Source organism: Peromyscus maniculatus, chromosome 16 (genome assembly GCF_049852395.1).
Source record: "Peromyscus maniculatus bairdii isolate BWxNUB_F1_BW_parent chromosome 16, HU_Pman_BW_mat_3.1, whole genome shotgun sequence".
NCBI classification, from domain to species: Eukaryota; Metazoa; Chordata; class Mammalia; order Rodentia; family Cricetidae; genus Peromyscus; species Peromyscus maniculatus.
The window spans coordinates 51,251,588-51,539,945 of NC_134867.1; the positions used below are offsets into that span (position 1 = coordinate 51,251,588).

The following is a 288,358-nucleotide window of genomic DNA, read 5'->3' on the forward strand; positions in this document are numbered from 1 at the left end:
GGGTACTCTGACCCACTGTCTTCTACTAGCTTGAAGAAACAGAGCTTAGAAGAGAGGTTTTAGGAACTCCATCCCTGCCTCCTGTATTGCAGGGAGGATTTTGAAAGCTTGAAAGACAGAAATTAGAGAGGTTTTGCTGTCTTAAGGTTTGTTATTTTCCCTTAGAGTGAATCACAGGTGGTTCCCATATTAATATCTTCAGGTGATTCTAATTTTTGTCCTTCTGAGAGAGTTCTGAAAGTCTTTAGTTTTGTTTTTTTTTTTTTTTTTTTTAGACAGGGTTTCTCTGTGTAGCTTTGCGCCTTTCCTGGAACTCACTTGGTAGCCCAGGCTGGCCTCGAACTCACAGAGATCCGCCTGCCTCTGCCTCCCGAGTGCTGGGATTAAAGGCGTGCGCCACCACCGCCCGGCTAAGTCTTTAGTTTTTAAGTTTGAAAGCTTTTGAGAAAGATTAAAGCTTTTAAGAGAGATTTCCCCCCCAAATTTACCAAGAAAAGCTTTTAGTTTAAGAGAAAGATTTTTCCCCCAAAAGAAATAGACCAACTTTTCCCAAACCTTCTGAACTTCAAACTTTTTGACTTCTTACACCCACATTTTTGCCTCAGGGAGAAATCACTTTCTCCTGCTGCTTAGACTTAGCATTTCAGCTGTCCCAGGTCAAAAGCTTCCATAGGAAACTTTTTCTTCCCCATAAGCTTAAAGAAGAACTTTTTTACTACCTGTAAAGTCCAAAGAAAGATTTTTTCCCCAGTTTGCATTCATAGCCCCCAAGTTAGAAAATTGAAGAGTTTCTGTCTAGTTGCTTTACTTATATTTTGTACATGATCTTACACTTCTAAGTTTTTCCTACACTATATTACTATACTATACCTTATATTTATTTATTCTTAGATAGAAATTGAGAAAGGGATAGAAGATAGAAAAGTTTGACAAAAGAGAATTTTGTGCTGCAGTATCAGACATCCTTCCAGTCTGTTTTCCTTTTCTCTCAAGGATAAAACCCCTGCCCCTCAATTATATATATATCCATACCACTGGCATGCCACTTTCCACTGGCAGGGCTGACCCACACTTTTGCCAAAAACTCTGTAATAAAACTATTGTTTTCCTTTATCTTTATTCCCTATTACTTTATCTTTAGTCCCTGTTCATTTCTCTTTAGTCCCCCCTTTTTTTCTTTAGTCCCTTTTTTTCTTTCTTTTTTTCTTTAGTCCTTGTTCATGCTGCCATTCTGTGGGGGCATTTACCCACCAATCCCACAGCTTCCCAGAGTTTTCTTGAATGTGAGTAGCAGGAAATATTAGATAGAAGGGTTTATATGGCAGAGATATTCAGAAAACAAAGGAGAGCCTCGAGAGGGCCTGGAACATATTCCAATGGGCCCCGACTGTGTCTGCCCCAGAGTATTTATAGAAATACCAAGGGGTGGAGCAAAAGACCTCCTCCCCCAGCACAGCCAAGTGCAGACCATCTCAGACACCTGCACTTAGGCCTGTGGTCCTAATCATCCTCTATGCGGACATGCTGGGTAAAGCCACGAGGAACCCGAAAACAGGCTTCCACACATCTCTTTATTTATAACTTCTTTATTTTGTCTGTGGGATGGAATCTCCTTCCTTCTACACATTGAGGGGAACTACCATGTTCTTTTGTGTTCCTGCTGTCTCCACATCTGCATCATGGGACCCTCCTGATTAGGAACCTGCTGTGTTCCCTCCTCATTTCCCACTGGTCTGTGACAAGATTCCTGTCCTTCAAGGCTGAGCATGCGTGAACTGTTGCTAGCAGGTGACATGAACTCCAGATCTCCTGCCTCCTTTCTCAATAAGATGCTTTAGATGACGGACAAGAGCAGGACTCCAGGAATTCACTCTTGCTTCCTCACCCATCTGTCCTTTACCCCATGCCCGACACTGCCTTCTGTACCTTCATTGTCCAGGATTCTCCTCAAAAACCACAGAAGAATGGAGTAGGGGAGGATTATCAGCTGGACAGAGATGTTGGGCTTCCTGGCCATGGTCGAAGGCTGGTTTATGTCTGGAGTAGCAATTGGAGAGGCTGAAGTGGAAACACAGGTTGAGTCTTGACCAGACATCAAATCTGAGGAAATCTCATTTTAGCTTCTGGGTGCGCAGGTGATTCAGCAACACACAGAGGTCCACTCCTGTTGCTAAGCCACGATGGTCTAGGTGGGTCCCGAGTAGGAAAGGAGAGAGAACATGTCCCCTGATCCCAAAGACTCCTGCAGCTATGGCAGGGGAAGCAGGGTAATGATGGGACCTCATTTTTTTTTTTTTGTTCCTTTATTGTTTGTGTTGGTTTTTCTTTTAAATTTTGTTCTGTTTTGGTGGGCAGAGGGTAGAAGCTAGGGCACAGGGAGACAAGTGGGATCAGGATTCGAGTTGTGAAATCCGCGAAGAATCAATAAAAGTTTTTTTAAAAGTTGAGAGCGAGGAGAGGCCTGCAGGGCAGCAGCAGCTGCTAAGGCTGTGGGCGGGTGCCATTGCCCGGAGCCTCCAGGAGCCTTGCCATGCTCCTCCTCAGAGCCCTGTGCCCTTGGCCCTTTGCCATGCCCCTGGGTGAGTGGCCAGGCCTGGGTGGAAGGCGGCTGCGAGTTGGGGAAGGCCACAGCGGGGCGTGGGACATGAGGCACTCTGCAGCCAGGGACAGCAAAGTGTTCACCACAGAGCTGGAACTGGACCAGAGGGTGGAGCAGCTGAAGGAGTGTAAGCAGCTGAAGGAGAACCAAGTGTGGACCTGGTAGGAGAAGGCTAAGGACATTTTACAAAAGAATCAAATGTACAAGAGGTTAGCTGTCCTGTTACTGTCTGTGGAGATGTACATGGCCAATTCCTTGAGCTTATGGAACTCTTCAGAATTGGTGGAAAATCACCAGATACAAACTATCTATTATTCATGGGCGACTACCTAGACAGAGGTTATTATTCTGTGGAGACTGTGACTCTTCTTGTAGCATTAAAGGTGCGCTATCCAGAGCACATTACAATATTGTGAGGAAATGATGAAAGCTGACAGATCACCCAAGTGTATGCCTTTTACGATGAATGTCTATGAAAGTACGGAAATGCCAACATATGGAAATACTTTACAGATCTCTTTGAATATCTTCCACTGACAGCTTCAGCAGATGGACAGATATTCTGCCTCCATGGTGGCCTCTCTCCATCCATAGATGCACTGGATCATATAAGAGCCCTGGATCATTTACAACAAGTTCCACATGAGGGCCCAATGTGTGATGTCTTATGGTCAGATCCAGATGACCATGGCAGATAGGGCATTTCACCACGTGGTGCTGGCTACACCTTTGGACAAGGTATTTCTGAAACATTTAACCATGCCAACGGTCTCACACTGGTGTCTCGTGCTCACCAGCTTGTAATGGAAGGTTATTATTGGTGCCATGATGGGAATGTGGTTACCATTTTTAGTGCACCCAATTACTTCAACTGCTGTGGAAACCAGGCTGCTATCATGGAATTAGATGACACTTTAAAATATTCTTTTCTTCAGTTTGACCCAGCACCTCATCTTGGAGAGCCTCATGTGACCCGGTGTACCCCAGATTACTTCCTATAACTTCCTCCCCAGGACTTTTCTTTGTATGTGGAAGTACACCTGGCTTTTTAAAATATATATTATATAATTAAAAACAACAGTTATCTATGTGTTTCTGTAACACGAATATTTTTTAACTGTGTATGCATTTAATGGAAGCATTGCCATTTTCAAACTTGATACAAATACCTAAAAAAAAAGTTTTTTAAAACATCATTAAACATTGAAAAACAAAACAATCAAACAAACAAACGTCTCAGAGAAATGCATGTGCCAGAGTGGAAATATTAGCAAACATTTCCGGGGTAAGTGTGCAGAGTTCATGCCGCTCTGTGGGATGCTAGGACACCAACACTGAGAAGCACAGTGAGCATGACCAGGGAGAAGACACCAGCTCTGCTGGGAGCTCAGGGATGATGATGATGGCTTAAGGCTGGGAAAATACATAAATCTGAAAATTCAGAAGTATGTTGACTATTTAGAGGCTGCTTTATTCTGTATGAACTTGCCCACCCCTGACCCCTATGGAGAACACACAGGATTTCAAAGAGATCCCAGAGAGTCTGGAGGTCACTTGGATTAGGATGAACATTGTAACGATATTTCTTCCAATCAGTGAACATAGGGTGTGTCCCCAATTAGTTGAGTCTTTATTGGGTTTTCTTTCTGTCTGCAGTTTTCTGTCCTCAGATACTTTAGCTCTTTAGCTGAGTTTATTTGTAAGGATTTAATTCTTTCTGATGCTACAGACAATGAAGCAGTTTTAATAATTTAATTGTCAGATCACATGTTGTTTGTAGATGTGAATACAATTGATCCTCCCCTTCCCCCCCCCCCCCAAGATAGAGTTTCTCTGTGTACCAGCCCTGTCTGTCCAAGAATTTACATTGTAGTCCAGGCTGGCATGGACCTCCCAGAGATTCACCTCACTTTGCCCTTGAGTGCTGAGATTAAAGGCATTCTCCACCATGCCCGGCTATGTTTGCTGATTTTTTTTTTAACCCTACATATTTTTACTCCATTTATTACTCTTAACCTTACTTTGATAGACTCTTCAGGGTTTTCTAAATATACAATTGTCATTTACAAGTAGAGACCCCTGAACCTCTGCATTTCCAGTCTAGATGCATTTTATTTGTTTTTCTTGTGCAATTTCTCTAGCTAGGACTTCTAGTGCTATACTGAGTACAAGTTGTGAATGTGGGCACCTTCCTGAGTTCAACTTCTCACTGTTAACTGTGTTGTTAGCTGTGTTGTAGTTTAAGTCTTTGTGTGTGTGTATGTAAGAACAGTCTTCCTATACCTAGTTTTTGTTTGTTTGGTTTTTCGAGACAGGGTTTCTCTGTGTAGTTTTGGTGCCTGTCCTAGATCTTGCTCTGTAGACCAGTCTGGCCTCAAACTCTGGCTCTGCCTCCCAAGTGCTGGGATTAAAGGCATGCACCACCACCACCCAGACTTATACCTAGTTTATTGACATATTTTATCAGAAAATGTGTTGCTTTTTTGTTTACATTTTTCAGCATTTTTTTATTGATTCTTTGGGAATTTCACATCATGCATTCCAATCCTCCTCATTTCTCAGTTCCTTCACATCTACCTTCCACCCTTGTAGTGTCCCCCCTAAAGAAAATTTGAAAAGAAACAAAAACAAAATAAAAATAAACAAACAAAACAACAACAAAAAATGAAAACCAAACAAACAAACCCTCTCTTCCCTCCTCTGTCTTTCTTGCCTCTCCATCACGTCTTCATCTGTCTTAGTGGCATTGGGAGTACACGCCTTTGTCCAAACCGCTTTATTTGCAAATGTTCATTGTATGAGGAGTATTGGTCAGGTTCAAGGCCTCTGGCTTCTGGCATACCATCAATACTGGACTCTCACCCAAACTCCTCTCAGACATCCTGCTGTTGCTCTGAGTCATGGAGATCCTGTGGCTATGGTTCATCAGGACTAGTCCCTCTGTCAGGTCGTAGATGGGGTAGATGTTGGGGTGGACCAACTCAAAGTCCTGTGTGTGTGCCTGGGTGGTAGCTGAGTTGGTCAGTCTGGGCCACTGAGACCACCCCCCTCAGGTAAGAGGTGGAGCCAGCTCTCCCAAGCCCCTATTGAGGGGTGGGGCCAGCTTTTGCAAGTGCAGGGGCCACCCCTACTGTGAGGGTCAGGCCAGTTCTCCAGTGCCAGGTCATAGGGACCAGCTGTCCCAGAGCTGAGGAGAGGAAGGGATGGCTCAGCTTTGGCCCTCAGACTTCAACACACATGGTTAGCGTGGGCTCCTGTGTGAACACTGGCAATGGACATCAACAGAGACCCCAGGTGCAGTAGGACCATGAACTCAGATGTGGCCCTCAGCCACAGCCTGGATATCACCATGGTCCCAAGTCACAATGCAGGCCACTCAGATCTTTATGGGATCGGCAACAGAGTGGTCTCCAGACTCCAAAATGGCCCTAGCCCCAGGTGTAGGCCCAGACCCCAGACATTTACATGGACTTTGACGGTAACAGGAGCTGTGGACTTCAACACAGACCCTGGTTGCAGTAGGGCCACAGATCCAGACATGACCTTTGGCTGCAGCTTAGATACGAATGTCAACATGGCCTCATGTGGCAGCAAAGGCCACTCAGATCTGTATGGCATTGGTGGTGACATGAACCTTAGATACCAACATGGCCCCAGGTGGTGGCTCAGGCCCCAAACATCTGCTCAGGCCTTCAGCGGCAACAGATTCACAGACATCCACACAGACTCACAACCCAGACATGACCCTTGGTAGCAGTCTGGGCCTAGATGTCACAATGGCCCCAGGTGTCAAGCAGGCCACCCATAATGGCCTATTGATTACCACTTTGCCTCTTCAGATCTGCCTCTTTCCCCTGTTCTCTCTCTCTCTCTGTCTCTGTCTCTGTCTCTGTCTCTCTCTCTCTCTCTCTCTCTCTCTCTCTCTCTCTCCCATCTCCCCACTATATATTCATTCACCATTATGGCACAGGACCACCTGGAGTCACATGGTGCCAGGCAGGCCTGTGCTTGTCTTCTACCTACCCAGACCAAGCAGCATCTGGTGGGCCTGTGGGTGTCCTCTACCCTCTGGGTCTGGTGGTACCAGGCAGACCCTTGTTGTCTTCTACCCATCCAGGCCAGTGGCCATATGTTGTGCTTTGACACATTTTTCTGCATTTGTTGGGGGATCATGAAACCTTTCCCCTCATTCTCTTCATTTGGTGCCCTGCATTTACTGACTTGAGGATCACTGAATATTCCTTGTCCATCAGTGTCAGAGTGAGGGCAGGGAGCTCCGGGGAAAAGGAACCAGTGTCCTCACTGAGTTGATTTCTACTTCATCGACTTTCTTCTAGTATGTCTATGCTTTCTATTTTTGCAGATTCATATGTTATTTTTCTTATTTTCTGTCTTCTGATTTCCAGAGGTTACTTTGCTTTGCATTTATTTTTTGGGTATAAATTAAGATTGTGGACTGGAAGCCTTACTTGCTTTTCAAGTAAGCATTTATGATTTTACGATTCCCCTTAACCATCCTTTCACCTGTATATGGTACAATCTTTCCAAGAAAGTTATTTTTAATGTCTGTTTCAAATAAATAACACTATACACAGGAAAATAACAACTTCACATCTTGTGATTTAGCTCAGGAGAAAAGTGCATAGTTTTTTTTAAAATTTTTATTACTTTATGTGTATGAGTGTTTTATCTAAGTGTATGTATGTGGGCACCATGTACATGCTAGTTGCTCATGGAGGTCAAAAGAGGGTGTCAGAGCCCCTGGAACTGGAGTTACAGGTGATTGTGAGCACCATGTGGGTGTTAGTTATTGAACGTGGGTCCTCTAGAAGAGCATCTAGTGACCTTCACCACTGAGTCATCTCTCCAACCTACCCATAGTTTGTTTATTGTTTACACAACAAATCTCAGTATATCACAATTACTCAGGTCAGCCAGGAGAATCTTACCAGGGTCAGCTCACAGCACTTTTTGTTTTCAAATTCTAGCAGACCCAAGAGATGAATGCACAGCCTCTGATGCCCATTCATCTTTGAGATTTAGCAATGAACTCCTTGCTAATTTGAAAATTATATCAATGTAGCTATTCCAATGAGTGAGAGGTCTGATTTTTTAATGCCTGACTCAGCATATGATATAGAGAAATGTCTAAAATGTATGTTCTGAGCATGTGGAAAGAGCCTGTCACAGCTGCTCATTGATCTAGAGAGGGTGCTGCTCCATCAGAACTAGCCAACCTATGTGCCTGTCTGCTCTAAGGAAAAAAAATTTACCTGTGACAGTTGGACAGATGGCAGACAGACAGACAGGAGCGTACTAAAACTGACCAGATAAAGTCACCTTTCCTCTTTTGAGTCATGAGAAGAAAGCCTGCCAATCACTGTATGTAACCTGACTCCTTTTTGGATCTCTCATTTGAAAACTTTCAGAACATATCACATGTTTCTATGAGTTACACTGTCTAGGAATGCTCCTAGATCTCTGTTTGAGACATTCACTTTGTAAGGAGAAGGAATGTGGAAAGAGAATGGGCCTCATCCTTTTCAGTAGCCCAACATTTCAATCAAAGCCCATCAATCACGGCTCATGCTCCCAGAACTGAGTTCTCAGTTTCTGCATGGGGACCACTACTGCATCAGTCCACCACTGGGGAATTCTGCTTGCATTATAGTCTTTGGCATATGTGCACAACTGTCTTTTTTCATGTTCACCTTCATCTGAGTGGTATAATATTTTACAGTCACTTCTCTATCTGAAATTTCAGTTTGATGAGGTGAGAAAATGATTTTCTTCTCTTTCCCTACAGCAGAATGTTAATAATTCTCCTGAATCTCTAAAATGGTAAAATATATTACAATTGTAATATATTATTATATGTAATGTTATATGTATATATATATACATATTGTGAATGTAATCTATGAATACCACAAATGTGATTAATATGAGTGTAATTAATAAATATCATGAGTGTAATTTTAAAAAGAAAAAGAAAAAAATAAAGTGCAATTTTACTACAATATTTCACTGTTTCTAAGTATTTTGTGATGTGCTTATATTTTCGGTTTACCTTTTGCAATTTAACAGTTAATGATATTAATCTGTGATTTTAGATAATATCAACATTAAAACATTAAAAAATTCCTAAAAATTCCTTGAGAATGTACTTCAACTCATGTTTATCATATTCATCTCAACTGCAATTTCTTCAAATTCATCCCGTTTTCTACCCACTCCCCTCTCTGTTCTTTTCTTCTTGCTTACTTTTTTTTTTTAACTGCATGGTGAAGCCAGGGAGGGGATGGTGATAGCACTCGCCTTTTTCTTAACACTCGGGAGGCAGAAGCAGACATGTCTCTGACAGTTTTAGGCTAGCCTGGACAACAGAGTGCATTCCAAGACAGGATCCAAAGCTAAACAGAGAAACCCTGTCTAGAAGAAAATAGAAAAACAAACAAACAAACAAAAAACAGTGGTAAGGCAAAAAAGAAAAAAACAAAAACAAAAACAAAAAACCAAACCCAAGAGGCTATGATCGTTTTGTGAGGAAATTTTCTTCTTGAATCCTTGGAATTAGGAAACAGCACCTAAACTCAGATGTTTTGAGATGTGAGAATTCATCTTAAATCTTAGCTGTACCTTCTCTTGGCAGCCTGTATAAAGGACATGGAAGAAGGAAATTCTTTCATCTTTGCTATTTGTCTTCTTGCTCTTGTTCTCACTGGCAAGGTCATCCCTTCATTGGGGTAAGACCCGACTTTTGGGGTTAACCATTAGGAGGACTGACAGGATAAGAATCTTTTGTATTATTTATGTGGCAAGCCAGTTGTTGACATAGAGATATGTGTAGTATTTAGAGAGCATGAGGAATCATAATGAGTATGTTAAGATAGATTCCAAAGAGTATATAAAAGGATGAGGATGAGGAAGACATAAAAATTCAATGTAACTTAATAAATTCTAGACTAGTGAAGATGTCCTGTATGTAAATTTTTTTTGAGGTTTGTAGTTAGAAATATGGTTCAGATAAGGATTAGTCCAAACTGAGTTGGGAGGAATCCTACAGATGAAGTCAGGAATTGTGATATCAATCATGCTCTGGCTTCACTGTAGCATCTTCCCAGTGTTCGAATTAAAATCTCTACAATCACAGGCGTTACAGGATAGGAAACCAAGAGATGGAGTCTACTGCTCCCCCTTAGGCAATTTTCTTTGCCTCCAAAGCAACATGGACTCACAGTGTTAAAAAAATGCAACATATCTTTGCATCATTAAACAAATATTATACAACATAAACAAATGTATCATGTCTTGAACTAATATCCCACAGTTCTTCTCTTTTGATGGGTTCTTTATTAAATACCAAAGTCATGTACTATAGTCCTTTATTTCTTCTTAAACTGCTATCATACCATTTATATTATTGTGATATTGTAAGAAATGTATATAATTTTAGAATAGCTAGGCATCTTGTTAATGTTCAGCCTAGATCAAATTTTCAATTTCAGAGATTATGAAACAGGAAAAGGTAGTGATATATATAAACTGATACTGAACTGGAAAAGGTGGTGCATGCCTTTATTCCCAGCACTTGTCAGGCAGAGGAACCTGGACATTTTTGAGTTTGATATCTGCATATTGAGTGAGTCCCAGGAGAGCTAAAAATGTACAGTGTGACCATGTCTCAACAAAACAAACAACAAAAACTGGAAACTATTGCGGCGCTCTCCTCGGCCAGCGAGGAAGAACGACCACCATGCGAGGATCCTTCTCAGAACACACTTTATTGGAGCGCCTCTTGATTAAGGGAGAGCGGGAGGTGAGGGGCCCCGAGGACTAAACTGCAGCTGCTTATATAGGGAATCAGGCAAACGTGCCGTACTGTGATTGGGTCCCGCCAGAATGCTAGCACGGGGAGTCACGGGATAGGCTGAGGACATAAGGCCAATTACCATACTCGTGCATCATAGCCAAATATGGAGTTGTTTACAGCTAGGCTACCAGGAAGCCAGCGCCATCTTAGAATGGCGGCTCCCTACAAACTATGGAGTAACATTATTAGAAATGTGTGCTATGTCTCTGTACCCACTTTTAATTTTTTCTTTTATTAATATTATTAAGAAATTTTCTACTCATTTTTAATACAAATCATAGATCACCAGGCCTCATCCTTCGCCAACGCCAACTTTCCCCTCAATGCACCCCCATTCCCACCTCCCCCAGTTTAAGCTCTCCCATGGTGATTCAGCTGAGCACGGTACATTCAGCTGAAGCAAGTCCAAGCCCCTCCCCTCTGAACCAAGGATGCACAAGGTGTCACACCTTACACACTAAGCTCCAAAAAGCCCACTCACACAACAGGGATGGATCTTTTTTTTTTTTTTTTTTTTTTTTTTTTTTTTTGGTTTTTCGAGACAGGGTTTCTCTGTGTAGCTTTGCGCCTTTCCTGGAACTCACTTGGTAGCCCAGGCTGGCCTCGAACTCACAAAGATCCGCCTGCCTCTGCCTCCCGAGTGCTGGGATTAAAGGCGTGCGCCACCAACGCCCGGCCATAGGGATGGATCTTGATCCCCCCGCCTGCGGGTCCCCCAAACTGTTGAAGCTAAACAACTGTCTCCAGTAACCGGCGGCATAGTCCAGTCCCATGGTGGCTCCATAGCTATGGTGAACCCTCTTTTAGACATGTACTCAAATGTAGTGTATGTAAAGAAAGAAACAAACATTTTTTTTCCATTTAATTGTATTTTATTATTCAATAGTAATAAAAGAGATAACAGTAAATTAGGAAATATTTAAAAATCACTAATGTGCTGGATTAAAGGTTCTCCCTTCATGGCCACTGGAGAAGAAAGGCCGGACAGGGTTTTTGAAAGTGCCAGGGGGGTATCTGTATATGAGGGAACTCTTGGCAACATTCACGAAACTTAAACATCCACGCTCACAATCCAGGAGCACCCCAACCCTGCCCAGGGGCCTCTCTATATAGTGCCAATAGAGAGGGCATGTGGTGAGGAGACTGTAATGATTACCCTCCTTCATACACACAAGAAGAAAGGCACCCTCATAGTCAGTCATTTGGTTGGTATTCCTTAACCAGGAATCCTCACAGACCCCTACAGCCCAGTCCCCAGAGTCCTGCAAATCCACCTCCCAGTAATATTTCCCTAAGATGAATTTCAAGGATCCCCAGGAAGCCAAATAGCATCCAACAGAATCCACAGATGTATCCTTAAGGTGAGGTCTGAAGCTGAATTCTCTCAAGACATGAAATAGGTTCATCTTGGAATCGAAGGTGGTTACATTGTCAAAGAAAGTGTGCACCTGGATGTGCTTGCACCTTTCAGTCAGTCCGGTGATGGGTAGGGCACTGAGTTCAGGTTGCATACCCTTGGGCATGCTCAGCTGCATTGACTCACTCCTTCTGACCATGTCATCCACACCCTGGAGCAGTACCACATAGGGCTCCTGGGACATTGCCATCAGCTCCTGAAACATTTCTCTTAGTTCTTTGCTCTTTTGGACCATCATGACTTCACTCTCCCTCAGTTTCTCTAAAACACATTGTCCTTCCTTTCTCATGCACTCGATATGTTTCTCTTCCTCTTCACAGAGGAATGAATGCAGCTCCCTATACTCTGACCTGATCATTTCTTCCCGCTGAGTCACATAGTCCATCCACAAAGTTTTGGTCCCCATCTCTGCCTCGATATTCTCTTGATTTTCTTGGATCTTCTCCCATAAAGATGCCATCTGCTTCAGAAGTCTTTCCATTTGATCTTGAGCTGCTGCCTCAATGGGACAATGTCTGTGACCTCTGTGCTCATGGGAGTTAGAGCAGAGCTGACAGAGGAAGATACTGCTCTCAACACAGAAGGTCCTCTTTGTCTCCTTGTGGCTCACACACTTATGCTCCTCAGAGCTCAGGTCCTTCATGAGGCTGGCTTGTCTGGCAATGGACACCAGCTTCTTCAGAACAATGTTGGTTCTCATTTCCTTCGGTAGGCATGGTTCCCGACACATAGGGCAGTGGACAGGAAGGTGGCTGTCCTCCCAGGAAAGCTGGAGGCAGGCCCGACAGAAGCTGTGGCCACAGCTTATGGTGACTGGCTCTGTCAGGCAGCTCAGGCAGATGAAGCAGGTGAGTTCTTCCTGGAAGGCTTGTGAGATGTCTGACTCCATTTTCCCACGGAATAGTCTCTGGTCTCAGCAGTGTCTGGTGGGCACACAACAATATTAGCTCAGCTCTGTGGTGTGAACCTCAATGTGTGGGCTAGAAGGATCTAGCAGTCTAGGAGTCAGAGGGTATGGAAACACACTGTGTCTGGTCTAGAGAAGAATGAACCTGGCTGGCCCCTGGGGTGTCCTTATATACTCTCTGGAGACCACACCCACTGGAAATAGCAGTAATCTAATTGGATGGAAGATTGAATTATATCTATGGCGAATCCTCACAAAATAATCCTCCACAAGTTTTCCTGAGTCACACATCTTATCTGGGTTTGATAGGTCACACCTTTAAATCAAGATTCCTAGGAATTGGGCTGTTGAGGCAGGAGGAGTTTTAGTTCAAGGCCTGCCTGGAATATACAGTGAGAACTCATCTTAAAAAACAAAAAAAAAACAAAAAAAAAACACCAATTTCACTACAATATTTCACTGTTTCTAATATTTTGTGATGTGCTCCTAATTTTGGTTTACCTTTTCCAATTTAACAGTTAATGATATCAATCTGTGATTTTAGCAAATATCAACATTAGAAAATTCCTAATAATTCCTTAAGAATTTACTTCAACTTATGTTTATCAAATTCAACCGCAACTGCAATTTCTTCAAATTCATCCCTTTTTCTACCCACTCCCCTCTCTGTTCTTTTCTTCTTGCTTTCAAACAAAACAAAACAAAACAAAACAAAACAAAACAAAACAAAACAAAACAAAACAAAACAAAACAAAACAACCAAAACTACAGGGGGAAGCCAGGGAAGGATTGTTGTTGGTAGCACAGGCCTTTCTTCTTAACGCTCAGGAGACAGAGGCCAGCATATCTCTGAGAATTTCAGGCTAGCCTGGACTACAGAGTGCATTCCAAGACAGGCTCCAAAGCTAAACAGAGAAACCCTGTCTAGAAAAAAGTAGAAAAACAAACAAACAAACAAAAACATTGGTAAGGGGGAAAAAAGATGTTTAATGAACAAAACCCCAGATGCTATGATATGTCTTGTTAGGGAATTTTCTTGATTGAATCACTGGAATTAAGAAACCCCACCTAAACTCAGATGATTTGAGATGTGAGAATTCATCTTAAATCTTAGCTGTACCTTCTGTTGGCAGCCTGTATAAAGGACATGGAAGAAGGAAATTCTTTCATCTTTGCTATTTGTCTTCTTGCTCTTGTTCTCACTGGCAAGGTCATCCCTTCACTGGGGTAAGACCCGACTTTTGGGGTTAACCATTAGGAGGACTGGCAGGATAAGGATCTTTTGTATTATTTATGGGGCAAGCCAGTTGTTGACATAGAGATATGTGTAGTATTTAGAGAGCATGAGGAATCATAATGAGTATGATAAGATAGATTCCAAAGAGTATATAAAAGGATGAGGATGAGGAAGACATAAAAATTCAATGTAACTTAATAAATTCTAGACTAGTGAAGATGTCCTGTATGTAAATTTTTTTTGAGGTTTGTAGTTAGAAATATGGTTCAGATAAGGATTATTCCAAACTGAGTTGGGAGGAATCCTACAGATGAAGTCAGGAAGTGTGATATCAATCATGCTCTGGCTTCACTGTAGCATCTTCCCAGTGTTGAAATTAAAATCTCTACAATCACAGGTGTTACATGATAGGAGACCAAGAGATGGAGTCTACTGCTTCCCCTTAGGCAATTTTCTTTGCCTCCAAAGCAACATGGACTCAGAGTGTTAAAAAAAATGCAACATATCTTTGCATCATTAAACAAATATTATACAACATAAACAAATGTATCATGTCTTGAACTAATATTCCACAGTTCTTCTCTTTTGATGGGTTCTTTATTAAATACCAAAGTCATGTACTATAGTCCTTTATTTCTTCTTAAACTGCTATCATACCATTTATATTATTATGATATTGTAAGAAATGTATATATTTTTAGAATAGCTAGGCATCTTGTTAATGTTCAGCCTGGATCAAATTTTCAATTTCAAAGATTAGGAAAGAGGAAAAGGTAGTGATACATATAAACTGATACTGAACTGGAAAAGGTGGTGCATGCCTTTATTCCCAGCACTTGTCAGGCAGAGGAACCTGGACATTTTTGAGTTTGATATCTGCATATTGAGTGAGTCCCAGGAGAGCTAAAAATGTACAGTGTGACCATGTCTCAACAAAACAAACAACAAAAACTGGAAACCATGGAGTAACATTATTAGAAATGTGGGCTATGTCTCTGTACCCACTTTTAATTTTTTCTTTTATTAATATTATTAAGAAATTTTCTACTCGTTTTAAATACAAATCACAGATCACCCGGCCTCATTCTTCGCCAACGCCAACTTTCCCCTCAATGCACCCCCATTCCCACCTCCCCCAGTTTAAGCTCTCCCATGGGGATTCAGCAGAGCACGGTACATTCAGCTGAGGCAGGTCCAAGCCCCTCCCCTCTGAACCAAGGATGCACAAGGTGTCACACATTACACACTAGGCTCCAAAAAGCCCACTCACACAACAGGGATGGATCTCGATCCCCCCACGTGTGGGTCCCCCAAACAGTTGAAGCTAAACAACTGTGTCCAGTAACCTGCCGCATAGTCCAGTCCCATGGTGGCTCCATAGCTATGGTGAACGAACCCTCTTTTAGACATGTACTCAAATATAGTGTATTTAAATGAAACAAACATTTTTTCCATTTAATTGTATTTTATTATTTAATAGTAATAAAAGAGATAACAGTAAATTAGGAAATATTTAAAAATCACTAATGTGCTGGATTAAAGGTTCTCCCTTCATGGCCACTGGAGAAGAAAGGATGGACAGGGTTTTTGAAGGTGCCAGGGGGGTACCTATATATGAGGGAACTCTTGGCAACATTCACGAAACTTAAACATCCACGCTCACAGTCCAGGAGCACCCCAACCCTGCCCAGGGGCCTCTCTATATAGTGCCAATAGAGAGGGCATGTGGTGAGGAGACTGTAATGATTACCCTCCTTCATACACACAAGAAGAAAGGCACCCTCATAATCAGTCATTTGGTTGGTATTCCTTAACCAGGAATCTTCACACACCCCTACAGCCCAGTCCCCAGAGTCCTGCAAATCCACCTCCCAGTAATATTTCCCTGAGATGTACTTGGAGGATCCCCACGAAGCCAAATAGCATCCAACAGAATCCACAGATGTATCCTTAAGGTGAGGTCTGAAGCTGAATTCTCTCAAGACATGAAATAGGTTCATCTTGGAATCGAAGGTGGTTACATTGTCAAAGAAAGTGTGCACCTGGATGTGCTTGCACCTTTCAGTCAGTCCGGTGATGGGTAGGGCACTGAGTTCAGGTTGCATACCCTTGGGCATGCTCAGCTGCATTGACTCACTCCTTCTGACCATGTCATCCACACCCTGGAGCAGTACCACATAGGGCTCCTGGGACATTGCCATCAGCTCCTGAAACATTTCTCTTAGTTCTTTGCTCTTTTGGACCATCATGACTTCACTCTCCCTCAGTTTCTCTAAAACACATTGTCCTTCCTTTCTCATGCACTCGATATGATTCTCTTCCTCTTCACAGAGGAATGAATGCAGCTCCCTATACTCTGACCTGATCATTTCTTCCCGCTGAGTCACATAGTCCATCCACAAAGTTTTGGTTCCCATCTCTGCCTTGATACTCTCTTGATTTTCTTGGATCTTCTCCCATAAAGATGCCATCTGCTTCAGAAGTCTTTCCATTTGATCTTGAGCTGCTGCCTCAATGGGACAATGTCTGTGACCTCTGTGCTCATGGGAGTTAGAGCAGAGCTGACAGAGCAAGATCCTGCTCTCAACACAGAAGGTCCTCTTTGTCTCCCTGTGGCTCACACACTTATGCTCCTCAGAGCTCAGGTCCTTCATGAGGCTGGCTTGTCTGGCAATGGACACCAGCTTCTTCAGAACAATGTTGGTTCTCATTTCCTTCGGTAGGCATGGTTCCCGACACATAGGGCAGTGGACTAGAAGTTGGGTGTCCTCCCAGGAAAGCTGGAGGCAGGCTCGACAGAAGCTGTGGCCACAGCTTATGGTGACTGGCTCTGTCAGGCAGCTCAGGCAGATGAAGCAGGTGAGTTCTTCCTGGAAGGCTTGTGAGATGTCTGACTCCATTTTCCCACAGAATAGTCTCTGGTCTCAGCAGTGTCTGGTGGGCACACAACAATATTAGCTCAGCTCTGTGGTGTGAACCTCAATGTGTGGGCTAGAAGGATCTAGCAGTCTAGGAGTCAGAGGGTATGGAAACACACTCTGTCTGGTCTAGAGAAGAATGAACCTGGCTGGCCCCTGGAGTGTCCTTATATACTCTCTGGAGACCACACCCACTGGAAATAGCATAATCTAATTGGATGGAAGATTGAATTATATCTATGGCGAATCCTCACAAAATAATCCTCCACAAGTTTTCCTGAGTCACACATCTTATCTGGGTTTGATAGGTCACACCTTTAAATCAAGATTCCTAGGAATTGGGCTGTTGAGGCAGGAGGAGTTTTAGTTCAAGGCCTTCCTGGAATATACAGTGAGAACTCATCTTAAAAAAAAAAAAATAAACACCAATTTTACTACAATATTTCACTGTTTCTAATATTTTGTGATGTGCTCCTAATTTTGGTTTACCTTTTCCATTTTAACAGTTAATGATATCAATCTGTGATTTTAGCAAATATCAACATTAGAAAATTCCTAATAATTCCTTAAGAATTTACTTCAACTTATGTTTATCAAATTCAACCGCAACTGCAATTTCTTCAAATTCATCCCTTTTTCTACCCAGTCCCCTCTCTGTTCTTTCCTTCTTGCTTTCAAAAAAAAAAAAAAAACTACAAAGGGAAGACAGGGAGGGTATGTTGGTAGCACAGGCCTTTCTTCTTAACACTCAGGAGACAGAGGCCAGCATATCTCTGAGAGTTTCAGGCTAGCCTGGACTACAGAGTGCATTCCAATACGGGCTCCAAAGCTAAACAGAGAAACCCTGTCTAGAAAAAGAAACAAACAAACAAAAACTTTGGTAAGGGGTAAAAAAAAGATGTTTAATGAACAAAACCCAAGATGCTATGATATGTCTTGTTAGGGAATTTTCTTGATTAAATCACTGGAATTAAGAAACCCCACCTAAACGCAGATGATTTTAGATGTGAGAATTCAACTTAAATCTTAGCTGTACCTTCTGTTGGCAGCCTGTATAAAGGACATGGAAGAAGGAAATTCTTTCATCTTTGCTATTTGTCTTCTTGCTCTTGTTCTCACTGGCAAGGTCATCCCTTCACTGGGGTAAGACCCGAATTTTGGGGTTAACCATTAAGAGGACTGGCAGGATAAGGATCTTTTGTATTATTTATGTGGCAAGCCAGTTGTTGACATAGAGATATGTGTAGTATTTAGAGAGCATGAGGAATCATAATGAGTATGTTAAGATAGATTCCAAAGAGTATATAAAAGGATGAGGATGAGGAAGACATAAAACTTAAATGTAACTTAAATTCTAGACTAGTGAAGATGTCCTGTATGTAAATTTTTTGAGGTTTGTAGTTAGAAATATGGTTCAGATAAGGATTATTCCAAACTAAGTTGGGAGGAATCCTACAGATGAAGTCAGGGAGTGTGATATCATCATGCTCTGGCTTCACTGTAGCATCTTCCCAGTGTTGAAATTAAAATCTCTACAATCACAGGTGTTACATGATAGGAGACCAAGAGATGGAGTCTACTGCTTCCCCTTAGGCAATTTTCTTTGCCTCCAAAATCATTGCCAAGTTCTTGAAAGCCTTAACCCTAGTTGATTATATCATAGAAGCCATTTATATTCTGCCTTGGAGAATGCCAGGGCCAAAAAGGAAGCTGATTTTATTCATTTACGTGAACATTTGGGTGTGAGCTGAGCTTTTGCTGGGCTCTCTGATCTTCCTCTTTGGGGGTCTGAGGATTAGGAAGTGTGGGTACAGGATGAAGGCATCCTGAAGTGGAGGTTTTATTTTCACTTTCCTCAATTCTCTGTTTAGCTCTAGACTGCATTTTTAACTGAGTTAATTGCTTTCTTGATGTCCAGTTTTTTTTTTTTAGTTCTTTACTTATTTAGGTGTTATCCATCTATAGTGTGTATAGTTGGCAAAAATCTTTTCCTATTCTCTAGGTTGTCACTTTGTCCTTTTGACAAATGGTGTCCTTTGCCAAACACATGCTTTTCAGTTCCATGAGGTTCCCTTTATTAATTGTTGCTTTTAGTGACTGTACTATTGGTGTTCTGTTTAGAAGTCCTTTCCCTTGTCTACCAGTTCAAGGCTATTTCCCACTTTCTCTTTCATTAGTTCCAGTATATGTGGTTTTATGTTGATGTGTTTGATCCACATGCAGTTGAATTTTATGCAAGGTCATAAGTATGGATCTATTTTCAGTGTTCTGTGTTTTGTGGACATTATCAGTGTTTCAGATCAAAACTATTACAGTATGATCCTAGAAAAATTCAGTGGTCCACTTACACTGGAATGCTGACAAAAACCTACTTAAACCCAGGGATTTTGTTGTTGTTGTTGTTGTTTGTATGTTTATTGCTTTGTGTTTTTGGTTTTTGTTTTGATTTTTTTTGTTGTTGTTTTTTCTTTCCTTTTCTTTTATTTCCAAGACTGTCTTTCTCTGAGTAACAGCTCTACTCTCCTGGAACTCACTGTGTAGACCATACTGACTTGGACCTCACAGACATCCTCATACCTCCTGAGTGTATGAACTAAAGGAATGTGCCACCAAGACATGGCCTAAACATAGGGTTTTTTAGTAGGTCTGTGGACAACAGGTGAGCTGCTTACCTGTTTTTATCAATGGCAGAGGATCAAAACCTTGACTTAAAATAATTGATCTATTCCATTGAGTTTACCAGGAGATATATTTCTGCATCTTATTTTTGGAACATCATTGCCTTTCCTTTATGATTTCTTACTCTTCTCATCCCTACAGGAAATATTAATCACCAAGTAAAATGGGTCCAATATACTCATATTTCTTCATATACTCAGGTTCTTCCTCATTGAAATCCTGCCTTAGATGCCAGGCACTCACTCTCTCTCAAGAGAAATTCATCCTCCAGCCCCAAAGCACATTAAATCCTTCTATGATAATCTGTTATTTTAAATGATATAATATGTTCAGATTACTTTTAGAGAGGTTAATCATGGTGAAAATTGGAAGCATTATGATCAGGAGTTCTAGGACAGCATCATTTAAAACTTGATTCCCAGATCACCAATATTATGTGGCCCCATTTTTGAAAAGGAAAAAAAATGGAAAGAGCTATATCTCAGTTTGCAGAGTACTGGCTTGGCAGGTACTAGGTCCTGGTTTCAATCTTCAGCATCACAGATAATCTGGTGTGGTGCCACACACCTGTAATTCGAGTACTCAGGAGGTACCGACAAATACTAAAATTCATCCTTAAGTATAGATTTAGTAGCAGACCAGCCTGGGATACAGGAGAATGTTTCTCAAAATAACAATCATAATGGGAATAATTTTGAGGAACTCAGTTGGGAGTTTGAGCTTGATATAAGCCTTGCTTTTCACTTAGAGTAGAGCACAGTCTCTTAAATATCAAACATGGTTTCTTTCTTTAGGCACGGGTTACTTGCTATGTAGTTGCTATGCAGTTTCTATGTAGTTGATATGTAGGAACCCTGTTGGGAGTTTGAGTTTGAGCCTTGCTTCTTCACTTAGAGTAGAGCACAGTCTCTTAAATATCAAACATGGTTTGTTTTTTTAGGCACGGGTTACATGTTATGTAATTGACGCCCTTGTTCAGAACCAAGTTGTTTTCCAAACCAATGAGACAATCAAAAGCACAGTAAAAATTCAGTATAAAAGTATCAAATACTATGAGGCAGGAGAGTGTACTATGGTCACCATAAGGTGACTGCAGGCATTAGTAGTCGACAATTTGAGGAGACTGTAGTAGGTCAGGCCAGTCTGAGAAATCTACCTTCTAGAAAGCATGTTGTGGGAAGGAACACAACAGAATAGGTGGGGCCAAGAAAGAAATCCTTCTCATTTGATAATGCACAGACTCATTAGTCACAGCAATTATTATGAGGACCAATTACATAAAAGACTGAAGCAGGAACATCACAAATTCAAACTAAAGCAGGACAACTTAATGGAACCCTAACTCAAAACCACACAACCAAACAAAAACCAAAATCCAAACAAACAAAGACCCCTTCCGTGGCCCTGGGAGATTCTCCTGTCATCATTTTCTCTGTGCCCCACATCTCCTTATCCCAACCCATCAGCCTGTAGAGGTTGAGGACATAATATTGTCTTTGGGTACTTGCTCCATGTTTATGCAATCCCCTAAGTGCACTCTTGACTAAGTTTCACTCTTGACTATCAGTTTATTCATCCAGAGTTTGTTTTGTGGAATGAAAACTGCAAACTAACACCTATTACTTAGAAAGATTGAATGGTCCCTTTATTGACTTTTGGATATTATGTTCTGTAACATACATACTAGCCAGTCTTATTAATAAAAAACCCAAAGCCAGATAATTAGGTGACTGTTAAAAAATGAGAGAAACAGAAAAAGCTAGACACATTCTTACCTCTATGAAATCCTTAGCCTTAAGAGCATGAGTTCCTGTTTCCTCATACTTTATATACCTTTTTCTGAGCTGACATCACTTCTTGGGATTGAAGGCCTGTGTGCTTCCCAGTACTGGAATTCAAGGTTTGGGATGCCTGACACTGTTTCCAGTGTGGTCTTGAACTCACAGAGAACTAGATGGGATCTTTGCCTCCCAAGTGATAGCATTAATTTGTGTGTCACCACTGTCTGGCCTCTATGTCTAATCTAGTGGCTGGATCTGTCCTCTGGTCAGCAGGCAAGTTTATCAGGGTACACAATATATCACTACATCATTTCCTATGTAAGGGTTTCTAAACTACATAAAAGTAGATAAAACAAGCTCACCACTAGTGTGGTGGTTTGAATAAGAACGTCAACCCTCCATAGACTCATATATTTAAATGCTTAGTCACCAGGGAGTATCACTATTTGAGAAGGATTAGGAAGTGTGTCCTTGCTGGAGTGTGTCCTTGGAGGAAGAGTGTCACTGGAGGTGAGCTTTGAGGTTTTAAAAGCCTAGGCCAGGCCAAATGTCTCTCTCTTGGCCTATGGATCAGGAAGTAGCACTTAGCTGTTTCTCCAGCATCACACCTGCTTGCTACCATGCTCCCTGTCTCCATGGTCCATGCCATGATGCTGTCAGACTAAGCCCCCGATACTGTAAGCAAGGTCCCACTGAAAGACTTCCTTTATGAGAGTTGCCTACGTCATGGTGTCTCTTCTCAGCAAAAGAACAGTGACTAACAACTAGCATGCATGCATGGATTCCTTGCCTTCTGCTTTTGACTACTGATGTGATGTACCTAAGTGCTGCAAGATCCTGCCACTGTGACTTCTCCAGTAGGATGGACGATGGCCTGGAACTGTGAGTCTAATAAATTCTTTGGACCTTCAACAGCTTGTGTCATTTTATTTTAGCTCAGCGCAAACAAATTAAACAAAGTTTGTTTCGGATATAAATTTAGAAGTTTGTATAGAGCTAAAGTGTGGAAATGTTTACTAGTTTCCACCCCCCCCCCCTTTACTTCCAATATTTAAAAAGTAACTTCAAGTGCCTGGAGAGATGGCCTGGTCAGTAAAATGCATTTTACCCAAGCATCACGGCATGAGTTAGGAGTCTTAGCAACGATAGACCCTGGGCACTGGTGTGTGTGTGTGTGTGTGTGTGTGTGTGTGTGTGTGTGTGTGTGCAGATTTAGCGCTGGGAGTCAGCCATAGGAAGGTATTTGGAGCTCACTGCAATGCAGTGGTCAATGAAGATTTGTAAGCTGAGTTTGAGATCCTTCCTCAAAAACTAAGATGGAGAACAATTAGAGAAGACACTAGCATTGGTTTCTAGTATAAGTATGCAAGTACACGTATGTGCAAAAGCAGTTGCATACATATGTGCACACACTTACACAAACATGTACAAATGCATACAACAAGCATTTGTGCATAGTAACTTCCTTATTGTGTAGATAAATGTTCTGTACTATGGGTTCCTAATATTTTGTTCGTTTATCTATTGCTTGAAATACATCATGCAGAGTATATGACATGGGATCTGTGCTTTGTACATAATTAATAAATACTTTACCATTTTTCATTATAACTTTTTTATTTTCTGTAGTTTTTTATTTTATTTTTATACTATAGGAGGGCTGCCACCCAGCTCCGAAAAAATCATATGGAGACTTATTCTTCCTTAGGATGCCAGGCCTTAGCTTGGCTTGTTTCTAGGCAGGTCTTTTATCTTAAATTAGCCAGTGTATCTTTTGCTGCTGGCATTTTACATCTTTCCATTTTTGTATATCTTTTCTTTACTTCTTACTCTGATTCTGGCTGGGTGGCTGGGTGGGTGCTCCCAAGCATTATCCTCTCCTTCTCCTTTCCTCATTACTTCCTCTTCTCTTATTCTCCTTCTATTTATTTTCTATACCTGGCAGTGCCAACTACCTCTCTCCTGCCTAGCTATTGGCCATTCTGTCCTTTGTTAGACCAATCAGGTATTTTAGACAGTGTGGGAGCCTGTTCTCGGGTTCCTTGTGGCTTTACACAGCAGGTCTGAATAGAGGATGATCAGGACCATGGGCCTGAGTGCAAGTGTCTGAGATGGTGTGCACTTGTCTGTGCTGGGGGAGGAGGTCTTTTGCTCCACCCCTTGGCGTCTCTATGAAAACCCTGGGCCAGAGACAGTCAGGGCCCATTGGAATAGGTTCCAGGCCCTCTCGAGGCTATCCTTTATTTTCTATCTGTTTATCTCCGCAAGATTCTCAGCTATAAATCCTTCTATCTAATATTTCCTGCTGCTCGCACTCAAGAAAACTCTGAGAAACTGTGGGGTTGGTGGGTAAATGCCCCACAGAATGGTGCCTGAACAGGGACTAAAGAAAAAAAGGGGGGACTAAAAAAAAAGGGGGGGGGGACTAAAGACAAATGAACAGGGACTAAAGACAAAGTAATAGGGACTAAAGATAAAGGGAAATAATATTTTTATTACAGAGTTTTTGGTGAAAGTGCTGAGTCAGCCCTGCCAGTAGAAAAGCATGCTGGTGTTATGGAAACTATATATTTTTTATATATATTATTGAGAGGCAGGGTTTTTTTGTGATACCTCAGTAAAACCCCCCACTCTTTCCCCTACAGACAAAGAGAAGCTTGAACCAGGTTTCCTAAGTGTAGATAAGAACTTAGACCCCTTTTCCCCAGGTGGCTGTATCTGCTACAGAGACTTTGGAAAACACAGTCAGGATATTCGACCAAAAGACTAAAAAGGGAAGCGGGTTAACATAAATTATATGGTCTGTGCCTTTAAGAACTAGCCTCACAAAGAAAGGGGATTGCTCCTTCCAACCTCCCTGCTGTGAGTGAGAGATTTGGAAGAGCCTCCCTGGAGGCTTGTAAACTTAGAAAACACCTTACTTTTTTTCTTTTGTTTGTTTTTTTTTTTTTGTTTTTCAAGACAGGGTTTCTCTGTGTAGCTTTGTGCCTTTCCTGGAACTCACTTGGTAGCCCAGCCTGGCCTCAAACTCACAGAGATCCGCCTGCCTCTGCCTCCCGAGTGCTGGGATTAAAGGCGTGCGCCGCCGCCGCCGCCACCACCACCACCGCCCGGCTGAAAACACCTTACTAGGGTCTTGTTGTGCCTAGGTCGCATCCCCAAAGCTGCCACTGGAGAGTTTAGGTACAGAATGCAAAAGTAAGGTGTTTTCTGTACCTAAAGTCTCCAGTGGCAGCTTTGGGGATGCGACCTAGGCACAACAAGACCCTCACTCTATTGTCTCAAAAAGGGGGCCTTAGACAAATAGACCCAGGCCAGTTTTAAGTCCCCAGAAATGATGGCACCAGCCCCAGGAACTCAAAAGAACAGAGTCAGGATGTCTGATGGTAACCAATTAACCATGAGATGCCCCTCTCTGGAGATAACATGACCAGACCCCAGAGAGGAGTTGTAAAACTCCTGACAGGGCAAACAGATAAGCTAGAATAAGATAAAGGGCAGGCCCTGGAAAAACTGGACCAATCAAGGATGGACCCGTACTAAAACCCTCCCCTCTAAGAAATTTTATGGGTTTTGCCTATAAAAACTAACTTCCCCAAGAAAGAGTAACTCTTCCCTGCCTCACTTGAGATGGCTTGAGATGAGTTCCCTGTCATGACTTGTAACAGATAAACCTTGCTTTTGCATTCTGGTATGCTCGTCCTTGCCGGTCTCTCTGGGGGTTACGATCTGGGCACAATAGTTTTATCCTCCAGAGAAAAGGAAAGTGGACTGGAATGATGTCTGATGCTGCAGCGAAATTCTCTTCTGTCAAAATTTTCTATCTTCTATCCCTTTCTCAATTTCTATCTGTGAAAAATAAGTATAAGGTATAGGGTAGTAATATAGTGTAGGAAAAACTTAGAAGTGTAAGATTGTATAGGAAAAAATAAGTAAGGCAACTAGACAGAAAAACTCTTCAATTTTCTAACTTGGGGGGCTATGAAAGCAAAGTGGGGGAAAAATCTTTCTCTGGGCTTTACGGGTAGTAAAAAAGCTCTTCTTTGAGCTTATGGGGAAGAAAAAGTTTCCAATGGAAGCTTTTGTCCTGGGGACAGCTGAAATGCTAAGTCCGAGCTGCAGGAGAAAGTAACTTCTCCTTGAGGCAAAATTGGGGGTGTAAGAAGTCAAAGTTTAAAGTTGGGAAGTTTTGGGAAAAGTTGGTCTTTCTCTCTTGGGGAAAAAAAATCTTTCTCTTAAACTAAAAGCTTTTCTTGGAAAATTTTTGGGGGAAAATCTCTCTAAAAAGCCTTAATCTTTCTCAAAATCTCTTAAACTTAAAAACTAAAGCCTTTCAGAACCCTCTCTCTCAAGAAGGACAAAAATTAGAATCACCTGCAGATATTAGTATGGGAACCACCTGTGATTAGCTCTAAGGGAAAACAACAAACTTAAGACAGCAAAACCTCTCTAAGTTCTTTCAAGCTTTAAAAATCCTCCCTGCAATACAGGAGGCAGGGACACATTCCTAAAAACCTCTTCTAAACTGTCTTTTCAAGCTAGTAAAAGACAGTGGGTCAGAGTACCCTGAGGGAAACGCTTGGGAGAGTGTGGGTAAAGAGCTACAGAGAGCCCAAAAGGGCAGGAAACTTTGCCTAAGCAAAGGAGAAAAACCAAGCATTTCAAGTTACAGCCAAGCTGAGGCAACACGGGTTTTGAGTGAGCATTTCAGAATGAAAAGGTGCTCCTAATTGTTCTAATGCAAAGATCCTCTGAAGCAATGCAAACTGTTAGCATTGTATCCTCACTTTTGACCCAAAAACCCAGAGGCGACTGGCCAGCATCTCTGAGTTGGAGTGCATTTCAGGGATACGAGGGTCCCTGCAGTTGTAAACTTCCTGGAGCACAGAGCTGAGGCAGGAAGGTACAGGACCCAGGGGAAGATTGCTAATGAACAAACAAAGCTAAAGCCAGTGGGAACAGCACAGTTGTCTGCTTTCCAAGTCCCAGGTTGATAGGTCCACAACTGCAAAAAGAAATCTGAGAAAAGCTTTCCTATTAGAGAAAGGACCTTTCTGGGAAAACAGTAAAGCTGAACTGTGTCTGAAGCAGTCATGCTGCTGAGTCAGAATGCTGTCTGGGGAAGGAGCCCAGCCAGGGCAGAACAGAACTATCTAAGAGTAAAGCTTTCTTTTCTATGGGGAGAAAACATCTCTTTGAGAAAAGCTTTGTTTCAACTGACTCCCTGACATGAGTGTAGCCTGAGGAGTGATTGCCTCTGGCATAAGCTCTGTCCTTGAGCACCCAGACAAGCAAACACAACCCACTAGGGGACTGGGCCAGGTGAAGGCCTGATGAAGCAAAACACTTGTCCTAATGGGAGTTTAGAGATGGCAAAAACCTCCCTTGTTAGATTGTCAGTCTGTACGCAAACCACACAGACCCCGAAAACAAATGGACAAAAAACCCCTACCTTCAGAAGCAGGGAAAGCAGCCACTGTAGTGTCAGAAACTGTTTCTGGGGTAGATGGGATAAACTGAGACCAAACTGGATACTGTCTGGGGGAAAGACTCTGAAGAAACAGAGGGGACAGATTCCTCCCCAGAAAATGCATGACCTGACAAAGCTGCTGGAGTTTCAGGCAGATGGGGGGGGGGGAGAAAAAAAAGCCCCTACCTCCAAAGGCAGCTAGCAGAGGTACAGAGCCGCAGACAGATACCTGAAGCTCTGCATCTGAGGGGGAAGGAACAAGCAACATGAGAATAAGATCAGTGGGAGAAAGTCTCTCTGAAAGAGCTATGGAAAAGCTGTTGTACATGATCTTGTTTTTCACTGACTGGCTAAAACAAACACAAGCCCCGAGGAAAGTTTGCTATCAGAAATGCCAGCCTCAATGCCGGCTAACTAGTGGTTCTGATTGGGGCCAGTGTCAAATGAAGGAGACAAAACTGTTGAAGTCAGCTGAGGAGAGACAGAAACCTCCCAATGGCCCATAGCTGAAAATGTAAAATGCTTGTTCAAACCTCCCGGGCAAGAATTTGTAAGCAAGTCTGGATATAGTAGTAAGGCACTTCAACAATTTTGTACCCAATGGGAAATCGTATATAAAACAGGTATTCCTTATAATCCTCAGGGACAAGGTATTTTGGAAAAAGATCATAGCAGTCTTAAAATACAACTTCAAATAATAAAGGAAAGAAATTTACCCTCAATTGCCACATAATGCAATAAATCATGCTCTTTTTGTTCTGAACTTTTTGAATATGGGTGTCTATGAACAGTCTGCCGCAGACAGATTTTGGCACAGTGGCACCCAAGCGACTTTCGCTCAAGTGAAATGGAAAGATCCCTGCTTGGGATTATGGAAGGGTGTGGTGGTAATCTAATTGTATTGAAATATTATTTTGATTTGTACTGAAATATTAATTTGATTGTATGTTAATAAATAAAGTTGTCTGGGGTCAGAGCTATTAGAGCCATAGCAAGAGTGTGGCGGTGGTGGCACACGCCTTTAATCCCATAGATATCTGTGTGTTCAGGGTCAGAGCTATTAGAGCCATAGCAAGAGTGTGGCGGTGGCGGCACACGCCTTTAATCCCATAAGATCTCTGTGTGTTCAGGGATACAGCCAGCATTGGAGACATATGCCTTTAAGACCTAGGGGGCTGTACATTCAGACAGTGACGAGGCAGTCATGTGTTTGGGTTTACAACCAATGAGAAGGCAGAACAACATACTTTAAAAATACGAACCGACAGGAAGTAGGTCTCTTTTCGCGAAGCTGGGACAGCAGGAGGAAGGGTGAGATTTTAGCTCTGAGCTCTGACCTCTTGGCTTTCTCTTTTACATTGTTTCTGTGTTTCTTATTTAATAAGACGGTTGGTTACATCAACAGAAGGGTCCCGATACTGTTTTAATATGGGGTCGGGGACATGTTTGTGTTTTTTTTCACAGGAGGAGAATGAAGCTCGGTGGTTACCAGAGCGTTTGGTAAGGAGCGTGGAAGTAAGAAAAGTCAGCTCTAATGATGTTCCTATAAAGGAACCAGAATGAAAGTGGCTCGATTAGTGTTTCTGAGGTTTTATAACTGGTTAATGCAAACAGTGAGGAAACAGAGTTCAGAGCTGTGCCGCTTTTGGCTTTACTAGCTTCTTTAGAAAAATACTTTATATCACCTAATAGCTGTGCAGTATTTGGCCAAAAGCTTTATAGCAGCTAGATACGGTAATTTCACCCTCAGCATGAAGTGAAGTTTTTCAGTAGAATGAACCAAAAATACTGCTGTAATAGAAATGTTTGTCTGAATTGAAGCACTTAGGGGACCTACTATGAATTTGGGTGAAGGGACAGCCTCTAGTTAAAGACTGTCTACTGCTGACAGTGCATCTCTGCCGGTCCGGAACGGCTGAGAGAACTCGGCAACTTTGGGGTGTGGCTTTGTCCTGAGAATGTTACAATCCCCTAGCAACAAGTATCACTACTCTATAATGACAACACTCACTAAATCCCAGTGCTTTATAGCAAAGCTGACTATAAACTCTAAACTTTAGAAATGATGTCCGTACTTCCTGTCTAGTTAAGGGAATCTTTCTAATAGAGATAGTGATAATAATTAAGAGTAAGAAGTAGAAAAAGATGAAAATAAGATATGTGAGTTTGTAAAAATTCTGTCTTGTTAGATCTGTGTTAAGAAATCTTTAGGTGTTTGCTAAGTTAAATATATGCTAATGATAGCCCTATATAAGTTTATATAATACATCTATAGAGTTCCTTTAAGAATGTAAGCTTGCAAGAAGTATCTAAGGTAGTCTTAAGACATGTAGTAATAAGCTTGTAAGAAGTAAAGATACTAGTTGTGTATAAGAAGTAATAAGAAGTAGTTCTATAGTTTCCTTAAGGAGTATAAATAAGTAGATGTTAATACGTTATATGTGAGTTTGTAAAAATGTGTAAATGTTGAATATGAGTCTAAAGCACTATTTGTAATAGTCAGAATCTGGAAACAACCTAGATGGCCTTCAACTGAAGAATGGATGAAGAAAATGTGGTACATATACACAATGGAGTGCTACTCAGCAGAGAAAAACAATGAAAGCATGAAATTTGCAGGCAAATGGATGGAAATAGAAAAAAATCATCCTGAGTGAGGTAACCCAAACCCAGAAAAACAGTCATGGTATGTACTCACTCATAAGTGGATTCTAGATATAAAATAAAGAACAATCAGACCACAACCCATAGAATCATGGAGGCTATATATATAGCATGGAGGTCCCTAGGATGACTGTGGCTTATAATAAATTTCGGTTTTACTCAATTATTGAAAAAAAATAGCCAAATGAATGGAAACACATGAACTATGAACCAAAGGATGAGGGGCCCCCAGCTGGATCAGGCCCTCTGAATAGGTGTGACAGTTGATTGACTTGATCTGTTTGGGAGGCAACTAGGCAGTGTGACCAAGTCCTGTGTTCATTGCATGAGTTGGCTGTTTGAAACCTGAAGCTTATGTAGGGACACTTGGCTCAGGCTGAGAGAAGGGACTGGACCTGCCTGGACTGAGTCTACCAGGTTGATCGCAGTCCTCGGGGGAGGACTTGCCCTGGAGGAGGTGGGAATGGGGGGTGGACTGGGGATAAGGGGAGAGGATGGGAGAGGGGAGAATAGGGGAACCCATGGCTGATATGTAGAACTGAATGGTATTGTAAAATAAAATAAATAAAAATTTTTAAAAAAGTTCCTTTTAAATTATTATTTATTTTAGATTCAGGCTCACACCCACACAGGAGAGTGTATGTGTGCTCACACCCACACAGGAGAGTGAATGTGTGTATCCTCACTAGGACTTCCTACCTGTTTGTGCAGTCTTCTGAACAGAACAGTTCTAGGACATTGTGTCTTCTGCTGCTGTTAGGGAAAGTCTGGGAGACCAGGGGCCATAAGTGTGGAAACTTATGGAAACAACTGCCTGAGGAAGGGGAGAGAGATTGGGGCTTCGAGCAGGTCACAGACAGAGATCTCTGCTTTGGAATGAGTTAGGGGTGTGGTTTAACAAGGGAGAATCTGAGATCTAACGCCCAATGCTGTTGTGTGAAGGACCCTGTGGGAACTCGGGTGAGCACTGTGCTCACAGGTGACAGCTCCCCTTCCCAGGCCGAGTTGCAGCATTTCTCCAGGAGGCCTCCCCTGAACTCCCAGGCTCCATGTTAAATTTAACACATGTTCTATGATGCCTCCTTTCCCTGTGTGTTCAATAGATTTTCAGTCCCAGGAACAGATACTATATGATATATTTTATCTCTTAACATTTGATAAAGGTCATTAAAAGTACTTGTGAGATAAATGCCCCTGGTGACATTGTATGCATCTAAGGTGTTTTATCACCAAGACAGTCAAAGATGGCACAGAAATAAAGATCCAGAATCTGTTAGATATTGCATGAATGAATCCTAATTGGTCTTATAATGAAAACCTGAAAGCAGATACTATAAGGGTAAATGCTGAAAGATCAGAAAGACAAAGTAGCCACAGCCACTTCTCACCTTTCTAACTCTTCAGTCAAAAGGGGGAGATCCTGCCTCCAGGCATTCTCACACTGAATGCTCCTCTGACTGATTGCTTTTCAGACTGAATGCCTCTCCATGAATCCTCAGATTGAATGCCTCTGCAATCCTGTCTCCTTCTGCCTTATATTCCTTTCTTTGCCCGGCCATATCACTTCCTGTCTCAACCTCCCTAGTGCTGAGATTTAAGGCATGTCTGCTGCCCAAGTACTGGCAACAAATGTATGAAATGCACGAGATCCCAAGTGCTGGGATTAAAGGTGTGAGCCATCACCACATGGGTCTGTTTCTCTTTTAGACTGAATTAATTCCATGTAGCTCAGGATGGCTTGAACTCACAGAGATCCATCTGCCTCTGCCTCCTGAGTGCTGGGATTAAAGGTGTGTGCCACCACTGCTTGACCTCTATGACTAACCCTGTGACTGGCTCTGCCTTCTGATCTTCAAACCACCTTTGTTTGTTACAGCATACACAAAAAAATCACCACATTTCCCCTTTTTTGTCTAAAATAAAAAAGATTATAACTAATATAAGAAAAACTATATACAATAAGTACAATTACTATATATAATATATATAGTCAAGAATTACATCAAAAATGTCTAGTCCATTAACAATTGACAAATTCAGAGAAAATACTACATTATTTATCCTATTTTGGTCAGTCCAAAGTGTTGTACCTAATTCACTTTCTATTTAACTTGTATTACCAAAACTATCTTTTTATGTCTCTCGGCCCAATACACTTTACACTCTTAGTGTGTTTCTTTTCTGAATCTGTAACTGGAAAAACTATAACTATAACTATAACTATCTAGTCTTCAACTCCATCAGAGACCTGAGGAGGAAATAATATTTACTGAGTAAGCAAGAAGTGTAGGCAAGCAAGAAATGTGAGAAATGACAGACACAGCTGGCTGTCTGGACAGTCACCCAACTTTCCACTGCAATGTTGGGGTATCCATCTATGACCTACAGGCCTATCATATCTGACAGACTGTGAAGCAAGATATTCTGACAGGCTGTCCTACCTTGTCTTGGCAAAGTTCAGCAGTCCTTTCTTTTGTGTTCCGCTTCTCCATTTGGATAGCATACTGTCAGCAGTCAAGAAAAGAGCACTTTCTTGCCCAGTGGCTAACTTTTGCCACCAAGAAAGTAAACTCCACATGGAGTTTCTTCAATGCCTATCATATTTTCTGAAGTAGATTGGTGCTGATAGGAGCAGATATGTCTAGTTGTCATAGAAAAAGGACTTATTTTATTAAAACATCCTAAATGCCATATTCTATAGATCTATGAAGTATTTGAAGACAACCTGTCTATCTAAAATATATCTCTGTTTGATCCTGAAAACACCTAAAATGATTATATGTTCGATTATAATAGGTGACTAACTACTAACTTGCATTTCTTTATATCCTAATTAGTTCATAATAATAACTTTCAAGTACTAGAAATTTACATTACATTGTTAAATGAGTTGTATAGGTACAACTCCTTGAACAAGAGTAGAAATGTATGCACAGTATCTTCTAAGAAAAATAATCTCAACTTGTTATCAATATACATCATTTTTGATTATACAATACAAAAATACAATCCAATGTAAAAAAATTTAAATTGTAAATTTTAATTGTAAAAAACTAGTAATTGTTATTTAAAAGTATACTTAATGATCTACCTTTTTATCTTATCAAATCTATATCCTCCCTTTTTTCTTTTCAGAGTAGATTCCATAATCTACCCTTCATTCTATCATTTCTATATCTTGTTTTTTCAGAGTAGATTCAATAATGTACCTTTTTGTCCTATCATATCTGTATCCCCTTTTTTCTTTTCAAAACAAGAACCCTAAATCTAATCTTCCTTGTTTAGCTTTATACATGAACATTTTCAATAACAGCTTGTAACAAACCACCCTAAACAATGACCATTATCCATAACCCATTGAAAGACCAAAAACAACACGCCCCACCTCTTGGGAATATGGGCATTGTGTCTTAAAATTATTTCCTGCTGTCTGGGAGTTAGGACATCTTTAGGGATTCCTGGAAAAAAACTGAGTTAATTGTCAAGTCCTGGGAGAGGTAGCTATATCATTTGTTGTCCAGTTTCTGCATAATAGGAACGTGCAGGGCTTCTCTCAAGTTGTGGCTAGAGTAGTCTATGAGGCTGAATCATCTCAGCTAGCCTCCTCAAGTTGTTCTGAGCATTTTGTAGTCCAAAGCCGATCTTTGGGTGGTGTTTGTCAGCTTAATGGCATTATCATAGTCTATGTGAAATCATTGTAAGCACCATCATCCTTTTGTAGAATTCAAAGGTCACAGTTAGGTTATGGTTCACTGCAGAAAACTGATAGAGACTCAAACCTGAAATTATGTACAGGAAGCTAGATGAAGCCTTTTTCTAGAATTAGTTAGTGCTCTGTATGACCATTAATATCATGACAAAAAGTATATATATATATATATATATATATATATATATATATATATCTTATAAATTTTTCTATGAAATTCATACCTTAAGGAAAATATTACATAGTTAAAATAAAAGCAAAAGATCATGAGATTAGTATCAATAGAATAGTACCTTAAGTTTGGTTTTTCTTCTGTCCCATATCAGGTGGTTCTTCTGATATGAAACAGAGATTTTGCATTTTCATTTAACAAGAATGCTTGGGTTTAGAGAAGCAGAGAGACACACTCTAACTCCAAACCCAGTTTTAATTTTTAGTCAAACTGGGACTACAAGAAGACCATTTGTATTATGTGTCTGTAAATAAAAGCAGAAACAAACATTTAGGAAGATTTATGAAATGTTATATTGTTGGAGAAGTCATATACTAATAGGCCAATTTATTCCTTTTCTTGAGACATTTTTCTCTGGATGATTTGTCCTTTTTCTTTAGATGTCTCATTTGTCCAGTGGTCTTCAGATTCCTTAGCTGGATGCCTTTCTTCTCCTGAAAAACAAAAAGAAAGCTCTTCCCCAACCCTAACTTTGAGGAGGTCCCCTTTTGGCAAATCATATCTGATCAAATGAAAATCATTTGTTAGTCATATAAGTTAGTTTAAATTGAATGGTCATGCTGGTTGATGAACTATCACCTCTTCTAATTAAAAGCTCTCTCTTGTTCAAATCAAACCTTTATCAATTTTGATGGTATCCATAGCTTTTCTTCTCCCATGGAAATGAAAGCAAAACCTCTTTCCCAACAAAACACATATCCTGCTTTCCATTCTGAGGTCAGCACATCTTTAAAGTATACAGACTGATTTAATTCCGTAGTTTTTTTTTCTGTTATCCAATGTCTCTCTACCACTGTTGTTCCTTTCTCATTAGCACTTAGAAATTTCAAAATTAATAAAACATTATGTAATCTGTTTCTGGGAGTCTTTATTATCTCTTTCTGTTTATTTAGCATATCCTTTAGAGTTTAATTTGATCTTTCTATGACTGTTTTCTCTGTAGGATTTTTTGATATACCTGTAATATGTTTTATATTGTAATAAGCAAAACTGTTTCATTTTACTAGAGACATATGCTGGAGCATTATCAGTTTTAATTTGTCCAGGTATTCCCATGATGGCCATAACTTCTAGCAAATGTGTGGTTACAAAATCAGCCTTTTCAGGACTCAAATCAGTTGCACATTGAAATCCTGAATAGTTATCAATAGTGTGGTGTACATATTTTAGTGCAGTGGGAATTCACCCTGCCTGTGACCTTGGGCTGTCTGGCCTGATAGAGGAGGTACTTCTTATCTGCCTACATGACTGGAAAGGAGGGAGGAGAAAGAGGGTCATGGTCTCTTGAGTGGTAAAGACCAAATCAGTTAACATGAAGGTATGATTGATCCACACCTTTCCAAGGACTCTCCAACTGAATTTACCTTATCATGTATCAGTGAGTCTGTTTTTCCCCCATAGAACCCCTTAATAAATTTATTAAGGCTCTTGTTATATTTTAATTTTCCAAATTTTACAAAATGGAACATATCTACTTGCCAGATTTCATTTCTTTGAGTACACTTTGGGTTAGTTCCTGCAGTGGAGTTTGGATGTGTAAAGAACAAGTAAGACATTTCCTTATAATTCCTTGGCTTGTTGCCAAATGATGGAAAAATCCTTTTGTAAACCCTTGCTATTGAAATGGTGTTTTTATGAAACTCTGAGGCCTCCAGCACACTTCCTATCAATAGTTGATCTATTTCATCATTACCTTGTGCTAGAGGGCCTGGCAGACTCATATGGGACCAGATGTGTGTTGTATATAAGGGATGATTCCTATTCCTGATTATTTCTTGTAACTGAATAAATAATAAAGTTAATTATGACTCATCAGGAATAAATTCAGCAGTTTCAATGTATAAAACAGCTCTTTCTGCATACTTAGAGTCAGTAACTATATTAAGAGGTTCTGTAAAAATCCATTAAAACCATCAGAATAGCATGTAATTATGACTTTTGGACAGATTCATAAGGGTTTTGAGCCACTTTACTTAAATTTCCTGATTTATAACATGTCTTTCCTGATTTATTTGCAGCAGTATAAAAAGTAGGGGTCCAAAAATTGGTGTTTCCTGTTTAATATGAGAAAGAATATAGTTAGTTCACTTTATAAATTGAATTCATTTGCTTTTGGGATATTTGTTGTTAGTCTCTCCCAAAAAAATTACTGCAAGCTCTTTGCCAAGGTTCACTTTCTGCCCATAATTTGTCAATTTCATCGTTAGTCAAATGTACTACAATTTCTGCTGGGTCTATTCCTGCAATTGACAAAGTCTTAATTTTTCTTTCAAAATCAAATCAGAAATCTTTTTCACATATCTCTTTAATTTCTTATTCTATTGATATGGTAGAAATATTCATTCAAATATATTATCTTCCCTCTGCATTAAAATTCCTGGAGGGGAATGCATAGAGGATAATACAACAGAATGCAGTTAAGCTCTGAATCCATAGGATCCACATGTATGTGTTGTAATTTCTTTTCCACCAAAGATAATCCTCTCTCAGTTTCAGCTGATAATTCTCTTGGACTATTTAAGTCCTTGTCACCATTTATGGTCTGAAACAAATTACTCAGTTCATTATTTTCTCTCCCAATAGTGGGCCATAGATTTGAAATCTCTCTTATCAATATTTGAATGTTATTGAGAGTCTGTAATTAATCTCTCCTAATTTGCACCTTTTAGAGACTAATTTTAGTAGACCTATTTTATATCCTAATTAATTAATAGAATCTCCTCTTTGTATTTTTTCAGGAGCAATTTGTAATCCCCAACAAGGCAAAATTTTCTTTATTTTTTCAAACATTACTTCTAAAATATCTACATTTGAATCAGCCAGTAAGATGTTGTCCATGTAATGGTAAACTATAGATTGAGGAAATTGCATATGTATCATTTCCAATGGCTGTCATACAACATATTGGCACAGGGTGGAGCTACTTAACATTCTCTGTGTGAGAACCTTCCATTGCTATCTCTTAACAGGTTGAAAATTATTATAGATAGGTACTGTGAAGGCAAATTTTTCTTTCTCTTTTTCTTACAAAGGTATAGTGAAGAAACAGTCTTTTAAATTGATGGTTAAATTGATAACTATAAGAGGCAATCCTTTAGGTAACAGAGAAGGCAAAGAAATTCCAGATTGTAGATAACCCATTGGCTGAATCACCTTGTTAACAGCTCTTAGATCTGTTACCATTCTCCGTTTTCCAGATTTCTTTTTAATAACAAATACAGGAGAATTCCAAGGGCTGATTGATTCTTCAAAATGCTGAGCATTTTACTTCAGTTTCTCTGATGTTAAAGGCCATTGCTGAACCCATAAGGCTTGTCTGTTAACTATTTTAAAGGTAGGGCTGTTGGTGCCTTTGAAAGATCAGCAACTGTTGTACCCTATTCTTGTACAAACTGAATGGTTGGTGGCTGTTCTTTATAATACCTTTTAATATGTTTCCCAGAAACATATGTTAGTTTATGGTTTGTTTCTGTGATTGGAGGAATGTTAATCTGGGTATTCCACTGCTGTAACAAATCACATCCGCATAAATGTATGGCTATATTAGCCACATATGGCTTTAATTTTCCACTCCATCCTTCTGGCCCTGTACATTTGACCCATATCATGCTCTGTTTTATCTGTGATAATGTCCCGATCCCTAAAAACTGAACAATATGGATGCCAAGATTCTCATGCAATTATTATTACATCCACACCTATGTCTATAAGACCCTCAAAGACAACCTCATTTATTTGTATTTTTAATTGGGTCTTTTTCATTTATAGAAGTTTGCTAAAATATTCTCTTTATGGTTTCTCCCATTTTTTTTTTGTTCTTCCTTCTATAGGTGGTTTATCATGCAGAACAGTATGGTTTTTTACAATAGGCATTAGATTCTTTAATTGCTCTGGGAAGGAGTTTCCTCCATGATGACAGGAAATGACTGAACCAAACTTGATATGGGGAGCCTATGAGAGGCCTCTCAGGGAATTTCCTGATGGCAAAGGCAAAGGATTATTTTGTTTGTCCCTTGTTGATCTAATTTGTTAGTCCAATGTCATCTTTGCCACACTTTCTGCATAATCCAGAAGGAAGGGGCATTCTTTTGGGATTATTGCTTGAACAAACATTGTTTCTAGGAATACCCTGTTTACAGTCCCTTTTTTGGTGACCTTGTTTACAGCAGTTGAAACATTTGACATTTTGATTTTTCTTCAAACCTCTGGAAATCAACTCTCCTATCCAAGCATTATCATAATTATGAGATTCAATATTGATTGTATCTTGGATCCATTCCCCCAAGGATGCTGATCTTGCCTTTAAGGGCCTAATTATCTTTTTTACATTGTTCATTAGCATTTTCAAAAGTCAGAGATTCAATTATTATTTGTCTAGCTTCTGAATTTGATATCATTCTATTTTCTGCTGAAGTCAATCTTTCTAAGTAATCAGTGAAGGTTTCTTTTGGGCCCTGTATAACTTTTGTAAATGACTCTAATTTCTTTCCTACTTCTTCAGTTCTGTCCCAAGCACTCAAGGCTACTGCAGAATGAAGCTAGGGTATGGACACCATATAAAGATTGCCTTTCTATATCGAGGACTATGTGAGATCCAGCCCCTCAATAGCGAACTTCCAAGGTCTGGGAAGAATCTACAAGCAGCTGATAATCTAATCTTTGACAATATTAAATGAATCTAAGTACACAAAATTCTTAGTCCATACACGTTATTCTTCTGAGTCAGTTCTCTCTTTATACAGCTTCTTCTCTGCCCTCATGCTTGGCTCCTCTCTGTCCCCTCTTTCCTTCATCCTCTATCTTTTCTTCCTCTTCTCCTCTCCTGGTCTGATTCAAATCCACCTACAGTCTACAAAACTTTTCCTTACTCATTACTCCTCAACCCAAGCCAGTCTGCCTTCCCATCTACAGAAACTCTGCCTTGTTCCTACCTCTCCTACCATGTGACTCTACCCAGACCCAGACCAGGAATTTTGCCCCAGCCTTCCCCATACCTGGTTATGAAAAAAAAAAAAAAAAACTTTTGTTCTAAGAAGTTGCTCTAGGGCTGTAAGAGGAGGGGGAGATCTGAGATTGATTTGCACAAAAAGCAAAGCTATGCACCTAGGAGCCAGGTGTTTGACCTAGGATCCAGGCTGTCTCCAAAAGGATGTTTTACTTTAGTTAAGGGGCTTCAGCTGCCTAGCAGGTAGTCTGGCCAGCTATTCTGTTCATCGCTTGTCCTTGGATCCTTTTGTCTGGATCTGGCCCTATCTTTGGATGTAGCAAAAGGAGGTATTTGGAAAAGGCAGATACCCAATTCAAACGCTAAAAAGGGAGCAGGAAGCCTGAAGGCAGAAAGCCTTGTCTACATGACTTTATCCAAGTACTTTGAGTGTATATGTCCATATACACTATTCTTGAAGAAATTATGAGCACAAGAAATTCATAGCAAGAAGCAGCTGAATATTAAAAGCCAAATAACACCAACAAATATTCCCTGGTGCATGGCTTCCCTCTAGAAAGATTCCTTAACTTTTCTAGGCATAGCTTTATTATATTCAGCTGAATCTCTAAAATATATCCTTGTGGCTTGCAGCATTTCTACATTATTGTAATCTCCCTCTCCAAGAAGCTGGTTTGAGGAGATTTCAATACCTCTAGCCCTAGTCCGTTGTTCAATGGTCTTAGCCTCATCCTTTCACCAGGTCTTCCACTGTAACTGAGGACCAGGTTCCAAGACAGCTGTGACCAAATCTCTCCAGTTCTAAGAGATAATTCTATTACAAGTTGACCACAAGCTTAACATCAACTTCACAAAAGGTGAATGAATGCCATGTGAGACTATTGCCTCCTTGAATCTCCTCAAATCTAGCATTTGCATGGGAGTCCATTCAGCTCTTATACAGTCTTGGAGATATCTATCATTTGGTAGTTCCTGTAAGGTTACTATATAAATTAAGGTTGATTGTTTGAAAACTTTAGGCTTTTCCTCTCCAACCTTATAATGCAATGCTGAAATTAGTTCTCCTTTAAATTCTTCTGGGTCTGAGTATCTTTATGACTTGTTTTAACAAGTTTTTCTGAAGCTTTTATCTTGGCACTCATATTAACCAACTCTTTTAATAAAACAAATGATCAAAAATATTTGTAATTGACATTACATAAATCCCATCTATGTTAATTATCCTCTCATTTTATGGTTCTATTTTCAAACTGTCTAGTGTATTATCAAACAGAGACCAAATTTCCTTCATTATAAGAGTGTTTCCCATGTTTTAATTTGGAAAAAAAAAACTCTGTCTTTTTTTTTTTTAACTAACTCCCTCCTTTAAGAAATCTCAGTTGACTCATCAAAGCTGCTGACAATGATGATTCAGATGTTGGTGAAGTAAGGCAAGCTACCTAGTGTGGCAGCAGCCTGAGGAGGGGGTTCAGTGAAAGCCCAAAACACACAGGGAGAGAAGAAGCCAGAGCCAGCAGTCAGCAAGGGGGAATGTGTGAAAGCAGCTAACTCTTGCTAACTCTGGCTGACTCCTTAGCCGGCAGGGTAGTGACTCCAGCCAGCCATGTGTATTTCCAGTCTGTTCCTGTGTCGGTGGCTGCAAAGCCACACAAAGTAATCAGCTCATTCCAAGGAGTGGTGTGTCTGAACACAGACTTATTCTCAGTGTGACCTTCGCTTTGCATGCTGGCTCTGCTATTTTACTGAGCAACAACCTTTACAGAATTCTCTACAGCAAATGATACCAATCCCCCAAACTTCAGTCTGTTCCAACGCCTCTGTCTTCTCATTTCTCTCCAGAACCAGAGCATTGCCCAGAACAATAGCTACTTAGCAGGGTGGTTTAAAACCCTGACCAGCCCTGGCAACAAAAAAGACAACAGAATCCCTTCAGCCCCTGACATCATGCTATCATCCACTGAGGAGCATATGTGAGATAGACTCCTGGACCGGAGATACCACTTTGCCACAGGTAATTTTCCAGGACCTGTCAGTGTTCTTATTTGCCTTGAAAGCCAACCTTGCAGCACGTCTTCATAGCCCCAACCTTAATATCCTGACTTTTCCAGCTGAAGATCTACTACATTGTTAGTTCAACTCTTTGGGTGGTGAGATGCTGGGCTGTGAAGGACTAATGCCTGGAGGACTTCCAGAGAGAGGCGGTGGTAAGCTATTGAAGGAGGAAGAAAGGATGGAGATTTTATGATCTGGACCACCATCCTTAATCAGCAGAATGGCAATCCATGCCAGCTCCCTTCTATAATTCTCTCTCTCTCTCTCTCTCTCTCTCTCTCTCTCTCTCTCTCTCTCTCTCTCTCTTTCTTCCCCCCTCCTCTCTCTTTCTCTCAAAAAACCCAGGAAACATACACCAATTTTTTTTTTTTTTTTTTTTTTTTTGGTTTTTCGAGACAGGGTTTCTCTGCATAGCTTTGCGCCTTTCCTGGAGCTCACTTGGTAGCCCAGGCTGGCCTCGAACTCACAGAGATCCGCCCGGCTCTGCCTCCCGAGTGCTGGGATTAAAGGCGTGCGCCACCACCGCCCGGCTAACATACACCAATTTTATTAGAACAATAGCAACAGAAAGTTTCTAATTTCTCAGAAGGTAAATAACATGCAGCCAGGGCTATCTGGGAACAAGAGCAAACTCTCTCATCACGTTCTTGTTCTTATGGCTCCCTGCCACACTGAAGGTCATCAAGGATGACAGTCACCAGAGCCACTGAGAAACAACTCTTTTCACCGGGGGCAGCTTCGTGGTCAAGGCCTCAGATAGAGGGCTGAGAGGATGCAATTTGTCTTTGGGAGCTTTTACTGAGGAAAGAATCAAGATAAAGAACAGAATCTTCCTTCTCCAACTTAAAACAACAAAAGACAAAAACAACAACAACCAAAATTATTAATTAACCTAGTCATGTTTCTTCCATAGTCTGCCTGGATGCTCTTATGAAGAACCCTTTTTCATCCCCACCCTCCTGGGTGACGGAAAAAAGGGATAGCCGGGGGCCAGGACACTAGCAGATGGTCCGGGTGGCACTCTGGGATCCTTCGTTCCCTTTCTGCTGGAGCAGTCTGAATCTTTTCTGGTGGCTGCAGCAACTTGATGGGGGAGGGAGGAGCCACCCACCTCTTCTTGAAGCTGTTTGTTTTTTTGTTTTTTGTTTTTTTTGGGGGGGTGTTGTTGTTGTTGCATTCATAGAACAGATCTGCTTTGAGCAACTCTCTCCTTCTCCTAAATGGTGCATCAGAGACCATGGGATCTCCACAGATTACACAGCAGCTGTGGCAAGATCCATAGTTACACACATCACGCATTCGTACCAGGGTGCAGGGCTTACAAACCACACATCTGCCATCACCTTTTTCAGTTTCCCGGCAGCTGGCACAGACGCTCCGGGCAGCTTTTCCCACGAAGTTTTGTACATATGAAGAAACCGAGTCACTTGCAAGGACCCCAAACACAGGGGAGTCTTGAAAATGCAGTATCTGCTCATCTTAATTCTACCTTAATCAAGCAAAACTTAAGGAGCAGTCAAGGTGCATCACAAGGCGGATTTTGCGTCATGAATGGTGCCCGCTGTTTCTATCTAGTCAGTCACAGCAGAGGCTGTCGGCATGGGGATGCAGATGAGTTCGTGGACAACCAGTGGGCCATCCGTGGTTTCCACTCCCTATGGAACAGAACCACTCACTCTCAGCAATAGACAGCTCAGCTTTCAACCCAGTGTGGGGGACCTCCAGACTTCTCCAATCTCATTGTTACTTCTTAATGCTATGGTCTCATTTAAATTGTTCCTCTGTTTTTTGGCCTAAAAAGCACAAACCATAACACACACACACACACACACACACACACACACACACACACACACACACACACACACACACGTTATGTTTTATTTTGAGAGAGGACTTTTTTGTTGCTCAGGCTGAGGCTCAGCATGAACCCTAGACTCAAACATGTCTCCTCCCATCTCAGCCTCCTGAACAACTACCACTAGACATCCCCACACCCAGCTCATTATATTTTGGTTGTAAAAATACATTTTTATAGTCTTCCACTAAACTGTGAGTGTATTTCAATCTGAAATGAATGACGGAGAAATTAGGTGGAAGGATAGTGTTTGTTTGGTGAACAATCCATGAGTTACAAAAGGCCAAAGCAGAAAGCATACCCTGACGGCGCCTTGGTCATCTTTGGTAAACTGAAATGTTAAGCAGTAAGCTTGCTTTTCAAATAAAGGGAACACACAGTTAAAAAGACCCAGTCGTCTCTTCCACCATTTGGCAGTTGCTAGGAGGCCAAGGTGAGAGGAGAAACTAGTTTCAAGATTAAACTTGAAGATTCCTTCCTATGACGGGATTTCCTGACTGCTCCCAGCCCACTGGGTTAGAACTGACATTTCCCTGTAATGATCTCACCAGAGGTGCAGCCAGTATCTGCTGCAATTCATAAAACTGCAGCAAATCTTCCACTTTATAAATACCCCCCTCCACAGACTGTCTTGTTCTCTCTTGAATGACAGTCAGAACTGCCAGGACCATGTTAATGTATTTTTCCCACATGACAAGTGTCCACCAAGACAAAACTGCTTTCAGCGTGGTATAGACTAGCAAGACATTGCCTTCTTATTGCCCTCTGATTTCAAGTCAAAAGTTATATTAGAAATACACGTTCACATGAACTCAATGTAGTAATTCTCTCTTAGAGGTCTATGTGTTGATGCATACACATTCTTAGATCCTCTAGGAACTTAGAGGTTGGTTTGGTGTGTGGCGGGGGTAGAGGAGTATGCCTTTTCCTGCCTGCCATTCATCTCATAAGAACCCTCATTAGGAAAGGTAAACTATGGAAACTGGAACCTGGGTGTTCTGATGCCATTTGGTGATATGGGTGGTTGGAGAGAACCTGGTTTGGATAACAAAGTTTATTACTGTGTTCTGACAGTAAGAAACTGGGAGGGATGGAGCAATGTCTGGTTGTCACATTCTGCTCTTTGTCCCTGTGCCTGAAAGTTCAAGGAGAGATTTTTCTAGGAGACAGCAAAAATAGACCTCTGGAATGAGACTCTTATGGCTTCAGCAGATCAGAGAAAATTTTCATGGTCTATGCCAAAAGAGAAGGGCAGGAAGTCACAGGTTCCTGCTTTCTCTTTCCTCTTTCCACAAATGCCAAAACACCACATTCTGTGGTGGTATTCTAATTGTACTGAAATGTGATTTTGATTGTATGTTAATAAATAAAGTTGCCCGGAGGTCAGAGCTATTAGAGCCATAGAAAGAGTGTGGCGGTGGTGGCGTACGCCTTTAATCTCATAGATCTCTGTGTGTTCAGTGATACAGCCAGCATTGGAGACATACACCTTTAAGACCTAGTGGGCTGTACATACAGACAGTGACAAGGCAGTCACGTGTTTGGGTTTACAACCAATGAGAAGGCAGAACAAAAGACTATAAAATGACTTACACACAAAAAATAGCTCTCTTTTGGGAAGCGAGGAGTTCGCAGGAGGAAGGGTAAGGTTTTAGCTCTGAGCTCTGACCTCTGGGCTTTCTCTTTTACATTGTTTCTGTGTTTCTTATTTAATAAGATGGTTGGTTACATCTACAACATTCCCCGTGTCCTGAAGGTGAGAGGAGAAATTAGTTTCAAGATTCAGCTCGAAGGTCCCTTCCTAGTGGGACATACCTAAAATAAAAACCAGTGGCAAATGCCTAAAATAAAAACCAAGAAAGTCACGTAAATCAAGAGAAATGATATGATCGTGACTGAGATGTAGCTCATTTGCAGAATTACAGGCCACAGAGAAATATACTTACATTTCTGTACAATTACGGTATTTGAGAAAAGTTCACTGAGACATGGGACCTGAGATAGAAAAATAAGGCTCAAAGTTAAGAGGGATTATTAAAGGAGAATTCCAGAACCATTTACCTCCTCCTCAAAGGTACATGCATTTTCCTGTCAAGGTCTGGGGTGGAGAGTGGGCTGGGGATGAAGCCTCGGGACCAAGGAGATACCTGATAGGCATAAAGCCTGGAGCTCCAGTCTTGCCTTCTTTTTGTTGTTGTTGTTGTTGTTTGTTTTTTGAGACAGGGTTTCTCTGTGTAGCTTTGCACCTTTCCTAGATCTCACTCTGTAGCCCAGGCGGGCCTCAAACTCACAGAAATCTGCCTGGCTCTGCCTCCCGAGTGCTGGGATTAAAGGCGTGCGCCACCACCGCCCTGCTCAGTCTTGCCCGCTTGAGGAAATCTATTTGGACTCCTGACCATAAATAGCTAGGTCTCTCTTTCTTTGAATTTCCAAGGAGAATTTGTTTATACTAAGGAAGAAGAGATTTCTCTTTATGTCTCAAAGAAAGTGGGTGCCTCTTTCCTTAGGTGTAAAGGTCAAGGCTGACTTTGGAAGGTCCCCTTGCCTGCCATAGGCACCAGCAGGTGTGGGGTGACTGACACCTGAGGTAAGAATTTAGACAAGAGGAGGCAGGCCTAGCCACATGCATTTGTATCCTAACGCTAGTAGGCTGAAGCAGGAGGATAAGAGTTTGGAGCTAGTCCAGTTTTATGACAGACTTTGTCTCCACAACAAACAAAGGACAAAAGAAAGCCTCTTGTTTGCTACAGCTAAGAAATACCTCCTGTAGAGACCACCACTGACATCCAGTACAATAGTAATAACGCAGATATTAAACACCAATGAAGGGGTTGGGGATTTAGCTTAGTGGTAGAGCACTTGCCTAGCAAGCGCAAGGCTCTGGGTTCGGTCCTCAGCCCTGAAAAAAATAAAAAATAATAAATAAAATAAACACTAAGCAGGAACACGTGCCCTCTTACACTCAGTCGACCAAATAAAACATGTCTCCTATTTGAATCCAATCACCCAACTGCCAACGTAACTAAGAAAAGGCACATCCCGCTTTTGAAAAACGAGCTGTCACATCATGATCTGGTAGCAGTTCAAAGACTCCTTTGCCCAGCAAAAAAATATATTAATTTCTGCTTTCCTTTTAAGACTCCCACTCGCCAACACCATTTCTGAAAATTCATTTTTCTGATTAACAACTATTTCAGTGTCAAAGCATGTATTTGGAGTTCCAGTCCCAAAGTTATCAAATTCTGATGCCGGTAAATTAATTTGTTTAACCGTGGCCCAAAGCCATGTGAAAACATTTGCCTAGATGCTGGTGACAGGTAAGAGCGGAGAGAAGATTTAAAGCTGCACAAATCAGAGCAGCTCTGGCCAGGAGGAGGCTCCTTGTCTCCAAGTAGTGAGAGGACAGAGAACAATGTGGGGCACAAGAGTGCTTGCTGAGTTCCCTTTCTGGTGTGTGGAGGGGCTGGGGTGGGGGTCGTATGCACTGAAACAGGAAGCAATGGGGCACTGGGGGCAGACTGTACTTCTCTAGATCGCTCAGTTGTTTTTACAAAACATTTTTTTGAACCCAGTGTTTTGAGTGATGCTGGGAGCTGTCTTTTCAAAGTGCTCGGTAGCTATCTTTTTGGGATCACACAGGGCTGCAAATTATACTCACTGGGCTCTTGTAGAGCTGCAGAGATCCGACACTCCAGGTGACAGGGGATGTTGTAAAGACAAATGGGAAAGCCAGAAGAGAAAAGGAACCAGTGAACTAGACTCGGGGAGCTCAGAGTATACAGCAGCTCCAGCAAGCCTTCCAGCTGCTGCAGCTGTGAGACCTGGACAAGGCCTTGCTCTTGTCCCCATCTCCCACCCAAACAAGGGATCTTCTTCACTTGCTAATTTTCTACCCTCTGTGCTTGAGTGGTAGCCTCTGCTTCTGTATTTTCCTCTTCTGCGCTGTGGTTTATACCCCAGCTCTTTCTCTGAAAGAGAATTCACTTAGAACGGCCTGACCCTGAGTGAGATAAAATTCAGCACGATGAACAGAAAATCAACTCGACAATGGTTTCAACCAAAAAGCATTTCTTTTTCTCTCCGTGGCAAAGGTGAATGGTCATAGACATTGGCTCAGCGGCTCAGTGCTAACACTGATGACTCAGGGGTCCAGTATCCACAGTCTTCCAGTTTTGTGTGTTGTGGTGCGTGTGTGCCTGTGTGTGTGTGTGTGTGTGTGTGCCTGTGTGTGTGTGTGTGTGTGTGTGTGTGTGTGTGTTGCAAGGGTACATATGTGCATGCATGTATGTGCTCATTTGGGTGTGCAAATAGGGAAGCCAGAGGTAGACTTTAAGTATCTATATCAATCATTCCCTACTATATCTTTTGAGGCGGGGTTTCCCATTGGACCTGGAGCTCATCAGCTAAACTGATTAGCCAATGAGCTCCAAGGATCTACCCGTCTCCTTTCCCCCACCACATCCCCATCGCTGGTGGTACAGACTCTTTGCCTGCTGCTGCTGTGGATGCTGTCGATCTGATTCAGGCCCTCGTGCGTAGGTGGCAGGCACTTTGCTAGCCAAGCCATCTCCCGATTGGCACTGCCAGTTTTAGGTGTTGATTTGTTTTCTCCTCAGACTGATTGCATGAGGGTTGCAGATTGCCACCGCCCAGTAAACATCACCGTGTGCACCATCAAAGCAGGGACTCAGGAAAGGGTCAAGGCCATCTGTTCCCATGATGCTCTCCAGTCATACACATACAGACTTTTGCTTGCAGATCATTGATCAAAAGGAAGTCATATGACCATATTTAGCTACACCTAAGGTCAGAAAAGTAGTATTGAGCTTTTAGGGCCACAAGAACAAGAAAGCTGTGTTTATGCAAGATTAAACACAAAACTAAAACAAGTAAAGGAACATGTAAATAAAAAACAATTGTTGTGGAGTGTCTGGAAAATACTGCTGATCTTTTCAAAAGAACAGATATTACTAGGGTACCCCAAATACCTCACTGGTGTAATCCACCACCGTGAGCGATGATATCATTGTGATTTGTCTTTTTAAAACACTGTACATCTCAGTTCAGTCTCCAAGAGACGTTTTCAGATGCATGAGCCCTCTCTCATTCTGGCCATTACTTAAAAAGTCTCAAACTTTTCATAGATTAATCAGCATCATTGACAATGACTAGCTCACATGGATCATTTCATTAGGAGGCCCCAGCTCCATCTCTGTGGAACTCAGCCTTGCTCCCTGGATCAATTCCCTTCTATCGATCAACAACTGAAACTTGTTTAAAACTCACCTTTAGCTTGGCTGAAGGGTTATGCTTCTAGAGAATATTCTGATGTCTGGTTTCTAAAAAGCTCCCTGTCACCAGCCTGTAGTCTCCTGTCCTGCCCCCTTCCTAGGCTGAGACCTTCTGTTGGGTTCCCTCCACCCTGCCTACAACCCATCATTCTCACTTCTTTCAGATTCATCTTCCTCTCCCCAACCTCAGGCCCCTCTATCCCAGACCACCACACTCTGTCCACCTCTGCATTCTCCCCCATCCCTTCTTTCCCCAGCTCCCCTTGGGGATCTCTAGCCTGTTTCCTCTCTTCTTCCTCTGTGACGTCACCATCCCTCCAGATAGAGACATCCAGTTCCCCATCCTCCTGCACATCCTTCCCTGTCTTTACCTCCCCATGAGAAACTCCACACTCTAGACCCAAGCAGTTCCACCTGTTTATATGCTGCAGGAGAAGACCCTCCCTCCTGGTCCAAGAGCCACTTAGAGGAAGGGCATTGCCCATTTCTCATTTTTGTTTTTGTTTTGTTTGCTTGTTTTTCTTTTCTTTTCTTTTGATTTTGTTTTTTTCAAAACAAGTTTTCTCTATGTAGCCCTGCTATCCTGGAACTAGATCTATAGACCAGGCTGGCCTCTACTTCAGAGAGATCTGCCTGTCTCTGCTTTCTGAGTGCTGGGATTAAAGGTGTGTGCCACCATTGCCCAGCTTCTTTTTTATTTTTTTAAAGAAAAAAATTGTGGCTATAATAGAGGCTGAGGCTGACTGCATTGCCTGCATGGCTAGTCTAACTTATATGGGCAGGTTTAAGAGAATCATAAGATCAGCTAACAGAGGACCAAGGAGAGGAGAAAGCCATCTCAACTATGAGAGCCACTCAAAGGTCGCCTGAGAGATTGTGTCTGTCTATTCATGCAGATCAATAATTAGACCACCAATAATGTGAGAAAAATCAGACAGATTAATGCAACACATGCCAGGAAATTGTTGACAATCAAGACTAGGCTTGAACAGCAGGTAATCTGTGGTAGCTCCATTAGTAAAACTGTGCTCCTCAATTCACCCATCTATTAATTCATGACTGCTAATATTGTTCTTGTAATATTAGGAGTTCTACTAGTCATACAGGCCATCTTTGAGACCTCTTTTTGTATTCCAGGAATTACTCCTGGGTGTGGCAATAAAAAAAGCCTTGAAAAAAGGATTAGCATGGCAAAACAACATCATACTGTCTACTATTACAGGTGTGCCTTTTTCTCTCCCCTGACAAAAGGCATTTGGATTCTGCATGGACAAGCTGAGACTTAGCATGTTATATAGTCAGTAAACATAGCAGCACCTCTTTTGGATCAGTAGTATTGTGCCCTTGTTTCCCCCAAAGTCTGGGCTTGATAAATTAATGTCTTGATGTCTCCCCAAGTTACTGCCTTCCTCTTCCTCTTGGGACTTCTCCTTTGATGGGTTTGTCGTCTCTCTTCAGACAGTTCATGTGTCCAGTGGTCTCTGGGATGCTGGTTGGATGTATCACAGTGGGAGTCATCTGGGACTTCATTCATTTCTGGAAAGACACAATCACAACCTCACCTGGTGTTAGAAGAACATCTGGGTCCTTTCTATTGATTAGTTTCTAGATCTTTCCATTCAAAATATACTTTAGGTTGTGTCTCCTTGAGGGCAAATGATTTGGGGCAGAGGGGGAGAATTATCCTTTAAAGTGAAGAGATTGAAGTTAGCATGGCTAAATATAGTACTGTATGTGGGGATTTAGGTGGGTGTGTACACTCCCTTTGTTTTTTAAGTTGTCGTGTAATAAGTATTTGATGGTGGTGTTCCATAATAACCTGGCTACCTGGTTTTAGTTGTAATGGGACTCCTAGAAAGCAAGTGTATAGCACGTGGGAAGCAGAGGCAGGCAGATCTCTGAGTTTGTTGACAGCCTGGTCTATCTATCAAAGACAGCCAGGGCTACACAGAGATGCCCTGCCTTGAAAAAAAAAAAGGAAATGTATAAAGAGGTATTTGACAAAGTCAAGTTTTACATGTGACACGATGCTATTGTTGAGTTTCAAACCCAGGACAAATGGCTGAGATGCCTATTGAATACACCAAAGTGGACCTGGCCTCCAGGTTCTCCCAGCATCCCTCAGTCCCTACTGTTACAGAGTTTGATCTATACCTCATCCCCTACCCTGAAATCTCCAGCCCAGGAGCTGGGCTGCCCTTCCCCCATAGGCTCTTCCCTCTCCCCCTTACAGTCAGACATTTTGGTGACCCTTCCCTGTTTGGACCTTTGGCCTCCTGGCTTCTGCACTTGGTTCCCCTCCCTTCTCTCTCTCCCACCTCACCCCTTCCCACATGGCCCATCTCAGTCTGGTCATGTCCACTCTGGACTCTCCCAGATGTCCCTGCTTCTACCTATGCTCTCCTTTTTAATACAGTAAACTTTCTCTTCCACCATCCCTAGGAGCAGTCAGGGGCTTTCCCTTCCCAGTTATTTCTTTTTTCATTCAGGTGTTTTCCTAGCCCCGCCCCCATGTCACACCTGGGGCTGTGCTCTGCAGATGACCAGTCAGGGAGAGGCACTACACAGGCCTGCAGCACACTCTGAGCACCGGTCTCTGCTCACCTGACAGCAAAAAGGGCCTTAGATACTGACAACCAAATGTCAAGCTGATGTGAGATCACTAATCGTGCACTAAAAACTTGGGATGCAAATGTGTAAACTATGTCTTCAAGAGAGGATGAGCCTCCTCTGACTCCTACCTTGCCAGAGTCTGATCATTTATGTCAGATCAAGGGTGAGCAGAAAACTAAAAAACAAACAACATATATGTAACTAAGTTCTAAGTTTTAAGCTGAGAGGACGATGGCCAATTTTTTGTGAAGTAATAACATATTTTAAGTAATTATAAGGTGATCGTTTTTATATTTAATCTGGAAATATGTTTAAATTTTGCTCTTTTAAGTTTATTCACCATGAAAGTTAAGCACTTGCTTTAGCACTGATTTCTGAGCAGGACAGGAGAATGTGATCCATATAACGAATGACCAATATCTCAGGAAATTTAATCAGCACAGGTTTAAGTGCTTATGTTCATAATATTGACCTCTAGTGAGGCTATTTTACATCCCCTATGGTAGAATTTTCCATAGTTATCAGGTTATTGGTTATTGATTGTTTAAAGTAGGAACACAGAATGCAAAATAAATAAATAAATAAATAAATAAATAAATAAATAAATAAATAAATAAATGTTCCTGTAACAGTCTAAATTTATTCTTTGTCTTTTAGGAATTGTAAAAATGGGGAGCTTAAGCTGGGTAGTGGTGGTGCACACCTTTAATCCCAGCATTTGGAAAGCAGAGGCAGGCTAATCCCTGAGTTCGAGGCCAGCCTGGTCTATAGAGTGAGTTCCAGGACAGCCAGGGGTACACAGAGAAACCCAGTCTCAAAATGGAAAAAAGAAAAAAGAAAAAGTTCAAAGGCCTAACCAAAGGGTCTTTATGCCCTAGTTGCAATTTATTTTTTTCTTTTTGTACTAAAAGTTGGGCCAGTTTCAATTTTTCCCCAAGACTAGGTCAGTGATAAGAGGAGGAAGGGGACAAACCTCAGCGCTGGGGTCGGCTAGCCCTAGGGCTCGGGCAATGAGGGAGCCATTTCCCCACTCCGTGGAACTCATGAGCCCAGTCAGTTCTGACAAACAGGGCCAGCAGCCTGGGATAGGATGCCCTGGGGAGTCTGCTAGTGACTACTCCTAGAGCGCGAAAAGGAAAAGAAAAAGAAAAGGACTTTGAGCTTCTTTCTTTCTGATTGACCCACCTCTGAAGGGCAGGAGCACGGAAGTAATGCTCATGCTATTCCCGGGTGACACCATGGTCCTGTGTGTCTGTCCTCTCCTCGGGGTCCAGTCTTCCCTGAGTAGAGAGCATTAACATGGCCCTTTTTAGAGTATGCTGATATTTGATGCAGTCTGCCAAGACACCTGCTGAAGACACCGACTTTATTCTGTCTCTATGGTTCCTGATTCTGTTACAGAGGGACCCTGAGGGGCAGCTGCCAGTGAATGAGGTGCACAGACAGCGGAGATGTGGTACCCCAGGGCCTTCATCTCTCAGTTCACATCACACCCTCCACAAATACCTCAGCGCGATGGGGACTGCGGTCCACAGGGAGGGAGGATCAGAGCCACGGGTCCATGAAGGACCCTGGGAGAGATAGAGGAAAAGATGGGAACTAGGAACCCGCAAGGCTGGAGCACAGAGAGGACTGAATTCACAGCCCAGGTGTCCAGGACTTGGTGAATCTCTGCACACATCATGTGGGGCTGTACTGAGGACTCCCTGATTCTCTCCACAGCTCCAGTACACCTGTGGGTAGCCAGGTCTCAGGAAGGAACCATGCCAAAGGCTGCAGCCACCAGGCACGATCTTTCCCAGAATCTGAGCCTTTTCGTTCTAATGAACCGCCTGGAGTCCATGCTGCCCGCCTGTGAGTTCAGGGATTTAACTGGGGAAGGGAGACACTGGACTACTGAGTCAGGAAGGTCGCAGTCTCCTCACAGAAGCTCCTGGGCTTCTTTTCACTATCACCAGGACTTAAGTCCGGTCACCCTGGTCCTCATGGCGTCCCTCCCTGATTCTCTTCAGTGCATTGACAAAGTTAGGGTAAAGTCACCATGGGAGGGCCAGGAAGGGGCTGTGTGAATGAGGAGGGCAGGGTAGCAGAGGGGGTAGCTAGTGACGCCCTCAGCACCACTGGGATCAGCTGAAGTCTAAACCCAGTCACTAGTGCGAACTCCTCCAGGAGGAGGTCTCAGACAGCTCCCCTGGACCTAAGGCTTGCTGTGCTCTGAAGACTGCCTTCCCTTCCCTGAGATTCCTCACAAGCCCTCCACCATCCTGGGACCTCTTTGCCCTTGAACTTGCTTTTCCACATTCCAAAGGTATGCTACAGAAGATGACAACAGAAGAGTCCAGGGACAAGGCAGCCACAACCACACCTGTTCGACCGTCCATCCGTCCTTGTGTCCCCTCCCCCCCCCCCCCCCCCCCGTATTTCTGTTGTTTTGTTTTAAGGCAGGATTTCATACACTATAGAATCTGCAGTAATTCCTTCTTTCCCTTGGTCTTTCAAGAACCAGGATCACAGATTTGTCCAACCAAGCTCAGCTCCAATCCCCATCATCAACCTACCAGCCTGCTCAGCTCTTACCAATTTTCCATCCTTAATTTTACCTTCTCTTCCACTAGGTGGCAATCTGTGCTCATGGTTGAAGACACCTCAGCTCATCATGTGCTAGCATATCTTGTCCACTATGGAGGACTCTGGAGATCGTCATGGGTTGGGGCCTTGAAAGCTTCTGCCCTTGCTCCCAAACCCATAGAGTCTACCTCCTGGGGAGATGGCATCAGATACTGGTGTTCATTTAGGAAGGAGGGAGGTTGATTTTTCTGCAAATGGCAGGCACTAAATATTCTTCACCTGGCTAGTCTCACTATATCTGTCCTGCATCAAATACTTGGTTCTGCATTCACCACAACAGATGCAGAATGCAACAAGCTGGTGAATGGGACAGCAGATTTGCCCTCTGTCCATTAGGGGACCAGTCTTGGTACCCATCCCCACAAGGTGATTTCAAATGTATGCCAAAGCTGCCTGTTTCCCGGTCAGCAGTGGGTTCTGTGCTGCCTGTGACTTCTGGGTCAGCTGGAAATGACAGGAGGAGGTCCTGGCTTTAGGGCATCTTGATCTCTCCACTGCTGTCCAGTGGATTCCTTGGATCCCATGGCCATAGAGGACACTCCTGGAAGCCTGAGGAGCTTGCTGAGGGAGAGGTAGCAGCTTACTTGAGAACTAACCTCAGTCACCTCCTCTAGATGAGGTAAGATCTCCACAACCATCTGGGGACAGGAGATGTTCTGTCAGACAAGAGTTCTTGTCTCTCCCTGGTAGGCAGCTCTCAACACACAGTGGCTTGTCATGTCCCTGAAGCAATGTCTCACTTCTGGACATCTTGTCTGACTGTGACCTGTCCTCCTAATCACCTACTGGGAAAGAGTTTACCTCATGATATCTGACTGAGTCATGATGGGCCTTCTGATAGCCCAGGATCACAGGTGACTCTCTACCGGAGCCCAGTACCCTGCCATGAAATGGAGTGTATTTTCCCTGCTGCAGGTTGGTCAGCCTAGCTCCTGCCCAAGCAAGGTTCTCCTGTTAGAAACTGCCATGTACTCCCTCAAGGCCATTTTCTAGAACTGACCCCTCAGGCTGGCAGATTGTCCTGAGTCACAGGGCACTAGGGGCACGTCCAGCCATGCTCTTCATGGATGTATTGTCTCTGCTTTTAGCTACAGGTGCAGAGATGAGCAGGTGTAACAGAGACACTCACTCCTGTGAATACTTCAGTATTTATATAGTAGTGGTATTAGTTACTTTTCTGTTACTGTGATTAAACACCAAGGCCACAGTAACATACAGAAGGAAGGGTTTGAGAAAGCTTATAATCTCAGAGGAACAAGTGTCCATCACCTCACAGAGAAGCATGGCAGCAGGCATACATGGTGACTGGAGCAGCAACCTCAGAGCCTACATATTTTTAGTTTGCTTTGGTCTGGTATGGTTTGGTTTGGGTTTTTCAGACAAGGTCTTGCTATATAGTTCTGGCTGTCCTAGAACTCACTATGTAGAACAAGATGGCCTCAGACTCATAAAGATCCACCTTCCTCTGTCCCTCAGGTGCTGGGATGAGAGTACTGTGATACCGTGACCAAGTGAGAGCCCACAGCTTAAACCGCAGGGAAGGTCCAGAGATGAAGAAATGGGAATGGATTTTAAAGGCACTCCCCCAGTGACATACATCATTCACCAAGTCTTTATCTCCTAAACCTATCCAAACAATAGAGGACAGGCTCATTCAAATCACCACACTAGACATTCACAGTAACATCCAGGGGTTCGTGTCTGAGTGATACAACAGAAATTAAACAATACAAAAAGAATGATTGCACTTGCTGCTGGACTGAATGGTCCTTCTTGTTGGGATTTGATCAGTCCTCCTAGGAACACAATCTTCGTCTGTCTTTGAGGTGGCTCAGTTTTATTTTTTTTATATTTATGTATATGAGTGTTTTGACTGCATGCATGTATGTGTACTACATATATGCCCAGTGACCGGAGAGGTCAAAAGAGGACATTTGGTCCCCTGGAACTGGAGTTACAGGCAGTGGTGAACCACCATGTGTGGTTGGTAAGAATCAAACCTGGATCCTCTGCAAGAGGAACAAGTGTCCTTAACCACTGCACCACCTCTCTAGCCCCAATGGTTCAGTTTGAAAAATGGACACAGGAGCCTGGGGTTTTCATGGGACAGCAGCTCTCAGCTTCTTGATCATCTGCTCTGTTTTTAATTATTAAAATCCAGCCACATCTGGGTTGGCTAACCATCTATCTCTATTTAGGATTTTTGTGTTCTGTTAGCCATGACCCCCTTAAGCAGTTAGGCTTCCAGGTGGGTCCCCCTTCCTCATCAATGGACCACTGCCCTTGATGTTACTGCCTCCTGACCACTCCACCTGATTGGATTTTCTGTACCATGCAGCCGGGTGTCAGGGACAAGGACAGAATCTCTAGTTAGTGGAAAAATACAGAGCCCCCAATAAGACAGGGAACCAGATCATCTTACAGTCACGTTGCCTAGCAACAGGTCATTGAGTCAGAGCCCTTGACCCTCTAACTCTGTAAATATCCTATACAAACATCTTATTAGCTTGCCCCACCTTATGCAGATGACTGGTCCCATGTCTCGTGCACTTACAGTCTTTACTGATGGTTCCGCTAATGGTGTTGCAGCCTTCGTGGCCCAAGGCCGCCCTACCTCCTTCCTAACGCCTTTCCGGTCAATACAGTTGGTTGAACTTTCAGCAATTTTAAAGGTTTTTCAGACAATTCTGATCAACCTATTAATATCTATACAGATAGTGCCTATATTACCTTTTCAATCCCCTTGTTAGAAACCTCTCCAGCCATAAGGCCTACCTCCAATGCCACCCCACTTTTCTCCCAGATTCAACAGCTTGTCCTGACTCGCCAACACCCATTTTTTATAGGCCACATTAGAGCCCATAGTGATCTTCCTGGACTGTTAACGGATGGCAATGCACAGGCCGATGCTGCCACCAGGTTAATTTTCTCTGTCATGGTCGGCCCAGTCCTACAGGCCCAAGCTGCCCATAAGATCCACCATTTAAATTCTCAGACCCTCCGTCTTCTTTTTAAGATCTCTAAACAACAGGCCCGAGAAATTGTCAAACAATGTCCCTCTTGTGTTGTTTCTCACCCTGCCCCACACTTGGGAGTCAACCCTCGAGGCCTCCTTCCCAACCAAATTTGTCAGACGGATGTTACTCATTGCCCTGAATTTGGCAGACAAAAATTTATCCATGTCTCTATAGATACCTTTAGTGACTTTATCTTCGCCTCTCCTCATGCTGGGGAAGCAACAAAGGATGTTCTTTCTCACCAGATTCTTGATTTTTCTGCCTTGGAAAAACCAGCTAAGATAAAGACAGACAATGGTCCTGCTTATACCAGCACAGGCTTCAAAAATTTTTGTTTGTTTGATTGTTTTGTTTTTCAAGATTTAATAACTTTTTAAAAAACTTTTTTTAGGTATGTGTATCAAGTTTTAAAATGACAATACTTCCATTAAATGTGTATCACAGTTAAAATATTCGTGTTACAGAAACACATAGATAACTGTTGTTTTTAAATATATAATATATATTTTAAAAAGCCAGTTGTACTTCCACATACAAAGAAAGGTCCTGGGGAGGAAGTTATAGGAAGTAGTCTGGGGTATGCCGGGTCACATGAGGCTCTCCAAGATGAGGTGCTGGGTCAAACTGAAGAAAAGAATGTTTTAAAATATCAGCTAATTCTATGGTAGCAGCCTGGTTTCCACAGCGGTTGCAGTAATTGGGTGCACTAAAAATGGTAACCACATTACAATTTTGGCACCAATAATAACCTTCCTTTACAAGCTGGTGAGCACGAGACACCAGTGTGAGAAAGTTGGCATGGTTAAATGTTTCAGAAATACCTTGTCCAGAGGTGTAGCCAGCACCATGTGGTGAAATACCCCTTCTGCCATGGTCATCTGGATCTGACCATAAGAGATCACACATTTGGCCCTCATGTGGAACTTGTTGTAAACGATCCAGGGCTCTTATATGATCCAGTGCATCTATGGATGGAGAGAGGCCACCATGGAGGCAGAATATCTGTCCATCTACTAAAGCTGTCAGTGGAAGATGGTCAAAGAGATCTGTAAAGTATTTCCAGACGTTGTCATTTCCATACTTTAGTAGAAATTCATCGTAAAAGCCATACACTTGGGTGATCTGTCAGCTTTCATGATTTCCTCACAGTATTGTAATATGCTCTGGATAGCACACCTTTAATGCTACAAAAAGAGTCACAGTCTCCACAGAATAATAACTTCTGTCTAGGTAGTCGCCCATGAATAATAGATAGTTTGTGTCTGGTGATTTTCCACCAATTCTGAAGAGTTTCATAAGGTCATGGAATTGGCCATGTACATCTCCACATACAGTAACAGGACAGCTAACCTCTTGTTCATTTGATTCTTTTGTAAAATGTCCTTAGCCTTCTCCTACCAGGTCCGCACTTGGTTCTCCTTCAGCTGCTTACACTCCTTCAGCTGCTCCACCCCGCTGGATTAGCTTTTTGGTGAATGCCTTGTTGTCCCTGGCGGTGTGCCTTGCCTTCCACACCCTGCTTGGCTCTCTGGCCCCACTGCTGCCTTCCCCACCATTGCCAACTCAACAGTTGTGGAGCGTGCAGCCTGCACCCCACCCAAGCCCAATGGGCAGCTGTAGGCCAGGGCCGCAGCCTCCTGGAGCTCCTGCCCCGCTGGGCCCTGGCCACTTGCCCAGGGGCGTGGCAAAGGGCACAGAGCTCTGAGCTCAGAGCATGATGAATCTCAGGGATGCTCCTGGAAATGACACCTGGCCACGGCCAGAGCAGACCCTGCAACCCACCCACAGGCCTCTCCTCGCTCTCAACTTTTTTTTTTTTTTTAAAAAAAAACTTTTATTGATTCTTTACAGATTTCACATTGAATCCTGTCTCCCTGTGCCCTAGCTTCCTCTCTCTGCCCACCAAAACAGAACAAATTTTTTTTTTTTAAAAAAAACAACCCAAACAACAAAGGGACAACAACAATGACAACAAAACAAGAGAGAAGGGGAGAGAGAGAATAATCTAGTTGGGGAAGTTGTGTGGCCACTGAGTCTCACAGTTTACCCTTTAGTCCATCCATCTTTACTTGTGAGTGTTCATTGCTATGAGTCCTTGGTCTGGTTCAAGGCCTCTGGCTTCTATTACTTATGGATAATGGACTCTCTGGGGCTCCTCCTGTATGTCCTGTTGTTGTCCGGTGTCATAGAGATACTGCTGTTTTGGATCTCTAGGTTCATCCCCTTCACAAGTCCCAACAGTTCATAGATTTGGTGGATGTTGGGGTGGGCCCTGGTTCTGGGCCTGGGTGGTAGCTGAGTTGGGCAGCCTGCCAGCTTTCAGTCATCCTCACCACCCTGGGAAACTCTCCAGCACTGCCTTGGCTAGCCCACCCAATACAGACTGCAGCAAGATGGGCCCAGTTCTCTTCTCTGAAACTTATGATCACCACTGTAGCTAGAGTTTTCTCTAGTTCCACTCAGGTCTGAGGTCAGGACAAATCTCTCTCACCCACCAGTCCTTCAGCCACTTGGACCCAAGTAAACACACAGAGAATTATATTACTTATAAACTGCATGGCCATGGCAGGCTTCTTGCTATCTAGTTCTTATATCTTAAATTAACCCAGTTCTATTCATCTAGTAAGTTGCCACATGACTCATGGCTTACTGGTATCTTAACATCTGCTTCTCATGTGGTGGGTGGCGGCAGTCTCTCTCACTTAGCCTTCCACTTCCCAGAATTCTCCTCTCTCTTTGTCCTGCCTATACTTCCTGCCTGGCTACTGGCCAATTGGCACTTTATTTATTAACCAATCAGAGCAACACATTCAGAGCATACAGAACATCCAATAGCACACCTCTCTTCTACTAACAGATTTAACCTGCCTAGATTTTCTTTGTCCCATAGTGTAGACTATCCTCTGACCAGTTCCAGGAAGCCATCCCTGGAGCACTGCAGTATGTCCAGGGATCTGGCATGTGTTGTTCTAGTTTCAATCTGTTGCTGTGATAAAACACTTACCAAAAGCAACTTAAGGTAGAAAGTAGTTTATTGGACTTCTACTTCTAAGCCATAGTCTGTCACTGAGGGGAAGCCAGGGCAGGTACTCAGAGGCAGGCTGACTTGATATTCCACACAGCATTATCTATAACAAAGGAACTTGATTCCAAGCCAGAGAGGCATAGCAGGAACCATGGAGGATGCTACTTGCTTTCTGGATCACTATCTCATTTATAGTTAGATTTCTTATACAGCCAGAGACTACCTGCCCAGGGAATGATAATGCCCACAGTCTGGACATTCCTACATCATTAACAGTCAAAACAGTTCCTCAGTAGACACTCCCTTCCTAGGTGACTCTAGGCTGTATCAAACTGAAAGTTAATTGTAACGAGAAAAGATGTTCAAGTCTATGATCTGAGAGTACAGATCAGTAGAAACTGTCTCCATGAAACTTCTGCTCCATCCTCACCCTGCTCCACTCTGCCTTACTAGCCTCATGCACCATCCTGTCTCCACACAGTCTACATGGGCAGCTTCTGGAGACTCTCCAGAATGAACAGATCTAAAAAAAGAAGTCTTGAACTTTTCCTGCCATCACGGACAGGCCCTACCCCTGACAAGATCATGTGATAACAGGTAAAAGAATTATCCTGATGGAGAGCAGGGGTTGGCCACACCTTGACCTGCTTCTTTAAGCAAGAGAAATTGTCTATGCTTCACTCAGCACAGTGGAACCTCAGCCAGGGACTTTGTTGTTTCTTTCTTACATTCTTTCTTTCCTTTCTTTAAAAAGACCCCCTTCCAGAGGACTCTCTTGTTCCACAGGCAGAGACTGTCTCTGAGCCCCGCTCTGCATCCCTGACCTCACTGCATGTTTCCTTCACAGACGCTGCTTCTCTTTGCTACAGATTCACTGTTGACAAGTCAGAGTCTGGACCGTGGTGGCACCAAGTCCAAGGCCAACTGAACGAAGAGACTTTTATTTACTGTGACAGTAACAACTGCCATGCCAATGGTGTTCTGGGGAACACACTGAATGCCACAAAGAGTTGGGGACCACAGGTTGATCCTCTGAAAGATGGAGTTGACCTGTTCAAACAGCAAGTGGTTTACATGAAGCAGGAGAATGATACAATCAGAGGTAAGTTTCAAATGGACCATAGTGCTGGGGATGTGCAGCTCAGTGGAAGAGTGCTTGCCTAGCATGCATGAGGCCCTGGGTTCAATCCCCACTGCTACAAATTAAATAAAGAACATATTAGATGGCCCCTTGAAGGAAAGAAGAGAATTTCTGACAGGTTAGGGACATTCATTGTTTTCATGTGGGGGAAATGAATTATGGTAGTCCCAACTACGAGGTCCAGCAGCAAAGCTAAAATGGTAAGGGTAGAGCAAGGGTAGAGGATGGTAATGGAGGGAGGTAGGCAGACAGGATTCATGGAGGCCAGAGGCTGATCTCTTTCCAATGGGTACAGAGCCCCTCACTCTGAAGGCTAGAATATATTGTGGGCATGAAGTAGATGGAGAGTTCAATGGATCCTGGGACTTTGACCTCAATGGACACAAAAATGTTTTACGTTGACTCAAACACTGGACAATGGACTGAAGTTAATCCTGGATCCAGATGGATGAAAGGAATGTGGGAGAAAAACAGGGATGTAACCAACTTCTTAAAAATGACCTCACAGGGGGAAAACTGCAGGTCCTGGCTTGAGCAGTTCAAGTCGCACTGGGAAGAAAAGCTGGAGCCTACAGGAAACTGGGAAGAAGGGGAGGAAGCTCTCTGCAGATGTGTGTGTGTGTGTGTGTGTGTGTGTGTGTGTGTGTGTGTGCAGCAAGCAGGGCTAGAGGGGCAGCAGCAGCTCTGCACCCTGACAAGCATGGCCAAGTGGGTGGCCACTGGGCAAGCAGTGCCACAGCAGGGGGGCAGGGGTGCAAGTGAGGGGAGATGGGGTGGCAGCACTGGGCTATCAGGGCCAACTAGGCCAACTCTGTGGTATTGCAGGGTCTCAGCAGAGGGCGAATGAATGGGGCAGCCACGGGGAGCTGGGCAACAGCTGGGTGGCAGCAGGGTGGCAGTGAGGCAGGGGTGGCAGCTGATCTCCCACCAGTGAGTTTTGGAAACTTTTGAGGTCCAACCTTTTAGTTTCCTTCCCAAGGGCCTAGAAGAGACACTATTGATGGCAGGGGTATTCTGTGGGAAAATAATCTACGTACACCATGCTCTTACGTCTGTCCACTTTATTCCTCTAAAACAAAGTTCTCTCTACACAGCTTCAGTTCTGTTCTCACACTCAGCTCCTCTCTGTCCCTTCTCTTTCTGTCCTCTCTTGTCCTGAGCTATTTTGCTTTCGACCTCATCCTCCTCCGATCCTCCATCCATTATGTTCCTTCTTCTCCTACCCTCCTCACCTGATCCAATCCATCTACAATCTGCCAAAACTCTGCCTTGCCACTTCCTGGTCAGTGGGGCAACTCTGCTAGATGCTAGTTCTGCCTTAATCCTTCACTGCACCTGGTATGCATAAAACCCTTTTGTTCTGAGTTAAATGCCCTTGAATGCCACTTGGCCTGTGAGAGGAAGGATGGTCTGAGCTTCATTGGCACAAGAAATAAAGCCATGCACCCAGCTGTCCCCTAGGCAGTGTCTCCAGAAGGGTGTTTACCTTAAGTCAGGAGACTGTTAGCCATTATGGTCTAGGATGCTTGAGGAGTATTTCAGATAAATACTGTTAGGATTTCTTGGAAGCATATATAGCATGCAAGAAAATCATTGCAGGTACCGGTTAATATATACAAAAGCTAAAATAGCACCAAGACTCCTTAAGGCTTGACCTTCAAAAATATTCTTGACTTTTCCAAGTAGTAGCTTTTGTGATATTAGCTGGATTCCATTACATCTTCCTGAGGCTGAGAGGGGCGCCATCCAGGAGAGATAGGAGGCAGTAGGTCCCAGTGCAGCTGAGCACGATGGAGCACTGTCCAATGGAGCAGCCATAGGGCAGGCCAGGGGGCAGCAGGGGGGCAGCGGGATGAGCAAGTTGTGCAAGGAGGCAGCAGGGCTAAAGAGGCAAGGCAGGGTGGAGTACCGCTGATGGAGGGGAGCAGGGTGTGCAAGGGGAGCTGAGTGGCCCCTGTGGACCGGGAGAACATCAGGAGGAGCTTGGCTAAGTAGGATTGTAGAGACCCACGGGGGTTTCCTAGTGAGAACTTCCTCAGGGTCTGAGAATCTGAGCTTGCTTTACCCAGCAGGGCTGCATAAGGGGATGATGTGACCACTGGCGTGGTTACCAGGTGTTTGGAAGGGTCCACATTTGGCTGTGTGGTTTGCTTTGCTCCAGCAAGGGGGAGGTCTTTTGCCCTGCCAATTGGTATTGTTATAAAAAGTCCTTTTGGCCGGGCGGTGGTGGCGCACGCCTTTAATCCCAGCACTCGGGAGGCAGAGGCAGGCGGATCTCTGTGAGTTCGAGGCCAGCCTGGTCTCCAAAGCGAGTTCCAGGACAGGCGCAAAGCTACACAGAGAAACCCTGTCTCGAAACCGACGCCCCCACCCCCAAAAAAAAGTCCTTTTGAAGAGGAGAAAGGGATCACTGGGTATTAACCCAGGTCCTTCCGGAGCTATCCTGTGTTTCTATCTTTCTCCTCTTTGCTATCTTTCAATCTTAAAGTTTCTCATTCTTCTTTCCTCTTCATAGGAACCCTTTAAAAAATGGGAGCTGAACCCCCTCAAATGGCACCAGAACTAGTTGAGCGGAGGGAGGGGCGACGGACGGACGGACGGACACACATACCAGAGCCAGTTGCCGCCACACCCAGCACCAGCTCTGCTTTACCAGAGCCAGTTGCTGACACGCCACACCCATCAACAGCACCGTTTTACTAGAGCCAGTTGCCGCCACGCCCAGCACCGCCTCTGCCCAGCACCAGCTCCGCTTTACCAGAGCCAGTTGCAGCCACGCCCAGCACCGCCTCCAGAGCACATTGAGAGGCAGCTCCCAGCTCTGCCTCCAGTTGTGCACCGAGCCCAGCTACTCTGCCAGAGCACGTTGAGCCAGGCCGCCAGAGGAGGCAGCGGGCTCAGTGCGGCGGAGGTGGACAGAACGCTGCCCAACGAAACAGCTACGGAGAGAGCCAGGGGGCGGAAGGGAGGCAGCGGAGCGAGTGAGCTGTGCAAGGCTGCAACGGAGCGAGGAAGGCAGAGCGGGTGAGTGAGAGGGGAGCGGTGCCAGCTGGGGGCGCGATGCGAGCTCGGGTTGCGGTACGAGCTCGGGGCGCGGTGCGAGCTCGGCGCGCGGTGCGAGCACGGGGCGGGTTGCGAGCTCGGGTTGCGGTACGAGCTCGGGGCGCGGTGCGAGCTCGGAGAGCCGGGCTGAGCGCGGCTATGGGGGGCGAGCTCGGGGAGCGGGTAGCAGCAGGACTAGCGGGGCGGAGCACGGCTGTGGGGGGCGAGCAAGGGGAGTGGCGCGAGCGAGTGGAGCCAGGGGAGGTAGAGGAGCGGTCGAGGGGGCAGGGATAGCGGCGGGACGAGCAAGGCCAATCCGGGATGGCAGCAAGACCCGGTGGAAGCTGGACAAGGGCGGGTGACCCGGGCTGAGCGCCTCGGAGAGGGGCGGAAGCCGGGCGAGATAGGTACAAGAAGACAGCTGGGCGAGATGGAAGGCAGCGGGGCGGCCACGGGGCGAGCCAGGGGGCAGCGGGGCGAGCAAGTTGTGAGGCAACAGCTGAGCGAGCGAGGTGGAGCGAGTGTGATCAGCAAGGCAAGCATGGTGGCAGCAAGACAATCGGGATCCAGCCGGGTGGAGCAAGGCTGTTCTGGGTGGCCAAAGTGCGAGTGAGGGGAGCCCGGGTGGCAGCGGGGGCGGGGGGGGGGGAGGATAGCGGCAGGACCAGCAGGGCCGATCCGGGTGAAAGCAGAACTAGCGCGGGCGACCCAGGCTTAGCGCTGCGGAGAGGGGCGGCCGCCCCGCCAGGCGAGATTGAAGAAGGCAGCTGGGCAAGAGTGGCCAAGGTGGGCGGTGCGAAGCCAGGGGATGGGGGGGGGGGGGAGGCGGCGGATCTCGGGTATGTGGGAGCAGAGGGAAGAGTCTGGCAGATTTGGATAGAGCAATGCAGCCTCAAGGCCAGCTAGGCAGCAGCACTCACTCCAGCAAACCGACCAGCAAGGAGCCAGCAAGGCCAGAGGGGCAAGCTAGGAGAGCAGGGCCTCAGTGAGGCAAGCCCAGTGAGTGGGAGGGAGCTGGCGAGCAGGGGAACAAGCCCAGCGGGCTGGGGAGACAGCAAAGAAAGGGGAAACCACTAGGAGACCAGAGCCTCAGCCCCCACCCTTCACCTTTCAAAGTCCAGGCTGCTTGCATCTGAGCTTGACAGAAATCACAGGGTGCAGGGAGGGAGGACAGAGCTGCATGGGCCCTAAGGGACTCCAGGAGAGATGAAGGAAAAGATGGAAACTAGGAACCTGCATGGCTGGAACATGGAAAGGATTAAATTCTCACCCCAAGGGTCCAGGTTTTGGGAATCTCTGCACAGGGTCCTCTGCAAGGCTGTATTGAGGACTCTCCGATTCTCTCAGCAGCTCCAGTCATGCCTCTTGGTAGCCTGGTCTCAGGAAGGAACCATGACAAAGACTGGAGCCCCCAGGTGCAATCTTTCCCAGAATCTGAGGCTTTGGGTTCTACTGAGCTGTCTGGGGTCTACACTGCCTGCTGGTGAGTTATTGGGATTTAACTGGGGGAGGGGGGCATCGGACTACTGAGTCAGGTCACAGTCTCCTCACAGGACTTAGGTCCCTACCTGATTCTCTTCAGTGGATTGACAAAGTTAGGGGAAAGTCACGGCGGGAGGCCGGGAAGGGGCTGCATGAATGAAGAGATCAGGGTAGCAGAGGGGGTAGCTAGTGACGCCCTCAGCACCACTGGGATCAGCTGAAGCCTAACCAAGTCACCAGTGTGGACCTGCCTCACAACCATGGGGACTCAGGTTTGATCCCTAGGACTCCTATAATAGAGCCAGGCATGGTGCTGCGTGCTTTTATTGTTGGTACTAAGAAGGCAGAGGCAGGGGAACCCTGGGGTCAGTGGCAAGGCTGTCTAGCCTACTTGTGAGTCCCAAGCCTCTTAGACACCTTGTCTAATCAATACTACAATGACACACTTTTAGGAGGTTATAAAAAATATTTTTCTAACTAAAACCTGGAGGTCTGTGTATAAATACTTCTAAGACATTTATCATTATTGTTGTTGCTGTTATTTTTTATTCGTGCTTATTTAGAAGTTAAATCAGGGATGCTTTCTTTAAATCACCTTCATAATTCTCTGTTCCTGCTTTAGCAAAACAGTTTCCTTTCTTCAAACTTCTAAGTCGATTTTTCTTATGGATAACGGATGCTTCCTCTGTCTGATCCACTAGAGTACCCAGTTTGTGACTTTAGTTCACAACCACAAAGCCTGTTCTCTGCTCCAAAGGGCTCGTGTTTATGCCCAGGAAATGTTTCAGTGAGGTGTACTGAATGAGTAAGGATCCCAGCCATTCTAGGACAAATTCAAGTCTTAGGAGTGGCAGGAAGGGGAAACTGTGAGAGAGGAAGAAAACAGGTGGTGGAAGAGGCAGAGAGGAGAAGGGAAGAGGAAGCTGTTGAAGCGGACAGGAAAGGAGGTCCCCAAACCTGCAGCAGTCCACCTCAGAGCAGACGTTTTGGGTGTGGGGTCGGAGTGAAAGTGTTTTTTTTTTTTAACATCTCTTTCATTTTTTAGTGTAATTGTATTGCAAACTTGTTAAAAGCACCTTTAAAACTTATTATTAATTTTAGGTTTCAGGCTCACATGCACACAGGAGAGTGTATGTGTGCATCCTCACTAGGACTTCCTGCCTGTTTGTGCAGTCTTCTGAACAGAACAGCTCTAGGACATTGTGTCTTCTGTTGCTGTTAGGGAAAGTCTGGGAGACCAGGGCCGTAAGTGTGCTGGAAACAACTACCTGAGGAAGGGGAGAGAGATCGGGCCTTCAAGCAGATCACAGACAGAGATGAGTTAGGGGTGTGGTTTAACATGAGAGAATCTGAGATCTGAAGTCCAATGTTGTTGTGTGAAGGACCCAGGGGGAACTCAGGTGAGCACTGTGCTCACAGGTGACAGCTCCCCTTCCCAGGCCAAGTTGCAGCATTTCTCCAGGAGGCTTTTCCTGAACTCCCAGCCTCCATGTGGAATTTACCACGTGTTCTATGATGCCTCCTTTTCCTTGTGTACAGTAGATTTTCAGTGCCAGGAACAGATACTATCTGATATATTTTATTCCTCAACACTTGATAAAAGTCACTAGAAGTGCTTATGAGATAAATCCTCCTGTTGACACCGTGTGCATCTGAAGAGTCTTCTCAAATTAAGACAGTCAAAGATGGCACAGAATAAGGATCCAGATAATGATGGACATCTTGAGTGGAGGCTTCTTTTCCTGCCCTTTTGCCCTTCAGAGGGATTCTGGGTGTCTCAGAACCATGAGTCCTGTGGCGTTCTGCTCCCACTTTGGACCTCACCTGCATGTTTCTCTCACAGACACACACTCTCTTAGTTGCAACGTCACGGTCAAGACTCATACCACACCTGGAGAGCCCTGTTATGAAGGACAGTGCTCACTGGATAGAGAATCTTTCCTTCAGTATGATGACAACAAAGCCACGCCTTTGGGTGACCTGGGAAAGGTGGTTCATACCACTGAAATGTGGACAGATATTGTGCAAGAGCTGGAGAATTTGGGGCATGAATTCAGGAAGAAGCTGGCTGAAACCAAACAGAGGATGACCAAGATCCATGGTAAGTGGAGGATGGAGTTCAGAGGCAGAGACAGGTGGCAAGAGAGAGGAAGGGCAGAGCACATATGGGAATGAGATGATGGTTGTATCTGTGTGAAAAAAAACTGAGCCTTGGCCCAACCTGGGAAGCATATGGTACCCAATGGGTAACCAAGTCATGTGGAAATGATGCTGGCTCAAAAACCAGTGGGAAGAGTCTTGACCTTTGAGGAGGTGATGGATCTATCAAAAGTGAAAAATGATGGCTTTGTATGTGGTTTGCAGGTCACCCCACTTTACAGGCCATCATGCTTTCTAATTATGAACAAGGACAAATCGTTGGTGCCTCTTGGCAATTTAACATCAGTGGAAAGTGCTGCATGCTCTTGAACACAATGAATATGAGCTGGACATTGATTAGTCTTGAAGCTGGAGATATCATGAATGAATGGAAGAATGATGAGGAACTAACCAAGTATCTGAAAAACCTCCTGAAAAATTTCTGTCACTGGCTCAAGGAACTCTTAAAGCTCCCCTGGGAAAGGACAAGTTGGTATTACTTAGATTAACAGAAGGCAACTCCATCAAATTTGATAGACTAAGAGAGTGATTTTTTGGTAGTGTGCCTGTCTGGGGATCCAGTGATGACCACGAGAATCTCTGTTCCCCATCTCACCTCCCAATGTTTCTCATTCTCTAGTAACTGATATCCCAGCACTACATGGCCTGCTAAGGGGCCCCAAGTCTGTCTGCATCACTGTAAACTTCCAGCCCTTTCTGCCTCACTTACAGCTGCCCTTGCACCAGCTTCACATCACTCTGAAAGGTCTCACTATCTTTCTCTGACACAATTAAACTCCATCACTTGTGCCAACATCTAGAAAGTTCTACCCACAGTAAATATGTCACATTGTTTGATGGTTTGATAGACATTTGATTCTTCAGTGATGAAATAAACTCTGCAAGGACATCGTACACACAACTCTCCTCCCCTCTCTATTCAGGAAGTGTAAAATGGTTGTTACACATGAGTTCCTTGGACTGCCTGGGGAGAGAAGGTGTTGATGGAGGTGTGTTTTTAGCTTTATCCATAATTTTCCTGATTTTTTTTAAGGATCAACATCAAGGGCCCCAGATATCACCCAGCTTCCACCAACTGTAAATATCACCCAGCTTCCACCAACTGTAAATATCACCCAGCTTCCAACTTCCATAAATATCACCCAGCTTCCACCAACCACCAAGTTTCAATATAAGGAAGTATTCATATTCATCCCCCGGGACTCATGATCATAGCCATTGTTTGCATTTGGATGTGTGTGAAGAGGAAATCCCAAGGAGGTAAGGAGCAGGCTGGACTCTTAGGATTACTTTGTTGAGTACGTGGAACAGAAACCCCACTGAGTATCTAGGATGTGCATTCTGGTCTTCATGCTTGCAAAGGTATCTTCTTACTCTTCCCCCATGATGACCCTTGGACAGTCTTGCTGCCAGTACAGTATACTATCTTTGTCTCAGACAATGAGAACTGAATGTAAGAACCTTCCAGACACCTCACTTGCATGCTTTCCTGTCATGGCCCTTAGAGGCAATCTTAGCACACAATCATTCTGAAACCATTGCAAATGTATTTTCATATAATCAACTAGGACTGGCCATTTATTCTTTCTGTCTCACTTCCCTCTGTGCCACAAGCAATTGAGAGGCTTTTGATCCCAGAAATGGCCCCATCTGAGAAGTGGTTATGTGTCCTGGGACTCCAAATCACCTTAATTTCTCTGCAGTATTTCCCATGGTACGTTGGGGTACAAGCTAAGCAGTGACTTGTAGACTTCTCTGCTGGGGTAAAGGGCTAATTACTTTTAGACTCACAGTGTGGAGCTTTGCATCTCACTTTAAAACCTCTCCAGTAAGAAATCTTCAGATGCCCATGAACTGCTCCATGAACTGCTACAAGCCACAGAGGAAAGAGAGGCCCATGGAGCCAAGTGGAGAGTTCCCCAACCAGGCCACCAAAATGTTGTCCCAGGAGGATGAGCTCCAAGACATGAAGGTAAGAGCATTCACCAAACAGACATCTCCATCACCCCATCCAAGAGTGCAGAAGCACAGAGGAGGCCAGGCTGCCCATCCTCTTCAGGAGAAGAGCATGGCGCTCTTAGTGTAGGGCCTGAACTGGGGCAGAGTTGGCCCAGGACCCAGGACCCAGGAGAAAGCTGCTGCACAGAGAAAGCAGTAGAGGCTTTGAAATCATCCCTGCAATGAAGAGAGCAGGGTTAAGTTCCTGCAGTAGCTGCAATGGCAGCCTGGGAGATGCTGAGGCAGAATTTGGCCTTACAGAAGCAGGGACTCAAGCCCTTACCCCAGAGCAGAAAGCAGCTAACAGAACCTGAGCAGAGATAGTGATGGTAGAGACATCAGGGACTCTGCATCTGGGAGGAGGAGACAAGTAGGAGATCTATGGGGAAAGAGATCTTTCTAAAATAACTCTTGTTTCAAGTACTCCCATTGTTTTTCACTGACCCCGTGAGGCAGGAGAGCAAAGCCCTGAAAGGTTTTTTTGCTTCTGACACCAAGCACGTGTCCAAGTGCATAGGAAGTGTGTGGGGGGGTGGGGGACCTGTCTGCTTGTGTGCGGTCAGAGACAGTGCCAAGTGAAGAGTCTGTTTAGGGAGGTACACGTGTCCTAATGTGAGCTTAGGGAAGACAAAAACCTCCCTTGCCAAATGTGCAAAAGTTTGATTTTGACTTCAGTATGATTACAGACCCTGTGAACGGAACCGGGAGTGCAGTGTGCAGTGGCCTCAATCAGCCACAGCTGGGTTTTCTTCTGGACCTGGAGGGGCTGCTTGGAAACTTTGACTCATAAAAGCGGGGCGGTATAGACAAGCAGCCCCCAGGGAATACTGCTGATACTGCACTGTCCAAAAAATCTGCCTTTTCAGCTCCAAACATTGCTTTTTCCCAAATGCTGTTAGAAAGCTTAGCTTGCCTCCCAAAAGAGGAAACAGGCAAACAGCTTGCCTCCCAGGAGGCAATTAAAATGGGAATGACGTTTCTCAAGTCACTTTGAAACCATCTAGAAGGCAAGAAAAAGTGGTCAACACCAGGAAGTTGCTTTGGGTGTTAAAAAAAAAAAAAAAAAAAAAAAACAGCCTTACAGGCAAATAAAGACCTTGGGTTGGGCTAATAGAAAGACAAGGCGTCCTTAAAACAGTTCATGGCGATCTTAGGATGCAGCTTCAAAAAATTCAGCATGGGAAACTTTTACCCTCAGTCACCATGTGAAGCTGGCTGGCTGGCTGAGTTCGGTATGATGTGTGGGACAGAGAAATGTCAGCTGTAATGACACTGTAGCTGCTGACCTTCCTCCCGAAAAGCTGGAAAGAAACAAAACCTAGAGCCACAACACTTTTGTTTGATTAGTGGCAAATCAATGCATGGCACCTTTAAGACAGATGGTTCCTAATAGGTGCGCAGCAGGTTTTTTTTTTTTTTTTTTTTTTTTTTTTTTTTTTTCTTCTTCTTAAGACCTTTATAGCAGTCCAGAATGGTAATTCCATTCTTACCCTGGGAGACTTCTCTGGGAAAACTAACCTAAAGTGCTTCTGTGGCTAGGACTAATTAGATTCACACTTCCTCTAGCATCCAACTTTTGGGGCACCAATTCAAAAAAAAGCTGATTGACTGTGGCTTTGTGGCCAATGGCACATGGCAGAGCTGCACATGAGGGTCTCCCACCAGAGTCACCTCCTCACCAGCTAGGTTTTCCTTCCTTTTTTCCCCAAGCCCTCTGAGAGAGTTTGGGATTTTTCTGTTGCAGCCTCTCTGCAGCAAACTCCACAGGCACTTGGGCCCCAAATGCCACCTGAGTCAGCTACTTTCACATGGTCTCCCATGCAGACGCCAGGAAATTATCAAATTGAGAGCTGAAATCAATGAAATAGAAACAAAGAGAACAATACAAAAAATTAATGAAACAAAGAGTTGGTTCTTTGAGAAAATCAACAAGATAGACAAGCCCTTATTCAAACTAACCAAAAGACAGAGAGAGAGCATCCAAATTGACAAAATCAGAAATGAAAAGGGGGACATAACCACAGACAATGAGGAAATCCAGAGAATCATCAGGTCATACTTCAAAAACCTCTACTCCACAAAACTTGAAAATCTAAAAGAAATGGATAATTTTCTGGATAGGTACCACATACCTAAGTTAAATCAAGACTAGATAAACTATTTAAATAATCCAATAACCCCTAAGGAAATAGAAGCAGTCATTCAAAGTCTCCCAACCAAAAAAAGCCCAGGACCAGATGGGTTCAGCGCAGAGTTCTACAGATCTTCAAAGAAGAGTTAATACCAATACTCTTTAAATTGTTTCCCACAATAGAAGTAGAAGGAATATTACCAAACTCCTTCTATGAGGCTACAATTACCCAGATTCCTAAACCAAACAAAGATGCAACAAAGAAAGAGAACTATAGACTGATCTCCCTCATGAACATTGATGCAAAAATACTCAATAAAATACTGGATAACTGAATCCAGGAACACATCAAAACAATTATCCACCATGATCAAGTAGGCTTCATCCCAGGGATGCAAGGGTGGTTCAACACACAAAAGTCCATCAATTTAATACACCATATAAACAAACTCAAAGAAAAAAAACTCATGATCATCTCACTAGATGAAGAAAATGCATTTGACAAAATCCAACACTCCTTCATGATAAAGGTCTTGGAGCGATCAGGAATACAGGGAACATACCTAAACATAATAAGGCAATTTACAGCAAGCCAACAGCCAACATCAAATTAAATGGAGAGAAACTCAAAGCTACTTTACTAAAATCAGGAACTAGGCAAGGCTGTCCACTCTCCCCATACTTATTCAATATAATACTTGAAGTTCTACCTAGAGCAATAAGAAAAAATGAGATTAAGGGGATACAAATTGGAAAGGAAGAAGTCAAGCTTTCCCTATTTGCAGATGACATGATAGTATACATAAGTAACCCCAAAAATTCAACCAAGGAACTGATACCGCTTATAAAAACCTTCAGCAATATAGCAGGATACAAGATCAACTCAAAAAAATCAGTAACCCTCCTATATACATTGACAAACAGGCTGAGAAGGAAATCAGAGATACATCACCCTTTACAATAGCTACAAATGATATAAAATCCCTTAGGGTAACGGTGACTAAGCAAGTGAAGGACCTATATGACAAGAACTTTAAGTCCCTGAAAAAAGAAGAAGAATTGAAGAAGATGTCAGAAAATGTAAAGATCTCCCATGCTCACGGATAGGCAGGATTAACATAGTAATAATGGCAGTCTTACCAAAAGCAATCTACAGATTCAATGCAATCCCCATCAAAATACCAACACAATTCTTCACAGACCTGGAAAGAATAATACTCAACTTGATATGGAAAAACAAAAAACCCAGGATAGCCAAAAGAATCCTGTACAATAAAACAACCTCTGGAGGCATCACGATCCCTGACCTCAAGCTCTACAATAGAGCTACAGTAATAAAAATAGCTTGGTATTGGCATAAAAACCGACATGTGGACCAATGGAATCAAATTGAAGACCCTGACATTAATCTGAATATCTGTGAACATATAATTTTTAACAAAGGAGCCAAAACTATACAATGGAAAAAAGAAAGCATGTTCAACAAATGGTGCTGGTATAACTGGATGTCAACGTCTAGAAGGCTGCAAATAGATCCATATCTGTCACTGTGCACAAAACTTAAGTCCAAGTGGATCAAGACCTCAACATGAATCCAGTTACTCTGAACCTAATAGAAAGAAAGTAGGAAGTAGTCTTGAACACATTGGCATAGGAGATCGCTTCCTAAATGCCCAACAGTCCAAGTAAGAAATGGGCTATAGAACTAAACAGAGAATTCTCAACAGAGGAAGTTCAAATGGCTGAAAGACATTCAAGAAATTGCTCAACATCCTTAATCATCAGGGAAATACAAATCAAAACGACTCTGAGATACCACCTTACACCTGTCAGAATGGCTAAGATCAAAAACACTGAAGACAGTTTATGCTGGAGAGGATGTGGAGCAAGGGGAACTCTCCTCCATTGCTGGTGGGAAAGCAAACATGTACAGCCACTTTGGAAATCAATATGCCGCTTTCTTAAAATAGGGAATCAATCTCCCCCAAGATCCAGCTATACCACTCTTGGGCATATAACCAAGGAATGCTCAATCATACCACAAGGGCACTTGCTCAGTTATGTTCATATCAGCATTGTTTGTACTAGCCAAAACCTGGAAACAACCTAGATGCCCTTCAACTGAAGAATGGATGAATAAAATGTGGTACATATACACAATGGAGTACTACTTAGCAGAGAAAAACAATGACGTCATGAGGTTTGCAGACAAATGGATGGATCTAGAAAAAATCATCTTGAGTGAGGTAACCCAGACTCAGAAAGACAAGCATGGTATGTACTCACTCATAGGAAGATACTAGATGTAAAACAAAGATGACTAGACTGCTACTCACAACTCCAGGGAGGCTACCTAGAAAACAGGACCCTAAGAAAGACACAGGGATTGCCCAACAGAGAAATGGATGAGATCTACATGAACAACCTGAATGTGAGTGGGGGTAATGAAGGGCAAGGGTTGAGGGAAAGAGAGCTTAGGGGGAGCAAGAGATCCCAGCTGGATCAAGAACAGAGAGGGGAACAAGGAATAGGAGACCATGATAAATGAAGACCACATGAGAAAAGGAAGATGGAAAGTGCTGGAGAGGTCCCCAGAAATCCACAAAGATACCTCCACAATAGACTACTGGCAGTGGTCAAGAGAAAGCCTGAACTGACCCACTCTGGTGATAGGATGGCCAAACACCCTAATTGTTGTGCTAAAAACCCCATCCAATTGCTGAGGTAACTGGATGCAGACATCCATGGCCAGGCCCCAGGTGGAGCTCCAGGAGTCCAATTGGCAAGAAAGAAGAGGGATTGTAGGATCAAGAATTATTGAGACCAAGATTGGAAAAAGCACAGGGACAAATAGCCAAACTAATAGAAACACGTGAACTATGAACCAATAGCTGAGGAGCCCACAACTGGATCAGGCCCTCTGGATAAGTAAGACAGTTGATTAGCTTGAACTGTTTGGGAGGCACTAAGGCAGTGGGACTGGGAACTGTCCTTAGTGTATGAGCTGGCTATTTGGAACCTGGGACTTATGCAGGGACACTTCACTCAGCCTGGGAGGAGGGGACTGAACCTGCCTGGACTGAATCTACCAGGTTGAACTCAATCCCCAGGGGAGTCTTTGTCCTGGAGGAGATGGGAATGAGGGGTGGGCTGGGGGAAAGGCGGGGGGGGGGGGGGGGGGGGGGGGGGGGGGGGGGGGGGGGGGGGTTGAGGGGGGAGGACAGAGGAATCCATGTCTGATATGTAAAATTAAATTAATCATAAAATTAAAGAAGTTTAAAATAAAATAGCGTTTTTTAAAGTTAACATATCTTCTGTGACAAAAATTCACCTTATGTGGTTTTTTGATCAAGTGAATTCACTTACCACAGAAATGTTTTCTTATTCAAAAGCATTTCTTTTTATTGTAAGTGTGTTTTCACACGTATAATATCCCATATCTTTCTCTCACATTTACTGGGTCCTTTCTGTTTTACCTTCTAAAATTTTTCACATTCTGGGGTCTCTTTGCTTAAAGTCTCAACGGCTAGGACATAGGGCATATCTGACCATTTTCTGTTACTTACAAATGTAGCTATAGGGTGGCATAGAAAGTTGGAGCACTACTGATTAATTTTTTTCAGTACCTAATGTCAATCATCTGATGACATTGTATGGTTTGTATAGGTCAAGTTTGTCTAAGGTCAAAATGAAAGTAACTAATTTGTTACATTTGTGTCAGATGAATCTTAAAAGGTCCTATTAATTAAAACAAACCTGATCTTATCAGACCACCATGCCTTAAAGTTAGATTTCAACAACAACAAAAATTATAGGAAGCCTACAATATCATAGATACTGAATTATGCCCATCTGAAACACCCATGGGTCAAAGAAGAAATAAAAAAAAGAAATTAAAGATTTCCTAGAATTCAATGAAAATGAAAGTACAACATACCCAATCTTATGGGACACTATGAAAGCAGTGCTAAGAGGAAAATCCATAGCTCTAAATGCACACATAAAGAAGATGGAGCAATCCCATACCAGAGATTAACAGCACAACTGAAAGCTCTAGAAGAAAAAGAAACAAACTCACCAAGGAGAAATAGATGCCAGGAAATAATCAAATTGAGGGCTGAAATCAATGAAATAGAAACAAAGAGAACAATACAAAGAATCAATGAAACAAAGAGTTGGTTCTTTGAGAAAACCAACAAGATAGACAAAACCCTGGCCAAATTAACCAAAAGGCAAAGAGAGAGCACCCAAATTGACAAAATCAGAAATGAAAAGTGAGACATAACAACAAACAATGAGGAAATCCAGAGAATCATCAGGTCATACATCAAAAACGTGTACTCCACAAAATTGGAAAATCTGGAAGAAATGGACAATTTTCTGGATACATACGATATATCAAAGTTAAATCAAGACCAGATAAACTATTGAAATAGATCAATAACCCCTAAAGAAACAGTCATCAAAATCTCCCCCCACCCCCCAAAAAAGCCCAGGACCAGATGGTTTCAGTGGAAAATTCTACCAGATTTTCAAAGAAGAACTAATTCCAATACTATTCAAATTGTTCCACACAATAGAAACAGAAGGAATATTATCAAAGTCTTTTTAGGAGGCTACAATTACCCTGATACCCAAACCACACAAAGATGCAACAAAGAAAGGGAATTATGGACCAATCTCCCTCATGAACATTAATGCAAAAATGCTCCAAAAAATATTTGCAAACCGAACCTAAGAACACATCAAAAAAATTATCCACCATGATCAAGTAAGTTTCATCCCAGGGATGCAAGGATGGTTCAACATATGAAAATCTGTTAAGGTAATACACCATATAAACGAACTGAAAGAAAAAAAATCACATGATCATCTCATTAGATGATGAAAAAGCCTTTGACAAAATCCAACACCCTTTCATGATAAAGGTCTTAGAGAGATCAGGAATACAAGAAACATTACTTAACATAATAAAGGCAACTTACAGCAAGCCAACAGCCACCATCAAATTAAACAGAGAGAACCTCAATGCGATTCCACTAAAATCAGGAACGAGACAAGGCTGTCCACTCTCCCCATATCTATTCAATATAGTACTTGTTCTATCTAGAGCAATCAGACAACAAAAGGAGATCAAAGGGATACAAATTGGAAAGGAAGAAGTCAAACTTTCACTATTTGCAGATGATATGATAGTATACATAAGTGACCCCAAAAATTCTACCAAGGAACTCCTACATCTGATCAACTCCTTCAATAAAATGGCAGGATACAAGAGCAACTCAAAAAAAAAATCAGTAGCCCTTTTATACACAAATGATAAAAGGGCTGAGAAAGGAGTCAGAGAAACATCACCCTTTATAACAGCCACAAATAATATAAAATAACTTGGGATAACACTAACTAAAAAAATGAAGGACCTTTTTGATAAGAATTTAAATCTCTAAAGAAAGAAGTTATCAGAAAATGGAGGGATCTCCCATGCTCATGGAGAGGTAGGATTAACATAATAAAAATGGCCATCTTACCAAAAGCAATCTACAGATTCAATGCAATCCCCATCAAAATCCCAACACAATTCTTCAAAGACTTGGGAAAAAAACAAATCAACTTCATATGGAAAAACAAAAGACCCAGGATAGCTAAAAGAATCCTGTATAATAAAGTAACCTCTGGAGGCATCACCATCCCTGACCTCCAGCTCTACTATAGAGCTATAGTAATAAAAACAGCTTGGTGCTGGCGTAAAAACCAACATGTGGACCAATGGAATCAAATTGAAGACCCTAACATTAATCCACCAACGTATGGACAACTGATTTTTGACAAAGGAGCCAAAACTATACAATGGAAAAAAGAAAGTATCTTCAACAAATGGTGCTGGCATAAGTGCATGTCAATATGTAAGAGATTACAAATAGGTCCATATCTGTCACCATGCACAAAACTCAATTCCAAGTGGATCAAATTCCTCAACATAAATCCAGCTACACTAAACTTAATAAAAGAGAAAGTACGAAGTACTCTTGAACGAATTGGCACAGGAGATCACTTCCTAAATATAACACCAGCAGCACAGACACTGAGCACAACAATTAATAAATGGGACCTGTTGAAACTGAGAAGCTTTTGTAGGGCAAAAGACATGGTCAATATGACAAAAAGCCTACAGAATGGGAAAAGACCTTTACCAACCCCACATCTGACAGAAGACTGATCTCCAAAGTATATAAAGAACTCAAGAAACTAGACATCAAAATACTGAACAATCCAATTAAAAAAAGGGCTAAAGAGCTAAACAGAGAATTCTCAAAAGAAGAATCACAAATGGCTCAAAGACATTTAAAGAAATGCTCAACATCCTTAATCATCAGAGAAATGCAAATCAAAACATCTCTGAGATACCACCTTACACCTGTCAGAATGGCTGTGATCAAAAATACTAATGACAGTTTATGTTGGAGAGGATGCAGAGCAAAGGGAACACTCCTCTACTGTTGGTGGGAATGCAAACTTGTACAACCACTCTGGAAATCAGTATGGCGATTCTCAGAAAATTGGGAATTGATCTAACTCTTGGGCATATACCCAAGGAATGCTCAGTCATACCACAAAGATACATACATGCTCAACTATGTTCATAGCAGCATATTGGTAATAGCCAGAACCTGGAAACAACCTAGACGCCCTTCAACTGAAGAATGGATTAAAAAATTGTGGTACATATACACAATGGAGTACTACCCAGCAGAGAAAAACAATGACAGCATGAAATTTGCAGGCAAATGGATGGAACTAGAAAATATCATCCTGAATGAGGTAACCCAAACACAGAAAGACAAACATGGTATGGACTCACTCATAAGTGGATACTAGATATAAAGCAAAGAACAATCAGATTTCAAACCAGAGAACTAGGGAGGTTATATAGTAGTGGGGGACCCTAGGATGACTGTGGCTTATAATAAGTTTTGTTTTCACTCAATTACTGGGCAAACCTCCATGAAACATTTCACTATTAGGATAAGAATTTATACTGTATCAAGCTGATAAGAGAAAAATAAATAAATAAATGAATAAATAAATAAATAAAAAGAAAAAAAACAAACAAAACAAACCTGAAGCCAGGTATTGGGGTGAGTGCTGAATGATCAGAGAAACAGAACAAGCCACAGCCACCTCACCCTGCCATTTCCTCAGCTGATCCTGTTTCCTCAGACTAGAAATGTCTGAGTCCTCATTGGGAATGAATCTCAGCTGAACTGCTACTAAAGGCTCAACTGTTTAACCAGCCAAAAGCTTCTAGTTTCTGATCCTTATGCCTTATATACCTTTCTGCTTCCTGCCATCACTTCCTGGGATTAAAGGTGTGAGTTACCATGCCTGTCTGTTTCCAGTATGGCTTTGAACTCACAGAGATCCAGATGGATCTCTGCCTTCGAAATGCTAAGATTAAAGGTGTGTGTGTGCCACCATTTTCTGGCCTCTATATCTAGTGGCTGTTCTGTTCTCTGACACCAGATAAGTTTATTAGAGTGCATAATATATTGGGGAACACAATATCACCATACATTTGATTATATGCAGTGAATTAAAGGGAATTATCAGTAAATTTACATGTTTACCTTTATGTAGAAGCCAATTTGAATTAACTCCTTAGGGGGAACCTATCATGAGAGCATGAGAACATGTACATATTTACATCACATATATCACAAGAGGTGTAAAGGTAGATAACAACTACATCAAATCATAGGTGTAGCTTGAAGCTGGACCTGAAGAGCAAATGGCACCTAAGCAATTCCTTACAACAACTACAGAAACTCTCAATAGAAACTCAAAGGACATAGAGATGACTGGGTTCATCAAAGTGCTTCTATCGTGGACACTCAAATCTCCATCGCAGAGACCTCACCCTAAGCACCATGGAGACACACCTTTAACTCTTCACTGAGTTCCCTGCAGGGAGTTCCCAAGCCAGTGTGTGCTGAGAGAGCACTGAGTAGGGAATGTCTCTGACTCCAGGTCACTCTGGCTCCACAGCGGCCTCAGACATTCACATGAGGTATATAAATAGTATTGACTGGTGGTTGAGTTATTACATGAGAGAGTATCACTCAATGCTACAATTGAGAATCTCACCAAAGCTGGTGGCACATGCCTTTCATCTGAGCACTCTAGAGGCAGAGGCAGGTGGATCTCTCTGAGTTTGAGGAAGGCCTGTTCTACAGAGTGTGTGCCAGGACACCCAGGAGCTACAAACGGAAACCCGGGTTTAAAAAAAAAAAAAAAAAAAAAAGAGAAGTTCACCAAAAAAGGAAACTCTTTAAGTGAAAAGACGTTCAGGGTGGAAAGACCATTGAGACATACAGTGTTTGCTCTGCATGCATAAAGACCCAAGTTTGAGCACTAGGACCCAAAGGGTGGTAGAGCATGCTGGCCATCTCTGAAGTGCTGAGGCAGAGACAAGTGGATTCTTGGATTCTGGGGACTCAGTGGTCAGCCAGCCTAACCTGCCTACTTGCTAATTCCCAAGTCAGTGAACCCTTCTGTCTCAAACAAAAGATGGGAAACAGGTAGAGAACTACAGCCTTGCTAGTCCTGTGGCATCCCCCGCACAGGCATGAGCACAGAGTATGTGGGCACTACCCCTGCCCATGAGCACCCACCCCTGCCCTTCACCACACACACAGAAAAAGAAAGAGAATTACCAAATGTCAGCTGGATCACACAATTCATGCCTGCCAGTCTAATGTTTTCTATGAAACTGATTTCTGCAGTTGTTGTTTGTTTTATTTTATTTTTTTTTTGAGACAGTTTCTCCCCAGGTAACTCTGCCTGGTCTTTAACTCAACAGAGACCTGCTGCCTGCCTCTGTCTCCCAAGGGCTGGGATGAAAGGCAGGTGCCACTATGAACAGCTAGGAAGTTGCTTCCATTTTGAAAACTCCATCCATGTAAGCATGAGGACTTAGTGAAATGCTTTTTGTGGTGTCAGCTACACCCCCACCCCCATTCCCCTTTCTTCAGAACATTTCATTCTTCAGAACAAACACAAAAACTCCAGAAGTGACGGTTTGTGCCTGTAATCCTGGACACAGGAAGATTCCTAGGTTTTTAAAGCTGTCCAGTCTAGCCAAAGCCATGAGCTCACAACTTCAGAGGGAGACCCTGCCTCAAAAACCTAAGTTCACTTTCTTCAAGGCCTGTGCACATCCAGTATTGACCGTTGGCTTCCACAGTGAGCTGAGGGCCATCGAAGTGACCGGAAAAGCACAGCTTTCAGACAGGACAACCAACTCTTGGGTGGAGCCAAACATCTTTGATTTTTAAGATATAAGGAAAGAGGACAAGGGCAGTCTGAAGTGGAGATGCAGATGGGAAGAGCTAGGGGGTGGGGGGTGAAGATGGATAGTCATAGCCAGAGAGGTGCTAGGAGGCTCCCCAGGAGGGCAGGGGAAGCTGGAAGCAGCAGAGGTGGGGAGAGGGGGTGGGGGTGTAGCTGCCACCACAAAAGCATGCACACTGCAGCCTGGATTACTTGCCTCTCTGGTTGCAGCTCCCTGTGGCCGCTTTCTTTGCCTTCTGTTCAGGTTTGCTGCCCCAAAGTCTCCAAGGACAGGCCGGTGAATGACTGTTGTAGTAATCCAGGGCTCCTGGGCACTGTGGACACAGAAGCCTGGAGCCCCTGCTTCTAGGTTCCTTCCAACAGCCTGAGGGCTACCTGGAATATGACTCACTGGAGTGGCAAGATTGCCATCCTCAGGGAATGGGAACCATCCTTCAGGGACCCTGGAGTGGCTTTGAAAGCATCTGAGCAAACAAATGAGAACTAGGAACTGGTTTTGGCCAGGTCATGGAGGAACTGCCCAACATTCACAACCCAAATTTCAAAAACTTTCTGGGTATGGAGCAACCCGCAGGGAGTGACTGAGGCTTTCCCTCCATTTTTCACAGCTCAGGTTGTTCCTGTTGCAGCCCAAGTCTGGAGAAGAAACCATGGCGCTGAGTGCAGCCACCAAGCCCATTCATGGCCACCTGTTTCTGTCCCTGCTGCTGGCCAGGATGTGTCTCATGCTAGCTGAGGATTTCCAGAATCAGACTGTGGTGGGGTGGTAGTGGAGTGTGTGTGTGAGGAAACAGTGTGGAAGGCAGCCTGGGAACTCAGCTTCTCTGGACTACTTCCAGAAGAGCCCAGGTCTCAAGGTCCTTCCAACCCTCTCCCCAGCCCTTCTCTTCTGTACCCAAACCAGCTCTCAGGCATTCTCTGGGCTCTTTGCTTTTGAACTTCTCAGTGTGTTTTACTAGAAGATCACAGTACATGTAGCCTGCAGGCTCTCCACTCACTCTCCCCCCAAAGGTCTGGGTCTTTGATGGAGGAGTTCACTCTGTAGTCCAGGCTAGCCCTGACTTCACTCTGTAGCCCAAGCTGGGCTTGAACTATAAACTTGCACTTAAATGCAGGGACTGAAGGCCTGTGCCACCCCACCAAGATTACACCCCACTCACTAGGTTTATTGTTGGACCACATCCAGCTCATCTCCCTTCCCTGCCTTGTCTCACTAGAACAGGGCTTTAATCCCCTCCTTCACTAGCTGCCAACACATACATAGCCCTGACTGAGGACACTCTCCATCAAACCCGCCCCTTCCCACCACACAACTCAAAGCAGGGGGATGGGCACCATTTCCACTATGTAGGACAGTTAAGTGGTGTAGAGTAGGAACACATGGAAGGTTCTGTCCTTGCACCCCAGGCCCATCTAGTCTACCTCCTGGACAGGCAGCATTAAATAACAGTATCCATTTAGGCAGAAATCAGTTTTTCTGTAAAATTCAGGTACCAAATATTAACAAATTGGCAAGCCATACTGTATCTTCCACTTCGTCAAATACTCAGTCAATGAACGGGAGACCAGATATGACACCCGACCTAGTCTTCTAACCCCAGATTAAGGTACATGCAGTATCACAGTATTGGTGCTGATCCCCACATCACCTTCCCCAAGTGATGTCAGAGGTTCCTGTGTCAGAGTCAGCAGTGAGTCCTGTGCTGCCTGTGGCTTCTGGTGAACTGGAGATGACATGAGAAGGGACTAAAGTTTGTGACCCACTGGCCTCTCCTCTGCTGTCCAGTGGGTTCTTTGGTTCATACAACCCACAGGGACATCAGTTAGGCTGAGTTGGCAGATTAGTGAGGACCTAATCTCTGACACATCTTCCACAGGAGGGTTTTTTAAGTGCACTGTACAAGAGAACAAGGGAGCCTGTGTCAGACAAAGGTCTCTTCCTACAATGGAAACCCTGACTGTCTAAGCAACATGCTATGTCACTGTGGCGATTTCTTTCTGAGCCTCTTCTCTGCATCCTGGGCCTGTCTACCTAATGTCCTACCTACCTACCTACCTACCTACCTACCTACCTACCTACCTACCTACCTAGTAGGAGAGAAGCCCAGTTCAAAGTAATCTCCCGAGGCTTTGTGGTCACTGATACCGCATGATCAGAGACCCCTGTTCCTGGGTTCAGTGTGATGCTAAGTGCCACTCTGGCTGAATGATGCATGTTAGGGACCTGAGTTAGCTGAGAGGTCCAGAGTTCTTGCTGCTCTTCCATAGAAACAGAGTTCAATTCCCAGCACCTATGGAAACCAACACACAATAGCCTAAAGTCCAGATCCAAGGGAGCTGAGGCTGCCTTCTGGTCTCAGTGTATACCCACATGCACAGAGTCATACTCATACACAGTCACACAGACATACACATCAATTTTAAAAGTTAAACTTGAAAAAAAAATTCTTAAAAATGATGCATGTTTCTCTGCTGCCCTGTGTCAACAGCTTGCTCCCAACTCTAATGTGGGGCATTTACCCACCACCCCCACAGTTCCCCAGAGTTTTCTTGAGTATGAGCAGCTGGAAATATTAGATAGAAGGATTTATAGTGGAGAATCTTGAAGAGATAAACAGATAGAAAATAAAGGATAGCCTCGAGAGGGCCTGGAACCTATTCCAAAGGGCCCGGACTGTCTCTGGCCCAGGGTTTTTATAGAGACGCCAAGGGGTAGAGCAAAAGACCTCCTCCCCCAGCACAGCCAAGTGCAGACCATCTCAGACACCTGCACTCAGGCCTATGGTCCTGATCATCCTCTATTTGGACCTGCTGGGTAAAGCCACGAGGAACCCGAGAACGGGCTCCCACAGGTCCCTCCCTTCTTAATACATAAAAAAATAACTATTAATGGCTTACAGCAATCTCCATAGCTGTTACACCTCCCAGTATGGAAGTAGAGTATGATACAGATGGCATTTCTCTTTTGAATTAGGTCCAAGGTGACCACAGCAGTCTTAGCTGCTTCAAGCCCTTTCTAAACCAAAAACTCTTCAGGGGACTACAAACTTAAAGAATCCCTTAGCTTCATCATTACCATTAACAGGTTAGCATAAATATTGCTATACATAGTCAAAATTCTCCCAATCTTACAACACAAAGCAAACTCTTAACAGAACCATTTGAATTAGCATATATGGTGCTATATATAGTTTACAAGCCTCCAGGGAGGCTCTTCCAAATCTCTCACTCACAGCAGGGAGGTTGAAAGGAGCAATCCCCTTTCTTTGTGAGGATAGTTCTTAAAGGCACAGACCATATAATTTATTTTAACCCGCTTCCCTTTTTAGTCTTTTGGTCTAATATCCTGACTGTGTTTTCCAAAGTCTCTGTAGCAGATACAGCCACCTGGGGAAAAGGGGTCTAAGTTCTTATCTACACTTAGGAAACCTGGTTCAAGCTTCTCTTTGTCTGTAGGGGAAAGAGTGGGGGGTTTTACTGAGGTATCACAAAAAAATCCTGCCTCTCAATAAGATATATAAAAAATATATATTTTCCATAACACCGGCATGCTTTTCCACTGGCAGGGCTGACTCAGCACTTTCACCAAAAACTCTGTAATAAAACTATTATTTCCCTTTATCTTTAGTCCCTATTACTTTGTCTTTAGTCCCTGTTCATTTTTCTTTAGTCCCCTCCTTTTTTTAGTCCCCCTTTTTTTCTTTAGTCCCTTTTTCTTCTTTTTCCTTTAGTCCTTGTTCGGGCACCATTCTGTGGGGCATTTACCCACCAACCCCACAGTTCCCCAGAGTTTTCTTGAGCGCGAGCAGCAGGAAATATTAGATAGAAGGATTTATAGCTGAGAATCTTGCAGAGATAAACAGATAGAAATTAAAGGATAGCCTTGAGAGGGCCTGGAACCTATTCCAATGGACCCCGACTGTCTCTGGCCCAGGGTTTTTATAGAGATGCCAAGGGGTGGAGCAAAAGACCTCCTCCCCCAGCACAGCCAAGTGCAGACCATCTCAGACACCTGCACTCAGGCCTGTGGTCCTGATCATCCTCTATTCAGACCTGCTGTTTAAAGCCACAAGGAACCCGAGAATGGGCTCCCACACTGTCTAAAATAACTGATTGGTTAACAAAGGACAGAATGGCCAATAGCTAGGCAGGAGAGAGGTAGTTGGTGCTGCCAGGTATAGAAAATAAATAGAAGGAGAATAAGAGAAGAGGAAGTAATGAGGGAAAAAGAAGGAGAGGATGATGCTGGGGAGCAGCCACCCAGCCACCCAGCCAGAATCAGAGTAAGAAGTAAAGAAAAGATATACAAAAATGGAAAGATGTAAAATGCCAGCAGCAAAAGGTAGACTGGCTAATTTAAGATAAAAGACCTGCCTAGAAACTAGCCAAGATAAGGCCTGGCATCCTAAGTAAGAATAAGTCTCCATATAATTTTTTTTGGAGCTGGGTGGCAGCCCTCCTATAGTATAAAAATAAAAGAAAAAACTACAGAAAATAAAAAAGCTGTAATGAAAAATGGTAAAGTGTAGGGAGCCACTATTCAAAGATCGCGCTGGCTTCCTGGTAGCCTAGCTGTAAACAACTCCATATTTGGCTATGATGCACGAGTATGGTAACTGGCCTTATGTCCTCAGCCTATCCCGTGGCTCCCTGTGCTAGCATTCTGGCGGGACCCAATCATAGTATGGCACGTTTGCCTGATTCCCTTTATAAGCAGCTGCATTTTAGTCCTCGCCACCCCTCACCTTCATCTCTCCCTTAATCAAGAGGCGCTCCAATAAAGTGTGATCTGAGAAGAATCGTCGCGTGGTGGTCGTTCTTCCTCGCTGGCCGAGGAGCGCGCCGCAGTAAAGTATTTATTAATTATGTACAAAGCACAGATCCCATCTCATATACTCTGCATGATGTATTTCAAGCAATAGATAAACGAACAAAATATTAGGAACCCATAGTATAGAACATTTATTTATAAAATAAGGAAGTTACTATGCACAAATGCTTGTTGTATGCATTTGTACATGTTTGTGTAAGTGTGTGCACATGTGTATGCAACTGCTTATGCACATGCCTGTACTTGCATACTTACACTAGAAACCAATGCTAGTGTCTTCTCTAATTGTTCTCCATATTAGTTTTTGAGGAAGGATCTCAAACTCAGATTAGAAATCGTCAATGACCACTGCCTTGCAGTGAGCTCCAAATATCTTCCTGTGGCTGACTCCCAGTGCTGAATCTGCACACACACACACACACACACACACACACACACACACACACACACACACACACACACTCACACACCACACTGCCCAGGGTCTATAGTTGCTAAGAATCCTTACTCATGACCTAATGCTTGGACAAAATGCATTTTACTGACCAGGCCATCTCTCTAGGCACTTGAAGTTACTTTTTAAATATTGGAAGTAAAGGGGGGGGAGGTGGAAACTAGTAAACATTTCCACACTTTAGCTCTATACAAACTTCTAAATATATGTCCTAAACAAACTTTGTTTAATTTTTTTTTTTCGCTGAACTAAAATAAAGTGACACAAGCAGTTGAAGGTCCAAAGAATTTTTTAGACTCACAGTTCCAGGCCATAGTCCAACCTACTGGAGAAGTCACAGTGGCAGGATCTTGCAGCACTTAGTTACATCACATCAGTAGTCAAAAGCAGAAGGCAAGGAATCCATGCATGCATGTTAGTTGTTAGTCACTGTTCTTTTGCTGAGAAGAGACACCATGACATAGGCAACTCTCATAAAGGAAGTCTTTCAGTGGGACCTTGCTTACAGTATCAGGGTCTTAGTCTGACAGCATCATGGCATGGACCATGGAGACTCTGAGCATGGCAGCAAGCAGGTGTGATGCTGGAGAAACAGCTAAGTGCTACTTCCTGATCCATAGACCAAGAGTGAGACATTTGGCCTGGCCTAGGCTTTTAAAACCTCAAAGCTCACCTCCAGTGACACTCTTCCTCCAAGGACACACTCCAGCAAGGACACACTTCCTAATCCTTCTCAAATAATGATACTCCCTGGTGACTAAGCATTTAAATATATGAGTCTTTGGAGGGTTGACATTCTCATTCAAACCACCACACTAGTGGTGAGCTTGTTTTATCTACTTTTATGTAGTTTAGAAACGCTTACATAGGAAATGATGTAGTGATATATTGTGTACACTGATAATCTTGCCTGCTGATCAGAGGACAGATCCAGCCACTAGATTAGACATAGAGGCCAGACAGTGGTGACACACAAATTAATGCTATCACTTGGGAGGCAAAGATCCCATCTAGATCTCTGTGAGTTCAAGACCACACTGGAAACAGTGCCAGGCAGCCCAAACCTTTAATTCCAGTACTGGGAAGCACACAGGCCTTCAATCCCAAGAAGTGATGTCAGCTCAGAGAAAGGTATATAAAGTATGAGGAAACAGGAACTCATGCTCTTAAGGCTAAGGATTTCATAGAGGTAAGAATGTGTCTAGCTTTTTCTGTTTCTCTCATTTTTTAACAGTCACCTAATTATCTGGCTTTGGGTATTTTATTAATAAGACTGGTTAGTATGTATGTTACAGAACATAATATCCAAAAGTCAATGAATGGACCATTCAATCTTTCTAAGTAATAGGTGTTAGTTTGCAGTTTTCATTCCACAAAACAAACTCTGGATGAATAAACTGATAGTCAAGAGTGAAACTTAGTCACGAGTGCACTTAGGGGATTGCATAAACATGGAGCAAGTACCCTAAGACAATATTATGTCCTCAACCTCTACAGGCTGATGGGTTGGGATAAGGAGATGTGGGGCACAGAGAAAATGATGACAGGAAAATCTCCCAGGACCACCCCAGGGGTCTTTGTTTGTTTGGATTTTGGTTTTTGTTTGGTTGTGTGGTTTTGAGTTAGGGTTCCATTAAGTTGTCCTGGTTTAGTTTGAATTTGTGATGTTCCTGCTTCAGTCTTTTATGGAATTGGTCCTCATAATAATTGCTGTGACTAATGAGTCTGTGTATTATCAAATGAGAAGGGTTTCTTTCCTGGCCCCACCTATTCTGTTGTGTTCCTTCCAACAACATGCTTTCTAGAAGGTAGATTTCTCAGACTGGCCTGACCTACTACAGTCTCCTCAAATTGTCGACTTCTAACGCCTGCAATCACCTTATGGTGACTATAGTACACTCTCCTGCCTCATAGTATTTGATACTTTTATACTGAATTTTTACTTTGCTTTTGATTGTCTCATTAGTATGGAAAACAAGCAAGATTCTGAACAAGGGCATCAACTACATAGCAAGTAACCCGTGCCTACAAAAAGAAACCATGTTTGATATTTAAGAGACTGTGCTCTACTCTAAGTGAAGAAGCAAGGCTTATATCAAGCTCAAACTCCCAAGTGAGTTCCTCAATATTATTATGATTATCATTGTTATTTTGAGAAACATTCTCCTATATCCCAGGCTGGTCTGCTACTCAATCTGTAGTTTAGGATGAATTTTAGTATTTGTCTGTACCTCCTGATTACTCGAGTTACAGGCGTGTGACACCACACCTGATTATCTGTGATGCTGAAGATAGAACCCAGGACCTAGCACATGCCAAGCCAGTACTCTGCAAACTGAGATATAGCTCTTTCCATTTTTTTTCCTTTTCAAAAATGGGGCCACATAATATTGGTGATCTGGGAATCAAGTTTTAAGTGATGCTGTCCTAGAACTTCTGATCCTAATGCTTCCAATTTTCACCATGATTAACCTCTCTAAAAGCAATCTGAACATATTATACCATTTAAAATAACAGATTATCATAGAAGGATTGAATGTGCTTTGGGGCTGGAGGATGAAGTTCTCTTGAGAGAGTGAGTGCCTGGCATCTAAGGTAGGATTTCAATGAGGAAGAACCTGAGTATATGAAGAAATATGAGTATATTGGACCCATTTTACTTGGTGATTAATATTTTCTGTAGGGATGAGAAGAGTACGAAATCATAAAGGAAAGGCAATGATGTTCCAAAAATAAGATGCAGAAAAATATCTCCTGGTCAACTCAATGGAATAGATCAATTATTTTAAGTCAAGGTTTTGATCCTCTGCCATTGATAAAAACAGGTAAGCAGCTCACCTGTTATCCACAGACCTACTAAAAAACCCTGTGTTTAGGCCATGTCTTGGTGGCACATTCCTTTATTTCATACACTCAGGAGGTATAAGGATGTCTGTGAGGTCCAAGTCAGTATGGTCTACACAGTGAGTTCCAGGAGAGTAGAGCTGTTACTCAGAGAAAGACTGTCTTGGAAAAAAAACAAAAGGAAAGAAAAATCAACAACAAAAACATTCAAAACAAAAACAAAAAACACAAAGCAACAAACATACAAACAATAACAACAACAAAATCCCTGGGTTTAAGTAGGTTTATGACAGCATTCCAGTGTAAGTGGACCACTGTATTTTTCTAGGATCATACTGTAATAGTTTTGATCTGAAACACTGATAATATCCTCAAAACACAGAACACTGAAAATAGATCCATACTTATGACCTTGCATATAATTCAACTGCATGTGGATCAAACACATCAACATAAAACCACATATACTGGAACTAATAAAAGAGAAAGTGGGGAATAGTCTTAAACTGGCAGACAAGGGAAAGGATTTCTAAAGAGAATACCAATAGTACAGTCACTAAAAGCAACAATTAATAAAGGGAACCTCATGGAACTGAAAATATGTGTTTGGCAAAGAACACCATTTGTCACAAGGACAAAATGACAACCTAGAGAAGAGGAAAAGATTTTGCCAACTATACACACACTATAGATGGATAATATCTAAATAAGTAAAGAACTAAAAAAAACTGGACATCAAGAAAGCAATTATCTCAGTTAAAAATGGAGTATAGAGCTAAACAGAGAATTGAGGAAAGTGAAAATACAACCTCCACTTCAGGATGCCTTCATCCTGTACCCACACTTCCTAATACTCAGACACCCAAAGAATAAGATCAGAGAGCCCTGAAAAAGCTTAGCTCACACCCAAATGTTCACTTAAATGAAAAAAATCGCCAGCCTTTTTGGCCCTGGCATTCTCAAAGGAAGAATCTAAGGCTTCTATGATCTCATCAACTAGGGTTAAGGCTTTCCAGGATCTGGCAATGATTTTGGAGGCAAAGGAAATTGCCTAAGGGGAAGCAGTACGCTCCATCTCTTGGTCTCCTATCATGTAACACCTGTGATTGTAGGGATTTTTATTCCAACACTGGGAAGATGCTACAGTGAAGCCAGAGTATGAATGATATCACAGTTCCTGATTTCATCTGTAGGATTCCTCCCAACTCAGTTTGGAATAATCTTTATCTGAACCATATTTCTAACTACAAACCTCAAAAAATTTAAATACAGGACATCTTCACTAGTCTAGAATTTAAGTTACATTTAAGTTTTATGTCTTCCTCATCCTCATCCTTTTATATACTCTTTGCAATCTATCTTAACATACTCATTATGATTCCTCATGCTCTCTAAATCCTACACATATCTCTATGTCAACAACTGGCTTGCCACATAAATAATACAAAAGATCCTTATCCTGCCAGTCCTCTTTATGGTTAACCCCAAAAGTCGGGTCTTACCCCAGTGAAGGGATGATCTTGCCAGTGAGAACAAGAGCAAGAAGACAGATAGCAAAGATGAAAGGATTTCCTTCTTCCATGTCCTTTTACGGGCTGCCAACAGAAGGTACAGCTAAGATTTAAGATGAATTCTCACATCTCAAATCATCTGAGTTTAGGTGGGGTTTCTTAATTTCAGTGATTCAATCAAGAAAATTCCCTAACAAGACATATCATAGCATCTTGGGTTTTGTTCATTAAACATATTTTTTTTCCCTTACCAATGTTTTTGTTTGTTTGTTTGTTTGTTTTTCCTCTTTTTTCTAGACAGGGTTTCTCTGTTTAGCTTTGGAGCCTGTCTTGGAATGCACTCTGTAGTCCAGGCTAGCCTGAAATTCTCAGAGATATGCTGGCCTTTGTCTCCTGAGCGTTAAGAAGAAAGGCCTGTGCTACCAACAACATCCTCTCCCTGGCTTCCCTTTGTAGTTTTTTTTTTTTTTTTTTTTTTTTTTTTTTTTTTTTTTTTTTGAAAGCTCGAAGGAAAGAATCGAGAGGGGAGTGGGTAGAAAAAGGGATGCATTTGAAGAAATTGCAGTTGCGGTTGAATTTGATAAACATAAGTTGAAGTAAATTCTTAAGGAATTATTAGGAATTTTCTAATGTTGATATTTGCTAAATTCACAGATTGATATCATTAACTGTTAAATTGGAAAAGGTAAACCAAAATTATGAGCACATCACAAAATATTAGAAACAGTGAAATATTGTAGTAAAATTGGTGTTTATTTATTTATTTATTTTTTTAAGATAAGTTCTCACTGTATATTCCAGGCAGGCCTTGAACTAAAACTCCTCCTGCTTCAACAGCCCAATTCCTAGGAATCTTGATTTAAAGGTGTGACCTATCAAACCCAGATAAGATGTGTGACTCAGGAAAACTTGTGGAGGATTATTTTGTGAGGATTCGCCATAGATATAATTCAATCTTCCATCCAATTAGATTACTGCTATTTCCAGTGGGTGTGGTCTCCAGGGAGTATATAAGGACACTCCAGGGGCCAGCCAGGTTCATTCTTCTCTAGACCAGACAGAGTGTGTTTCCATACCCTCTGGCTCCTAGGCTGCTAGATCCTTCTAGCCCACACATTGAGGGTCACCCCACAGAGCTGAGCTAATATTGTTGTGTGCCCACCAGACACTGCTGAGACCAGAGACTATTCCGTGGGAAAATGGAGTCAGACATCTCACAAGCCTTCCAGGAAGAACTCACCTGCTTCATCTGCCTGAGCTGCCTGACAGAGCCAGTCACCATAAGCTGTGGCCACAGCTTCTGTCGAGCCTGCCTCCAGCTTTCCTGGGAGGACACCCAACTTCCAGTCCACTGCCCTATGTGTCGGGAACCATGCCAACAGAAGGAAATGAGAACCAACATTGTTCTGAAGAAGCTGGTGTCCATTGCCAGACAAGCCAGCCTCATGAAGGACCTGAGCTCTGAGGAGCATAAGTGTGTGAGCCACAAGGAGACAAAGAGGACCTTCTGTGTTGAGAGCAGGATCTTGCTCTGTCAGCTCTGCTCTAACTCCCATGAGCACAGAGGTCACAGACATTGTCCCATTGAGGCAGCAGCTGAAGATCAAATGGAAAGGCTTCTGAAGCAGATGGCATCTTTATGGGAGAAGATCCAAGAAAATCAAGAGAATATCGAGGCAGAGATGGGAACAAAAACTTTGTGGATGGACTATGTGACTCAGCGGGAAGAAATGATCAGGTCAGAGTATAGGGAGCTGCATTCATTCCTCTGTGAAGAGGAAGAGAATCATATCGAGTGCATGAGAAAGGAAGGCCAATGTGTTTTAGCGAAATTGAGGGAGAGTGAAGTCGTGATGGTCCAGAAGAGCAAAGAACTAAGAGAAATGTTTCAGGAGCTGATGGCAATGTCCCAGGAGCCCTATGTGGTACTGCTCCAGGGTGTGGATGACATGGTCAGAAGGAGTGAGTCAATGCAGCTGAGCATGCCCAAGGGTATGCAACCTGAACTCAGTGCCCTACCCATCACCGGACTGACTGAAAGGTGCAAGCACATCCAGGTGCACACTTTCTTTGACAATGTAACCACCTTCGATTCCAAGATGAACCTATTTCATGTCTTGAGAGAATTCAGCTTCAGGCCTCACTTTAAGGATACATCTGTGGATTCTGTTGGATGCTATTTGGCTTCGTGGGGATCCTCCAAGTACATCTCAGGGAAATATTACTGGGAGGTGGATTTGCAGGACTCTGGGGACTGGGCTGTAGGGGTGTGTGAAGATTCCTGGCTAAGGAATACCAACCAAATGACTGACTCTGAGGGTGCCTTTCTTCTTGTGTGTTTGAAGGAGGGTAATCATTACAGTCTCCTCACCACATGCCCTCTCTATTGGCACTATATAGAGAGGCCCCTGGGCAGGGTTGGGGTGCTCCTGGATTGTGAGCGTGGATGTTTAAGTTTCGTGAATGTTGCCAAGAGTTCCCTCATATACAGGTACTGCCCTGGCACCTTCAAAAACCCTGTCCGGCCTTTCTTCTCCAGTGGCCATGAAGGGAGAACCTTTAATCCAGCACATTAGTGATTTTTAAATATTTCCTAATTTACTGTTATCTCTTTTATTACTATTAAATAATAAAATACAATTAAATGGAAAAAAATGTTTGTTTCATTCTTTACATACACTATATTTGAGTACATGTCTAAAAGAGGGTTCACCATAGCTATGGAGCCACCATGGGACTGGACTATGCGGCAGGTTACTGGAGACAGTTGTTTAGCTTCAACTGTTTGGGAGACCCACACGTGGGGGTATTGAGATCCATCCCTGTTGTGTGAGTGGGCTTTTTGGAGCCTAGTTTGTAATGTGTGACACCTTGTGCATCCTTGGTTCAGAGGGGAGGGGCTTGGACCTGCCTCAGCTGAATGTACCGTGCTCTGCTGAATCACCATGGGAGAGCTTAAACTGGGGGAGGTGGGAATGGGGATTCATTGAGGGGAAAGTTGGCGTTGGCGAAGAATGAGGCCGGGTGATCTGTGATTTGTATTTAAAACGAGTAGAAAATTTCTTAATAATATTAATAAAAAGAAAAAATTAAAAGTGGGTACAGAGACATAGACCACATTTCTAATAATGTTACTCCATAGTTTGCAGGTTTTGTTGTTTGTTTTGTGGAGACATGGTCACACTGTACATTTTTAGCTCTCCTGGGACTCACTCAATATGCAGATATCAAACTCCAAAATTTCCAGGTTCCTCTGCCTGACAAGTGCTGGGATTAAAGGCATGCACCACCTTTTCCAGTTCAGTATCAGTTTCTATGTATCACTACCTTTTCCTCTTTCCTAATCTTTGAAATTGAAAATTTGATCCAGGCTGAACATTAACAAGATGCCTAGCTATTCTAAAAATATATACATTTCTTCCAATATCATAATAATATAAATGGTATGATAGCAGTTTAAGAAGAAATAAAGGACTATACATGACTTTGGTATTTAATAAAGAACCCATCAAAAGAGAAGAACTGTGGAATATTAGTTCAAGACATGATACATTTGTTTATGTTGTATAATATTTGTTTAATGATGCAAAGATATGTTGCATTTTTTTAACACTGTGAGTCCATGTTGCTTTGGAGGCAAAGAAAATTGCCTAAGGGGAAGCAGTACGCTCCATCTCTTGGTCTCCTATCATGTAACACCTGTGATTGTAGAGATTTTAATTCCAACACTGGGAAGATGCTACAGTGAAGCCAGAGCATGATTGATATCACACTTCCTGACTTCATCTGTAGGATTCCTCCCAACTCAGTTTGGAATAATCCTTATCTGAACCATATTTCTAACTACAAACCTCAAAAAATTTACATACAGGACATCTTCACTAGTCTAGAATTTAAGTTACATTTAAGTTTTATGTCTTCCTCATCCTCATCCTTTTATATACTCTTTGCAATCTATCTTAACATACTCATTATGATTCCTCATGCTCTCTAAATCCTACACATATCTCTATGTCAACAACTGGCTTGCCACATAAATAATACAAAAGATCCTTATCCTGCCAGTCCTCTTTATGGTTAACCCCAAAAGTCGGGTCTTACCCCAGGGAAGGGATGACCTTGCCAGTGAGAACAAGAGCAAGAAGACAAATAGCAAAGATGAAAGAATTTCCTTCTTCCATGTCCTTTATTCAGGCTGCCAACAGAAGGTGCAGCTAAGATTTAAGATGAATTCTCACATCTCAAATCATCTGAGTTTAGGTGGGGTTTCTTAATTCCAGTGATTCAATCAAGAAAATTCCCTAACAAGACATATCATAGCATCTTGGGTTTTGTTCATTAAACATATTTTTTCCCCCCTTACCAAAGTTTTTGGTTGTTTGTGTGTTTGTTTTTCTACTTTTTTCTAGACAGGGTTTTTCTGTTTAGCTTTGGAGCCTGTCTTGGAATGCACTCTGTAGTCCAGTCTAGCCTGAAACTCTCAGAGATATGCTGGCCTCTGTCTCCTGAGTGTTAAGAAGAAAGGCCTGTGCTACCAACATCCCCTTCCTGGCTTCCCCATGTAGTTTTTTTTTTTTTTTTTGAAAGCTCGAAGGAAAGAATCGAGAGGGGAGTGGGTAGAAAAAGGGATGCATTTGAAGAAATTGCAGTTGTGGTTGAATTTGATAAACATAAGTTGAAGTAAATTCTTAAGGAATTATTAGGAAGGTTTTAATGTTGATATTTGCTAAAATCACAGATTGATATCATTAACTGTTAAATTGGAAAAGGTAAACCGAAATTATAAGCACATCACAACATATTAGAAACAGTAAAATATTGTAGTAAAATGGCTCTTTTTTTTTTATGATAAGTTCTCACTGTATATTCCAGGCAGGCTTTGAACTAAAACTCCTCCTGCCTCAACAGCCCAATTCCTAGGAATCTTGATTTAAAGGTGTGACCTATCAAACCCAGATAAGATGTGTGACTCTGGAAAACTTGTGGAGGATTATTTTGTGAATATTGGCCATAGATATAATTCAATCTTCCATCCAATTAGATTACTGCTATTTCCAGTGGGTGTGGTCTCTAGAGAGTATATGAGGACACTCCAGGGGCCAGCCAGGTTCATTCTTCTCTAGTCCAGACAGAGTGTGGTTCCATACCCTCTGGCTCCTAGACTGCTAGATCCTTCTAGCCCACACATTGAGGGTCACACCACAGAGCTGAGCTAATATTGTTGTGTGCCCACCAGACACTGCTGAGACCAGAGACTATTCCGTGGGAAAATGGAGTCAGACATCTCACAAGCCTTCCAGGAGGAACTCACCTGCTTCATCTGCCTGAGCTGCCTGACAGAGCCAGTCACCATAAGCTGTGGCCACAGCTTCTGTCGAGCCTGCCTCCAGCTTTCCTGGGAGGACACCCAACTTCCAGTCCACTGCCCTATGTGTCGGGAACCATGCCAACAGAAGGAAATGAGAACCAACATTGTTCTGAAGAAGCTGGTGTCCGTTGCCAGACAAGCCAGCCTCATGAAAGACCTGAGCTCTGAGGAGCATAAGTGTGTGAGCCACAAGGAGACAAAGAGGACCTTCTGTTTTGAGAGTAGGATCTTGCTCTGTCAGCTCTGCTCTAACTCCCATGAGCACAGAGGTCACAAACATTGTCCCATTGAGGCAGCAGCTCAAGATCAAATGGAAAGACTTCTGAAGCAGATGGCATCTTTATGGGAGAAGATCCAAGAAAATCAAGAGAATATCGAGGCAGAGATGGGAACAAAAACTTTGTGGATGGACTATTTGACTCAGCGGGAAGAAATGATCAGGTCAGTGTATAGGGAGCTGCATCGATTCCCCTGTGAAGAGGAAGAGAAACATATCGAGTGCATGAGAAAGGAAGGCCAATGTGTTTTAGAGAAATTGAGGGAGAGTGAAGTCATGATGGTCCAAAAGAGCAAAGAACTAAGAGACATGTTTCAGGAGCTGATGGCAATGTCCCAGGAGCCCTATGTGGTACTGCTCCAGGGTATGGATGACATGGTCAGAAGGAGTGAGTCAATGCAGCTGAGCATGCCCAAGGGTATGCGACCACTCAGTGCCCAACCCATCACTGGACTGACTGAAAGGTGCAAGCACATCCAGGTGCACATTTTCTTTGACTATGTAACCACCTTGGATTCCAAGATGAACCTATTTAATATCTTGAGAGAATTCAGCTTCAGACCTCACCTTAAGGATACATCTGTGGATTCTGTTGGATGCTATTTGGCTTCCTGGGGATCTTCCAAGTTCATCACAGGGAAATATTACTGGGAGGTGGATTTGCAGGACTCTGGGAACTGGGCTGTAGGGGTCTGTGAGGATTCCTGGTTAAGGAATACCAACCAAATGACTGACTCTGAGGGTGCCTTTCTTCTTGTGTTTATGAAGGAGGGTAATCATTACAGTCTCCTCACCACATGCCCTCTCTATTGGCAATATATAGAGAGGCCCCTGGGCAGGGTTGGGGTGCTCCTGGATTGTGATCGTGGATGTTTAAGTTTCGTGAATGTTGCCAAGAGTTCCCTCATATACAGATACCCCCCTGGCACCTTCAAAAACCCTGTCCGGCCTTTCTTCTCCAGTGGACATGAAGGGAGAACCTTTAATCCTGCACATTAGTGATTTTGTAAAAATTTCCTAATTTACTGTTATCTCTTTTATTGCTATTAAATAAAAAAATACAATTAAATGAAAAAAATGTTTGTTTCTTTCTTTACATACACTACATTTTAGTACATGCCTAAAAGAGCATTCACCATAGCTATGGAGCCACCATGGGACTGGACTATGCCTCCGGTTACGGCAGACAGTAGTTTAGCTTCAACTCTTTGGGGGACCCACAGGCGGTGGGATCAAGATCCATCCCTGTTGTATGAGTGGGCTTTTTGGAGCTTAGTGTGTAAGGTGTGACACCTTGTGCATCCTTGGTTCAGAGGGGAGGGCCTTGGACCTGCCTCAGCTGAATGTACCGTGCTCTGCTGAATCCCCATGGGAGAGCTTAAACTGGGGGAGGTGGGAATGGGGGTGCATTGAGGGGAAAGTTAGCATTGGCGAAGAATGAGGCCGGGTGATCTGTGATTTGTATTTAAAATGAGTAGAAAAGTTCTTAATAATATTAATAAAAGAAAAAATTAAAAGTGGGTACAGAGACATAGCCCACATTTCTAATAATGTTACTCCATAGTTTCCAGTTTTTGTTGTTTGTTTTCTTGAGACATTGTCACACTGTATATTTTTAGCTCTCCTGGGACTCATTCAATATTCAGATATCAAACTCAAAAATGTCCAGGTTCCTCTGCCTGACAAGTGCTGGGATTAAAGGCATGGACCACCTTTTCCAGTTCAGTATCAGTTTATATGTATCACTACCTTTTCCTGTTTCATAATCTTTGAAATTGAAAATTTGATCCAGGATGAACATTGACAAGATGCCTAGCTATTCTAAAAATATATAAATTTTCTATAATATCTTATTAATATAAATGGTATGATAGCAGTTTAAGAAGAAATAAAGGACTATAGTACATGACTTTGGTATTTAATAAAGAACCCATCAGTAGAGAAGAATTGCGGGATATTTGTTCAAGACATGATACATTTGTTTATGTTGTATAATATTTGTTTAATGATGCAAAGATATTTTGCATTTTTTTAACACTGTGAGTCCATGTTACTTTGCCTGTCTAAAATACCTGATTGGTCTAATAAAGAACGGAATGGCCAATAGCTAGGCAGGAGAGAGATAGATGGGGCAGCCAGTCAGAGAAAATAAATAGGAGAATAAGAGAAGAGGAAGTAATGAGGAATGGAGAAGGAGAGAAAGATGCTGAGGAGCAGCTACCCAGCATAATGCCAGAAGCAGACTAAAAGGTAAAAAAAGAGATATACAAAAATAGAAAAAGGTAAAGGCCCTGAGGCAAAAGTTAGATTGGCTAATTTAAGACAAGAAAACCTGCTTTTAAACAAGCCAAGCAAAGGCCCGACACTCATAGGGAAGAATATTTCTCCATATGATTATTTGGGAGCTGAGTGTTAGACCCCAGAAAGAGTAAAGAATAAAAGAAAAATACTAGAGAAAATAAAGAAAGCTGTAATAAATGGTGATAAAGTACTTATTAATTATGTACAAAACACAAATCCCATCTCATATATTCTGCATGATATATTTCAAACAATAAATTAATGAAGAAAGCATTAGGAACTAAAATTATAGAACATTGATCTACAAAATAAGGAAGTTAGTTTGTAGATGTAACTAACCGTCTTATTAAATAAGAAACACAGAAACAATGCAAAAGAGAAAGCCGAGAGGTCAGAGAGCTGAAAGCTAAAATCTCACCCTTCCGCCTGCGGTGTCCCAGCTTCCCGAAAGAGACCTATTTCCTGTCTGTTCTTCTATTTATAGTATTTTGTTCTGCCTTCTCATTGGTTGTAAACCCAAACACGTGACTGCCTCGTCACTGTCTGAATGTATAGCCCCCTAGGTCTCAAAGGTATATGTCTCCAATGCTGGCTGTATCCCTGAACACACAGAGATCTATGGGATTAAAGGCGTGTGCCACCACCGCCACACTCCTGCTATGGCTCTAATAGCTCTGACCCCCGGACAACTTTATTTATTAACATACAATCAAAATAATATTTCAGTACAATTAGATTACCACCACATTTCCCCTTTTCTATTTTAATAAAAAGAAAAAAAGTAAAAGGTTATAACTAAAAAAAGAAAAACTATATACAAAAGTACAATAACTATATACAATATATACAAGTAATAAATACCTAAATGTCAGGTATTTGACAAATCAGAGAAAATAATTCCATTATCTATCCTATTTTGGTAATTCCAAGATGTATCTAATGTACTTTCTATCCTAATTAATTTTCAACTATAACTAACTAATCTTCAACCATAACTAACTAATCTTCAACTCCCTCAGAGACCCAAGAAGGGAATAATATTAGCTAACAAAAATAAAAACAGGAAGTGCATGCAAGCAACTTCCAAAAAATTTGTGAGTTGACAGAAACAGCCAGCTGCCTGGGCAGTCACCTGAGGTTTCTCCAAAGTGTTGGGGCATCATCTTCAGCCTATAGGCTTAGTGTATCTGACAGACTCATTTGTGATGTAGGATGTACACAAGGTCAATAGTTCAACCTCACATTGGGTGAGAGCAGTCCACGTACCAGAAACACCTGAATTCCACTAGTGTCCTGTCATGATTCAGGATTTTAAATTCTGGAAATTGTTGACAGTTTTTAAATTCAGCTGTCCATTCTTCTTGGCTGTGTATATATTGTTTCATCTCAGCATCCCCTTCTTCTCCACATCCATCTATTAAGTGCCAGTCTACTTTCGAGAGGCATGAGCTTTCAGCTGCTGTTCCATTGTACAACAGAATCCATCGGCCCTCTGCCTGTTAAGTTGCCTTCGAAGAAAAGGGCACCGTACCTTTTCCGGATTGCGAAGGCCACTTGAGGGATGGGGCCATATTGTCCTGGCCTCAGAAGATGCCTTTTGATAAAGCCATAACCACACTTGTTTTGGCAAGAATCAGTAGTCCCTTGTTTCGTGTTCTGTCTGTCCATTTTGTCCTGTTGATTCGAGGATACATATGCAGTTTCTTCAATGCCCATATTTTCTCTGAAGTAGATTGGTACTGCCAGGAGCCAACATGTCTCAAAAAAGAAAATTTTTCTAAGTTATTAAAACATTTTAAATGCCATATTCTGTAGATCTCTGAAAGGTTTGAAGATGACCTGTCTAAAACATCTCTGCTCAATTTTTAAAACATATCTAATATGACTACAAGTTCTATTGTAATGTCTAACTACTAACTTTCATTTCTTTATATCCTAGTAGTTGGTAATAATAACATTCAAGGATCAGAAATTTGTATTACATTGTTAAATGAATGGTATAAATACAATTAGAAATATACATATAGCATTTTCTAACAATATCAGTTTCAAATTTGTATACAATATAAAACAATTCAATCCAATGTAAAGTATTAGTAATTGTCTTTTTCTTTTCTTTCTTTGTTTCTTTTTTTTCCTTTTTTTTTTTAAAACAAGAACCTTAAATCTAATCTCCTTTGGTAGTCCCGCCTATACTTCCTGCCTAGCCACGACCAATCAGGTTTTATTTATTGACCAATCAGAGCAACTTGACATACAGACCATCACCCAGTACAGCCAAGTGCAGACCATCTCAGACACCTGCACTCAGGCCCATGGTCCTAATCATCCTCTATGCAAACCTGCTGGGTAACGCCACAAGGAACCCAAGAAGGGCTCCCAAAGGACATACATTAACATCCCACAGCACTTCCCCTTTCTTGGCACATTAAGCTACAAATGGCGCCCAACGTGTTGGCAAGAGTTTCCACCCAAAACCTGAGAAAAGATTCTAAAACAGAACTAAAAACAGCTTCCTAATTGTCTCTCTCAAATGAGCAGCAGCTGCCGGTTTGAGTTACTGGCGGGTTCCTGGTGTGTGCGCTTGACCTGCAGTATGGCGGGAATAAGGCCTCTGCAAGTGGCACATTAAGCTGCATGGTGGATTTAGCCTTTGCTAGTACAAAACCAAAAGAGGTTTCTGGGCTACACGCTGCTTTGATAAGAAGCATAGACCCACTATTTCTGAGAATTGATGGCTCCCAAAGCTGGCGGAAAACGTACCACCACCATGTTGGGAAGCTGAAGTGGGTGGAGCCTGCATCCACAGCACTGTTTCAGGCTTAAAAGGTTGCAGTTTAAAGCAATAGGCTCAAGGTAATATAAAAAATAAGCCATGTAAAGATGGCTACCACACAGAGAATCTGGATTATGTTCTCTTTGATATACATAACTGAAGAAAAACATTTGATTGCAAAAGCTGTTGAGTTATGCCAAAATGTGTATTTTAACGGTACCTTGACTTCAAAATTTGGCTATAAGGATATGTTGCTTTGGAAAAGAGGCTCTGCTTTTGTTTCTACAGAAAGCCAGGGCCTATGGATTTGTTCCAGATTAAGATACATCAGGTTTGACCAGCCAAGACCTCCTGAAAGGTCTCCGATGACACCATGGCCCAGATGATCCAACATCCAAAATCGTTTCAAGGCAACTGGCTCAGACGATACAGCCTCATGAACTATTCCATGATCCTAAAATTTTCTTTGTGTCCCCATAGATACAGCGCCCCCCTCCAGCAGGAAGTAGTAAGAGAAGCTACGCCCAAATTCCCAAATATACCAAGCTGGCTTTGGAGATGTATAAAAGTTAAAACCTTCCTTTTTAAAAAAAGAAAAGGGGAAGTGCTGTGGGATGGTCTGTATGTCAAATAAAACACTGATTGGCCAGTGGCCAGGCAGGAAGTAGGTGGGACAAGGAGAGAGGAGAATTTTGGGAAGCAGAAGGCTGAGGCAGAGAGACACTGCCAGCTGCCGCCATGACCAGCAGCATGTGAAGTCGCCGGTAAGCCACCAGCCACGTGGCAAGGTATAGATCTATGGAAATGGATTAATTTAAGCTATAAGAACAGTTAGCAAGAAGCCTGCCACGGCCATACAGTTTGTATGCAATATAAGTCTCTGTGTTTACTTGGTTGGGTCTGAGCGGCTGTGGGACTGGCGGGTGACAAAGATTTGTCCTGACTGTGGGCAAGGCAGGAAAACTCTAGCTACATTAGTTTGTACACATTTTGTATATATTTGTATATGTTTGGGCAAGTGTGTGCACATGTGTGCAGTTGCTTATGCACATGCTTGAGCTTGCATACTTACAGTAGAAACCAATGCTAGAGTCTTCTCTAATTGTCCTCCACCTTATTTTTGACAAAGAACCTCAAATTCAGCCTAGAAATATTAATTGACCACTGTCTGGTAGTGAGCTCCAAATACCTTCCTATGGCTGATTCCTAGTGCTGAGACTGCATACACACACCACAGTGCCTTAGTCTCTAGGTGCTAAGAATCCAAACTCATGCCCTGATGCTTGGGCAAAATGCATTTTACTGACCAGGCCATCTCTCTAGGCACTTGAAGTTACTTTTTAAATATTGGAAGTAAAGGGGGGGTGGTGGTGGAAACTAGTAAACATTTCCACACTTTAGCTCTATACAAACTTCTAAATTTATGTCCTAAACAAACTTTGTTTAAATTCTTTTTGTTGCTGAGCTAAAATAAAGTGACACAAGCAGTTGAAGGTCCAAAGAATTTATTAGACTCACAGTTCCAGGCCATCGTCCATCCTGCTGGAGAATTCACAGTGGCAGGATCTTGAGCACTTAGTTACATCACATCAGTATTCAAAAGCAGAAGGCCAGGAAATCATGCATGCATGCTAGTTGTTAGCCACTGTTCTTTTGCTGAGAAGAGACACCATGACATAGGCAACTCTCATAAAGGAAGTCTTTCAGTGGGACCTTGCTTACAGTATCAGGGGCTTAGTCTGACCGCATCATGGCATGGACCATGGAGACAGGGAGCATGGCAGCAAGCAGGTGTGATGCTGGAGAAACAGCTAAGTGCTACTTCCTGATCCATAGGCCAAGAGTGAGACATTTGCCCTGGCCTAGGCTTTTAAAACCTCAAGCTCACCTCCAGTGACACTCTTCCTCCAAGGACACACTCCAGCAAGGACTCACTTCCTAATCCTTCTCAAATAGTGATTCTCCCTGGTGACTAAGCATTTAAATATATGAATCTATGGAGGGTTGACATTCTTATTCAAATCACCACACTAGTGGTGAGCTTGTTTTATCTACTTTTATGTAGTTTAGAAACCCTTACATAGGAAATGATGTAGTGATATATTTTGTACCCTGATAAATTTGCCTGCTGATCAGAGGACAGATCCAGCCACTAGATTAGACATAGAGGTCAGACAGTGGTGACACACAACTTAATGTTAACACTTTGGAGGCAAAGATCCCATCTAGATCTCTGTGAGTTCAAGACTACACTGGAAACAATGCCAGGCAGCCCAATCCTTTAATTCAAGTACTGGGAAGCACACAGGCCTTCTATCCCAAGAAGTGATGTCAGCTCAGAGAAAGGTATATAAGGTGCAAGGAAACAGGAACTCATGCTCTTAAGGCTAAGGATTTCATAGAGGTAAGAATGTGTCTAGCTTTTTCTGTTTCTCTCATTTTTTAACAGTCACCTAATTATCTGGCTTTGGGTTTTTTATTAATAAGACTGGTTAGTATTTATGTTACAGAACATAATATCCAAAAGTCAATAAAGGGACCATTCAATTTTTCTAAGTAATAGGTGTTAGTTTGCAGTTTTCATTCCACAAAACAAACTCTGGATGAATAAACTGATAGTCAAGAGTGAAACTTAGTCACGAGTGCACTTAGAGGATTGCATCAACATGGAGCAAGTACCCTAAAACAATATTATGTCCTCAACCTCTACTGGCTGATGGGTTGGGATAAGGAGATGTGGGGCACAGAGAAAATGATGACAGGAGAATCTCCCAGGGCCATGGCAGGGGTCTTTGTATGTTTGGATTTTGGTTTTTGTTTGGTTGTGTGATTTTGAGTTAGGGTTCCATGAAGTTGTCCTGGTTCAGTTTGCATTTGTGATGTTCCTGCTTCACAAATTTTTATGTAATTGGTCCTCATAATAATTGCTGTGACTATTGAGTCTGTGTACTATCAAATGAGAAGGGTTTCTTTCCTGACCCCACCTATTCTGTTGTGTTCCTTCCCACAACATGCTTTCTAGAAGGTAGATTTCTCAGACTGGCCTGACCTACTACAGTTCCTCAAATTGTCGACTACTAATGCCTGCCATCACCTTTTGGTGACCATAGTACACTCTCCTGCCTCATAGTATTTGATACTTTTATAATGAATTTTTACTGTGCTTTTGATTGTCTCATTGGTTTGGAAAACAACTTGGTTCTGAACAAGGGCATCAACTACATAGCAAGTAATGCGTGCCTAAAAAAAGAAACCATGTTTGATATTTAAGAGACTGTGCTCTACTCTAAGTGAAGAAGCAAGGCTCAATCTCAAAATCCCAACTGAGTTCCTACATAGCAACTACATAGAAACTACATAGCAACTACATAGCAAGTAACTCGTGCCTAAAGAAAGAAACCATGTTTGATATTTAAGAGACTGTGCTCAACTCTAAGTGAAGAAGCAAGGCTTATATCAAGCTCAAACTCCCAACTGAGTTCCTCAATATTATTACCATTATGATTGTTATTTTGAGAAACATTCTCCTGTATCCCAGGCTGGTCTGCTACTCAATCTGTAGTTAAGGATGAATTTTAGTATTTGTGTGGATCTCCGGAGTACTCGAATTACAGGTGTGTGACACCACACCTGATTATCTGTGATGCTGAAGATTGAACCCAGGACCTAGCACATGCCAAGCCAGTACACTGCAAACTGAGATATAGCTCTTTCCATTTTTTTTCCTTTTCAAAAATGGGGCCACATAATATTGGTGATCTGGGAATCAAGTTTTAAGTGATGCTGTCCTAGAACTTCTGATCCTAATGCTTCCAATTTTCACCATGTTTAACCTCTCTAAAAGCAATCTGATTATTTTATACCATTTAAAATAACAGATTATCATAGAAGGATTTAATGTGCTTTGGGGCTGGAGGATGAAGTTCTCTTGAGAGAGTGAGTGCCTGGCATCTAAGTCAAGATTTCCATGAGGAAGAAACTGAGTATATGAAGAAATATGAGTGTATTGGACCCATTTTACTTGGTGATTAATATTTTCTTTAGGGATGAGAAGAATAAGAAATCATAAAGGAAAGGCAATGATGTTCCAAAAATAAGATGCAGAAAAATATCTCCTGGTAATCTCAATGGAATAGATCAATTATTTTATGTCAAGGTTTTGATCCTCTGCCATTGATAAAAACAGGTAAGCAGCTCACCTGTTATCCATAGACCTACTAAAATCCCTATGTTTAGGCCATGTCTTGGTGGCACATTCCTTTAGTTCATACACTCAGGAGGTATGAGGATGTCTGTGAGGTCCAAGTCAGTATGGTCTACACAGTGAGTTCTAGGAGAGGAGAGCTGTTACTCTGAGAAAGACTGTCTTGGAAATAAAAGGAAAGGAAAGAAAAAACAACAACAACAAAATCAAAACAAAAACCAAAAACACAAAGCAACAAACATACAAACAACAACAAAATCCCTGGGTTTAAGTAGGTTTATGTCAGCATTCCAGTGTAAGTGGACCACTGTATTTTTCTAGGATCATACTGTAATAGTTTTCATCTGAAAAAATGATAATGTGCTCAAAACACAGAACACTGAAAATAGATCCATACTTATGACCTTGCATAAAATTCACCTACATGTGGATCAAACACATCAACATAAAACCACATATACTGGAACTAATAAAAGAGAAAGTGGGGAATAGTCTTGAACTGGTAGACAAGGCAAAGGACTTCTAAACAGAACACCAATAGTATAGTCACCGAAAGCAACAATTAATAAAGGGAACCTCATGGAACTGAAAAGCATGTGTTTGGCAAAGGACACCATTTCTCACAAGGACAAAATGACAATCAAGAGAATAGGAAAAGATTTTTGCCAAATATACACACTATAGGTGGATAATATCTAAATAAGTAAAGAACTGAAAAAAAAAAAACTGGACATCAAGAAAGCAACTAGCTCAGTTAAAAATGCAGTCTAGAGCTAAACAGAGAACTGAGGAAAATGAAAATACAACCTCCACTTCAGGATTCCTTCATCCTGTACCCACACTTCCTAATCCTCAGACCCCCAAAGAGGAAGATCAGAGAGCTCTGAAAAAGCTTAGCTCACACCCAAATGTTCACTTAAAAGAATAAAATCACCTGCCTTTTTGGCCCTGGCATTCTCAAAGGCAGAATCTAAATGGCTGCTATGATCTAATCAACTAGGGTTAAGGCTTTCCAGGATCTGGCAATAATTTTTGAGGCAAAGAAAGTTGCCTAAGGGGAAGCAGTAGGCTCCATCTCTTGGTCTCCTATCATGTAACACCTGTGATTGTAGAGATTTTAATTCCAACACTGGGAAGATGCTACAGTGAAGCCAGAGCATGAATGATATCAAACTTCCTGACTTCATCTGTAGGATTCCTCCCAACTCAGTTTGGAATAATCCTTATCTGAACAATATTTCTAACTACAAACCTCAAAAAATTTACATACAGGACATCTTCACTAGTCTAGAATTTATTAAGTTACATTGAATTTTTATGTCTTCCTCATTCTCATCCTTTTATTACTCTTGGGAATCTATCTTAACATACTCATTATGAATCCTCATGCTCTCTAAATACTACACATATCTCTAGGTCAACAACTGGCTTGCCACATAAATAATACAAAAGATCCTTATCTTGCCAGTCCTCTTTATGGTTAACCCCAAAAGTCGGGTCTTACACCAGTGAAGGGATGACCTTGCCAGTGAGAACAAGAGCAAGAAGACAAATAGCAAAGATGAAAGAATTTCCTTCTTCCATGTCCTTTATACAGGCTGCCAACAGAAGGTACAGCTAAGATTTAAGATGAATCCTCACATCTCAAAACATCTGAGTTTACATGGGGTTTCTTAATTTCAGTGATTCAAACAAGAAAATTCCCTAACAAGACATATCATAGCATCTTGGGTTTTGTTCATTAAACATATTTTTCCCCCCTTACCAATGTTTTTGTTTGTTTGTTTGTTTTTCTACTTGTTTCTAGACAGGGTTTCTCTGTTTAGCTTTCGAGACTGTCTTGGAATGCACTTTGTTGTCCAGGCTAGCCTGAAACTCAGAGAGATATGCTGGCCTCTGTCTCCTGAGTGTTAAGAAGAAAGGCCTGTGCTACCAACATACGCTCCCTGGCTTCCCCATGTAGTTTTTTTTTTTTTTTTTTTTGAAAGCAAGAAGGAAAGAACAGAGAGGGGAGTGGGTAGAAAAAGGGATGAATTTGAAGAAATTGCAGTTGCGGTTGAATTTGATAAACATAAGTTGAAGTAAATTCTTAAGGAATTATTAGGAAGTTTTTAATGTGGATATTTGCTAAAATCACAGATTGATATCATTAACTGTTAAATTGGAAAAGGTAAACCGAAATTATAAGCACATCACAAAATATTAGAAACAGTGAAATATTGTAGTAAAATTGCTCTTTATTTTGTTTTTTAAGATGAGTTCTCACTGTATATTCCAGGCAGGCCTTGAACTAAAACTCCTCCTTGCCTCAACAGCCCAATTCCTAGGTATCTTGATTTAAAGGTGTGACCTATCAAACCCAGATAAGATGTGTGACTCAGGAAACCTTGTGGAGGATTATTTTGTGAGGATTCGCCATAGATAAAATTCAATCTTCCATCCAATTAGATTATGCTATTTCCAGTGGGTGTGGTCTCCAGAGAGTATATAAGGAGACTCCAGGGGCCAGCCAGGTTCATTCTTCTCTAGACCAGACAGAGTGTGTTTCCATACCTTCTGGCTCCTAGACAGCTAGATCCTTCTAGCCCACACATTGAGGGTCACACCACAGAGCTGAGCTAATATTGTTGTGTGCCCACCAGACACTGCTGAGACCAGAGACTATTCCGTGGGAAAATGGAGTCAGACATCTCACAAGCCTTCCAGGAAGAACTCACCTGCTTCATCTGCCTGAGCTGCCTGACAGAGCCAGTCACCATAAGCTGTGGCCACAGCTTCTGTCGAGCCTGCCTCCAGTTTTCCTGGGAGGACAGCCAACTTCCAGTCCACTGCCCTATGTGTCGGGAACCATGCCAACAGAAGGAAATGAGAACCAACATTGTTCTGAAGAAGCTGGTGTCCATTGCCAGACAAGCCAGCCTCATGAAGGACCTGAGCTCTGAGGAGCATAAGTGTGTGAGCCACAAGGAGACAAAGAGGACCTTCTGTGTTGAGAGCAGGATCTTCCTCTGTCAGCTCTGCTCTAACTCCCATGAGCACAGAGGTCACAGACATTGTCCCATTGAGGCAGCAGCTCAAGATCAAATGGAAAGACTTCTGAAGCAGATGGCATCTTTATGGGAGAAGATCCAAGAAAATCAAGAGAATATCAAGGCAGAGATGGGAACAAAAACTTTGTGGATGGACTATGTGACTCAGCGGGAAGAAATGATCAGGTCAGTGTATAGGGAGCTGCATCGATTCCCCTGTGAAGAGGAAGAGAAACATATCGAGTGCATGAGAAAGGAAGGCCAATGTGTTTTAGAGAAATTGAGGGAGAGTGAAGTCATGATGGTCCAAAAGAGCAAAGAACTAAGAGACATGTTTCAGGAGCTGATGGCAATGTCCCAGGAGCCCTATGTGGTACTGCTCCATGGTATGGATGACATGGTCAGAAGGAGTGAGTCAATGCAGCTGAGCATGCCCAAGGGTATGCGACCACTCAGTGCCCAACCCATCACTGGACTGACTGAAAGGTGCAAGCACATCCAGGTGCACATTTTCTTTGACTATGTAACCACCTTGGATTCCAAGATGAACCTATTTAATATCTTGAGAGAATTCAGCTTCAGACCTCACCTTAAGGATACATCTGTGGATTCTGTTGGATGCTATTTGGCTTCCTGGGGATCTTCCAAGTTCATCACAGGGAAATATTACTGGGAGTTGGATTTGCAGGACTCTGGGAACTGGGCTGTAGGGGTCTGTGAGGATTCCTGGTTAAGGAATACCAACCAAATGACTGACTCTGAGGGTGCCTTTCTTCTTGTGTTTATGAAGGAGGGTAATCATTACAGTCTCCTCACCACGTGCCCTCTCTATTGGCAATATATAGAGAGGCCCCTGGGCAGGGTTGGGGTGCTCCTGGATTGTGATCGTGGATGTTTAAGTTTCGTGAATGTTGCCAAGAGTTCCCTCATATACAGATACCCCCCTGGCACCTTCAAAAACCCTGTCCGGCCTTTCTTCTCCAGTGGACATGAAGGGAGAACCTTTAATCCAGCACATTAGTGATTTTGTAAAAATTTCCTAATTTACTGTTATCTCTTTTATTGCTATTAAATAAAAAAATACAATTAAATGAAAAAAATGTTTGTTTCTTTCTTTACATACACTACATTTTAGTACATGCCTAAAAGAGCATTCACCATAGCTATGGAGCCACCATGGGACTGGACTATGCCTCCGGTTACGGCAGACAGTAGTTTAGTTTCAACTCTTTGGGGGACCCACAGGCGGTGGGATCAAGATCCATCCCTGTTGTATGAGTGGGCTTTTTGGAGCTTAGTGTGTAAGGTGTGACACCTTGTGCATCCTTGGTTCAGAGGGGAGGGGCTTGGACCTGCCCCAGCTGAATGTACCGTGCTCTGCTGAATCACCATGGGAGAGCTTAAACTGGGGAAGTGGGAATGGGGGTGCATTGAGGGGAAAGTTGGCGTTGGCGAAGAATCAGGCCGGGTGATCTGTGATTTGTATTCAAAATGAGTAGAAAATTTCTTAATAATATTAATAAAAGAAAAAATTAAAAGTGGGTACAGAGACATAGCCCACATTTCTAATAGTGTTACTCCATAGTTTCCAGTTTTTGTTGTTTGTTTTGTTGAGACATGGTCACACTGTACATTTTTAGCTCTCCTGGGACTCATTCAATATTCAGATATCAAACTCAAAAATGTCCAGGTTCCTCTGCCTGACAAGTGCTGGGATTAAAGGCATGCACCACCTTTTCCAGTTCAGTATCAGTTTATATGTATCACTACCTTTTCCTGTTTCATAATCTTTGAAATTGAAAATTTGATCCAGGATGAACATTGACAAGATGCCTAGCTATTCTAAAAATATATAAATTTTCTATAATATCTTATTAATATAAATGGTATGATAGCAGTTTAAGAAGAAATAAAGGACTATAGTACATGACTTTGGTATTTAATAAAGAACCCATCAGTAGAGAAGAATTGCGGGATATTTGTTCAAGACATGATACATTTGTTTATGTTGTATAATATTTGTTTAATGATGCAAAGATATTTTGCATTTTTTTAACACTGTGAGTCCATGTTACTTTGCCTGTCTAAAATACCTGATTGGTCTAATAAAGAACGGAATGGCCAATAGCTAGGCAGGAGAGAGATAAATGGGGTAGCCAGTCAGAGAAAATAAATAGGAGAATAAGAGAAGAGGAAGTAATGAGGAATGGAGAAGGAGAGAAAGATGCTGAGGAGCAGCTAACCAGCATAATGCCAGAAGCAGACTAAAAGGTAAAAAAAAGATATACAAAAATAGAAAAAGGTAAAGGCCCTGAGGCAAAAGTTAGATTGGCTAATTTAAGACAAGGAAAGCTGCTTTTAAACAAGCCAAGCTAAGGCCCGACATTCATAGGGAAGAATATTTCTCCATATGATTATTTGGGAGCTGAGTGTTAGACCCCAGAAAGAGTAAAGAATAAAAGAAAAATACTAGAGAAAATAAAGAAAGCTGTAATAAATGGTGATAAAGTACTTATTAATTATGTACAAAACACAAATCCCATCTCATATATTCTGCATGATGTATTTCAAACAATAAATTAATGAAGAAAGCATTAGGAACTAAAATTATAGGACATTGATCTACAAAATAAGGAAGTTAGTTTGTAGATGTAACTAACCGTCTTATTAAATAAGAAACACAGAAACAATGCAAAAGAGAAAGCCGAGAGGTCAGAGAGCTGAAAGCTAAAATCTCACCCTTCCGCCTGCGGTGTCCCAGCTTCCCGAAAGAGACCTATTTCCTGTCTGTTCTTCTATTTATAGTATTTTGTTCTGCTTTCTCATTGGTTGTAAACCCAAACACGTGACTGCCTCGTCACTGTCTGAATGTATAGCCCCCTAGGTCTCAAAGGTATATGTCTCCAATGCTGGCTATATCCCTGAACACACAGAGATCTATGGGATTAAAGGTGTGTGCCACCACCGCCACACTCTTGCTATGGCTCTAATAGCTCTGACCCCCGGACAACTTTATTTATTAACATACAATCAAAATAATATTTCAGTACAATTAGATTACCACCACATTTCCCCTTTTCTATTTTAATAAAAAGAAAAAAAGCAAATGGTTATAACTAAAAAAAGAAAAACTATATACAAAAGTACAATAACTATATACAATATATACAAGTAATAAATACCTAAATGTCAGGTATTTGACAAATCAGAGAAAATAATTCCATTATCTATCCTATTTTGGTAATTCCAAGATGTATCTAATGTACTTTCTATCCTAATTAATTTTCAACTATAACTAACTAATCTTCAACCATAACTAACTAATCTTCAACTCCCTCAGAGACCCAAGAAGGGAATAATATTAGCTAACAAAAATAAAAACAGGAAGTGCATGCAAGCAACTTCCAAAAAATTTGTGAGTTGACAGAAACAGCCAGCTGCCTGGGCAGTCACCTGAGGTTTCTCCAAAGTGTTGGGGCATCATCTTCAGCCTATAGGCTTAGTGTATCTGACAGACTCATTTGTGATGTAGGATGTACACAAAGTCAACAGTTCAACCTCACATTGGGTGAGAGCAGTCCACGTACCAGAAACACCTGAATTCCACTAGTGTCCTGTCATGATTCAGGATTTTAAATTCTGGAAATTGTTGACAGTTTTTAAATTCAGCTGTCCATTCTTCTTGGCTGTGTATATATGGTTTCATCTCAGCATCCCCTTCTTCTCCACATCCATCTATTAAGTGCCAGTCTACTTTCGAGAGGCATGAGCTTTCAGCTGCTGTTCCATTGTACAACAAAATCCATCGGCCCTCTGCCTGTTAAATTGCCTTCGAAGAAAAGGGCACCGTACCTTTTCCGGATTGCGAAGGCCACTTGAGGGATGGGGCCATATTGTCCTGGCCTCAGAAGATGCCTTTTGATAAAGCCATAACCACACTTGTTTTGGCAAGAATCAGTAGTCCCTTGTTTCGTGTTCTGTCTGTCCATTTTGTCCTGTTGATTCGAGGATACATATGCAGTTTCTTCAATGCCCATATTTTCTCTGAAGTAGATTGGTACTGCCAGGAGCCAACATGTCTCAAAAAAGAAAATTTTTCTAAGTTATTAAAACATTTTAAATGCCATATTCTGTAGATCTCTGAAAGGTTTGAAGATGACCTGTCTAAAACATCTCTGCTCAATTTTTAAAACATATCTAATATGACTACAAGTTCTATTGTAATGTCTAACTACTAACTTTCATTTCTTTATACCTAGTAGTTGGTAATAATAACATTCAAGGATCAGAAATTTGTATTACATTGTTAAATGAATGGTATAAATACAATTAGAAATATACATATAGCATTTTCTAACAATATCAGTTTCAAATTTGTATACAATATAAAACAATTCAATCCAATGTAAAGTATTAGTAATTGTCTTTTTCTTTTCTTTCTTTGTTTCTTTTTTTTCCTTTTTTTTTTTTTTAAAACAAGAACCTTAAATCTAATCTCCTTTGGTAGTCCCGCCTATACTTCCTGCCTAGCCACGACCAATCAGGTTTTATTTATTGACCAATCAGAGCAACTTGACATACAGACCATCCCCCAGCACAGCCAAGTGCAGACCATCTCAGACACCTGCACTCAGGCCCATGGTCCTAATCATCCTCTATGCAAACCTGCTGGGTAACGCCACAAGGAACCCAAGAAGGGCTCCCAAAGGACATACATTAACATCCCACAGCACTTCCCCTTTCTTGGCACATTAAGCTACAAATGGCGCCCAACGTGTTGGCAAGAGTTTCCACCCAAAACCTGAGAAAAGATTCTAAAACAGAACTAAAAACAGCTTCCTAATTGTCTCTCTCAAATGAGCAGCAGCTGCCGGTTTGAGTTACTGGCGGGTTCCTGGTGTGTGCGCTTGACCTGCAGTATGGCGGGAATAAGGCCTCTGCAAGTGGCACATTAAGCTGCATGGTGGATTTAGCCTTTGCTAGTACAAAACCAAAAGAGGTTTCTGGGCTACACGCTGCTTTGATAAGAAGCATAGACCCACTATTTCTGAGAATTGATGGCTCCCAAAGCTGGCGGAAAACGTACCACCACCATGTTGGGAAGCTGAAGTGGGTGGAGCCTGCATCCACAGCACTGTTTCAGGCTTAAAAGGTTGCAGTTTAAAGCAATAGGCTCAAGGTAATATAAAAAATAAGCCATGTAAAGATGGCTACCACACAGAGAATCTGGATTATGTTCTCTTTGATATACATAACTGAAGAAAAACATTTGATTGCAAAAGCTGTTGAGTTATGCCAAAATGTGTATTTTAACGGTCCCTTGACTTCAAAATTTGGCTATAAGGATATGTTGCTTTGGAAAAGAGGCTCTGCTTTTGTTTCTACAGAAAGCCAGGGCCTATGGATTTGTTCCAGATTAAGATACATCAGGTTTGACCAGCCAAGACCTCCTGAAAGGTCTCCGATGACACCATGGCCCAGATGATCCAACATCCAAAATCGTTTCAAGGCAACTGGCTCAGACGATACAGCCTCATGAACTATTCCATGATCCTAAAATTTTCTTTGTGTCCCCATAGATACAGCGCCCCCCTCCAGCAGGAAGTAGTAAGAGAAGCTACGCCCAAATTCCCAAATATACCAAGCTGGCTTTGGAGATGTATAAAAGTTAAAACCTTCCTTTTTAAAAAAAGAAAAGGGGAAGTGCTGTGGGATGGTCTGTATGTCAAATAAAACACTGATTGGCCAGTGGCCAGGCAGGAAGTAGGTGGGACAAGGAGAGAGGAGAATTTTGGGAAGCAGAAGGCTGAGGCAGAGAGACACTGCCAGCTGCCGCCATGACCAGCAGCATGTGAAGTCGCCGGTAAGCCACCAGCCACGTGGCAAGGTATAGATCTATGGAAATGGATTAATTTAAGCTATAAGAACAGTTAGCAAGAAGCCTGCCACGGCCATACAGTTTGTATGCAATATAAGTCTCTGTGTTTACTTGGTTGGGTCTGAGCGGCTATGGGACTGGCGGGTGACAAAGATTTGTCCTGACTGTGGGCAAGGCAGGAAAACTCTAGCTACATTAGTTTGTACACATTTTGTATATATTTGTACATGTTTGGGCAAGTGTGTGCACATGTGTGCAGTTGCTTATGCACATGCTTGAGCTTGCATACTTACAGTAGAAACCAATGCTAGAGTCTTCTCTAATTGTCCTCCACCTTATTTTTGACAAAGAACCTCAAATTCAGCCTAGAAATATTAATTGACCACTGTCTGGTAGTGAGCTCCAAATACCTTCCTATGGCTGATTCCTAGTGCTGAGACTGCATACACACACCACAGTGCCTTAGTCTCTAGGTGCTAAGAATCCAAACTCATGCCCTGATGCTTGGGCAAAATGCATTTTACTGACCAGGCCATCTCTCTAGGCACTTGAGGTTACTTTTTAAATATTGGAAGTAAAGGGGGGGCGGTGGAAACTAGTAAACATTTCCACACTTTAGCTCTATACAAACTTCTAAATTTATGTCCTAAACAAACTTTGTTTAAATTCTTTTTGTTGCTGAGCTAAAATAAAGTGACAGAAGCAGTTGAAGGTCCAAAGAATTTATTAGACTCACAGTTCCAGGCCATCGTCCATCCTGCTGGAGAATTCACAGTGGCAGGATCTTGAGCACTTAGTTACATCACATCAGTATTCAAAAGCAGAAGGCCAGGAAATCATGCATGCATGCTAGTTGTTAGCCACTGTTCTTTTGCTGAGAAGAGACACCATGACATAGGCAACTCTCATAAAGGAAGTCTTTCAGTGGGACCTTGCTTAGAGTATCAGGGGCTTAGTCTGACAGCATCATGGCATGGACCATGGAGACAGGGAGCATGGCAGCAAGCAGGTGTGATGCTGGAGAAACAGCTAAGTGCTACTTCCTGATCCATAGGCCAAGAGTGAGACATTTGCCCTGGCCTAGGCTTTTAAAACCTCAAAGCTCACCTCCAGTGACACTCTTCCTCCAAGGACACACTCCAGCAAGGACTCACTTCCTAATCCTTCTCAAATAGTGATTCTCCCTGGTGACTAAGCATTTAAATATATGAATCTATGGAGGGTTGACATTCTTATTCCAATCACCACACTAGTGGTGAGCTTGTTTTATCTACTTTTATGTAGTTTAGAAACCCTTACATAGGAAATGATGTAGTGATATATTTTGTACCCTGATAAAATTGCCTGCTGATCAGAGGACAGATCCAGCCACTAGATTAGACATAGAGGCCAGACAGTGGTGACACACAACTTAATGCTAACACTTGGGAGGCAAAGATCCCATCTAGATCTCTGTGAGTTCAAGACTACACTGGAAACAGTGCCAGGCAGCCCAATCCTTTAATTCCAGTACTGGGAAGCACACAGGCCTTCTATCCCAAGAAGTGATGTCAGCTCAGAGAAAGGTATATAAGGTGCAAGGAAACAGGAACTCATGCTCTTAAGGCTAAGGATTTCATAGAGGTAAGAATGTGTCTAGCTTTTTCTGTTTCTCTCATTTTTTAACAGTCACCTAATTATCTGGCTTTGGGTTTTTTATTAATAAGACTGGTTAGTATTTATGTTACAGAACATAATATCCAAAAGTCAATAAAGGGACCATTCAATTTTTCTAAGTAATAGGTGTTAGTTTGCAGTTTTCATTCCACAAAACAAACTCTGGATGAATAAACTGATAGTCAAGAGTGAAACTTAGTCACGAGTGCACTTAGAGGATTGCATCAACATGGAGCAAGTAACCTAAAACAATATTATGTCCTCAACCTCTACAGGCTGATGGGTTGGGATAAGGAGATGTGGGGCACAGAGAAAATGATGACAGGAGAATCTCCCAGGGCCATGGCAGGGGTCTGTGTATGTTTGGATTTTGGTTTTTGTTTGGTTGTGTGGTTTTGAGTTAGGGTTCCATGAAGTTGTCCTGGTTCAGTTTGCATTTGTGATGCTCCTGCTTCACAAATTTTTATGTAATTGGTCCTCATAATAATTGCTGTGACTAATGAGTCTGTGTATTATCAAATGAGAAGGGTTTCTTTCCTGACCCCACCTATTCTGTTGTGTTCCTTCCCACAACATGCTTTCTAGAAGGAAGATTTCTCAGACTGGCCTGACCCTCTACGGTCTCCTCAAATTGTCGACTACTAATGCCTGCAATCACCTTATGGTGACTATAGTACACTCTCCTGCCTCATAGTATTTGATACTTTTATACTGAATTTTTACTGTGCTTTTGATTGTCTCATTGGTTTGGAAAACAACTTGGTTCTGAACAAGGGCATCAACTACATAGCAAGTAACCCGTGCCTAATAAAAGAAACCATGTTTGATATTTAAGAGACTGTGCTCTACTCTAAGTGAAGAAGCAAGGCTCAATCTCAAAATCCTAACTGAGTTCCTACATAGCAACTACATAGAAACTACATAGCAACTACATAGCAAGTAACTCGTGCCTAAAGAAAGAAACCATGTTTGATATTTAAGAGACTGTGCTCTACTCTAAGTGAAGAAGCAAGGCTTATATCAAGCTCAAACTCCCAACTGAGTTCCTCAATATTATTACCATTATGATTGTTATTTTGAGAAACATTCTCCTGTATCCCAGGCTGGTCTGCTACTCAATCTGTAGTTAAGGATGAATTTTAGTATTTGTGTGTATCTCCTGAGTACTCTAATTACAGGTGTGTGACACCACACCTGATTATCTGTGATGCTGAAGATTGAACCCAGGACCTAGCACATGCCTAGCCAGTACTCTTCAAACTGAGATATAGCTCTTTCCATTTTTTTTCCTTTTCAAAAATGGGGCCACATAATATTGGTGATCTGGGAATCAAGTTTTAAGTGATGCTGTCCTAGAACTTCTGATCCTAATGCTTCCAATTTTCACCATGTTTAACCTCTCTAAAAGCAATCTGAACATTTTATACCATTTAAAATAACAGATTATCATAGAAGGATTTAATGTGCTTTGGGGCTGCAGGATGAAGTTCTCTTGAGAGAGTGAGTGCCTGGCATCTAAGTCAGGATTTCCATGAGGAAGAAACTGAGTATATGAAGAAATATGAGTGTATTGGACCCATTTTACTTGGTGATTAATATTTTCTTTAGGGATGAGAAGAGTAAGAAATCATAAAGGAAAGGCAATGATGTTCCAAAAATAAGATGCAGAAAAATATCTCCTGGTAATCTCAATGGAATAGATCAATTATTTTAAGTCAAGGTTTTGATCCTCTGCCATTGATAAAAACAGGTAAGCAGCTCACCTGTTATCCACAGACCTCCTAAAATCCCTATGTTTAGGCCATGTCTTGGTGGCACATTCCTTTAGTTCATACACTCAGGAGGTATGAGGATGTCTGTGAGGTCCAAGTCAGTATGGTCTACACAGTGAGTTCTAGGAGAGGAGAGCTGTTACTCTGAGAAAGACTGTCTTGGAAATAAAAGGAAAGGAAAGAAAAAACAACAACAACAAAATCAAAACAAAAACCAAAAACACAAAGCAACAAACATACGAACAACAACAAAATCCCTGGGTTTAAGTAGGTTTATGTCAGCATTCCAGTGTAAGTGGATCACTGTATTTTTCTAGGATCATACTGTAATAGTTTTCATCTGAAAAAATGATAATGTGCTCAAAACACAGAACACTGAAAATAGATCCATACTTATGACCTTGCATAAAATTCACCTACATGTGGATCAAACACATCAACATAAAACCACATATACTGGAACTAATAAAAGAGAAAGTGGGGAATAGTCTTGAACTGGTAGACAAGGGAAAGGACTTCTAAACAGAACACCAATAGTATAGTCACGGAAAGCAACAATTAATAAAGGGGGAACCTCATGGAACTGAAAAGCATGTGTTTGGCAAAGGACACCATTTCTCCCAAGGACAAAATGACAATCAAGAGAATAGGAAAAGATTTTTGCCAAATATACACACTATAGATGGATAATATCTAAATAAGTAAAGAACTAAAAAAAAACTGGACATCAAGAAAGCAATTAGCTCAGTTAAAAATGCAGTCTAGAGCTAAACAGAGAACTGAGGAAAGTGAAAATACAACCTCCACTTCAGGATGCCTTCATCCTGTACCCACACTTCCTAATCCTCAGACCCCCAAAGAGGAAGATCAGAGAGCTCTGAAAAAGCTTAGCTCACACCCACATGTTCACTTAAAAGAATAAAATCGCCTGCCTTTTTGGCCCTGGCATTCTCAAAGGCAGAATCTAAATGTCTTCTATGATCTAATCAACTAGGGTTAAGGCTTTCCAGGATCTGGCAATGATTTTTGAGGCAAAGAAAATTGCCTAAGGGGAAGCAGTAGGCTCCATCTCTTGGTTTCCTATCATGTAGCACCTGCGATTGTAGAGATTTTAATTTCAACACTGGGAAGATGCTACAGTGAAGCCAGAGCATGATTGATATCACACTTCCTGCTATTGGGTTTCCTGGGGATCTTCCAAGTTCATCTCAGGGAAATATTACTGGGAGGTGGATTTGCAGGACTCTGGGGACTGGGCTGTAGGGGTGTGTGAAGATTCCTGGTTAAGGAATACCAACCAAATGACTGACTATGAGGGTGCCTTTCTTCTTGTGTGTTTGAAGGAGGGTAATCATTACAGTCTCCTCACCATATGCCCACTCTCTCTATATTGGCACTATATAGAGAGGCCCCTGGGCAGGGTTGGGGTGCTCCTGGATTGTGAGCGTGGATGTTTAAGTTTCGTGAATGTTGCCAAGAGTTCCCTCATATACAGGTACCCCCCTGGCACCTTCAAAAACCCTGTCCGTCCTTTCTTCTCCAGTGGCCATGAAGGGAGAACCTTTAATCCAGCACATTAGTGATTTTTAAATATTTCCTAATTTACTGTTATCTCTTTTATTACTATTAAATAATAAAATACAATTAAATGGAAAAAATGTTTGTTTCATTCTTTACATACACTATATTTGAGTACATGTCTAAAAGAGGGTTCGTTCACCATAGCTATGGAGCCACCATGGGACTGGACTCTGCTGCAGGTTACTGGAGACAGTTGTTTAGCTTCAACTGTTTGGGGGACCCACACGTGGGGGGATCGAGATCCATCCCTGTTGTGTGAGTGGGCTTTTTGGAGCCTAGTGTGTAATGTGTGACACCTTGTGCATCCTTGGTTCAGAGGGGAGGGGCTTGGACCTGCCTCAGCTGAATGTACCGTGCTCTGCTGAATCACCGTGGGAGAGCTTAAACTGGGGGAGGTGGGAATGGGGGTGCATTGAGGGGAAAGTTGGCGTTGGGGAAGAATGAGGCCGGGTGATCTGTGATTTGTATTTAAAACGAGTAGAAAATTTCTTAATAATATTAATAAAAGAAAAAATTAAAAGTGGGTACAGAGACATAGCCCACATTTCTAATAATGTTACTCCATGGTTTCCAGTTTTTGTTGTTTGTTTTGTTGAGACATGGTCACACTGTACATTTTTAGCTCTCCTGGGACTCACTCAATATGCAGATATCAAACTCAAAAATGTCCAGGTTCCTCTGCCTGACAAGTGCTGGGAATAAAGGCATGCACCACCTTTTCAAGTTCAGTATCAGTTTATATGTATCACTACCTTTTCCTCTTTCATAATCTTTGAAATTGAAAATTTGATCCAGGCTGAACATTAACAAGATGCCTAGCTATTCTAAAAATATATACATTTCTTACAATATCATAATAATATAAATGGTATGATAGCAGGTTAAGAAGAAATAAAGGACTATAGTACATGACTTTGGTATTTAATAAAGAACCCATCAAAAGAGAAGAACTGTGGAATATTAGTTCAAGACATGATACATTTGTTTATGTTGTATAGTATTTGTTTAATGATGCAAAGATATGTTGCATTTTTTTTTAACACTGTGAGTCCATGTTGCTTTGGAGGCAAAGAAAGTTGCCTAAGGGGAAGCAGTAGGCTCCATCTCTTGGTCTCCTATCCTGTAACGCCTGTGATTGTAGAGATTTTAATTTCAACACTGGGAAGATGCTACAGTGAAGCCAGAGCATGATTGATATCACACTTCCTGACTTCATCTGTAGGATTCCTCCCAACTCAGTTTGGAATAATCCTTATCTGAACCATATTTCTAACTACAAACCTCAAAAAAATTTACATACAGGACATCTTCACTAGTCTAGAATTTATTAAGTTACATTGAATTTTTATGTCTTCCTCATCCTCATCCTTTTATATACTCTTTGGAATCTATCTTATCATACTCATTATGATTCCTCGTGCTCTCTAAATACTACACATATCTCTATGTCAACAACTGGCTTGCCACATAAATAATACAAAAGATCCTTATCCTGCCAGTCCTCCTAATGGTTAACCCCAAAAGTCGGGTCTTACCCCAATGAAGGGATGACCTTGCCAGTGAGAACAAGAGCAAGAAGACAAATAGCAAAGATGAAAGAATTTCCTTCTTCCATGTCCTTTATACAGGCTGCCAACAGAAGGTACAGCTAAGATTTAAGATGAATTCTCACATCTCAAATCATCTGAGTTTAGGTGGGGTTTCTTAATTCCAGTGATTCAATCAAGAAAATTCCCTAACAAGACATATCGTAGCATCTTGGGTTTTGTTCATTAAACATCTTTTTTTTTTTTCAATTACCAATGTTTTTGCTTGTTTGTTTGTTTTTCCTCTTTTTTCTAGACAGTGTTTCTCTGTTTAGCTTTGGAGCCTGTCTTGGAATACACTCTGTAGTCCAGGCTAGCCTGAAACTCTCAGAGATATGCTGGCCTCTGTCTCCTGAGTGTTAAGAAGAAAGGCCTGTGCTACCAACAACATTCCCTCCCTGGCTTCCCTTTGTAGTTTTTTTTTTTTTTTTTCGAAAGCAAGAAGGAAAGAACAGAGAGGGGACTGGGTAGAAAAAGGGATGAATTTGAAGAAATTGCAGTTGTGGTTGAATTTGATAAACATAAGTTGAAGTAAATTCTTAAGGAATTATTAGGAATTTTTAATGTTGATATTTGCTAAAATCACAGATTGATATCATTAACTGTTAAATTGGAAAAAGGTAAAGCGAAATTATGAGCACATCACAAAATATTAGAAACAGTGAAATATTGTAGTAACATTGCTCTTTATTTTTTTTTTAAGATAAGTTCTCACTGTATATTCCAGGCAGGCCTTGAACTAAACCTCCTCCTGCCACAACAGCCCAATTCCTAGGAATCTTGATTTAAAGGTGTGACCTATCAAACCCAGATAAGATGTGTGACTCAGGAAAACTTGTGGAGGATTATTTTGTGAGGATTCGCCATAGATATAATTCAATCTTCCATCCAATTAGATTACTGCTATTTCCAGTGGGTGTGGTCTCTAGAGAGTATATAAGGACACTCCAGGGGCCAGCCAGGTTCATTCTTCTCTAGACCAGACAGAGTGTGTTTCCATACCCTCTGACTCCTAGACTGCTAGATCCTTCTAGCCCACACATTGAGGGTCACACCACAGAGCTGAGCTAATATTGTTGTGTGCCCACCAGACACTGCTGAGACCAGAGACTATTCCGTGGGAAAATGGAGTCAGACATCTCACAAGCCTTCCAGGAAGAACTCACCTGCTTCATCTGCCTGAGCTGCCTGACAGAGCCAGTCACCATAAGCTGTGGCCACAGCTTCTGTCGAGCCTGCCTCCAGCTTTCCTGGGAGGAACCCCAACTTCCAGTCCACTGCCCTATGTGTCGGGAACCATGCCAACAGAAGGAAATGAGAACCAACATTGTTCTGAAGAAGCTGGTGTCCATTGCCAGACAAGCCAGCCTCATGAAGGACCTGAGCTCTGAGGAACATAAGTGTGTGAGCCACAAGGAGACAAAGAGGACCTTCTGTGTTGAGAGCAGGATCTTGCTCTGTCAGCTCTGCTCTAACTCCCATGAGCACAGAGGTCACAGACATTGTCCCATTGAGGCAGCAGCTGAAGACCAAATGGAAAGGCTTCTGAAGCAGATGGCATCTTTATGGGAGAAGATCCAAGAAAATCAAGAGAATATCGAGGCAGAGATGGGAACAAAAACTTTGTGGATGGACTATGTGACTCAGCGGGAAGAAATGATCAGGTCAGAGTATAGGGAGCTGCATTCATTCCTCTGTGAAGAGGAAGAGAATCATATCGAGTGCATGAGAAAGGAAGGCCAATGTGTTTTAGCGAAATTGAGGGAGAGTGAAGTCGTGATGGTCCAGAAGAGCAAAGAACTAAGAGAAATGTTTCAGGAGCTGATGGCAATGTCCCAGGAGCCATATGTGGTACTGCTCCAGGGTGTGGATGACATGGTCAGAAGGAGTGAGTCAATGCAGCTGAGCATGCCCAAGGGTATGCAACCTGAACTCAGTGCCCTACCCATCACCGGACTGACTGAAAGGTGCAAGCACATCCAGGTGCACACTTTCTTTGACAATGTAACCACCTTCGATTCCAAGATGAACCTATTTCATGTCTTGAGAGAATTCAGCTTCAGGCCTCACTTTAAGGATACATCTGTGGATTCTGTTGGATGCTATTTGGCTTCGTGGGGATCCTCCAAGTACATCTCAGGGAAATATTACTGGGAGGTGGATTTGCAGGACTCTGGGGACTGGGCTGTAGGGGTGTGTGAAGATTCCTGGTTAAGGAATACCAACCAAATGACTGACTCTGAGGGTGCCTTTCTTCTTGTGTGTTTGAAGGAGGGTAATCATTACAGTCTCCTCACCACATGCCCTCTCTATTGGCACTATATAGAGAGGCCCCTGGGCAGGGTTGGGGTGCTCCTGGATTGTGATCGTGGATGTTTAAGTTTCATGAATGTTGCCAAGAGTTCCCTCATATACAGGTACCGCCCTGGCACCTTCAAAAACCCTGTCCGGCCTTTCTTCTCCAGTGGCCATGAAGGGAGAACCTTTAATCCAGCACATTAGTGATTTTTAAATATTTCCTAATTTACTGTTATCTCTTTTATTACTATTAAATGATAAAATACAATTAAATGGAAAAAAATGTTTGTTTCATTCTTTACATACACTATATTTGAGTACATGTCTAAAAGAGGGTTCACCATAGCTATGGAGCCACCATGGGACTGGACTATGCGGCAGGTTACTGGAGACAGTTGTTTAGCTTCAACTGTTTGGGGGACCCACACGTGGGGGGATTGAGATCCATCCCTGTTGTGTGAGTGGGCTTTTTGGAGCCTAGTTTGTAATGTGTGACACCTTGTGCATCCTTGGTTCAGAGGGGAGGGGCTTGGACCTGCCTCAGCTGAATGTACCGTGCTCTGCTGAATCACCGTGGGACAGCTTAAACTGGGGGAGGTGGGAATGGGGGTGCATTGAGGGGAAAGTTGGCGTTGGCGAAGAATGAGGCCCGGTGATCTGTGATTTGTATTTAAAACGAGTAGAAAATTTCTTAATAATATTAATAAAAAGAAAAAATTAAAAGTGGGTACAGAGACATAGACCACATTTCTAATAATGTTACTCCATAGTTTGCAGGTTTTGTTGTTTGTTTTGTGGAGACATTGTCACACTGTACATTTTTAGCTCTCCTGGGACTCACTCAATATGCAGATATCAAACTCAAAAATGTCCAGGTTCCTCTGCCTGACAAGTGCTGGGATTAAAGGCATGCACCACCTTTTCAAGTTCAGTATCAGTTTATATGTATCACTACGTTTTCCTCTTTCCTAATCTTTGAAATTGAAAATTTGATCCAGGCTGAACATTAACAAGATGCCTAGCTATTCTAAAAATATATACATTTCTTCCAATATCATAATAATATAAATGGTGTGATAGCAGTTTAAGAAGAAATAAAGGACTATACATGACTTTGGTATTTAATAAAGAACCCATCTAAAGAGAAGAACTGTGGGATATTAGTTCAAGACATGATACATTTGTTTATGTTGTATAATATTTGTTTAATGATGCAAAGATATGTTGCATTTTTTTAACACTGTGAGTCCATGTTGCTTTGGAGGCAAAGAAAGTTGCCTAAGGGGAAGCAGTAGGCTCCATCTCTTGGTCTCCTATCCTGTAACGCCTGTGATTGTAGAGATTTTAATTCGAACACTGGGAAGATGCTACAGTGAAGCCAGAGCATGAATGATATCACACTTCCTGACTTCATCTGTAGGATTCCTCCCAACTCAGTTTGGAATAATCCTTATCTGAACCATATTTCTAACTACAAACCTCAAAAAATTTACATACAGGACATCTTCACTAGTCTAGAATTTAAGTTACATTTAAGTTTTATGTCTTCCTCATCCTCATCCTTTTATATACTCTTTGGAATCTATCTTAACATACTCATTATGATTCCTCATGCTCTCTAAATCCTACACATATCTCTATGTCAACAACTGGCTTGCCACATAAATAATACAAAAGATCCTTATCCTGCCAGTCCTCTTTATGGTTAACCCCAAAAGTCGGGTCTTACCCCAGTGAAGGGATGATCTTGCCAGTGAGAACAAGAGCAAGAAGACAGATAGCAAAGATGATGGATTTCCTTCTTCCATGTCCTTTTACGGGCTGCCAACAGAAGGTACAGCTAAGATTTAAGATGAATTCTCACATCTCAAATCATCTGAGTTTAGGTGTGGTTTCTTAATTTCAGTGATTCAATCAAGAAAATTCCCTAACAAGACATATCATAGCATCTTAGGTTTTGTTCATTAAACATATTTTTTTTCCCTTACCAATGTTTTTGTTTGTTTGTTTGTTTGTTTTTCTACTTGATTCTAGACAGGGTTTCTCTGTTTAGCTTTGGAGCCTATCTTGGAATACACTCTGTAGTCCAGGCTAGCCTGAAACTCTCAGAGATATGCTGGCCTCTGTCTCCTGAGCGTTAAGAAGAAAGGCCTGTGCTACCAACAACATCCCCTCCCTGGCTTCCCCATGTAGTTTTTTTTTTTTTTTTTTTTGAAAGCTCGAAGGAAAGAATCGAGAGGGGAGTGGGTAGAAAAAGGGATGCATTTGAAGAAATTGCAGTTGCGGTTGAATTTGATAAACATAAGTTGAAGTAAATTCTTAAGGAAGTATTAGGAATTTTCTAATGTTGATATTTGCTAAATTCACAGATTGATATCATTAACTGTTAAATTGGAAAAGGTAAACCAAAATAATGAGCACATCACAAAATATTAGAAACAGTGAAATATTGTAGTAAAATTGGTGTTTACTTATTTATTTATTTTTTTTTAAGATAAGTTCTCACTGTATATTCCAGGCAGGCCTTGAACTAAAACTCCTCCTGCCTCAACAGCCCAATTCCTAGGAATCTTGATTTAAAGGTGTGACCTATCAAACCGAGATAAGATGTGTGACTCAGGAAAACTTGTGGAGGATTATTTTGTGAGGATTCGCCATAGATATAATTCAATCTTCCAACCAATTAGATTATGCTATTTCCAGTGGGTGTGGTCTCCAGGGAGTATATAAAGACACTCCAGGGGCCAGCCAGGTTCATTCTTCTCAAGACCAGAAAGAGTGTGTTTCCATACCCTCTGGCTCCTAGGCTGCTAGATCCTTCTAGCCCACACATTGAGGGTCACACCACAGAACTGAGCTAATATTGTTGTGTGCCCACCAGACACTGCTGAGACCAGAGACTATTCCGTGGGAAAATGGAGTCAGACATCTCACAAGCCTTCCAGGAAGAACTCACCTGCTTCATCTGCCTGAGCTGCCTGACAGAGCCAGTCACCATAAGCTGTGGCCACAGCTTCTGTCGAGCCTGCCTCCAGCTTTCCTGGGAGGACACCCAACTTCCAGTCCACTGCCCTATGTGTCGGGAACCATGCCAACAGAAGGAAATGAGAACCAACATTGTTCTGAAGAAGCTGGTGTCCATTGCCAGACAAGCCAGCCTCATGAAGGACCTGAGCTCTGAGGAACATAAGTGTGTGAGCCACAAGGAGACAAAGAGGACCTTCTGTGTTGAGAGCAGGATCTTGCTCTGTCAGCTCTGCTCTAACTCCCATGAGCACAGAGGTCACAGACATTGTCCCATTGAGGCAGCAGCTGAAGACCAAATGGAAAGGCTTCTGAAGCAGATGGCATCTTTATGGGAGAAGATCCAAGAAAATCAAGAGAATATCGAGGCAGAGATGGGAACAAAAACTTTGTGGATGGACTATGTGACTCAGCGGGAAGAAATGATCAGGTCAGAGTATAGGGAGCTGCATTCATTCCTCTGTGAAGAGGAAGAGAATCATATCGAGTGCATGAGAAAGGAAGGCCAATGTGTTTTAGCGAAATTGAGGGAGAGTGAAGTCGTGATGGTCCAGAAGAGCAAAGAACTAAGAGAAATGTTTCAGGAGCTGATGGCAATGTCCCAGGAGCCATATGTGGTACTGCTCCAGGGTGTGGATGACATGGTCAGAAGGAGTGAGTCAATGCAGCTGAGCATGCCCAAGGGTATGCAACCTGAACTCAGTGCCCTACCCATCACCGGACTGACTGAAAGGTGCAAGCACATCCAGGTGCACACTTTCTTTGACAATGTAACCACCTTCGATTCCAAGATGAACCTATTTCATGTCTTGAGAGAATTCAGCTTCAGGCCTCACTTTAAGGATACATCTGTGGATTCTGTTGGATGCTATTTGGCTTCGTGGGGATCCTCCAAGTACATCTCAGGGAAATATTACTGGGAGGTGGATTTGCAGGACTCTGGGGACTGGGCTGTAGGGGTGTGTGAAGATTCCTGGTTAAGGAATACCAACCAAATGACTGACTCTGAGGGTGCCTTTCTTCTTGTGTGTTTGAAGGAGGGTAATCATTACAGTCTCCTCTCCACATGCCCTCTCTATTGGCACTATATAGAGAGGCCCCTGGGCAGGGTTGGGGTGCTCCTGGATTGTGATCGTGGATGTTTAAGTTTCATGAATGTTGCCAAGAGTTCCCTCATATACAGGTACCGCCCTGGCACCTTCAAAAACCCTGTCCGGCCTTTCTTCTCCAGTGGCCATGAAGGGAGAACCTTTAATCCAGCACATTAGTGATTTTTAAATATTTCCTAATTTACTGTTATCTCTTTTATTACTATTAAATGATAAAATACAATTAAATGGAAAAAAATGTTTGTTTCATTCTTTACATACACTATATTTGAGTACATGTCTAAAAGAGGGTTCACCATAGCTATGGAGCCACCATGGGACTGGACTATGCGGCAGGTTACTGGAGACAGTTGTTTAGCTTCAACTGTTTGGGGGACCCACACGTGGGGGGATTGAGATCCATCCCTGTTGTGTGAGTGGGCTTTTTGGAGCCTAGTGTGTAATGTGTGACACCTTGTGCATCCTTGGTTCAGAGGGGAGGGGCTTGGACCTGCCTCAGCTGAATGTACCGTGCTCTGCTGAATCACCATGGGACAGCTTAAACTGGGGGAGGTGGGAATGGGGGTGCATTGAGGGGAAAGTTGGCGTTGGCGAAGAATGAGGCCCGGTGATCTGTGATTTGTATTTAAAACGAGTAGAAAATTTCTTAATAATATTAATAAAAAGAAAAAATTAAAAGTGGGTACAGAGACATAGACCACATTTCTAATAATGTTACTCCATAGTTTGCAGGTTTTGTTGTTTGTTTTGTGGAGACATTGTCACACTGTACATTTTTAGCTCTCCTGGGACTCACTCAATATGCAGATATCAAACTCAAAAATGTCCAGGTTCCTCTGCCTGACAAGTGCTGGGAATAAAGGCATGCACCACCTTTTCCAGTTCAGTATCAGTTTCTATGTATCACTACGTTTTCCTCTTTCCTAATCTTTGAAATTGAAAATTTGATCCAGGCTGAACATTAACAAGATGCCTAGCTATTCTAAAAATATATACATTTCTTCCAATATCATAATAATATAAATGGTGTGATAGCAGTTTAAGAAGAAATAAAGGACTATACATGACTTTGGTATTTAATAAAGAACCCATCTAAAGAGAAGAACTGTGGGATATTAGTTCAAGACATGATACATTTGTTTATGTTGTATAATATTTGTTTAATGATGCAAAGATATGTTGCATTTTTTTAACACTTTGAAGGCAAAGAAAGTTGCCTAAGGGGAAGCAGTAGGCTCCATCTCTTGGTCTCCTATCATGTAAAACCTGTGATTGTAGAGATTTTAATTCGGACACTGGGAAGATGCTACAGTGAAGCCAGAGCATGAATGATATCACACTTCCTGACTTCATCTGTAGGATTCCTCCCAACTCAGTTTGGCCTAATCCTTATGTGAACCATATTTCTAACTACAAACCTCAAAAAAAATTTACATACAGGACATCTTCACTAGTCTAGAATTTATTAAGTTACATTGAATTTTTATGTCTTCCTCATCCTCATCCTTTTATATACTCTTTGGAATCTATCTTATCATACTCATTATGATTCCTCGTGCTCTCTAAATACTACACATATCTCTAGGTCAACAACTGGCTTGCCACATAAATAATACAAAAGATCCTTATCCTGCCAGTCCTCCTAATGGTTAACCCCAAAACCAAAAGTCGGGTCTTACCCCAGGGAAGGGATGACCTTGCCAGTGAGAACAAGAGCAAGAAGACAAATAGCAAAGATGAAAGAATTTCCTTCTTCCATGTCCTTTATTCAGGCTGCCAACAGAAGGTGCAGCTAAGATTTAAGATGAATTCTCACATCTCAAATCATCTGAGTTTAGGTGGGGTTTCTTAATTCCAGTGATTCAATCAAGAAAATTCCCTAACAAGACATATCATAGCATCTTGGGTTTTGTTCATTAAACATCTTTTTTCCCCCCTTACCAAAGTTTTTGGTTGTTTGTGTGTTTGTTTTTCTACTTTTTTCTAGACAGGGTTTTTCTGTTTAGCTTTGGAGCCTGTCTTGGAATGCACTCTGTAGTCCAGTCTAGCCTGAAACTCTCAGAGATATGCTGGCCTCTGTCTCCTGAGTGTTAAGAAGAAAGGCCTGTGCTACCAACATCCCCTCCCTGGCTTCCCCATGTAGTTTTTTTTTTTTGAAAGCAAGAAGAAAAGAACAGAGAGGGGAGTGGGTAGAAAAAGGGATGAATTTGAAGAAATTGCTGTTGTGGTTGAATTTGATAAACATAAGTTGAAGTAAATTCTTAAGGAATTATTAGGAAGTTTTTTATGTTGATATTTGCTAAAATCACAGATTGATATCATTAACTGTTAAATTGGAAAAGGTAAACCGAAATTATAAGCACATCACAACATATTAGAAACAGTGAAATATTGTAGTAAAATGGCTCTTTTTTTATGATAAGTTCTCACTGTATATTCCAGGCAGGCTTTGAACTAAAACTCCTCCTGCCTCAACAGCCCAATTCCTAGGAATCTTGATTTAAAGGTGTGACCTATCAAACCCAGATAAGATGTGTGACTCTGGAAAACTTGTGGAGGATTATTTTGTGAATATTTGCCATAGATATAATTCAATCTTCCATCCAATTAGATTACTGCTATTTCCAGTGGGTGTGGTCTCTAGAGAGTATATGAGGACACTCCAGGGGCCAGCCAGGTTCATTCTTCTCTAGTCCAGACAGAGTGTGGTTCCATACCCTCTGGCTCCTAGACTGCTAGATCCTTCTAGCCCACACATTGTGGGTCACACCACAGAGCTGAGCTAATATTGTTGTGTGCCCACCAGACACTGCTGAGACCAGAGACTATTCCATGGGAAAATGGAGTCAGACATCTCACAAGCCTTCCAGGAAGAACTCACCTGCTTCATCTGCCTGAGCTGCCTGACAGAGCCAGTCACCATAAGCTGTCGCCACAGCTTCTGTCAAGCCTGCCTCCAGCTTTCCTGGGAGGACACCCAACTTCCAGTCCAATGCCCTATGTGTCGGGAACCATGCCTACCGAAGGAAATGAGAACCAACATTGTTCTGAAGAAGCTGGTGTCCATTGCCAGACAAGCCAGCCTCATGAAGGACCTGAGCTCTGAGGAGCATAAGTGTGTGAGCCACAAGGAGACAAAGAGGACCTTCTGTGTTGAGTGTAGGATCTTCCTCTGTCAGCTCTGCTCTAACTCCCATGAGCACAGAGGTCACAAACATTGTCCCATTGAGGCAGCAGCTGAAGATCAAATGGAAATGCTTCTGAAGCAGATGGCATCTTTATGGGAGAAGATCCAAGAAAATCAAGAGAATATCGAAGCAGAGATGGGGACAAAAACTTTGTGGATGGACTATGTGACTCAGCCGGAAGAAATGATCAGGTCAGTGTATAGGGAGCTGCATCCATTCGCCTGTGAAGAGGAAGAGGAACATATCGAGTGCATGAGAAAGGAAGGCCAATGTGTTTTAGAGAAATTGAGGGAGAGTTAAGACATGATGGTCCAAAAGAGCAAAGAACTGAGAGAAATGTTTCAGGAGCTGATGGCAATGTCCCAGGAGCCCTATGTGGTTCTGCTCCAGGGTATGGATGATATGGTCAGAGGAGTGAGTCAATGCAGCTGAGCATGCCCAAGGGTATGCAACCACTCAGTGCCCAACCCATCACTGGACTGACTGAAAGGTGCAAGCACATCCAGGTGCACATTTTCTTTGACAATGTAACCACCTTCGATTCCAAGATGAACCTATTAAATATCTTGAGATCATTCAGCTTCAGACCTCACCTTAAGGATACATCTGTGGATTCTGTTGGATGCTATTTGGCTTCCTGGGGATCTTCCAAGTTCATCTCAGGGATATATTACTGGGAGTTGGATTTGCAGGACTCTGGGAACTGGGCTGTAGGGGTCTGTGAGGATTCCTGGTTAAGGAATACCAACCAAATGATTGACTCTGAGGGTGCCTGTTTTCTTGTGTGTATGAAGGAGGGTAATCATTACAGTCTCCTCACCACATGCCCTCTCTATTGGCACTATATAGAGAGGCCCCTGGGCAGGGTTGGGGTGCTTCTGGATTGTGATCGTGGATGTTTAAGTTTCGTGAATGTTGCCAAGAGTTCCCTCATATACAGATACCCCCCTGGCACCTTCAAAAACCCTGTCTGGCCTTTCTTCTCCAGTGGCCATGAAGGGAGAACCTTTAATCCTGCACATTAGTGATTTTGTATAAATTTCCTAATGTACTGTTATCTCTTTTATTGCTATTAAATAATAAAATTCAATTAAATGGAAAAAATGTTTGTTTCATTCTTTACATACACTACATTTGAGTACATGCCTAAAAGAGCGTTCAACATAGCAATGGAGCCACCATGGGACTGGACTATGCCTCCGGTTACGGCAGACAGTTGTTTAGCTTCAACTGTTTGGGGGACCCACAGGCGGTGGGATCAAGATCCATCCCTGTTGTATGAGTGGGCTTTTTGGAGCTTAGTGTGTAAGGTGTGACACCTTGTGCATCCTTGGTTCAGAGGGGAGGGGCTTGGACCTGTCTCAGCTGAATGTACCGTGCTCTGCTGGATCACCATGGGAGAGCTTAAACTGGGCGAGTTGGGAATGGGGGTGCATTGAGGGGAAAGGTGGCGTTGGCAAAGAATGAGGCCGGGTGATCTGTGATTTGTATTTAAAACCAGTAGAAAATTTCTTAATAATATTAATAAAAGAAAAAATTAAAAGTGGGTACAGAGACATAGCCCACATTTCTAATAGTGTTACTCCATAGTTTCCAGTTTTTGTTGTTTGTTTTCTTGAGACATGGTCACACTGTATATTTTTAGCTCTCCTGAGACTCATTCAATATTCAGATATCAAACTCAAAAATGTCCAGGTTCCTCTGCCTGACAAGTGCTGGGATTAAAGGCATGCACCACCTTTTCCAGTTCAGTATCAGTTTATATGTATCACTACTTTTCCTGTTTCATAATCTTTGAAATTGAAAATTTGATCCAGGATGAATATTAACAAGATGCCTAGCTATTCTAAAAATATATAATTTTCTATAATATCTTATTAATATAAATGGTATGATAGCAGTTTAAGAAGAAATAAAGGAGTATAGTACATGACTTTGGTATTTAATAAAGAACCCATCAGTAGAGAAGAACTGCGGGATATTTGTTCAAGACATGATACATTTGTTTATGTTGTATAATATTTGTTTAATGATGCAAAGATATTTTGCATTTTTTTTAACACTGTGAGTCCATGTTACTTTGCCTGTCTAAAATACCTGATTGGTCTAATAAAGAACGGAATGGCCAATAGCTAGGCAGGAGAGAGATAAATGGGGCAGCCAGTCAGAGAAAATAAATTAGAGAATAAGAGAAGAGGAAGTACTGAGGAATGGAGAAGGAGAGAAAGATGCTGAGGAGCAGCTACCCAGCATAATGCCAGAAGCAGACTAAAAGGTAAAAAAAGATATACAAAAATAGAAAAAGGTAAAGGCCCTGAGGCAAAAGTTAGACTGGCTAATTTAAGACAAGAAAAGCTGCTTTTAAACAAGCCAAGCTAAGGCCCGACATTCATAGGGAAGAATATTTCTCCATATGATTATTTGGGAGCTGAGTGTTAGACCCCAGAAAGAGTAAAGAATAAAAGAAAAATACTAGAGAAAATAAAGAAAGCTGTAATAAATGGTGATAAAGTACTTATTAATTATGTACAAAACACAAATCCCATCTCATATATTCTGCATGATATATTTCAAACAATAAATTAATGAAGAAAGCATTAGGAACTAAAATTATAGAACATTGATCTACAAAATAAGGAAGTTATTTTGTAGATGTAACTAACCGTCTTATTAAATAAGAAACACAGAAACAATGCAAAAGAGAAAGCCGAGAGGTCAGAGAGCTGAAAGCTAAAATCTCACCCTTCCGCCTGCGGTGTCCCAGCTTCCCGAAAGAGACCTATTTCCTGTCTGTTCTTCTATTTATAGTATTTTGTTCTGCCTTCTCATTGGTTGTAAACCCAAACACGTGACTGCCTCGTCACTGTCTGAATGTATAGCCCCCTAGGTCTTAAAGGTATATGTCTCCAATGCTGGCTGTATCCCTGAACACACAGAGATCTATGGGATTAAAGGCGTGTGCCACCACCGCCACACTCTTGCTATGGCTCTAATAGCTCTGACCCCCGGACAACTTTATTTATTAACATACAATCAAAATAATATTTCAGTACAATTAGATTACCACCACATTTCCCCTTTTCTATTTTAATAAAAAGAAAAAAAGCAAAAGGTTATAACTAAAAAAAGAAAAACTATATACAAAAGTACAATAACTATATACAATATATACAAGTAATAAATACCTAAATGTCAGGTATTTGACAAATCAGAGAAAATAATTCCATTATCTATCCTATTTTGGTAATTCCAAGATGTATCTAATGTACTTTCTATCCTAATTAATTTTCAACTATAACTAACTAATCTTCAACCATAACTAACTAATCTTCAACTCCCTCAGAGACCCAAGAAGGGAATAATATTAGCTAACAAAAATAAAAACAGGAAGTGCATGCAAGCAACTTCCAAAAAATTTGTGAGTTGACAGAAACAGTCAGCTGCCTGGGCAGTCACCTGAGGTTTCTCCAAAGTGTTGGGGCATCATCTTCAGCCTATAGGCTTAGTGTATCTGACAGACTCATTTGTGATGTAGTATGTACACAAGGTCAACAGTTCAACCTCACATTGGGTGAGAGCAGTCCACGTACCAGAAACACCTGAAAACCACTAGTGTCCTGTCATGATTCAGGATTTTAAATTCTGGAAATTATTGACAGTTTTTAAATTCAGCTGTCCATTCTTCTTGGCTGTGTATATATGGTTTCATCTCAGCATCCCCTTCTTCTCCACATCCATCTATTAAGTGCCAGTCTACTTTCAAGAGGCATGAGCTTTCAGCTGCTGTTCCATTGTACAACAGAATCCATTGGCCCTCTGCCTGTTAAGTTGCCTTCGAAGAAAAGGGCACCGTACCTTTTCCGGATTGTGAAGTCTACTTCAGGGATGGGGCCATATTGTCCTGGCCTCAGAAGATGCCTTTTGATAAAGCCATAACCACACTTGTTTTGGCAAGAATCAGTAGTCCCTTGTTTCGTGTTCTGTCTGTCCATTTTGTCCTGTTGATTCGAGGATACATATGCAGTTTCTTCAATGCCCATATTTTCTCTGAAGTAGATTGGTACTGCCAGGAGCCAACATGTCTCAAAAAAGAAAATTTTTCTAAGTTATTAAAACATTTTAAATGCCATATTCTGTAGATCTCTGAAAGGTTTGAAGATGACCTGTCTAAAACATCTCTGCTCAATTTTTAAAACATATCTAATATGACTACAAGTTCTATTGTAATGTCTAACTACTAACTTTCATTTCTTTATATCCTAGTAGTTGGTAATAATAACATTCAAGGATCAGAAATTTGTATTACATTGTTAAATGAATGGTATAAATACAATTAGAAATATACATATAGCATTTTCTAACAATATCAGTTTCAAATTTGTATACAATATAAAACAATTCAATCCAATGTAAAGTATTAGTAATTGTCTTTTTCTTTTCTTTCTTTGTTTCTTTTTTTTCCTTTTTTTTTTTTTAAAACAAGAACCTTAAATCTAATCTCCTTTGGTAGTCCCGCCTATACTTCCTGCCTAGCCACGACCAATCAGGTTTTATTTATTGACCAATCAGAGCAACTTGACATACAGACCATCCCCCAGTACAGCCAAGTGCAGACCATCTCAGACACCTGCACTCAGGCCCATGGTCCTAATCATCCTCTATGCAAACCTGCTGGGTAACGCCACAAGGAACCCAAGAAGGGCTCCCAAAGGACATACATTAACATCCCACAGCACTTCCCCTTTCTTGGCACATTAAGCTACAAATGGCGCCCAACGTGTTGGCAAGAGTTTCCACCCAAAACCTGAGAAAAGATTCTAAAACAGAACTAAAAACAGCTTCCTAATTGTCTCTCTCAAATGAGCAGCAGCTGCCGGTTTGAGTTACTGGCGGGTTCCTGGTGTGTGCGCTTGACCTGCAGTATGGCGGGAATAAGGCCTCTGCAAGTGGCACATTAAGCTGCATGGTGGATTTAGCCTTTGCTAGTACAAAACCAAAAGAGGTTTCTGGGCTACACGCTGCTTTGATAAGAAGCATAGACCCACTATTTCTGAGAATTGATGGCTCCCAAAGCTGGCGGAAAACGTACCACCGCCATGTTGGGAAGCTGAAGTGGGTGGAGCCTGCATCCACAGCACTGTTTCAGGCTTAAAAGGTTGCAGTTTAAAGCAATAGGCTCAAGGTAATATAAAAAATAAGCCATGTAAAGATGGCTACCACACAGAGAATCTGGATTATGTTCTCTTTGATATACATAACTGAAGAAAAACATTTGATTGCAAAAGCTGTTGAGTTATGCCAAAATGTGTATTTTAACGGTACCTTGACTTCAAAATTTGGCTATAAGGATATGTTGCTTTGGAAAAGAGGCTCTGCTTTTGTTTCTACAGAAAGCCAGGGCCTATGGATTTGTTCCAGATTAAGATACATCAGGTTTGACCAGCCAAGACCTCCTGAAAGGTCTCCGATGACACCATGGCCCAGATGATCCAACATCCAAAATCGTTTCAAGGCAACTGGCTCAGACGATACAGCCTCATGAACTATTCCATGATCCTAAAATTTTCTTTGTGTCCCCATAGATACAGCGCCCCCCTCCAGCAGGAAGTAGTAAGAGAAGCTACGCCCAAATTCCCAAATATACCAAGCTGGCTTTGGAGATGTATAAAAGTTAAAACCTTCCTTTTTAAAAAAAGAAAAGGGGAAGTGCTGTGGGATGGTCTGTATGTCAAATAAAACACTGATTGGCCAGTGGCCAGGCAGGAAGTAGGTGGGACAAGGAGAGAGGAGAATTTTGGGAAGCAGAAGGCTGAGGCAGAGAGACACTGCCAGCTGCCGCCATGACCAGCAGCATGTGAAGTCGCTGGTAAGCCACCAGCCACGTGGCAAGGTATAGATCTATGGAAATGGATTAATTTAAGCTATAAGAACAGTTAGCAAGAAGCCTGCCACGGCCATACAGTTTGTATGCAATATAAGTCTCTGTGTTTACTTGGTTGGGTCTGAGCGGCTGTGGGACTGGCGGGTGACAAAGATTTGTCCTGACTGTGGGCAAGGCAGGAAAACTCTAGCTACATTAGTTTGTACACATTTTGTATATATTTGTACATGTTTGGGCAAGTGTGTGCACATGTGTGCAGTTGCTTATGCACATGCTTGAGCTTGCATACTTACAGTAGAAACCGATGCTAGAGTCTTCTCTAATTGTCCTCCACCTTATTTTTGACAAAGAACCTCAAATTCAGCCTAGAAATATTAATTGACCACTGTCTGGTAGTGAGCTCCAAATACCTTCCTATGGCTGATTCGTAGTGCTGAGACTGCATACACACACCACAGTGCCTTAGTCTCTATGTGCTAAGAATCCAAACTCATGCCCTGATGCTTGGGCAAAATGCATTTTACTGACCAGGCCATCTCTCTAGGCACTTGAAGTTACTTTTTAAATATTGGAAGTAAAGGGGGGGAGGTGGAAACTAGTAAACATTTCCACACTTTAGCTCTATACAAACTTCTAAATTTATGTCCTAAACAAACTTTGTTTAAATTCTTTTTGTTGCTGAGCTAAAATAAAGTGACACAAGCAGTTGAAGGTCCAAAGAATTTATTAGACTCACAGTTCCAGGCCATCGTCCATCCTGCTGGAGAATTCACAGTGGCAGGATCTTGAGCACTTAGTTACATCACATCAGTATTCAAAAGCAGAAGGCCAGGAAATCATGCATGCATGCTAGTTGTTAGCCACTGTTCTTTTGCTGAGAAGAGACACCATGACATAGGCAACTCTCATAAAGGAAGTCTTTCAGTGGGACCTTGCTTACAGTATCAGGGGCTTAGTCTGACAGCATCATGGCATGGACCATGGAGACAGGGAGCATGGCAGCAAGCAGGTGTGATGCTGGAGAAACAGCTAAGTGCTACTTCCTGATCCATAGGCCAAGAGTGAGACATTTGCCCTGGCCTAGGCTTTTAAAACCTCAAAGCTCACCTCCAGTGACACTCTTCCTCCAAGGACACACTCCAGCAAGGACTCACTTCCTAATCCTTCTCAAATAGTGATTCTCCCTGGTGACTAAGCATTTAAATATATGAATCTATGGAGGGTTGACATTCTTATTCAAATCACCACACTAGTGGTGAGCTTGTTTTATCTACTTTTATGTAGTTTAGAAACCCTTACATAGGAAATGATGTAGTGATATATTTTGTACCCTGATAAATTTGCCTGCTGATCAGAGGACAGATCCAGCCACTAGATTAGACATAGAGGTCAGACACTGGTGATATACAACTTAATGCTATCACTTGGGAGGCAAAGATCCCATCTAGATCTCTGTGAGTTCAAGACTACACTGGAAACAGTGCCAGGCAGCCCAATCCTTTAATTCAAGTACTGGGAAGCACACAGGCCTTCTATCCCAAGAAGTGATGTCAGCTCAGAGAAAGGTATATAAGGTGCAAGGAAACAGGAACTCATGCTCTTAAGGCTAAGGATTTCATAGAGGTAAGAATGTGTCTAGCTTTTTCTGTTTCTCTCATTTTTTAACAGTCACCTAATTATCTGGCTTTGGGTTTTTTATTAATAAGACTGGTTAGTATTTATGTTACAGAACATAATATCCAAAAGTCAATAAAGGGACCATTCAATTTTTCTAAGTAATAGGTGTTAGTTTGCAGTTTTCATTCCACAAAACAAACTCTGGATGAATAAACTGATAGTCAAGAGTGAAACTTAGTCACGAGTGCACTTAGACGATTGCATCAACATGGAGCAAGTAACCTAAAACAATATTATGTCCTCAACCTCTACAGGCTGATGGGTTGGGATAAGGAGATGTGGGGCACAGAGAAAATGATGACAGGAGAATCTCCCAGGGCCACGGCAGGTGTCTTTGTATGTTTGGATTTTGGTTTTTGTTTGGTTGTGTGGTTTTGAGTTAGGGTTCCATGAAGTTGTCCTGGTTTAGTTTGAATTTGTGATGTTCCTGCTTCAGTCTTTTATGTAATTGGTCCTCATAATAATTGCTGTGACTAATGAGTCTGTGTATTATCAAATGAGAAGGGTTTCTTTCCTGGCCCCACCTATTCTGTTGTGTTCCTTCCCACAACATGCTTTCTAGAAGGTAGATTTCTCAGACTGGCCTGACCTACTACAGTCTCCTCAAATTGTCGACTACTAATGCCTGCAATCACCGTATGGTGACTATAGTACACTCTCCTGCCTCATAGTATTTGATACTTTTATACTGAATTTTTACTTTGCTATTAATTGTCTCATTGGTATGGAAAACCAGCAAGGTTCTGAACAAGGGCATCAATTACATAACAAGTAACCCGTGCCTAAAAAAAAAACCATGTTTGATATTTAAGAGACTGTGCTCTACTCTAAGTGAAGAAGCAAGGCTCAAACTCAAACTCCCAACTGAGTTCCTACATAGCAACTACATAGAAACTACATAGCAACTACATAGCAAGTAACCCGTGCCTAAAGAAAGAAACCATGTTTGATATTTAAGAGACTGTGCTCTACTCTAAGTGAAAAAGCAAGGCTCAAGCTCAAACTCCCAAATGAGTTCCTCAATATTATTACCATTATCATTGTTATTTTGAGAAACATTCTCCTGTATCCCAGGCTGGTCTGCTACTCAATGTGTAGTTAAGGATGAATTTTAGTATTTGTCTGTACCTCCTGAGTACTCGAATTACAGGCCTGTGGCACCACACCTGATTATCTGTGATGCTGAAGATTGAACCCAGGACCTAGTACCTGCCAAGCCAGTACTCTGCAAACTGAGATATAGCTCTTTCCATTTTTTTCCTTTTCAAAAATGGGGCCACATAATATTGGTGATCTGGGAATCAAGTTTTAAGTGATGCTGTCCTAGAACTTCTGATCCTAATGCTTCCAATTTTCACCATGATTAACCTCTCTAAAAGTAATCTGAACATATTATACCATTTAAAATAACAGATTATCATAGAAGGATTTAATGTGCTTTGGGGCTGGAGGATGAATTTCTCTTGAGAGAGAGTGAGTGCCTGGCATCTAAGGCAGGATTTCAATGAGGAAGAACCTGAGTATATGAAGAAATATGAGTATATTGGACCCATTTTACTTGGTGATTAATATTTTCTGTAGGGATGAGAAGAGTAAGAAATCATAAAGGAAAGGCAATGATGTTCCAAAAATAAGATGCAGAAAAATATCTCCTGGTAAACTCAATGGAATAGATCAATTATTTTAAGTCAAGGTTTTGATCCTCTGCCATTGATAAAAACAGGTAAGCAGCTCACCTGTTATCCACAGACCTACTAAAAAACCCTATGTTTAGGACATGTCTTGGTGGCACATTCCTTTAGTTCATACACTCCGGAGGTATGAGGATGTCTGTGAGGTCCAAGTTAGTATGGTCTACATAGTGAGTTCCAGGAGAGTAGAGCTGTTACTCAGAGAAAGACAGTCTTGGAAATAAAAGAAAAGGAAAGAAAAAACAACAAAAAAAATCAAAACAAAAACCAAAACACAGCGCAACAAACATACAAACAACAACAACAACAAAATTCCTGGGTTTAAGTAGGTTTTTGTCAGCATTCCAGTGTAAGTGGACCACTGTATTTTTCTAGGATCATACTGTAATAGTTTTGATCTGAAGCACTGATAATGTCCACAAAACACAGAACACTGAAAATAGATCTGTACTTATGACCTTGCATAAAATTCAACTGCATGTGGTTCAAACACATCAACATAAAACCACATATACTGGAACTATAAAAAAGAAGGAGGGAAATAGCCTTGAACTGGTACACAAGGGAAAGGACTTCTAAACAGAACACCAATAGTACAGTCACTAAAAGCAACAATTAATAAAGGGAACCTCATGGAACTGAAAAGCATGTGTTTGGCAAAGGACACCATTTGTCACAAGGACAAACTGACAACCTAGAGAATAGGAAAAGATTTTTGCCAACTATACACACTATAGATGGATAATACCTAAATAAGTAAAGAACTAAAAAAAAAAACTGGACATCAAGAAAGCAATTAACTCAGTTAAAAATGCAGTCTAGAGCTAAACAGAGAATTGAGGAAAGTGAAAATACAACCTCCACTTCAGGATGCCTTCATCCTGTACCCACAATTCCTAATCCTCAGACCCCCAGAGAGGAAGATCAGAGAGCCCTGCAAAAGCTCAGCTCACACCCAAATGTTCACGTAAATGAATAAAATCAACTGCCTTTTTGGCCGTGGCATTCTCCAAGGCAGAATATAAATGGCTTCTATTATCTAATCAACTAGGGTTAAGGCTTTCAAGGACCTGGCAATGATTTTGGAGGCAAAGAAAATTGCCTAAGGGGAAGCAGTAGACACCATCTCTTGGTCTCCTATCATGTAACACCTGTGATTGTAGAGATTTTAATTCCAACACTGGGAAGATGCTACAGTGAAGCCAGAGCATGAATGATATCACACTTCCTGACTTCATCTGTAGGTTTCCTCCCAACTCAGTTTGGACTAATGCTTTTCTGAACCATATTTCTAACTACAAACCTCAAAAAAATTTACATACAAGACATCTTCACTAGTCTAGAATTTATTAAGTTACATTGAATTTTTATGTCTTCCTCATCCTCATCCTTTTATATACTCTTTGGAATCTATCTTATCATACTCACTATGATTCCTCATGATCTCTAAATACTACACATATCTCTATGTCAACAACTGGCTTGCCACATAAATAATAAAAGATCCTTATCCTGCCAGTCCTCTTAATGGTTAACCCCAAAAGTCGGGTCTTACCCCAGTGAAGGGATGACCTTGCCAGTGAGAACAAGAGCAAGAAGACAAATAGCAGAGATGAAAGAATTTCTTTCTTCCATGTCCTTTATACAGGCTGCCAACAGAAGGTACAGCTAAGATTTAAGATGAATTCTCACATCTCAGATCATCTGAGTTTAGGTGGGGTTTCTTAATTCCAGTGATTCAATCAAGAAAATTCCCTAACAAGACATATCATAGCATCTCGGGTTTTGTTCATTAAACATCTTTTTTTTCCCCCTTACCAATGTTTTTGTTTGTTTGTTTGTTTTTCTACTTTTTTTCTAGACAGGGTTTCTCTGTTTAGCTTTGGAGCCTGTCTTGGAATGCACTCTGTAGTCCAGGCTAGGCCTAAACTCTCAGAGATATGCTGGCCTCTGTCTCCTGTGTGTTACGAAGAAAGGCCTGTGCTACCAACAACATCCCTTCCCTGGTTTCCCCATGTGGATTTTTTTTTTTGAAAGCAAGAAGAAAAGAACAGAGAGGGGAGTGGGTAGAAAAAGGGATGAATTTGAAGAAATGGCACTTGTGGTTGAATTTGATAAACATAAGTTGAAGTAAATTCTTAAGGAATTATTAGGAATTTTCTAATGTTGATATTTGCTAAAATCACAGATTGATACCATTAAATGTTAAATTGGAAAAGGTAAACCAAAATTATGAGCACATCACAAAATATTAGAAACAGTGAAATATTGTAGTAAAATTGGTGTTTATTTATTTATTTATTTTTTTAAGATAAGTTCTCACTGTATATTCCAGGCAGGCCTTGAACTAAAACTCCTCCTGCTTCAACAGCCCAATTCCTAGGAATCTTGATTTAAAGGTGTGACCTATCAAACCCAGATAAGATGTGTGACTCAGGAAAACTTGTGGAGGATTATTTTGTGAGGATTCGCCATAGATATAATTCAATCTTCCATCCAATTAGATTACTGCTATTTCCAGTGGGTGTGGTCTCCAGGGAGTATATAAGGACACTCCAGGGGCCAGCCAGGTTCATTCTTCTCTAGACCAGACAGAGTGTGTTTCCATACCCTCTGGCTCCTAGGCTGCTAGATCCTTCTAGCCCACACATTGAGGGTCACCCCACAGAGCTGAGCTAATATTGTTGTGTGCCCACCAGACACTGCTGAGACCAGAGACTATTCCGTGGGAAAATGGAGTCAGACATCTCACAAGCCTTCCAGGAAGAACTCACCTGCTTCATCTGCCTGAGCTGCCTGACAGAGCCAGTCACCATAAGCTGTGGCCACAGCTTCTGTCGAGCCTGCCTCCAGCTTTCCTGGGAGGAACCCCAACTTCCAGTCCACTGCCCTATGTGTCGGGAACCATGCCAACAGAAGGAAATGAGAACCAACATTGTTCTGAAGAAGCTGGTGTCCATTGCCAGACAAGCCAGCCTCATGAAGGACCTGAGCTCTGAGGAGCATAAGTGTGTGAGCCACAAGGAGACAAAGAGGACCTTCTGTGTTGAGAGCAGGATCTTGCTCTGTCAGCTCTGCTCTAACTCCCATGAGCACAGAGGTCACAGACATTGTCCCATTGAGGCAGCAGCTGAAGATCAAATGGAAAGGCTTCTGAAGCAGATGGCATCTTTATGGGAGAAGATCCAAGAAAATCAAGAGAATATCGAGGCAGAGATGGGAACAAAAACTTTGTGGATGGACTATGTGACTCAGCGGGAAGAAATGATCAGGTCAGAGTATAGGGAGCTGCATTCATTCCTCTGTGAAGAGGAAGAGAATCATATCGAGTGCATGAGAAAGGAAGGCCAATGTGTTTTAGCGAAATTGAGGGAGAGTGAAGTCGTGATGGTCCAGAAGAGCAAAGAACTAAGAGAAATGTTTCAGGAGCTGATGGCAATGTCCCAGGAGCCCTATGTGGTACTGCTCCAGGGTGTGGATGACATGGTCAGAAGGAGTGAGTCAATGCAGCTGAGCATGCCCAAGGGTATGCAACCTGAACTCAGTGCCCTACCCATCACCGGACTGACTGAAAGGTGCAAGCACATCCAGGTGCACACTTTCTTTGACAATGTAACCACCTTCGATTCCAAGATGAACCTATTTCATGTCTTGAGAGAATTCAGCTTCAGGCCTCACTTTAAGGATACATCTGTGGATTCTGTTGGATGCTATTTGGCTTCGTGGGGATCCTCCAAGTACATCTCAGGGAAATATTACTGGGAGGTGGATTTGCAGGACTCTGGGGACTGGGCTGTAGGGGTGTGTGAAGATTCCTGGCTAAGGAATACCAACCAAATGACTGACTCTGAGGGTGCCTTTCTTCTTGTGTGTTTGAAGGAGGGTAATCATTACAGTCTCCTCACCACATGCCCTCTCTATTGGCACTACATAGAAAGGCCCCTGGGCAGGGTTGGGGTGCTCCTGGATTGTGATCATGGATGTTTAAGTTTCATGAATGTTGCCAAGAGTTCCCTCATATACAGGTACCGCCCTGGCACCTTCAAAAACCCTGTCCGGCCTTTCTTCTCCAGTGGCCATGAAGGGAGAACCTTTAATCCAGCACATTAGTGATTTTTAAATATTTCCTAATTTACTGTTATCTCTTTTATTACTATTAAATAATAAAATACAATTAAATGGAAAAAAATGTTTGTTTCATTCTTTACATACACTATATTTGAGTACATGTCTAAAAGAGGGTTCACCATAGCTATGGAGCCACCATGGGACTGGACTATGCGGCAGGTTACTGGAGACAGTTGTTTAGCTTCAACTGTTTGGGAGACCCACACGTGGGGGTATTGAGATCCATCCCTGTTGTGTGAGTGGGCTTTTTGGAGCCTAGTTTGTAATGTGTGACACCTTGTGCATCCTTGGTTCAGAGGGGAGGGGCTTGGACCTGCCTCAGCTGAATGTACCGTGCTCTGCTGAATCACCATGGGAGAGCTTAAACTGGGGGAGGTGGGAATGGGGATGCATTGAGGGGAAAGTTGGCGTTGGCGAAGAATGAGGCCGGGTGATCTGTGATTTGTATTTAAAACGAGTAGAAAATTTCTTAATAATATTAATAAAAAGAAAAAATTAAAAGTGGGTACAGAGACATAGACCACATTTCTAATAATGTTACTCCATAGTTTGCAGGTTTTGTTGTTTGTTTTGTGGAGACATGGTCACACTGTACATTTTTAGCTCTCCTGGGACTCACTCAATATGCAGATATCAAACTCCAAAATGTCCAGGTTCCTCTGCCTGACAAGTGCTGGGATTAAAGGCATGCACCACCTTTTCCAGTTCAATATCAGTTTCTATGTATCACTACCTTTTCCTCTTTCCTAATCTTTGAAATTGAAAATTTGATCCAGGCTGAACATTAACAAGATGCCTAGCTATTCTAAAAATATATACATTTCTTCCAATATCATAATAATATAAATGGTATGATAGCAGTTTAAGAAGAAATAAAGGACTATACATGACTTTGGTATTTAATAAAGAACCCATCAAAAGAGAAGAACTGTGGAATATTAGTTCAAGACATGATACATTTGTTTATGTTGTATAATATTTGTTTAATGATGCAAAGATATGTTGCATTTTTTTAACACTGTGAGTCCATGTTGCTTTGGAGGCAAAGAAAATTGCCTAAGGGGAAGCAGTACGCTCCATCTCTTGGTCTCCTATCATGTAACACCTGTGATTGTAGAGATTTTAATTCCAACACTGGGAAGATGCTACAGTGAAGCCAGAGCATGAATGATATCACACTTCCTGACTTCATCTGTAGGATTCCTCCCAACTCAGTTTGGAATAATCCTTATCTGAACCATATTTCTAACTACAAACCTCAAAAAATTTACATACAGGACATCTTCACTAGTCTAGAATTTAAGTTACATTTAAGTTTTATGTCTTCCTCATCCTCATCCTTTTATATACTCTTTGCAATCTATCTTAACATACTCATTATGATTCCTCATGCTCTCTAAATCCTACACATATCTCTATGTCAACAACTGGCTTGCCACATAAATAATACAAAAGATCCTTATCCTGCCAATCCTCTTTATGGTTAACCCCAAAAGTCGGGTCTTACCCCAGTGAAGGGATGATCTTGCCAGTGAGAACAAGAGCAAGAAGACAGATAGCAAAGATGATGGATTTCCTTCTTCCATGTCCTTTTACGGGCTGCCAACAGAAGGTACAGCTAAGATTTAAGATGAATTCTCACATCTCAAATCATCTGAGTTTAGGTGGGGTTTCTTAATTTCAGTGATTCAATCAAGAAAATTCCCTAACAAGACATATCATAGCATCTTGGGTTTTGTTCATTAAACATATTTTTTTTCCCTTACCAATGTTTTTGTTTGTTTGTTTGTTTGTTTTTCTACTTGATTCTAGACAGGGTTTCTCTGTTTAGCTTGGGAGCCTATCTTGGAATACACTCTGTAGTCCAGGCTAGCCTGAAACTCTCAGAGATATGCTGGCCTTTGTCTCCTGAGCGTTAAGAAGAAAGGCCTGTGCTACCAACAACATCCCCTCCCTGGCTTCCCCATGTAGTTTTTTTTTTTTTTTTTGAAAGCTCGAAGGAAAGAATCGAGAGGGGAGTGGGTAGAAAAAGGGATGCATTTGAAGAAATTGCAGTTGCGGTTGAATTTGATAAACATAAGTTGAAGTAAATTCTTAAGGAAGTATTAGGAATTTTCTAATGTTGATATTTGCTAAATTCACAGATTGATATCATTAACTGTTAAATTGGAAAAGGTAAACCAAAATTATGAGCACATCACAAAATATTAGAAACAGTGAAATATTGTAGTAAAATTGGTGTTTATTTATTTATTTATTTTTTTAAGATAAGTTCTCACTGTATATTCCAGGCAGGCCTTGAACTAAAACTCCTCCTGCTTCAACAGCCCAATTCCTAGGAATCTTGATTTAAAGGTGTGACCTATCAAACCCAGATAAGATGTGTGACTCAGGAAAACTTGTGGAGGATTATTTTGTGAGGATTCGCCATAGATATAATTCAATCTTCCATCCAATTAGATTACTGCTATTTCCAGTGGGTGTGGTCTCCAGGGAGTATATAAGGACACTCCAGGGGCCAGCCAGGTTCATTCTTCTCTAGACCAGACAGAGTGTGTTTCCATACCCTCTGGCTCCTAGGCTGCTAGATCCTTCTAGCCCACACATTGAGGGTCACCCCACAGAGCTGAGCTAATATTGTTGTGTGCCCACCAGACACTGCTGAGACCAGAGACTATTCCGTGGGAAAATGGAGTCAGACATCTCACAAGCCTTCCAGGAAGAACTCACCTGCTTCATCTGCCTGAGCTGCCTGACAGAGCCAGTCACCATAAGCTGTGGCCACAGCTTCTGTCGAGCCTGCCTCCAGCTTTCCTGGGAGGAACCCCAACTTCCAGTCCACTGCCCTATGTGTCGGGAACCATGCCAACAGAAGGAAATGAGAACCAACATTGTTCTGAAGAAGCTGGTGTCCATTGCCAGACAAGCCAGCCTCATGAAGGACCTGAGCTCTGAGGAGCATAAGTGTGTGAGCCACAAGGAGACAAAGAGGACCTTCTGTGTTGAGAGCAGGATCTTGCTCTGTCAGCTCTGCTCTAACTCCCATGAGCACAGAGGTCACAGACATTGTCCCATTGAGGCAGCAGCTGAAGATCAAATGGAAAGGCTTCTGAAGCAGATGGCATCTTTATGGGAGAAGATCCAAGAAAATCAAGAGAATATCGAGGCAGAGATGGGAACAAAAACTTTGTGGATGGACTATGTGACTCAGCGGGAAGAAATGATCAGGTCAGAGTATAGGGAGCTGCATTCATTCCTCTGTGAAGAGGAAGAGAATCATATCGAGTGCATGAGAAAGGAAGGCCAATGTGTTTTAGCGAAATTGAGGGAGAGTGAAGTCGTGATGGTCCAGAAGAGCAAAGAACTAAGAGAAATGTTTCAGGAGCTGATGGCAATGTCCCAGGAGCCCTATGTGGTACTGCTCCAGGGTGTGGATGACATGGTCAGAAGGAGTGAGTCAATGCAGCTGAGCATGCCCAAGGGTATGCAACCTGAACTCAGTGCCCTACCCATCACCGGACTGACTGAAAGGTGCAAGCACATCCAGGTGCACACTTTCTTTGACAATGTAACCACCTTCGATTCCAAGATGAACCTATTTCATGTCTTGAGAGAATTCAGCTTCAGGCCTCACTTTAAGGATACATCTGTGGATTCTGTTGGATGCTATTTGGCTTCGTGGGGATCCTCCAAGTACATCTCAGGGAAATATTACTGGGAGGTGGATTTGCAGGACTCTGGGGACTGGGCTGTAGGGGTGTGTGAAGATTCCTGGCTAAGGAATACCAACCAAATGACTGACTCTGAGGGTGCCTTTCTTCTTGTGTGTTTGAAGGAGGGTAATCATTACAGTCTCCTCACCACATGCCCTCTCTATTGGCACTATATAGAGAGGCCCCTGGGCAGGGTTGGGGTGCTCCTGGATTGTGATCGTGGATGTTTAAGTTTCATGAATGTTGCCAAGAGTTCCCTCATATACAGGTACCGCCCTGGCACCTTCAAAAACCCTGTCCGGCCTTTCTTCTCCAGTGGCCATGAAGGGAGAACCTTTAATCCAGCACATTAGTGATTTTTAAATATTTCCTAATTTACTGTTATCTCTTTTATTACTATTAAATAATAAAATACAATTAAATGGAAAAAATGTTTGTTTCATTCTTTACATACACTATATTTGAGTACATGTCTAAAAGAGGGTTCACCATAGCTATGGAGCCACCATGGGACTGGACTATGCGGCAGGTTACTGGAGACAGTTGTTTAGCTTCAACTGTTTGGGGGACCCACACGTGGGGGGATCGAGATCCATCCCTGTTGTGTGAGTGGGCTTTTTGGAGCCTAGTGTGTAAGGTGTGACACCTTGTGCATCCTTGGTTCAGAGGGGAGGGGCTTGGACCTGCCTCAGCTGAATGTACCGTGCTCTGCTGAATCACCATGGGAGAGCTTAAACTGGGGGAGGTGGGAATGGGGATGCATTGAGGGGAAAGTTGTAGTTGGCGAAGAATGAGGCCGGGTGATCTGTGATTTGTATTTAAAACGAGTAGAAAATTTCTTAATAATATTAATAAAAAGAAAAAATTAAAAGTGGGTACAGAGACATAGACCACATTTCTAATAATGTTACTCCATAGGTCCCAGTTTTTTTTATTTGTTTTGTTGAGACATGGTCACACTGTACATTTTTCGCTCTCCTGGGACTCACTCAATATGCAGATATCAAACTCCAAAATGTCCAGGTTCCTCTGCCTGACAAGTGCTGGGATTAAAGGCATGCACCACACTTTCCAGTTCAGTATCAGTTTATATGTATCACTACCTTTTCCTCTTTCCTAATCTTTGAAATTGAAAATTTGATCCAGGCTGAACATTAACAAGATGCCTAGCTATTCTAAAAATATATACATTTCTTACAATATCATAATAATATAAATGGTATGATAGCAGTTTAAGAAGAAATAAAGGACTATACATGACTTTGGTATTTAATAAAGAACCCATCAAAAGAGAAGAACTGTGGAATATTAGTTCAAGACATGATACATTTGTTTATGTTGTATAATATTTGTTTAATGATGCAAAGATATGTTGCATTTTTTTTAACACTGTGAGTCCATGTTGCTTTGGAGGCAAAGAAAGTTGCCTAAGAGGAAGCAGTACGCTCCATCTCTTGGTCTCCTATCCTGTAACACCTGTGATTGTAGAGATTTTAATTTCAACACTGGGAAGATGCTACAGTGAAGCCAGAGCATGATTGATATCACACTTCCTGACTTCATCTGTAGGATTCCTCCCAACTCAGTTTGGAATAATCCTTATCTGAACCATATTTCTAACTACAAACCTCAAAAAAATTTACATACAGGACATCTTCACTAGTCTAGAATTTAAGTTACATTTAAGTTTTATGTCTTCCTCATCCTCATCCTTTTATATACTCTTTGGAATCTATCTTAACATACTCATTATGATTCCTCATGCTCTCTAAATACTACACATATCTCTATGTCAACAACTGGCTTGCCACATAAATAATACAAAAGATCCTTATCCTGCCAGTCCTCTTTATGGTTAACCCCAAAAGTCCGGTCTTACCCCAGTGAAGGGATGATCTTGCCAGTGAGAACAAGAGCAAGAAGACAGATAGCAAAGATGAAAGGATTTCCTTCTTCCATGTCCTTTTACGGGCTGCCAAAAGAAGGTACAGCTAAGATTTAAGATGAATTCTCACATCTCAAATCATCTGAGTTTAGGTGGGGTTTCTTAATTTCAGTGATTAAATCAAGAAAATTCCCTAACAAGACATATCATAGCATCTTGGGTTTTGTTCTTTAACATATTTTTTTTCCCTTACCAATGTTTTTGTTTGTTTGTTTGTTTGTTTTTCTACCTGTTTCTAGACAGGGTTTCTCTGTTTAGCTTTGGAGCCTATCTTGGAATACACTCTGTAGTCCAGGCTAGCCTGAAATTCTCAGAGATATGCTGGCCTTTGTCTCCTGAGCGTTAAGAAGAAAGGCCTGTGCTACCAACAACATCCCCTCCCTGGCTTCCCTTTGTAGTTTTTTTTTTTTTTTTGAAAGCTCGAAGGAAAGAACAGAGAGGGGAGTGGGTAGAAAAAGGGATGAATTTGAAGAAATTGCAGTTGCGGTTGAATTTGATAAACATAAGTTGAAGTAAATTCTTAAGGAATTATTAGGAAGTTTTTAATGTTGATATTTGCTAAAATCACAGATTGATATCATTAACTGTTAAATTGGAAAAGGTAAACCAAAATTATGAGCACATCACAAAATATTAGAAACAGTGAAATATTGTAGTAAAATTGGTGTTTATTTATTTATTTTTTTAAGATGAGTTCTCACTGTATATTCCAGGCAGGCCTTGAACTAAAACTCCTCCTGCCTCAACAGCCCAATTCCTAGGAATCTTGATTTAAAGGTGTGACCTATCAAACCGAGATAAGATGTGTGACTCAGGAAAACTTGTGGAGGATTATTTTGTGAGGATTCGCCATAGATAAAATTCAATCTTCCATCCAATTAGATTACTGCTATTTCCAGTGGGTGTGGTCTCCAGAGAGTATATAAGGACACTCCAGGGGCCAGCCAGGTTCATTCTTCTCTAGACCAGACAGAGTGTGTTTCCATACCCTCTGACTCCTAGACTGCTAGATCCTTCTAGCCCACACATTGAGGGTCACACCACAGAGCTGAGCTAATATTGTTGTGTGCCCACCAGACACTGCTGAGACCAGAGACTATTCCGTGGGAAAATGGAGTCAGACATCTCACAAGCCTTCCAGGAAGAACTCACCTGCTTCATCTGCCTGAGCTGCCTGACAGAGCCAGTCACCATAAGCTGTGGCCACAGCTTCTGTCGAGCCTGCCTCCAGCTTTCCTGGGAGGACACCCAACTTCTAGTCCACTGCCCTATGTGTCGGGAACCATGCCAACTGAAGGAAATGAGAACCAACATTGTTCTGAAGAAGCTGGTGTCCATTGCCAGACAAGCCAGCCTCATGAAGGACCTGAGCTCTGAGGAGCATAAGTGTGTGAGCCACAAGGAGACAAAGAGGACCTTCTGTGTTGAGAGCAGGATCTTGCTCTGTCAGCTCTGCTCTAACTCCCATGAGCACAGAGGTCACAGACATTGTCCCATTGAGGCAGCAGCTCAAGATCAAATGGAAAGACTTCTGAAGCAGATGGCATCTTTATGGGAGAAGATCCAAGAAAATGAAGAGAATATCGAGGCAGAGATAGTAACCAAAACTTTGTGGATGGACTATGTGACTCAGCGGGAAGAAATGATCAGGTCAGAGTATAGGGAGCTGCATTCATTCCTCTGTGAAGAGGAAGAGAATCATATCGAGTGCATGAGAAAGGAAGGCCAATGTGTTTTAGAGAAATTGAGGGAGAGTGAAGTCATGATGGTCCAAAAGAGCAAAGAACTAGAGAAATGTTTCAGGAGCTGATGGCAATGTCCCAGGAGCCATATGTGGTACTGCTCCAGGGTGTGGATGACATGGTCAGAAGGAGTGAGTCAATGCAGCTGAGCATGCCCAAGGGTATGCAACCTGAACTCAGTGCCCTACCCATCACCGGACTGACTGAAAGGTGCAAGCACATCCAGGTGCACACTTTCTTTGACAATGTAACCACCTTCGATTCCAAGATGAACCTATTTAATGTCTTGAGAGAATTCAGCTTCAGACCTCACCTTAAGGATACATCTGTGGATTCTGTTGGATGCTATTTGGCTTCGTGGGGATCCTCCAAGTACATCTCAGGGAAATATTACTGGGAGGTGGATTTGCAGGACTCTGGGGACTGGGCTGTAGGGGTGTGTGAAGATTGCTGGTTAAGGAATACCGACCAAATGACTGACTATGAGGGTGCCTTTCTTCTTGTGTGTATGAAGGAGGGTAATCATTACAGTCTCCTCACCATATGCCCTCTATATTGGCAATATATAGAGAGGCCCCTGGGCAGGGTTGGGGTGCTCCTGGATTGTGAGCGTGGATGTTTAAGTTTCGTGAATGTTGCCAAGAGTTCCCTCATATACAGGTACCCCCCTGGCACCTTCAAAAACCCTGTCCGTCCTTTCTTCTCCAGTGGCCATGAAGGGAGAACCTTTAATCCAGCACATTAGTGATTTTTAAATATTTCCTAATTTACTGTTATCTCTTTTATTACTATTAAATAATAAAATACAATTAAATGGAAAAAATGTTTGTTTCATTCTTTACATACACTATATTTGAGTACATGTCTAAAAGAGGGTTCACCATAGCTATGGAGCCACCATGGGACTGGACTATGCGGCAGGTTACTGGACACAGTTGTTTAGCTTCAACTGTTTGGGGGACCCACACGTGGGGGGATCGAGATCCATCCCTGTTGTGTGAGTGGGCTTTTTGGAGCCTAGTGTGTAATGTGTGACACCTTGTGCATCCTTGGTTCAGAGGGGAGGGGCTTGGACCTGCCTCAGCTGAATGTACCATGCTCTGCTGAATCCCCATGGGAGAGCTTAAACTGGGGGAGGTGGGAATGGGGGTGCATTGAGGGGAAAGTTGGCGTTGGGAAAGAATGAGCCCGGGTGATCTGTGATGTATTTAAAACGAGTAGAAAATTTCTTAATAATATTAATAAAAGAAAAAATTAAAAGTGGGTACAGAGACATAGCCCACATTTCTAATAATGTTACTATATGGATTCCAGTTTTTGTTGTTTGTTTTGTTGAGACATGGTCACACTGTACATTTTTAGCTCTCCTGGGACTCACTCAATATGCAGATATCAAACTCAAAAATGTCCAGGTTCCTCTGCCTGACAAGTGCTGGGAATAAAGGCATGCACCAACTTTTCCAGTTCAGTATCAGTTTATATGTATCACTACCTTTTCCCCTTTCCTAATCTTTGAAATTGAAAATTTGATCCAGGCTGAACATTAACAAGATGCCTAGCTATTCTAAAAAATATATACATTTCTTACAATATCATAATAATATAAATGGTATGATAGCAGTTTAAGAAGAAATAAAGGACTATAGTACATGACTTTGGTATTTAATAAAGAACCCATCAAAAGAGAAGAACTGTGGAATATTAGTTCAAGACATGATACATTTGTTTATGTTGTATAATATTTGTTGAATGATGCAAAGATATGTTGCATTGTTTTTAACACTGTGAGTCCATGTTGCTTTGGAGGCAAAGAAAGTTGCCTAAGGGGAAGCAGTAGGCTCCATCTCTTGGTCTCCTATCCTGTAACGCCTGTGATTGTAGAGATTTTAATTTCAACACTGGGAAGATGCTACAGTGAAGCCAGAGCATGATTGATATCACACTTCCTGACTTCATCTGTAGGATTCCTCCCAACTCAGTTTGGAATAATCCTTATCTGAACCATATTTCTAACTACAAACCTCAAAAAAATTTACATACAGGACATCTTCACTAGTCTAGAATTTATTAAGTTACATTGAATTTTTATGTCTTCCTCATCCTCATCCTTTTATATACTCTTTGGAATCTATCTTATCATACGCATTATGATTCCTCGTGCTCTCTAAATACTACACATATCTCTAGGTCAACAACTGGCTTGCCACATAAATAATACAAAAGATCCTTATCCTGCCAGTCCTCCTAATGGTTAACCCCAAAAGTCGGGTCTTACCCCAGTGAAGGGATGACCTTGCCAGTGAGAACAAGAGCAAGAAGACAAATAGCAAAGATGAAAGAATTTCCTTCTTCCATGTCCTTTATACAGGCTGCCAACAGAAGGTACAGCTAAGATTTAAGATGAATTCTCACATCTCAAATCATCTGAGTTTAGGTGGGGTTTCTTAATTCCAGTGATTCAATCAAGAAAATTCCCTAACAAGACATATCATAGCATCTTGGATTTTGTTCTTTAAACATCTTTTTTTTACCCCTTACCAAAGTTTTTGTTTGTTTGTTTGTTTTTCCTCTTTTTTCTAGACAGGGTTTCTCTGTTTAGCTTTGGAGCCTGTCTTGGAATACACTCTGTAGTCCAGGCTAGCCTGAAACTCTCAGAGATATGCTGGCCTCTGTCTCCTGAGTGTTAAGAAGAAAGGCCTGTGCTACCAACAACATTCCCTCCCTGGCTTCCCTTTGTGGTTTTTTTTTTTTTTTTTCGAAAGCAAGAAGGAAAGAACAGAGAGGGGAGTGGGTAGAAAAAGGGATGCATTTGAAGAAATTGCAGTTGCGGTTGAATTTGATAAACATAAGTTGAAGTAAATTCTTAAGGAATTATTAGGAATTTTTAATGTTGATATTTGCTAAAATCACAGATTGATATCATTAACTGTTAAATTGGAAAAAGGTAAAGCGAAATTATGAGCACATCACAAAATATTAGAAACAGTGAAATATTGTAGTAACATTGCTCTTTATTTTTTTTTTAAGATAAGTTCTCACTGTATATTCCAGGCAGGCCTTGAACTAAACCTCCTCCTGCCACAACAGCCCAATTCTTAGGAATCTTGATTTAAAGGTGTGACCTATCAAACCCAGATAAGATGTGTGACTCAGGAAAACTTGTGGAGGATTATTTTGTGAGGATTCGCCATAGATAAAATTCAATCTTCCATCCAATTAGATTACTGCTATTTCCAGTGGGTGTGGTCTCTAGAGAGTATATAAGGACACTCCAGGGGCCAGCCAGGTTCATTCTTCTCTAGACCAGACAGAGTGTGTTTCCATACCCTCTGACTCCTAGACTGCTAGATCCTTCTAGCCCACACATTGAGGGTCACACCACAGAGCTGAGCTAATATTGTTGTGTGCCCACCAGACACTGCTGAGACCAGAGACTATTCCGTGGGAAAATGGAGTCAGACATCTCACAAGCCTTCCAGGAAGAACTCACCTGCTTCATCTGCCTGAGCTGCCTGACAGAGCCAGTCACCATAAGCTGTGGCCACAGCTTCTGTCGAGCCTGCCTCCAGCTTTCCTGGGAGGACACCCAACTTCTAGTCCACTGCCCTATGTGTCGGGAACCATACCAACAGAAGGAAATGAGAACCAACATTGTTCTGAAGAAGCTGGTGTCCATTGCCAGACAAGCCAGCCTCATGAAGGACCTGAGCTCTGAGGAGCATAAGTGTGTGAGCCACAAGGAGACAAAGAGGACCTTCTGTGTTGAGAGCAGGATCTTCCTCTGTCAGCTCTGCTCTAACTCCCATGAGCACAGAGGTCACAGACATTGTCCCATTGAGGCAGCAGCTCAAGATCAAATGGAAAGACTTCTGAAGCAGATGGCATCTTTATGGGAGAAGATCCAAGAAAATCAAGAGAATATCGAGGCAGAGATGGTAACCAAAACTTTGTGGATGGACTATGTGACTCAGCGGGAAGAAATGATCAGGTCAGAGTATAGGGAGCTGCATTCATTCCTCTGTGAAGAGGAAGAGAAACATATCGAGTGCATGAGAAAGGAAGGCCAATGTGTTTTAGAGAAATTGAGGGAGAGTGAAGTCATGATGGTCCAAAAGAGCAAAGAACTAAGAGAAATGTTTCAGGAGCTGATGGCAATGTCCCAGGAGCCCTATGTGGTACTGCTCCAGGGTGTGGATGACATGGTCAGAAGGAGTGAGTCAATGCAGCTGAGCATGCCCAAGGGTATGCAACCTGAACTCAGTGCCCTACCCATCACCGGACTGACTGAAAGGTGCAAGCACATCCAGGTGCACACTTTCTTTGACAATGTAACCACCTTCGATTCCAAGATGAACCTATTTCATGTCTTGAGAGAATTCAGCTTCAGACCTCAACTTAAGGATACATCTGTGGATTCTGTTGGATGCTATTTGGCTTCGTGGGGATCCTCCAAGTACATCTCAGGGAAATATTACTGGGAGGTGGATTTGCAGGACTCTGGGGACTGGGCTGTAGGGGTGTGTGAAGATTCCTGGTTAAGGAATCCCGACCAAATGACTGACTATGAGGGTGCCTTTCTTCTTGTGTGTATGAAGGAGGGTAATCATTATAGTCTCCTCACCATATGCCCACTCTCTCTATATTGGCACTATATAGAGAGGCCCCTGGGCAGGGTTGGGGTGCTCCTGGATTGTGAGCGTGGATGTTTAAGTTTCGTGAATGTTGCCAAGAGTTCCCTCATATACAGGTACCCCCCTGGCACCTTCAAAAACCCTGTCCGGCCTTTCTTCTCCAGTGGCCATGAAGGGAGAACCTTTAATCCAGCACATTAGTGATTTTTAAATATTTCCTAATTTACTGTTATCTCTTTTATTACTATTAAATAATAAAATACAATTAAATGGAAAAAATGTTTGTTTCATTCTTTACATACACTATATTTGTGTACATGTCTAAAAGAGGGTTCGTTCACCATAGCTATGGAGCCACCATGGGACTGGACTATGCGGCAGGTTACTGGACACAGTTGTTTAGCTTCAACTGTTTGGGGGACCCACACGTGGGGGGATCGAGATCCATCCCTGTTGTGTGAGTGGGCTTTTTGGAGCCTAGTGTGTAATGTGTGACACCTTGTGCATCCTTGGTTCAGAGGGGAGGGGCTTGGACCTGCCTCAGCTGAATGTACCATGCTCTGCTGAATCCCCATGGGAGAGCTTAAACTGGGGGAGGTGGGAATGGGGGTGCATTGAGGGGAAAGTTGGCGTTGGGAAAGAATGAGCCCGGGTGATCTGTGATGTATTTAAAACGAGTAGAAAATTTCTTAATAATATTAATAAAAGAAAAAATTAAAAGTGGGTACAGAGACATAGCCCACATTTCTAATAATGTTACTATATGGATTCCAGTTTTTGTTGTTTGTTTTGTTGAGACATGGTCACACTGTACATTTTTAGCTCTCCTGGGACTCACTCAATATGCAGATATCAAACTCAAAAATGTCCAGGTTCCTCTGCCTGACAAGTGCTGGGAATAAAGGCATGCACCAACTTTTCCAGTTCAGTATCAGTTTATATGTATCACTACCTTTTCCCCTTTCCTAATCTTTGAAATTGAAAATTTGATCCAGGCTGAACATTAACAAGATGCCTAGCTATTCTAAAAAATATATACATTTCTTACAATATCATAATAATATAAATGGTATGATAGCAGTTTAAGAAGAAATAAAGGACTATAGTACATGACTTTGGTATTTAATAAAGAACCCATCAAAAGAGAAGAACTGTGGAATATTAGTTCAAGACATGATACATTTGTTTATGTTGTATAATATTTGTTGAATGATGCAAAGATATGTTGCATTGTTTTTAACACTGTGAGTCCATGTTGCTTTGGAGGCAAAGAAAGTTGCCTAAGGGGAAGCAGTAGGCTCCATCTCTTGGTCTCCTATCCTGTAACGCCTGTGATTGTAGAGATTTTAATTTCAACACTGGGAAGATGCTACAGTGAAGCCAGAGCATGATTGATATCACACTTCCTGACTTCATCTGTAGGATTCCTCCCAACTCAGTTTGGAATAATCCTTATCTGAACCATATTTCTAACTACAAACCTCAAAAAAATTTACATACAGGACATCTTCACTAGTCTAGAATTTATGAAGTTACATTGAATTTTTATGTCTTCCTCATCCTCATCCTTTTATATACTCTTTGGAATCTATCTTATCATACTCATTATGATTCCTCGTGCTCTCTAAATACTACACATATCTCTAGGTCAACAACTGGCTTGCCACATAAATAATACAAAAGATCCTTATCCTGCCAGTCCTCCTAATGGTTAACCCCAAAAGTCGGGTCTTACCCCAATGGAGGGATGACCTTGCCAGTGAGAACAAGAGCAAGAAGACAAATAGCAAAGATGAAAGAATTTCCTTCTTCCATGTCCTTTATACAGGCTGCCAACAGAAGGTACAGCTAAGATTTAAGATGAATTCTCACATCTCAAATCATCTGAGTTTAGGTGGGGTTTCTTAATTCCAGTGATTCAATCAAGAAAATTCCCTAACAAGACATATCGTAGCATCTTGGATTTTGTTCTTTAAACATCTTTTTTTACCCCTTACCAAAGTTTTTGTTTGTTTGTTTCTTTTTCTACTCTTTTGTACACAGGGTTTCTCTGTTTAGCTTTGGAGCCTGTCTTGGAATGCACTCTGTAGTCCAGGCTAGCCTGAAACTCTCAGAGATATGCTGGCCTCTGTCTCCTGAGTGTTAAGAAGAAAGGCCTGTGCTACCAACATACCCTCCCTGGCTTCCCTTTGTAGTTTTTTTTTTTGAAAGCAAGAAGGAAAGAACAGAGAGGGGAGTGGGTAGAAAAAGGGATGAATTTGAAGAAATTGCAGTTGCGGTTGAATGTGATAAACATAAGTTGAAGTAAATTCTTAAGGAATTATTAGGAATTTTTAATGTTGATATTTGCTAAAATCACAGATTGATATCATTAACTGTTAAATTGGAAAAGGTAAACCAAAATTATGAGCACATCACAAAATATTAGAAACAGTGAAATATTGTAGCAAAATTGGTGTTTATTTTTTTTTTTAAGATAAGTTCTCACTGTATATTCCAGGCAGGCCTTGAACTAAAACTCCTCCTGCCTCAACAGCCCAATTCCTAGGAATCTTGATTTAAAGGTGTGACCTATCAAACCCAGATAAGATGTGTGACTCAGGAAAACTTGTGGAGGATTATTTTGTGAGGATTCGCCATAGATATTATTCAATCTTCCATCCAATTAGATTACTGCTATTTCCAGTGGGTGTGGTCTCTAGAGAGTATATAAGGACACTCCAGGGGCCAGCCAGGTTCATTCTTCTCTAGACCAGACAGAGTGTGTTTCCGTACCCTCTGGCTCCTAGACTGCTAGATCCTTCTAGCCCACACATTGAGGGTCACATCACAGAGCTGAGCTAATATTGTTGTGTGCCCACCAGACACTGCTGAGACCAGAGACTATTCCGTGGGAAAATGGAGTCAGACATCTCACAAGCCTTCCAGGAAGAACTCACCTGCTTCATCTGCCTGAGCTGCCTGACAGAGCCAGTCACCATAAGCTGTGGCCACAGCTTCTGTCGAGCCTGCCTCCAGCTTTCCTGGGAGGACACCCAACTTCTAGTCCACTGCCCTATGTGTCGGGAACCATGCCTACCGAAGGAAATGAGAACCAACATTGTTCTGAAGAAGCTGGTGTCCATTGCCAGACAAGCCAGCCTCATGAAGGACCTGAGCTCTGAGGAGCATAAGTGTGTGAGCCACAAGGAGACAAAGAGGACCTTCTGTGTTGAGAGCAGGATCTTGCTCTGTCAGCTCTGCTCTAACTCCCATGAGCACAGAGGTCACAGACATTGTCCCATTGAGGCAGCAGCTCAAGATCAAATGGAAAGACTTCTGAAGCAGATGGCATCTTTATGGGAGAAGATCCAAGAAAATCAAGAGAATATCGAGGCAGAGATGGTAACCAAAACTTTGTGGATGGACTATGTGACTCAGCGGGAAGAAATGGTCAGGTCAGAGTATAGGGAGCTGCATTCATTCCTCTGTGAAGAGGAAGAGAATCATATCGAGTGCATGAGAAAAGAAGGCCAATGTGTTTTAGAGAAATTGAGGGAGAGTGAAGTCATGATGGTCCAAAAGAGCAAAGAACTAAGAGAAATGTTTCAGGAGCTGATGGCAATGTCCCAGGAGCCCTATGTGGTACTGCTCCAGGGTGTGGATGACATGGTCAGAAGGAGTGAGTCAATGTAGCTGAGCATGCCCAAGGGCATGCAACCTGAACTCAGTGCCCTACCCATCACCGGACTGACTGAAAGGTGCAAGCACATCCAGGTGCACACTTTCTTTGACAATGTAACCACCTTCGATTCCAAGATGAGTGTGTGCACATGTGTACAGTTGCTTATGCACATGCTTGAGCTTGCATACTTACAGTAGAAACCGATGCTAGAGACTTTCCTATTCGTCCTCCACCTTATTTTTGACAAAGAACCTCAAATTCAGCCTAGAAATATTAATTGACCACTGTCTGGTAGTGAGCTCCAAATACCTTCCTATGGCTGATTCGTAGTGCTGAGACTGCATACACACACCACAGTGCCTTAGTCTCTAGGTGCTAAGAATCCTAACTCATGCCCTGATGCTTGGGCAAAATGCATTTTACTGACCAGGCCATCTCTCTAGGCACTTGAAGTTACTTTTTAAATATTGGAAGTAAAGGGGGGGGTGGAAACTAGTAAACATTTCCTCACTTTAGCTCTATACAAACTTCTAAATTTATGTCCTAAACAAACTTTGTTTAAATTCTTTTTGTTGCTGAGCTAAAATAAAGTGACACAAGCAGTTGAAGGTCCAAAGAATTTATTAGACTCACAGTTCCAGGCCATCGTCCATCCTGCTGGAGAATTCACAGTGGCAGGATCTTGAGCACTTAGTTACATCACATCAGTATTCAAAAGCAGAAGGCAAGGAATCCATGCATGCATGCTAGTTGTTAGTCACTGTTTTTTTGCTGAGAAGAGACACCATGACATAGGCAACTCTCATAAAGGAAGTCTTTCAGTGGGACCTTGCTTACAGTATCAGGGGCTTAGTCTGACAGCATCATGGCATGGACCATGGAGACTCTGAGCATGGCAGCAAGCAGGTGTGATGCTGGAGAAACAGCTAAGTGCTACTTCCTGATCCATAGGCCAAGAGTGAGACATTTGCCCTGGCCTAGGCTTTTAAAACCTCAAAGCTCACCTCCAGTGACACTCTTCCTCCAAGGACACACTCCAGCAAGGACTTACTTCCTAATCCTTCTCAAATAGTGATACTCCCTGGTGACTAAGCATTTAAATATATGAGTCTATGGAGGGTTGACATTCTTATTCAAACCACCACACTAGTGGTGAGCTTGTTTTATCTACTTTTATGTAGTTTAGAAACCCTTACATAGGAAATGATGTAGTGATATATTGTGTACCCTGATAAACTTGCCTGCTGATCAGAGGACAGATCCAGCCACTAGATTATACATAGAGGCCAGACAGTGGTGACACACAACTTAATGCTATCACTTGGGAGGCAAAGATCCCATCTAGATCTCTGTGAGTTCAAGGCCACACTGGAAACAGTGCCAGGCAGCCCAAACCTTGAATTCCAGTACTGGGAAGCACACAGGCCTTCAATCCCAAGAAGTGATGTCAGCTCAGAGAAAGGTGCAAGGAAACAGGAACTCATGCTATTAAGGCTAAGGATTTCATAGAGGTAAGAATGTGTCTAGCTTTTTCTGTTTCTCTCATTTTTTAACAGTCACCTAATTATCTGGCTTTGGGTTTTTTATTAATAAGACTGGCTAGTATGTATGTTACAGAACATAATATCCAAAAGTCAATAAAGTGACCATTCAATCTTTCTAAGTAATAGGTGTTAGTTTGCAGTTTTCATTCCACAAAACAAACTCTGGATGAATAAACTGATAGTCAAGAGTGAAACTTAGTCGAGAGTGCACTTAGGGGATTGCATAAACATGGAGCAAGTACCCTAAGACAATATTATGTCCTCAACCTCTACAGGCTGATGGGTTGGGATAAGGAGATGTGGGGCACAGAGAAAATGATGACAGGAGAATCTCCCAGGGCCACAGCAGGGGTCTTTGTTTGTTTGGATTTTGGTTTTTGTTTGGTTGTGTGGTTTTGAGTTAGGGTTCCATGAAGTTGTCCTGGTTTAGTTTGAATTTGTGATGTTCCTGCTTCAGTCTTTTATGTAATTGGTTCTCATAATAATTGCTGTGACTAATGAGTCTGTGTATTATCAAATGAGAAGGGTTTCTTTCCTGGCCCCACCTATTCTGTTGTGTTCCTTCCCACAACATGCTTTCTAGAAGGAAGATTTCTCAGACTGGCCTGACCTACTACAGTCTCCTCAAATTGTCGACTACTAATGCCTGCAATCACCTTATGGTGACTATAGTACACTCTCCTGCCTCATAGTATTTGATACTTTTTTTTTTAAGATTTATTTATTATGTATACAGAAGAGGGCGCCAGATCTCTTTACAGATTGTTGTGAGCCACCATGTGGTTGCTGGAAAGTGAACTTAGGACCTCTGGAAGAGCAGTTGGTGCTCTTAACCTCTGAGCCATTTCTCCAGCCCCCGTATTTGATACTTTTATACTGAATTTTTACTTTGCTTTTGATTGTCTCATTGGTATGGAAAACCAGCAAGGTTCTGAACAAGGGCATCAACTACATAGCAAGTAACCCGTTCTAAAAAAAAGAAACCATGTTTGATATTTAAGAGACTGTGCTCTATTCTAAGTGAAGAAGCAAGGCTTATATCAAGCTCAAACTCCCAACCTAGTTCCTCAATATTATTACAATTATTATTGTTATTTTGGGAAACATTCTCCTGTATCCCAGGCTGGTCTGCTACTCAATCTATAGTTAAGGATGAATTTTAGTATCTGTCTCTGCCTCCTTAGGACTAGAATTGCAGGCATGTGACACCACACCTGATTATCTGTGATGCTGAAGATAGAACGCAGGACCTAGTACATTGCAATCCAGTACTCTGCAAACTGAGAAGTAGCTCTGTCCATTTTTTTTCCTTTTCAAAAATGGAGCCACATAATATTGGTGATCTGGGAATCAAGTTTTAAATGATGCTGTCCTAGAACTTCTGATCCTAATGCTTCCAATTTTCACCATGATTAACCTCTCTAAAAGTAATGTAAACATATTATACCATTTAAAATAACAGATTATCATAGAAGGATTTAATGTGCTTTGGGGCTGGAGGATGAAGTTCTCTTGAGAGAGTGAGTGCCTGGCACCTAAGGCAGGATTTCAATGAGGAAGAACCTGAGTATATGAAGAAATATGAGTATATTGGACCCATTTTACTTGGTGATTAATATTTCCTGTAGGGATGAGAAGAGTAAGAAATCATAAAGGAAAGGCAATGATGTTCCAAAAATAAGATGCAGAAAAATATCTCCTGGTAAACTCAATGGAATAGATCAAATATTTAAAGTCAAGGTTTTGATCTTCTGCCATTGATAAAAATAGGTAAGCAGCTCACCTGTTATCCACAGGCCTACTAAAAAACACTGTGTTTAGACCATGTCTTGGTGGCACATTCCTTCAGTTCATACACTCAGGAGGTATGAGGATGTCTGTGAGGTCCAAGTCAGTATGGTCTACACAGTGAGTTCCAGGACAGCGGAGCTGTAACTCCGAGTAGACCTGTATTGGAAAAAAAAGAAAAGGAAAGAAAAACAACAACAAAATCAAAACAAAAACCAAAAACACAAAGCAACAAACAAACAACAGCAAAAACCACTGGGTTTAAGTAGGATTATGTCAGCATTCCAGTGTATGTGGACCACTGTATTTTCTAGGATCATACTGTAATTGTGTTGATCTGAAACACTGATAATGTCCTCAAAACACAGAACACTGAAAATAGATCCATACTTATGACCTTGCATAAAATTCAACTGCATGTGGATCAAACACATCAACATAAAACCACATATACTGGAACTAATAAAAGAGAAAGTGGGGAATAGTCTTGAACTGGTAGGCACGGGAAAGGACTTCTAAACAGAACACCAATAGTACAGTCACTAAAAGCAACAATTAATAAAAGGAACTTCATGGAACTCAAAAGTATCTGTTTAGGAAAGGACACCATTTGTCACAAGGACAAAGTGACAACCTAGAGAAGAGGAAAAGATTTTTGCCAACTACACACACTATAGATGGATAATATCTTAAAAAAGTAAAGAACTCAAAAAAATGGACATTAAGAAAGCAATTAATTCAGTTAAAAATGGAGTATAGAGCTAAAGAGAGGATTGACGAAAGTGAAATTACAACCTCCACTTCAGGATGCCTTCATCCTGTACCCACACTTCCTAATCCTCAGACCCCCAAAGAGGAAGATCAGAGAGCCCTGAAAAAGCTTAGCTCACACCCAAATGTTCACTTAAATGAAAAAAATTGCCTGCCTTTTTGGCCCTTCTATTCTCAAAGGCAGAATCTAAATGTCTTCTATGATCTAATCAACTAGGGTTAAGGCTTTCCAGGATCTGGCAATGACTTTGGAGGCAAAGAAAATTGCCTAAGGGGAAGCAGTAGGCTCCATCTCTTGGTCTCCTATCATGTAACACCTGTGATTGTAGGGATTTTAATTCCAACACTGGGAAGATGCTACAGTGAAGCCAGAGCATGAATGATATCACACTTCCTGACTTCATCTGTAGGATTCCTCCCAACTCAGTTTGGAATAATCCTTATCTGAACCATATTTCTAGCTACAAACCTCAAAAAAACTTTACATACAGGACATCTTCACTAGTCTAGGATTTATTAAGTTACATTGAATTTTTAAGTCTTCCTCATCCTCTTTTTCTAGACTCTTTGGAATCTATTTTAATATACTCATTATGATTCCTCGTGCTCTCTAAATACTAAACATATATCAATATCATCAATATCCTTTATACAGGCTGCCAAAAGAAGGTACAGCTAAGATTTAAGTTGAATTCTCACATCTCAAAACATCTGAGTTTAGGTGCTGTTCCCTAATTCCAAGGATTCAAGAAGAAAATTTCCTCACAAAACGAATCATAGCCTCTTGGGTTTGGTTTTTTGTTTTTTTGTTTTTTTTTCTTTTTTTCCTTACCACTGTTTTTTGTTTGTTTGTTTGTTTTTCTATTTTCTTCTAGACAGGGTTTCTCTGTTTAGCTTTGGATCCTGTCTTGGAATGCACTCTGTTGTCCAGGCTAGCCTGAAACTGTCAGAGACATGTCTGCTTCTGCCTCCCGAGTGTTAAGAAAAAGGCGAGTGCTACCACCATCCCCTCCCTGGCTTCCCCATGCAGTTAAAAAAAAATAAGCAAGAAGAAAAGAACAGAGAGGGGAGTGGGTAGAAAAAGGGATGAATCTTGAAGAAATTGCAGTTGAGATGAATATGATAAACATGAGTTGAAGTACATTCTCAAGGAATTTTTTAATGTTTTAATGTTGCTATTATCTAAAATCACAGATTGATATCATTAACTGTTAAATTGCAAAAGGTAAACCGAAAATATAAGCACATTACAAAATACTTAGAAACAGTGAAATATTGTAGTAAAATTGCTCTTTATTTTTTTCTTTTTCTTTTTAAAATTACACTCATGATATTTATTAATTACACTCATGATATTAAGCACATTTGTGGTATTCATAGATTACATTCGCAATATGTATATATATATACATATAACATTACATATAATAATATATTACAATTGTAATATATTTTACCATTTTAGAGATTCAGGAGAATTATTAACATTCTGCTCTAGGGAAAGAGGAGAAAATCATTTTCTCACCTCATCAAACTGAAATTTCAGATAGAGAAGTGACTGTAAAATATTATACCACTCAGATGAAGGTGAACATGAAAAAAGACAGTTGTGCACATATACCAAAGACTATAATGCAAGCAGAATTCCCCAGTGGTGGACTGATGCAGTAGTGGTCCCCATGCAGAAACTGAGAACTCAGTTCTGGGAGCATGAGCCGTGACTGATGGGCTTTGATTGAAATGTTGGGCTACTGGAAAGGATGAGGCCCATTCTCTTCCCACATTCCTTCTCCTTACAACGTGAATGTCTCAAACCGAGATCTAGGAGCATTCCTAGACAGTGTAACTCATAGAAACATGTGATATGTTCTGAAAGTTTTCAAATGAGAGATCCAAAATGGAGTCAGGTTGCATACAGTGATTGGCAGGCTTTCTCCTCATGACTCAAAAGAGGAAAGGTGACTTTATCTGGTCAGTTTTAGTACGCTCCTGTCTGTCTGTCTGCCATCTGTCCAACTGTCACAGGTAAATTTTTTTTCCTTAGAGCAGACAGGCACATAGGTTGGCTAGTTCTGATGGAGCAGCACCCTCTCTAGATCAATGAGCAGCTGTGACAGGCTCTTTCCACATGCTCAGAACATACATTTTAGACATTTCTCTATATCATATGCTGAGTCAGGCATTAAAAAATCAGACCTCTCACTCATTGGAATAGCTACATTGATATAATTTTCAAATTAGCAAGGAGTTCATTGCTAAATCTCAAAGATGAATGGGCATCAGAGGCTGTGCATTCATCTCTTGGGTCTGCTAGAATTTGAAAACAAAAAGTGCTGTGAGCTGACCCTGGTAAGATTCTCCTGGCTGACCTGAGTAATTGTGATATACTGAGATTTGTTGTGTAAACAATAAACAAACTATGGGTAGGTTGGAGAGATGACTCAGTGGTGAAGGTCACTAGATGCTCTTCTAGAGGACCCACGTTCAATAACTAACACCCACATGGTGCTCACAATCACCTGTAACTCCAGTTCCAGGGGCTCTGACACCCTCTTTTGACCTCCATGAGCAACTAGCATGTACATGGTGCCCACATACATACACTTAGATAAAACACTCATACACATAAAGTAATAAAAATTTAAAAAAAAACTATGCACTTTTCTCCTGAGCTAAATCACAAGATGTGAAGTTGTTATTTTCCTGTGTATAGTGTTATTTATTTGAAACAGACATTAAAAATAACTTTCTTGGAAAGATTGTACCATATACAGGTGAAAGGATGGTTAAGGGGAATCATAAAATCATAAATGCTTACTTGAAAAGCAAGTAAGGCTTCCAGTCCACAATCTTAATTTATACCCAAAAAATAAATGCAAAGCAAAGTAACCTCTGGAAATCAGAAGACAGAAAATAAGAAAAATAATATATGAATCTGCAAAAATAGAAAGCATAGACATACTAGAAGAAAGTCGATGAAGTAGAAATCAACTCAGTGAGGACACTGGTTCCTTTTCCCCGGAGCTCCCTGCCCTCACTCTGACACTGATGGACAAGGAGTATTCAGTGATCCTCAAGTCAGTAAATGCAGGGCACCAAATGAAGAGAATGAGGGGAAAGGTTTCATGATCCCCCAACAAATGCAGAAAAAGGTGTCAAACACAACATATGGCCACTTGGCCTGGATGGGTAGAAGACAACAAGGGCCTGCCTGGTACCACCAGACCCAGGAGGGTAGAGGAAACCCACAGGCCCACCAGATGCTGCTTGGTCTGGGTAGGTAGAAGACAAGCACAGGCCTGCCTGGCACCATGTGACTCCAGGTGGTCCTGTGCCATAATGGTGAAAGAATATATAGTGGGGAGGTGGGAGAGAGAGAGAGAGAGAGAGAGAGAGAGAGAGAGAGAGAGAGAGAGAGAGAGAGAGAGAGAGAGAGAGAGAGAACAGGGGAAAGAGGCAGATCTGAAGAGGCAAAGTGGTAATCAATAGGCCATTATGGGTGGCCTGCTTGACACCTGGGGCCATTGTGACATCTAGGACCAGACTGCAACCTAGGGTCATGTCTGGGTTGTGAGTCTGTGTGGATGTCTGTGAATCTGTTGCCGCTGAAGGCCTGAGCAGATGTTTGGGGCCTGAGCCACCACCTGGGGCCATGTTGGTATCTAAGGTTCATGTCACCACCAATGCCATACAGATCTGAGTGGCCTTTGCTGCCACATGAGGCCATGTTGACATTTGTATCTAAGCTGCAGCCAAAGGTCATGTCTGGATCTGTGGCCCTACTGCAACCAGGGTCTGTGTTGAAGTCCACAATTCCTGTTACCGTCAAAGTCCATGTAAATGTCTGGGGTCTGGGCCTACACCTGGGGCTAGGGCCATTTTGGAGTCTGGGGACCACTCTGTTGCTGATCCCATAAAGATCTGAGTGGCCTGCATTGTCACTTGGGACCATGGTGATATCCAGGCTGTGGCTGAGGGCCACATCTGAGTTCATGGTCCTATTGCACCTGGGGTCTCTGTTGATGTCCATTGCCAGTGTTCACACAGGAGCCCACGCTAACCATGTGTGTTGAAGTCTGAGGGCCAAAGCTGAGCCATCCCTTCCTCTCCTCGGCTCTGGGACAGCTGGTCCCTATGACCTGGCACTGGAGAACTGGCCTGACCCTCACAGTAGGGGTGGCCCCTGCACTTGCAAAAGCTGGCCCCACCCCTCAATAGGGACTTGGGAGAGCTGGCTCCACCTCTTACCTGAGGGGGGTGGTCTCAGTGGCCCAGACTGACCAACTCAGCTACCACCCAGGCACACACACAGGACTTTGAGTTGGTCCACCCCAACATCTACCCCATCTACGACCTGACAGAGGGACTAGTCCTGATGAACCATAGCCACAGGATCTCCATGACTCAGGGCAACAGCAGGATGTCTGAGAGGAGTTTGGGTGAGAGTCCAGTATTGATGGTATGCCAGAAGCCAGAGGCCTTGAACCTGACCAATACTCCTCATACAATGAACATTTGCAAATAAAGCGGTTTGGACAAAGGCGTGTACTCCCAATGCCACTAAGACAGATGAAGACGTGATGGAGAGGCAAAAAAGACAGAGGAGAGAAGTGAGGGTTTGTTTGGTTGGTTTTCATTTTTTGTTGTTGTTTTGTTTGTTTATTTTTATTTTGTTTTTGTTTCTTTTCAAATTTTCTTTAGGGGGGACACTACAAGTGTGGAAGGTAGATGTGAAGGAACTGAGAAATGAGGAGGATTGGAATGCATGATGTGAAATTCCCAAAGAATCAATTAAAAAAATGCTGAAAATGTAAACAAAAAAGCAACACATTTTCTGATAAAATATGTCAATAAACTAGGTATAAGACTGGGTGGTGGTGGTGCATGCCTTTAATCCCAGCCCTTGGGAGGCAGAGCCAGAGTTTGAGGCCAGCCTGGTCTACAGAGCAAGATCTAGGACAGGCACCAAAACTACACAGAGAAACCCTGTCTCGAAAAACCAACCTAACAAACAAAAACTAGGTATAGGAAGACTGTTCTTACATACACACACACAAAGACTTAAACTACAACACAGCTAACAACACAGTTAACAGTGAGAAGTTGAACTCAGGAAGGTGCCCACATTCACAACTTGTACTCAGTATAGCACTAGAAGTCCTAGCTAGAGAAATTGCAGAAGAAAAACAAATAAAATGCATCTAGACTGGAAATGCAGAGGTTCAGGGGTCTCTACTTGTAAATGACAATAGTATATTTAGAAAACCCTGAAGAGTCTATCAAAGTAAGGTTAAGAGTAATAAACTGAGTAAAAATATGTAGGGTTAAAAAAAAATCCGCAAACATAGTCGGGCATGGTGGAGAATGCCTTTAATCTCAGCACTCAAGGGCAAAGTCAGGTGAATCCCTGGGAGGTCCAGGCCAGCCTGGACTACAACATAAATTCTTGGACCGACAGGGCTGGTACACAGAGAAACTCTATCTTGGGGAAAAAAGGAGGATGATCAATTGTATTCACATACACAAACAACATATGATCTGACAATTAAATTATTAAAACTGCTTCATTGTCTGTAGCATCAGAAAGAATTAAATACTTACAAATAAACTCAGCTAAAGAGCTAAACTATCTGAGGATGGAAAACTGCAGACAAAAAAAAACAATAAAGACTCAACTAATTGGGGACACACCCTATATTCACTGATTGGAAGAAATATCGTTACAATGTTCATCCTAATCCAAGTGACCTCCAGACTCTCTGGGATCTCTTTGAAATCCTGTGTGTTCTCCATAGGGGTCAGGGGTGGGCAAGTTCATACAGAATAAAGCAGCCTCTAAATAGTCAACATACTTCTGAATTTTCAGATTTATGTATTTTCCCAGCCTTAAGCCATCATCATCATCCCTGAGCTCCCAGCAGAGCTGGTGTCTTCTCCCTGGTCATGCTCACTGTGCTTCTCAGTGTTGGTGTCCTAGCATCCCACAGAGCGGCATGAACTCTGCACACCTCCCCCGGAAATGTTTGCTAATATTTCCACTCTGGCACATGCATTTCTCTGAGATGTTTGTTTGTTTGATTGTTTTGTTTTTCAAGGTTTAATGAAATTTTAAAAAACTTTTTTTTAGGTATTTGTATCAAGTTTTAAAATGGCAATGCTTCCATTAAATGCATACACAGTTAAAATATTCGTGTTACAGAAACACATAGATAACTGTTGTTTTTAAATATATAATATATATTTTAAAAAGCCAGGTGTACTTCCACATACAAAGAAAAGTCCTGGGGAGGAAGTTATAGGAAGTAGTCTGGGGTACACCGGGTCACATGAGGCTCTCCAAGATGAGGTGCTGGGTCAAACTGAAGAAAAGAATATTTTAAAATGTCAGCTAATTCTATGATAGCAGCCTGATTTCCACAGAGGTTGCAGTAATTGGGTGCATTAAAAATGGTAACCACATTCCCATCATGGCACCAATTATAACCTTCCATTACAAGCTAGTGAGCACGAGACACCAGTGTGAGACCGTTGGCATGGTTAAATGTTTCAGAAATATCTTGTTTAAAGGTGTAGCCAGCACCACGTGGTGAAATGCCCTATCTGCCATGGTCATCTGGATCTGACCATAAGAGATCACACATTGGGTCCTCATGTGGAACTTGTTGTAAACGATCCAGGGCTCTTATATGATCCAGTGCATCTATGGATGGAGAGAGGCCACCATGGAGGCAGAATATCTGTCCATTTACTAAAGCTGTCAGTGGAAGATGGTCAAAGAGATCTGTAAAGTATTTCCAGACTTTGTCATTTCTGTACTTTCATAGACATTCATCAAAAAAGCCATACACTTGGGTGATCTGTCAGCTTTCATGATTTCCTCGAAATATTGTAATGCGCTCTGGATAGGGCACCTTTAATGCTACAAGAAGAGTCACAGTCTCCACAGAATAATAACCTCTGTCTAGGTAGTTGCCCATGAATAATAGATAGTTTGTATCTGGTGATTTTCCACCAATTCTGAAGAGTTCCATAAGCTCAAGGAATTGGCCATGCACATCTCCACAGACAGTAACAGGACAGCTAACCTCTTGTACATTTGATTCTTTTGTAAAATGTCCTTAGCCTTCTCCTACCAGGTCCGCACTTGGTTCTGCTTCAGCTGCTTACACTCCTTCAGCTGCTCCACCCTCTGGTCCATCTCCAGCTCTGTGGTGAACACTTTACTGTCCCTGGCTGCAGAGTGCCTCATGTCCCACGCCCCACTGCAGCCTTCCCCAACTCACAGCCGCCTTCCACCGGAACTTGGCCACTCACCCACGGGCACGGAAAAGGGCCAAGGGCACAGGGCTCTGAGGAGGAGTAAGGCCAGGCTCCTGGAGGCTCCCGGCAATGGCACCTGCTCACAGCCTTAGCAGCCACTGCCGCCCCTCAGGCCTCTCTCGCTCTCAACTTTAAAAAAGAAACTTTTATTGATTCTTCGAGGATTTCACAACTCGAGTCCTGATCCCTAGCTTCCACCCTCTGCCCACCAAAACAGAACAAAATTTAAAAGAAAACCCAACACAAACAACAAAGGAACAAAAAAAAAAAAAAAAAAAAAAAAAAAGAGGCCCCATCATTACCCTGCTTCCCCTGCCATAGCTGCAGGAGTCTTTGGGGTCAGGGGACATGTTCTCTCTCCCTTCCTACTGCGGACCCAACTAAACAGTTGTGGCTTAGCAACAGGAGTGGAATTCTGTGTGTTGCTGAATTACTGGAGCACCCAGAAGCTAAAATGAGATTTCCTCAGATTTGATGTCTGGTCAAGACTCAAGCTGTGTTTCCAATTCAGCCTCACCAATTGCAACTCCAGACATAAACCAGCCTTCGTCCATGGCCATCAAGCCCAACATCTCTGTCCAGCTGATAATCCTCCCCTACTCCATTCTTCTGTGGTTTCTGAGGAGAATCCTGGACAATGAAGGTACAGAAGGCAGTGTCGGGCATGGGTAAAGGACAGATGGGGGAGGAAGCAAGAGTGAATTCCTGGAGTCCTGCTCTTGTCCGTCATCTAAAGCATCTTATTGAGAAAGGAGGCAGGAGATCTGGTTCATGTCACCTGCAAGCAACAGTTCCTGCATGCTCAGCCGTGACAGGACAGGAATCATGTCACAGACCCGTGGGAAATGAGGAGGGAACACAGCAGGTTCCTAGTCAGGAGGGTTCCATGATGCAGATGTGGGGACAGCAGGAACACAAAAGAACATGGTAGTTCCCCTCAATGTGTAGAAGGAAGGAGATTCCATCCCACAGACAAAATAAAGAAGTTATAAATAAAGAGATGTGTGGAAGCCTGTTTTCAGGTTCCTCATGGCTTTACCCAGCATGTTCGCATAGAGGATGATTAGGACCACAGGCCTAAGTGCAGGTGTCTGAGATGGTCTGCACTTGGCTGTGCTGGGGGAGGAGGTCTTTTGCTCCACCCCTTGGCATTTCTATAAATACCCTGGGGCAGACACAGTCAGGGCCCATTGGAATAGGTTCCAGGCCCTCTCAAGGCTATCCTTTGTTTTCTATCTGTTTATCTCTGCCATATAAATCCTTCTACCTAATATTTCCTGCTTCTCACACTCAAGAAAACTCTGGGGAGCTGTGGGGTTGGTGGGTAAATGCTCCACAGAGTGGTGCCATGAACAGGGACTAAAGAAAAAAAGGGACTAAAGAAAAAAAGGGGTAGACTAAAGATAAAAAAAGGGGGGGACTAAAGAGAAATGAACAGGTACTAAAGACAAAGTAATAGGGACTAAAGATAAAGGAAAACAATAGTTTTATTACAGAGTTTTTGGCAAAAGTGTGGGTCAGCCCTGCCAGTGGAAAGTGGCATGCCAGTGTTATGGATATATATATATATATATATATATATATATATATATATATATATATAATTGAAGGGCAGGGGTTTTATCCTTGAGAGAAAAGGAAAACGGACTGGAAAGATGTATGATGCTGCAGCGCAAAATTCTCTTTTGTCAAACTTTTCTATCTTCTATCCCGTTCTCAATATGTATCTAAAAATAAATAAGTATAAGGTATAGTATAGTAATATAGTGTAGGAAAAACTTAGAAGTGTAAGATTATGTACCAAAAAAAATAAGTAAAGCAACTAGACAGAAACTCTTCAATTTTCTAACTTGGGGGCTATGAATGCAAACTGGGGAAAAAATCTTTCTTTGGACTTTATGGGTAGTAAAAAAGCTCTTCTTTGAGCTTATGGGGAAGAAAAAGTTTCCTATGGAAGCTTTTGACCTGGGGACAGTTGAAATGGTAAGTCTAAGCGGCAGGAGAACGTGATTTCTCCCTGAGGCAAAAATGTGGATGTAAAAAGTCAAAAAGTTTGAAGTTCAGAAAGTTTGGGAAAAGTTGATCTTTTTCTTTGGGGGGAAAAATCTTTCTCTTAAACTAAAAGCTTTTCTTGGTAAATTTGGGGGAAAATCTCTCTAAAAAGCTTTAATCTTTCTCAAAAGTTTTCAAACTTAAAAACTAAAGACTTTCAGAACTCTCTCAGAATGACAAAAATTAGAATCACCTGAAGATATTAATATGGGAACCACCTGTGATTCGCTCTAAGGAAAAATAAACCTCTTAATACAGCAAAACCTCTCTAAATTCTTTCAAGCTTTAAAAATCCTCCCTGCAATACAGGAGGCAGGGATGGAGTTCCTAAAACCTCTCTTCTAAGCTCTGTCTCTTCAAGCTAGTAAAAGACAGTGGGTCAAAGTTCCCTGAGGGAAACGCTTGGGGAGAGTGTGGGTAAAGAGCTACAGAGAGCCCAAAAGGGCAGGAAACTTGACCTGAGAAAAGCAAAAAAGCCAAGCCTTCCAGTTACAGCCCAGCTGAGGAATCAATAGTTTTGTTTCTGAGTGAGCATTTCAGAATGAAAAGGTGCTCCTAATCCTCCTAATGCAAAGATCCTCTGAAGCAATGCAAACTGTTAGCATGGCATGCTCCCTTCTGACCAAAAACCCAGAGGCAACTGGCCAGCATCTCTGAGTTGGAGTACATTTCAGGGAAACTAGGATTCCTGCAGTTGTAAACTTCCTGGAGCACAGAGATGAGGCAGGAAGGTGCAGGACCCAGGGGAAGATTGCCAATGAACAAACAAAGCTAAAGCCTGTGGGAATGGTACAGTTGCCCACTTTCCTACAAGTCCCGGGTTGATAGGTCCACAGCTGCAAAAAGAAATCTGAGAAAAGCTTTCCTATCAGAGAAAGGACCTTTCTGGGAAAACAATAAAGCTGAACTGTGTCTGAAGCAGTCGTGCTGCTGAGTCAGAATGCTGTCTGGGGAAAGAGCCCAGCCAGGTCAAAATAGAACTATCTAGGTATTAATCTTTCTTTTCTGTCAGAAAAAGCATCTCTTTGAGAAAAGCTTTGTTTCAACTGAATCCCGGTGAGATGAGGGAGTGTAGCCCTGAGGGGTGATTGCCTCTGGCATAAGCTCTGCCCTTGAGCACCCAGACAAACACAACCCACTGGGGGACTGGGCTAGGTGAAGGCCTGATGAGGCAAAACACCTGTCCTAATAATGGGAGTTTAGAGATGGCAAAAACCTCCTGTTAGAAAAGCAGAAGCTTGATTTATGAACACAAACTCCACAGACCCCGAAAACAGAAACAGACAAAAAGCCCCTACCTTCAGTAACAGGAAAAACCGCCACTTTAGTGTCAAAAACTGTTTCTGGGGCAGAGGGTATAAACTGAGACCAAACTGGGAACCCACTCTCTGAAGAAAAGGAAAAGGGACAGATTCCTCCCCAGAAAATGCATGACCTGACAGAGCTGCTAGAGTTTGAGGCAGATTTGGGCAGGGGGGGGGTGCCTCCAAAGGCAGCTAGCAGAGGAACAGAGCAGCCTGAGATATCTGAAGCTCTGCATCTGGGGGGAAAGGAACAAGCAAAATGAGAATAAAATCAGTGGGAGAAAATTTCTCTGAAGGAGCTATGAAGAAGCTCTGTTGTAAATGCTTTTCTTTATCACTGACTGTCTAAGGCTAACACAAGCCTCCAGGAAAGTTGCTATCAGGAATGCCAGCCTCAATGGGCTCTAAGGGGTGATTGGGGGGGGGTCAGTGTCCAATGAAGGAGACACACCTGTTAAAGCCAGCTGAGGAGCGAATAGAAATATCCCAATCTCCCGTAGTAGAAAACTTAAAACTCTTGGTTTAAATCTCTTGTTGCAAAAGCAAAAACTTTGTAACCAAGTCCAGTAAAATAACTTAGAAGTTGACTCTCAGACCCAAAAAGATCTATGGGAAATGGAGTCCATAAGCTAGCTCTTAACAGCTAGCTGATGAAGAGAAATGCATTCTGGGAAATTTAGTTTTTTCAGCTAAAGATGGCGATACTGTTCAAAAAACTTTTTCAGCTCAGAATGAAGTTTTTTTCTCAAAGCAATGCTAGAAAGCTTAATCTTAACCTCTTGAGAACTCAGATCAGACAAAAAGCTACCTATAAGTGCAAACAAGCCACTTTAAAATCCTTAAGAAAGCAGTCTATAAACTGAACATTGTTTTAGATGTGAAGAAACTTATGTTGAAATTTAAAAAGTTCTTTGCCTTTTGAACAAACTGCCTGCAATGAGTAATTCCTTTGCAAACCTAATAAGGAGACAAGGAAACAGGCATTCAAAAAGAAATGACTGCTTTATAGATGGGAACAAACTTCAGAAAATCTAGCTGTCTTACAAAAGAGTTGCTTTATCTTAAAGTTCCTTATAAGAAATCAATGCTAAATATCATAGCTGCTAATAATATCAGGAGTTACAGCTAATGAAGTAAAAATACTAAATCCTGAAAATGCTTTTTCTCAGAGTAAGCTAATGAAGGATATGTTTCATGAAAGAACATCCATGTTCTTGACTCCTTTGAATAGTAACAATTTTGATGAAAATATTGGAACTAACACCAATCAAGTCAAAATGTTTCAACAAATTCAAGATGCTTTTCCACAGAAGAAAGCTGCCATGCTTTGTCGGCTCACTCCAGTCTTCCTGGTCCTTTAGCTGAGGGTAATGCAATGGCTGATAAGTTAACAAAGATAGTAGCATTATCCCAAGTGGAAATGGCTCAACAGTCACATGCTCTTCTTCATCAAAATAGCAAAAGCTTAAGAAAGCAATTCAATCTTACCAAAGAAGCAGCTCGTCAAATAGTTAATATTTTCCTGTCCCTCACTTAGGGGTAAACCCTCAAGGTCTTCTTCCTAATCATCTATGGCAAATGGATGTTACTCATATTGCAGAATTTGGCAAATTAAAATATGTACATGTGACCATTGACACTTATTCAGGATTTTTAATGGCTAGTGCACAACCTGGGGAAGCTACAAAACATGTAATTATGCACTGCTTGAAGTGCTTTTCATATATGGGTATACCAAAAATTATTAAAACTGATAATGGTTCTGGATATAGTAGTAAGGCATTTCAACAATTTTGTACCCAATGGGAAATCGTACACAAAACAGGTATTCCTTATAATCCTCAGGGACAAGGTATTGTAGAAAGGGCTCATAGCAGTCTTAAAATACAACTTCAAAAAATAAAAATAAAAAGGAAGAAATTTACCCTCAATCTCCACATAATACATTAAATAATGCTCTTTTTGTTCTGAACTTTTTGAATATGGATGTCTATGAACAGTCTGCCGCAGATAGATTTTGACACAGTGGCACCCAAGCTCAGGATTATGGAAGGGTCCCCATCCTGTGTTAATGTGGGGTCAAGGACATGTTTGTGTTTTCACAAGAGGAGAATGAAGCTCCATGGTTACCAGAGCTTCTGGTAAGGAGCATGGAACTAAGGAAGGTCAGCTCCAATGATGTTCCTATAAAGGAACCAGAATGAAAGTGGCCCGATTAGTGCTTCTGAGGTTTTGTCACTGGTTAATGCAAACAGTGAGGAAATAAGGGTTTGGAGCTGTGCTGCTTTTGGCTTTACTAGCTCCTTTAGAAAAATACTTTGTATCACCTAATAGCTGTGCAGTTTTGGCGAAGAGCTTTACAGCAGCTAAATATGGTAATTTCACCGTCAGCGTGAAGTTTTCCTTAGAGCAAACCAAAAGTACTGCTGTAATAGAAACATTTGTCTTCAGAAGCACTTAGGGGAGCTATCATGAATGGTGAAGGGACAGCCTCTAGTTAAAAACCGTTTACTGGTGATAGTGCATCTCTGCCTGTTCCCAATCCACTGAGAGAACTTGGCAGCTTTGGGGTGTGGCTTCATCCCGAGAATGTTACAGTTCCCTAACAACAAGTATCACAACTCTATAAGGACAACACTCACTATATCCCAGTGTTGTATAGCAAAGCTGACTATAAACTCTAAACTTTAGAAATGATGTACGTACTTCCTGTCTAGTTAAGAGAATCTTTCTAATAGAGATAATGATAATTAAGAGTAAGAAGTAGAAAAAGATGAAAATAAGATGTGAGTTTGTAGAAATTCTGTTTTGTCAGATCTGTGTTAAGAAATCTTTAGGTGTTTGCTAAGTTAAACATATGCTAATGGTAGCCCTATATAAGTTTGTAAAATAGACCTATAGAGTTCCTTTAAGAATATAAGCTTGTAAGAAGTATCTAAGGTAGTCTTAAGACATGTAGTAATAAGCTTGTCAGAAGTAAAGATGCTAGTTGTAAATGTAAGTTTAAATAAGAAATAAGATAAGAAGTATATAAGAAGTAATAAGAAATATATTTGCTAAAGTAGTTCTATAGTTCCTTAAAGAGTATAAATGAGTAGATGTTAATATGTTATATGTGAGTTTGTAAAAAATGTGTAAATGTTGAGTGTGAATTTATGCTTAAGCACGTTATATGTGAGTTTGTGTAAGTGTAAATATTGAGAGTGAATCTATGCTTAATGTATATGGTAAAAGAATTTGAGACACAGAAGATAGTGTCCTAGTAGACTGGAAAGTGGGCAGTCTGAATGGTTTTAAACGCTCCAGAAGCCGCTAAAAAGCTAAGAATGGCAGACGCCAGAACCAGCACAAGGCATCTGCAGCTGAGATCCCTGGAAAATCGATGCAACACAGAAAAACCTGAGCTAACATCGAAAATGGTGCAGTTTAAAATATTACTACTTTACTAAAAAGGTCTCTGGCTTGAGAATAAAAGAGATGCTTGTTTGAACTAAAATTGTTAACTGCAAAAAGTTTTGGTTGTAAAACTTCTCTTCATATTTGGAAGTGAAAGCCTGATATCAGAATTTACTTTTTGGAACTTTTTAAAATGAGATAAAATTACAAAAAGATTTTGGTTATGGATTTCTCATATTTGGAAGGCTAGTACCAGAATTTATCATTTGAATTTTGGGACTTAATGAACTGAACAATAGATTTCATTGCAATGGGACAATTTTGAGTTTAGTTATAGTAATGACCTAGGAACTGTTTTCTGGAATTGGGTTAAAAATGGAACTGTTTCAATGAAGAAATTTATTGTTTCTACCTTGACTCAAGATGCAGTTTTGTGTATGCATGTATGCTGGTGATTCATGTATTGTTCTGTGTTAAAAATGCAATTGTTTTGTGGAACAGTTTAGCGTAAAAATGGAATTACTTATGGAACTGGTTTTGTGTTACAAATGGAACTGTTTAAACGGAAAAGTTTGGATTTTCTAATTAGGCTTGAGACTTTGCTTAAAAAATTATAAAGACAAGAGAGAGTTAATATTTCTTCGTCTATTTAATTAAAAATATTTTCTTGTTATTTGAGTGGATTAATGTTATGTTTTGTTAGTAACAAATGCAAATGGGTATTCAAAAATTTAAAGTGTGAAGAGTTTATTATAAAACTTCTTTTGGATGTTTTGCTAAAGTTTTCAAAGTGTATTAATGGTTAGATTGAGAATATTGCTTTTCAATATGGGTTTGTAGGAATTGTATAAGTTTGGGTTCCTCTAACTAGGTTTGGGATTTTGTTTAAAACACTATAAAAAAAAAAAAGAAGGAGTTATGAGGTTGAATTATGTTTGCAGAAATTATGTTTAACCTATTGATATTAATGTACCCTGGTTTTGTGGAGTTAAGGAAATATTTAAGTTTGATGTGAATACATCGAAGTTTTTCCTATGTTCTGTTAGCAAGAAAATTCAAATGATTAAGAGTTAAAGTTGTAAGACGGAGAAAATTGTAAACTACATATAGCACCATATATGCTAATTCAAATGGTTCTGTTAAGAGTTTGCTTTGTGTTGTAAGATTGGGAGAACTGTGACTATGTATAGCAATATTTATGTTAACCTGTTAATGGTAATGATGAAGCTAAGGGATTCTTTAAGTTTGTAGTCGCCTTAAGAGTTTTTGGGCCAGCACCAGGGCTTGGCTCAAAGTTTGCAGCCGCCCTTGCGCCACGCGCCCGATGGATGGGTGATCTACTGGGGCGGCGGCGGCGGCAGGGTGAGCGATGGCCATATTTGCCGGCGCGGCCCGAGCCAGCGGCAACAAAAAGTGCGCGGGCGCCAGTTGGGCGCTTGGACGGGTGCGGGGACGTGTGGCCGCCCGGGCCGGGCCTCCTGGGCTCCGGCCTCCGCTTCTTCGGCGCCGCCGCCGCCACGGTAAGCAAGCCGCCGCGCTCATGGCCTGGCCAAGCCCGCCCAGGCGCGCCTGCCGCCCACGGGGATGTCGTTCAAGCCGAACTTGACCGCGCACATGCCTGCCGCCGCCGCTGCCGCGCTCAACGCCGGAAGCTTCCACTCGCCTTCTATGAGCATGGCGACATCCTCCCAGTCCCGCCAGCTGCTGAGTGACTATGGGTCGCCATCACTAGGCTACACCCAGGGAACTGGAAATAGCCAGGTGCCTCAGAGTAAATATGCAGAGCTGCTGGCCATCATTGAGAAGCTGGGGAAAGAGATCAGACCCACGTATTCGGGGAGCAAGAGCGCCATGGAGAGACTAAAAGGAGGCATCATTCATGCCCGAAGCCTGGTTCGGGAGTGCTTGGCTGAAATGGAATGGAATGCCAGGTCCTAGCCCCTGACCAATGTGAAGGCCCATCTCACCACCCCATGGAGATGAGAGGCTTTGTTCAAGATGGCAGTAGCTTTCCTGCCTTGGTCCTTAAGCTCTGAACCCACATTCAGAAGATTGGAAGACATTTGCAGTTACTGATGATGTGCATTTTAAGTAGTTAGGAACGATCCAGCTCTTTTTTTTTTTCCAAGCATTGATTTGAAAGATGTTTGTGAAGCCACTCACAGCAAGCTATTGTTTGCCCCCAAATACCAGTGTCCCCTTTAATCTCCCTTCATTTGCCATTTGCGTCACCCCAGTTGACTTCCTGTCCATGTGCTCACCTGCCTCTGGGGACTCCAGTGCAAACCACCCTGTGTTTGCTTAGTAGCTGGCTGGCCTGTGTGCAGTGTAGACCCTGCTCCAGGAGCTTCTCTGCTTACGTGTTTGCATGACTGAATGCTTTGAAGTCAGTCTCAAAAGTGCGCAAGTTACAAATACAGAAGAAAGAGCAATCTACCCAGCCTACCAAGCGCCCTGCAAATGTCCATCTTGAGACTGTAGATCTCAGTTCCGTGTTTACTGTGAGACGATCACAACATCCAGAAGAAGACGACTGAAACTTGCATCTTTGTATTTTTTACTTGATGTAATAAAGCTTATTTTCATTAACAAAAAAAAAGAGTTTTTGGTTTAGAAAGGGTTTGAGGCAGCTAAGACTGCTGTAGTCACCTTGGACCTAATTCAAAAGAGAAATGCCATCTTTATCATCCTCTACTCCATACTGGGAGGTGTAACAGCTATGGAGATTGCTGTAAGCCATTAATAATTAGTTGTTTTTTTATATATTAAGAAAGGGGGGCTGGTGGGAGCCCGTTTTTGGGCTCCTCATGGCTTTACCCAGCATGTCCACATAGAAGATGATTAGGACCACGGGCCTGAGTGCAGGTATCTGAGATGGTCTGCACTTGTCTGTGCTGGGGGAGGAGGTCTTTTGCTCCACCCCTTGCCTTCTCTATAAACACCCTGGGGACAACACAGTCTGGGCCTGGTGGAAAAGGTTCCAGGCCCTCTTGAGGCTATCCTTTATTTTCTATCTGTTTATCTCCGCGATATCCTCCGCCATATAAATCCTTCTATCTAATATTTCCTGCTGCTCACACTCAAGAAAACTCCGAGGAGCTGTGGGGTTGGTGGGTAAACGCCCACAGACACGGGTGGAAGCAGGACTTAGTATGAGCACCAGCTCTGCTCAGAGAGGGGAGTCTCAGAGCAAGGGGAGCGCTGGGCAGAGGCTTAGCTGAGGGATGGGGATAGCAGAGCCACTGGAGAGTGACTGAGCATGACCCAGAGGGCAGCCACCCCGCAAGATAGATGGCCAGGGGGCCGGGGCGGCCAGCAGGACTGGGCGCTGGCAAACCGAGCGGCTACCGGGAGAACTAGGGGGCAGAGGGAGGAAGCAGGGCGAGCAATTGTGCGCGGTTGCAGCCAAGCGAGCCAGGCGAGCCCGGTAGAGCTGGATGGAGCTCAGCTCTGGGAGGTGATGGGGCCAGCAAGGGGAGCGGTACAAGCAAGGGGAGCGTGGCGGCAGCAGGGTGGCAGAAGGACCGGGATAGCAGCAGGATGAGAGCAGCCTAACACGGCTGTGCGATTGAGGGGAGCGCTGCGATCCGGGTGGCAGCGGGACTAGGGTGGCAGCCAGACAAGGGCAGCCAAGTGGGGCGTGGCTGTGCGGGGCCGCGGCAGGGCGAGCTAGGAAAGCGGTGCAAGCGGGGCTGCAGCGGGGTGGGGATAGCGGCCAGACGAGCAGAGCAGATCAGGGGTCCCCGAAAGACCCGCGTGGAATCAGGATTGGCAGGGGCGAGCCGGGCTGAGAGCCCAGGAGAGGAGCGGCTGCCAGGGGAGATTGAAGAAGGCAGCTGGGTGAGATTGAAGGAAGCCTGGCAAGTGCAGCCCAGCCGGACATAGCTCGGTGGAACGGAGCGGGGGTGAGGGGTGGGGGGGAGGGGGGGCAGCCAAGGGACATCAAGGGGGGCAGCAGCGGGGCCAGCAAGTAGTGTGAGCGTCGCAGCTGAGCATACTACGCAAAGCAGGGATAGAAAAGAGCGTGGTGGCTGCGGGCCAGAAGCGGTTTCTGAGCCAGGCATCCAGCCCAGAGGCGAACGGGTTAAGGGAGGGGGCGGGGTGCGATGAGTCACCTTAAGGGGTGCGGCCGGGTTTTGCCAATTGGCGCGCTGCAGCGAGAGCAAGGCTGGGCTACGTCACCCGCAGCTTAAATAGCAGGTCAGGTCCCCGGGTGCCCATGCAGCTGCGGCGGACCTGAGCGGTGGCAGCGGTGTGGCAGCAAGAAAAGCTCAGCCGCGCGAGGGGAGCTGGGTGAGTGAGGGGAGTGGGGTGGCAGAGGGACAAGCCTGGCTGAGCTGGTAGGTGCCAAGCCCAGAGCCTGAGCATGGCCATGTGGGGCAGCAGAGGGGAGAGCGCGGCCGAGCTGCCTGGAGCAATGCAGAACAGTGAGTCTTCCAGGAGGCCAAGGAGGCAGAACTCAGGCAGCTTGATGAGCGGGGAGCCAGCGAGGCCAGAGGGGCCAGGAGCGGGGCCTCAGCGGTTAGAGCGGGGCCAGCTAGGCAAGCCAGGCGGGAGCAAGGCAAGTGGGGCGGCAGTGGGCCAGGGAGGGAGCTGGCGAGTAGGGGAGCAAGTCCAGTGGGCCAGGGAGCCAGCGATCAAAGGGGAAACCACCTGAGACCAGAGCCTCAGCCCCCTCCCTTCTACTTTCATGGTCGCAGGCTGCTTGCATCTAAGCTTGACAGAAATTACAGGGTGCAGAGAGGGAGGACCAGAGCTGCACGGGCCCTAAGGGACTCCAGGAGAGATATAGGAAAAGATGGGAACTAGGAACCCGCAAGGCTGGAGCACAGAAAGGTCTGAATTCACAGCCTAAGTGCCCAGGTTTTGCGAATCCCTGCACAGGGTCCTCTGAGGGGCTGTACTGAGGACTCTGATTCTCTTCACAGCCCCAGTCGCACCTGTTGGTAGCCAGGATTCAGGAAGGAACTATGGCAAAGGCCAGCGCCCCCATGTGCAATGGTTCCCGAAATCTGAACCTTTTGGTACTACTGAGCTGTCTGGAGTTCACGCTGCCCACTGGTAAGTTCTGGCATTTAATTGGGGGAGGAGGGAACTGAACTACTGGTCAGGAGGTCGCAGTCTCCTCACAAGAAGCTCCTGAGCTTCTCCTCACTGTCACCAGGACTTAAGTCCAGATGCCCTGGTCCTCACCATGCCCCTCCCTGATTCTCTTCAGTGGATTCACAAAGTTAGGGGGAAAGTCACTGCGGGAGGTCCGGGAAGGGGCTACAGGAATAAGGAGGGCAGGGTAGGAGAGGGGGTAGCTAGTGATGCCCTTGGCATCACTGGCATCAGCTGAAGTCTAAACCGAGTCACCAGTGTGGACCCCTCCAGGAGGAGGTCTCAGACAGCCCCCTGGACCTAAGGCATGATATGCTCTGAAGAATACCTCCTTGGGGATGCTCTGAAGAATACCTCCTTGGGGATGCTCTGAAGAATACCTCCTTGGGGATGCTCTGAAGAATACCTCCTTGGGGATTTCTCACAAGCTCTCCACCATTAGACCACAACAGACACTTGCAGGGACAAGGCAGCCACAACCATGGATGTTCCTACTCCCCCGTTTTTTTCTTTATATTCTTCTTCCTGTTCTTGTTCGTTTGTTTTAAGGCAGGATTTCATACTGCAGCACACACTGTAAAATCTGTAACAGTCCCTTCTCTCCCTTGGGCTTCCAAGCTCTGGGGTTGACCACTTGTTGCTGGTTGGTTTTGCCCTTTTGGGGGCCCACCAAATAATCCCCTACCAAATAAATCATACATGGAGGCTCATTCTTAATTATAAAAGCCTGGCCTCAGCTTGGCTTTTTTTTTTTTTGCCAGCTTTGCTTTATTTAAATTATCTCGTCTACCTTATGCCTTTGGACTTTTTCCTTTTCTGGCTTCTGTGTATCTTACTTTCACTCTTACTCTGTGGCTGGCTGTGTAGCTGGGTGGCTGGCCCTTGGCATCCTCCTCTCCTTGTTCTCTTGCTCCTTCTTCTTCTCATTTTCCAACTCTTTTTCTTCTTCCTTCTTCCTAAATTTCTCTTTTTATTCTCTCTCCCTGCCAGCCCCACCTATCCTTTCTCCTGCCTTGCTATTGGCTGTTCAGTTCCTTATTAGACCATCAGGTGTTTTAGACAGGCACAGTAACACAGCTTCACAGAGTTAAACAAATGCAACATAAACCAAAGTAACACACCTTAAAATAATATTCTACAACACAGATTTGTCCCACCAAGTTCAGCTTCAATTCCCACATGACTTACCAGCCTGGTCAGCTCCCTTCCCTGCCCACCGAGCCTTCCACAGTTCCCCATCCATAAAGTGCAGTTAGTGTGACAGACAGATGCAGAAGGAATGAGTTGATGAACAAGACAGCAGATTTGTCCTCTGTCCATTAGAGGATTAGGATATATCCCATGTACCAGTCATGGTGCCCATCCCCTCAGAGTGTCTTCAAAAGTACAACCAAAGCTGCCTGTTTCCCAGTCAGCAGTGGGTTCTGTGCTGCCTGTGACTTCTGGGTCAGCTGGAAATGACAGGAGGAGGTCCTGGCTTTAGGGCATCTTGATCTCTCCACTGCTGTCCAGTGGATTCCTTGGATCCCATGGCCATAGAGGACACTCCTGGAAGCCTGAGGAGCTTGCTGAGGGAGAGGTGGCAGCTTACTTGAGAACTAACCTCAGTCACCTCCTCTAGATGAGGTAAGATCTCCACAACCATCTGGAGAACAGGAGATGTTCTCTCAGACAAGAGTCCTTGTCTTTCCCTGCTAGGCAGCTCTCAACACACAAGTGACTCTTGTGTCCCTGCAGCGATGTCTCACTTCTGGACATCTTGTCTGACCATGACCTGTCCTCCTAATCACCTAGTGGGAAAGAACTCACCTCATGATGTCTGCCTGAGGCCTGATGGGGCTTCTCATAGCCCAGCATCACAGGCCACTCTCTCCCAGGCCCAGTTCCATGCAGAAGCCACAATGAAATAGAGTACACTTCTCTGCTGCAGGTGGGTCAGCTTGTCTCCTGCCAAGCAGTGAACTCCACCCAGAGCCATTTCCTAGAATTGACCCCTCAGGCTGACAGATTGTCCTGGGTCATAGGGCCCTAGACTCAGGTCTAGCCCTGCTCTTCATGAATGTATTTTCTTGCTGCTTTCAACCTACAAAGGCAGAACTGAGCAGGCATAACAGCAACCAATTGGCCTACAAAGACTTCAGTATTTATATAGTAGTGGTATAAGTTACATTTCTGTTTCTGTGATAAAACACCAAGGCCTCAGTAACATACAGAAGGAAGGGTTTGAGGAAGCTTATAGTTTCAGAGGGACAAGAGTCCATCACCTCTCTGCAGAGAGGCATGGCAAAGGACATGCATGGTGGCTGGAGCAGCAAGCTCAGAGCCCACATATTTTTAGTTTAGTTTGAGTTTTTGAGACAAGGTCTCACTATATAGTTCTGCTGTCCTAGAACTCACTATGGAAAACAGGCTGGAAAAAAACTCATAGAGAGCCACCTTCCTCTGCCTCTCAAGTGCTGGGATGAGAGCCCTGTGATACCATGCCTACCTGAGAGCCCACATCTTAAACCTCAGCAAGGTCCAGAGATGAAGAAATGAGAATGGGTTTTAAAGCCACACCCCCAGTGACATACTTCCTTCAGCCAGGCCATACCTCCTAGACCTATCCAAACAGCTGCCACCAAATGGGGACCCAGTATTCAGACACCCTGCTCTATAGAGGACAGGCTCATTCAAACCACCACACTAGACATTCACAGGGGCATCTTGGGGTTCATCCCTGAGTGACAAGACAGTATTGAGGTGATACAAAAGAATGACTGCACTTGATGCAGGGCTGGATGATCCCTCTTGTTGGGACCTGATGTGCCCTCCTAGGAAGTCAATCTGGGGCTGTCTTTGAGGTGGTTCACTTTTAATTGTTTTTTGTTTTGTTTTGCTTTTTTAGATTGATATTTCTTCCTTCCTTCCTTTCTTCCTTTCTTTCTTTCTTTCTTTCTTTCTTTCTTTCTTTCTTTCTTTCTTTCTTTCTTTCTTTCTTTCAAGGTTTTATCCTTGAGAGAAAAGGAAAGCAGACTGGAAGGATGTCCAATGCTTCAGCGAAATTCTCTTCTGTCAAAATTTTATATCTTCTATACCTTTCTCAATTTCTATCTGTGAAAAATAAGTATAAGGTATAGGGTAGTAATATAGTTTAGGAAAAACTTAGAAGTGTAAGATTGTGTAGGAAAAAGTAAGGCAAGTAGACAGAAAAACCCTTCAATTTTCTCACTTTGGGAGCTATAAATGCAAACTGGGGAAAAAAATCTTTCTTTGGGCTTTATGGGTAGTAAAAAAAGCTCTTCTCTGAGCTTATGGGGATGAAAAAGTTTCCTATGGAAGCTTTTGACCTGGGGACAGCTGAAATGCTAAGTCAAGAAGCAGGAGAAAGTAATTTCTCCCTGAGGCAAAAATGGGGGTGTAAGAAGTCAAAGTTTAAAGTTGGGAAGTTTTGGGAAAAGGTGGTCTTTCTCCTGGGGGAAAAAAATCTTTCTCTTAAACTCTAAAGCTTTTCTTGGAATATTTGGGGGAAAATCTCTCTAAAAAGCCTTAATCTTTCTCAAAAGCTCTCTTAAACTTAAAAACTAAAGCCTTTCAGAACTCTCTCTGAAGGACAAAAATTAGAATCATCTGAAGCTATTAGTATGGGGACTACCTGTGATTAGCTCTAAGGGAAAACAACAACCCTCTTAAGACAGCAAAACCTCTCCAAGTTCTTTCAAGCTTTAAAAATCCTTTCTGCAATGCAGGAGGCAGGGACAAGTTCCTAAAAACCTCTTCTAAGCTCTGTCTCTTCAAGCTAGTAAAAGACAGTGGGTCAGAGTACCCTGAGGGAAATGCTTGGGGAGAGTGTGGGCAAGGAGCTACAGCGAGCCAAAAAGGGCAGGAAACTTTACCTGAGAAAAGCAAAAAAGCCAAGCTTTTCAGTTACAGCTGAGCTGAGGCATCAAGGTTTTTGTCTGAGTGAGCATTTCAGAAAGGAAAGGTGCTCCTAATTGTCCTAAAGCAAAGATCCCCTGAAGCAATGCAAACTGTTAACATTGTATCCTCACTTCTGAACAAAAACCCAGAGGCCACTGGCCAGCATCTCTGAGTTGGAGTGCATTTCGAGGATAATAGGGTTCCTGTAGTTGTAAACTTCCTGGAGCACAGAGCTGAGGCAGGAAGGTGCAGGACCCAGGGGAAGATTGCTAATGAACAAAGCTAAAGCTGGTGGGAACAGCACAGTTGACTGTTTTCCTACAAGTCCCGGGTTGATAGGTCCACAGCTGCAAAAAGAAATCTGAGAAAAGCTTTCCTATCAGAGAAAGGACCTTTCTGGGAAAACAGTAAAGCTGAACTGTGTCTGAAGCAGTCATGCTGCTGAGTCAGAACGCTGTCTGGGGAAAGAGCCCAGCCAGGGCAGAACAGAACTGTCCAAGAGTAAAGCTTTCTTTTCTATCAGGAGAAAACATCTCTTTGAGAAAAGCTTTGTTTCAACTGACTCCCTGACATGAGGGTGTGTACCTGAGGGGTGATTGCCTCTGGCATGAGCTCTGTCCTTGAGTACCCAGACAAGCAAACACAACCCACTGGGGGACTGGGTCAGGTGAAGGCCAGATGAGGCAAAGCACCTGTCCTAATGGGAGTTTAGAAATGGAAAAAGCCTCCCTTATTAGATTTTCAGTCTGTATGCAAACCACACAGACCCCGAAAACAGAAATGGACAAAAAGCCCCTACCTTCAGGAGCAGGGAAATCCGTCACTGTAGTGTCAGAAACTGTTTCTGGGGTAGAGGGGATAAACTGAGGCCAAACTGGGTACTGTCAGGGAGAAAGAATCTGAAGAAACAGAGGGGACAGATTCCTCCCCAGAAAATTTATGACCTGAAAAAGCTGCTAGAGTTTGAGGCAGATTCAGGGAGAGAAAAAAAAAGCCCCTACCTCCAAAGGCAGCTAGCAGAGGTACAGAGGAGCAGACAGATACCTGAAGCTCTGCATCTGGGGGTGGGGGGAGGAACAAGCAAAATGAGAATAAGATCAGTGGGAGAAAGTCTCTCTGGAATAGCTATGGAAAAGCTGTTATACATGATCTTGTTTTTCCCTGACTGGCTAAAACAAACACAAGCCCTGAGGAAAGTTGCTATCAGAAATGCCAGCCTCAATGCCAGCTAAGGAGGCAGGTGTAGTTCTGATCTGGGGCCAGTGTCCAATGAAGGAAAGACACCTGTTGAAGGCAGCTGAGGAGAGAATAGGAATCTCCCAATGTACCATAGCTGAAAATGTAAAATGCTTGTTCAAATCTCCCGTTGCAAAGGCAAGAGACTTTTTTTCAAACCTCCCAGGCAAGAATTTGTAAGCAAGTCTGGTAAAAGAGAACCAGTTGACTCTGAAACCCAAAAAGAACTATGGGAAATGACTGATATTATTATGGACTGATATAAGGGAAATGCATTCTGGGAAAGGTAGTTTTTCCGCTAAAGATGGCAACATTGCCCTGAAACACTTATGTCAGCTCAAAATACGTTCATGGTAAACTTAAAATACAGCTTTTAAAAGAATAAGGAGGAAAATCGTCTAAGGGCTTAAGTGTCAGTTCCAATGAAAAATTGAAAGGATACAGAATTAGGTGCTTCTGTGCAAAGTTTTTATGGTAGTAGGATGACAAAAATCTACCTTTAAGAGCAAACAAGCCACTTTAAAATCCTTAAAACAAGGGAAAGCAGTTTATACACTGAACGTTGTCTTAGATATGAAGAAACTTATGTTGAAATTAAAGTTCTTGCCTTTTGAACAAACTGCCTGCAATGAGTAATTCCTTTGCAAATCTAATAAGGAGACAAGGAAACAGGCATTCAAAAAAGAAATGACTGCTTTATAGATGAGAAACAAACTTCAGAAAATCTAGCTGTTTTACAAAAGAGTTGCTTCACCTGAAAGTTCCTTATTAAAAAAAATGCTATATATTACAGCTGCTATAACATCAAGAGTTAAAGCTACTGAAGTGAAAATACTAAATCCTGAAACTCAAGTGAAATGGAAAGATCCCTACTCGGATTATGGAAGGGTCCCGAGCCTGTGTTAATATGGGGTCGAGGACATGTTTGTGTTTTTTCACAAGAGGAAAATGAAGCTCGGTGGTTACCAGAGTGTCTGGTAAGGAGCGTGGAACTAAGAAAAGTCAGCTTTAATGACGTTCCTATAAAGGAAGTGGAATGAAAGTGGCTGGATTAGTATTTGAGGTTTTTGTTACTGGTTTAAAGCAAACAGTAAGGAAATAAGAGTTCAGAGCTGTGCAGAATTTGGCTTTACTAGCTCCTTTAGAAAAATACCTTATATCACCTAATAGCTGTGCAGTTTTGGCGAAGAGCTTTACAGCAGCTAAATATGGTAATTTCACCCTCAGAGTGAAGTCAAGTTTTTCAGTAGAGCAAACCAAAAGTACTGCTGTGATAGAAACGGTTGTTTGAATTGAAGTTCTTAGGGGAGCTATTATGAATTTGGGTGAAGGGACAGCCTCTAGTTAAAAACCGCTGACAGTACATCTCTGCCAGTTCAGAAAGGCCAAGGGAACTCAGCAACTTTGGGGTGTGGCTTTGTCTGGAGAATGTTACAGCCCCCTAGCAACAAGTATCACAACTCTATAATGACAACACTCACTAAATCCCAGTGCTTTATAACAAAGCTGACTATAAACTCTAAACTTTAGAAATGATGTATGTACTTCCTGTCTAGTTAAGAGAATCTTTCTAATAGAGATGGTGATAATAATTAAGAGTAAGAAGTAGAAAGACAAAATAAGATAGGTTAGTTTGTAAAAATTCTGTCTTGTTAGATCTGTGTTAAGAAATCTTTAGGTGTTTGCTAAGTTAAATATATGCTAATGGTAGCCTATATAAGTTTGTAAAATAGATCTATAGAGTTCCTTTAAGAATATAAGCTTGTAAGAAGTTTCTAAGGTAGTCTTATGACATGTAGTAATAAGCTTGTAAGATGCTAGTTGTAAATGTAAGTTTAAATAAGAAATAAGATGGAATGAATATAAGTATATAAGAATTAATAAGAAATATATTTGCTAAAGTAGTTCTAGAGTTTCCTTAAAGTATAAATAAGTAGATGTTAATATTATATGTGAGTTTGTAAAAATATGTAATGTTAAGTGAGTTTATGCTTAAGCACGTTATGTGAGTTTGTAAAAAAAAGTGTAAATATTAAGTGTGAATCTATTCTTAATGTATATGGTGAAAGAACCCGAGACACAGAAGGTTAGTGTCCCAGTAGACTGCAAAGTAGGCAGTCTGAATGGTTTCAAAAGCTCCAGAATCCACTAAGAAGTTAAGAATAGCGGACGCCAGAACCAGCACAACAAGGCATTCACACCTGAGATCCGTGGAAAATCGACGCAACACAGAAAAACCTGAGCTAACATCAAAAATGGTGTGGTTTAGAATACTACTGTACCTAAAAAGGTCTCTGGCTTGAGAATAAAAGTTCAGAGATGCTTGTTTGAACAAAAATTATTAACTGCAAAAAGTTTTGGTTGAAAAACGTCTCTTCATATTTGGAAGTGAAAGCCTGATACCAGAAGTTTTCTTGTTTGAACTTTTTGAACTTAAAATGAGATAAAATTACAAAAAGATTTTGGTTATGGATTTCTCATATTTGGAAGGCTAGTACCAGAATTTATCATTTGAATTTTAAGACTTAAATGAAATAAACAATAGAGATTTCATTGCAATGGGACAGTTTTGAGTAATGACCTAGGAACAGTTTTCTGGAATTGGGTTAAAAATGGAACTGTTTAAATGAAGAAATGTATTTCTACTTAGAATCAAGATGCAATTTTGGGTAGCATATATGCTTTATTAACTGGTGACCTATGGATTGTTTTGTGGAACTGTTTATGTAAAAATGGAATTACTTATGGAACTGGTTTTGTGTTACAAATGGAACTGTTTAAACAGAAACGTTTGAGTTTTCTAACTAGGCTTGAGATTTTTGCTTAAAATTATAAAGAAAAGGGAGAGTTAATATTCCTTAGTCTATTTAATTTAAATTGTTGATGAGTGGATTAATGTCATGTTTTGTTAGTAACAAATGCAAATGGGGTATACTAAGAGACTACTTTTAAAGTGTGTAAAGAGTTTTATTAAGAAGCTGCTTTTGGATGTTTTACTAAAAGTTTTCAAAGTGTTAATGGTTAGATGAAAATATTGCTTTTCAATATGGGTTTGTAGGAATTGTATAAGTTTGGGTTCCTCTAACAAGGTTTGAGTTTTTGTTTAAAAAATTATAAAGAAAAGGAGGAGTTATGAGATTGAATTATGTTTGCAGAAACCTATTGATATTAATGCACCCTGGTTTTGTGGAGTTGAGGAAATGTTTAAGTTTGATGTGAATACATCGAAGATTTTCCTATGTTCTGTTAACAAGAAAATTCAAATGATTGAGTTAAAGTTGTAAGATGGGGAAAATTGTTAACTATATATATCACCATATATATAATTCAAATGGTTCTGTTAAGAGTTTGCTTTGTGTTGTAAGATTGAGAGAATTGTGACTATGTACAGCAATATTTATGTTAACCAGTTAATGGTAATGATGAAGCTAAGGGATTCTTTAAGTTTGTAGTCGCCTTAAGAGTTTTTGGTTTAGAAAGGGCTTGAGGCAGCTAAGACTGCTGTGGTCAACTTGGAACTAATTCAAAAGAGAAATGGCATCTATATCATCCTCTACTCCCATACTGGGAGGTGTAACAGCTATGGAGATTGCTGTAAGCCATTAATAGTTATTTTTTTATATATTAAGAAGGGGGACTTGTGGGAGCCCGTTCTCGGGTTCCTTGTGGCTTTACCCAGCAGGTCTGAATAGAGGATGATCAGGACCACGGGCCTGAGTGCAGGTATCTGAGATGGTCTGCACTTGGCTGTGCTGGGGGAGGAGGTCTTTTGCTCCACCCCTTGGCGTCTCTATGAAAACCCTGGGGCAGAGACAGTCTGGGCCCATTGGAATAGGTTCCAGGCCCACTCGAGGCTATCCTTTATTTTCTATCTGTTTATCTCCACAAGATTCTCCGCTATAAATCCTTCTATCTAATATTTCCTGCTGCTCATACTCAAGAAAACTCTGGGAAGCTGTGGGGTTGGTGGGTAAATGCCCCACAGCTAACCATCTATCTCTATTTAGGAATTTTGTGTTCTGTTAGCCATGACCCCCTTAAGCAGTTAGGCTTCAAGGTGGGTCCCCCTTCCTCATCAATGGACCACTGCCCTTGATGTTACTGCCTCCTGACCAGTACACCTGATGGGATTTTCTGTACCATGCTGTTGTGATCATCTTTGAGCTCCCAGTAGTGCTGGTGCCCTTCTCCCTGGTCATGCTCACTGGTCTTCTCAACAGGGATGCTCCAGCATCCCACAGAGTGGGATGGTCTCTGCTCACTCCCCATGGAAATATTTGCTGATATATCCACTCTGGCACAGGCAATTCTCAGAGATTTTTGATCACCACTTTTCTACTACCTGATTTAAGCTGCCTAGATTAAGTTGGTCCTGTAATGTGGGCATGGCCATCCTCTAACCAGTTCCAGGAAGCCATCCCTAGAGCATTGCCTTATATCCCGGGGAATCTGCCAATGGTTTGTTCTAATGTCATTCTATCGCTGTGATAAAACACTCTACCAAAGCAATGAAAAGGAGACAGTGATTTATTTGACTTCTACTTGTAAGCCATAGTCTGTCACTGAGCGAAGTCAGGGCAGGTACTCAGAGACAGGCAGATTGCTATTCCACACAGCATCATCTATGACCAGGGAACTTTTTCACAGTTGGAGAGGAATAGCAGGAACCATGGAAGATGCTGCTTGCTGTCTTGATCACTAACTCCTGCACAGCTAGGTATCTTATCCATTCAGAGACCACCTGCCCTGGGAATGGTAATGCCCTTAGTGCCTGGGAATTCCTACCTCATCAACAGTCAAAACAGTCCCTCCATGGACACTTCCTTCTTAGGTGACTCTAGACTGTATCAAACTCAGAGAGCGAACCAGCAAAGATGTGCAAGTCTTTTCTCTTTTCCCTTCTTTCTCTTTCTTTTTTTTAAAGACCCCCTTCCACAGGTGTCTCTTGTTCCACAGGCAGAGACTGTCTCTGAGCCCCTGCGCTGCATCCCTAACCTCACTGCATGTTTCCTTCACAGATGCTGATTCTCTTTGCTACAGCTTCACTGTAGGCAAGTCAGGGTCTGGACCATGGTGGCACCAAGTCCAAGGCCAACTGAACACAGAAACTGTTATTTACTGTGACAGTTCCAACACCTGTCAGGCCAATGGCATTCTGGGGAACAGATTGAAGGCCACAAAGACCTGGGAAACACAGGCTGACACTCTGAGAGATGGAGTTGACCTGTTCAAACAGCAAATGGTTTACATGAAGCAGGAGAACAATACAATCAGAGGTGAGGTTCAACTGGCCCCATAGTGCTCGAGATGTAGCTCAGTGGTAGAGGGCTTGCCTGGCATGCAAGAGGCCATAGGTTCCATCCCCACAGCTACAAATTAAAGAATAATCAGATGGGCCCCTGATGGAGAGAACAGGATTTGTGACAGGGTAGGGACATTCATTGTTTTCATGGAGATAAAATGAATTATGGAGGTCCCACCTAAGAGGCTCAGCAGCAAGGTAAAATGTGGAGGGTAGAGCAAGGTCAGAGGATGGGAAGGGAGGTAGGTAGGCCAGCAGGATTCATCAAGGTCAGAGGCTGATCTCTTTCCCATGGGCACAGAGCCCCTCACTCTGCAGGCCAGGATGTGTTGTGGGCATGAAGTAGATGGAGAGTTCAATGGATCCTGGGACTTTGACCTCAATGGACACAAAATGTTTCACGTTGACTCAATCACTGGAAAGTGGACTGAAGTTGAACCTGGATCCAGATGGATGAAAGAGATGTGGGAGAATAACAGGGATGTAACCATCTTCTTAAAAATGACCTCACGGGGGGACTGCAGGTCCTGGCTTGAGGAGATCAAGCCACACTGGGAAGAAAAGCTGGAGCCTACAGGTAACTGGGAAGAAGGGGAGGGAGTTCTCTGCAGATGAGTGTGTGTGTGTGTGTGTGTGTGTGTGTGTGTAACAATTTAATCACCATGAGCTCTTCAGTTGATGGCCATTTTTTTTCCATCATTCATTTCGTTTCTCACCCTCTCCTATCTCATTAATTGTGTTTATCTTGTTCTCTCACTGTGGTTCTCACAGGCTGTCACTGTCTGTGCATCCTTTATTTCCTGTCCTTTTCCTCATTCTAGACTCTCTGCTGCTTTTCATCTCACGGGATCTTTCTTCTTCCCTGCCTCCATCCTCACAGGTAATCTTCATACTTCTTCTCCTACTAGAGGGAAGATGAGGCCCCATCATTGGCCTGCTTTCCCTATCATAGCTGTGTAAGTCTTTGAGGTCAGGAGCCATGCCTTCTTTCTCTTCCTACTGGGCATCCACTTAAACATTCGTTGCATAGCAACAGGAGTGGAACTATGTGTGTTTCTGAATCACCTGAGCACCCAGAAGCTAAGTGAGATTTCCTCAGATTTGATGTCTGGTCAGGACTCAACCTGTGTTTCCACTTCAGCCTCGCCAATTGCCCCAGATGTGGACCAGGCTTCGTCCATGGCCATCAAGCCCAACATCTCTGTCCTGCTGATAATCCTCCCCTGCTCTATTCTTCTGTGGTTTCTGAGGAGAATCTGTGATCATGAAGGTACTGAGGGCAGTGTTGGGAGTGGGGTAAGGGACAGAAAGAAGGAATGAGGAAGCAAGAGGGAATTCCTGGAGTCCTGCTCTTGACCCTCATCTATAGCAACTTTTTGAGAAAGGAGGCAGGAGATCTGGAGTTCATGTCACCTGCAAGCAAAAGTTCATGCATGCTCAGCCTTGACAGGACAGGAATCATGTCACAGACCAGTTTGAAATAAGTAGGGAACACAGCAGGTTCATAATCTGGAGGGTCCCCTGATGCAGATGTGGGGATAGAGGGAACACACACACACACACAGGAACACACACACACACACACACACACACACACAAAAACCCAAAAACAAAAACAAAACAAAAAAAAGATGTTAGTTCATGTGCAACTGGTAGGGCAACCTGTCCCTTCTTCTGCACAGACCCCAGGCATTCCCACAGTGCACTTACAGACTTGCAGGCTCACACTCATACACAGAAACTAGAAATGAATCAAACAGCAGCAGCAGCCTCCAGAACCCCTGGACCAATGTCCACACTGGAGGTTGTGGGACTGAGCTGCTGCTGGAGTCTGCTGCTCTCATCTGGGCTGCCCAGAAGGACAAGGTGTGGCAAGAAGACACACACACAGCTGTGATACCACTCTCAGATTTTGAGAGTTTCAGAATGAAGGGGAAAAGAGTTCTGGGACCCCACTAAAGTCCTGGATTACCAGGTCCAAAGGCCATTGTATTGTATAGCGCTCCTCCCCCCTCCTCCAGCCCCTCCCATCTGGCCCAGAGTCAGGAGGCAGAGCCAGTCATCACCACTTTATTCTGAACTTCCTGTCTGCAGCAGGGCCTGGGGCTGACTCTGGGACATGGGAAAGAAGGGAGGAAGACAGGAGAGGCTCCAGGGATGCAGAGCCCAGGAGTGATGGAGGAGGGAACTGGATGACCTCAGTGAGGGTGACTGTGGGGTGGAGATGACTGGTACTGGGCACCCAGGAGAACTGACCCAGGCTGTCCTCAGACCTTCAATGGACCTGTTCCCTTGCAGCAGGTTGAAGATGCTGCAGAGAAGGTCGTGAGAGTTCATCTGGTGCAGCCACTCTCCCTCTCATCGGCCTCAACCAGATGAATCATGGTGCTGCCGACACAGTATTTCATGATCTTTCACTCTGTGCTGCTCACTTGGGTCTTTCTTATCACCTTGTACTGTTTCCTTGGTGCTTCCTGGTGGGATTTGCCCTTAACATGGAAATACTTGAACTAGAGATCTGGAAAAGAACATGGTTATGTGCCCATCCCTAGCATAGGAAAAGGATAACCAGATCTCCGCAGTGGGAATGTGAAGTGTTTACTCCTGTGTGTATAACATCAGAACAGAAGTCAGTGTGAGAGAGACTAGGAAGGCTCCACCTGTCTAATGGTATTCGACTGGGAGTTAAATTCTATGAAGAATATTAACTTTGTAATAGAGATTTATTATATCACCCCTGTACTAGGCAGCCTTCTCTAGAACAAAAGAATGTATCTATTATTTGTTTGTGACCATATATGATAAAAAGGGATTATTTCATAACAGAACAGGTGATATTTTATAATATTATTGCCATTACAGGTTAGTTTCTGTGACAGGCACATTGGAGACAGAGATCCTGGAAGCTGCTCAATCCCACAGGCTGGCTGCCCCTGCTGTGACAATCTGGTAGTGAAAGCCAGAATGTCCTGGAGAGCTGGTGCTACTGAGTCCACATCCTCCTGATGCAGGCTCTGGGTCAGGGCTGCTCTCCACTGTGCGCAGAGAAGCTCCTTCTGGACCTCCAGAACCTGTGATGGGAGGAGAATGAACTCCCACATGTTTCCTCTGGCTCCACATGGGCACTTTTGCACAAGTGCACTAGCACACACACACAGACACACACACACATACACACACACACACACACACACACACACACACACACACGACACATACACACAGTGATAACAAAAAAATAAAATAAGGACTCTAAGTATGGAGAGTATAAAATGCATAGTTCACTGTTGAAAACAATTTTGTAGAAGCAGGGTCTCACTATGTAGTTCAGGCTGGCCTGGAACTCAGAGATTCACCTGCCTCTGCCTCCTCAGCATCAGACCTAAAGGTATGTGCCACCATGCCTGACTGATCCTTGCATTTTTAGCTCTAATAGTATGTCATTTAAAGTATTAGAACCTTAAAATTGACTATTTCACTCACATTAATTTGTAAACTATAGTGACATTAAGTACAATGGCAATATTCAAATACCTCAGGTATCACTAAAGGAAACCTGTAATCACTAATCATTGGAAATGGAAATCGAGAACTGTTTAGTAGAAGTCTCTGGTAACTGTAACAGGCCCCAGACCTTAGCACAACTGACTCCATGATAGAACTGCCATTGAGGCTGTAAAACTCAGCACATAGACAGCACCACCTGCCCAAACTAAAACAAAGGCCTGATCTATTCAAGCCCAGAGTTAAGGGAAAGTCTCTGAATGTACTAACCTTGCCTTTTGTCTTCTGTAGTTCCACTTCTGGCTAACTGTTCTTGTTAACTGACATCGATCCAGACATTGTTTCTGTGCTTAAAAGCTCTACCTGAGAAAGGTTCAGTGCTACACTGGGATCGCAAATACCCAATGTAGTTGTGACCAACTAATAAAGTGTTTTTATTGACTTAAATTCATGTCTGAGCAGTCTTCTCTGTTGAGTTCCCCACAACATTTGTGCAAGGTCCACCGAGATCCCAGAGCAAGACCTGAACACACTAGAGATCTCAGTCTCTTGGAACAGGGAAGAGTGTGGTGGTCAAGAATCTCCTAGGGCAGTGTTCCTCAATCTGTGGGTCACAACCCCTTTGGGGGTTCAAGGGCCCTTTCAAAGGAGTCACACATCAGATATCCTGCATATCAGATATTTATATTACGATTCAAAACAGTAGCAAAATTACAGTTATGAAGTAGCAACAACAATAATTTTATAGTTGAGGATCACCACAAGGAAGCATGTAGGAAGGTTTGAGAACCACTGTCCTAGGAGGTGTGCAACCTGAGTTCCTGGTCCCCAGGACTCCCTTTTATCAGTCACTGCTTAATGCTTCAGAGGAGTCTGATGTCTCTACCCCAAAAGGAAACAAACTAGAAAGTCACCCCGTGTATCCTATCTGGAGATGAGGTGGTAAAGGCGCCTTCTCGGGACACACAGGAGAGGTCTGACAAGGCCACTGATCCAGTGTCCGGAATCTGTGAGACCTCACTTGATTCTCCATCTATTTAGGTGTATGAATGTGTGGTGGTCACCACTGGTTGTCTTCACTCTGTGTGTGTGTGTGTGTGTGTGTGTGTGTGTGTGTGTGTGTGTGTGTGTGTGTGTGTGTGAGTCTGTTTCTGTCAGTTCTGGTTCTCTGTAATACCAGTGGCTTTCTCTGATATGAAAATCCCCTGGATTAAGACCTGTCCCCCTCTGTTGAGGACCCGAATCATTTGGTTCTGCCAAGTTACCCAGAGATAAAAACAAAACAACAGAAACAAGAACCCTCCTTGTCCTCCCTGAGTGGGAGCACTTCCTTGGTTCATTGCTTGACTCCTGCTCATGGTCAGGGTTGGTCTCTGTGTGGAGGTGAGGAGGGGCCAGGCTTCTCATTCAGGAACCTCTGCCATCTAAGTTACTGCACACAGGGAGGGGGAAACAGTTCCCAGGTAAGCATTCCCTCCACTCCATGTCTACTCTAAGCAGCCCTGGGGAAGGGGAAAAGTTAGCTGAACCCAAAGGAAAAGAGAAAGTTCCACTCCTTTCTCTTTCATAATTTATGTCTTCTTGTCAACAAATGGTCCATATGATTGAAAACTCAAAACCCATCATTCTCTGACGAAAACAAAAATGGAAAACCACCCCACGTGGGGGTAGGCAATCTCTGCCAGACAACACAGCCTGTACAGAATGGATTTTCTGCTCTGTCCAGCATGACCAAGGAGACTTTCAACAATTTTCAATATATAATTTATAAAAACAACTGCTAAAATGATCCCCTTTGTCACCCAGTTGGGCCCAGATATTAGAAAAGAAATTATAAGAGTTACACAAACAATTAAAGTGTAAGTAGGTCCCAGTTGCTGCAGCCAGCTCAAAGGTGTTCAACAGAGAATTGATTGGGTCAAGACCTTTTGCATAAACTGAAAGCCACCATCACTTCCTCTGATGATGAGACACAGGTATATTTACAGACGCCCAGCAAAATTTTGGTGTCTTACCCTCTGTCAGAAGAATAACTTCTAGCTGAACCCTCTGCCTCCATTGAAAGGTAAAGTTGAATTATGTCTCAGATTGACAACCATGATTCCACAAATGGGGCAAACATGTCATATTCCCTGCCCCCAAACCTCAGGAACCATCGTGAAGATGCCTTATTCAGTGTCTACGGTACTAAGTTTTTCTTTCTTTAAAGATATTTTGTTATGGTATTCATCTCTAGTATTTACATTTATCATCTATTTATGGGTGTTTTCCTGCACATAGCCATGTCCATCATGTGTATACAATGCTACCAGAAGGCAAAGGAGGCATCTAATCCCCTAGAACTGGAGTTATAGACAGTTGTGAGCCACCATGTAGGTGCTGAGAATTGAACACAGGTCCTCTGGAAGAGCAGACAATACTCCTAATCACTGAGCCATATCTCCAGTCCATAAAATAAATTTTTTTAAAAAGACACAAAGTTCGGAGGTGGTGTGGGCAGATTTGGAAGGAGTGAGAGGAAAATGTGTTTTTTTAGTTTTTTTTGTTTTTGTTTTTCCTTTTTGGGTGATGTTGTATTTTGTTTTCTAAGTTTTTGGCATTTGTACTTGTATTGGCATTTTGGCTTGTTTTTGAAAAAGAACTTAATTTTGGGTGGGCAGGAAGGAGAGGATCTGAACAAACTTGGGGGAGGGGAAGAATATGATCAAAATATATGTATAGTTGAAAATGGTTTTCAGCCAAGGGAGGATGGTGCAAATCTTTAATCCCAGCACCCAGGAAGCAGAGGTAGAAGGATCTCTTAGTTGGAGGTCAGCCTGATCTACAGAGTGAGTTCCAGAACAGCCAGTGCTGCACAGAGAAAATGCGGCTCAAAAAAAAAAAAAAAATCAATGAATCAATTGAAATGGTTTTAAATAAAAAAAGATATAAAAAATAAAAGCTACTTACAAATGCAAATAATAAACTCACAGGACGTCATTTCTTAATATACTGCTTGATAAAGAAAGGCCTTTCCTTTCCTCTCCTTCCAGATCCCCATGAGTGCTGCTCAAATGCTCTTCCTCTGAGCCATAGCCCCTTGTCCTCACCAGTGCCAGGCAGTACCAGTTCCTATATTGAAAGCCGCTGGTAGCAAAAGTCCATGAAAGTATACAGCACTGACAACTAGAGTTCAGAAGGTCAAGCTATCAGAACTAAGGATTCTGATAGAGGAAACCGTTGCACAAGGCGTTATGGAATTACTGCCTTTTGAGTGAACTGGAAGTCTCTCGTTGTAAACTTCTTGTGCAATAAGAGCTATGATTCTCCCCATTTACCGTGCATCTCCATGTTATGTGTACATGTAATCTCATGATTGCATCTCAATCTTGGGTACAACTTTCCCTATACATTTGGGGTGATTGGACAACTGTCCCCAGCTGTGTTTATTTTTCTTTATCATACATCTGGCCAGGGACATTCTCCAGACATAAAGTATTTTAGCAAAGGTACCTTTTTCCAAGGACAAAACTATGCATAGATAAACATTAGCTCATCTCACCCACAGATAGAGAAAAGAACCACTAACAATTAAATCCTCAACTCCTTACCTTTACTCTGAGTTATTTATACAAGACCCTAACTTAAGAGATTTACTACTCATGTTCTTGGGAAGATGTTTTAGCCAATTGCTAGTTACTGAGTTAAGGTAGTTACTTCCAACTGACCCAAAGAGATTGCTGTCAAGGCCAGGCAGGTGATAGGTACCAAGCTTCTTTCCTGTGCAAACTAAGTTTTAATTCCTTCTCAGCTAGGCGCTATTCCTAGATTTTCTCCTCATCAATTACTCTGAGCAAAAGTGCTTTTACAGCCAGGTGGTGGTGGTGCATGCCTTTAATCCCAGCACTCTGGAGGCAGAGGCAGGAGAATCTTTGTGAATTCGAGCCTGGGCTACCAAGTGAGTTCCAGGAAAGGTGCAAAGCTACACAGAGAAACCCTGTCTCGAAAAAACAAAAACAAAAACAAAAAGTGCTTTTACTAACCAAATGCTACATGCTGTGACATTGGTTACTTAGCCAACTAGCATGTCCCCCCTTCAGATCAGAAAGCAGCTGCAGCCAGGATGATTGGGAAAAGCAGCGCCAAAGACAGTTGACTTTCTTGTGACTTATTGACCCCTACCATTCTACCTAGCCCTTTCTCGATTATAATTTTAACACATAAATTGATCTTAGCCTTTAGTTGACCCTACCAGAGAACTCCCCTTTAGTCACTCCCCTTTGGGGTTGTAAGTGGAAGCCAACAATTATTACTTTAGGTGGGGGTCCTTATCACCTCTCTCTGCCACCCTGAAAACTTCCAGGCTCCAACTATTTGCCAAAGAATTACTGCATGTTTATATATACTGGTTCTCTGAGAGCACTGGGAGGATGGATGGAGAAGAACAAAGATGAGGATAGAGATGGAAAGAACTAGATAGAATAATGAGAGAAGAGCAGAAGGGACTGAGACCAGGAGGGACCGAGAGGAGCTAAGTATGAGAACAGAAAAGGAACTGTTTAGATAGGATTGACTTAGAATAAAATGAATGGACTAAAGAACTCAGTGTGCTTAGATTCATTGAATATTCCTCAGATTAGAATCCTCAGCTAGTGTTAAACTCTTCCACAGACCCTGAGAGCAAACAGTATAGACTGGACCATTCATTGTGTATGATATACCTATAGGTTCTTGGATGGGCTTGTCATTTTGATACAAACCAGTGCACTTCCAATAAAGCTGCCGAGTAACAGAAATGATAGGTTGTTTTTTTTTTAAATGATGTTTAATTTCGATATTCTTGTGGCTTTCTCTATTTTCTTTCTGTTTACTAATTTCTGGTGTAGTCCCTTTTCACTGGAGAAAAAAATTTATATTGTAGTAGGGTGAATTTTATTTAAGCATTGCATACTTTAGCAAGATCTATCCTGGGAAATATTCTATGTACACTTAGAAAATAATATATATTTGCATTGTTTGGTGCATTGCTTGGGTTCTGAATGGTCTACGGTAGAGGTTGAGCCCTGTTTCCTTACTGATATCTGGTTGTATTTTCCATTATTGAAAGTGAGGAATTGAGGCAGGCGTGGGGCACACACCTTTAATCTCAGCACTAAGGAGTCATCCTTGAACTGTCTATAAAACAAAAATAACTAAATAAAGAATAATGAAAGCAAGGAAGTAAAATCTCCTCAAATTACATGTTGCTGTGGATTTCTCATTTCAGTTATGAACATTTGCCTCATTTGGAAGCTCTGATATTAAAAAATGGGTACTTATGGCTGATAAATTGCTGTTCAACATATTATTTTGCCATTAAGTAATGTCTTTATCTCCTGAGACCTCAAGTTAACAATATAAAGCAAACGATACAACAGAAACATTTAAAAAAAGGACTTGGAACAATATTTTCCTTAAGATGATATGCAAATGACCATTAAGTATATGAAAATATTCAACAATAATTAGCACTAGAAAATGTAACTCGAGATAACCATGAGATAGGCACTTAGTATGTATTAAGATGGCCACTACAAAACAAATATCCTTATGGATTTGGAGAAATAGTCCCTTTCATGTAGTATGGTTGGGTTTTTTTGGTTTGCTTGTTTGGCATTTTTTGTTTTTTGTTTTTCTTTTTGCTTTGTTTTGCGACAGGGTCTCACAATATAGCCCTGTGTGCACTGGAACTTCCTATGTAGACCAGGCTCTCAATCTTGTATCTTTCATGCCTTCAAAACCAGTAACACAGAGATTAAGCTTACACGTTGCCAAGTTCAGCTGCTAAGGTCAAGATGGCACCTGGCACCACTGATTCGGATTTCTATGTGCCAACTCTGGGGAAACACTTTCCTATTGTTCCAGTGAAAAACAGAAGGTTTCATCTCCATGGTGCTAATCTCTTATTAATCACAGATGATTCCTCAGCCCAAACCTGATCAGCAAACATTGATTCTTAGTGAAAATATCACACTTACAGCTCCTACACCAATTCTTTGTAAAACTTTTTGTCCCCCCCCCCCACCCCAGAAACATCTGGAGCTGGTCATCTATTATCTACATGAATGTCAGCATTCTTATTTTCCAAAGACCCACAAGAATGACCCATTAAACTCTGAGAGAGTTCAGTAGTACTTCTGATTTTGAGGTCTCCTATATGCTCAAGCCACACCTAATGTTTCAGGTCACTTCCTGTTGCCTGCTGATCAAGACATAGTACTCTCAGCTCCAGAACCATGTCTGCTTGCACGCTGCCTTGCTTCCTACCATGATGATAACAGACTATAAGTGAACTATAAGTGAGCCACCCCAATTAAATGTTTTCCTTTCAAAGAGTTGCCATGGTCATGGTGTCTCTTCACGGCAATAGAAATCCTAACTAACACAATTGAATACTCGTTCTGAATTGATGATGATTCTGGGAGATCCCAAGAAATGTTGTGGCCTTCTAGTTAAAGTGGGGGATTATGGAGGTCAGGTGATTAATGGAGTTTTGGCTGACGTCTGACTCATGGTCAGTCCTGTGGTCCACAAACTCATCCTATGCTTGTTTCTCCATGCCAGAAAATATAACTGGGATAGATATACTTAGAAGTTGACTGAATTCTCACATTGGTACCCTGACCTGTGTGGTGAAGATTATTATGGTTGGAAGCCTTTCGAGTTGCTTCTCCCTTGGGTAATAGTGAATCAAAAACAGTATCGCATCCCTGGAGGAATTGTAGAAATTAGTGCCACCATCAAGAACTTGGAAGAGGCAGAGGCACAGGTTCCCATCACATCTGCCTTTAACTCTATTTGGCAAGTGCAAAAACCAGATGGATTGTGGAGAATGACAGATGACTATAGAAAACTCATTGGGGTAGTGACTCCAATTTCAACTGCAGTGCCAGATGTGGTGTCCCTAATACAGCTGACTACAGAAAACTCAATGGACTCCGATTTCAACTGCAGTGACAGATGTGGTGTCCTTACTTGAGCAGACATAGCTAAAGATGCTGCTGAGTGCCAGATCTGCCAACACATAGACCAAAATCAAGTCCCAGATATGGCAGCATTCCCCGGGGTGACCAGCCAGCAACCTGGTGGTAAGTTGATTAAATTAGACCACTGCCTCCATGGAATGGCAACATTTTGTCTTTAGTGGGGTTGATACTGATTCTGGATATGAATTTGCCTTTCCAGCATGTAATGCTTCTGCCAAAAAGACCATCTGTGGGCTTACAGAATGCCTTATCCATCATCATGCTTTTCCACACAGAATTGCTTCTGACCAAGGAACTTACTTCACAGCCAGAGAAATGCAACATTGGGCCCACAATCATGGAATCCAGTGGTCTTCCCATGTCCCCACCATCCAGAAACAGCTGGTCTAGTTAAAAAAAAATGGAATGGCTTTTTGAAGATACCATTACAGTGCCTTTAATCACAGGACTGGGAGGTAGAGGCAGGCAGATCTCTGAGTTTTTAGGTCAGACTTGTCTATAGAGCTAATTCCATGACAGCCAGTACTACAGAGAATCTATGTCTTACAAAAAAAAAGAAAGAAAAAAGAAAGAGAAAAAATACACAGCCAAATTAATCAGACCCAAAGTCCACAAGCAGTCTGACAGAATCTTAGTTCTTATCTGCACAGTTAGAAGAGCTATCCTGACTAATAATTTTTAATTTAGTTAAAGAATGCTATTAAAGTTTGTACTTGTCTTAGTTAGGGTTTACTATTGCTGTGAAGAGACACCAGGACCATGGCAACTCTAATAAAAGAAAACATTTCATTATGGTGGCTTGCTTGCAGTTCAGAGGTTTAGTCTATCATGGAGGGGAGTATGGCAGCATTCAGTCAGGCATGGTACTTAAGCCAAGTGTGCATGTTGCAGGCAACAGGAAGTAGACTGACTGTCACACTGAGTGAAGCTTGAGAAAAAGACCTCAAAGCCCACCTCCACAGTGACACACCTCCAACAGGAGGTGTGGCCCAGATTAAAGGTGGGCCCTCCAGCCTCAAGGTCTGGATTAAAGGTGTGTGTCATCCAGCCTCCTCCAACAAGACCACACACTTCCTCCAACAACACTACACCTCCTAATAATGCCACTCTCTATGAGCTTATGGGGGCCAAATACACGCAAACTCCCACATTCCACTCCCTGGCCTCCATAAACCTTTAACAATATCATAATGCAAAAAAGCATGTAGTCCAATTTCAAAAGTCCCTGTCGTCTATGACAGTCTCAACAATGTTAAAAGTCCAAAGTTCAAGGTCTCTTCTGAGATTCATATAATCTCTTAACTATGGTCCCCTGTAAAGTCAAACCAAAACACAGATCACATACATCCAACATATAATGACATAGGATATACGTTACCATTTCAAAATGTAGGGAAGGGAGCATAGTGAGGAAATATTGCACCAAAGCAAGACCAAAACCATCTGGGCAAACTCCAAACTCTGCATCTCTTTGTCTGATGTCAGAACGCTCTTTAGGTCTCCAATGCTGTTCAGCTTTGTTGACTGCAACTCACTTCTTTCTCTTGGGCTGGTGCCACTCATGGTTAGCAGCTCTCCTCGACAGGTATCCCAGAACTCTGGCATCTCTAACATCTTAGGTAATTACAAAATTCGAACTGCCCTACATCTGGGATGCACTCACGATCTTCTAGAGTCCTCCAAAGGGATTGGGTCACTTCTCTGACTTTGCCCTCTGCAGTACACGTAGCTCATCTTCTAGGCCCCAGCTGGCTCGACTCCATTGCTGCTGCTGTTCTTAGTGGTCATCCCAAGGTACTGGCATCTCCAAAACACTGGGGTCTTCTGCTGCAACTAAGCTGCACTTTAAAAAGAGCAGTGAAGCCAGAACTACAGGAGTATTTGGCTGGCCTTGCACAATAGTTGATATTTATTCAGTGGCCTCTTCTTCATTACCCTTCACAATTTCATTACCGTTGGAAGTTATACCAACTCAAATTAGCAGAATGGCCTGAAATAAATACAAAAAGAAAAATTTTTAAAAAAGCCCACTGAGAATGTGATCTATGAAGTAGAGTAGGATGCTATAACTGGATATGCAGGAGGCCACTTGAATTCACATCACATTTTTGTCCCTAGGTGCTTCCCCCAGGCTGCTCCTTAGCTTCCTCATCTATAATTTGATCTGCCATGATCCTTAGGGGCTGCCTCTGTGAACTCTTCTGAAAAGTGACTATGGCTTCTTCAAAGTAAGAAAAAGTGATTCTTATGGCATCTTGGGAATTTATGCCATTTACTGTAAGACCAAGGATGGCATGAAACTGTGATATTGATGGTTTTTTTCTGTGGGCTTGCATTCACTCACAAGAGCATCAGGATATAATAGGTTGTTGCCTTGAACCCATAGAGATCCACCTGTCTCTGCCTCAAAAATGCTAGGTTTAAAGGTATACATCACCATGCCCAGCAAGAAGGGTCATTTCTGAGACATCAAATAAATTTTAAAAAATTATAAAGGGTAAACATCATAAAAATTATGCTATCTGACCATAACAACAGGAAATTTGAAATCAACAACAGGAAGACAAGTGGGAAACCCTCAAACATTTCAGTATTGAACAGCATGCTTCTATATAGCTATGTGTTAAATAACAAATTGATAGGAAACTAGGAAATATTTTAACATGAGAAAAAACAAACACCAGGTGTTAAAAACACAATGAAAGCTTTAATCCTATAGCAATCTTAGCAGATGTCTTGGAAAAGTTCTGGTAACACAGACTTCCAATAGATAGATGAGTAGGAAATGTCTGCAATGGTTGAAAACTTTCTGGTTGAATATTCTTTGAAGCCTGATACTCTGGTTAAAGTTCACCTGATCCATCACAAGAACTCACTCCTTCCTATGTGTCAACAGGCAGAGAAGCAAAGTGACAGGAGCCTTCCAGTTTAAGGTAACAATAATGTAACCACAGAGACACATTGGTGGAAACTCTCAGAGCATTTTCCAAATCTGAAATTCGTGTTGATGCAGTCGATACAACTGTGGAAAAGGTAAAGTTTAAGAAAGCATAGAGACTGTAGTCCAGAGACAAATGTATTTGAAACGAATGGTTTGATACTGAGAGACTCAGGAAACAATTGTATGAACACTATGCTATAGAGAAAGATTTTTTTTTTTCTGATAGAGAAGCAACTGTAAAATACTGTACCATTCAGATGAAGGTAAATATGAAAAAAGACACTTGTGCAACATGTACCTAAAGACTGTAATGTAAGCAGATTTCCAACTGGTAGACAGTAGTGGTCCCCATGCAGAAACTGAGAACTCAGTTCTGGGAGCATGAGCCATGACTAAAGGGCATTGATTGAAATTTTGGGCTACTGGAAAGGACAAGGCCTATTCTCTTTCTACTTTCCTCCTCGTTACAAAGTAAATGTCTCAAACAGAGGCCTAGGAGTATTGTTAAACAGCGCAACCCACAGAAGCCTGTGATATGTTCTGAAAGTTTTCAAATGACAGATCTTGGAAAGGAGTCAGGTTTCATACAATGATTGACAGGCTTTCTCCTCATGACTCAAAAGAGGAAAGGTGACTTCATCTCATCCGTTTCAGTGCACTCCTGACTGTCTGCCTATTTGTCCGTTTGTCACAGGTAATTTATTTTATTATTATTATTATTTATTATTATTATTGCATAGAACAGACAGGCACACAGGTTGGCCAGTCCTGAAGGAGCAGCACCCCCTTAGAGCAATGAGCTGTGTGACATCCTCTTTCCACATGCTCAGAAGATACATTGTAAACATTTCTCTATATCATGTACTGAGTCAGGCACTAAAAATCAGACCTATCACTCATGGGAATAGCTACCTTGATGTAATTTTCAAATCAGCAAGGAGTTCAACCTAAATCTCAAAGATGAATGGGCATCAGAGACTGTGCATTCATCTCTTGAGTCTGCTAGAATTTGAAAACAAAAAGTGCTGTAAGCTGACCCTGGTAAGTTTCTCCTGGATGACCTAAGTAATCATGATATATGGAGATCTGTTGTGTAAACAATAAACAAACTATGGATAGGGTGAAGAGATAGCTCAGTGATGAAGGACACTGGATACTCTTCTGGAGGACACACTACGGTGATGTTTTACTTGTGCTGAAATGTGATTTTATTTGTATGTTAATAAATAAATAAAGTTTGCCTGGAGATCAGAGGTCATAGCGAGCCAGGGACAGCAGTCAGGCAGTGGTAGCCCACGCCCTTAATCGGATCGTGTGGCAGTCAGGTTCTCTGTGTGGTCAAGGACACAGCCAAGTGTGGTGACATGAGCCTTTAATCCTAGTACCAACCATAGAGACCTGGAGGTCTGTAGAGACAGGCAGTGACGAGGAAGTCATGTGTCTGGGCTTAGAGCCAATGAGAAGGCAGAATAGCAAAGCAATAAAACACAAGTCACAGAGGAAGAAGCTCTTTCTCAGGAGAAGTGACAGCTGTGAGGTGGTAAGATAAGGTGGTCATGACTCTCTGATCTCTTTGGGGTTTTACCTCTGTATTTGGCCCTGTGTTTGTTATTTACTAAGACTGTTTAGAATTTTGTCTGCAATACACGTTCAATAACAAACACCCACATTGCACTCAAGATCATCTGTAACTCCAGTTCCAGGGTGTCTGACACCGACTTTTGACCTCCATGGGCAACTAGCATGTACATGGTGCCCACATACATACACTTAGATAAAACACTCATACACATAAAGTAATAAAAATTAAAAAACCAAAACTCTATGCACTTTTCTCCTGAGCTAAATCAAAAGGTCTGAAGATTTAATTTTATCATGTATAATGTTATTTACTAGAGACAGACATTAAAAATAATTTTATGGCAAAGAGTCTACCATACACAAGTGTTGATGAATCCTAAAAGGTCTTATTAATAAAAACAAACCCAGAGACAGGTATTAGGATGAATGCTGAAAGATCAGAAAAACAGAACAAGCCACAGCTAACTTCAACTTGCCAACTTCTCAGCCAATCTTGTTCCTTCAAACTGGAAGCTTCTGTGTCCTCATCTGAATGGATCTCAGCTGAACTGCTCTAGTTCCTTGTCCTCATGCCATATATACCTTTCTGCAGGCATGTGTCACATTCCTGGCTGTTTCCAGTGTGGCTTTGAACTCACAAGGATCCAGATGGATCTCTGCCTCTAGAATGCAAGGATTAAAGGTGTGAGTGCCACCATTTTCTGGCCTCTATGTCTGTCTAGTGGCTGTTCTGTTCTTTGACCCCAGATAAGTTTATTAGGGTGCAGAATATATTGGGGAACACAATATCACCAATCACAAGTGAAAGGATAGTTAAAGAAAATGTAAAATAATAAATGCTTACATGAAAAGTAAGTAAAGCTTCCAGTCAACAATCTTAATTTATACTCCAAAAATAAATGCAGAGGAAAGCAACATCTGGAAAGCAAAAGACAGAAAATAAGACAAGAATCTGCAAAAATAGAACACATAGACACACTAGAAGAAAACCAGTGAGGTTGAAAAATAACTCAGAGAGGACACTTGTTCCTTTTCCCCAGAGCTCCCTGCCCTCACTCTGACATTGATGGACAAGAAGTATTCAATGATATTCAAGTCAGTAAATGCAGTGCATCAAATGAAGAGAATGAGGGGAAAGATTTCATGATCCCCCAACAAATGCAGAAAAATGTGTCAAAGCACAACATATGGCCACTTGGCCTGGATGGGTAGAAGACAACAAGGGCCTGCCTGGTACCACCAGACCCAGGAGGGTAGAGGAAACCCACAGGCCCACCAGATGGTGCTTGGTCTGGGTAGGTAGAAGACAAGCACAGGCCTGCCTGGCACCATGAGACTCCAGATGGTGCTGTGACATAATGGTGAACGAATATATAGTGGGGAGATGGGAGGGAGGCAGGGAGAGAGAGAGAGAGAGAGAGAGGGAGAGAGAGAGAGAGAGAGAGAGAGAGAGAGAGAGAGAGAGAGAGAGAGAGAGAGAGAGAGAGAGGCAGAACTGTTCATGTACTGTGTGGAACAGATCTGAAGAGGTAAAGTGGTAATGAATGGGCCGATGTGGGTGGTCTGCTTGACACCTGGGTCCATTGTGGCATTTAGGCCCAGGATGTTGCCCTGATAAGCTGGAGTCTGTGTGGATGTCCATGGATATGTTACCAGCAAAGGTTGTGCAGATGTCTGGGGTCTGGACCACTACCTCGGGCCATGTTGGTGTTTGAGGGTCATGCTGCCACCAGGGCCATATAGACCTGAGTGGCCTGTGCTGCTAAGAAAGGTCATGTTGACATCTGTGTCCAAGCTCCAGCCAAGAGCCATGTCTAAATCCATGGTCCTACTGCAACCAGGGTCTGTGTTGATGTCTATGTCTCCTGTTACAATCAAGATCTATGTAATATCTGGTGTCTGGTCCTCTACCTGGGACTGGGGCCATGTTGAAGTCTGGGGACCACTCTTTTGCTGGGCCCATAAAGATCAGAGTGGCTTGCATTACTATTTGGAACCGTGGTGATATCCAGGCCCAAGCTGCTGCTGAGGGCCACATCTGGGTTCTTGGTCCTGCTGCATCTGAGGTCTCTGTTGATGTCCTTTGTTAGAATTCCTAGCCACTCCCTCAACTACATGACCGCACATGCACTGTCCAGGAGCTAGGCAAGACCCTTAGTCATCCCAGGGCCTTACATCCTATGTAATGCATGCACTGCATAATCATGTAATTTGTGCACAGCGCGTTTACTCAATCTATGTGTATGCAGGGCATAGCTACATAAGTTCATATGCACATGTGCAGGGGGAACCTATAAAAGCCGGTTCCACCTAGTCCTCCCCTCTATTCCTGCATGGTCATTCCATAGGCCTATGCACACCCCTCTATTCCCTTCCCTATAAACTCTTATAGTGGGCTTTGTTGTGCCCTGTGGCTTCTCTTGCATGGTAAACAGTGCTGCTTAATAAATAATGTTCATTGCCAGTGTTAACACAGGCGTCCATGAAAACCACATGTGTTGAAGTCTGAGGGCCATACTGAGCAGGCCTTGCTTCTCACTGGCCCTGAGAGAGTAGGTTCTCCCCCTCCTGGAGAGTTGGTCCCACCCCTCCATGGCCTTGGGAGAGAGAGTCCCAAAGACCAGGCACTGGAGAAGTGGCCTGGCCCTCATTGGAGAGGTGGCTGTTGCACTTGGAAATGCTGGATTCACCCCTCACCATGAGCATAGAAGAGCTGGCTCCACCTTCGCCTGAGGGAAGTAGTCCCAGTGGTCCAGACTGACAAACTGAGCTACTACCCAGGCACACATCTAGCACTTTGAGTTGGTCCACCCCAACATCGACCCCATCTATGACCTGACAGAGGGCATGAAGGGACTAGTCCTGATGAACCATATCCGCAGGATCTCCATGACTCAGGGAGATTTTGGTGAGGAGTTTTGGTGAGGGTCCAGTATTGATGGTGTACAAGAAGCCAGAGTCCTTGAACCTGACCAACAACTTTTTATACAATGAACATTTGCAAATAAAGCCGTTTGGACAAAGGTGTTTACTCCCAATGCCACTAAGACAGATGAAGAGGTGATGGAGAGGCAGGAAAGACAGAGGAGGGAAGTGGGGTTTTTGTTTGTTTTGTTTGTGTTTTTGTTTTTAATTAGTATTTTCGTTTTTATTTTATTTTCATTTTCTTTGGAGGGGTGCCACAAGGGTGAAGGGCAGATATGGAGGTACTAAGAAATGAGTAGGATTGGAAAGCATGATGTGAAATTCCCAAAGAATCAATAAATAAATTATGTTTTAAGAAATGCAAACATAAAAAAAGGTTATTTATCATAACCTTCTGATAAAATCTGTCAATAAACTAAGTATGGCAAGAATGTCCTTGTACACACACGCACACTCACACACACGCACATACATAGTTGACAATGAGAAGTTAAACTCAGGAAGGTATCTGCTTTCACAGCATGTACTCAGTATAGCACTTGAAATCCTAGCTAGAGAAATTAGGCAAGAAGAAGAAATAAAGTGCATCTAGACTGGAGTGCAGAGGCTGAGAAGTCTCTACTTGCATATGACATGACAGTGTATTTAGACAACCCTGATGAGTCCAGCAAAGTGAAGTTAAGAGTAACAAATGGAGTATAAACTGTTAGGATAAAAAAAAAAAAAAGCAAACAACAAAATCAATTAAATTTAAATCCACTAAGAACATATGACCTGACAATTAAATTAAGAGAACTTCCTCATTGTCTGTACCATCAGAAAGAATTAAATCCTTACAAATAAACTCAGCTAATGAGCTAAAGTATCTGAAGATGGAAAACTGCAGACAGAGAAACCAAAGAAGACTCAATTAATTGGGGACACACCCTGTCTTCACTGGTTGGAAGAAATATCGTTACAATGTTCATACTAATCAAAGTGACCTGTGGACTCTCTGGGATCTCTATTGAAATCCTGTGTGTTCTCCATAGGAGTGTGTGTCGGGGAGGGGGTTTCATACAGAAATAAAGAAGCCTCTACATAGTCAACATACTTCTGAATGTTCATATTTATGTAATTTCTTGTATGTATAAGGGTGTTTTGTGCATATGTATGTCTGTACAGTATGGTGTTGTGGTTGGCTGAGAGCCACCACATGGGTGCTGGGAATTGAACTCTGGTGCTCTGCCAGAACAAGAGTTATTAATGGCTGAGCCATCTCTCCAGCTGCATTCAGAGTATTCTGAGACTGAACACAACAGTATATACCACACTTCTAGATTTCAAACTACACCCAAAGCTACAGTAATCAAGACAACATGACAGAAAACAAACACTGACCAATGATGGAACAGAACAGGGAGCCCAGAAGCAAGTCTCACACAGACCTTTAAAAAAGATGCCAGGAGCCGGGCGGTGGTGGCACACGCCTTTAATCCCAGCACTCGGGAGGCAGAGCCAGGCGGATCTCTGTGAGTTCAAGGCGAGCCTGGGCTACCAAGTGAGCTCCAGGAAAGGCGCAAAGCTACACAGCAAAAAACCAAAAAAACCAAAAAAAAAAAAAAAGATGCCAGGAGTAAGCAATGGGGAAGGAAAATCTCTTCAATAAATACTGCTGGGAAAACTGGGAGACAGTATGCAAAAGACTAAACCTGAACCTTACAGTACAGATCATACAAAAGCATCCTCAAAACAGACTGAAGATTAAGTGTAAAATATGACACTGTAAAACTGTTGAAAACTATAAAGGAAAACTTTTGATATTTATCTTTGTAATGGCATTTAAATCTTAAAACAAAATTCACAGATAACAACAAAAATGAAAACATCAAACTGGACAGGTGGAGGTAAAGGGAACAAATATCAATAGAGGGTCAAGCAATGAGCTTCACACCTTTAATCTCAGCACTCAGGAGGGAGGCAAACTCTGTGAGTTCCAGACAAGCCAGGGTTACACAGGAAAACTTTGTCTCAATAAACAAACAAACAAACCATAAATAGGCATCCCAAAGACATTTCCAAAGCATATGTTGTGCTTTGAAACTGAAGCATTTCTCAAAGGCCCAGGTGCAGAAGAGTTTATCTCCTGGTAATGGTGCTCTAGGGAGGTTTGAGAACCAGCGAGGGGTGGGGCGGAGTGTAAGGAAATATGGCACTGGGGTGTGCACTTGAGGATAAACGGGGACCCCGCTGCTCCCCTCTCTTTACTGTCCTGTCACCATGTTCCATCACCTACTTCCCACCAGGACGTTTGCCAGAGCAACAGGGCCATGGATGGAAGATCAGGTGTTGTAGCAGAGTGACAGAGACTAATAGTTGATTACCATCCAACATTGTTACCAACATCCGTCTATTGGGTTCCTGCCCTGCTAGAGTTTCAGCCTTGGCTTCCCTCAGTGGACTGTGACTGGGGATACAAAGTCAAATCGACCCATTCCTCATCAAGTTGCTTTGGTCATGGTGTTTCATCACTGCATTAAAAATCCTAACTAAAATCAAGACAACTGAGTTCCAGCCCCAGAGCCCACTTGGTGGATTAAGTCTCACTGGAAGAGGAAACAGATCTGAAGGAGGCTCAAAAAAAACAAAACAAAACAAAACAAAACAAAACAAAAAAAAAAAACCAGAGCAGTGGAGACTCTGTGGACGGAGCATCTTAACTCCGCACAGATGAATCCGCACTGGCAGGCCTTGAAGCTGACTGCCACAATGTCCTGTCACAGCTTCTCTCCTCTGCTCCTGTTACTAACCTGTTGCTCAGGATATGGCAAAGAACGCAGCTGCCAAGTGCTATCTTTCCACCAAGGTCTGCGCTTCTTGGTTCTACTGACCTGTCTGCAGTCCACACTGACCATGGCTGAGTCGCCTTGGTCTAACTGGAGGGGCGCGGGGAGTGGAACGTGGGGAGCAGGCTGTTGAATCACGGGGTAGCAGTCCTCCTCGGGGAAGCTCCTGGACCCTCTGAAACCGGGCGCCAGCACTGTCCCTGGCACCCCACCCCACCCCACCCCCGCCTCTACCCCGCCTCTGAAGCACGGAGCCAGCACTGTCCATAGCTCCACCTCTACCCTGCCTCTGAAACTCCCCGCCCATACTGTTCCTCGCCCCGCCTCTACACCGCCCTTCGCCCCGCCCATACTGTCCCTCACTCCGCCTCTACCATGTCTCAGAAACACAGCACTGGCACTGTCCCTGGCCCCGCCTCTACCATGCGGGTAGGTCAGGGGAGCGAGAAAGTTACCCAACTGGGACAAATAGGAAGGGCAAGATGCCAGAGGGGAATCTGTGGTGACACCACAGCATTCAGCCACAGGAAACCTAAACCAAGTCAGGAGGCTTGGAGGTGATGGGCACAGTGCCAGACCCTGCTAAGAAGCTCAGACAGCTCCCTTGGATTTGAGGCAGTCTGTGCTCTGAAGACTGCCTGCCCAGGGGATTCCTCACAGCCCTCCACCATTCCTGAACCAATTTGCCCTTGAACTTTCTTTCCCATGGCTCCACCATATTTTCCCACCAGATCACAATGGATGCTTCCAGGGACAAGGCAGCCCCAACCACCCACTTCTCACTTTCTCCCCTTTATTCTTGCTGTTGTTTCGTTTTGCGGCAGGATTTCACACCAGAGCCCACACCATAGAATTTTCATCAATCTTCCCCTCCCTAGGTCTGTCAAGAGCTGGGATTACAGATCTGTACCACCAAGCTCAGCTTCAATTCCCATGAGACTCATCAACCACCAGCCTGCTCAGCCCCCTCCCCTGCCCATATACCTTTCCCACTTTCTCATCCATAAAGGGCCTTCCAGCTCCTTTTCAGCCAGGTAGCAATCTGTGGATTAGCACCTCAGCTAATCAGGGCTGACTATAGTGGACTCTGGCACTGGTGAGCTACAATCTGTGGTTGCAGAGAATCAAAACTCGATCCTCTGCAAGGAACAAGTGTCCTTAACCACTGCACCACCTCTCTAGCCCAAATGGTTCAGTTTAAACAATGCACACAGGAGTCTGGGGTTTTCATGGGACAGCAGCTCTCAGCTTCTTGATCATCTGCTCTGTCTTTAATTAGTAAAATCCAGCCACATCTGGGTTGGCTGACCAGCTATCTCTATTTAGGATTTCTGTGTTCTGTTAGCCATGACCCCCTTAAGCAGTTAGGCTTCAAGGTGGGCCCCCCTTCCTCATCAATAAACCACTGCCCTTGATGTTACTGCCTCCTGACCTCTCCACCTGATGGGATTTTCTTTACCTCCTTCTGGGGTTCCAAGTTAGAAATAGTTTTCTAACACCAACCCCAGCCTTGAGCCATCAACATCCCTGAGCTTCCAACAATGCTGGTGTCTTCTCCCTGGTCATTCTTACTATGCTTCTCTACAGGGGTGCTCCAGCATCCCACTGGGGGAACATGGACTCTGCACACTCCCCCTGAAAATGTTTGCTGTTATATTCACTCTGGCAGATGCACTTCTCTGAAATTTTTGATCACCACCCTTTTACCAGATTTAACCACCCTAGATTGCCTTTGTCCTGTAGTGTGGGCAATCTCCTGTCCAGTTCCAGGAAGCCATCCCTGGAGCACTGCAGTATGTCCAGGGGATCTGGCATGTGTTGTTCTGGTTTCATTCTGTTTCTAAGATAAAACACTCTACCAAAAGCAACGTATGTGAGAAACATTGTCTTGATCAGTGTTCTATTGCTGTGAAGAGATATCATAACCATGGCAACTCTTATAAAAGAAAACATTTAATTTTGGATTGCTTACACTTTCAGAGATTTGGTCCAATATCCTCATGGAGGGGAGTATGGTGATACACAGTCAGATAAGGTAGCTGAGAGTTCTACATCCAGATCCAAAGGCAGCAAGAAGAGGAAGAGTCTGGGCTTGTCATGGGCTTTTTAAAACCTCAAAACACACCTCCAATGACACACTTGTGCCAATAAGGCCACACCTACTCAATCATGGCCACACTCCTAATCCCTCTAAGGTACTGGATTCTCTGATGACCAAGCATTCAGATATATGAGCCTATGGGGCCATTCTCATTCAAACACCACAACCCTGGACTTGGGTAGTTTTCATCCCTGGGCATCTGCCCAGGCCTGTGCCCTTCTCCCTGGGCATTCTTGCCATGCTTGGTAAACAAGAGTCATCCATGCTTCTCCATAGAATGAAGTGGACATATTTCATATCACCTCTCTTTGACACATCTCTGAGTCTTTACACACATTTCACTACCAGCTTTAAAGTTCTGGATTTTCTATTTCTTGCAGTATGGACCAGTCTCTGCAAGCTATTCCTGGGGCACATGGACATTATCTCCAGAAAACCTTGGTGTTTGCTGACTACTGAAAGTCCTGTGTGTCCAAAGCATGGGGAGACAGCTGAGTGGTACAGGGCCTGCCTCACAACCATGAGGACTCGGGTTTGATCCCTGAACTCCTGTAATAGAGCCAGACATGGTGCTGTGAGCGTTTATTGTCAGTACTAAGAAGGCAGAGGCAGGGGATCCTTGCGGTCAGTGGCAAGTCTGTCTAGCCTACTTGGTGAACCCCAAGCCTCTTAGAGAACTTGTCTAATCAATACTATGGTGACACACGTGTAAGAGGTTAAAAAAATGTTTTCTTTACTAAAATCTGAAGGCCTGTGTGTAAATACTTGGCATTTATAATTGTTGTTGTTGTTGTTGTTATTATTATTATTATTATTATTTATTGTTGCATATTTGGAAGTAATTGTATCAAGGATGCTTTCTTTAAATCACCTTCATAATTCCCTTTTCCTGCTTTAGCAGAACAGTTTCCTTGCATCACATTTCAAAGTGGATTTTTCCTACAGGTAACTGACGCGTATTCTATCTATCCAGCAAAGTGCCAAGTTTGTGACTTTAGTTCACAACCACAAAGCCTGTTCTCTGCTCTGGAGGGCTCATGTTCATGTCCAGCAAATCTTCCAGTGAGGTGTTCTGAGTGAGAAAGGATCCCAGCCATTCAAGGAGAAACCCAAGCCTTAAGAGTGGCAGGAAGGGGAAAGTGGGTGGGGGACTGTGAGAGAGGAAGAGAACAGGTGGTGGAAGAGGCAGAGAGGAGAAGGGAAGAGGAAGGTGTTGAAGGGGACAGGAAAGGAGGTCCCCAAACCTGCAGCAGTCCACCTCACAGGGCAAGTTTTGGGTGTGGGGTTGGAGAGAAAGAGTTTTTTTTTTTTTAACATCTCTTTTTCATTTTTTAGTGTAATTTTATTGCAAACTTGTTAAAAGCACCTTTAAAAATTATTATTAATTTTAGGTTTCAGGCTCACATGCACACAGGAGAGTGTATGTGTGCATCCTCACTAGGACTTCCTGCCTGTTTGTGCAGTCTGCTAAACAGAACAGCTCTAGGACATTGTGTCTAATGTTGCTGTTAGGGAAAGTCTGGGAGACCAGGGGCCATAAGTGTGCTGGGATTAAAGGTGTGTGCCACCACCACCTGGCCCATGCAAACTCTTATCAAGGAAAGCATTTGATTGGGGCTTTCTTACAGTTTCAGAGGTTTAGTTCATTCTTATCATAGCAGGGAGTATGGCAGCATGCAGCAGACATGGTGCTGGAGAAGTACCTGAGAGTTCTGCATCAGGATCCGAAGGCACAGAAAGAGAAGGAGACATTGGGCCTGGCTTGGGCTCTTGAAATCTCAAAACCCACCCGTAATGACACACTTCTTCCAACATGGCCACACCTACCCCAACATGGATACACCTCCTAATCCTTCTGAGTAATGCCTTTCCCTGATGGCTTAGCATTCAAATACATGAGGGCCATTCTTCAAACCACCACATAAGCCCACCTCCTCAGATTCCCTGTATCCTGCACCTCCACTCCAGACTGGGGCCTGATCAGTGGTTGTAAAGTTCGTCCTTCCCCACATTTCTACAGTGTCTTTCACAAAGCCGGCATCAAAAACACCCAGGAAGACAACAGCTGTGCAGACAAAGCCTGTCACACTGTTCCACTCTGTCTGTTGATATCAAACCAATACATGATCACACAAACCAATTGGGTCTTATGAAAACACACACTCACAGCATAAAGGAAACCTATGAGAGACCAAATTTCCAACAGCACAAAGTTCCAAGTTGGGAACCACTGGATATCTTCGGTGTCACTCGCACGAGTGTGGTGAGGAGTTACTTACAGGAGCTGGGATGAGTTCACAGCAGCTGCATCACTGCAGAGCCCACCTCAACATGGGTGGTGACTCAGGGAAGAGCACAGTTGAAACTGTACAGAGTGCAGGCCTCTGGACAGGTCTGGAATCTTCTCTGAAGCTAGGCTAGTCAGAATCTTCTCTGTCTACTGCCTGCTTTGTCCTCTAAAACTTCTGAGTTTCACTTTCTCAAACACAGGAAGTTGCATAATTCCTGACTCTAAGGACCTTGCCCCTCTGAAGATAGTGTTGCTGTAGGAGGAAAGACTAAAAGCAACAGAAGAGTTTTCCATCAAGGAGGAAGACTTTGTCCCACAGACAGATGAAATTTTAAAATAAGCCCAAAGTGTCAACTCTGCAGAGGACCCAAGTTAATTAATTTCCAGTTAAGCTGTCTTCCATTTCCTTAGGAAGGCCTTCTTCAGAAAAAACAAAACAAACCACTTCACAGTTTAACACTTCTGTGTCCAACCAATTTAAAAGAGTAGGAAGTATCCCAGGGAGGGTCTCTAAAGTATCCATTTCAATCATCTCCTGTGTCACTCAGAAGTCACGTGGTGTTCTCCAGAGTAACCGGGGAACTTCAGACATTCACATCTGAGAATCAAAATCAAGTTCCGCTCCCTGATGTTAAGAGCACACTAAACACACACCACACTCTCCTCCAGACAGTAGCTCTCAACCTTCTGAATGCTGCAACCCTTTAATACAATTTTAATATAGTTCTTGTTGTTGTGATGACCCCCACCATAAAGTTACTTTTGTTGTTACTTCATAACTATAATTTACTACTGTGATGAATCATAATGTAAATATCTGATGTGCAGGAAAACTGACCCACAGGCTGAGAACCACTGCCACCATGCAGAAGGTTAATGTCTGACTGCAAAATGAGGTATGATGTACAGAAAAATAGATTTTAGGACGTATAGCCTCCCACTCGAGTCTTAACACAAAAGTCACTTTCTCTAGATGAATTTGTAAATCAAGTTGCCTTTCTGTGGAAGGGCTTTTGGGGGGCTTCAGTTTCCAATTACTGGGCCATGACTATTATGAGGACTAACAAGAGAAAAGTTTTTTTGTTTTTTTTTTGTTTGTTTTTTTTAATAATGTAGTGAAAGACAATTCTTAAAAGCAAGCACTACTGGGTGTGGTGGCATACTTAATCCCACTACTCAGGAGGCAGAGACAAGTGTATCTTTGTGAGTTTAAGGCCAACCTGGATTACTAGCCCCGGCCAGCCAGGGCTACATAACTTCCTGGAGGCATTACACTTTTGCTAAGCTTATCAAAAGCTACAAGAAAATTCCATCCTCTTGAACAAAGATTAAAGTTCATTCCCGACACAGAAAACTCCAAGAGATCTGAGACCACAAGTCATCCAGCTGGGTGAACTGAAACAGAAAGAATGAGAAACTCCTCTGAGGAAGGGCAGGGCCACTGCTTCACTTTTTCCTGAGAACAGAAGAAAGGGGTGGCCACCCTACATAAAATCCATAAATTTTCAAGATGCATAGACCAAATGTAAACGTAAATATGCCAATGTGTCACTATGGCTGGGAACCCCAGAACTCATCTCTCAGTGATTGAGAGGAGTTCACAACAACAAAGACAAAATCAGGATTCATACAGCATAAATGAATGCAATACATCTTAAACTAATATTCCACAACACCCATGAGTAGCTACATTGATCTAATTTTTCAAATCAGCAAGGAGTTCATTACCAAATCTCGTAGATGAACGGACACTCAGAGACTGTGCATTCATCGCTTATGTCTGCCAGAATGTGAAAACAAAAAGTGCTATGTGCTCCACTCAGATGGGTACTAGGCAACTGGGGTCCTCAAGGCCCAGGCTGGCAAGAAGACACCCATGGGCCCACCTGGTTCCTTGTGGAGCCAGGCAGGTGGGCCTCATTTTGATAAGCAAATATGTGGTGGAGAAATGGGAGAGAAAGAAAAGCAGAATAGTTCACGCACAGTGGAAAGAGGTAGAAAGGAAGAAATGAAGCTGGTGTGGAGTGGCAGATGTTGGAGGCCTGCTTGCCACCTAGGACCATGGTGAAGGTGTTGAGGAGTAGACTGATGGGAGAGGTCTGCTCAACTCCTGGGGTCATGGTGATGTCCTGGCCAGTCTATTGCCAAGGCCCATGTCTGGGCCCCTGATCCTACAGTGGCCAGGGCCTGTCTGTGCCTCCTGTTGCCATCAAAGGGTCATGCTGATTTCAGTGGTCTGGGATGCCTCTAAGGACCATGTTTGGGTCCATGATGCTACTGCAGCTGAGAGGTCTATGTTGGTCTGTGGCCCATTTTGCCACCAAAGGCCACATGAAGCCTAGGCTTTGGCCTGCAACCTGTGGCCTAATTGATGTCTAGGGGCCATGCTGCTGCCAGATCCATCCTGATTTGAGTGGCTGTGAGTACCACCTGGAGCTAGGATGTCTGGGCCCAAGCTGCTACCAAGGGCCAAGTGTGGGTCTGTAGTCCAGGTGCAGCTGGGGTCTGTGCTGATATCTGTGGCCCATGTCACCTCAGGGGGCCTTAGAAACTATGGGAGATAAAATCAGACGGCCATGCTGAGCCAGCCCCACCCTTCACTGCAGCTGGAACAGCTGGCCTTGCCTCTCCCTGGACACTACAGCAAGAGAGCCGGCCCTGACCTATGGGGATATTTTATTTGTACTGAAATGTGATTTTAATTGTATGTTAATAAATAAAGTTGCCTGGGGGTCAGAGCTATTAGAGCCATAGTAAAAGCTGGGTGTTGATGGTGCATGCCTTTCATCCCATCCCTTGGTAGGCAGAGCTAGGTACATCTCTGTGTGTTCAAGGATACAGCCAACAGACAGTGACAAGGCAGTCATTTGGTTGGTTTAACAACCAATGAGAAGGCAGAACAGAAAGTCTATATAAAGACAAACAGACAGGAAGTAGGTCTCTTTCGGAGAGGTCTCTTGGCTGAAGAGGCTAGCTGCAGCAGGCGGGTAAGGCTCTTAGCTCTGATCTCTTGGCTTTCCTCTTTGCATTGGCTTTGTGTTTCTTATTTAATAAGACGGCTGGTTACATCTACACTGACCCTCATGGGGACCTCAACTCTGATCTAGGAAGAGATGGCCCCACCCCTCACCACAGACAAGGTTGAATCCACCCTGAGGGCATAAACTTGGGGAGCTAATTCCCCCACCTCACCTGAGATGCGTGGCCCCAGTGACTCAAACTAACCAGCTCAGCAACCTTCCAGGCCCACAGCTGGGGCATGAGTTGGCCCACCCTAACATCTACCCCATCTAAGATCTGCTGGAGTTCACGAAAGGGCTGGTCTTGTGGAACAACACCTGCAGAATCTCCAAGACTTGGGGAAGACACAGGATTTCCCAGAGGAGTTCTAGGGAAGGACCAGTGATGATGGTGTACCAGAAACCACAGGCCTTGAACCAGATCAGTGACTCATTGCAATGACCATTTGATAGTAAATCTGGTGGGACAAAGAGTAGACAATGTGACACACCAAGGCATCAAACACCACCAGGATGAGTGAAGTGGTGTTGGAGAGGCAGAAAAGATGGAGAAACAAAGAGATTTGTTGTTGTTGTTTTGTTTTCCATTTGTTTTGCTCATGTTTTTGTTTATTTCTTTGCTTACTTCCTTTTGTTTTCTGGGAGATCACTGCAGGTGTGGGGAGATATGGGGAGACCATGAGATGAGTAGAATTGGCGTACATGATGTGAAACTCCCAAAGAATCAATGAAAAAGTTAAATTTTTTTTTAATAAAATGTGCTATGTGCTGAACCAGGTAAGATTCTACTGGATGACCTGACAAAATATGATTTTCTTAGTCAAGGCTCTATTGCTGTGAAGAGATACCATGACCACGGCAACTGTAGAGTCATTGTTCTATCATTGGAAAAAGATACTGTGACCATGGCAATTCTTTTTTTTTTTTTTTAAGGGGAGGTGGAGGGTTCAAGACAGGGTTCCTCTGTGTAACAGCTCTGGCTGTCTTGGAACTCAATTTTGTAGATCAGGTTGGTCTCAAACTCACAGAGATCTACCTGCTTCTGCCTCCAGAGTGCTGGGATTAAAGCAGTGCACCACCATCGCCCAGCTCAACCAAGGCAACTCTTATAAAGGAAAACATTGCATTGGGTCTGGATCATAGTTTCAGAGGTTTAGTCCATTTTCTCATGGTGGGAAGCATGGCAGCACACAGGTAGACATGATATTGGAGAGGGAGCTGAGAGTTCCACATCTGGATCGGCAGGCAGCAGGAAGAGACTGAGACACTAGGCTTGGCTTGAGCATTTGAATCTCCAAGGCCCACCCCAGTGACACACTTCCTCCAACAAGGCCACAGCTACCCAACAAGGCCAAACCTCCTAGTAATGCCACTCCCTGGTGACCAAGCATTCAAATCTCTGAGCCTATGTGGGCCATTGTTATTCAAACCCCCACAAATATATACTGAGGTTTAAAAAAACAAAACAAAACAACTATGAGTTCCAGGACAGGCTCAAAAGCTATACCGAGAAACCATGTCTCTAAACAACAACAACAACAACAAAACAAAACAAAAAACCCCGAAAAAACTATGGGAGGCTAGAGAGTTAGCTCAGTGAGTAAGGGCACTGGCTCCTTGCCCAGAGGACCCAAGTTTAATACAAACACCCACATGGTGCTCACAGCCATCTGTAACTCCACTTCCAGGAGATCTGACACCCTCTTCTGGACTCCAAGGCACCAGGCATGTATATGGTGCACACATATATTCAGGCAAACAAACATATCCACATAAAATAATAAAATAGTTTTTAATTAGATGAACTGTTATTCTAGGCAAAATCATTGGGTCTAATGGTCCTGTTTTCAAATAAATAATGTTATTTATTTTAAACAGACATTAACAATAACTTTCTAGGAAGAATCTAATGATGATAGGATGGTTAAAGGGAAATGTGAAGTAATGAATGCTTCCATGAAAGTAAGTAAGGCTTCCAGTCAACAATCTCAATTTACACCCTCAAAATAAAGAGCAAACTAATCTCTGGAAACCAGAAGAATGAAAATGGGACTAAGAAAAGAATCTTAAAAACATAGGAAATACACATACACTAGAATAAAAAATCAGTGAAATAGAAAAACTCAATAAATACACTGGTTTCTTTACCCCTTGTACTCCCTGCCCATCAGTGGGCTTAGAAGTCACTTGGCCACTAGTGGGCAAGGAATGTTGAATGATATCCTAATCAATAAATGTGATGCACCAAATCAAGAGGATAAAGAGCAAAAACATCAGGATCCCATCAACAAATGCAGAAATAGGAAAGGTGTCACAACTCAACACACTTTCTAATAAAATCTGTCAGTAAAGTAGATAGATGATACATAGATAGACGGGCAGACAGACAGAATACATATGTATGTATGTACATGTACATGGGATTGATTAGAATGCCTTACAGGCTATGGTCTAACTAGTCCAACATTGACTATCTACCAAAACAAAGTCCAAGAATCCAGTAGTTATTCAGTCCATAAGGCTGGATGTCTCCGATGACCTTCAATATATCCCATAATCCCTAAGAACTGGGATCTAAAGCCAATAAAAGGATGGACTGGGCAGTGAGAGGAAGGCAAGCAGGCAAAGAGCAGAGCTTCCATCTTCCGTGTCCTTTATATGGGCTGCCAGCAGGAAGTGTGGCCCAGATTACAGGTGGATCTTTTCACCTATATCCCAAGAGATCTGTGTTAAAAGTGGATCTTCCCACCTCAAAGATAAGGATTAGAAGATGGATCTTCCCACATCAAATGATTTAAATAGGAAGGAAATCATACCAGTGTGCCTAGCCATTTGGATTTTAGTTAATTCCAGATGTAGCCAAGTTGGCAACCAAAATAGTCATCACGCCCAACAAAATGTTTTCAGAAAGCCTTTAAATAAAAAAAGGTAAGATGCCCAGGAATAAAGCACCCAAGATTAAGCATGTGTTACTCCATGTGTCCTGCATCTCAAACATTAGTGAAACACTGATCCTCTGAAGAAACAACACAGTAAGAAAACTAAGGAGAAGGATGCAGAATATTCTAAAAGGTTTTTTTTTTCTCTAAGATTTATTATGTATATAGTTTCCACCTGCAGGCCAGAAGAGGACACCAGATCTCATTACAAATGATTGTGAGCTACCATATGGTTGCTGGGAATTGAACTCAGGACCTCTGGAAGAGTAGCCAGGGCTCTTAACCTCTGAGCCATCTGTCCAGCCCTAAATACTCTAAAATTTTGGTCAAGAAAAGGAACAGAAAATAAAACCCTCCAGTAACAGATTGCCATGAGGTAAAGCTGTCCTCACTGAGAGCTCCATCTCCAAAGTCTAAAGCCAGCTGCAGTGACTGAGGTAATGTCATCTTGTCCTGACTTTTTGTGTCTGTGAAGACACTTCTCACCTTTTCTCCAACAGCCACATCCACCTCGGCAAAGCATTTGGCACTCTCCATGACCCTAACTATGGTCCAGGTGTATTAACCAAAATAGCTGGTGTCTGTGCAAGATTAAACATAAAATTAAAAGAAATAAAGGAACATGTAAATAAAAAACAACTATTGTGGAATGTCTGGAAAATACTGATGAGCTTTGTAAGAAAACAGATATTACTTGACTATCCTAAATACCTCACTGGTATAGTCCCCCACCTTGAGCAGTGATGTCACAGTGATTTGTGATTTTAAACCACTGTATAGCTCGCAGCTCAGTCTCCAAGAGACTTTTTCAGATGCACAAGCCCACTCTCATTCTGGCCATTACTTAGAAAGACTCATAACTTTTCATAGATTAATCAGCATCATTGGCAATGACTAGCTCATGTGGATCATTTCATTTGGAGGCCCCAGCTCCATCTCTGTGGTACTCAGCCTTGTTCCCTGCCTTCCCTCCAAGGCAGAGGTTTTGGGCGTGGGCCACAGTACTCCATGATAAACCTTTCAGGAAAAGAATTTGTACTTATCAAGTTGATGAAAGAAAATGCTGAACATACTTTCAGAAGGGGAGGCTAAAATCTTTTTAGATTTGGATTAGCCTATAAAAAAATGTCTGCCATAAATCAAACAATGAAAGGGAAGATTAGTAAGAATGTCACATACACAATTTAAGTAAAACATATCTCTCTGAACAGATTAAGATAGGTCTCTTCTATATCCTAGAATCTAATATTTATATGTATAATTCAGCTATCATTTGGCTTAAAAGGGCTTATTGGGAAATGTTACCATATACACTATTTTCTACAGAGAAAATATTTTACGGTTTAAAATAAATAAATTTTTAAAAATTCACACCAAAAAATACAGCATAATGGCTTCTGCCACTGCAGTAGACCAGCCTTCTTACTGACTCCCAATAAGAAGAGGATGAGACCCTCTCCCAAAATGCAACACAGGATCCAACTGAACAGCAGATCTTGCCAAACTCAAGAGCATCCTTCCTGCTTTCTTCTGATGCCTTTTGGTACAATAACTGCACCAGACCACCCATCTGGGTGACACCAGGCTTAGGTCTTATCTTCCAGGTACCAAATTCTGCATCTCTGAAAGGTGGCTGCAGATGATGCCTCCCAAAATCTCTCCCTCTCAAAATCTCTCCTGCACACAGCCCAAACAAGCAAGGGGTAAAATGGGTCCCATCTGTTCATCTGAGGGTATTATCCCCTGATAAGAAATAGAAATTTGACTTCACAGAGGTGAAGCCTCCTTACACTAGGGATGAATATCTGTTAGTGTGTGTTGACACCTTCTTAGTGAAGATGCTTAACTTAACATTAGTGCAGCCATGACAGGCTGTAGACTTATAATACTAAGACTAGGCCTCACCATTATAATAACCAGGAAAAGCCACAAACTGTACCCTGTAGAGAACCAATCAGAACTGAGAAAAACAAGCACTAAATGCTCTAAACCATAAAGAATAGCTTATATAATCTCCATATAAGCTGTCAGTTTCCTTGTAGTATCACCAGTACCAACCCCTGTTTGACAGAATTCTGTTACCTCACTCCTGACCAATCAGGAGTTCAACCCCAATCTGAATCTGGAATTCCCCTACACCCCCATCCTTTACTCCTTAAAAACCCTGAATAACTGAGATCAGTGCTCTCCCTGATCCAACCTCTGTGTCAGAATGGATGGGAAGCCCAAGCTTAAGCTTGCAGTAAAGGCTCTTTGCTTTTGCATAGGAATTCCAACTCTTGGTGGTTTCTGGGGGGCCCATTACTCAGGCATAACACTTAGAATGGATAGAAGCCTTTGCTACTGACAGTGACCAAGACTATTTTACATAAGATTATTTCTAGGTTTGGACTGCCCCTGTCAATCACATAAGAGAATGGACCTGCCTTCACTTTGTACATAACTTACATGGTCAGTAAGGCCTTAAATGTAACCTGGAAATTGTGCCTACTGACCTCAGAGTTCAGGACAGTGTCCAAGACAGAACTGAACTGTTAAGCCGGCCTTCTCTAAATTAATTTTGAAAACCAGTGAAAATTAGTCCAACCTTTTACCCATGGTCCTTCTTAGGGTAAAATATATCACTTATAAGGCAGCATTCACCTCCTATGAGATTGCATTTGGAAGGCCACCTGTCAGGGTCTCTGCAAACACCACAGCCAGCAGAGCTAGTCCACAAGAAGCAAGCAGGAAGCTCAGTCTAACCTGACTCAGTGGCCAGGGTTGGGTCAAACTTTGAAAGTCTGACCACAGGTACTTTATTTTAGGCATATTTAAGCACAGTACAATTGGGAAAAATGTTCCTTGCGATAACTAATTCAATCTCCTGTTCACGGCAAAACTTGAGACATGACTACATCCAAATTCTTTTCAAGCACAAGTGACATCTTCCATGCAGACAGTTCTACACATTAACTGAGGACACAAGCTCACTACAGGGTCTGCAGGAGGACAGTGCTGTGGACTGACTGAGATAAAAACCTCGAGATAAGGATCTGGGGAAGCTGCTGTGGCCTGGCCATGCAGATAGCACAGAGGTCACCAGGCTATTAACCACATCTGTTCCCAGCCTTCTGGGCAGAAAACAGATTATCCATCTCTCTCTTTGAAGAGACAACCCTTAGAGGTTAATATTCCCAATTTCCCTAGTGCTTATCTGTGAACACAAGGACCTACATGCCTCTTGCATCCCACCTCCCACCCCCTGATTTTTTTATTCAAGACAAGGTTTCTTTGCATAGCTATGGCTGTCCTGGAACTAGATTTGTAGACTAGGCTGACCTCGAACTGGAAGAGCTGCCTGCCTTTGCCTCCAGAGTGCTGGGATTAAAGGTGTGTGCCACCATTGCCTGGGTTTTTTTGCTTGTTTTTTTTTTGTTTTTTTTTTGTTTTGTTTTGTTTGTTTGGTTTTTGGTTTTGTTTTTTGGTTTGTTTGTTTGCTTGTTTCGAGACAGGGTTTCTCTGTGTAGTTTTGGTGCCTGTCCTGGATATCATTCTGTAGACCAGGCTGGCCTCGAACTTACAGAGATTCACCTGGCTCTGCCTCCTGAGTGCTGGGATTAAAGGCATGTACCACCACCACCGCCTGGCTCTTTTTTTTTGTTTGTTTGTTTTTGTTTTGTTTTAGAGGCATTTTATTTAGATAACTAAAAAATATTGGATATTCAGAAGCAGTCAATGTACAATGAAAGAGATCAAACCAGTTACTTTATCATGTATTTCCTCTTCTTTACAACTAAGCAAAGAGAAAAAGACATTCTGCTTTAAGGGAAAAGTCAGAAAAATAGGCCAATATATCTTTCTTCTCCATAACATAAACAGCTACAAGAAACTGAAGTGTAAAATGGAAATTGTACGTTGGCTTGTTCACCTGAGACAGCAGGCTATGGTACTCCCTGAGCACACCCTCCTGCCTGCACCTCACACACTCAGCTATTTGCACTCACAGGACACGGAGTAGTTGTTCGTGCGCTGGCACTAATTCATATTCCCAATCGTTTCTGCCCTCTTTGCCGCAGGCAGAGAGTAACTCTGAAGGCTGATGCTTTTCTCTGCTTGTTCAGTCCATAAACTAGATGATAGTGTCTAGGGCATACATCTGATGCTCAGGCCTTAACTTCAGGAGTTGAAGAGTGGATGGAATCTGAATTCTCTGAAGCAATTTCTTCCAGCTCCTCTTCCGATGTTTCTGGAAAACCGATCTTTGGCTTGGCCAGCTCACCACTGTCTTCTTCAGGAAGCACGCATTTCCAAAGGCCATAGGTTTTTCCTACCACAGTTTGCCACAATCTCAATGTCCCATCTTCAGAACCACTGGCATAGAGTTCCCCACCAGGACTAAATCTTACATAGTGAATGGGACCAAAGTGACCTTTGTAGGATTCTAATTCTTCTCCACTATTATAATCATACTTATACAGTTTAAAGTCTTCTCCACCTGCAACAAGAAACTCCTTCTCAGGATGAAGAGATGCAGAATTGATGGTTGCAGGAGCTTCAAAGGATTTAATGGACTCCAGACTAAGTGCACTATGAAAAGCAATAGTCCGCCCATAAGTAAGCACCAGGACCTCTCCCTCAGGGATATATTCCATGCTGCTCAGGGACATGTTAAAATTCACAGATTTCACTTCTGTCATCGTAGCATGATCCCAGAGACGAACAGTTTTATCATCAGCTGAAAGTATTTGTTTATCCTCACTGCACCACAGAGCCTTTTTAAAACCGGAAGTGTGACCACTAATTTCCTTAGGTTCTGCCTCAGGTTTGTTCAAGTCATATATGCGCAGCAGTTTATCCTGTCCCCCAGTTAACAGGTAGTTGCTATCCTGTGTGAAATCCACAGTCTTGACAATGTGCTTATGAGCCAGGGTCATCAATTCATCTCCTGAGACAGCATCCCACACTTTGGCTGTGAAATCTGCAGCAGCTGTAGCAGCTTTGGTGGCATCCTTATTCAATGTTGCACCCCAGACAGCACCTTTATGACCCAAAAAGGTTCCAGTCCAGTCTCCCGTATATCCCTGGCGGAGCATAGGTTTGCCATCTTTGCAAGCACTGATCAGAAAGTAGCCTTATGGTGTGATGCCGCTGAAGGCCAAATCCACCAAGGGCTGCCTGTGGCCCAAGCAGGTGAGCAGCCTCTGCCTCATGGCCATGGCAGAGGCAGCCTAGGCGGCGGTGGTGGCTGCAGCCGCAGTGGCCAGTGGGTGAGGAGAAGCGCAGACCTGGGGGTCATGGTTGTCCTTCTCCTTGGCCACAGCGCCTTGGGCTGCCTAGGGCCCCCCACTGACACTGCACTGACACCAAGGCCAGGTCAGGAGTCCCCACGAAGCTTGGCTGCCAAGGGAGGGGCAGGGAGGGAGGAAGGAGGGGAGGGGAGGGCCTGACAGCCGGCCTGCCACCACCCACCTTCCACACTGGTCTGGCTCTTTTTTATATTTAAAAAAAAAAAAAATGTATCTGTAATAGAGGCCGAAGCTGACTGCATTGCCTGTGTGGCTAGTCTAATTTATATAGGCAAGTTTAAGAAAATTATGAGAACAGCTAACAGAGGACCAAGGAGAGGAAAAGCCATCTCAACCATGAGAGCCACTCAAATGTCACTTGAAGATTTTGTCTTTCTATTCATGTAGATCATTAATTAGACCATCGATAATTGAGTAAAATCAGACACATTAAAGCAACAGATGCCAGGAAATTGTTGACGATAAAGATTATGCTTGAACAACAGATAATCTATGGTAGCTCTGTTTAGTAAAACTGTTATTCTCAATTCACCCATCTCTTGATTAATTACTGTTAATATTTTTTTTTGTAATATTAGGAGTTCTACTAATCACACAGTTCTCATTATTGAAACTCTTTTTGTATTCCAGGAATTACTCCTGGGAGTAGCAAAACAACACACTCTCTGCTATTACAGGTGTGCCTTTTTCTCCCCCCTAACAAAGGCATTTGGATTCTGCACGGACAAGCTGAGACTTAGCATGTCATATAGTCAGTAAACATAGCAGCACCTCCTTTGGATCAGTAGTATTGTGTCCTTGTTTCCCCCAAAGTCTGGGCTTGATAAGTTAATGTCTTGATGTCTCCCCAAGTTACTCACTTCCTCTTCCTCTTGGGACTTCTCCTTTTGATGGGTTTGTCGGCTCTCTTCAGACAGTTCATGTGTCCAGTGGTCTCTGGGATGCTGTCCTGGTTGGATGCATCACAGTGCGAGCTATCTGGGACTTCATTCATTTCTGGAAAGACACAATCACAACCTCACCTGGTGTTAGAAGAACATCTGGTCCTTTCTATTGATTAGTTTCTAGATCTTTCCATTTAAAATATGCTTTACTTTGTGTCTCCTTGAGGGCAAATGATTTGGGGCAGCAGGAGAAGAATTATTCTTTAAAGTGAAGAGATTGAAGTTAGCATGGCTAAATATAGCACTGTATGTGGGGATTTAGGTGGGTGTGTACGCTCCTTTTTTGTTAAAGTTGTCATTTAATAAGTATTTGATGGTGCTGTTCCACAACAACCTGCTACCCAGTTGTAATAGGAGTCCTAGAAAGCAAGTGTACAGCACGTGGGAGGCAGAGGCAGGCAGATCTCTGAGTTTGTTGACAGCCTGGTCTATCTATCAAGGACAGCCAGGGCTACACAGAGATGCCCTGCCTTGAAAAAAAAAAGGAAATATATAAAGAGGTATTTGACAAAGCCAAGTTTTACATGTGACACAATGCTATTGTTGAGTTTCAAACCCAGGACAAATGGCTGAGATGCCTATTGAACACACCAAAGTGGACCTGGCCTCCAGGTTCTCCCAGCATCCCTCAGTCCCTACTGTTCCAGGGTTTGACCTATACCTCACCCCTTACCCTGAACTCTCCAGCCCAGCAGCTGGGCTGCCCTTCCCCCAGAGGCTCTTCCCTCTTCCCTGTAGGGTCACACATTTTGGTGACCCCCCCCCCCCCCGTTTGGGACCTTTGGCCTCCTGGCTGCAGCACTTGGTTCCCCTCCCTTCTTTCTCTCCCCCCCCCACCCCCTCCCACATGGCCCACCTCAGTCTGATCATGTCCACTCTGCACTCTCCCAGATGTACCTGCTTCTACCTATGCTCTCCTTTTTAATACAGTAAACTTTCTCCTCCACCATCCCTAGGAGCAGTCATGTGTTTTCCTTTCCTATTTATTTCTTTTTTCATTCAGGTGTTTTCCTAGCCCCGCTCCCATGTCACACCTGGGGCTGTGCTCTGCAGGTGTCAAGTCAGGGAGAGGCTCTACACAGGCCTGCAGAGCACTCTGAGCACCGGTCTCTCCACACTTGGCAGCAAATAAGCATTCAGCTACAGGGAGGGGCAGGAAGTGTCCAAGTGAATTAGCCAGGAAGCCTCGAGGGGGGAGTTGGTAAGCCAGCCTCTGAGCAACCAGGAGCTCAGAATTAGCGGAGTGGAAAGTGGTGAATAGACAGCGCGGACTTGTCACTGTGATTCTGGCTGCGGTCTGCTGAGACACCAGCTGAAAGGCAATGGTGGAATTCCGTCTCAATCTTTTCTGATTCTGTCGCCCATGGTCTCTGAGGGCACAGCTGCCAGCGAGTGAGGTGAAGGGGCCGCGGGGTGTGGGAGCCCAGGACAACAGTGTCCTAGCCTCTCCTCTCAGTTCACAGTCCTGCCTCCAGCAAGCGTGGGAGCGAGGGAGCCGGGCAGCCCGGGAGCGGGGCCGTGATGGAGCGAGGGAGTGGGGCAGCTCGGGAGCACGGGAGCCAGGTAGCCAGGGCGTGCTGTAGCGGGGCAGCGATAGAGTGCGGGAGCGAGGGAGTGGGGCAGCTCGGGAGCGGAGCAGTGATGGAGCTGAGCAGTGATGGAGCGAGGGAGTGGGGCAGGTAGAGAGCGGGGCAGCTCCGGAGCGCGGGAGCCAGGTAGCCAGGGCGTGCTGTAGCGGGGCAGCGATGGAGCGCGGGAGCCGGGCAGCACGGGAGCCGGGCAGGGAGGGAGCCAAGGAGCGGGGCAGCGATGGAGCAAGGGAGCAGGGCAGCGCGAGAGCCCGGCAGCGATGGAGCGAGGAAGCCGGGCAGCGCGGGAGCCCGGCAGCGATAGAGCGAGGGAGCTGGGCAGTAAGGGATTGCGGGAGCGGGGCAGTGCGGGAGCCTGGCAGCGCAGGAGCCAAGGAGCGGGGCAGCGCAGGAGCCAGACAACGATGGAGCAAGGGAGCTGGGCAGCGCGGGAGAGGGGCAATGATGGAGTGAGGGAGTGGGGCAGTGAGGGAGTGAAGGAGCAGGGCAGAGCAGAAGCGGGGCAGCGCAGGAGGATGGCAACGATGGAGAGAGGGAGCGGGGCAGTGAGGGAGTGAAGGAGCAGGGCAGAACGGGAGCGGGACAGCGATGGAGCAAAGGAGCGGGGCAAGGCCGGATCCAGGCAGCGCGGGAGCGGGGGTCTGGGGGGATCGCTGCAGGTCGCCAGAGCGAGGGGGCGGGGCAGTGGGGGAGCGCGTCAGCCGGTCAGCATAGGAACAGCGCTGAGCGCAGGTGCAGAGGGAGGGGCAGTGCAGGGAACCCGGGAGTGGGGCAGCATAAGAGCCAGGCAGAGCGTGGTAGCACCAAAGCTGGGCAGCATAGGAGTGGGGCAGCATAGCAGCGGGGCAGAGCGCGGGAGCCAGACAAAATAGAAGCAGGGCAGAGCGCCAGAGCGGAGCAGTGAGTGAGCATGGGGAGCCGGCAGTGGGGGAGCACGGGAGCCAGGGAAAGGCGAGCTCAAGAGCCAGGCAGCAACAGGAGCGGGGGCCAGTGGGTCAGAGAACCTGGGGCCAAGCTAGCAAGCTTGAGAGGCAAAGAAGAAGCCTGGGAGGGAGTGCGCAGTGCTCAGGGAGGGAGGACTAGAGCAGCACCGCCCCTGAAGGTCCCCTGAGGAGGTGTAGGAAAAGATCATGGAAAAGCCTGAATTCATGGTGACTTTGCAAATCCTTGCAGAGATTCCCCTGCGGAGCTGTACTGAGGACTCCCACATTGTCTTCTCCACAGCTCCAGTAACTCGTGTTGATAGTTGGGGCCCAGGAAGGACCCATGGCAAAGGCTGCATACACAGGGCTCCATCTGTCCCTAGTTCTGAGACTTTTCCTTCTACTGAGCTGTCTGGGATCCTTGCAGCCTGCTGGTGAGTTCCCGGGATTTAATTGGGGGGGGGGGACGACTCTGGACTACTGAGTCAGGAATGTCACAGTCTCCTCATTGGAAGCCTCTAGACTTCTCTTCACTATCACCAGGGCTTAAGTCCCAGCACCCTGTTCCTCACCTAGTCCCTCCCTGATTCTCTTTAGTGGATTGACAAAATTAGGGTGAAGAAAGTCACTGCTACATGAATGAGGAGGGCAGGGTAGCAGAGGGGGTAGCTAGTGACACCCTCAGCACCACTGGGATCAGCTGAAGTCTAAACCCAGTCACCAGTGAGGACCCCTCAAGAGGAGGTCTCAGACAGCTCCCCTGGACCTAAGGCATGCTGTGCTCTGAAGACTGCCTCCCTGGGATTCCTCACAAGTCCTCCACCACCCAGGGACAGCTTTGTCCTTGAAGGTTCTTTCCCACCTTCCCATGGTGTTCTCCAGACAATCACAACAGAAGCTTCCAGGGACAAGGTGGTCACAACCACATGCTTTTCTACTTTCTTTCTCTTTTCTTTACCTTCTTTCTTTTCTTGTTTTGTTTAAAGGCAGGATTTCAAACTATAGCACACACTATAGAAGCTGCAATAATCTCTACTCTCTTTCTCCATCTTCCAAGTTCTGGGATTACAGATTTGACCCACCAAGCTCAGCTCCAATACCCATGTGACTCCTCAACAGAGATCATCTGGCCTGTGAAGACTTCAATAATTATTTAGTAGTGATATTAGTTAGTTTTCTGTTACGGTGATAAAATACCAAGGCCAAGGTAACATACAGAAGGAGGGTTTTGAGGAGGCTTATAGTTTCAGAGGGACAAGAGTCCATCACCTCATCATCAATTGGCATGCTTGGTGGCTGGAGCAGCAAGCTTAGAACCCACATATTTTTAGTTTGGTTTGGGTTTTGGAGACAAGGTCTCACTATATAGTTCTGCTGTCCTAGAACTCACTATGGAAAACAGGCTGGACACAAACTCATAGAGATCTGCCTTCCTCTGCCTCTCAAGTGCTGGGATGAGAGCCCTGTGATACCATGCCCACCTGAGAGCCCATATCTTAAACCTCAAGCAAGGTCCAGAGATGAAGAAATGGGAATGGGTTTTAAAGCCACACCCCAGTGACATACTTCCTTCAGCCAGGACATATCTCCTAAACCTATCCAAACAGCTGTCACCAACTGGGGACCAAGTGTTCAGACACCCTACTCTATAGAGGACAGGCTCATTCAAACCACCACACTAGACATTCACAGGGGCATCTTGGGGTTCATCCCTGAGTGACAGTAATGAAATGATACAGAAAGAGGGAAGTCACTTGCTGCAAGGCTGGGTGTTGCCTCTTGTTGGGACCTGATCTATTCCACTAGGAAGTAAATCTGGGTCTGTCTTTGAGGTTGTTCAGTTTTAATTGTTTTATAGGTTTATGTCTTGACTGCATGTATGTATGTGTAGCACATATGTGCCTGGTGCCCTCGGAGGTCAAAAGAGGGCATTGGATCTCCTGGAACTGAAGTTACAGGCAGTGGTGAGCCACCATGTGTGGTTGGTAAACTCAAACCTGGATCCTCTGCAAGAGGAACAAGTGTCCTTAACCACTGCACCACCTCTCTAGCCCCAATGGTCCAGTTTAAACACTGGGCACAGGAGCCTGGGGTTTTCATGAAATAGCAGCTCTCAGCTCCTTGATCATCTGTCTTGTCTTTAATTATTAAAATCCAGCCACATCTGGGTTGACTAACCATCTATCTCTATTTAGGACTTCTGTGTTCTGTTAGCCATGACCCCCTTAAGCAGTTAGGCTTCAAGGTAGATCCCCTTCCTCATCAATGGACCACTACCCTTGATGTTACTGCCTCCTGATCACTCCACCTGATGGGATTTTCTGTACAATGCTGCTAGGATTCAAAGAAATACAGTTTCCTAACAACACCTGAGCCTTGAGTGATCATCATCCCTGAGGTTCCAGCAATGCTGGTGTCTTCTCCCTGGTCATTCTCACTGTGCTTCTCCACAGAGGTGCTCCAGGATCCCACTGAGCAGGATGCTTTCTGCTCACTCCCCTTGGAAATGTTTGCTGTTACATCCAGTCTGGCCCATGCACTTCTCAGAAATTTTTGATCACAGTCTTCTACTGGCAGATTTAACCAGCCTAGATTTTCTTTGTCCTGTAGTGTGGGCATGGTCATCCTCTGTCCAGTTCCAGGAAGCCACCTCTGGAGCACTGCAGTATGTCCAGGGATCTGGCACGTGTTATTCTAGTGTTATTCCTTTACTATGATAAAACACAACTAAAAGCAACTTCAATGAGAAACACTGCCTTGCTCAGTGTTCTATTGCTGTGAGGAGATACCATGACCATGGCAACTCCTATAAAATAAAGCATTTAATTGGGGCTTGCTTACAGTTTCAGAGGCTCAGCCCATTATCCTCATGGTAGGGATCATGGTGGGACACAGGCAGATAAGGAATGTGAGAGTTCCATATTCAGATCCAAAGGCAGCAAGAAGGGGGAGAGTCTGGGCTTGTCATGGGCTTTTTAAAACCTCTAAGCTTGGCCGGGCGTTGGTGGCGCACGCCTTTAATCCCAGCACTTGGGAGGCAGAGCCAGGCGGATCTTTGTGAGTTCGAGGCCAGCCTGGGCTACCAAGTGAGTTCCAGGAAAGGCGCAAAGCTACACAGAGAAACCCTGTCTCGAAAAACCAAAAAAAAAAAAAAAAAAAAAAAACCCTCTAAGCTTACCCCCAATGACAGCCTTCCTCCAATAAGGTCACACCTACTCAAACATGGCCACAAAACTAGTCTCTCCCAGGCAGGGCCATTCCCTCATGACCAAGCATTTAGATATATGAACCTATGGTGGCCATTCTCATTCAAACACCACAACCCTGGCCTTGTGCAGTTTTCATCCCTGGGCATCTGCCAAGGCCTGTGCCTGTCTGCCTGGGCATCGTTGCCATGCTTGGTAAACAAGCGTTATCCATGCTTCTCTGTGGACATATTTCATATCACATCCTCTTTGGCACATCTCTGACTCTTTACACACCCTTCACTACCAGCTTTAGAAGTTCTGGATTTTTTCTTTCTTGCAGTATGGACCAGCCTCTGGCCGGGTTCCTGCAAGCCATTCCTGGAGGACATGGGCATTATCTCCAGAAAATTCCAACTGTTTGCTGACTACTAAAAGTCCTGTGTGTCCAAAGCATGGGGAGACAGCTGAGTGGTAGAGGGCCTGCTTCACAACCACGAGGACTCGGGTTCGATCCCTAGAACTCCTGGAATAGAGCCAGGCATGGTGCTGTGAGCTTTTATTGTCAGTTCTAAGAAGGCAGAGGCAGGGGAACCCTGGGGTCAGTGGCCAGTCTGTCTAGCCTACTTGTGAGTCCCAAGCCTCTTAGAGACCTTGTCTAATCAATACTATGGTGACACACTTGTAGGAGGTTATAAAAATATTTTCCTTATTAAATCTGGAGGTCTCTGTGTAAATACTTCTGAGACATATATGATTACTGTTATTTTTATGATTATTTATTGGTGCATATTTGGAAGTAATTGTATCAAGGATGCTTTTTTAAATCACCTTCATAATTACCTGTTCCTGCTTTACCAAAAGTTTCCTTTCATCACACTTCTAAGTGGATTTTTGTTACAGATAACTGGTGCTTATTCTATCTGATCCAGCAAAGTGCCGAGTTTGTAACTTTACTTCACAACCACAAAGCCTGTTCTCTGCTCCTGAGGGTTCATGTTCATGTGCAGCAAATCTTCCAGTGAGGTGTACTGAGTGGGAAAGGATCCCAGCCATTCAAAGACAAATCCAGGCCTTAAGAGTGGCAGGAAGAGGAAAGTGGGGGGGGGGGGACTGTGAGAGAGGAAGAGAACAGGTGGTGGAAGAGGCAGAGAGGAGAAGGGAAGAGGAAGCTGTTGAAGGGGACAGGAAAGGAGGTCCCCAAACCTGCAGCAGTCCACCTCAGAGCAGAGGTTTGGGGAGGGAGAAGGGAGAGAGTGATGTTTTTTAAACATCTCTTTTGCATTCTTTAGTGTAACTGCATTGCAAACGTGTTAAAAGTACCTTTAAATTATTATTTATTTTAGATTTGGGCTCACACCCACATAGGAGAGTGCATGTGTGCATCCTCACTAGGACTTCCTTCCTGTTTGTGCAGTCTGCTGAACAGAACAGCTCTAGGACATTGTGTCTTCTGTTGCTGTTAGGGCAAGTCTGGGAGACCAGGGGCCATAAGTGTGCTAGGAACAACTGCCTGAGGAAGGGGAGAGAGATCGGGGCTTCAAACAGGTCACAGACAGAGATCTCTGCTTTGGTATGAGTTAAGGGTGTGGTTTAACACCAGACAATCTGAGATCTGACGCCCAGTGTTGTCATGTGAAGGACACAGTGGGAACTCGGGTGAGCACTGTGCTCACAGGTGACAGCTCCCCTTCCCAGGCCGAGTTGCAGCATTTCTCCAGGAGGCCTTTCCTGAACTCCCAGGCTCCATGTGGAATTTACCACGTGTTCTATGATGCCTCCTTTCCCTGTGTGTTCAGTAGATTTTCAGTGCCAGGAACAGATACTATCTGATATATTTTATTCCTCAACACTTCATAAAAGTCACTAGAAGTGCGTGTGAGATAAATCCTCCTGTTGACACTGTGTGCATCTGAAGAGTCTTCTCAACTTAAGACAGTCAAAGATGGCACAGAATAAGGATCCAGATAATGATGGACATCTTGACTGGAGGCTTCTTTTCCTGCCCTTTTGAGCTTCAGAGGGATTCTGGGTGTCTCAGAACCATGAGTCCTGTGGCTTTCTGCTCCCACTTTGTACCTCACCTGCATGTTTCTCTCACAGACACACACTCTCTTAGTTGCAACGTCATGGTCAAGACTCATACCACACCTGGAGAGCCCTGTTGTGAAGGACGGTGCTCACTGGATAGAGAATCTTTCCTTCAGTATGATGACAACAAAGCCACACCTTTGGGTGACCGGGGAAAGGTGGTTCATGTCACTCAAATGTGGACAGATATTGTGCAAGAGCTGGAGATTTTGGGGCATGAATTCAGGAAGAAGCTGGCTGAAACCAAACAGAGGATGACCAAGATCCATGGTAAGTGGAGGATGGAGTTCAGAGGCAGAGACAGGTGGCAAGAGAGAGGAAGGGCAGAGCACATATCGGAATGAGATGGTGATTGTATCTGTGTGAAAAAACTGAGCATTGGCCCTACCTGGGAAGCATATGGTCCCCAATGGATAACCAAGTCATGTGGAAATGATGCTGGCTTATAAGCCAGTGGGAAAAGTCTTGCCCTTTGAGGAGGTGGTGGATCTATGAAAAGTGAAAAATGATGGCTTTGTATGTGGTTTGCAGGTCACCCCACATTACAGACCATCATACTTTCTCAGCTTGAACAAGGACAAATCATCGGTACCTTTTTGCAATTTAACATCAGTGGAAAGTACTGCATGCTCTTGAACACAATGAATATGAGCTGGACATTGATTAGTCTTGAAGCTGGAGATATCATGAATGAATGGAAGAATGATGAGGAACTAAACAAGTATCTGAAAAGCCTCATGAAAAATTTCTGTCACTGGCTCAAGGAACTCTTAAAGCTCCCCTGGGAAAGGCCAAGTAGGTATTACTTAAACAGAAGGCAATTCCATCAAATTTGATAGACTAAGAGAGTGATTTTTTGGTAGTGTGCCTGTCTGGGGATCCAGTGATGACCACGAGACTCTCTGTTCCCCATCTCACCTTCCAATGTTTCTCATTCTCTAGTAACTGACATGACCTGCTAAGGGGACCCAAGTTTGTCTGCATCACTGTAAACTTCCAGCCCTTTCTGCCTCACTTACAGCTGCCCTTGCACCATCTCCACATCACTTTGAAAGGTCTCACTATCTTTCTCTGACACAATTAAACTCCATCACTTGTGCCAACATCCAGAAAGTTCTACCCACAGTAAATATGTCACGTTGCTTGATGGTTTGATAGATATTTGCTTCTTCAGTGATGAAATAAACTCTGCAAGGACATCGTACACACAACTCTCCTCCCCTCTCTATTCAGGAAGTGTAAAATGGTTGTTACACATGAGTTCCTTGGGCTGCCTGGGGAGAGAAGTTGTTGATGGAGGTGTGTTTTTAGCTTTATCCATAATTTTCCTGATTTTTTTTAAGGATCAACATCAAGGGCCCCAGATATCACCCAGCTTCCACCAACTGTAAATATCACCCAGCTTCTACCTACCATAAATATCACCCAGCTTCCATCCACCACCAAGTTTCAATATAAGGAAGTACTCATATTCATCCCCCTGGGACTCATGATCATAGCCATTGTTGTTTGCATTTGGATGTGTGTGAAGAGGAAATCCCAAGGAGGTAAGGAGCAGGCTGGACTCTTAGGATTACGTTGTTGAGTACTTGTAACAGAAACCCCACTGAATATGTAGGATGTGCATTTTGGTCTTCATGCTTGCAAAGGTATCTTCTCACTCTTCCCCCATGATGACCCTTAGACAGTCTTGCTGCCAGTTCAATATGCTACCTTTGTCTCAGACAATGAGAACTTAATGTAAGAAGCTTCCAGACACCTCACGTGCATGCTTTCCTGTTATGGCCCTTAGAGGGAATCATTCAGAAACCATTGCAAATTTATTTTCATATAATCAACTAGGACTGGCCATTTATTCTTTCTGTCTCACTTTCCTCTGTGCCACAGGCAATTGAGAGGCTTCTGACCCCAGAAATGGCCCTATCTGAGAAGTGGTTGTGTGTCCTGGGACTCTAAATCACCTTAATTTCTCAGCAGTATTTCCCATGGTACATTGGGGTACAAGCTAAGCAGTGACTTGCAGACTTCTCTGCTGGGGTAAAGGGCTAATTACTTTTAGATTCACAGTGTGGAGCTTTGCATCTCACTTTAAAACCTCTCCAGTAAGAAATCTTCAGATGCCCATGAACTGCTCCATGAACTGCTGCAAGCCACAGAGGAAAGAGAGGCCCATGGAGCCAAGTGGAGAGTTCCCCAACCAGGCCACCAAAATGTTGTCCCAGGAGGATGAGCCCCAAGACATGAAGGTAAGAGTATTCACTAAACAGACATCTCCATCACCCCATCCAAGAGTCGGGAAACCTCTCACAGAGGGGAGAAGGATGTGAGAGAACACTGCTTTCCAGCCGGGACATGGCTGTTGAACTCTCAGCAGCTCTGAGGACTTGCACAATCCCTGCAAAAGAGCAGGCCTGTCAACCTTCCCTTCATGGAGGGAGGGGGGCTCATGAGGCTCCAGAGCTCCCTAGAATCTATCTGCAGTTAATGGTGCTGGAGCGGGGAGAGACATTTTGTTCAGTGGTGTGGCCACTAGGAAGGACCCCATGTTCTTATAAATGATTCCTCACCCTCACTGCATGAATAACCCCAAATGGAATCATTGGGTCAATAATAATCTAAAAATAAACACTAAGATGAGAGTAGAGGAAGAGTAATTGGGAAGAGGAAGTGAGCTGGAGGAGGTAGGAAGGGGACATGAGAGGAAATAGAAGGGTTGATATGACCACAATGTCTTGTACACATTTATGAAAACACCATAGTGAAAGTCAATTATTATGTGTCATGAATGTGCTATGACATTGTTTAAAGATTGATTTTCACTTTTATAATGTGTATGAATAATGTAGCATTATGTCTGTATGTAACATGTGTACCTGCTGCTTCCAGAGCCAGAAGAGGACATCGGATCCCCTGGAACTGGAATTACAGATGGTTGTGAGTACTGGGAACTGAACCCAGGTCTTCTCCAAGAGCAGCAAGTTCTTTAACTGCTAAGCCATCACTCCAGCCCTCTAATAAATTTCTTAAAAAGAATATAAATGTTTGAATATTATTAAACACAGGGAATGTCTTATAGCAAATTTCATAATACAGTTTAATGTTTCATATTCAAAAAGTAAATCCATCGTTTTAATGACTGTGGATTGTAATGCCAAGGAATGATATTATCTGTAGTGATGTACTATTGAAGCATGTTGAAAGGATCTCACAGGAGCTTAATAAGGATGCCAGATAATATAGCAATATCAAATAAAACTGGTAAATATAAGTTATGTACTGGGGGGTTTTATGTCATAAGCTAAAGTTGTCTGAGAAGAGAGAACCTCATTTTAAAAATTCTTCCATAAAGCAAGGCTGTAGGCAAGCTTCTAGGGCATATACTTAATTCCTGATTTATGGGAGAGGACCCAGCCCATGGTAGTGGTCCTTTTCTATAAGAAAGCAAGCTGAGCCAGTTATCAGGAGCAATCCAGTAAGCAGTACCCACTCATGGCCTCTGCATCAGCTCCTGCCTCCAGATTCCTGCCCTGTTTGAGTCCTGTCCTGACATTGTTCAAATGATGAACAGTAATTTGAAAATGGAAACCTAAACCCTTTCCTGCCAATGTTCCTTTGGTCATAATGTTTCCTCACAGCAATAGTAACCCTAACTAAGACAAGTTGGTACCAAGATAGTGTGGTATTTTTGTGACAGGCCTGGTCATAGGTTTTGGGGAGGTTTGTAGAAGGACTTTGTAACTTTGAGCTAGAAAAGCCATTGAGTGTTGAGAGCTAACTGGGACATTCTTTAGGAACTTGGAAGATAAGAACGTTGAACAGTGCAAACAATGGAGGCCTGGCCTGTGAACTTTAGGGAAACAGACTCTACTGGGCCATTTGAATGAAGAGTCAATGGTTCTGGGTGTCTGGGGCTGGAGAATCAGCTGTGATTAACAAGATACCAGCACTACTAAAGTGAAACCTTTGCTGGGGAACTCGATGCTGGTCAGCTAGAGCTGAAAAATTAGTGGTGATTACAAAGAGAAGAGCATCTTTGAGGTGAAATCTTCTGGAAAGTGCTTCCTGACAGTCAGCATACAAAGGCTGTGTTCCAAACTTGTCCAAGGTTGTACCTTGTGCTGGCACCTGAACTTAGTAAAGTCCACCCAGGTGGTGCTGGTTTTGAAGGTGTGAAGGGGTCATGGAGAGAAGGCAAGGCTGGCACTATATGGTATAGTTGGAGTCGATGAAGAGAGCGTAGGATTGGCTACTAGTGAAAGTGCAGTTGGAGCAGAAGACCCCAGCATTTTGGAGGTGCTAGGACCATGGGATGACCACCAAGAACAGCAGCAGCAATGGAGTGGAGCCGGCCAGAGCTTAGAAGACAAGCTGTGTGTGTCACAGAGGGGGAGCTGGAAAAGCGACTCAAGAGCTGATCGTGTGCAAACCACAGTTCAACTGTGGACCCTGTGTTCGGGTTCTCACGGGGACTCCATCACTGGGCCTCTTCTCAGTCAAGAGTTTTTGGTGAAATCAGACTCCTAAAGACCAGATCAAAAGCAAAGTCTAAGAAAATGCAGAATGTAAGAACTTGCAGGGAAAGGTTAGGAAATTCCTAGATGAGCATCCTGAGACACAACAGCAGAAGTTATCCACCAAAGGAATAGCAGAGACGTAACCTGTCTTAGTGATGTAAGCTGTGTTAGTGATGGAAGCTGTCTTAGTGTCCTATTGCTGTGTACAAAAAACATAACCATGTCAACTCCTCTTTTATTTTTTTCCTTTGGTTTTTTTGAGACAGGGTTTCTCTGTGTAGCTTAGGAGACTGCCCTGGAACTTACTCTGGTGACCTGGCTTGCCTTGGACTCACAGAGATCCACCTGCCTCTGACTCCTGAGTGCTGGGATTAAAGGTGTGTGCTGCCACTGCCTGGCCCATGCCAACTCTTTTCAAGGAAAGCATTTGACTGGGGCTTGCTTACAGTTTCAGAGGTTTAGTCCACTGTCATCATAGCAGGGATGGCATCACACAGCAGACATGGTGCTGGAGAAGTACCTGAGAGTTCTACATCAGGATCCACAGGGACAGAAAGAGAGGGAGACAATGGGCCTGGCTTGGGCTCTAGAAATCTCAAAGGCCAGCCCCAGTGACACACTTCCTCCAACATGGCCACACCTACCCCAACATGGATTCACCTCCTAATCCTTCTGAGTAATGCTACTCCCTGATGACAAAGCCTTGAAATTCATGAGGGCCATTCTTCAAACCACCACATAAGCCCACCTCCTCAGATTCCCTGTGTCCTGCACCTCCACTCCAGACTGGGGCCTGATCAGTGGTTGTAAAGTTCGTCCTTCCCCACATTTCTACAGTGTCTTGCACAAAGCCGGCATCCACACACCCAGGAGCACAACAGCTGTGCAGACAAAGCCTGTCACACTATTCCACTCTGCCTGCTGATATCAAACCAAGACATGATCACACAAACCGATTGGGTCTTATGAAAACTGGTGTTGGACCAGACATTTTACTTGGGTGTCTCTCTCTCTCTCTCTCTCTCTCTCTCTCTCTCTCTCTCTCTCTCTCTCTCTCTCTCTCTCTCTCTCACACACACACACACACACACACACTCACTCACTCACAGCACAATGTGAACCTATCACGGACCGAATTACCAACAGCACAAATGTCCAACTTGGGAACCACTGGATTTCCTTGGGGTCACTAACAGGAGTGTGGTGAGGAGTTACAGGAGCTGGGATGAGTTCACAGCAGCTGCATCACTACAGAGGTCACCTCAACACAGGTGGTGACTCTGGGAACAGCAGAGCTGAAACTGTACAGTGTGCAGGGCTCTGGACAGGTCTGAGATCTTCTCTGAAGCTATGCTAATCAGAGTCTTCTCTTTCACCACTTGGTTTGTCCTCTAAAACTTCTGAGTTTTACTTTCTTAAACTCAAGGAGTTACTTAATTCCTGAGTCTGAGGAATCTCTCTCTTCCTCTGAAGAAAGTGTTGCTGTAGGAGGAAAGACCAAAAGCTACAGGTGACTTTTCTATTAAGGCAGAGAACTTTGTCCCACAGACAGATGAAATTTTAAAATTAGCCCAAAGTGTCAACTCTGCAGAGGACCCAAGTTATTTGATTTCTAGTTAAGCTGTCTTCCATTTCCTTAGGAAGGCCTTCTTCAGAAAAAAACCACTTCACAATTTAACACTTCTGTGTACAACCAATGAAATAGAGCAGAAAGTAGAGCAGGGTGTATCTATAATTATAAATTTCAATCATCCCTGGTATCACTCAGATGTTACATGAGTTTCTTCTGAGTAACCTGGGAGCTTCAGACATTCAAATCTGAGAATCAATGGAATGAACACACTAAGCACACTCCACTCACTCTAGACCAGTGGTTCTCAACCTTCCAAACACTGTGACCTTTTAATATAGATCTTCATGTTGTGGTGACCCCCACCATAAAGTTATTTTTGTTGCTACTTCCTAACTATAATTTTACTACTGTTATGAATCATAATGTAAAGATCTGATATCCAGGAAAACTGATCCATAGGTTGAGAACCACTGCCACCATGCAGAAGGTTAATGCCTGTCTGCAAAATGAGGAATGGTGTATGAAAAAAATAGATTTTTAAGACAGATATACTCCTAATCAAATCTTAACACAAGAAACACTTTCTTTAGACTAATTTTTAAATCAAGTTGCCTTGCTTAGGAGGGGCTTTTGTGGGGCTTCAGTTTCCAATTACTGGGCCATGGCTATTATGAGGACTAATAAGAGAAAAGTTTTTTTTTTTTTAAATAATGTAGGGAAAGACAATTCTTAAAAGCAAGTACTACTGGGTGTGGTGTCATAAAAAGCTACAAGAAAATTCCATCCTTCTTGAACAATGATTAAAGTCATTCCAGTCACAGAAAACTCCTTTTCTTGAACTGTGAAGAGAGCTGAGACCATACATCAGCCAGCTGGGTGAACTGAACTAAAAAGAATGAGAAACTCCTCTGAGAAAGGGCAGGATCATTACTTCCCTCTTTTCCTAAGAACAGAAGAAAGGGGTAGCCACTCTACATAAAATGAGAAGTCACAAGTTTCAAGATGCATAGACCAAAGGTAAACTTCAATGTGTCACTACAGCTGGGGACGTCAGTACTCTTCTCTCAGTAGTTGAGAGAAGTTCACAACAACAAAAACAAAATCAGGATTCCCACAGGAGACTCAACAGGTTTCTTTGGCTAACATTTCTAGAATATATGTTCTGTTTCAATTCATGTGGGACATCCACAAGAAGGCTCTTTATTTTTCTCAGTTTTGTTTTGTTTTGTTTTGACCCAGGGACTCACTATATAACCCTGGTTGTCCTGGAACTCACTATGTAGACCACATTGGCCTTGAACTCATGGAGATCCACCTACCTCTGCTGACCAAATACTGGGATTAAAGGCGTGTGACACTCTGAAAGGTCATTTTTGAGCCACCAAATAGAGTTTAAAATACATAAAGGGTAGATTGTAGTAGAATCCTTGTTCCAGATGTGTTACAATCTTTTATATTATGGAACATTTGTTTAATGATGCAAAGATGTGTTGCATTCTTTTATGTTGCATTTGTTTAACTCTATGAAGCTGTGTTACTTTGCCTGCCTAATTGGTCTAATAAAGAGCTGAATGGCCAATAGCTAGGCAGGAGAGAGAAATAGGTGGGGCTGACAGGTAAAGACATAAATGAGAGAGAAAAGAAGAGGGAGGAAAAGAAGGAGAGAGGACGAGGGGCAGCCACCAGGCCACACAGCCAGCCCTGGAGTAAGAAGTAAAGAAAGGAATATAGAGAAGTTAGAAGCCAGAGGCTAAAGGTAGATGGGATAATTTAAGTTTAGAAGAGCTGGCTACAATCAAGCCAAGGAAAGGCCAAGTATTCATTCGTAAGAAAGAATAAGTCTCTGTGTATTTACTTGGGAGCTGCGTGGCTGACCCCCAAAGAGCAAAGAGTAAAAAAAACCAACTAAGTAGTTGCTATAAAATAAAATAAAATATAAAATAAAATAAATAAAAATGCCATCTGACCCCAACAGCAATAAATATGAAACCAAGAGCAGGAAGATATGTGGGAAACCCTCAAACATTTCAGTGTCAAAGAACATGCTTCATATAACTATGTGCTAAATAAGATATTAATAGAAAACTAGGAAATATTTTAACACAAGAAAAAATGAACACCAAGTTTAAAAAACACAGTGAAAACCTTAATCCTATAGCAAGTGGGTAGAATAGCTTAGCAGATGTCTTGGGCCAGTTCTGGTAACCCACACTTCCAATAAATATATGAAATTTCTGCAATAGTGGAAATCATTCAGGTTGAACATTCTTTGGAGACTGATATTCTGGCTGAAACTCCCCTCACCAAACTGAAATTTCTGATAGAGGAACAACTGTAATACTGTAATACATTATACCACTTGATATATATTATTATATTAATAAAATGTATAATGTACTTATGTACTTATTATATTTATATATTATTACATATTTTTACATATTACTTATAATTACAATTGTAATATATTATACCATTTTATTGACTTAGGAAAAGTATGAACAATATGCTGTAGGAAAAGATGGAAAAATCATTTTCTAACCTCACTAAACTGAAATTTTTGATAGAGAAGCAACTGGAAAATATTGTAAAACTCAGATGAAGGTGAACTTGAAAAAAAGACCCTTGTGCACATATACCAAAAGATTATAATGTTGTATAGCATATTGTTTGTGGTTTGGCAAATAAAGCTTGCCTGGCAGAGGGCAGAGCTAGCCACTAGTTAAGGATAGAGGCCAGGCAGTGGTTACACACACCTTTGATTCCAGCACTAGGGAGGAAGAAGCAGGAAGATCAGGAGTTCAAGGCCACCCTGGGAAATAGAAGATGTAGGGACCCACAGAGATTTTCTAGTGAGATCTGAGCTTGCTTTACCCAGCAAGGCTGCATTAAGGGATGGCTTGACCACATGGGTGGTCACTAGGTGATTGGAAAGTTCTGCACTTTGCTGTGCTGGTGGGGTGGGTGCCCCATCCCTTGGCATTCCTATAAAAAGCCCTTTTGATCAGAGAGAAGGGGCCAGTGCATATTGATCCACTCCCTCCCGAAGCTATCCTGTTTTTCTGTCTTCTCTCCTCACTATCTTTCTACCTAATATTTCTTATCCCTTACTCCTCAAGAGTACTCTGGGGAGAAAGTGGGAGCTGGCCTCCCACTTGGTGACAGAATGTGGGGCACAGGTTCAGGAACCCCCACGGGAAGCAGTTTGAACATGTCCAGTTTTGTAGTAAAAGTGAAAGTGGGGATATTCTATTTTCAGGAGTAAATTGTAAAGTGGTTGAAAGGAAAGTCGGAGTGAGAAGTTAGAAATCAGCGAGTGTCTCTCTCTCTCTAGGTTTCTCTCTCTTTCTTAATTTCTATCTATAAAAATAAGTAAAAATATAGGATTAGGTATAAAATATTGGGTAAGAAAAAAATTTAGGGCAAGATAGAATATAGGAATATAGTGTAGGGAAAAAGAGTAATGTAGAATATAGTGTAGAGAAAAAGAGTAAAGTAGAATATAGGAATATAGTGTAGGAAATAACTTAGAATAAGAAAAGCAACAAGACAGAGGAGCTGTATTCTTGACTCTCCAAACTAAGGGACTCTGAATGCAGACTCCTGGGGAAGAATTGGAGTCATGAAAAAATACTATGACAAAAACAGGCAGGAGAAGATTCCCGTGGGAGCCTTTGGCCTGTAGACAGCTTATATTTAAGCCCTGGGTGGCAGGGAAGAACATTCCCTGAGGTGGACACAGATGAAACAAATCCCTCCACTCTGCTGGCAGATACTCTTACACACCACACAATCAGGATCAGTTCCTTAATGGCCATGAAGCCGAATTTAAGGAACAGAATTCTTGAAATGAGACAAGGGAGGAACTTGTCTCTGCCTTGAGAAATCTAGTAATTTCTCTTACTCAAAAAACAAACAAACAAACAAACAAAAAACAAAACAAAACAAAAAACCTGGAAGCTTTTCAGGTCTTTCCTTCTCAGATCTTTTTTTCTTTCCATGAAGGCAAAATTAGACTCACCTGGAGGGAACATCTATCAGAATGGGAAAGTGACCTGTAATTGCCATAGAAACAACAACAAAACAAAACAAAGCAAACTCTCTCTTGGAAGGTGGCAAACTCTCTCTGCTATTCCTGTCTCCCCTTCAAGACAGTATTAGAGAAGCAGCTGGCGCAGAGCATGTGCAGAAGCACAGAGGAGGCCAGGCTGCCCATCCTCTTCAGGAGAAGAGCATGATGCTCTTAGTGTAGGGCCTGAACTGGGGCAGAGTTGGCCCAGGACCCAGGACCCAGGAGAAAGCTGCTGCACAGAGAAAGCTGTGGAGGCTTTGAAATCGTCCCTGCAATGAAGAGAGCAGGGTTAAGTTCCTGCAGCAGCTGCAATGGCAGCCTGGGAGATGCTGAGGCAGAATTTGGCCTTCCAGAAGCAGGGACTCAAGCCCCTACCCAAGAACAGAAAGCAGCTAACAGAACCTGAGCAGAGATAGTGACTGTAGACATGTCAGAGACTCTGCATCTGGGAGGAGGAGACAAGTAGGAGATCTATGGGGAAAGAGATCTTTCTAAAATAACTCTTGTTTCAAGTACTCCCATCGTTTTTCACTGACCCCGTGAGGCAGGAGAGCGAAGCCCTGAAAGGTTTTTTTGCTTCTGACACCAAGCATGTGTCCAAGTGCATAAGGAAGTGTGTGTGTGTGTGTGGGGGGGGGGGGGGGGGAGAACCTGTCTCCTTGTGTGCTGTCAGAGACAGTGCCAAGTGAAGAGTCTGTTTAGGGAGGTACACTTGTCCTAATGTGAGCTTAGGGAAGACAAAAACCTCCCTTGCCAAATGTGCAAAAGTTTAATTTTGACTTCAGTATGATTACAGACCCTGTGAACGGAACCGGGAGTGCAGTGTGCAGTGGCCTCAGTCAGCCACAGCTGGGTTTTCTTCTGGACCTGGAGGGGCTGCTTGGAAACCTTGGCTCATAAAAGCGAGGCGGTATAGACAAGCAGCCCCCAGGGAATACTGCTGGTACTGCACTGTCCAAAATCTCTGCCTTTTCAGCTCCAAACATTGCTTTTTCCCAAATGCTGTTAGAAAGCTTAGCTTGCCTCCCAAAAAGAGGAAACAGGCAAACAGCTTGCCTCACAGGAGGCAATTAAAATGCTAATGACATTTCTCAAGTCACTTTGAAATGGTCTAGAAGGCAAGAAAAAGTGGTCAACACCAGGAAGTTGCTTTGGGTGTTAAAAAACAAACTAAAAAAAAACACCAAAAAAACCTTACAGGCAAATAAAGACCTTGGGTTGGGCTAATAGAAAGACCAGGCGTCCTTAAAACAGCTCATGGCGATCTTAGGATGCAGCTTCAAAAAATTAAGCATGGGAAATTTTTACCTTCAGTCACCATGTGAAGCTTGCTGGCTGCCTGAGTTCAGTATGATGTGTGGAAGACAGAAATGTCAGCTGTAGCTGCTGACCTTCCTCCCGAAAAGCTGGAAAGAAACAAAACCTAGAGCCACAACACTTTTGTTTGATTAGTGGCAAATCAATAATCAATGCATGGCTCCTTTAAGAGAGATTTTTCCTAATAGCTGCACAGCAGGTTTTTTTTTTTTTTTTTTTTTTTTTTTTTTTTTTTTTTTCTAAGAGCTTTACATTGGTCCAGAATGGTAATTCCTTTCTTACCCTGGGAGACTTCACTGGGAAAACTAACCTAAAGTACTGCTGTGGCTAGGACTAATTAGATTCACACTTCCTCTAGCATCCAACTTTTGGGGTACCAATTCAAAAAAAAAGCTGATTGACTGTGGCTTTGTGGCCAATGGCACATGGCAGAGCTGCATGTGAGGGTCTCCCACCAGAGTCACCTCCTCACCAGCTAGGTTTTCCTTCCTTTTTTCCCCAAGCCCTCAGAGAGAGTTTGGGATTTTTCTGTTGCAGCCTCTCTGCAGCAAACTCCACAGGCACTTGGGCCCCAAATGCCACCTGAGTCAGCTACTTTCACATGTTCCCCCATGCAGATGCCAGGAAATTATCAAATTGAGGGCTGAAATCAATGAAATAGAAACAAAGAGAACAATACAAAAAATTAATGAAACAAAGAGTTGGTTCTTTGAGAAAATCAACAAGATAGACAAACCCTTATTCAAACTAACCAAAAGACACAGAGAGAGCATCCAAATTAACAAAATCAGAAATGAAAAGGGGGACATAACCACAGACAATGAGGAAATCAAGAGAATCATCAGGTCATACTTCAAAAACCTCTACTCCACAAAACTTGAAAATCTAAAAGAAATGGACAATTTTCTGGATAGGTACCACATACCTAAGTTAAATCAAGACTAGATAAACTATATAAATAATCCAATAACCCCTAAGGAAATAGAAGCAGTCATTAAAAGTCTCCCAACCAAAAAAAGCCCAGGAACAGATGGATTCAGAGCAGAGTTCTACAGATCTTCAAAGAAGAGTTAATACCAATACTCTTTAAATTGTTCCACACAATAGAAGCAGAAGGAATATTATCAAACTCCTTCTATGAGACTACAATTACCTGGATTCCTAAACCAAACAAAGATGCAACAAAGAAAGAGAACTACAGACTGATCTCCCTCATAAATATTGATGCAAAAATACTCAATAAAATACTGGCTAACTGAATCCAGCCAGGAACACATCAAAACAATTATCCACCATGATCAAGTAGGCTTCATCCCAGGGATGCAAGGGTGGTTCAACACACAAAAGTCCATCAATGTAATACATCATATAAACAAACTCAAAGAAAAAGAACTCATGATCATCTCACTAGATGAAGAAAATGCATTTGACAAAATCCAACACTCCTTCATGATAAAGGTCTTGGAGCGATCAAGAATACAGGGAACATACTTAAACATAATAAGGCAATTTACAGCAAGCCAACAGCCAACATCAAATTAAATGGAGAGAAACTCAAAGCTACTTTACTAAAATCAGGAACTAGGCAAGGCTGTCCACTCTCCCCATACTTATTCAATATAGTACTTGAAGTTCTAGCCAGAGCAATAAGAAAATATAAGGGGATTAAGGGGATACAAATTGGAAAAGAAGAAGTCAAGGTTTCCCTATTTGCAGATGACATGATAGTATACATAAGTGAGCCCAAAAATTCAACCAAGGAACTGATACCGCTTATAAAAACCTTCAGCAATATAGCAGGATACAAGATCAACTCAAAAAAATCAGTAACCCTTATATACATTGACAAACAGGCTGAGAAGGAAATCAGAGATACATCACCCTTTACAATAGCTACAAATGATATAAAATCCCTTAGGGTAACTGTGACTAAGCAAGTGAAGGACCTATATGACAAGAACTTTAAGTCCCTGAAAAAAGAAGAAGAATTGAAGAAGATGTCAGAAAATGTAAAGATCTCCCATGCTCATGGATAGGCAGGATTAACATAGTAATAATGACAATCTTACCAAAAGCAATCTACAGATTCAATGCAATCCCCATCAAAATAACAACACAATTCTTCACAGACCTGTAAAGAAAAACAATCAACTTCATATGGAAAAACAAAAAACCCAGGATAGCCAAAAGAATCCTGTACAATAAAACAACCTCTGGAGGCATCATGATCCCTGACCTCAAGCTCTACTATAGAGCTACAGTAATAAAAACAGCTTGGTACTGGCATAAAAACCGACATGTGGACCAATGGAATCAAATTGAAGACCCTGACATTAACCCACACACCTATGAACATAATAATTTTTGACAAAGGAGCCAAAACGGTACAATGGAAAAAAGAAAGCATCTTCAACAAATGGTGCTGGCATAACTGGATGTCAATGTCTAGAAGGCTGCAAATAGATCCATATCTGTCACCGTGCACAAAACTTAAGTCCAAGTGGATCAAGGACCTCAACAAAAATCCAGCTACTCTGAACCTGCTAGAAGAGAAAGTAGGAAGTAGTCTTGAACGCATTGGCATAGGAGATCACTTCCTAAATGCCCAACAGTCCAAGTAAGAAATGGGCTGTACAACTAAACAGAGAATTCTCAACAGAGGAAGTTCAAATGGCTGAAAGACATTTAAGGAATTGCTCAACATCCTTAATCATCAGGGAAATGCAAATCAAAACGACTCTGAGATACCACCTTACACCTGTCAGAATGGCTAAGATCAAAAACACTCAAGACAACTTATGCTGGAGAGGATGTGGAGCAAGGGGAACTCTCCTCCATTGCTGGTAGGAAAGCAAACATGTACAGCCACTTTGGAAATCAATATGCCGCTTTCTTAAAATAGGGAATCAATCTCCCCCAAGATCCAGCTATACCACTCTTGGGCATATAACCAAGGAATGCTCAATCATACCACAAGGGCACTTGCTCAGTTATGTTCATATCAGCATTGTTTGTACTAGCCAAAACCTGGAAACAACCTAGATGCCCTTCAACTGAAGAATGGATGAATAAAATGTGGTACATATACACAATGGAGTACTACTTAGCAGAGAAAAACAATGACGTCATGAGGTTTGCAGGCAAATGGATGGATCTAGAAAAAATCATCTTGAGTGAGGTAACCCAGACTCAGAAAGACAAACAAGGTATGTACTCACTCATAGGAAGATACTAGATGTAAAACAAAGATGACTAGACTGCTACTCACAACTCCAAGGAGGCTACCTAGAAAACAGGACCCTAAGAAAGACACAGGGATCACCCAATGACAGAGAAATGGATGAGATCTACATGAACAACCTGAATGTGAGTGGGGGTAATGAAGGGCAAGGGTTGAGGAAAAGAGAGCTTAGGGGAGCAGGAGATCCCAGCTGGATCAAGAACAGAGAGGGAGAACAAGGAATAGGAGACCATGATAAATGAAGACCACATGAGAATAGGAAGAAGGAAAGTGCTGGAGAGGTCCCCAGAAATCCACAAAGATACCTCCACAATAGACTACTGGCAATGGTGAGAAAGCCTGAACTGACCTGTTCTGGTGATGGGATGGCCAAACACCCTAATTGTTGTGCTAAAAACCCCATCCAATTGCTGAGGTAACCAGATGCAGACATCCATGGCCAGGCCCCAGGTGGAGCTCCAGGAGTCCAATTGGCAAGAAAGAAGAGGGACTGTGTGAGCAAGAATTGTTGAGACCAAGATTGGAAAAAGCACAGGAACAAATAGCCAAACTAATAGAAACACATGAACTATGAACCAATAGCTGAGGAGTCCCCAACTGGATCAGGCCCTCTGGATAAGTGAGATAGTTGATTAGCTTGAACTGTTTGGGAGGAACCCAGGCAGTGGGACTGGGAACTGTCCTTAGTGTATGAGCTGGCTATTTGGAACCTGGGACTTATGCAGGGACACTTCACTCAGCCTGGGAGGAGAGGACTGAACCTGCCTGGACTGAATCTACCAGGTTGAACTCAATCCCCAGGGGGGAGTCTTTGTCCTGGAGGAGGTGGGAATGAGAGGAGGGGGGCTAGGTGGGGGGGGGACTGTGAGAGGGGAGGACAGGGGAATCCATGGCTGATATGTAAAATTAAATTAATCATAAAATTAAAAAAGAAGTTTAAAATAAAATAGTGTTTTTTAAAGTTAACATATCTTCTGTGACAAAAATTCACCTTATGTGTTTTTTTGATCAAGTGAATTCACTTACCACAGAAATCTTTTCTTATTCAAAAGCATTTCTTTTTATTGTAACTGTGTTTTCACATGTATAATATTCCATATCTTTCTCTCACATTTACTGGGTCCTTTCTGTTTTACCTTCTCTTCTAAAATTTTTCACATTCTGGGGGGCTCTTTGCTTAAAGTCTCAAAGGCTAGGACATAGGGCACATCTGACCATTTTCTGTCACTTACAAATGTAGCTAGAGGGTGGCATAGAAGGTTGGAGCACTACTGATTAATTTTTTTCAGTACCTAATGTCAATCATCTGGTGACACTGTATGGTTTGTATAGGTCAAGTTTGTCTAAGGTCAAAATGAAAGTAACTAATTTGTTACATTTGTGTCAGATGATTCTTAAAAGGTCCTATTAATAAAAACAAACCTGATCTTATCAGACCACCATACCTTAAAGTTAGATTTCAACAACAAAAAAAATTATAGAAAGCCTACAATATCATGGAAACTGAATTATGCCTATCTGAAACACCCATGGGTCAAAGAAGAAATAAAAAAAGAAATTAAAGATTTCCTAGAATTCAATGAAAATGAAAGTACAACATACCCAAACTTATGGGACACTATGAAAGCAGTGCTAAGAGGAAAATTCATAGCTCTAAATGCACACATAAAGAAGATGGAGCATTCCCATACCAATGAATTAACAGCAAAAATGAAAGCTCTAGAACAAAAAGAAACAAACTCACCCAGGAGAAATAGATGCCCAGGAAATAATCAAATTGAGGGCTGAAATCAATGAAATAGAAACAAAGAGAACAATACAAAGAATCAATGAAACAAAGAGTTGGTTCTTTGAGAAAACCAACAAGATAGACAAACCCCTGGCCAAATTAACCAAAAGGCAAAGAGAGAGCACCCAACAAAATTAACAAAATCAGAAATGAAAAGGGAGACATAACAACAGACAACAAGGAAATCCAGAGAATCATCAGGTCATACTTCAAAAAACGTGCACTCCACAAAACTGGAAAATCTGGAAGAAATGGACAATTTTCTGGATACATATGATATACCAAAGTTAAATCAAGACCAGAAAAACTATTTAAATAGATCAATAACCCCTAAAGAAACAGAAACAGTCATCAAAATCTCCCCCCACCCCCAAAAAAAGCCCAGGACCAGATGGTTTCAGTGGAAAATTCTACCAGATTTTCAAAGAAGAAATAATTTCAATACTATTCAAATTGTTCCACACAATAGAAACAGAAGGAATATTATCAAAGTCTTTTTAGGAGGCTACAATTACCCTGATACCCAAACCACACAAAGATGCAACAAAGAAAGAGAATTACAGACCAATCTCCCTCGTGAACATTGATGCAAAAATGCTCCACAAAATATTTGCAACCCGAATCTAAGAACACATCAAAAAAATTATCCACCATGACCAAGTAGTTTTCATCCCAGGGATGCAAGGATGGTTCAACATATGAAAATTTGTTAAGGTAATACATCATATAAACAAACTGAAAGAAAAAAAATCACATGATCATCTCATTAGATGATGAAAAAGCCTTTGACAAAATCCAACATCCCTTCATGATAAAGGTCTTAGAGAGATCAGGAATACAAGAAACATTCCTTAACATAATAAAGGCAACTTACAGCAAGCCAACAGCCACCATCAAATTAAATGGAGAGAACCTCAATGCGATTCCACTAAAATCAGGAAAAAGACAAGGCTGTCCACTCTCCCGATATTTATTCAATATAGTACTTGTTCTATCTAGAGCAATCTGACAACAAAAGGAGATCAACAGCATACAAATTGGAAAGGAAGAAGTCAAACTTTCACTATTTGCAGATGATATGATAGTATACATAAGTGACCCCAAAAATTCTACCAGGGAACTCCTAAAGCTGATAAACTCCTTCAATAAAATGGCAGGATACAAGAGCAACTAAAAAAAAAATCAGTAGCCCTTTTATACACAAATGATAAAAGGGCTGAGAAAGGAGTCAGAGAAACATCACCCTTTATAACAGCCACAAATAATATAAAATAACTTGGGATAACACTAACTAAAAAAGTGAAGGACCTTTTTGATATGAATTTAAATCTCTAAAGAAAGAAGTTATCAGAAAATGGAGGGATCTCCCATGCTCATGGATAGACAGGATTAACATAGTAAAAATGGCAATCTTACCAAAAGCAATCTACAGATTCAATGCAATACCCATCAAAATCCCAACACAATACTTCAAAGACTTGGAAAGAAAAACAATCAACTTCATATGGAAAAACAAAAGACCCAGGATAGCTAAAAGTATCCTGTATAATAAAGCAACCTCTGGAGGCATCACCATCCCTGACCTCAAGCTCTACTATAGAGCTATAGTAATAAAAACAGCTTGGTACTGGCATAAAAACCGACATACAGACCAATGGAATCAAATTGATGATCCTGACATTAATCCACGAATGTATGGACACCTGATTTTTGACAAAGGAGCCAAAACTATACAATGAAAAACAGAAAGTATCTTCAACAAATGGTGCTGGCATAAGTGCATGTCAATATGTAAAAAATTACAAATAGGTCCATATCTGTCACCATGCACAAAACTCAATTCCAAGTGGATCAAATTCCTCAACATAAATCCAGCTACACTAAACTTAATAAAAGAGAAAGTAGGAAGTACTCTTGAACCAATTGGCACAGGAGATCACTTCCTAAATATAACACCAGCAGCACAGACACTGAGCACAACAATTAATAAATGGGACCTGTTGAAACTGAGAAGCTTTTGTAGGGCAAAAGACATGGTCAATAAGACAAAAAGACAGCCTACAGAATGGGAAAAGATCTTCACCAACCCCACATCGAACAGAGGATTGATCTCCACAGTATATAAAAATTCAAGAAACTAGATATCAAAATACTGAACAATCCAATTAAAAAAATGGGCTAAAGAACTAAACAGAGAATTCTCAAAAGAAGAATCACAAATGGCTCAAAGACATTTAAAGAAATGCTCAACATCCTTAATCATCAGAGAAATGCAAATCAAAACGTCTCTGAGATACCACCTTACACCTGTCAGAATGGCTGTGATCAAAAATACTAATGACAGTTTATGTTGGAGAGGATGCAGAGCAAAGGGAACACTCCTCTACTGTTGGTGGGAATGCAAACTTGTACAACCACTGTGGAAATCAGTATGGCGATTCTCAGAAAATTGGGAATTGATCTACCTCAAGACCCAACCATACAACTCTTGGGCATATATCCAAGGAATGCTCAATCATACCACAAAGATACATGCTCAGCTATGTTCATAGCAGCACTATTTGTAATAGCCAGAACCTGGAAACAACCTAGATGCCCTTCAACTGAAGAATGGATTAAAAAATTGTGGTACATATACACAATGGAGTACTACCCAGCAGAGAAAAACAATGACAGCATGAAATTTGCAGGCAAATGGATGGAACTAGAAAATATCATCCTGAATGAGGTAACCCAAACACAGAAAGACAAACATGGTATGGACTCACTCATAAGTGGATACTAGACATAAAGCAAGAACAATCAGATTTCAACCCACAGAACTAGGGAGGTTATATAGCAGTGGGGGACCCTAAGATGACTGTGGCTTATAATAAGTTTTATTTTTACTCAATTATTGGGCAAGCCTCAATGAAACATTTCACTATTAGGATAAGAATTTATACTGTATCAAGCTGATAACAGAAAAATAAAAAAATTAATTAATTAATAACAAATAAAAAGAAAAAAAACCTGAAGCCAGGTATTGGGGTGAACGCTGAATGATCAGAGAAACAGAACAAGCCACAGCCACCTCACCCTGCCATTTCCTCAGCTGATCCTGTTTCCTCAGACTGGAAGTTTATGAGTCCTCATTGAGAATGAATCTAAGTTGAACTGCTGCTAAAAGCTTAACTGATTAACCAGGCCAAAAGCTTCTAGTTTCTGGTCCTTATGCCTTATATACCTTTCTGCTTCCTGCCATCACTTCCTGGGATTAAAGGTGTGAGTCACCATGCCTATCTGTTTCCAGTATGGCTTTGAACTCACAGAGATCCAGGTGGATCTCTGCCTTTGGAATGCTAGGATTAAAGGTGTGTGTGTGCCACCATTTTCTGGCCTCTATATCTAGTGGCTTTTCTGTTCTCTGACCCCAGATAAGTTTATTAGAGTGCATAATATATTGGGGAACACAATATCACCATACATTTGATTACATGCAGTGAATTAAAAAGAATTATCAGTAAATTTACATGTTTACCTTTATGTAGAAGCCAATTTGTATTAACTCCTCAGGGGGAACCTATCATGAGAGCATGAGAACATGTACATATTTACATCACACATATCACAAGAGGTGTAAAGGTAGATAACAACCACATCAAATCATAGGTGTAGCTTGCAGCTGGACCTGAAGAGCAAATGGCACCTAAGCAATTCCTAACAACAACTACAGAAACTCTCAATAGAAACTCAAAGGACATATAGATGACTGGGTTCATCAAAGTGCTTCTATCATGGACACTCAAATCTCCATCACAGAGACTTCACCCTAAGCACTATGGAGACACACCTTTAACTCTTCACTGAGTTCCCTGCAGGGAGTTCCCAAGCCAGTGTGTGCTGAGAGAGCACTGGGTAGGGAATGTCTCTGACTCCAGGTCACTCTGGCTCCACAGCGGCCTCAGACATTCACATGAGGTATATAAATAGTATTGACTGGTGGTTGAGTTATTACATGAGAGAGTAGCACTCAATGCTACAATTGAGAATCTCACCAAAGCTGGTGGCACATGCCTTTCATCTGAGCACTCTAGAGGCAGAGGCAGGTGGATCTCTCTGAGTTTGAGGAAGGCCTGTTCTACAGAGTGTGTGCCAGGACACCCAGGAGCTACAAAAGGAAACCCGGTTTCAAAAAAAAAAAAAAAAAAAAAAAAAAGAGAAGTTTACCAAAAAAGGAAACTCTTTAAGTGAAAAGACGTTCAGGGTGGAGAGACCGTTGAGACATACAGTGTTTGCTCTGCATGCATAAAGACCCAAGTTTGAGCACTAGGACCCAAAGGGTGGTAGAGCATGCTGGCCATCTCTGAAGTGCTGAGGTAGAGACAAGTGGATTCTTGGATTCTGGGGACTCAGTGGTCAGCCAGCCTAACCTGCCTACTTGCTAATCCCCAAGTCAGTGAACCCTTCTGTCTCAAACAAAAGATGGGAAACAGGTGGAGAACCACAGCCTTGCTAGTTCTCTGGCATCCCCTGCACAGGCATGAGCACAGAGTACGTGGGCACTACCCCCGCCCATGAGCACCCACCCCTGCCCTTCACCACACACACAGAAAAAGAAAGAGAATTATCAAATGTCAGCTGGATCACACAATTCATGCCTGCCAGTCTAATGTTTTCTATGAAACTGATTTCTGCAGTTGTTGTTTGTTTTATTTTATTTTATTTTTTTTTTGAGACAGTTTCTCCCCAGGTAACTCTGCCTGGTCTTTAACTCAACAGAGACCTGCTGCCTGCCTCTGTCTCCCAAGGGCTGGGATGAAAGGCAGGTGCCACTATGAGCAGCTAGGAAGTTGCTTCCATTTTGAAAACTCCATCCATGTAAGCATGAGGACTTAGTGAAATGCTTTTTGTGGTGTCAGCTACACCCCACCCCCATTCCCCTTTCTTCAGAACATTTCATTCTTCAGAACAAACACAAAAACTCCGAAGTGACGGTTTGTGCCTGTAATCCTGGACACAGGAAGATTCCTAGGTTTTTAAAGCTATCCAGTCTAGCCAAAGCCATGAGCTCACAACTTCAGAGGGAGACCCTGCCTCAAAAACCTAAGTTCACTTTCTTCAAGGCCTGTGAACACCCAGTGTTGACTGTTGGCTTCCACAGTGAGATGGGGGCCATTGAAGTGACCAGAAAAGCACAGCTTTCAGACAGGACAACCAACTCTTGGGTGGGGCCAAACTTCTTCGATTTTTAAGACATCAGGAAAGAGGACAAGGGCAGTCTGAAGTGGAGATGCAAATGGGAAGAGCGAGGGGGTGGGGGGTGGGGGAGATGGATAGCCATGGCCAGAGACGTGCAGGGAGGCTCCCCAGGAGGGCAGGGGAAGCTGGAGGCAGCAGAGGTGGGGAGAGGGGGTGGGGGTGTAGCTGCCACCACAAAAGCATGCACACTGCAGCCTGGATTACTTGCCTCTCTGCTTGCAGCTCCCTGTGGCCGCTTTCTTTGCCTTCTGTTCAGCTTTGCTGCCCCAAAGTCTCCAAGGACAGGCTGGTGAATGACTGTCGTAATAATCCAGGGTTCCTGGGCACTCTGGACACAGAAGCCCGGAGCCCCTGCTTCTAGGTTCCTTTGAACAGCCTGAGGGCTACCTGGAATATGACTCACTGGAGTGGCAAGATTTCCATCCTCAGGGAATGGGGACCAGCCTTCAGGGACCCTGGAGTGGCTTTGAAAGCATCTGAGCAAAGAAATGAGAACTAGGAACTGGTTTTGGCCAGGTCATGGAGGAACTGCCCAACATTCACAACCCAAATTTCAAAAACGTTCTGTGTATGGAGCAACCCGCAGGGAGTGACTGAGGCTTTCCCTCCATTTTTCACAGCTCAGGTTGTTCCTGTTGCAGCCCAAGTCTGGAGAAGAAACCATGGCGCTGAGTGCAGCCACCAAGCTCATTCATGGCCACCTGTTTCTGTCCCTGCTGCAGGGCAGGTTGTGTCTCAGGCTAACTGAGGATTTCCAGAATTAGACTGTGGTGGGGTGGTGGTGGAGTGTGTGTGTGTGAGGAAACAGTGTGGAAGGCAGCCTGGGAACTCAGCTTCCCTGGACTCCTTCCAGAAGAGCCTATATTTCAAGTTCCTTCCACCCCTCTCCCCGTCCCTCTCTTCTGTACCCAAACCAGCTCTCAGGCATTCTCTGGGCTCTTTGCTTTTGAACTTCTCAGGGTGCTTTAGTAGAAGACCAAACCACATGCAACCAGCAGCTGCCCCCACTCATTCTCACCCCTCCCCCCAAACGTCTGGGTCTTTGATGGAGGAGTTCACTCTGTAGCCCAGGCTAGCCTTGACTTCACTCTGTAGCCCAAGCTAGCCTTGAACTATAAACGTGCACTCAAATGCAGGAATTGAGGGTCTGGGCCACCCCACCAAGATTACACCCCACTCACTAGGTTTATTGTTGAACCACCCCCAGTTCCCCTCCCTTCTGCTGTGGATATCGTTCTGTATAAATAAATACTGATTAGCCAGTGTCCAGGCAGGAAGTATAGGAGGGACTAACAGAGAGGAGAACTGAGAGAACAGGAAGGTGGGAGGAGTCACTCCCAGCCGCCACCATGACAAGCAGCATGTGAAGATGCCGGTAAGCCACGAGCCATGTGGCAAGGTATAGAATTATAGAAATGGATTAAGTTAAGATATAAGAACAGTTAGCAAGAAGCCTGGCACAGCCATACAGTTTGTAAGCAATATAGGTCTCTGTGTTTACTTGGTTGGGTCTGAGCGGCTGAGGGACTGGCAGGTGACAGAGATATAGCCTGACTGTGGGCAAGGCAGGAAAACTCTAGCTACACACTTCCCTGCCTTGTCTCACTAGAACAGGGCTTTAATCCCCTCCTTCACTAGCTGCCAACACATACATAACCCTGACTGAGGACACTCTCCATCAAACCCGCCCCTTCCCACCACACAACCCAAAGCAGAGGGATGGGCACCATTTCCACTATGTAGGACAGTTAAATTGTGCAGAGTAGGATCATATGGAAGGTTCTGACCTTGCACCCAGGCCCATCTGGTCTACCTCCTAGCCAGGCAGCATTAAATAATAGTATTCATTTAGTCAAAAATCAGTTTTTCTATAAAATTCAGGTACCAAATATTAACAAATTGGCAAGCCATACTGTATCTTCCACTTCATCAAATACTCAGTCGATGAACGGGAGACCAGATATGACATCCGACCTAGTCTTCTGACCCCAGATTAAGGTACATGCAGTATTGGTGTCGATCCCCACATCACCTTCCCCAAGTGATGTCAGAGATTCCTGTTTTATGAGTCAACAATGAGTCCTGTGCTGCCTGTGGCTTCTAGTGAACTGGAGGTGACATGAGAAGGGACTAAAGTTTGTGACCCACTGGCCTCTCCTCTGCTGTCGAGTGGGTTCTTTGGTTCACATAACCCACAGAGACATCAGTTAGGCTGAGGTGGCAGATTAGTGAGGACCTACTCTCTGACACATCTTCCACAGGAGGGTTTTTTAAGTGCACTGTACAAGAGAACAAGGGAGCCTGTGTCAGACAAAGGTCTCTTCCTACTATGGAAGCCCTGACTGTCTAAGCAACATGCTATGTCACTGTGGCCATTTCTTCCTGAGCCTCTTCTCTGCATCCTGGGCCTGTCTACCTAATGTCCTACCTACCTACCTACCTACCTACCTACCTAGTAGGAGAGAAGCCCAGTTCAAAGTAATCCCCTGAGGCTTTGTGGTCACTGATACCCCATGATCAGAGACCCTGATCCTGGGTTCATTATAATGCTAAGTGCCACTCTGGCTGGATGATGCATGTTAGGGACCTGAGTTAGCTCAGAGGTCCAGAGTTCTTGCTGCTCTTCCATAGAAACAGAGTTCAATTCCCAGCACCCATGGCAACCAACACACAATAGCCTAAAGTCCAGCTCCAAGGGAGCTGAGGCTGCCTTCTGGGCTCAGTGTATACCCACATGCACAGAGACATACTCATACACGGTCACATAGACATACACATCAATTTTAAAAGTTAAACTTGAAGAAAAATTTTCTTAAAAATGATGCATGTTTCTCTGCTGCCCTGTGTCACCAGCTTGCTCCTGACTCTAAGGGTCCATATTGTGATTCTCCAACTAGGAACTTCTATGAGCCATACACAATACCTTTCCTAAGTATAGATGCCTCAGTAGTACAGATTGGCATGGATCATTGGCACTATAGGCCATGGTGTGTGTGTGTGTGTGTGTGTGTGTGTGTGTGTGTGTGTGTGTGTGTGTTGCATCTCCCTGGAAAAGGCTTATCACATCAGAATTATTAGAGAGATAGCCAGGTACTGTTATAGAAGGAAAGTGACAGGTGAGTTTCACAAAGGGCTTATAGTGTTTTCAGAAAGAGGCTTTGTCAGTTATCAGGAAGAAATTCTAGACATACATAAGTGTTGAACTTCACTTTTGGGGAAAAAAAAAAAACCTGAGGCAAAGAAGTTAAAAGCACTGTTTGCTCTTCCAGAGGTCCTGAGTTCAATTCCCAGCACCCACACGGTGACTCACAACTGTCTGTAATGAGACCTGGTGCCCATTTCTGGCTTGCAGCTCTACTTGCAGGCAGAACACTGTATATGTAATAAAAAATAAACCTTTATAAACATACAGGACTGTGACGAAGATTGCCAAAGTCCTAACTATTTCAATATGGTATAAAAATATCCCTGTAAGCATGCGGTGGTAAAAAGATTCACATCTACTATCAGTTGACATGTTAGTTTTTTAAGTCAATATAATTATTTTGGAATAACTCTTATTGCACAAAAAAATTCAAATCTACCTGTATATTTGGTCAAAGCTACAGTTCTAGTACTTGGAGGCAGGAGGATTTTTACAAGAGTTCAAGCCTGCCATGGTTATATCTTAAGTTAAAGGCCAGCTTGGACTATAAAGCAAATCCCTGTGCCCAAAACACAAAAAATAAAAGGTAAGTTAAATGACCAGCAAAGACAGAAACACAGGTATTTTTCCTGGACTTTCATATTTCCTGATTTTTTTTCATGTTTGCTGTTTTTTTTTTTTTTTTTATTCACAATCTCTTATTCAATGCCGGTACAACTCCAGGAACATCTGAAGTCTTATCATACCAGAGCTTAGAGTGGCAGAACGATCTAGAAGGAAAAAATGAAATAGAGAAGGGTCGTGTGACTGACTTCTGTGGTCTGTGAGGTGGGGGCGTGTCTGAGAAATGAAGAAGTGTGGGATGCTGTAACTGGGTACACAGGAGCCCACTGTAATCCACACCCCTGTTTGTCAATAGGTGCTCCCTGCTGCTCCTCTTCCTCTCAAGTCTGACCTCCAGTCCTCATCACCAGCTGTGTCCGGTGACTACAGAACTTTGCCTGCAGCTCCTTCAGCAATGCAAACAAACATATCTCTTGGAAACCTGTGGCACTGACTTCGGACCAAACTGGTGGAAAACTCTGAAAGTGTGAGTCCTCGGGCGCCTGACTCACCAGGGCATCTAAGTGCAACAGGCTGTCGCCATCAGGGGCTTCTTCTCAGTTTGTTCCCTTTCCTGTCTCATTCTTAGAAGATAGCTTTGTGGAGAGCAGGCTGGGTGGGGCTCCAAACTACTCCTCACTGTGCAGAACCGTGGCTTGCCCTGGGTGACTCCATTTTACATGCAGCAGTTGGCTCCCTTATGAGTGCAATGCAGAGGTTGGATGACCTCACTTTGTACACAGACACACGCCTGTCCAGGATTATCCACAAGGCACAGGGTGATGATTAACTTAATCCTGAAAGTAAAAAATGTGTCTCCTATATACTTATCAAAATAGGAATCAGTGAGTCCATGTGCCTATCAAAACCATATCAGAGGACCAGGCCTGAGAACTTATCTGACGCCCTCACCTGGACCCCTGAGGAGGACACCTAATACTGCAACAGCCAGGGCCCCCCAGCCTGTCACCTGGTTGTTAGAGTGTCAAGGAACCAGCAGGCAGAGAACTCCTGGCCATCTTCAAAGCTTCAGCTCCATGCCCACTGCTAATGCCTTCTGCTTGAATCGCTTTCCAACACTTCATCTGCTGGTCCATCCTAATGTGCTCCTGCATCTCACCTGCTGGATCCTGTGGTCCTGCGCCTCACCTCAGCAGTGCCACAGAACCCTGAGGCCCAGTGCAACTTGCAACCTTGCAGCTCTCCACCAGCTTCCTTACCAGCCCATCTAACCCCCTGCATTGAGTCTCTCCGTGTGTCTATGACCGCTCTGTCTCGGCCTCCAGTCTGGTCTTTGTAATCTCTGCTGGCATCTCTTTCACTCTTCTGAAGCCATTCTGTAATATAGATATATATGCTAACGTGTGGTGTATGATGTGTGATCTGTAACAATGTCTTAAGATGCCCATGTTCCTGTACTTAACCCCTCACCCACACTTCTCAAATCTGAATTATAATAATTGAGACACACATAAATACACAAACAGACACACACAGACACACACACACACACACACACACACATGAAGGTAATAGCACCTTAAAGAGAAAGGGGTCTTGTGGGAGAGGGAAGGAGAGGGTAATAAGAAAAGGATTAGTAGGGCTGAAATATATATATATATATATATATATATGTCCTAATGAAACCAATGCTTTGGCGCTTTTCTCTGTAAATGGCTGGAAGACACAGCCCACATAGACATAGGAAGCATGAGTCAAATCTGTACAAATGTTGACGCTCATCTCTGTACTTGGAGAATCCTCATGCAGGCAGCTTGGTGTGCATAGTGTCTAACATGGCATTTCCCAGAAGGAGCCCAATTCTATAACCTCTGTGAGGTTCAGATCACATTCCACAAAGGCCTGTGTCCTGACTCCATGAAATGACTTCCAGGGTTGAGATCTGGCAGTAAGGCACACGCTGTAACATCTGACAAGGTCTATAGTATTCTCCTTAGTGTGGAAGAGAAGAGTCTGATATTTGCTGATTTTGTATTCTGAGAGCCACTGGAAGGCCCTTCACTTGAGAGCTTTAAGGACCTAGAGAGCTTGGACATTAACTAAAGCTGTTATTTGAAAAACCTGACCTTCTATGGGTATAAAGCCTCACATCCTTAAGTCATGTGAACATCCTAGTTGGTGGCTGGCAGAATTTTTGTAATGTTGTCATAATATTGTATGAATATGTGGTTTTGGTTTGCCTGTTGTAATGTCTGTTCTTGGTGGTCACCTTGACTGCATCTGCAATTAACTAACATCCAAAAGTGGCTGGCACACCTGTGAGGGATTATTTGATAACTGGATCCTTTGAAGCTGTAGGATCCACTTCTAATCTGGTTCTTTGAGGTGGAAAGCCACATCCTTAATCTAGATCTTTTGAGGTGGGAAGCCACACCTCTAATCTGGGCCACACACAGGAATCTTATATAAGGACTTGGGAGAAGGAAGCTTTAGCTATTTCCCTGCTTGCTCTGGCCTCACTAGCAAGCCCATTCTTTCACTGGGATTAGAACCTTCCCCTTAGGGGTTCCAGCACACACTGAAGGTCAGCTGAGACATCCAGGCTTGTGCACTGAGCACCTTCCATTACTTGGCTGTTCACAGCCAGTCATTGTTCGATTATTTATTTAATGTTTGCGTGTTTGGCAGAATCACATTCTGTATAACCCAGGATGACTTGGATTTGCAGCAATCTCCTTCTTCACGCTCCTGAGGGCTGGGATTACAGGCTTGTCACCAAGCCAACTTCATTTCTCACTTGATTTCCTGAACAAACATCCAGTTCACCTCCAGGCTCTACCCATGAAGAACTTCTACACCACTTTACCCAGGAAAGGACGTTAACTCTTGATTCCTGGGGCCTGAGGCCACATCACACCAATCCTGTGCCCCTCTCATCCACAGAACCCAAAGCAGGAGAATGGGGCTTTGTAGTGGTGCTCAGTGGGCCAGAGGGAAGCTCCTGTCTTTGCACCCCAAGTCCATCTGGTCTACCATCTGGGGCAGAAGCATCAGATAGGGCTGTTCATTTGGCATTTCTCTAAAGATGAACTAAATATTTGCATCTTGACAAGTCACACCGTATCTATCTCCACATCAAAAGCCCAATTCTGCCTTGGGTATGATGACAGGATGTGATAACACACAAGTGGACAGGGGACAAGATGTGGTCATTATCTAAGTCTGACACCAGATCAGAGTACAGTCTGTGTCCCAACATTAGTTTCCGATCCCCAGACCACATTCGTCAAGTGAGACCAAAGCTGCCTATTTCACAGTCAGCAGTGGGTCCTGTGCTGTCTGTGGTTTGGGGTGACAGAGGAAGGTTCTGGGGTTGCAGTCCACTCTCTCTCCTTTGCTGTCCAGTGCATCCCTCATTCAAGTGACCTGTGAGTGGAGGCTGAGGTGACAGTCTAGGGGATGATTAATCTGAGTCATTCTTCATGATAAGGTGTAGTTTTAAGTATGTGATCTGGAGGAGAAGAATAGCTTTGTCACACAGACATCTTTCTTTGTAGAACAGCTATGATCTACAAGGATCCACTATGTCACAGTTACCATTTACTTCTGGGATCTTCTCTGACTTCTGGGCCTGTCTACCTCATGTCACAGTAGAGGTGGGAGTAACAGGGGACCAGCTTATGATGGTCTCCTGAGACTGCATTGTCCCTGATATCACAGGACCAGAGGGCTGCTCTCTCCCAGGATCCATCACCATGCCAGTAGCCACTTTGAATTGTGGGACTTTCTCTGCTGTTCTGTACAAATTTGTTTTCAAACTCTAGGGTCTCTATTGTGGTTCTTCAATTAGTTACCACCAAGAACTCCACATAGCACATTTCCCTGGCTCACATGCCTCAATGTCACAGATTGTCCTGAGTCATGACATAGGGGACATCAGGATACATTCACCATTCATATATTATCCATGGAAGCTTTAATTCACAAGAGCTGGACTGGGCAGTTTAACACAGATTATCTGCCCTTTAGCCCTTCACAGTAGAATCTAGGGGCCCTGTGTCTGTCTAGGTGGAACAGTGAACCCCAGAGCTGCACCTGCTGTGGGGGTGAGGAGTCCTCCTTGTAACACGAATCTTAATAAGTCTTATTAATAAACAAAGAAAACCCCCAACGCAGCCAGGCGGTGGTGGCGCACACCTCTAATCCCAGCACTCGGGAGGCAGAGGGAGGCAGATCTTTGTGAATTCGAGGCCAGCCTGGTCTACAGAGCGAGATTCAGGAAAGGCACAAAGCTACACAGAGAAACCCTGTCTCGGGGGGGGGGGGGGGGGGGACCAACTCTGTGCCAGCTATTGAAGTAAATTCTGAAGGATCAGAGAAACAGAACAAGTCACAGCCAACTTTACCTTGCCAACTCCTCAGCTGATCTTGCTTCCTCAGACTTTAGTCTTCTGAGTGTTCCCCCTAATGAATCTCAGCTGCACTGCTTAAAAGCCCAAAAGCTTACACCTCCTTATTTGAATCTTGTCTCTCCTCCTAGAAATGGACTCTGGTCTCTCTGAGAAGTAGTTCTGTTGTGGACACTGGGCACAGGAGACCAGCTTTGTCCTGGGTGTCAGTTCTCTGCCTCCTGATCATGCATTCCTATGGCTACTCATCAAGATCTGGCAACATGTAACTGGCTTACCATCTATTTGCCTGAAGGGATGGTTCAACATATAAAAATCTGTCAATGTAATCCACCACATAAACAAACTGAAAACAAACAAACAAACATGATCATCTCATTAGATGCTGAAAAAGGTGTTGGTAGGGTTGGGGTAGAGAGTGTCGCAAGGGAAGATGGAATCTAAGGCAGTGTGTGTGTGGGTGTGTGATGGAGCTGAGGTCTGAAATGGAGGAGAGAGTTAAGAAGGTAATGCCCATAAGGGTAGACAGGGGATCAGGACAGGGATGAGGGTGGGGTAAAGAACAGGCCAGGAGGAAGTATTGCACACTGCCAAAGGTCAAAGGGTTTGAGGATGGGTTGGGGAAAGCACAGGGATTTTCGGGTTATGAGTTGGAGTGGAAGATAAAGGGGTAAAGGAGGGAATAGCAGTGAGAGGCTGAGGGCTGCCAGCAGCGCAGAGAGGACCCTAGAGCTGGGGTGAAAAAGAAGGCAAGGACCTGGTGGGGTCTAGACAGTAGGGGTAGGACAGGATGGAATGGAGGGTGGGGGGTCAGCAGTTGGGGAGAGTGGAAGGTGAGACCAGCTCAGCGTGGGGACTGGGACAGGGACTGGGAGGAAATGAAGAAACCCCACCAACAGCCCCAGATACTTCCTCTCTGGCTGCAGACAAGTAACTGCTGCACAGACCCAAAGCACCGACTTTATCTCTTGACTTTCTGCTCTGCTTCAGCTGCCTAGTGTGACCCAGGGTGCAGCCAGTTTGTGCGGGGAGGGACCACATGGAGTGGGGATGCTGGGGTCACCAGAGCCACAGAGACCAGGCTGCTCAGCTTCTGCCCGGGTGCCATGGCCTGTCTTAGAGGGAGGGCCTGAGTCTCCTGGAGCCTCCCCTGGAAGCTGATGTAACCACAAAATCGATCAAGAGTGAATGCATGTGACAGACAAAACACTAACTGCCTGAAGTCACAGCTCTGATTCTGAAATTTTCATGAATCTTATCATCAGGAGGTTACCTTTCTATCCACAGTGCCCTTCTTATCAGAGACTGTGTTTAGAGGAGGGACCAATGACCTGGGCCACAATTACCAAGATCCCTCATTGCAATAACCTGCCTCTGTTCCTCAGGACCAGCCCATGTGTTTGCCCCAAAACAACAGGGTTCAAAGGACAAGGCCACAGCACCAGGAAGGAAGGGTCCTCCAAGCTGAGCTGATGATCCTTGGCCCTAATCAGTCCCTCCTACCCTATCCTCCCAGCCCCCTCAGGATCCTTCTGGATAACTGTACAGTCCAGAGCCTGGGGTCTGCACTCTACCTCATCCCTCACTCTTTCTTCTCTCAGAGGTTTTCAGAAAAGCTGAGAAATTTCTGTTTCTCTTGCCGTTCTGCGGTTTAACATAAGGCACTTTCTGTCTGGCCCTCATATCATATCCCCTGTGACACTGTACTTCTCTGAGCCTTATGACCGCATGCCCTTCACAAGTGAATGTTCGTTCCTCGAAGCAGACACTAAACTAAAGAACGTCTGTGGTGGTAGCAGTAATAGATACACTTCCTCTTCCAGGGTGACCTGGGCTGGGATCACCCCCACGGATGGTGGGCCTTGCTGTGATTCACTGTCCCCTCTGGAGACATTCCACAGAAACGGCGCATCTCAACCATTCTCCATAACTGCTAAGCCAGTCAGGCAAGCAGCAGAGACCACTGTCACTTCCCCCTCCATTGTTTCCATTTGTGTTTTAACTGAGAGTGCCAGCTATAGTGTGAACACAGTATGGAGGCAATACAGACGTGAGAAATACACATTGCAGTACAGAGACCACTCACAGCCTCCCACCACCCCTCCCCCACTGCACCTCCTCTCCCAGGAACTCCCCATCCCCTTTCCATGTATCATCTTATGTTCTGTTGTCCCTCTTCATCTCTGACTTACACCCTCTCTTCCATCTCGGGGGCCTCTGTTTATTTCCTGGTTTCTCCCCACACTTATTCCACATTAAATAACTATGTTTAACATGTAGAGCTGGGATCCCCAATGAGTTCAAGGTCCTTTCAGCTACAGATCTGGGGAGAGCTGGGGTTTTGGGGAGTCACTGGTCAGACACCATAGCCAGCTCAGAGAGCTGAGGCCAGTGAAAGACCCTGTGTCCTAAAGCAAGGTGGACGGAACCTGTGGATCCACACCAAGATTAAGCTCTGTCCCATAAATGCACACACACACACACACACCTTCACAAAAATACATTTCACCTACAAAAACACTCTTTAAAAAAGTAATAGCAAATTCAAAATTTTTTCTACCAAGGATCTGGACTTATCCCATGTAAAAGCCTCTTCTAAAACATTAAAAAAATCATTTTTATCTCATGTGTATGAGTGCTTTATCTGTGTAGATCTCTGCACCATGTATATGCATCGCCTCTGGAGGCTAGGAGCCTTCATGGACTCCCCTGGAACCGCGGTTACAGAACGTTGTGAGGTTCCAACCTAGGTCCTTCAAATGAGCAGCTGGTGCTCTTAACCTTGGAGTCTTCTCTCCAGAACCCAGAAGGGTCTTTTCCTTGGAAGAAGGTTTTTACTTGGAGAACTTTCCTGAAGGTCTCAGTTTCCAGTGTCACGGAGGTAAGGAGAAAAGCACAGACTTCCTTCCCCACAAGACAATTTTGTTTTCAACAGGGAGAGATAAAAGAAAGGAAATGGATGTGTGTGTGTGTGTGTGTGTGTGTGTGTGTGTGTGTGTGTGTGTGTGTGTGTGGTGTGACTAGAGAGGACTAGGGGAGGGGAGACAGTGGCTAGCAGAGGGACAGGAACTGGAGGCTGCAAAGACTTTTGGGATGATGGGGAAGGGACCTGGAGGGGCAAATGAGTGTGGAATGGAGGAGAAACTTGAGAAAGAGCAAGGGGAAGTGAGGAAGAGCTGGCTAGAGGTCCCAGGCAAACCAGAGGGATGGTCTAGGAGACTGGGCATGTGTAGAAATCTAGAGAAGAGGGGAAACTGCTAAAGCAAAGATTCTGGGCCACCTGGTGATCAGGGCAGTAATGACGCTGTGGGAGCCCACAAAGGTTTCCAGGTGAGATCTGAGCTTGCTTTACTCAGCAGAGCTGCATTAGAGGATGGACTGACCATGTGCATGGTTACCAGGTGTTTGGAAGGGGCTGTACTTGGCTGAGCTCAGGGGAGGTCTTTGGCTCCACCTCTTGGCATTTCTACAAAAAGCCCTTTAGAAGAGCCAGAAGGGGTCCGTGGATATTGATCCAGGCCTTCCTGAGGCTATCCTGTGTATCTGTTTCTCTCCCCTCTCTCCTTCTATCTAAATCTCTTATCCTGCACTCTTCAAAAGTACCCTGGGGTAAGGGCTCCCAGCCGGGCTCTGTGCACATGGAAACCTCACAGGGACAAGGGCGGTTAAATTCTGCAGAGAACCACCTGAAGGTACCGACTTTACCTTTCCTGATTCTGTGGTTGAAGGCCCCCGAGGGCTCAGCTGCCTGTGAGTGAGGTAGGCACCAGATGCTAGGATGGCAGGAAGGCAGTCTCCTTGCCTCTCAGTTCACATGGCGCTCTCTGAGCCCCCAATCCTGATGGAAATCACAGTGCACTGGGTGGATCAGAGCCACGGGGCCCCGAGGGATCCCCGAAGAGATGCAGAAAAAAGATGGGAACTAGGAACCCACAAGGCTGGATGGAGCACGGGAAGGACTGAATTCACAGCCCAGGTGCCTGGGACTTCGCGATCTCTGCACAGGGTCCTCTGTGGAGCTGTGCTGAAGACTCCCTGATTCTCTGGGCAGCCCCAGTTGAACCACAGGTCTCAGGAAAGAACCATGACAAAGGCTGCAGCCAGGGGGGAAATCTCCCCCTGCTTTTGTCCTTTTTCATTTCATTGAGCTGTCTGGGATTTTTGCTTGGGGTCGGTGAGTTCCATGGAATTTAACTTGGAGGAGGCGGCAGGGGTGGGGGAGGTGGGGAGTGGGGTGGGGTGGGGTGGGGTGGGGTGGGGGAGGAAGGCAGTGGATTACTGAGTCAGGAAGGTCGCAGTCTCCTCACAGAAGCCCCTGGCCTTCCCACAATCACCAGGACTTAAGTCCGGACACACCCTGGTCCTCACCACTTCCCTCCCAGATTCGCTTCAGTGGAATGACAAAGTTAAGGGAAAGTCGCTGCGGGGGGGCAGGGAAGGGGCTGCATGAATGAGGAGGGCAGGGTAGCAGAGAGGGGGTAGCTAGTGACACCCTCAGCACCACTGGGATCAGATGAAGCCTAAACAGTCACCAGTGCGGACCCTCCATGAGGAGGTCTCAGACAGCTCCCCTGGACCTAAGGCTTGCTGTGCTCTTGCCTTCCTGGGGAATCCTCACAAGCTCTCCACCATCCCGGGAACCACTTTGTCCTTCAACTTTCTTTTCAAACTTCCCACCATGTTCTCCAGAAGATCACATAGAGGCTTCCAGGGACAAGGCAGCCACAACCACAACCACATAGGTTCCTACTTTGCTTTTTCCTCTCCCTCTCCCTCTCCCTCTCCCTCTCCCTCTCCCTCTCCCTCTCCCTCTCCCTCTCCCTCTCCCTCTCCCTCTCCCTCTCCCTCTCCCTCTCCCTCTCCCTCTCCCTCTCCCTCTCCCTCTCCCTCCCTCCCCCCTCTCTCTGTTGTTTGTTTTAAGGCAAGATTTCACACTATTGCACGCACTATAGAATCTGCAATAATCCCTTCTCTCCCTCAGTCTTCCAAGGTTCAGGATTACAGATTTGTCCCATCAAGCTCAGCTCCAATTCCCATGTGATTTATCAGAGGGCTCAGCTCCCTTCCCTGCCCATCCAGCCCTCCCCATTTCCCCATTCATAAAGTGCATTTACACCTCTTCCACCAGGTGTCCATCTGTGCTCCTGCCTGAAGACACCTCAGCTAATCAGGGGCTAGCACACCTTGTCCACTATGGAGGACTCTGGTGATGCTCCAGGGTAGGAACTTAAGGAATCTTCTCTGCTTGCTCCCAAGCCCATATAGTTTACCTCCTGGGGAGATGGCATCAGATACTGGTATTCATTAGGAAGGAGGGGGTTTGTTTTTTCTGTAAATGGCAGGCACTAAATATTTTTAACCTCTCAAGCCTCACTATGTCTGTCCTGGATCAAATACTCAGTTCTGCATTCAGTGTAACAGATGCAGAAGGCAACAAGCTGATGAATGGGCGCAGGGGAGGGCGGGGGAGCAGATTTGTCTCTACAATAGATTGGGGTATATCCCAGGTACTAGTATTGGTGACCACCCCCCACCCTCCCTGCCCAGAGTGTCTCCAGAAGCTGATCTCTTTCCAGTGGGCACAGAGCCCCTTACTCTGCAGACCACGATGTGTTGTTGGCATGAAGTAAATGGACATTTCAGTGGATCCTGGGACTTTGGCCTCAATGGACACAAAATGTTGCATGTTGACTCAAACACTGAACAATGGACTGAAGTTGATTCTGGATCCAGCTGGATGAAAGGAATGTGGGAGAAAAGCAGGGATGTAACCAACTTCTTAAAAAAAATCTCACAGGGGGAACTGCAGGTCCTGGCTTGAGCAGTTCAAGTTGCACTGGGAAGAAAAGCTGGAGCCTATAGGTAAGTGTTAAGAAGGGGAGGAGACTCACTCTAGATGTGTGTGTGTGTGTGTGTGTGTGTGTGTGTGTGTGTGTGTGTGTGTGTTAATGTAATCACCATGAGTTCTTGGGTTGATGGCCATTTTTTTCATTATTCACTTTGTTTCTCACCCTCTATTTCATTGTGGTGAGAATATTCATTTTTATATTGTTCACTCACTGTGGTTCATGCAGGCTGTCACAGACTGAGCATCCTTTACATCCTTTTCTTTTCCTCATTCTAGACTCACAGTTGCTCTTCATCTCACCTGATCTTTCTTCTTCCCTGCCACCATCCTCACAGCAGGAAAGATGTGGCCCCATTATTACCCTGTTTCCCCTACCATAGCTGCAGGAATCTTTTGAGGACAGGGAACATACCCTCTCTCCCTTCCTACTCAGGACCGGTCTAAACATCCACTGCATAGCAAAGGGGCAGAACTCTGTATGGTGCTGAATTACCTGAAGACCCAGAGGCTAAGGTGAGATTTTCTCATCTTTGAGGTCTAGTCAAAGACTCAACTTGCGTTTCCACTTCAGTCTTACCAACCTCTACTCCAGATGTGGACCAGACTTCATCCACAGCCATTCAGACCAATGCCTATGTTTTGCTGATAATCCTCACCTGCTCCCTCCTATTTCTTACCTGAGGAGGATCCTTTGTAATGACAGGTATACGGACAGTGTTGGGAGAGGGATAAGGGACAGATGGGTGAGGAGTAGGAAAGTAAGAGTGAATTCCTGGAGTCCTGCTCTTGTCCCCCAACTGCAGCATTGTGTTGAGAAAGGAGGCAGGAGATCTGGAGTTCATGTCACCTGCTAGCCATAGCTTCTGCATGTCAGCCTTGTCAGGACAGGAATCATGTCACAGACTCATGGGAAATGAGGAGGGAACACAGCAGGTTCCTAATCAGGAGGGTTCCATGATGCAGATGTGGCAACAGCAGGAACACAAAAGAACATGGTAGTTCCACTCAATGAGTAGAGGGAAGAAGATTCCATCCCACAGACAAAGATAAAGAAGATATAAGGAAAGAGATGGCCCAGTGGCAAGACCACTTTTTGTTGGTACATCAGACCTGGGTTCCATTCCCAGCACCCACATGGCTACTCACAATCACACAGTTCCAGATCCAGGGAGTCCAGCCCCTTCTTCTGCACAGACCCCAGGCATTCCCACAGTGCACTTACAGACTTGCAGGCTCACACTCATACACAGAAACTAGAAATGAATCAAGCAGCAGCAGCAGCCTCCAGAACCCCTGGACCAATGTCCCACTGGAGGCTGTGGGACTGAGCTGCTGCTGGAGTCTGCTGCTCCCCTCTGGGCTGCCCAGATGGATAAGGTCGGGCAGGGAGACACACACTTGTGGGGATCTCTGCAAACACCACAGCCAGCAGAGGGTTGGTCCACAAGAAGCAAGAAGGAAGCTCAGTCTAACCTGACTCAGTGGCCAGAGGTTCAAAACTGTGAAACTCTGACAACAGGTAGTTTATTTTAGGCATATTTAAGCATAGTATAATTGGGGAAAATGTTCCTAGTGATAATTCAATCTCTTGTTCATAGCAAAGCTTAAGATATGACTACATCCAAACTTTTTTCAAGTACAAGTGACATCTTCCGTGAAGACAGTTCTACAGATTAACTGAGGACACAGCTCAAGATAGGGGCTGTGGGTGGACAGTGCTGTGGATTGACTTAGATAAACAAATCAAGATAAGGGTCTGGGGAAGCTGCTGTGGTCTTGCCTTGCAGAATAACACAGAAGTCACCAGCCTTCTGGGCAGAAAACACGTTATACACCTCCCTCTTTGAAGATACAACCCTGTGAGGTTAATATTCCAGATTTCCCTAGAGCTTATTTGTGAACACAAGGATCTATATGCCTCCTGTATCTCCCCCACCTCCTCCAGACAGGGTTTCTCTGTGTAGCCTTGTCTGTCCTGGAATTCTGTAGACCAAGCTGGCCTCAAACTCACAGAGATCCGCCTGCTTCTGCCTCCGGAGTGCTGGGATTAAAGGCATGTGCCACCACCTCTAGGACCCTTTTATATTTTTTACTTTTATTTTGTTTATTTATTTATTTTGATTTTTTAGACAGGGTTTCTTTGTGTTACCTTGGCTGTCCCAGAACCAGCTCTGTAGACCAGGCTGGGCTGAAACTCACAGAGAGTCTGATCATTTATGTCAGACCAAGAGTAAACACAAAACTAAAAAACAAACAATACCTACATGACTATGTTTTAAGTTTTAAGTTGAGGGGCTGATGGCTAATTTGTTATGAAGTAATAATATGTTTTAAGTAATTGTAAGGTGATTGTTTTTCCTATTTTTATCTGGAGCTATGTTTAAATTTTGCTCTTTTAAGTTTATTTACCAAGAAAGTTAAGTACTTACTTAAGTACTGATTTACAAGCAGGAGAGGAGAAGGTCATCCATATAATGAATGAATGACCAATACCTGGGGAAATTTAATCAGCATCAGCTCAAGTGCTTATGTGCAGAATATTGACACATAGTGAGGCTATTTTCATCCCCTATGTTAGAATTTTCCATATTTATCAGGTTATTGGTTGTTGATTGTTGAAAGTAGGAACACAGAATGCAAAAAATGTCCCTTATGGGGATGTAAAGGAAGAGAAAAAGCAGTCTTTTGAGTCAAGTGTGATAATGTAAGTCCTTGAGGGATTCTAGTAGGATCAGGGAACCCTGGCTGGAGAGCCCCCTCTGTTTCCACAGTCACATTTATGCCCCTAAGATCCTGCAACAGTCTCAATTTATTCTTTGTCTTTCAGGAATTGTAAAAATGGGGAGCTCAAGCCAGGCAATGGTGGCACACACCTTTAATCCCAGCACTCAGGAGCAGAGATAGGCTACTATCTCTGAGTTCCAGGACATCCTGGTTTAGAGTGAGTTCCAGGGCAGCAAGGGGTACACAGAGAAACCCCGTCTTGGGGCAAAAAAAAATGATGGAGTCCAAAGGTCTACCGGAAAGTTCTTTCTCCCCTAGTTACAATTTTTTTTTGTACTAGAAATTGGGCCCGTTTTAATTTTTCCCCAAGCCGAGGTCGTTGATGGGGGTGGGGGTGGGGTGGCCACAAAAACTAAGCGCTGGGGTAGGCTAATCCTGGGGCTCAGGCAATGGGGGGAGCCATTCTCCCCACAGCTTGGAACTCCTGAGCTGTCCGTTGTGACAAATAGGGCCAGCAGCCCTCTAGCAGGGTGCCCTGGGGAACCTGCTGGCGACTTCTCCAGGTCCCGGGTTGAAGGGGGAAGACAGAGGGGGGCAGGGGGCGGAGACAGACTTTGAGCTTCGTTCTGATTGGTCAGCATCTAAAGGGAGGAGCATAGAAATAACAAGATCCCTGATTCTGGCTGCCATCTTCAGTGACACCAGCTGAAAGGCCATGGTCCTATTCTGTCTCAACCTTTCCTGATTCTGTTGCTGAGGGTCCCTGAGGGCGCAGCTGCCTGTGAGTGAGGTGAAGGAACCGCGGGGTGTGGGAGTCCAGGACATCAGTGTCCTCGACACTCCGTTCACAGTCCAGCTGTCCAGGTTAGCCTGCCAGGGACTGGGCGGGCCGTCGAGGGCATGTCCCTGCAATGGGGCGGATGGACTAGGGAGCCAGGGCACCGCGTGGTAAAGGCGCGGGCGGATTAGGGAGCCAGGGCGCAGCCTGGCGACGGGGTGGATGGACAAGGGAGCCAGGGCACCGCCTGGTAAAGGCGCGGGCGGATTAGGGAGCCAGGACGCGGCCCCGTGAGTGCGCGGGCTCACTAGGGAGCCAGAGTGCGACCTGGCCACGGGGCGGGCGGACTAGGGAGCCAGGACACCACTGGGCGATGGCACGGGCAGAGTAGGGAGGCAGGAAGGGGCCCGGCGACGGGGCAGATGGACTAAGGAGCCAGGGCGCGGCCGTGGGGAGTGCGTGGGCGGCTAGGGAGCCTGGGCACCGCACGGCGATGTCGCGGGCGGACTAGGGAGCCAGGGCGCCACCTGGCGATGGTGCAGGCAGACTAGTGAGCCAGGGCGCTTGCCGGCGAAGGGGCGGACAATGGAGCCAAGGCAGGGCTAGCGAGAGTGCAGGCAGACTAGGGAGCCAAGGCGGGCCCGGCGATGGGGCGGGCGGACTAGGGAGCCAGGACACCACTGGGCTCTGGCATGGGCAGAGTAGAGAGCCAGGAAGGGGCCCGGCGACGGGGCAGATGGACTAAGGAGCCTGGGCACCGCACGGCGATGGCTCGGGCCGACTAGGGAGCCAGGGCGCATGCCGGCGAAGGGGCGGACTATGGAGCCAAGGCAGGGCCAGCGAGAATGCGGGCGACTTAGGGAGCCAAGGCGGGCCCGGCGAGGGGGCGGGCGGACTAGGGAGCCAGGGCGTAGGCAGGAGAGTGCGCGGGCGGACTACGGAGCCAGGGCGCCACCTAGCGACGGCGCAGGCAGACTGGTGAGCCAGGGCGCATCCCAGCGAAGGGGCGGACCATGGAAGCAAGGCAGGCCCACTAAGAGTGCCTGCGGACTCGGGCAGCGTGCCAGGGCGCGGAGCAGTGAGGGCCCAGGACAGTAACAAAGTGGGCCGGCGACCAGGACGACAGACTAGCTGGCCAGAGAGCAGGCAGGCAGGCCAGCGAGCTGGCAACCGCCCCAAGACCAGAGCTGCAGTCCCCTCATTTCTTGCATAGTCGGGCACTCTGTGCACCCCAGGGTGACAGAAATCGCAATATGCAGGAGGACCAGAGCCCCAGGGCCCTGAGGGATCCCAGAAGAGAAACAGGAAAAGACTGGAAGTAGGAACCAGCAAAGTGGAGCACGGAAAGGACTGAATTCACAGTCCAGGTGCCCCAGACTTTGCAAATCTTTGCGCAGTATCCTCTGCAGGGCGGTACCGAGGACTCCCCATTCTCTCCACAGCTCCAGTCACACCTGTCGGTAACCTGGTCTCAGGAAGGAACCATGGCAAAGGCTGCAGCCACCTGGGGAAATCTTTTCCTAGTTCGGAGCCTTTTCGTTCTACTGAACTGTCTGGAGCCCACGCTGCCCACCGGTGAGTTCCTGGGATTTAGCTGGGGCAAGTAGGGAAGGAGGGCACTGGACTACTGAATCAGGAGGTCAGGGTCTCCTCCCAGGAAGCCCCCCGGGCTTTTCTTCACTATCATCAGGACTTAAGTCCGGGGTCACCCTGGTCCTCACCACGTCCCTTCCCGATTCTCTTCAATGCATTGACAAAGTTAATCCCGGGAGGACCAGGAAGGGGCTGCATGAATGAGGAGGGCAGTGTAGCAGAGGGGGTAGCTAGTGACACCTTCAGCACCACTGGGATCAGCTGAAGCCCAAACAGAGTCACCAGTGTGGACCCCTCAGGAGGAGGTCTCAGACAGCTTCCCTGGACCTAAGGCATGCTGTGCTCTGAAGACTGCCTTCCTGGAGATTCCTCACAAGGTCTCCACCATCCCAGGACATCCTTGCCCTTGAATTTTCTTTCCCACGTTCCCAAGGTATTTCTCAGCAGATGACCAGGCAGCCACAACCAAGGACATTCCTATTTTTTTCCCCTTACATTCTTCTTTCTGTTCTTATTGTTTTCTTTTGGGACAGGATTGCATACTGCAGCACATACTATAGAATCTTCAGTAATTCCTTCTCTCCCATGGTCATCCAAGTTTCTGAGATTACAGATTTGTACCACCAAGGTCAGCTTCAATTCCCCTGACTCACCAGCATTCTCAGCTCCCTTCCCTGCCCATCCAGCCTTCCACACTTTTCAGTCCATTAACTGCATTTTAATCCCATTTTTCCACCAGCCGTCAATCTGTGTTCATGCCTGAAGACACCTCAGCTAATGGACTAGCACACCTTGTCCACTATGGAGGACTCTGGCGATGGTCCTGTGGGGGGGGGTTGAAAGCTTCTGTCCTTGCTCCCAAGCCCATAGAGTCTACCTCCTGGGGGGATGGCATCAGATACTGGTGTTCACTTAGAAAGGAGGGGGTTTGATTTTTCTGCAAATCACAGGCACTGAATATTCTCCACCTGGCAAATCTCACTACATCTGTCCTGCATCAAATACTCAGTTCTGCATTCAGTGTGACAGACTCAGAATGCAACAAGCTGGTGAACGGGACAGCAGATTTGCCCTCTGTCCATTAGGGGATTAGGATATATCCCATGTACCAGTCTTGGTGCCCATCCCCTCAGAGTGTCTTCAAAAGTACAGCCAAAGCTGCCTGTTTCCCAGTCAGCAGTGGGTTCTGTGCTGCCTGTGACTTCTGGGTCAGCTGGAAATGACAGGAGGAGGTCCTGGCTTTAGGGCATCTTGATCTCTCCATTGCTGTCCAGTGGATTCCTTGGATCCCATGGCCATAGAGGACACTCCTGGAAGTCTGAGGAGCTTGCTGAGGGAGAGGTGGCAGCTTACTTGAGAACTAACCTCAGTCACCTCCTCTAGATGAGGTAAGATCTCCACAACCATCTGGAGAACAGGAGATGTTCTGTCAGACAAGAGTCCTTGTCTCTCCCTGCTAGGCAGCTCTCAACACACAGTGACTCTTGTGTCCCTGCAGCGATGTCTCACTGCTGGACATCTCATCTGACTGTGACATGTCCACCTCATAACCTAGTGAGAAAGAGCTCACCTCATGATGTCTGCCTGAGGCCTGATGGGCCTCCTGATAGCCCAGGACCCATGGGCTGCTCTCTCCCAGGGCCCAAAATCATGTCAGGAGCCACAATGAAATGGAGTGTATTTTCCCTGCTGCAGGTGCTTCAGGCTGGCTCCTGGCCCAAGCAAGGTGATTCTCCATTTAATCACTGCCATGAACTCCCTCAGGCCATTTCCTAGAACTGACACCTCAAGCTGACAGATTGTTCTGAGTCATAGAGCCCTAGAGACAGGTCCAGCCATTTTTATTCAACATATAGAGATAGAGCTGAGCAAGTGTAACAGAGACCATCTGGCTTGTTTATATAATAGTGGTATTGGTTCCTTTTCTGTTGCTGTGATAAAACTCCAAGGCCATGGTAACATACAGAGGAAGTTTTTATTTTCAGAGGGACAAGAGTCCAACACCTCACAGCAGAGAGGCATGGCAATGGACATGCATGGTGGCTGGAGCAGCAAGATTAGAGCCCTTATATAATTAGTTTGGTTTGGGTTTTTGAGACAAGGTCTCACTATATAGTTCTGCTGTTCTAGAGCTCACTATGTACTAGACACAAAGTCATAAAGATCTGCCTTCCTCTACTGCTCAAGTGCTGGGATGAGAGCCCTGTGATACCATGTGCAGCTGGGAGCCCACATCTTAAACCTCAAGCACGGTCCAGAGATGAAGAAATGGAAATGGCCTTCAAATCCACACCCCCAGTGACATAATTCCTTCAGCCATACCTCCTAAACCTATCCAAACAGCTGTCACCAATTGGGGACCAAGTATTCAGAGATCTGGGATCTCATTGAGGTTATTCAGTTTTAATTGTTCAGTTAGATTTGTTTAGTTAGCTTTATTTTATATATGTGCCTGGTTCCCTCAGAGATCAATAGAGGGCATTGGATCTGGAAATGGAATTACAGGCAGTGGTGAGCACCAAGTGTGGTGGCTGAGAATCAAACCTGGATCCTCTGCAAGAGGAACAAGTGTCCTTAACCACTGCACCACCTCTCCACCCCCAATGGTTCAGTTTAGACAATGGGCACAGGAGCCTGGGCTTTTCATGGGACAGCAGCTCTCAGCTTCTTGATCATCTGTTCTGTCTTTAATTATTAAAATAAGCCACATCTGGGTTGGCTAACCATCTATCTCTATTTAGGATTTTGTGTTCTGTTAGCCATGACCCCCTTAAGCAGTTAGGCTTCAAGGTGGGTCCCCCTTCCTCATCAATGGACCACTGCCCTTGATGTTACTGCCTCCTGACCACTCCAACTGATGGGATTTTCTGTACCATGGAATTCAAAGTTAGAAATAGTTTTCAAGCACATTCACAACCCTGAGTCATCATCATCCCTGAGCTTGAACAGTCCTGGTGCCCTTCTCCCAGGTCATTCTCAATATGCTTCTCAATGTTGGTGTTCCAGCATCCCACAGAGTGTCATGGACTCTGAACACTTTCCCTGGAAATGTTTGCTGTTACATCCACTCTGGCACATGCACTTCTCTGAGATTTTTGATCGCCACTCTTCTACTACCAGACTTAACCAGCCTAGATTTTCTTTGTCCTGTAGTGTGGGCTATCCTCTGACCAGTTCCAGGAAGCCATCCCTGGAGCACTGCAGTATGTCTAGGGGATCTGGCATGTGTTGTTCTGGTTTCATTCTGTTTCTGAGATAAAACACTCTACCAAAAGTGACTTATGTGAGAAACATTGTTTTGCTCAGTGTTCTGTTGCTGTGAAGAGACACCATGACCATGGCAACTCTTATAAAAGAAAGCCTTTAATTGGGGCTTGCTTACAGTTTCAGAGGTTTGGTCTATTATCCTCATGGTGGGAAGCATGGTGGTATACAGGCATATAAGGTAGCTGAGAGTTCTATATCCAGATCCAAGGGCAGCAAGGAGAGAGATTCTGGGCCCACCTCCAATGACACACTTCCTCCAATAAGGTCACACTTACTCAAACAAGGCCACACTCCTAGTCCCTCTAAGGTAGTGCCACTCTCTGATGACCAAGCATTCAGATATATGAGCCTATGGGGACCATTCTTATTCAAACACCACAACCCTAGCCTTGTGTAGTTTTCATCCCTGGGCATCTGCCGAGGCCTGTGCCCTTCTCCCTGGGCATCCTTGCCATGCTTGGTAAACTAGAATCATACAGGCTTCTCCATGGAACAAAGCGGACATATTTCATATCACATCCTCTTTGACACATGTACTTCTCTGAGTGTTTACAAATGCCCTTCACTACCAGTTGTCAAAGTTCTGGATTTTCTATTTCAGGCAGTATGGAACAGCCTCTGGCCAGGTTCCTGCAAGCCATTCCTGGAGCACATTGGCATTATCTCCAGAAAAGTCTGGCTCTTTGCTGACTACTAAAGGTCCTGTGTGTCCAAAGCATGGGAAGATAGCTGAGAAGTAAATTTCCTGTTTCACAACCATGAGGACTCGGGTTTGACCCCTTGAACTCCTGTAATAGAGCCAGACATGGTGCTGTGTACTTTTATTGTCAGTACTAAGCAGGCAGAGGCAGGGGAACCCTGGGGTCAGTGGCAAGCCTGTCTAGCCTACTTAGCCAAAGCTCTTAGAGACCTTGTCTAATCAATAATATTGAGGCGCACTTGTAGATTGTAAAAATGTTTTCTTAACTAAAATCTGAAGGCTTGTGTGTAATTCTTCTAAGACATTTATCATTATGGTTATTGTTTTATTATTATTTATTGGTGTGTAATTGGTACTTATTATAACAGGGATGCTTTCTTTAAATCACCTTCATAATTCCCTGTTCCTGCTTTAGCAAAACAGTTTCCTTTCATTAAACTTCTAAGTGAAGTTTTCTTGCAAATACCTGTTGCCTATTCTATCTGATCCACTAAAGTACCGAGCTTTTGACTTTGCTTCACAACCACAAAGCCTGTTCTCTGCTCCGGAGGGCTCATGTTCAGGTCCAGCAAATCTTCCAGTGAGGTGTGCTGAATGAGAGAGAATCCCAGCCATTCAAGAACCAATCCAAGCCTTAAGAGTGGCAGGAAGGGGAAAATGTGTGTGTGTTGGGGGGTGTGGGAACCACAGAGATAGGTAGAGAACAGGTGGTGGAAGAGGCAGAGAGGAGAAGGGAAGAGGAAGCTGTTGAAGGGGACAGGAAAGGAGGTCCCCAAACCTGCAGCAGTCCACCTCAGAGCAGATGTTTGGGGGGTGGTGTCAGAGGAAAAAAGTTTTTTTCACATCTCTTTTGCATTTTTTAGTGTAATTATATTGCAAACTTGTTAAAAGCACCCTTAAAAATTATTATTTATTTTAGGTTTCAGGCTCACACCCACACAGGGGATTATATGTATGCATCCTCACTAGGAACGCCTGCCTGTTTGTGCAGTCTGCTGAACAGAACAGCTCTAGGACATTTGTCTTCTGTTGCTGTGAGGGAAAGTCTGGGAGACCAGGCGCCATAAGTGTGCTGGAAACAATTGTATGAGGAAGGGGAGAGAGATCGGGGCTTCAAACAGATCATAGACAGAGATCTCTGCTTTGGAATAAGTTAGGGGTGAGGTTTAATGTGGAAGAATCTGAGATCTGATGCCCAATGTTGTTGTGTGAAGGGACCCAGTGGGAACTCAGGTGAGCACTGTGCTCACAGGTGACAGCTCCCCTTCCCAGGCCGAGTTGCAGCATTTCTCCAGGAGGCCTTTCCTGAACTCCCAGGCTCCATGTTAAATTTACCACATGTTCTATGGTGCCTCCTCTTTCCTGTGTGTACAGTAGATTTTCAGTCCCAGGAATGCAGATGCTATGTGATATATTTTATTCCTCAACACTTGATAAAAGTCACTAAAAATACTTGTGAGATAAATCCTCCTGGTGACACTGTGTGTACCTGCTGGTCCTACAACATGAGACAGTCAAAGATGGCCCGAAAATAAGGATCAAGATGCTGGTGGATGTTGCATGAATCCTAAATTGATCTTATAATAAAAACCTGGAGCCAGATATCAGGGCAAATGCTGAAAGATCAAAGTCAAATGAACCAGCCACAGCTATTTTTTACCTTGCCAACTCCTTAACCAAAAGGGGAAGGAAACCTCAGACTGAATGCCTCTGTTATCCTGTCTCTTCTGCCTTTCTCTGCCCAGCCATATTACCTCCTGTCTCAACCTTCCTAGTGTTGGGATTAAAGTCAGTGTGCACTTCCCAGGTACTGGGAATAAATGCATGTAATGCCAAGTGCTGGGATTAAAGGTATAAGCCTTCACCACATGGATCTGTTTATCTTTTAGAGAATTAATTTCATGTAGCCCAGGATGGCTTGAACTCACAGAGATCCATCTGCCTCTGCCTCCTGAGTGCTAGGATTAAAGGCGTGTGCCACCACTGCTTGACCTCTATGGCTAACTCTGTGGCTGGCTTTGCCCTCTGAATTTCAGACAAGCTTTATTTGTTAGCGCATACACAAAAGATCACCACATTTCCCCCTTTTTGTCTAAAATAAAAAAGGTTATAACTAATATAAGAAAAACCTATTTACAATAAGTACAATTACTATATACAATATATACAGTCAAGAGTTACATCCATAATGTCTAGTACATTAACAATTGACAAATTCAGAGAAAATACCCATTATTTATTCTATTTTGGTCAGTCCAAAATGTTGTATCTAATTCACTTTCTATTTAATTCGAATTACCAAAACTGTCATTTTCCTTCTCTCAACCTATATACTTTACACTATTAGTGGATTTCTCTTATGAATCTGTAACTAGGAAAACTATAACAATAACTGTCTAGTTTTCAACTCCATCAGAGACTTAAGAAGGAAATAATATTAACTGAGTAAGCAGGAAGTGCAAGCAAGTGAGAAATGTAAGAAATGACAGAAACAGCTGGCTACCTGGACAGTCACCCAATGTTCCTCTGCAATGTTGGGGCATCCATCTTTGGCCTACAGTCTAGCATATCTGACAGACTTTTCTGTGAAGCATGATATTCTGACAGGCATTCCTATCTTGACAAGGTTCGGCAGTCATTTCTTTTGTGTCCTGCTTGTCCATTTAGAAAGCATACTGTCAGCACTCAAAGCAACAGCACTTTCTTGTCCATTGGCTCACTTTTGCCACAAAGAAAGTAAACTCCATATGGAGTTTCTTTGATGCCCATCATCTTCTCTAAAATAGATTGGTGCTGATAGGAGCAGACATGTCTCATTGTCATAAAGAAAAGGACCTGTGTTATTAAAACACCCTAAATGCCATATTCTGTAGATCTTTGAAGTGTTTGAAGACACCCTGTCTATCTAAAATATATCTGTTTGACATTGAAAACATACCTAACATGAGTATATGTTTGATTGTAATGGGTGACTACCAATTTGCATTTCTTTATATCCTAATTAGCTGGTAATAGTAACTTTCAAGGACTAGAAATTTGCATTACATTGTTAAATGAGTTATACAGGTACAACTCCTTGAACAAGAGTAGAAATGTATGTACAGTATGTTCTAAGAAAAATAATCTCAATTTTGTATCAATATACATAATTTGTAAACAATATAAAAATATCCAATCCAATGTAAAATATTTAAAATTAGTAGTTGCTTTTTAAGAGTAGATTCAATAGTCTATCTTTTTATCTTATAATATGTATATCCCCCCTTTTTTTCTTTTCAGAGTAGATTCAATAATTTACCCTTTTATGCTATCATATCTGTATCCCTTTTTTCTTTTCAAAACAAGAATCCTGAATCTAATATCATTTGTTTAACTTTTTCCTGGCCATCACCAATAAAAACTTGTAACCAACTAACCAGAACAATGACAATTATCCACAACCCATTGAAACACCAGAAACAACACACTACACCTCTTGGGAATGAGAGCATTGTGTCTTAAAATTACTTCCTGCTGTCTGGGGGTGAGGACATTTTTAGGGGACTCTGAAAAAATGGGTTAATTGTCAAGTCCTGGGAGAGGTAGCTATATCATTTGTTGTCCAATCTCTTCACAATGAGAAAGTGCAGGGCTTGTCTCAAGTCCTGGCTAGAGTAGTCTGTGAGGCTGGATCATCTCAGCTAGCCATCTCAAAACTGTCCTGAGCAGTTTGTACTCCAAAGCTGATCTTTGGGTGGTGGTTGACAGCTTAGTGGCATTACCGTAGTCCATGTGAAGTCATTGTTGTAAGCCCCTTCATCCTTTTGGAGACTTCAAAGGTCACAGTTAGGCATGGTCATGGTTCACTGCTGAAAACTGATAGAGATTCAAACCCCAATCATGTAGAGGAAGCTAGATGAAGCCTTTTTCTAGAATTAGTTAGTACTCTATATGATCATTAATATCATGACAAAAAGTTTAAAATATATGTATATGTGTGTGTATATATATATATTAATCTTACAAGTTTTGAGATAATATTTATACTTTATGGAAAGCTTTAAAGAATCAAAATAAAACTAAAGAATTATGATATTATTAGCAATATAATAGTCCCTAAATTTGATTTTTCTTCTATCCCATAGCAGGTGGCTCTTCTGACATGAGACAGTAATTTTGGAATTTTCTTTTTAGCAATCATGGTTGGGTTTAGAGAAGGAGACATCCACACTCCAACTCCAAAGCCTGCTTTAAATTTTAATTGAACTGGGACTACAAAAAGACCATTTGCATTATATGGACTGTAGAGAACATCAGAAACAAACATTTAGGAAGATTTATGAAATTTCATCCATTGGAGATGTGATATATTAATTTTTTATTAATACTTTAGTCCTTTTCTTGTGACATTTTTTTCTGGATGATTTGTCCTTTTTCTTCAGATATCTCATTTGTCCATTGGTCTCCAGATTCCTCAGCTGGATGCCTTTATTCTCCTAAAAAGACAAAAACAAAACCCTCCTCCAACCCTAATTTTGGGCAGGTTCCCTGTGGTAGTATTGTGTTCCCCAAAATATTGTGCACCCTAATAAATTTATCTGAGGTCAGAGACAGAACAGCCACTAGATACAAAAGCTAGAAAATGGTGGCACTCACACCTTTAATCCTAGCATTCCAGAGGCAGAAATCCACCTGGGATCTCTGTGAGTTCAAAGCCACATTAGAAACAGCCAGGCATGGTGACTCATGCCTTTAAACCCAGAAGATGAGTCTTTAATTCCAGGGAGTGGTGGCAAAACCAGAAAGGTATATAAAGCGTGAGGACCAGAAACTGGAAGCATTTGGATGGTTAAGCATTTGGCTGGTTAAGCTTTTAGGTTTTGAGCAGCACAGTTCAGTGGAGAGCCATTCGGATATGAGGACACAGAGGCTTCTAGTCTGAGTAAACAAGATCAGCTGAGAAGTTGGCCAGGTGAGGTTAGCTGTGGCTTGTTCTGCTTCTCTGACCTTCCAGCATTCACCCCAATAACTGGCCTCAGGTTTGTTTTCATTAATAAGACTCTCTAAGATTCATGCTACAGTTTCCTTTTAGCAAGTTATATCTAATCAAAAGAAAATCATTTGTTAGAAATATAAGTTAGTTTTAATTGAATGATCATGCTGGTTGACAAACTATCACCTCTTCTAATTAATAGGTCTCTCTTGTTCAAATCAAACCTTTATTAATTTTGATGGTATCCATAGCTTTTCTTCTTCTGAGAAACAAAAGCAAAGCCTCTTCTCCAATGTAACACATATCCTGCTTTCCATTCTGAGGTCAGCACATCTTTAAAGTATATAGGCTGATTTAATTCCATAGTTTTTTCTATTATCCAATATCTCTCCAAGCTGTTGTTACTTTCTCATTAGCATTGAGAAAATTCAAAGTGAATGGAGCATTATGTAATGTATTTCTGGGGGTCTTTATTACACCTTTCTATTTATTTAGCATATCCTTTAGAGTTCAATTTGATTTTTCTGTTAACTGCTTGTCCTGTAGGATTGTGTAGTATACTTATAATGTGCTTTATATTTTAATAAGCAAAAAACTATTTTACTAGAGACACATGCTGGAGCATTGTCAGTCTTCATTTGTACAGGTATAACCATGATGACCATAACTTCTAGCAGATGCATGATTACAGAATCAGCCTTTTCAGAACTCAAAGCACTTGCACATTGAAATTCCGAATAGGTATCAAAGGTGTGGTGTACATGTTTTA

The 288,358-nt window shown here is 43.0% G+C and overlaps 4 protein-coding genes, 3 long non-coding RNA genes and 11 pseudogenes across 12 annotated transcripts in view; 11 read left to right on the top strand and 7 right to left on the bottom strand.

The window, feature by feature from the left end:
- The first annotated feature begins 1,272 nt into the window (after window positions 1–1,272).
- On the top strand, window positions 1,273–6,464 carry LOC143268905 (serine/threonine-protein phosphatase 2A catalytic subunit beta isoform pseudogene; annotated as a pseudogene).
- Window positions 6,465–11,401: 4,937 nt separating this feature from the next.
- On the bottom strand, window positions 11,402–12,806 carry LOC143268941 (tripartite motif-containing protein 43 pseudogene; annotated as a pseudogene).
- A 2,750-nt stretch (window positions 12,807–15,556) lies between these two features.
- On the bottom strand, window positions 15,557–16,933 carry LOC102907225 (tripartite motif-containing protein 43 pseudogene; annotated as a pseudogene).
- Window positions 16,934–46,532: 29,599 nt separating this feature from the next.
- Window positions 46,533–218,347, bottom strand: LOC143268909 (uncharacterized). 2 transcript variants are annotated; one of them, XR_013045117.1, is made up of 5 exons: window positions 217,853–218,347; window positions 204,579–205,190; window positions 162,304–162,467; window positions 48,950–49,168; window positions 46,533–47,142 (listed from the first exon to the last, which is right to left on the bottom strand). It is a non-coding gene; the product is annotated as an uncharacterized LOC143268909 (long non-coding RNA). The 2 variants fall into 2 exon arrangements; XR_013045118.1 differs by lacking the exon at window positions 162,304–162,467 and having other exon boundaries at window positions 217,853–218,341.
- LOC121823231 (serine/threonine-protein phosphatase 2A catalytic subunit beta isoform pseudogene) lies at window positions 55,415–57,565 on the bottom strand (annotated as a pseudogene).
- On the top strand, window positions 62,577–66,732 carry LOC102904464 (uncharacterized). Its single transcript, XR_013045119.1, has 3 exons — window positions 62,577–63,080; window positions 64,449–64,581; window positions 66,424–66,732. It is a non-coding gene; the product is annotated as an uncharacterized LOC102904464 (long non-coding RNA).
- Window positions 66,875–83,864, top strand: LOC143268908 (uncharacterized). The gene is made up of 4 exons (XM_076552808.1): window positions 66,875–67,208; window positions 67,774–68,000; window positions 68,570–68,712; window positions 80,826–83,864. Exons 2-4 carry the CDS (start codon window positions 67,946–67,948, stop codon window positions 80,985–80,987), a joined length of 360 nt encoding a protein of 119 aa, XP_076408923.1. The 5' UTR covers window positions 66,875–67,208; window positions 67,774–67,945; the 3' UTR covers window positions 80,988–83,864.
- Window positions 90,680–92,433, top strand: LOC102906074 (tripartite motif-containing protein 43 pseudogene; annotated as a pseudogene).
- Window positions 124,803–128,949, top strand: LOC143268906 (tripartite motif-containing protein 43 pseudogene; annotated as a pseudogene). The gene has a single exon (XR_013045116.1). The product of XR_013045116.1 is annotated as a tripartite motif-containing protein 43 pseudogene (transcript).
- LOC143268910 (uncharacterized) lies at window positions 132,902–139,562 on the bottom strand. The gene is made up of 2 exons (XR_013045120.1): window positions 139,199–139,562; window positions 132,902–133,986 (listed from the first exon to the last, which is right to left on the bottom strand). It is a non-coding gene; the product is annotated as an uncharacterized LOC143268910 (long non-coding RNA).
- LOC143268989 (tripartite motif-containing protein 43 pseudogene) lies at window positions 149,667–151,426 on the top strand (annotated as a pseudogene).
- LOC143268990 (tripartite motif-containing protein 43 pseudogene) lies at window positions 153,917–155,513 on the top strand (annotated as a pseudogene).
- On the bottom strand, window positions 162,474–170,349 carry LOC143268907 (serine/threonine-protein phosphatase 2A catalytic subunit beta isoform pseudogene; annotated as a pseudogene).
- LOC107402149 (cyclin-dependent kinase 2-associated protein 1 pseudogene) lies at window positions 178,736–179,750 on the top strand (annotated as a pseudogene).
- On the top strand, window positions 181,343–196,643 carry LOC107401360 (UL16-binding protein 1-like). 3 transcript variants are annotated; one of them, XM_076552805.1, is made up of 6 exons: window positions 181,343–181,444; window positions 182,080–182,212; window positions 192,409–192,666; window positions 192,994–193,269; window positions 193,834–193,962; window positions 194,991–196,643. In XM_076552805.1, the coding sequence occupies exons 2-6, from the start codon at window positions 182,122–182,124 to the stop codon at window positions 194,996–194,998; spliced, it is 762 nt and encodes a 253-aa protein (XP_076408920.1). In that variant the 5' UTR covers window positions 181,343–181,444; window positions 182,080–182,121; the 3' UTR covers window positions 194,999–196,643. The 3 variants fall into 3 exon arrangements, with proteins under 3 accessions (XP_076408920.1, XP_076408922.1, XP_076408921.1); XM_076552807.1 differs by having other exon boundaries at window positions 195,555–196,643; XM_076552806.1 differs by having other exon boundaries at window positions 181,344–181,444; window positions 194,994–196,643.
- A 9,128-nt stretch (window positions 218,348–227,475) lies between the features above and the next one.
- Window positions 227,476–229,035, bottom strand: LOC102902793 (serine-threonine kinase receptor-associated protein pseudogene; annotated as a pseudogene).
- Window positions 229,036–237,361: 8,326 nt separating this feature from the next.
- On the top strand, window positions 237,362–240,872 carry LOC102906495 (retinoic acid early-inducible protein 1-alpha-like). 2 transcript variants are annotated; one of them, XM_076552804.1, is made up of 5 exons: window positions 237,363–238,112; window positions 238,374–238,637; window positions 239,186–239,389; window positions 239,946–240,088; window positions 240,729–240,872. In XM_076552804.1, the coding sequence occupies exons 1-5, from the start codon at window positions 237,722–237,724 to the stop codon at window positions 240,792–240,794; spliced, it is 1,068 nt and encodes a 355-aa protein (XP_076408919.1). In that variant the 5' UTR covers window positions 237,363–237,721; the 3' UTR covers window positions 240,795–240,872. The 2 variants fall into 2 exon arrangements, with proteins under 2 accessions (XP_042118253.1, XP_076408919.1); XM_042262319.2 differs by lacking the exon at window positions 240,729–240,872 and having other exon boundaries at window positions 237,362–238,112; window positions 239,946–240,668.
- Window positions 240,873–276,956: 36,084 nt separating this feature from the next.
- The window catches only part of LOC107401361 (retinoic acid early-inducible protein 1-epsilon-like), an 18,841-nt gene continuing 7,439 nt past the window's right edge, over window positions 276,957–288,358 (top strand). Inside the window, exons 1-2 of the mRNA XM_076552809.1 lie at window positions 276,957–277,143; window positions 278,500–278,632. Coding sequence (XP_076408924.1) covers window positions 278,542–278,632 — 91 coding nt within the window. The 5' untranslated portion in view covers window positions 276,957–277,143; window positions 278,500–278,541. The remainder of the gene's footprint in view (window positions 277,144–278,499; window positions 278,633–288,358) is intronic.

Excerpts from the sequence above, each read along its gene's own strand:
- LOC102906495 (XM_042262319.2), top strand. The coding sequence starts at position 237,722 with ATGATGGACATCTTGACTGGAGGCTTCTTTTCCTGCCCTTTTGAGCTT. Across the intron at positions 238,113-238,373 it reads GAGGATGACCAAGATCCATG|GTCACCCCACATTACAGACC; the intron begins GTAAGTGGAGGA and ends TGTGGTTTGCAG. Across the intron at positions 239,390-239,945 it reads GAAGAGGAAATCCCAAGGAG|TAAGAAATCTTCAGATGCCC; the intron begins GTAAGGAGCAGG and ends AAACCTCTCCAG.
- LOC107401360 (XM_076552805.1), top strand. The coding sequence starts at position 182,122 with ATGGCAAAGGCCAGCGCCCCCATGTGCAATGGTTCCCGAAATCTGAAC. Across the intron at positions 192,667-192,993 it reads GGAGAACAATACAATCAGAG|AGCCCCTCACTCTGCAGGCC; the intron begins GTGAGGTTCAAC and ends CCATGGGCACAG. Across the intron at positions 193,270-193,833 it reads AGAAAAGCTGGAGCCTACAG|CCTCGCCAATTGCCCCAGAT; the intron begins GTAACTGGGAAG and ends TTTCCACTTCAG.
- LOC143268908 (XM_076552808.1), top strand. The coding sequence starts at position 67,946 with ATGATCATAGCCATTGTTTGCATTTGGATGTGTGTGAAGAGGAAATCC. Across the intron at positions 68,001-68,569 it reads GAAGAGGAAATCCCAAGGAG|TAAGAAATCTTCAGATGCCC; the intron begins GTAAGGAGCAGG and ends AAACCTCTCCAG. Across the intron at positions 68,713-80,825 it reads ATGAGCTCCAAGACATGAAG|CTCAGGTTGTTCCTGTTGCA; the intron begins GTAAGAGCATTC and ends CATTTTTCACAG.